The 288,358-nt window shown below is 44.6% G+C and overlaps 2 protein-coding genes across 2 annotated transcripts; both read right to left on the bottom strand.

The window, feature by feature from the left end:
• Nucleotides 1-91,398: 91,398 nt before the first annotated feature.
• CNKSR3 (CNKSR family member 3) lies at nt 91,399-267,468 on the bottom strand. The gene is made up of 13 exons (XM_077289082.1): nt 267,144-267,468; nt 204,873-205,036; nt 181,343-181,545; nt 163,919-164,006; nt 140,595-140,636; nt 134,472-134,591; nt 126,666-126,725; nt 119,973-120,041; nt 117,821-117,967; nt 115,999-116,123; nt 115,208-115,404; nt 96,390-96,479; nt 91,399-92,057 (listed from the first exon to the last, which is right to left on the bottom strand). Exons 1-13 carry the CDS (start codon nt 267,307-267,309, stop codon nt 91,762-91,764), a joined length of 1,767 nt encoding a protein of 588 aa, XP_077145197.1. The 5' UTR covers nt 267,310-267,468; the 3' UTR covers nt 91,399-91,761.
• A 3,562-nt stretch (nt 267,469-271,030) lies between these two features.
• LOC143803905 (uncharacterized) lies at nt 271,031-274,958 on the bottom strand. The gene is made up of 2 exons (XM_077281664.1): nt 274,872-274,958; nt 271,031-272,390 (listed from the first exon to the last, which is right to left on the bottom strand). Exon 2 carries the CDS (start codon nt 272,168-272,170, stop codon nt 271,031-271,033), a length of 1,140 nt encoding a protein of 379 aa, XP_077137779.1. The 5' UTR covers nt 272,171-272,390; nt 274,872-274,958.
• Nucleotides 274,959-288,358: the final 13,400 nt, after the last annotated feature.

Below are 288,358 nucleotides of genomic sequence, written 5' to 3'. Positions count from 1 at the left end.
ATCCGCTGACCCACCTGTAAACTGCAAAACTGGGTGCATTGGAGCAGCAATGAATGGCCTGGATGTCCAACTATGAATTCACGATCAAGTACCGTGCAGGGCACAAGAATGCAAATGCCAATGTGCTGTCCAGGATGCCTCATTTACCAGAAGTGGGAGAAGATCCGGAAGCACTTGAAGAGATTGAGTTACCAGCTTTCCATTGCCCCGGGGCGACTCTGTATTCTCATCATTGGAGGAACAAGCGCAATAACAAGCGAGAAGCCACGCTGAACCCATTGCCCCACCATGGATGGGCAGAGATACAGGATAGTGACTCAGCAGTCCATCTGGTAAAAGAGCTGCTAACACAAGCAGATTCATACCCTGGTCCAGAAGTCCCACAAGAGACTCAACAGCTGTGGAAGGAAAAGGGCAAATTGTTTATCTACGACGGTAAGCTGTGACGGAGGAATATCAACCCACGCACTCACGAGTTGGCCTGGCAGGTGGTAATCCCAAGACAAGATGCACTAATGGTCTCGGAAGCATACCATGATGGAACAGGACACTTTGGAAGAAGTTGGAGGTCCTACTTCGTGGAAGGCTGTACTGGATTGGTATGCGAAAAGTCATTCAAAAGTGGTGCCGAGAGTGTGGCCCATGCAACTTGCGTAGAAAGGACCGTGACAGCCAGAGGGCTCCCCTACAGCCCATAATCACCAAATAGCCACTTGAACTGGTGGCCTTAAACCACGTAAAGCTAACTCCAAGATGGTCAGGCTATGTTTATGCTCTGACCATTGTGGACCATTACTCCAGATTCCTGTTAGTTGTGTCTGTGAAGGACCAGACAGCGAAGACGGCAGCCAAGGCTTTTCAACAACACTTTTGTCGACCACATGTTTACCCTGAGAAGATACTTACCGACCAAGGCCCTGCTTTTGAAGTGGAAGTGTTCCAGGAGTTCTGCAACCTGTACGGATGCAAGAAGATAAGAACAGCGCCGTACCATCCACAGACCAATGGTATGTGTGAAAAGATGAATCAAGTTCTAATTGACTTACTGATAACCTTGCCTTTGGAAGAGAGAAACTTATGGCCAGAGAAGTTGCCAGACTTGGTAGATCTGTACAATCACATCCCAGTGAATTCCACCAACTGCACTCCAGCCTACTTGATGAGAGGAAGATCTAGCAAATTACCTGTTGATCTTGAAATGGGAGTCCTAACCAGATGCAGATTGGGATACTGAGCAACAGCAGAAATACTACCAAGTACAAGAGTGTGTGGAAAGAAGTTTGTTCCAGGCAAGACAAAAACAAGAGAGAAACTATAATCAATGTGCCCCTGCAATTCCCTTGTCACCAGACGAACAAGTTCTAAAGCGGAAAAGGAGAATGCACAAAATTGATGGAGAAACCTCGACTGCGGTATCAAGGGATTGTCTTAAAGTGTGCCCTGACAAACTGAGAGACAAGGAAAAAGACCCAGGTACTTCTCAACCCACGGAAGAAGAGGAAAAGAGAATCCATACCGTTCTTGGAGACTTTCCTCAGTCATGAACTCAAGTACATCAAGCCATAGTGGTGCCTGTTTTGACTTTTCCCCAGTTGGAAATATCAGAAGCAGATGTGACTCAAAACCGTCCTGACACAGAAGAGACTCTACACCAGCAGGCTCAAGCAACAGACGTCACACCAGCAGTGGAACCATAGAATCCACCCCCTGCTATCAGTGAATCTGTCATGCACACAGTGAGTAGAAGTAGTCCCAGAAGATCCAGAAGTGTAGCCATAAGAGAGTGCACTACACCAGTGGTAGCAAGAATAGTGAATCCTGTCAGTTCACTATCAATCTCTGTACTGCATAAGTCTACCCATAGTACCAGAGGTCAAATACCAGCCCGTTACAGGGGCTAAAATTGTAAGATGCCAATAATTGTTGTTACCTGGTTTAAAAATGTTTGCTTTTGATTATGACAATTTTATATGGACAACAGGATAATGGACGGTGAATTGCCAAAAAACTGTCACTGTAAATAGTTGGCAACTACAAGGTGCACCTTTGGTTTTACCCACATTGCCAGTGTGGGTAGGGCCTTGTTTGTTCACAGACCTGAAGCAAAACCGTTTGGCGTGGCTGAACACCGGGTCTGGATATATGCCTTGTAGCCTGCCTAAGTCCTACGTTGGGGGTTTATGATGGGTCCACCTCACCGGTAATGTTGTTTAGGAACAAGGACACCCTGGTATAAGACCAGTCATACTTATATAAAATCTGTTTTGCAACGTTTAAAGAAAGTGCCTCCCATAAGGGAAGAAAAAGTTTAAACCTGTTAAATGCCTTTTCAAAATGTTTTGCACTATCTAACCTGTTTATTTTTTCTTTCCCCAGTCAGAGAGTACTGGATTTAATGGGGGGGGAATGTGGCACCCCAGGAGTTCAGGTACCACTGTGGTGCCGCCTTCCTCTTGGAAGGGAGGGATCCCTTTGGCAGGTAATCTTACATGCAACACTTTCTGACTCCAGGCCGGAAGGAGAGCTCTAAACCCGGTTTAAGGGGAACTTCCCTATATACATCCTGGTCTGGAGGAGGAGTTAGACAGTTGGTAGCAGACAGTGGAGAAGCACAGAAGGACCTAAGAGCTAGAGGAGGGCTGCGATTGGGCCCCTCTAAGCTGAGTGCAGAAACCGGGCATCGGCAGCCCAAGGCTGTGTGGAACTGCAAGTCCCACAGCAGAACCAAAGGGCAGGAAGCTAAAAGTGACTTGCCCACATAATACCTGAGGTACAGCAACAATTAGAGCCCAGAGTCACCGTGTACAGAGACCCCAAGGGAATGGCTCAAGTTGCCTACCATGCAGTGACCCAGGACAGAGAGTAACCAAGGACCTTGTCAGGACGCTACAGGCAGCAAGGGACTAGCAATCAGCGCAAAGTGGAAGGTTCCCAAACTGACCTGGCAAAGGGATTTCCTCTTGACTTCAGGCTGCCTGGACCCCATGGATACCTGTTGCCAATACCCTGGACTGAGGCTGACTGCATCATCAGTAAACCAGGTAAAGATTGCAACACTGTGTCCTCAATTTATTTGCCGGCATTCACCATCCCTGCCAAACACACCGGGAGCCCTGGGGACCTTGCTTCACCTGTGGGAAGCGTCGCCATCTTTGCTGCAGTAAAATTGCCAAAGAGGACGCCTTTACGCAGCGTCGGTCCCCTCAACCGAGAACCACAGGTGGTGTCACGATCACAAACTTTATTGCAACTCCCTTAAAAGACCTGTCCCTTTTACTTGAGTGCCCAGGGCCATGGACCGGGTCGCTGCCACCGTGACCACCCCTTTAATTGCAACCAGACATGGTACCGAGTATCCCCACTGCCCTGGTGGGCGACTCAATGTCATGCCTGAAAGCAAGTAGGGGACCCCTTACCAGGTAATTCCAGCATCCAACACCTTTCATACTCCAGACCAGAAGGGGGAGCTCTAACACCCGGTTTCAGGGGAGCTTCCCTATAAGTTCTGGCCTGGAGGCGGAGTGAGTGAGAGTAGTCTGAGAGTGAGAGGAGAGGAGGCAAGTCGAGAAGAACCTGGGGAGTGGAGCTGTAACCAAGCTCACCCCAGAAGAGAGGGCTGACAAAGAGGATGCCAGAGTCCTTGGTTGTATGGGTGCTGTATGCCCCGACAGCCGAATCTGGATGGCTGGGAACTGCAAGCTCCCTGGCCACACTGAGTACTCGGAGGCACCACAGCAGACCAAGAGCTGGGGCTGCCAGTGAAAAGGCAGTGCCCGTGATAGGCTCGTGCTGTCTGCCATACAGGTTAAAAGCAACACTCAAGAGACGAACTTGAGCAGAGCTTAAAGCAGCAAGGATCTAAGAGAATAGCACAGAAGGAAGGCCTCCAAACCCACCTGGCTAGGTGGATTCTAAGTTGCGTCAGGCTGCCCAGACCCCATCCTCATCTGTTACCTGTGCCCCGGAGTGCACCTGCAACTAACAAGTAAAGATAAAGGAAACTGCAATCCTTGTGTCCTCCAGTCATTTCCCGCACTCTCAGTCCTGCACCCATTATCTATGATCCCTTACCAACTGTACCAGTATCCCTGGGGCCCTGCTCCACCTGTGGGGAGCAGAACCATCCCAGCTGCATCACCATTGGCCCCAGCGGCCTCCTTAAGCAGCGTCGGCCATCCATTGCCGAACACCACATGTGGCGTCGCAAACTAACTCCCTATAGACTACATTTCCCCTTTATCTCATTATTTCATTGGATGCCTAGGGCCACAGACTGGGTTACTGTTGCCGTGACAACCCCCTGAAGAACCGTCAGACCTAGCCCGAGTACCCCACGGCCCTAGTGGGCGCTCCATTTTGACATCACGAACAGGATTTCGTATCCCGGTGCCACGGGGTCCTGTGTGCCATAGACTTTATTGAACTGTATGGTAGCCACAATTATTACACCGTGTGGTGTGTGAGAAGCGGAAGGGGTGCATTTTCGTGGGCATAGCCCAAGAAAGGGCGCAAAGAGAAGCCCTGCCGCTTGCTTGGACGTGAGCCGACAGGGAGCAGGAGGCCACGACTTGGACACCCTCAGGAGCTCAACCGATCCTGCCTGTGGAACAGCCGCTTACTAGAGTAACGATATCCAGAACCTGGCTAAGGTTCACTAGGGGGGAGGAAAATGTTCAGTCTGGGTGGAGATCCCGTGGCGGCCACAGCCACAGCCCCCATAATGCCACTATCAATGCCGTACATATCGGGAGCGGCCTGCTTACCACAGTACTCAGGGGAGTCACATACCCTGAGCAATTTCATGGAGAGGCTATGTAGTTTGTTTGAAGTGTACCCCCTGTCTGAGAGGCAAAAAAGTCCTTACTAGCCAGTTAACTGGCACGGCCCAGAGGGAGGTAAAGTCCTGGCAGGACACTGATAAAAGAACTGTTAAGCAAATCTTGGCCAGGCTGAAGGACACCCTTGACACCCGCACAGCAGCAGAGATAAAGATGAGATTCTATGGGTATAAACAAAGGGTGCAGGACAGTATACGGGACTATGCCCTTAATCTTCAGGAGGTGCAGCGGGCCATAAAGCAGGTTTACACCGACAGTGTGCAAGATGAGGATAAATTGCTAAAAGAGCAGTTTATTGAGGGGCTCCTGTACAACACCCACAGGAAACAGCTGCGCATCATGGCCCTGCAAAACCCTGACCTGAACTTTGTGCACCTTAAAGATAGGGCCATCCAGGTGCTGCGTGAACCAAGTTCCAGCGGCACAGCGCCACCTAGTCATCCAGCAATTACATACCACCAGGAAGCGGCATCCTTTCCACAGACCCTCGTTGAGGCCGACGTGCAGACCCTAGACAATGACCCTTCTGCAGAACTACGTCTCCAAGTCCAGGAGCTGACCAAAAGTGTGGCTGCACTAACCAAAACCGTGCGGTCCATGCAAGTGTCCCCAAAAGAGAAGATCCAGCTGGCCTCCAGTCCAGATGACATCCCTCGGCGACAGCGGAAGAGAATCCCACCGACCAGAGGGAGAGACAGAGATCGCTACGATGAGGATAGACAGCCCATCTGTCACCGCTGCAACAAGGTGGGACACATCGTAAGATTCTGCAATTTAAACGAGCAATCCCTGGGGCAGAGGGCCAACCCCCAGGAGAAAGATGACCAGGCCCACAAAGCTGGCAAGAAAAGTACGTAAGAGGATGACCGGTCCTGCCCATCGTGATTGATGGCATCCTGATGAACACTTTATTGGACATCGGCTCCCAGGTGATGACTATGCCATATATTCTTTACAAACGGTACTGGGTTGACTCTGATATTACCCACAGCCCAGATAATGATTTAACAATAGTCTCCAGCAATGGTCAGCCTTTGCCACAAGTGGGGTATAAGGAGGTGACCATTAAGGTGGGGCGAGTAGAGTTGAAAGCCTAAGGTCTAATAATTGTAGATATTGATCGGCGAGAATGTAACCCAATGATGACCCTAGGTACCAATGTGATAGAAAATTGTCTTGGCGAGGTCAATGTTTTATTGCAGCAGGTAGCCGAAACTGCCAGTTCCAGTGAGCAGTGTATCCTGCAAAAAGAGATCAAGACCCTGATGTAGAGACAACAGGTAGAGCTGTCTGGTGGGGAAGTCAGCAGTGTCAGAGTGTATGTTCCATTCCCCATTGCAATACCCCCTAGGAGTGAAATGTTAATCTGGTGTCAAGCAGCAATAGGCCTCAGGGGTCAAGACGACCAGGCCCTGGTGGAGCCCATGTACTCTTATAGTAGGCCCACCATCCTGACAGCCAGAGGGGTAGTTTATGTCCGAAAGAGGAGGGTACCAATATGCATCCTGAATTGTGGGGGAAAAAAGGTCCATGTACTCCGATACACCACCCTTGCTAAGCTGTTCACTGTCAGTAACAACGCAATACAGGCAGTGGAACCCTTGGTCCGTCCGACCAGGCGGAGGACACTGGTTCTGCAGAACAGCTGGAGGATCGATGTCAGGAGCTGCACATAGGCATTGACTCCACCCCTTTGCACCAAAAGCATGGAGCTTACCGGGTGGTCCAAGAATATGAGCGGGTCTTTAGCAAATACCCTCTAGACTTTGGGCAGGTAAAAGGGGTCCAACACCATATCCCCACCGGAGATCATCCATCCATTAAAGAGACGTACCGGCCTGTACCTCCAGCTCACTATCAATGTGCCAAGGGTATGTTATGGGAGATGAAGAAGGCTGGGGTGATCAGAGACAGTTGTAGCCCCTGTGCAGCTCCATTAGTCCTCGTTAGAAAGAAGGATGGTACAATGAGGATGCGTGTTGACTACAGGCACATTAACCGCATTACATGTAAGGACGCCTACTCATTACCCAGAATTGAGGAATCATTAGCTGCATTAAAATCCGCTAACTATTTTTCCACCTTAGATCTCACCAGTGGGTATTGGCAGGTTTCCGTGGCAGAGGCGGATAGAGAGAAGACAGCGTTTGCAACACCAATTGGCCTCTGCGAGTTCAACTGCATGTCATTCAGGCTCTGCAATGCACTGGGAACATTCCAGCGATTAATGGAATGCTGCCTAGGACATAAAAACTTTGAAACCATTCTGTTGTACCTGGATGACGTCATCGTCTTCTCCAAAACCTATGAAGACCACCTGAAGCACCTGGCCGAGGTTTTCAAAGCCCTGCCCAACTTTGGCCTGAAAGTGAAGCTGTCCAAGTGCCACCTGTTGAAGCCCAAGGTGCAGTATCTAGGCTGCGTAGCAAGCACGGAAGGCGTGGCACCAGATCCTGACACAGTCACCGTTATCAGGAACTGGCCAAAACCCAACACCATTCATGAAGTACGGCAGTTCCTCAGGTTGGTAGGTTAGTACCAGAGATTCATCAAGGGCTTCACCAAGATAGCCGCACCCCTGCAAGACCTTCTAGTCATACAATCCAAGGAGGCCAAGAACAAGAATCCTCAGTCCGAGTGGAACAGCAGGCTAGAAGAATCCTTCACCCGGTTGAAGTTGGCTCTCACAGGAGATGAAGTCCTGGCCTACCCTGACTATGACCAACCATTCATACTTTACACTGACGCCAGCAATGTGGGATTGGAAGCAGCGCTGTCACAAGTGCAGAAATGCAGAGAGAGAGTGATTGCCTACGCCAGCAGGAAGCTTCGTCCCACGGAAAGGAACCCCGACAACATAGTTCCTTCAAGTTGGAGTTTCTCACCATAGTCTGGGCTGTGACCGAGCAACTCAAACACTACCTGGCTCCAGTGAAGTTTATCGTCTTCACCGACAATAATCTGCTGACCCACTTGGAAACTGCAAGGATAGGTGCATTGGAACAGAGATGGATCGCCCGGCTGTCCAACTACGAGTTTACAATCAAGTACCGAGCGGGGCATAAAAACGCTAATGTCGATGCGTTGTCCAGGATGCCCAATTTACCAGACGAGGGAGAAGACTCAGCAGAGCAAGAAGAAATCAACTTACCAGCCTTCCACCACCCTGAGGCGGCCCAGTGCTCCCATTGTGTGAGGAACAAGCGCTATGTCATGCAAGAGGCCACCTTTAACCCATTGCCCCACCAAGGATGGGCAGAGATGCAGGATAGCGACCCAGCAGTCAGTCTTTTAAAGGAGTTGCTGACGCAAGCTGGCCCAGATGCTTCACAGGAAATGCAACAGTTGTGGAAGCAGAAGGGCAAGCTGTTCATCTATGAGGGTAAGCTGTGTCGGAGGAACATCAACTCGCGCACACACAAAATGGTCTGGCAAGTGGTAGTCCCAAAGCGGGATGCGTCAATGGTCTTAGAGGCATACCACAATGGAGCAGGACACTTCGGATAGAAGAAGCTGGAGGTCCTACTTCGTGAGTGATTCTACTGGATTGGCATGAGGAAAGCCATTGAGAGGTGGTGCCGAAAATGTGGCCCATGCAACTTGCGCAGGAAAGACCATAACAGCCAGGGGGCCCCATTATAGCCGATCATCACAAAGCAGCCCCTTGAACTGGTAGCTTTGGAATACATGAAGTTGACTCCAAGTAGGACTGGCTACACCTATGCTTTGACTGTAGTGGACCATTACTCAAGGTTCCTGGTAGTCGTGCCTGTCAAAGACCAAACAGCAAAAACGGCAGCCAAAGTGTTTCAAGAACATTTTTGTCGACCGCACGGTTTCCCTGAACAAGTGCTCGATGACCAAGGCCCAGCCTTGGAGGCAGAAGTGTTCCAGGAGATCTGTAACCTGTACGGCTGCGAGAAAATCAGGATGACACCGTACCATCCGCAGACAAATGGCATGTGCGAGAAAATGAACTAGGTGGTAATTGACCTGTTGAAGACCTTGCCTCTGGATGACCGAAACCTGTGGCCAGAGAAGTTGTCGGACTTGGTAGATCCATACAACCATATCCCAGTGAACTCCACCAACTGTACACCCGACTACTTGATGAGAGCGAGACCTGGCAAGTTACCCAATGACTTCGACATGGGAGTTCTAATACCTGAAACGACATCACCAGATGCAGATTGGGATACAGAGTGGCAGCAGCAATACCGCAAAGTGCAAGAATGCGTAGAGAATAGTTTGTCCCAAGCAAGACAGAGGCAGGAAAGAAATTGTAATCAGCATGCCCCTGCACTTACCTTGTTACCAGGAGGACAGGTTCTCAAAAGGAAGAGACGAGTTCACAAACTAGATGATCAGTGGGAGGTTGAGCCATACACCAGTTTATCTTCAGACTTTGATAACACCAAGATGTGTCTCATCAGTAAAGATGGAGGAGAAACCTCAGCAGCAGTGTTGAGGCATCATCTAAAACCATGCCCTGACCAACTGAAAGAGAGGATTGAACACCAAGACATTCCTCAGCCAATGGAAGAAGTGGAGGAAAAGATCAGCACAGTACTCGGCGAGTTCCCTCCAAATTGGACAAGAGTGAACCAAGCCATAGTCGTGCCCATTTGACCTTTCCCCAGCTAGTAGTGCCGGAAAGAGATGTGACCCCAGACCAGCCCGAAGACCAGTGGGCTCAAGCAGCAGATGCCACACCAGCAGCGGAGCAAGAGAATCCACCATCTGCCAGCGGTGAATCTGTCATATCCACAGTGAGCAGGAGTAGTCCTAGAATATCATGTATACCTGTGCTATGTAGAGTCACCCATAGCGTAGCCAATAGAGAGTGCACTACACCAGCGGTAGAAAGCACAGTGAATCCGGTTAGGTCACTACCAATACCTGTACTGCGTGGATCCACCCGTAGTCAGGTCCCAGCCCGGTATAGGGACTAAAATATAAATGTGTTGATAATGTAAATAAGTTAATAGTGTGTAAAATTGCAACCATTGAGCATGAGAATACATAAAAAAAGGAACGTGGAAGCAGGTAACCATAAAATAACAAGATTTTATTGAAACATACGTAAAAACATTATAGTAAGAAATGTAAAAAGTGGGAATAGAATCTATGGAAAAAGAAAAACCACCACAGAGGTAATAGATCATAGTGCTGTCACATATATTTAAATTTTACAATGGATACATATAGTTAGTATATATCATGCGTTATGGAAAGAATACCATTAAGGCCAGTTTCACACGTCAGTGATTCCAGTACGTGAGGTGTCAGTTTCCTCACGTACCGGAGCCACTGACACACGTAGACACATTGAAATCAATGCATCTGTGCAGATGTCATTGATTTTTTGCGGACCGTGTCTCCGTGTGCCAAACACGGAGACATGTCAGTGTTCGTGGGAGCGCACAGATTACACGGACCCATTAAAGTCAATGGGTCCGTGTAAAACACGTACCGCACACGGACGTTGTTCGTGTGCAGTCCGTGTGCCGTGCAGGAGACAGCGCTACAGTAAGCGCTGTCCCCCCACATGGTGCTGAAGCCGCCATTCATATCTTCTCTGCAGCAGTGTTTGCTGTAGAGAAGATATGAATAATCCTTTTTTTTTTGTTTCTCGTGTTTAACATAAAGATCCCTGTTCCCACCCCCTGTGCGCCCGCCCGCTGTTATTAAAATACTCACCCGGCTCCCTCGCAGTGTCCTGTCCTGGCCGCAGCTTCTCCTGTATGCGGTCACGTGGGGCCGCCCATTACAGAAATGAATATGCGGCTCTACCCCTATGGGAGGTGGAGCCGCATATTAATGACTGTAATCGGCGGCCCCACGTGACCGCTCATACAGTAGAAGCTGCGGCCAGGACAGGACACTGCGAGGGAGCCAGGTGAGTATTTTAATAACAGCAGGCGGGCGCACAGGGGGTGGGAACAGGGATCTTTATGTTAAACACGAGAAACAAAAAAAAAAAAGGATTATTCATATCTTCTCTACAGCAAACGCTGCTGCAGAGAAGATATGAATGGCGGCTTCAGCACCATATGGGGGGGACAGCGCTTATCTCTAGCGCTGTCTCCTGCACGGTGCGTGTGGTACCCAGTCGGCACACGGGCAGCACACGTGTGCCGCACGTGTGTCACACTGATGTGCCACAGAAACGTACGGGCACACGGACACGGATAATTCCGGTACCGATTTTTCCGGTACCGGAATTATCTGGACGTGTGGGACAGGCCTAAAAGAGTCCAGAAGGACTTCTCACCATGTAATTTACGCAAAAAAAGCTGATGCAAGCGCACACTGCGCTGGTAAGTGCTGAGAGAATAAAGTGGAGGAATTGAAATACTCCAATTCCATTAATGCATGTGCAACGAGGCTGTTACCATACTAAGAATGTGTGTGCCTAAGAAAAAAAGAAAAGGTGATTGAAGCAAAAAGAATGGGAAAGAGGATGCATGAGTCAAGCATGACATATGAATGTGGTAGATATAAGGTGAATAGACGAATAAAAAAATATAAATAACTGACAGATCCGATTCCTTATACCTCTATTGCGTTTATGGAACTAATATGAATCCTAATCAAAAAATTAGGAACGGGGTGTGATTTTGTACAAAGAAGTTTGTGCTAATTAGTTTGCACATAAAGTGAGTAGTAATATGTGCAAAAGTAGATGCAAGAATAACCAGCGCAAAAAAGAGCACCTTATATAACGTGAAAAAGTGCATGCCCTCATGTTAGAAATTAAATAAATGAAGGTCAATACATAAGAAAAAAGATGGTGCCGGTTGCATGTTAAAAATAGTGCGTTTAAAAACCGGTATAGATAAAAGGAAATAGTAGATGTGCAATTACATGTGCATAAAAATATACCAGAAAATTATGCATGTTATATTCTTAAATAAATAAAACAGGTGAACCATGATAAATATAAATTCGTATATGCTATAAGGACCATTATTAAAAAGAATAAATGCATACACATTTTACCAAAAAAAAGGGATGGAAAAGACAAAAAAATATTACAAATAAAAGGCATATAATATAGATATTCATCATAATAAATTAGTCCACATTAAACGAATAAAGGTATAAGACTTAGTCCATCCTAACATGACAGTTCCCATGTTGTAGCTTCTTACGTAGATAGACGTGATTCAATATGAACGAAAAATGTGATAGTACCACCAGAGAAAGCAGAACGGAGTGGAATAATACTGCCGGATAGCCAATATTTCACAAAATCATCAGGGGGCATCTTATGTACAGATTGCTAAAGAAGATAAAAACAACGTATATTAAAAAACAGCTAAAAAAAATAAGATAAAAGCATACTAAAACTTAATTACTAAAGGATTACAGTGCCCATGATACGCTTGTGCTGTCTGCCATACAGGTTAGAAGCAACACTCAAGAGAGGAACTTGAGCAGAGCTTAAAACAGCAAGGACCTTAGAGAATAGTGCAGAAGGAAGACCTCCAAACCCACGTGGCTAGGTGGATCTTAAGTTGCTTCCAGGCTGCCTGAACCCCATGAATCACCGGTTACCTGTGCCCCGGACTGCACTTGCAACGAACAAGTAAAGGTAAAGGAAACTGCAATCCTTGTGTCCTCCAGTCATTTCCCGCACCCTAAGTCCTGCACCCCATCATCTATGATCCCTTACAAACTATATCAGTATCCCTGGGACCCTGCTCCACATGTGGGGAGCAGAATCATCCCAGCTGCATCACCATAGGCCCCAGTGGCCCCCTTAAGCAGCGTCGGCCATCCATTGCCAAACACCACAGGTGGCGTCACGAACTAACTCCCTATAGACTTTATTTCCCCTTTATTTCATCATTTTCATTGAACTCCCAGGGACACGGACCGGGTCACTGTTGCCATGACAACTCCCTGAAGAACCGTCAGACCTGGCCCGAGTACCCCACAGCCCTAGCGGGCGCTCCATTTCTTCTCCCCATGTTTGCTTTGGTTTCCTCCTGGTAATTCGGTTTCCACCCACTCTTGAAAGCCTAACTGATAGGGAAATTAGATTGTGATCCCAATGGAGACAGTACAGATAATGTCTGTAGAACACTGTGGAATTAATTATGCTATATAGCGGAATAAATAAAGATTGAAAGCTGCGTGCGCTTCTACAGGTCCAAGGTAAGTGGACCCACTTACCTGGGACACGCTGAAGAGCACGCAGTGTAAAATGGCTGTAGTCCAATAGTTGTCCCCGCACAATTCTCCCACCGCTATGTTTTAAACACTGTGAATAAAGGATTGCATCAGGAACGATGAGTGCAGCCCATTTTTTTTCCATGGACATTTTGCTGCACTGCATTCTTTGGCAGCACCCAAGTTCCCTTTTCCTCCAGATTTACATGGTGCTGATCAACAAAGTACACCAATACTAATACTAGCGTCCTGATGCCAGGCTTTCCTATGCCCATTGACAAACATCTAGCAATCATAGGTGGTGGTAGGACATGAGCTAGAAGACCTTCCGCCTCTGTCCTAGCTGACACTTCATTTACCCAGTAAAAGTTTTCTTGTCACAGATGTCAGAGAACTCTTTATATGCTGGAGGTAAAGAAAATACCTGTACATGTGGTTCCGTAACCGTGGACTCAGGGACAGCTTCTGTTAACGCTGAGTTGCTCCTTGTTGGAAAGATAATCTCCTTGGTCTCCCAGTTGATAATTGGGTTCTGAGAACGCAACCAAGGAATGCCTAAAATCACAGGAAAATGAGGAGAAGAAATTAGCAAGAAAGAAAGTTGCTCCTGATGATTAGGCTCCAACAAAATTTCAAGGGGTACGGTCTCCTGATCCACAGGCCCAGAGATTAAAGGTGACCCATCCACTGTTTCCATGGTAATTGGAGAGGCTCTTTGCTGAATTTTAATACCATGTTCCTTGGCAAATGCGATATCCATGAAATTGCCACGTGCACCAGAGTCAATCATAGCTGAACTGGAAATCCACTGTCCTGAACACAGGATCTTAATAGGGAGAGAACAGTGAGAGTTCTTTTCCTTCAGCTCCTTGGGTGGTGAAGTCATAGAAAGTGAATGGAATACAGCGTTTAAAGGCGGGCTACATTCAGAGATGTCAGATTCATCATCACAGTTGTCATACTCCCCTATTGCTGCTAGCACCTTGTTAGGCCGTCTAGGACACTTAGGACAATTGATGAAGAAGTGGTCAGACTGGCCGCAGAAGAAACATAGACTTTCACGAAGGCGATGCTCCCGGCGCTCATTGATCTCGCGCCTCTGAACGGAATCAATTTGCATGGGCACCGCCCGAGAGGTTTTACCTGCAGGCTCTTTGGAAGGAAGAGAAAAGTTAGAAACACGGTTATATGCAGCAAATTTCTCCTGCCTACGCTCAGTAAGGCGAATGTCTATGCGCACACAATGCTGTATAAATGTCTCTAGCTCTTGTGGTGACTCAGAGCGGACTAGTTCATCTTTTACAATACTAGACAGACCCCTTTTAAAAATAGGCAATTGTGCATAACTGTCCCAATTGGTATCTACCGCCAATCTCCTGAATTCAGTGACATACTCAATAACAGAACGTTTAGTCTGGTGTAACGACAACAAAGCAGATTCAGCGGTTGCACGGCGATTAGGGTAATCAAACATTAATGCCATAGCGGCCAAGAAATCATCCAAGTCATTTAACCGTGGGTCACGAGACTCAATCATCGGATTCGCCCAGCCGAGTTCTCATGAGGTCAGTAGCATTATTACACACAATACTTTGGATCTATCAGTAGGAAAACGGTCAGCATGCACATCAAGATAGAGCATACATTGATTCACAAAGCCACGAAATTTGTCGCGATCACCATTAAATCTGAATGGGGGCAACTTAGGTGGGCTAGCTGGTGGCGGTTGCCCAGAGGGTAAATTCACTTGTGCAGCTATTTGCGTGCTTATGTCCTGAAAAGCCCATCCATACTGGGACTCTATGCCAGCAAGTTTGTTTTCCTGGACTGCCATGCGGTTGCTCAAGTCCTGCAAAGTTTGTCCAAACACTTGTTGATTGTGTTCAAAGCTTCCAAACTTTTTTTGCAGACCTTCCACATCTTTCTGCAGAGATCTAATTATGGAAAACACCTGCTCTAATCTGCTTTCTGCAGTCATTGTTCCAGCAGTTTCCCTTTTTTTTAGGCTAGAGTATCCTGTAATAATTATAGGGGATAACTCAGGAGACTCTTTGCGTGGAACAAGACAACTACAGGACACAGTTTTATAAGTGGTAAAGTCTATATTATCACACGGTGATTCAAACAGGTGCAGAGAGAAATTCAAGTCCACAACACTTGGTGCAAATAATAAACGCAGCTTAGCAGTCTATAGGAAACTTCAGAGGAATCAAGCAGAAAGTCTATGAAGCACAGTTATTCTTGAGGATACTTGACACGAATAAATCCTTGTCTTAGTCTAGACACAGATAGATATGCTTATTAGGCAGTTCAAATCATATCTTAGCTCAACCAGGGAAGCCAGGTTAAAAGTCTCAGGTTTAAGCAGAGCAGCAACAGCTTACATGTCCAGCAAATTCAGATGGAAGTAAACACGAGCAGCAGATGAAGGAGGATTACTGGAAACTTGTGTATGCAGCAGGAACTCAGAGCAGGGTAGCAGGATCACCAAACAGGTTAACAGGAGCAGGTGTATAGCCAGGGAGTAATCAGAGGTCAGGAGCTGGATGCAAGGCAGAATACTCTAGCACAGACTGAAGGCTGGGGTGGAGTTTTATAGCAGGAAGACACAGTGCACATGAAACCAAAGACGCCATCTTGGAAAAGGGTAGTAATGCACAAAAGGTAAAAAATGTTCAGAGTCCTGACACAGGGTCTGATGGCACAGAGTGCAAACCACCTGTCACTTGTCGGCAGCACATACCCTGAAGAAATGCCACACCAGGGAGCTCTTTTGAACTGTCTTTGTTGTGCTGACTTCAGCAGCATGGTAAGCAGTAGCAGCCAATAGAGTTGAGCGACTTTTTTACTTTATTCGGAGTCGGGTCTGGTGAAATCGGCCAATTATTGCGAAAAGTCGAGGGCCGACTGAAACACGAAACCCAATGCAAGTCAATGGGGAATCAAAGTCGGCTGTGAATGGAGGACAGGAAAACACCTACAGTGCCCATTTTAATGCCAAAAACATCAATTCTTATTACTTAAGCTTGTCAATCTTAATTTACTTTATAATAATAGTTAGGCATTGAAAACTGGGGGTCATTTGGCTAAAGTTGTGGGGGGGTAGGGCTGGCTCAAGATTTTCGTGGGCCCAGGAAACGCGGAATACGTCACAGTGGTGGAGCAGGGAGAGGTAAGTATTTCAACTTTGCAAGTGCTGTGATCCTGAGCAAGCAGGGGGGCCCACTTGTTCGTAGGAAGGTGCAGATGAAAGTGCAGGTTCCTTCATCAGGTGGGGGGGCATACTCGTTGGTGACATCACTGGCACAGGGCCCCTCATAGTACAGCGTTGTGTTTGATGGCGGGTGGCGCCTCCCACTGGCAGAGACACTTTTGCGTACTATGAGGGGCCCTGTGCCAGTGACGTCGCCAATGAGTATGCCCCCCACCTGATGAAGGAACCTGCACTTTCATCTGCACCTTCCTCTTTGTCCCCGTGTAAGGAGGTATAGTATGCGGGAAGTGGAACCTGACTTTCAGCAGGGTCAGATTCTGGCTGTGTAGAGTGCAAGGGGAATGTAGTGGTCTGGGTCAATGTACCAGCAGACTCATCTAGCAGTGGCTGGGCAATGGGCAGGATGAGGAGGAAACACAGTTAGTAGGCCCAAATAATAAAGTAGGCTAAATGCAGTTCAAATGTGGTAACAGGACTAAACAGGCGGCATTGCTTTGTTCAGTGGAGGAAAACTGTAATGAGTGGCAGACACAGTTAGTAGGCCCAAATAATAAAGTGGGCTAAATGCAGTTCAAATATGGTAACAGGACTAAACAGGCGGCATTGCTTTGTTCAGTGGAGGAAAACTGAAATGAGTGGCAGACACAGTTAGTAGGCCCAAATACTAAAGTAGGCTAAATGCAGTTCAAATGTGGTAACAGGACTAAACAGTCGGCATTGCTTTGTTCAGTGGAGGAAAACTGTAATGAGTGGCAGACACAGTTAGTAGGCCCAAATAATAAAGTGGGCTAAATGCAGTTCAAATGTGGTAACAGGACTAAACAGGCGGCATTGCTTTGTTCAGTGGAGGAAAACTGTAATGAGTGGCAGACACAGTTAGTAGGCCCAAATAATAAAGTGGGCTAAATGCAGTTCAAATATGGTAACAGGACTAAACAGGCGGCATTGCTTTGTTCAGTGGAGGAAAACTGAAATGAGTGGCAGACACAGTTAGTAGGCCCAAATACTAAAGTAGGCTAAATGCAGTTCAAATGTGGTAACAGGACTAAACAGTCGGCATTGCTTTGTTCAGTGGAGGAAAACTGTAATGAGTGGCAGACACAGTTAGTAGGCCCAAATACTAAAGTAGGCTAAATGCAGTTCAAATGTGGTAACAGGACTAAACAGTCGGCATTGCTTTGTTCAGTGGAGGAAAACTGAAATGAGTGGCCGACACAGTTAGTAGGCCCAAATAATAAAGTGGGCTAAATGCAGTTCAAATGTGGTAGCCGGACTAAACAGGCAGCATTGCTTTGTTCAGTGGAGGAAAACTGAAATGAGTGGCAGACACAGTTAGTAGGCCCAAATACTAAAGTAGGTTAAATGCAGTTCAAATGTGGTAACAGGACTAAACAGTCGGCATTGCTTTGTTCAGTGGAGGAAAACTGTAATGAGTGGCAGACACAGTTAGAAGGCCCAAATACTAAAGTAGGCTAAATGCAGTTCAAATGTGGTAACAGGACTAAACAGTCGGCATTGCTTTGTTCAGTGGAGGAAAACTGTAATGAGTGGCAGATACAGTTAGTAGGCCCAAATAATAAAGTGGGCTAAATGTCTACCAAAAAATTGTTCATAAATAAATAGGTGGCATAGCTAGGTACAGGGGTGGGTTCCTCTGCTGAGTAGCAGACAGTGGTAGTAGGCGCAAAGTATTAACTGGTCTAAATGGAGGCCAGGGCCCCTGTATATTTTAACTATCATCTATCATTTCAACAAATTTGTATTGGCAGTGCCATTGAAGGATTTAACAGCACAGACTACACAGTGGTGGAGCAGGGAGAGGTAAGTATTGCAAGTGGTAGAGCACTGTTCGAACTGGGGTGAACACTCTCTCGTGGGCGGCGGTACTGGCACAGGGTCCCTCATATTACAATGGTGTGTCTGACATTGGTTGTGCACCACCACCGTCAGAGACACTTCATTGTACTATGAGGGACCCTGCGCCAGTGCCGTCGCCCAAGAGTGGGCCCACCCACCAGTCCAGGCAAACGGTACTTGCACGGGTGCTTGCGCCAGGTGGTGACCAAGGCCCTGTGGGGGGAGTCAGCCCATTTAGGGAGGTATAAAAATGGCCTATGGTGGACATTCAGCAGCTACAAATGATGGAATTGGAGATGTCAGTAAGAGGAGGCCAAAAGCAAGACATTTTTCAGGCAAGCTACGTGTCAGCAGGGGAAGGTGGGGCAAAATAATTTGAAATCAATGATTGGTTCATTTTAATGAAGGTTAGATCATCAACATTTTGGGCAGCCAGACGTGTCCTTTTTTCGGTCAGTATTGAACCAGCAGCACTGAAGACTCTTTCTGATAGCACACTAGCAGCAGGGCAAGTGAGCTCCTGTAATACATATTCTGCCAGTTCAGGCCAGGTGTCTATTTTAGATGCCCAGTAATCAAAGGGGAATGACCTGTGAGGAAGAACATCGATAAGGGAGGAAAAGTAGTTTGTAACCATACTGGACAAATGCTGTCTCCTGTCACTTTGAATCGATGCAGCAGAACTAGTGTTGAGCATTCCGATACCGCAAGTATCGGGTATCAACCGATATTTGCGGTATCGGAATTCCGATACCGAGATCCGATACTTTTGTTGTATCGGGAATCGGTATCGGGATCGATATAATGTGTAAAATAAAGAATTAAAATAAAAAATATTGATATACTCACCTCTCCGACGCAGCCTGCACCTTACCGAGGGAACCAGCAGCCTTCTTTGCTTAAAATGCGCGCGTTTACTGCCTTCCGTGATGTCACGGCTTCTGATTGGTCGCGTGCCGCCCATGTGACCGCGACGCGACCAATCACAAGCCGTGACGTAATTTTCAGGTCCTGAATGCCTAATTCTAGGCATTCAGGACCTGAAAATTAGGTCACGGCTTGCGATTGGTCGCGTGCCGCCCATGTGAACGCGACGCGACCAATCACAAGCCGTGACGTAATTTTCAGGTCCTGAATGCCTAATTCTAGGCATTCAGGACCTGAAAATTACGTCACAGCTTGTGATTGGTCGCGTCGCGGTCACATGGGCGGCACTCGACCAATCAGAAGCCGTGACGTCACGGAAGGCAGTAAACGCGCGCATTTTAAGCAAAGAAGGCTGCCGGTTCCCTCGGTAAGGTACAGGCTGCATCGGAGAGGTGAGTATATCAATATTTTTTATTTTAATTCTTTATTTTACACATTAATATGGATCCCAGGGCCTTCAGACCCTGGGAACCATCAGGGATACCGTCCGATACTTGAGTCCCATTGACTTGTATTGGTATCGGGTATCGGTATCGGATTAGATCCGATACTTTGCCGGTATCGGCCGATACTTTCCGATACCGATACTTTCAAGTATCGGACGGTATCGCTCAACACTAAGCAGAACCTGTCATGTCAGGTACTGGTACTGGTATATGGTACGGTAAAACAAGGTAGAAGGTGTATATAAACTTGTTGAGAATTTAAATCTCCCTTTTTTTGGGGAGACTGAACCAAAACTCAGGCCCAGTGTACAAAACAACACAATGTAAGTGGCAGAAAGTGGCTGGCTGATATACGACAAACTAACAGGACTGAAGTATATCCACTTTGAGAGAATTTGAATCTCACTTTTTTTTTTTTGGAGACTGAACCAAAACTCAGGCCCAGTGTATAAAACAACACAATGTAAGTGGCAGAAAGTGGCTGGCTGATATACGACAAACTAACAGGACTGAAGTATATCCACTTTGTGAGAATTTGAAGCTCACTTTTTTTTGGGAGACTGAACCAAAACTCAGGCCCAGTGTATAAAACAACACAATGTAAGTGGCAGAAAGTGGCTGGAAGATATATGAAAAAATACAAGGACTGTAGTACAATTTCAATCTCCCTACAATGATCTCAGGACAAGTATGGCAGCAATAAAAAGGACTGCTGCACACAAAAGTGTGGACAAATAAACAAGATAACTGTGCATAGAGGAGAAACAGGATTTTTGCTTTTAAAAAAGCAGTTGGTTTGCACAGCAGCGTGCAAACAGCAATGCAGCTATCAGGGAGCCTTATAAGGCAGCCTAATAAGCTACAGAGCTGATGCACAAAAATATAGCCTCCACTGTCCCTGCAAAAAAAAGGTGGTGTTGGACAGTGGAAATCACTACAGCACAAGCAGTTTGGGGGTAAATCTTCCCTCCCTAACTATATCCCTTCTTCTGATGAAGCTGCAGCAACCTCTCCCTATGCTAAGATCGGCAGAAGTAAGATGGCAGTCGGCGTGCACGCCCCTTTATAACCCCTGTGACGACCGCAGAAAGCAAGCCAATCACTGTCATGCCCTTCTCTAAGATGGTGGGGACCGAGACCTATGTCATCACACTGCCCACACTCTGCGTCCTCCTTCATTGGCTGAAAAATGGCACTGAAAGCGTCATATGAAATGCGACTTTGGCGCGCAGATCGCCGACCTCATGGCCGATCCCACACTAGGATCGGGTCGGGTTTCATGAAACCCGACTTTGCCGAAAGTCGGCGATTTTTGAATTTGTCCGATCCGTTTCGCTCAACCCTAGCAGCCAACGTACTGGCTAGGTGCCTTTTCACCTTTGTCCCTCTTTTGCTATGCCGATGTGGCAGCATAGCCACCTCCTCTTCATACAAATTGTGCATACTGCAATAAGACGCTGCAGTTGGCAACTAAGTTTCATCATCTGACATGTCCTGCATTTAAACGGCAATGAGACATTTGATGCCATTTATTTATTTCCTAGACTACTAAAAAACACACACTAGTCCAGAAAAATTATTTTGGGGGTCTAGAAATGGCAACGAGATGGTTGGCACCATTTATTTATTTCCCAGAATACTAAAAAACACACACTAGTCCACAAAAAACATTTATTGTGTCTACAAATGGCAACTGGACAGCTGATGCCAATTATTTATTTCTATTAGAAAAAGCAAAAATAGTGGGAGTATGTTGCCCACTTGCCAAGTATAAAAACCTCACTGGGTTAGATCAGATATAGCAAATGTGGGAGTTACATTAATAGTTAACTTAATAAAAGACTTACTTTAATAGTTAACTTTTAATCGTTTATATAATAAAATAAAAGTGCAGCCTGAAAAGAGAGCCGATACTCCACCGAGGTATAAATCATAGGTGCAGTGGGTGAAATAAGTATTTGATCCCTTGCTGATTTTATAAGTTTGCCCACTGACAAAGACATTAACAGTCTTCAATTTTAAGGGTAGGTTAATTTTAACATTGAGAGACAGAATATGAAAACTAAAATCCAGAAAATCACATTGTATAAATTATATAAATGTATTTGCATGTTGCAGTGACAAATAAGTATTTGATCCCTCTGGCAAACAAGACTTAATACTTGGTGGCAAAACCCTTGTTGACAAGTACAGCAGTCCGACATTTTTTGTAGTTGATGATAAGGTTTGTGCACATGTCAGGAGGAATTTTGCTCCACTCCTCTTTGCAGATCATCTCTAAATTATTAAGATTTTGAGGTTGTCGCTTGGCAACTCGGAGTTTCAACTCCCTCCATAAGTTTTCTATGGGATTAAGGTCTGGAGACTGGCTATGCCACTTTATGACCTTAGTACGTGGAATATTAACAACTAGCACTGTTGTGAATTCTGCTCTTGGGTTCCCTCCGGTGGTTGTTGGTAGTAATGCAGTTGTCCCTGGGTTGCAATCCTGGGCAGGTGTCCCTGCTGATTGCAGCTCTGACTGGGATATTTAGGTGTGCAGGATTCATTAGCCCTTGCCAGTTGTCCATTGTTCTTGGAGGTTTTGCATCTCTGTCTGGTTCCTCCAGCCCTGCTGCCAAATGAGCAAAGATAAGTGTCTGGTTTTGTTTCTACAGCACACATGCTGTGTGCTTTACAATTCAGTACTATTCAATGTCTTTTCTTGTCCAGCTTAGACTCTATTTGGATATTTCAGTCTAGTTGGATTCTCAGGAGATGCAGATATACATTCCATGTCTTTAGTTAGATGGTGGAATTTTTGTATTATCTGCTGTGGATATTTTTAGGGTTTTAATACTGACCGCTTAGTATTCTGTCCTAACCTTTCCTATTTAGCTAGCGTGGCCTCTTTTGCTAAATCCTGATTTCTGCCTGCGTGTGTCTTTCTTCTAATACTCACAGTCAATATTTGTGGGGGGCTGCCTATCCTTTGGGGTTCTGCTCTGAGGCAAGATAGAATTCCCATTTCCATCTATAGGGGTATTTAGTCCTCCGGCTGTGTCGAGGTGTCTAGGATGTGTTAGGTACACCCCACAGCTACTTCTAGTTGCGGTGACAGTTTAGAGTTTGCGGTCAGTACAGGTTCCACCTACTCCTGAGAAAGTCTCATGCGGCTCCAAGGTCACCGGATCATTACATAGCACACTCCAATAGATGTGATGCAAAGGGGGTTTGTTTAATATACATACAATAGTCACAAACATTTCGGTCTGCAATGGACCTTCATCAGTGTGCTACAGAAAAAAATAATATAAATGTGCATAAACAAATAAATATAAACAACAAAAAATAAATAACAAAAGTATATACATCAAGGAGCGAGGTCATAAATGAAACTGAGAGGACAACCGTACAGTACTTCCAACAAACATCTAAATGCTCAAAAAATAATAATGTACCAAAAGGTATATAGGCAGAAGTTGGGTGTGTGGGCCCAGCGGCAGGACCTTATAGGAACACAAACATTAGTGGGAGGCAGAGTGTACAGGGACGTACATGGAAGGTGTATGAATGGAGATGATACATACCTAGAACACAGGGCCGGCCTTAGAGATTACGGCGCCCTAGGCGAAACTATTTTGTTGTGCCCCTACTACTTTTAACATACCTCCCAACTTTTGAAGATGGGAGAGAGGGAGAAAGTTTGCGGAGCGCTAAGCGCCCCGCGGCAAATTTTAGGCCACGTCTCTGACCACACCCATTCATAACTAGCCACATCCATATCCACGTCCCAACCACACCCATTTAGCACTGCTGATCACACTGTTTCATAAAGAATAATTATAAACAAAAAAATATGGCCACACAGTGCTCCATACTGTATAATGGCCACACATGATGCTCCATACTGTATAATGGCCACACATGATGCTCCATACTGTATAATGGCCACACATGATGCTCCATACTGTATAATGGCCACACATGATGCTCCATACTGTATAATGGCCACACATGATGCTCCATACTGTATAATGGCCACACATGATGCTCCATACTGTATATTGGCCGCACATGATACTTCATACCGTATAATGGCCACACATAGCTACTCCTACACACGCGGCTGCGCTCCGTACACACGCGCTCCGCTCCATACACCTCGTACACACGCGGCTCCGCTCTGTACACCTCGTACACATTTAGCTCCGCTCCATACACCTCATACACACACGGCTCCGCTCCATGCACCTCATACACATTCAGCTCCGCTCCATACACCTTTTGCCTTTTGAAAAGATTTTTTATAATTTTTTCAATTTTTTCTCTGGCGCCCCCTTAGGGTCGGTGCCCTAGGCGGCCGCCTAGTTCGCCTATACGTTCGGGCCGGCCCTGCTAGAACAGTAGCGAAAAAAGGTATAAATGACGGAACCCCAGTGAAGATTAATTAATTAGTTTGCATCTAGAGTAGAGAAAAATAAATATATGGTGTGATATAGTGCATAGTAGCACTATATAGTGCATAATAGCAACGTATAAATATATGAAGGGAAAGGGGAGGGGGGTTTGCGGGGGCAGGGCGGGGGCAACAACTAGACAACCATTAAGGGGGAAACATCCACATTGTATTACAGTACACTACAGAGCATGAAACACATATATAACATTACAGGTACATAACATATGTACATAAGAAGTGCACAGGGAGTCACAAGAGAGGAGGAGAGGGCACTACTGAGGGGACCGGCCACCTCCTTACACTCCACCTCTCCTTAAACATGGCCATCACTGGCCATAGCAAACTAGGCAAAACACAAAACACACTCATTTCTTTATCGGCCGGTTATCCCTTTAACATGGGTGGCCACAGTCCTTGAAGTGGGCCTCACTCAGACCCGACAGTTCTTCTCCTGTATAGGGTTCCACGTGACCCTGGTCCTTCTGAGGACAGCCTCCACTTCCCTCCTTTCAGCAGATCACAGGCCCTTTTAGCAGTGGCGGGCTGCTTTTAGAAACATGGGGCTAGTCCGAGGTTTGAAGTGAGGGCAAAGTTCAGGAACAGGCAGTCCTGCAGCCACATCTGGACTCCACTGTTATTAACCCCCGTGGGGTCTTGGTCCTGTGATCCAGTAAGGAAGGTACAACGGGTACAAACAAAACTGGGAGGAGGGGAAATCAAAATAAATGTGGCCACTATCATGGGGCCACCACAAACGGCATCGTCCTTGGCCGCCACATGGGCGCGTGACAGGGCATCCGCATGACCCTGTGACATTCCCGGCCGACACTGTACTGAGACCATAGTAGGGACCGGAAGCATTGGTTGATGCAAGCATCCCTCCCCTTTGTGTTTCTCCTACATTCTTCAATATGGGACCACCCACCACCCCGTTGTCTGTTGCAGACGACACGCCCACTTTCCTGATTAACAGTAGATTTGGGCCGGTTTTGGATAGTCTCGCCCTTATTTATTTTGGGTTCGCTAACCCCACAGCTCATCCTGTCACCTAAGTACTTGCCTTCGGGCCCTTGGTACCATTTCCTCTGGACCCTTACCCGTGCCTGGGTGACTATGTCATGCTGAAACGCCACAGTATCCGGGCATACATCCATATTACATCACACCTGAACATGACGCTGCTGGCTAGTGAGAGATCTATCCATTTTACTCTGACCCCTGGCCACATCCTTGCCAAAGCCAGAGGGTTACTCGTGGGTACAACCCTAGTCGCCTCCGTGACCACATATTCCTGGTTCTCCCGGGCTCTGTTTTTATTTGCATGTTTCTTATACCTGCGTCTCGGCGTGGGAGTCTGAAACTGAGCTTTCCGAACTTACCAGGGGACATTTCCAGCTTGGGGTTCAGTAGGGTCTCTTCGACCTCTCCTGCCACAACCTCTAGGGGGAACCTATCAGGGTTACACTCTGTTCCAAGGTTGGCGACCCCTATGGCAGGTATCCCTGCCTTGGGATGTTCGGGTTCTGTGCATGGTACAACATCCTCAGCCTCTCCTGCCAATACCTCTAAGGGGAACCTAGCAGGGTTACACTCTGTCCCTAGGTTGGTGACCTCTATGTATCCCTGACTTGGGATCCTTGGGTTCTATGCCTGATACAACATTTACCTGGGGAGGGTTGACCCAGGTCTCCCACAGAGACCAGAACAGGGGCAAGTCTCTCCCCAACACAGTCCTGTATGGAAGGGTCTTAACCACTCCCATCACATGTTTAAAGTCCCCACATGGTGTGGAAAAATTAACCTCCGCAGTTGGGTACTCCCAAATTTCCCCATGGATACCCATCACCTCCACTTTCAATCCTTTGGGATTGTCCCCGGCAACAAGGGACCCATGGACCAAAGTCACTACGCTCCCCGAGTCAGGAAAGCCTCTGTTTGGCACCCGTTCATGAGTACCTGGCACAGATGGGCATCGCTGTCAGCAGTGCCCGTAGTGGTGGTACAGACTGGCTGGGCATACCTAGTCAACCGGCAAGCATACTTGCAATCCATGGTCTCAGATTTCAGGGGGAAGTTGACAGCCACATGTCTGGGCCCTTGACACCGCCAACACTTAACAACTGCCGCACGACTAGACCTTAGGGCCGCCTTGGGGGAAGCGGGAGTTTTGTCACCCTCACTTTGGGTTACCCCCTCATCAAGTGCTTGGTCTTGGTTTGCCGCACCAGTGGATTATGGACTTTTCCCATGCTTCGACACAAAGTCCTTATTTGCTGTATACTGCTCAATCCATCTTATCAGCTGGGCCAGAATGCCCAGGTCCCCTTGCCCCACCCAATGCTGCATGGCAGCAGGCAGAGCACTCAACAGCCGGTCGACCACCACCCTCTCTACCATCTGGACCGGTGTTAAAGTCTCAAGCTGTAGCCATTCCTCCACCAACTGCAATAAGTCATTCGCCTGAGACCTGGCGGAACAAGACTCTGCAAAGGACCATTGGTACACCCTCTGATCGTCTCTTACTTTAGGGGTCTCCTCTTTCCACCGCTGATGCTCCGGTTGCCACTGCTGCAGTGCCTCTTGCTGCTGCTGGTCCCATAGCTCCTGCTGCTGCTGGAACTGCAGCACCTCTTGCTGCTACCGCTGGAACTGCAGTGCCTCTTGCTGCTGCGGCTGGACGATGATCACCTGCTTCAAAATCTCCTTCATTTCTCCAGCAAACTTGAACTCTAGCAATGCCAGCTTGCTCACAGATATGGAGCACACTTTGGGGTATGCCTCAATTCACATTGCTCCACATTCTCCTGCTATATGTAGTGCACCCATAGCACACTTATGCAGTGAGGAGGCAGGGACCCAACTGAGTTCCAAATCAAAGTCTCTTTAATGTTCAACTCGGCAAAGCACAGCACATGATATCCTCCGGATTGCAGCTGGGCACATATCCTCTGGATTACAGTCACTAAACACACCAGTCCACCTCGGACTTACTACCGTGGGTGACTGCACCACCGTGTTAATGTCTCTTTACTCACAGCTTTATACAGTACATGATATCCTTCAGTTTACAGTCAATAAACACGCCAGTCCTCCTCTAACCAGTTACAGTGGGCGACTGCACTGCTGTGCACGATGTGGATGTCTGGCGTCTCAGCTCCCCTGGTTGCTTGGCTCCGCTTGCCTGTGTTGCCTCACACAGGAGCTCTGCAGAGCTGACTGCTCTGCCCTCTGGCATACACCAGGCTGATACTGACTCTGACCCTGACACACCCAAACCCTTTACTGCAAGGATTTTAACTGGGATCTATGGCCTTCAGCCACATGGGAAACACGGGCCTGGAATTAAATGGACTGCATGACTACCATACTGAAGTCTGTTTCAAACACAAAAACCCCAGAGCAGGTTTTACAAATTCTGCCCTGGACACTAGCATGCCCAAGACTAACACTTTTTATTCTGCTTTGCAATCACAGCTACACGTGTGACTGCAATGCAGTCTCATGGCCTCCATACACCTCTGTGCGCATTCTGGGGAAGAACACACAGCGACCCATATTTGTGACATCGGTCACTGAATCACAATTGCAATCATAGCTACACCTGTGACTGCAATGCACCCCCATGGCCTCAATACGCCTCTGTGCGCATCCTGGGGAGAACACACAGCAACCCCTACCTGTGACACCGGTCACTGCCTGACACCATATAGCAACTGGATTGCTCTCAGCATATATCATGCTGGAGAAAACACTTATGGTTTTCACATCACACAGAAAAGCAATCTTTGTGACACATATGTCCCCTCATGTACAACACCAGTGACCCTGTCACATATTCTCCCCTCTTTGGGGGTTTTGGCACCTTCGGACACCAAACAGGGAATTCGGGAGAAGGCATCTGCATTCACGTGTAGCTACCCGGGCTTGTGTTCCACAAGGAACCTGAAATCCTGGAGGCCTAAGAACCATCTCATCAACCGGGCATTCTTACCCTGTTTCTCCCTTAATCATCTCAGGAAGGCATGATCGGACATGAGTTTGAACCTCTGGCCTAGAAAATAATATCTCAATGTAGCCACTTCCCATTTTCTGGCCAGACACTCCTTCTCCACAATGACGTAATTATTCTCGCATGATGAGAGCTTCCAGCTCAGATACAAGATGGGCTGCTCTTCCCCATTTATCTCCTAAGACAGCATGGCTCCCAACCTGACTTCCGAGGCATCTGTCTGGATCACGAACTCCTTGCTGAAGTCTGGTGCACCCAGAAGCGGATGTTTACACAGTACCTGCTTTAGCTCCTGGAACGCCATCTCTGTGTCATTAGTCCATTTAACTATGGATGACTTGGTACCTTTAAGAATACCCATCAATGGTGCGCCGATTAAAGCAAAACTTGGGATGAACTGCCGGTAATAGACCACAATTCCAAGAAACGCCCTCATTTGCTTCTTGTTAAGCGGTTGCGGCTACTTCTGAATTGCCTCGATCTTATTAATCTGCGGTTTAATTTCACTCCTTCCGATGACATAACCCAGGTACTTGGCCTGTTCTTCCCTATGGCACACTTCTTCGGATTTATTGTGAACCCCGCACTTCTTAAAGCATCCAGAACCAACTGTGCCTTTGCTAGATGACTAGCTCAGTAAGGGCTAAAGACCACTATGTCATCAAGGTATGCTGCGGCATACTTCTTATGCGGAGCCAGGATCCAATCCATCACCCTCTGGAAGGTGGCTGGGGCGCCCTGCACACATCCTGGTGTATTGAAAACACCCATCAGGCGTTTAGAAGGCTGTCTTCTCCTTGGCACTCTGGGACATGGGAATCTACCAATAGCCCTTCATCAGGTCCAGGGTTGTAATGTATCTCATGGGTCCAAGTCTCTCAATGAGTTCGTCCACATGAGGCATCGAGTAAGCAACAAAACTAGAGACTTCATTCAGTCATTGCAAAACCGCCACTCGCTGTCAGGCTTTGGTACGAGGACAATGTGACTTGACCATCCACTCCTCTATCACCCCGAGGTCTAACATCCTCTTCAACTCATTGGATATCACCTCTCTTCATGCTTCTGGAATTCTATAGGGGTTGAGGTTTACCCTTACATGTGGTTCCGTCAACACGTCATGTTTGACCACCTGTGTTTTCCCCAGCAACTCTGGGCTGGCTTCAGGGTCTCTGCAATGGTGAAATCATCCACGGTGACTTTGGGACTGGCTCTCAGGCAAGGGGTGTCTAGCGGTTCTTGTTCTCGCCAGGGTTTGAGCAAGTTCATGTGATAGACGTGGTGCGGCTTCCTTCTCTCTGGCTGGTGTACTTTGTAATTAACTTTTCTCAGTTTTTCCATCACCTTATATGGGCTTTGGCACTTGGCTAAGAACTTGCTCTCCACTGTAGGGATCAGCACTAGCACGTGGTCCCCGGGCTGGAACTACCTCAGCCTCACTGATCAGTTATACACTCTCGCCTGTGCCTCCTGTGCCTGGAGAATATGCTCCTTCACGATAGGCATCACTTTTTTTTCAACAAGCTCCATGATGCTCCTGTGTGGTGTGGCCTCAGCTTCCCTTGTTTCCTTGGCGCTGTCCAGGAGCCCTCGCGAATGTTGACCATACAGGAGCTCGAACGTCGAGAAGCCAGTAGAGGCCTGGTGCACTTCCCTGATGAAAAAGAGCAAAAACGGAAGCCAGTAGTCCCAGTCTTGACCATCCTTTTCAATGACCTTTTTGAGCATGGCTTTCAAGATTTTATTGAAGCGTTCTACTAGGCTGTCGGTCTGTGGATGGTACAGTGAGGTTCGCAGCAGGGCAAACTGGAGGACCCCACATAGTTCTTTCATTACCTTGTTTATGAAGGGGGTTCCCTGGTCTGTCAAAATCTCCTTCGGCAGGCCTGTCTTAGCAAAAATATAGACAAACTCCCGGGCAATACTCTTAGCCGAAGAGTTCCTTAGGGGTACTGCTTCAGGGTACCGGGTCGCATAGTCTGTTACCACTAGAATATATTGGTGCCCTCATGCAGACTTAACTAAAGGCCCTATCAAGTCCATGGCAATTCACTCGAATGGGATCTCTATTACCGGTAATGGGACTGGAGGACTTCGGAAGTGAGAAGAGGGAGCGGTTATCTGGCAGGTGGGGCAGGACCTACAATAGTTCTGGATCTCCCCGCAACATCCTCGCCAATAAAACCTCTGCAATATTTTCTCCTGTGTATTCTCCACCCCCAGATGTTCCCCCAAAACATGTGAATGTGCCATGTCTAGAAAAGTCCATCGGTATGGCCCTGGAACCAACAGCTGCTCCACTATTTCTGATATTGACTGCAAAGTGTCGGTACATGGTGTCAGCCCCAGCTTTTGAGCAACCCCATCAATCGCAGACACAATTTCAAAGGCCTCTTTTAGGGTAAGATCCTGCATTTGAGCAGTCCCGAAATTTTCCCCTTACACCCCCAACTCAGGAACCTTGGCTTCGCTGGTCACTGGTTCGTCTTCATCACCAGCTACGACAGACAAGGGGAATTCCTCCACTTCCGACTGTGCTGGGGATTCATCACAGTTGCCTGCCTGAGACACTGGGCTCCCCTGCTTTTCCCCACAAGTCCCAGAACAGGCTGATGTCCCGCCTGATTATCATGGGGTGCAGTAAGTCTCTGACTAGCCCGCCCTCGTGGAACTCCATATAACGGCTCATTTTAATAAACACTCAAACAGAGTAGTCTTTGGCATCCCTGTGGATACAGCGGTCTCCCACATGTTTCCCTATGATCAACTGGTGGGGAAGTGTGGCCCTTATCAGGGTCACCAAGTTCCCAGAGTCCAAGAGTCCTGACACCAGGACTCCGTTTATGGTCACGGGACATGACTGCGGCTCTTCTCCAGGCTGATAGTCCACACTGCAGGCTGGGTAGGCATAATACCAGCAGCGTTTGCTAGGCTGCAGTCCATCTGCTCGGTAGGCATAGAACAACAGGCCGCTATGTGTCCTGGACCTTGACACCACCATCAGATCAGGTCTTCAGCAACAGCCTTTGGTAGCCCCTCAGCAGCTCCTTGGGACCTTGGACTCCCCCCAGTGGTGGCTCTGTTACCCCTCTTTTGGGACTCGGGCTCCCGCTGGGTATCCCAGTTAAGAGATGTACCACCCCCTGGCTTCCTCAGGGCGACCACCTGGTACATTTCTACGAGTTCCACCAGGTCATCTGCATTCCAGGGGTCTCCTTGGGCAACCCAAGTCTGCACTGGCCTGGGAAGCTAGTGAACAAATCTGTCCATGACGACCCACTCGACCATCTGGGCTGGAGTCGAGAACTTCGGCTGCAACCATTTCTAGACCAAACGCAACAAGTCAAACATTTGTGAGCAGGGAGGTTTGTCACCACGATACGCCCAGTGATGAACCCTTTGGGCTCTGACAGACATAGTGACCCCTGAGCGTGTCAATATCTCTGTTTTCAACTTGGCATATTCCTGGGCATCCTGCAAGGTCAAGTCAAAATAAGCTTTCTGGAGTTCACCTGTCAGATAGGGGGCCAACACCTCGGCCCACTGCTCCTGGGGCATCCTCTCTCACTCTGCAACCCATTCAAAAATGGTAAAAAACGCCTCTATATCATCTCCTGGGGTCATCTTTTGCATAGCTCATCTTACCGCTTTCCGGATGCACGAGTCATCACCTTGATGTGGGGGAGGAGCGGTTTCTCTGCTGCGGACATCTCCCTCCAGGAGTTCCATCTGTCTTTGCTGTTGTTGCAGCTGCTGTTTTAGGAGCTTGTTAGTCTGCTGTACCTGGTGCTGTTGCTGCTCAGGATCAGATGCTTGAGTAGCTCCTCCATTTTGTCCTAACGCTGTTCCATCCCTGTAGCCGCCTTCACCCAGGACATATGGTTTATCCACCAGTGCTACACAGGTTCCTGGAACATTGCCCACATTCTCCACCATGTGTGACGGTTGACAGACTAAGGCTAGGTTCACATTAGCGCTTCAGTCCGCAGCGTGGTGCTGTGGATGTCTTAAGCTCAGCCTACTTCCGCATGCATCCTGCATACCTATCTTTAACATTGTGGACACGGGGACATGCATTGTATGCGGATGCATCTGCGTGTGTTGTTTTGACGTGCCCGCCGAACGCAAGAAATTGCAACATGTTGCATTTGGGGGGCACTTCAAAAAATGACGCACGCGGATGCATCCGCTTATAACGCATGTCCCTGCATACACAATGTTAAAGATAGGTACGCAGGATGCATGCGGAAGTAGGCAGAGCGGAATAAAGTCCACAGCACCACGCTGCAGACTGAAACGTTAATGTGAATCCAGCCTTAGCTGCTCCTCAAAAAACAAAATGGTAACAGAAAAACAGCCTGTCAGGCTGAAATTAGAATATACAGTTCATACCCCGTCCTGCCCAGGTCCTCTGGGATAACACACATGGCAGCTCTCGCAGGAACTAGCAATCTAGAGGCTTGTTTTCCTCCACACACATAGACCTAGAAGAAAAACTGTCTGGACATTAAAGGGAATCTGTCACCCCATTTTTGGCCTACATGCTAAAGGTACCTTCACACGAAACGACATCGCTAGCGATCCGTGACGTTGCAGCGTCCTGGCTAGCGATATCGTTTCGTTTGACACACAGCAGCGATCAGGATCCTGCTGTGATGTCGCTGGTCGCTGAATAAAGTCCAGAACTTTATTTGGTCGTCAGATCGCTGTGTATCGTTGTGTTTGAAAGCAAAAGCAACGATACCAGCGATGTTTTACACTGGTAACCAGGGTAAACATCGGGTTACCAAGCGCAGGGCCGCGCTTAGTAACCCGATGTTTACCCTGGTTACCAGCGTAAAAGTAAAAAAACAAACAGTACATGCTTACCTGCGCGTCCTCCAGCGTCTGCTTCCTGACACTTACTGAGCGCCGGCCCGAAAGTGAAAGCACAGCGGTGACGTCACCGCTCTGCTGTTAGGGCCGGAGCTCAGTCAGTGTCAGGAAGCAGACGCTGGAGGACGAGCAGGTGAGCATGTACTGTTTGTTTTTTTTACTTTTACGCTGGTAACCAGGGTAAACATCGGGTTACTAAGCGCGGCCCTGCGCTTAGCAACCCGATGTTTACCCTGGTTACCCGGGGACCTCGGCATCGTTGGTCGCTGGAGAGCGGTCTGTGTGACAGCTCTCCAGCGATCAAACAGCGACGCTGCAGCGATCGGCATCGTTGTCGCTATCGCTGCAGCGTCGCTTCGTGTGAAGGTACCTTAAGGCTACCGTTATCAGGGGCTTATCTACAGCATTCTGTAATGCTGTAGATAAGCCCCCGATGTATCCTGAAAGATAAGAAAAACAAGTTATATTATACTCACCCAGGGGCAGTCCCGCTGCGGTCTGGTCCGATGGGCGTAGCAGTCCGGGTCCAGCGCCGCCCATCTTCATGCAATGACATCCTCTTCTTTTCTTCCTGCATGGCTCCTGGGCAGGCGTACTTTGTCTGGCTGTTGAGGGCCTCTCTGACCTTTCCCAGTGCCTGTGCACACATCCACATCAGTGCAAGGGCTGCAGGCACTGTATGTGAGTACATAGCTCTCACTGCATACCTGCAAAAGCTCCATTACTGTCTGCTGCTGCTTATTTAATATATACCTAGCTGCAGTTATCTGTGGCAATTTTTTTTTCACCTTATACCTGCTGCCTTTATTCTAAAGCAATCCATAGCCCCCTTATTTCTACATTTATTTGCTTGGTCACACTGCAGACTACAGCCAGGTCATTGTAATAGAAGAGCGTGCAAATCTAAAAAAAATGTTTGTGTGTGTCATAGCCATCTTGTTGACACAATTTAGTTGTGCCTCAAAAAATCAGGGCCACATTTAGATCAGTCTGTTAACTCAGGCTGACGGCTGGTGTATCTGTGGTGTAAAAATCGTAGCTTCGCAGGCATAAGTTGCATAGTTCCGTCTGCTAGCCTTGTTCCACTCTTATTTTTTTTTTCTTCAAAAATTCCCCAAAAACCAAATAAAAATTTATACAGTCTGTTATATCAGGCTGAGGCCTGCTATATCTGTGGTGGAAAAATCGTAGATTAGGCATACGTAGCATAGTTCTTTCTGCTAGCGTTATCCTACTCTTTTTTTTTTTTTCAAAAATTTACAAAAAACAAAAGAAAATATTTATACAGTCTGTTATGTCAGGCTGAGGCCTGGTGTATCTGTGGTGGAAAAATTGTAGCTTCACAGGCATAAGTTGCATTGTTTTGTCTGCTAGCCTTGTTCCACTCATTTTTTTTTTTAAATTCACAAAAAAACTAAAAAAAAAATTATACAGTCTGTTATGTCAGGCTGAGTCCTGGTATATCTGTATCTGTAGTGAAAAAATCATAGCTTTGCAGGCATATGTAGCATAGTTCTGTATGCTAGCCTTTGTCCTACTCTTTTTTTTTTTTTCAAAAATTCACAAAAAAAAAAATAAAATTATAAAATTATTTATACAGTTTGTTATGTCAGGCTGAGTCCTGGTGTATCTGTGATGGAAAAATCATAGCTTCGCAGGCATACGTAGCATAGCTCTGACTGCTAGCCTTTGTTCTACACATTTTTTTTTTTTTCAAAATTTCACAAACAGAAAAAAAAATTATGGTCTGGTTTCTGAGGCTGAGGTCTGGTGTATCTTTGGTGGAAAAATCGTAGCTTTGGAGGCATACTGATCACATATAATTTTTCTCCAAATAAATACATTTGTTTTGAGCTTTTGAAATAGTTCAGTAGTCCATTTAAAAAGGGTGAGGCAAAGTGCAAGGGATGGGGAAGTGGACGTGATGCTGATGGAACATGCAGAGGACGAGGCTGTGGCCAAGCTGAAAGTGGGCCACAACAAAGACCCACATCTTCTCGCTCGATCTTCCTGTCCCAGTTTCTAGGGGACCACAGCACACCACTATTGAAGCCAGAGCAGTGTGAAATGGCTGTTGGTTGGATAGCGGATAATGCTTCTAGTCACTTAGCCAGCATCACCACCACCATGTCTTCCACATGGTCAAGTCTGAGCAGCCGTGAGTGTGGACCGGATATTCCTCACCCTAATCCTCCTTCCTCCCACAATGCCAAGTGCCCTGAGACAACTGATGTCACACTTGGACACTCCGAAAAGCTGTTCAGTTTTTCCTTTAAATATTCTGGACTCTCGGCCAGCCAACTTGAAGTGGTGCCAGGTGAGATCACATATAGCGATGCCCAAAGCTTTGAACAGCCACGGTCACATGAAGGCGATGGTGGGAAATTGTCACAAGAGGTGGACGATGATGAGACACAATTGCCAGAACGTTAACAGGAAGAGCAGGGTGCGGATGTGGGAGACGAGGTGGTGGATGACATAGTGACTGACCCAACCTGGCAGGAGGACATGCAGACCGAGGACAACAGCACACATGAGGATGGAGGCATATCACCCCAACAGGCAGGAAGAAGCAGTGTGGTGGCCATAGACAGAAGTAGTGCATCCGTTTTCCATAAAACCAACATGGGGGAAGTTGCCATTCCAACTGTTAGATCTTCCCGAGTCTGATTATTTTTTGAAGACTCTGCCGATAACCCCAAGCAGGCCATTTGCAGCAACTGCCATGCCCGCATCAGCAGGGGTAGCAAAACTACCAGCCTGACCACCACCAGCATGATCAGGCACATGGCAGCAAAGCACCGCAGTTTGTGGGCCGAACCACAGGCTCCAGGAACACTGTCTGCAGGTGACACCACTGCTTCTTCCACTGTTAGGCTGGGGTCACACTTGGCGTAAGATAATACGCCACGTATTATACGTCCGTACTACGGCCGTAATACGGAGAAATGTTCCCAAAATATTGATCCGTAGTCAGGGTGTGTCAGCGTATTTTGCGCATGGCATCCTCCGTATGTAATCCGTATGGCATCCGTACTGCGAGATGTTCATTCAGCGCGATATCTGTGAACAGCCGGTAATTCAATTGCCGGCTTTTCATTTCTCCTGCACAAACCCAACAGGATATGAGACATGGTTTACATACAGTAAACCATCTCATATCCCCATTTTTTTTTGCATATTCCACACTACTAATGTTAGTAGTGTGTATGTGCAAAATTTCAGCGCTGTAGCTGCTAAAATAAAGGGTTAAATGGCGGAAAAAATTGGCGTGGGCTCCGGCGCAATTTTCTCCGCCAGAATGGTAAAGCCAGTGACTGAGGGCAGATATTAATAGCCAGGAGAGGGTCCATGGTTATTGGCCCCCCCCGTGGCTAAAAACATCTGCCCCCAGCCACCCCAGAAAAGGCACATCTGGAAGATGCGCCTATTCTGGCACTTGGCCACTCTCTTCCCACTCCCGTGTAGCGGTGGGATATGGGGTAATGAAGGGTTAATGCCACCTTGCTATTGTAAGGTGACATTAAGCCAGATTAATAATGGAGAGGCGTCAATTATGACACCTATCCATTATTAATCCAATTGTTTGAAAGGGTTAAAAAACACACACACACGATTTAAAAGTATTTTAATGAAATAAACACAGCGGTTGTTTTAATAATTTATTGCTCTCTCAATCCATTTGCAGACCCTCGCTTGGCAAAATAATAAACGCACAAGATACATACCCTCAGCTGAACCGTCACGTCCCACGAGGTAATCCATCTGAAGGGGTTAAAATATTTTACAGGCAGGAGCCCTGCAAATGCAGCTGTGCTCGTGCTTGTAATTCCCCGGCGAATGAAGGAAATACCCAGCCAACGCCCCACAGCCACAGTACTATTTTCTGCAGGGGGAGCGTAGCAGAGGAGCGTTGGAGCCACATTTCTCCGCAACTGTCACTTCACCTCATGAGCCATTTCAGAGCTATGGACATCTACTCACCAGTAAGGTAAATTACCAGATTCTTACTGAGTACTAAGGTATATTTCCTGGTATAATCTTGAAGATGCTCCAAGGGGCTATATATCTGAAACATAAGGATTTCTGGTACTGAAGGGATACTATTTGTGCCTATAACTGTATATTTATTTACTTAATCTTTTTTCTAACAACTTGAATGGTGTGTTGTTCTGCATTGCGCAGGCGCCGGGCTTCTCTGACCTTTCCGGCGCCTGCACACTGCAGTACTTTGCTCTGCCCTCAATAGGGCAGACAAAGTACGCCTGCGCCGGAGCCGCGGCGCGAAGACCCGAAGAGGACGTCATGGAACGAAGATGGGAGGCGCCGGAGCGGACCGGAGACACCCATCAGACGCGGACCAGAGCGGGACCGCCCCTGGGTGAGTATAATCTAACGTCTTTTTCTCCTCTTTCAGGTAACATCGGCGGCTTATCTACAGCATTACAGAATGCTGTAGATAAGCCCCTGATGCCGGTGAGCTTACCTCACCAGCCATTTTGGGGGTGACAGGTGCCCTTTAAAGAGGATGCATTGCAGGCAGAGCATGAGGACATGGAGCAAGGAACCATACAGAGGGATTGCACTCAGCCCAGCCTCATGTCTTCCCAACATGGATTGGTGACAATGAGGAGGAAGAACAGGAGCTACTTTCATGCGCTATAGACAGTACTACAAGCACAGCTGTCATACCGTCTGTTCAGCAAGGATGGCCTGAGGACAGGGAGGATGAGGAGGAGGAGGACAGCATGGTCAGTCATCCTGTTGGTGATGACATGGAAGTCTTGCCTATTAGCAGTCTAGCACGCATGGATGACTTTATATTGCGCTGTGTTTCACGTGACCCTCGCATTATAAAATTTTTTGTTGACACTTATTACTGTTTGGTGACACTTCTACACCCACGCTACAAGGAGAACTTTCAATCTCTTCTGCCAGAGGCAGAGAGCTGTACTAAAATGTGGCAGTACCAGAGAGCCCTTGTAGTGTAATTACTTAAAAAATTCCCATGTGAGAACGCTGGCAACAGACGTCAGATTTTGTTGTAGAACCATGTACTCCAAGCTAGAGCAGAAGTAGAATCCAGCTCAGGCAGGGGAACAATGGCAAAGTTCTGGGACAGTTTTCTCAGACCCTCCAATGATGCCAGCACAGAGGCAAGGGGTGCTGTCACAAGAAGTGTAATGTTTAGGAAGATGCTGTGGGATTACCTTGCAGATCATACAAACGTCCTCCGGGATTCCTCTGTGCCTTTTAATTATTGGGTATCCAAGCTGGACAAGAGGCTTGAACTGGCTCTCTATGACTTGGATGTCCTGGCTTGCCCTGCTGCTAGCGTTCTGCCAGAGCGGATTTTTAGTGCCGCTGGTGGTATTATAACAGAAAAGAGCATCCGCCTGTCAACTGAAAATGCTAACAGGCTGACTCTTATAAATATGAACAAGGGCTGGATTGGGCAAGACTTCTGTACACCACCAAGTGAAAACAGGGAAACATAACCTCAAATACATTCTCTTTTTTGGGGAGGTGTATTCCGATGCACCTCTTCACAACCACACATGGGTACATGCATCATGATTTGGTCTGTTTGGTGTTATCCTCCTCCTTATCCTCATCCTCATCATCCACAACCAGTAGAACACCAGGGTGAACAGATTCCATGATGCAAAAGTCACTCATTTTTTTGTGCAAGGGTGTTTTTATGATGCCTGTTTCTAATTGGAAACCAAATCAAATGTTACTCCCCCAGGGGGAAATGTCATAAAAAAAGAGATGTACGTCTATTCTTCCAATTTATTCTTATATTTTCCAGTTTTCCTATCTCTGGACAGTCCTCTAAAGAGGTAGTGTATACCTCTACAATAGAAAATTATTCAAATACTTTTATATTATATTTTTTATTTAGATCCCTGTCTCTGAGCTGTTGCTAGGGACAAACAAATCTCGTTGGACACATTCTGGCTTCATATTTATGAACCTGTGTTCGCCCCTCCCTTTTGTTATTTTGTATTTTGTTTCATAGGTAGATTCACATGTTTTATTTATTTCTTTGATTTCAGTATGATTTATCTTATGTCTCCTCATTTTCCACCACTGGATCACCAGGGTTAACATGTTCTGTGGTGCTTCAGGCAGTCCAATTTTTGGCAAGGGTGTCTATGATGCCCATACAATAGTTCTAAGAAAATGTACCCCCCCCCCCGGGGGAATATTGGTCAGCCCATGCACTTCGTGTTGGCCATTACAAGTCTGGGAGACCCGCTCCTTTACATTAGGCCTAATTTTTACTGAGGCCTTCATCAATGTCTCCTCATTCTCCACCACTAGATGACCAGGATTAGCGCGTTCTGTGCTGCTACATCCAGTGCAATTTTTGGCAAGGGTGTCTATGATGCCCATAAAATATTTTTTTACAAAATTGAACCCCAATGGGGAAATGTTTGGCAGCCCATGCACTTCGTGTATGGGCATTAAAAGTCAAGACCTGATCCTTTACATTGGATCTAGTTTTTAATGAGGCCTTTATCAATGTTCCCTCATTCTCCACCACTAGATCACCAGAGTTAACGGGTTCTGTGCTGCTACAGCCAGTGCAATTTTTGGCAAGGGTGGCTATGATGCCCAGAAAATATTTTTTTGCTGTGTTACCCTAGCTCAAAACAGTAAACACTATTTTGTCATGAATTTTTTAAATTTTTTTTTACCTCCCATGGGGAAATGTTGGTCAGCCCATACACTTAGTGTATTTGTGGCGCCCCAGGGTCCTGGTCGTCACAGTGGTATTGCTTTCCTCCCGGGGAGAGTGATGGTACATTTGGAGGCAAGAAAGGATAACTGCATCCAGGTATCACAAACATGCAACACATTCACACTCCAGGCCACAAGGGGGAGCTTTTGATCCTATTTACTAGGTGACTCCCCATAGATATATAACTGGTAGTCTGTAGGGAAAGTCAGTTCCTGGACACAGTCAGTCCTTCAGGGAAGCTGTTCCTGGCAGGAGCGAGTTCCTGTCAGGGGACAGAGGAGAGGGTCCACGGAGCTGTGCATGCCCTAAGAGCTGCAGCTCCCAGAAAGAGACATTTCAGAAAGGAGAATGGTATTGCAGCGAGCATGAAGGAAAGCAAAGCAAAGGAGAGGATACCAGAAGGGGACCAGCCCTGAACAGGCTGCCTCCGTTCTGAGGCGCAGAACACCGGTATCCGGAACACCGAGGTAGTAAGGACCTCTATGTGTCAGGACTCTGAACATTTTTTACCTTTTGTTCATTACTGCCCTTTTCCAAGATGGCGTGTTTGTTCTCATGTGCACTGTGTCTTCCTGCTATAAAACTCCACCCCAGCCTTCAGTCTGTGCTAGAGTATTCTGCCTTGCATCCAGCTCCTGACCTCTGATTACTCCCTGGCTATACACCTGCTCCTGTGAACCTGTGTGGTGATCCTGCTACTCTGTTCTGAGTTCCTGCTGCATACACAAGTTTCCAGTAATCCTCCTTCATCTGCTGCTCGTGCTTACTTCCATCTGCATTTGCTGGACATGTAAGCTGTTTCTGCTTTGCAATAATCTGAGACTATTAACCAGGCCTCCCTGGTTGAGCTAAGATATGATTTGAACTGCCTAATAAGCATATCTATCTGTGCCTGGACTAAGACAAGGATTTATTTGTGTCAAGTATCCTCAAGAATAACTGTGCTTCATAGACTTTCTGCGTGATTGCATTTTCCTCTGCAGTTTCCTATAGACTGCTAAGCTGCGTTTATTATTTGCACCAAGTGTTGTGGACTCGAGTTTCTCTCTGCACCTGTTTGAATCACCGTGTGATAATATAGACTTTACCACTTATAAAACTGTGTCCTGTAGTTGTCTTGTTCCACGCAAAGAGTCTCCTGAGTTATCCCCTGTAATTATTATAGGACACTCTAGCCTAAAAAAAAAGGAGACTGCTGGAACAATGACTGCAGAAAGCAAATTAGAGCAGGTGTTTTCCATAATTAGATCACTGCAGAAAGATGTGGAAGGTCTGCAAAAGAATTTTGGAAGCTTTGAACACAATCAACAAGTGTTTGGACAAGCTTTGCAGGACTTGAGCAACCGCATGGCAGTCCAGGAAAACAAACTTGCTGGCATAGAGTCCCAGTATAGACAGGCTTTTCAGGACATAAGCACGCAAATAGCTGCACAAGTGATTTTACCCTCTGGGCAACCGCCACCAGCTGGCCCACCTAAGTTGCCCCCATTCAGATTTAATGGTGATCGCGACAAATTTCGTGGCTTTGTGAATCAATGTATGCTCTATCTTGATGTGCATGCTGACCGTTTTCCTACTGATAGATCCAAAGTATTGTGTGTAATAATGCTACTGACCTCATGAGCACTCGCCTGGGCGAATCCAATGATTGAGTCTCGTGACCCACGGTTAAATAACTTGGATGATTTCTTGGCCGCTATGGCATTAATGTTTGATGACCCTAATCGCCGTGCAACCGCTGAATCTGCTTTGTTGTCTTTACGCCAGGCTAAACGTTCTGTTATTGAGTATTCCACTGAATTCAGGAGATTGGTGGTAGATACCAATTGGGACAGTTATGCACGATTGCCTATTTTTAAAAGGGGTCTGTCTAGTATTGTAAAAGATGAACTAGCCCGCTCTGAGTCACCACAAGAGCTAGAGACATTTATACAGCATTGTGTGCGCACAGACATTCGCCTTACTGAGCGTAGGCAGGAGAAATTTGCTGCATATAACCGTATTTCTAACTTTTCCCTTCCTTCCAAAGAGCCTGCAGGTAAAACATCTCGGGAAGTGGAGGAGGTGCCCATGCAAATTGATTCCATTCAGAGACGCGAGATCAATAAGCGCCGGGAGCATCGCCTTCGTGAAAGTCTATGTTTCTACTGCGGCCAGTCTGACCACTTCTTGATCAATTGTCCTAAGTGTCCTAGACGGCCTAACAAGGTGCTAGCAGCAATAGGGAAGTATGGCAACTGTGATGATGAATCTGACATCTCTGAATGTAGCCTGCCTTTAAATGCTGTATTCCATTCACTTTCTATGACTTCACCCCCAAGGAGCTGAAGGAAAAGAACTCTCACTGTTCTCTCCCTATTAAGATCCTGTGTTCAGGACAGTGGATTTCCAGTTCAGCTATGATTGACTCTGGTGCAGGTGGCAATTTCATGGATATCGCATTTGCCAAGGAACATGGTATTAAAATTCAGCAAAGAGCCTCTCCAATTACCATGGAAACAGTGGATGGGTCACCTTTAATCTCTGGGCCTGTGGACCGTACCCCTTGAAATTTTGTTGGAGCCTAATCATCAGGAGCAACTTTCTTTCTTGCTAATTTCTTCTCCTCATTTTCCTGTGATTTTAGGCATTCCTTGGTTGTGTTCTCAGAACCCAATTATCAACTGGGAGACCAAGGAGATTATCTTCCCAACAAGGAGCAAATCAGCGTTAACAGAAGCTGTCCCTGAGTCCACGGCTACGGAACCACATGTACAGGTATTTTCTTTACCTCCAGCTTATAAAGAGTTCTCTGACATCTGTGACAAGAAGAATGCAGATCAGCTTCCTCCACACAGGCATAATGACTGTCCCATTGAGCTGCTTCCCGGGGCAGCCATCCCTTTTGGTAACGTATACACTTTGGCGGCACCTGAGCTTCAAGCCTTAAAAGAGTAAATTGATGAAAATCTGGCCAAAGGCTTCATACGTCCTTCTTCCTCACCAGCAGGGGCACCTATCTTTTTTGTAAAGAAGAGGGATGAAACCCTGAGATCCTGTGTTGACTATCGAGAACTCAATAAGGTAACCGTAGAAAACCGTTACCCTTTGCCTCTGATTCCCGAATTACTGGAAAGAGTCCACCATGCTAAGGTGTTCTCTAAACTGGATCTTCGTGGGGCTTATAATATGGTGCGTATTCGTCCGGGGGATGAGTGGAAGACAGCATTCAGATGCTGGTATGGACACTTTGAATCTCTTGTGATGCCCTTCGGGCTTTGTAACGCCCCTGCAACATTTCAACACCTTGCTAATGACATTTTCAGAGATTTGTTGGACCAGTTTGTAGTGATCTATTTGGACGATATACTAATCATTTCTGACTCTCTACAGGAACATGAGGAACATGTCAAAACTGTTTTAAGACGTCTGAAAGAGAACCATCTGTATATTAAGCCGGAGAAATGCGAGTTCCATCGTTCTGAGATACAGTTCTTAGGATATATCATCTCTCCCCAGGGGCTGAACATGGAATCTGGTAAGATTCAGGCTATCCTTGACTGGCCGGTACCTAAGAACGTTAAGGAGGTCCAACGTTTTATTGGTTTAGCAAATTTCTACAGACGCTTCATTCGAAATTTTTCTGATATTGTCCATCCCATTACTTCCTTGACAAAGAAGGAAAAGCCCTTTAAGTGGTCATCACAGGCTCAAGAAGCTTTTGATCGGCTTAAGATCTGTTTCACATCAGCACCGCTGTAGATACATCCAGATCCAACACTTACTTTCATTGTGGAGGTGGACGCTTCTGATAATGCTTTGGGGGCTATTCTCTCCCAAAGAACTGGAGAGAAGAGTCTGTTACATCCTTGCGCTTTCTTTTCCCGTAGACTAACCTCAGCAGAGAAGAATTTCGATGTGGGAGACAAGGAATTGCTGGCTATTATTGCAGCTTTCAAAGAATGTAGGCATCATCTGCAAGGAGCTGCACAACAGATCATAGTGCTAACTGACCATCGCAATCTAGAGTTCCTTAGATCCGCTAGATGTCTTTCTCCTTGTCAGGCTCATTGGAACTTATTTTTAAATCAATTTAACTTTGTTATCTCGTACCGTCCATGTTCTCATAATGGGAAGGCTGATACTTTATCCCGAATCCATGCTGCGGATTCCGTACCTGGAGCCCCGTCCAAGACCATTCTATCTGATGCCAATTTCATCGGAGTTATCCACGATCAGGACTTGTGGAAGGAGTGCAGGGAGGCCTATGAAGGTGATGTATTTCTGGCCAACCCACCTGTGGATATTAATGTTGTCTTTAAGGGTGGCATGTGGTTCAGAGATCGATGTATCTACGTCCCGGAGGTCATCCGTCTGCAGATCATCAAGTTGGTACATGACTCCAAGTTGGCTGGTCACAGGGGGGTACAGAAGACACAAGAGTTCCTGAGCCAATTCTTCTGGTGGCCAACTTGCCTGAAGGATACCAAGGACTATGTCCTCTCTTGCGAGGTATGTGCCCGTTACAAGACTCCTCATGTGGCACCTACAGGTCTTCTACAACCATTACCTGTTCCGTTCCGCCCTTGGGGGTCTATATCAATAGACTTTATTGTGGAGCTGCCTACATCGGGGGGCATGAATACAATCATGGTGGTAGTTGATCGCCTGACTAAAGGTGCTCATTTTGTTCCGTGCACCGGCCTCCCCTCAGCTAAAAATACAGTGAACTTGGTTATACAGAATGTCTTTCGGTTGCACGGGGTTCCAGATGAGATCATCTCTGACTGTGGAGTACAGTTCACTTCAAGATTCTGGAAGGGGTTTTGCTCTGCACTCAATATTAATGTCTGTCTCTCTTCTGCTTACCATCCCCAGACAAATGGTCAGACTGAGCGTACCAACCAGACGCTGGAACAATATCTAAGATGCTATGTCAGCCATCTCCAGGATGATTGGTTGGAGTTGTTGCCGTTAGCCGAATTTTCATATAATAATTCTCAGAGCGCCTCCACTAAATTTACACCTTTCTTTGCCAATCTGGGTTATCATCCGTGTATTTTACCTAGGTCTCCAATTAATTCTCCGGTTCCGGCAGTGGAGGAAAGGCTGACTGCGATGAGACAAAATCTGGAGGTTCTGAAGGAATCCCTGACCACAGCTCAAGAACGTTATAAGAGATCGACTGATAGATTCAGTAAACCTGCACCCATGTTCAAGGTAGGAGATTCCGTGTGGTTAGCAACTAAGAATCTGAAGTTAAACGTTCCTTCACAAAAACTTGGACAGAAATTCATTGGCTCTTTCAAGATCAACGGCATTGTGAGCTCTGTGGCCTGCTGGCTGAAGCTGCCTAGGACAATGAAGGTACACCCAGTTTTTCATGTATCTTTACTAAAGCCTGCATCTCCTAATACCTTCCAGGGATGTGTTGTGCCACCTCCGCAGCCTGTGGTGATTGATGGGTAAGAACAATTCATGGTGGAGGAAATTATTGATTCCAGGATTCGCAGGAATTGGCTCCAATATCTGATAAGATGGCAGGGATATCCCCCTGAGGAAGACTCTTGGGAACCTGTGGAAAACATCAATGCCCAACAGAAGATTTCTCGTTTTCATCAGAGATTCCCTGAGAAACCAGGTCCAGGATCGTCCTGAGGCCGCTTCTAAGGAGGGAGTAATGTCAGGACTCTGAACATTTTTTACCTTTTGTGCATTACTGCCCTTTTCCAAGATGGCGTCTTTGTTGTCATGTGCACTGTGTCTTCCTGCTATAAAACTCCACCCCAGCCTTCAGTCTGTGGTAGAGTATTCTGCCTTGCATCCAGCTCCTGACCTCTGATTACTCCCTGACTATACACCTGCTCCTGTGAACCTGTGTGGTGATCCTGCTACTCTGCTCTGAGTTCCTGCTGCATACACAATTTTCCAGTAATCCTCCTTCATTTGCTGCTCGTGTTTACTTCCATCTGTATTTGCTGGACATGTAAGCTGTTTCTGCTTTGCAATAACCTGAGACTATTAACCAGGCCTCCCTGGTTGAGCTAAGATATGATTTGAATTGCCTAATAAGCATATCTATCTGTGCCTGGACTAAGACAAGGATTTATTTGTGTCAAGTATCCTCAAAAATAACTGTGCTTCATAGACTTTCTGCGTGATTGCATTTTCCTCTGAAGTTTCCTATAGACTGCTAAGCTGCGTTTATTATTTGCACCAAGTGTTGTGGACTTGAGTTTCTCTCTGCACCTGTTTGAATCACCGTGTGATAATATAGACTTTACCACTTATAAAACTGTGTCCTGTAGTTGTCTTGTTCCACGCAAAGAAACAGCTGTCTGTGGATGGATACCATGTTTTGGCATAGGTGGTTTTCCTCTATTAGGTGCTGACCTTCCCGTGGTTGTTCCTTCCCGTTGAAAGACCTGGCTATTCATTGCTTGCGTTGAGAAACACGTGATGGTGTCTCCGCGGCTTTTCTACATGCATTTACTTTAGAGACCGGCAGGGCAGCTAATTGCATGATACCTGTTCGCACCTACACCCAGGAGGCACGGTGGCACCCCTCAGAGGCCAGGGCGTGCTAGAGTCCCTGTAAACAGCCTCAAGCCACCAGTCATATGGGTTTTGTCCTATCCGATTATGGGGGACAGAGAGAGAGACACCACATCTGTGAGGCCCTTATTTGAAGGTTATGTAGTAAGGGACTACACCACTACAGCGCAAGGGAAGGCTATTGATTTCCACCTGGACAAGGGGACTCTGGACTTGCCTCCCGGACTCTGCCTGCCCTGTGGTCTGGTGCCCTGGACTGTGGATGCTGAAGTCTTCAGTAAAGGTAAAGAGACTGCAACCTTGTGTCCTCGTTCTTCTCTGCGCCTCTCACCATACCACCATCTTCATACTGGGAAGCCCTGGGGATATACTTCACCTGTGGGAAGGTATACCATCTAGCTGCCATAACATCACCCCAGCAGACCCCTTAAAGCAGCGTCGGTCACCTTGACCGAATACCACAGGTGGTGTCACGAACATAAACTTTATCCCTTTAAAGACCTTTCCCTTTTATACGAATGTCCCAGAGCCACGGACCGGGTCAGCCACCGTGACATTCCCCTTGTGAACCGCAAGACCTGGTACCGAGTACCCCCTTGCCCTGACGGGGCGCTCCATATGGGCAGTATGAGTCTAGTAGACATGCTCCTTGGTAATGGGACAGTTTTGTTTAGGAGGCCCTCCTCCATGTTTCTTCCAAGGGGGATTGGGGTGCGTGCAAATTTGGGTCAAGGCAGCCCTTGCATTGAATGCATAAGGAACCTGTATGGCAGGGCCAACTGAAGACTGTGAACTGGGTTTTCCTGTGGCCATCCAGTATCTGGGTTCAAAGGCTTATTTGGGTGCATATGACTTGATAGCAGGGCAGGCCTTGTATTCAATGAATCTTTTTTTCAGGAGACCTCCTGTACCTCTCATGAAACGGTTATAGGGGTGTGTTGTAATTCTTGGCAGCCCAGCCACTCACTGCATAGGAAATAACAGCATAGGAGACCCACTGTTTAATAATGGCCCTTAAAGAATAGTTATGCCGCCTGATGCCTCTCTAAAAATAGGCTCTGTGACTTTAAGAGTCCCTCCTTCATAAATGAAACAAGATGTGTTTCCTTATGTGTCACACACCACATGGCCAGCTAGGGTTGTTAAATGTTACAATGACATTTCCAAGTGAATGCATTTGTATTGGTTGAAAGCAATGTTAAAGTTGAAAAATGCATCAAAAACGCTGCATGTGAACATAACCCAAGTGATGGAGGAACATTTTGGTCTGGGGTTAATTATTTTGCCTTATATACAAGTCGTTACCCTGGAAAGGATGTCCCTTAACATATTTCCCAGCAAAATCCATTTTGGTTTCGTTTTTGTATGTTTTTTGGTGCACCTGTAAAAATGACAGGAAACTCTGACAGCATTGCTTATAGCTGGGACCTAGGAGTCAGAAATGCTTCCAGGGGTGATCCCCATGATGTTCCTGAATCACTTGAGCAGTGTTTCCATCATTTTCAGACGTTTGTAGACCTTAAAAGGACCCCCGGGGGGATTGCAGTAAATATACTTGGGTTTCCCATAGACGTACATTGGGCTCGTTGCTTGGGTCGAGTACCCGAATATTCCAAGTTGCTCGACCCGAGCAATGAGCATCCGTGCATTTTAGTGCTCGCTCATCACTATTCTCAACACATTCCACTATGTAATGAATAAAGATTTATCACTGAATGAAATAATCCAGTTGTATCTAGGATGTGGAATTTTAGTGTTCCCTTTATTTTTTGAGCAGTGCATATTATTTATATTGTTAAAAAGCCTTAAGAACTTGTAATTAACCCCTTCCCGACATGTGACGGTATAGTACGTCACATGTCGGGACCCCCGCTTTGATGTGCGCTCCGGCGGTGAGCGCACATCAAAGTCGCGACATGTCAGCTGTTTTTTACAGCTGACATGTGCGCGCAATAGCGGCGGGTGAAATCGCGATCACCCGCCGCTATTAACTAGTTAAATGCCGCTGTCAAACTCAGACAGCGGCATTTAACTACCGCATCCGGCCGTGCGGCCGGATATGAGCGCATCGCCGACCCCCGTCACATGATCGGGGGTCGGCGATGTGTCAGGAAGGTAACCATAGAGGTCCTTGAGACCTCTATGGTTACTGATTGCCGGTGGCTGTGAGCGCCACCCTGTGGTCGGCGCTCACAGCACACCTGCAAATCTGCTGTGTAGCAGCGATCTTATGATCACTGCTGCATAGCAGAGCCGATCGGGCTGTGCCTGCTTCTAGCCTCCCATGGAGGCTATAGAAGCATGGCAAAAGTAAAAAAAAAAAGTTTTTAAAAATGTGAAAAAAATAAAAAAAATATAAAAGTTTAAATCACCCCCCTTTCGCCCCAATCAAAATAAATCAATAAAAAAAAAAACCAACCTACACATATTTGGTATCGCCGCGTTCAGAATCGCCCGATCTATCAATAAAAAAAAAGCATTAACCTGATCGCTATATGGCGTAATGAGAAAAAAATTCGAAACGCCAGATTTACGTTTTTTTGGTCGCCACGACATTGCATTAAAATGCAATAACGGGCGATCAAAAGAACGTATCTACACCAAAATGCTATCATTAAAAACGCCAGCTCGGCTCGCAAAAAATAAGCCCTCACCTGACCACAGATCACGAAAAATGGAGACGCTACGAGTATCGGAAAATGGCGCAATTTTGTTTTGTTTTGTTTTTTGCAAAGTTTGGAATTTTTTTTCACCACTTAGGTGAAAAATAACCTAGTCATGTTAGGTGTCTATAAACTCGTAGTGACCTGGAGAATCATAATGGCAGGTCAGTTTTAGCATTTAGTGAACCTAGCAAAATAGGCAAGCAAAAAACAAGTGTGGGATTGCACTTTTTTTGCAATTTCACTGCACTTGGAATTTTTTTCCCGTTTTCTAGTACACGACATGCTAAAACCAATGATGTCGTTCAAAAGTACAACTCGTCCCGCAAAAAATAAGCCCTAACATGGCCAAATTGACGGAAAAATAAAAAAGTTATGGCTCTGGGAAGGAGGGTAGCGAAAAACGAAAATGGAAAAACGGAAAAAGCTCCGGGGGTGAAGGGGTTAATATAAAGGGCTCTTCTATAGCTCTCTGCTGACATCAAGTGACCTATTCGTTTAACTGCATCTTTATTTCCAAGTATAAGTGATTATATTTACACAAACTGTGACAACACTTTAATGGTCTTCACCTACAGTGGGGGAAAAAAAGGATTTAGTCAGCCACCAATTGTGCAAGTTCTCCCAATTAAAAAGATGAGAGAGGCCTGTAATTGACATCATAGGTAGGCCACAACTATGAGAGTCAAAATGAGAAAACAAATCCAGAAAATCACCTTGTCTGGTTTGGCAAGATTTATTTTGCAAAATATGGAGGAAAATAAGTATTTGGTCATTAACAAAAGTTCATGTCAATATTTTGTTATATATCCTTTGTTGGCAATGACAAAGGTCAAACGTTTTCTGTAAAAAGTCTTCCCAAGGTTGGCACACACTGTTGGTGGTCTGTTGACCCATTCCTCCATGCAGATCTCCTCTAGAGAAGTGATGTTTTGGGCCTGTTGCTGGGCAGCATGGACTTTCAACTCCCTCCAAAAGTTTTTTATTATCAGGCTGAAAGACCCATCCACGTTTCAGCTTCAATGCCCTTGCTGATGGAAGAAGGTTTGTGTGATGCCCCCGGGCCCTGGTTATCACAGTGGCATTGCTTTCCTCATGGTGAGAGTGATGTCACACTTGGAAGCGATGGAAGATTCCTCTTAACAGTGTAGCGTGGCTAAAGGTTGGATAGTCGACGGGAGGTATGTATCACAGAGAAGGCTTATCGCTGTGATGTGACCCGGAGTGTTTTCTGTAATGCTCATAAAGTAATAAGGAATTGTGTAGTATACTTGGGTCCGGGTTATGGGTAGCTATGAGAGATGGGAGGGTCTGGCTACCCATATACCTCACCCCTGGGTAAGGGGCATAACCATGCCTATCTATGTATGTGTGTCAGGACCTGTGGTGATGTCACAACCACATGTCTAATCATGTGATGGGTTCTGGGTGTGGTTTCAGGCTACTTAATGGAGGTGTGTTTGCACATGGGAGAGTGTATGGGAATCTGTCAGTGTGGACAGATTTCCATGTGTCTAGGCTGGACACTACAGACAGGAGTCTGTGTAAAGAGACGGAGAAGCCTTTCTGTGTCTGTGGCTTCAGACAGAGCCTGAGTGCCGTCAGGCCTGAGAAGAGCAGACATCTTCTATGGACTTTTATGTTATGTTGGCCTGATGTACGGACTGTTATCCTTTTTGTTGCTGCCTTGCTGGTTTATGGAGCAAATAAACCTGTGAACTTTTAAAGGAACGTGTCTCCTGTGTGTCAGCTGTTGCACCTGAGCGAGTGAACCCCTACAATTGGTGGAGAATGCGGGCAAAGATCCAAGGAGCACATGTTGCAGCGCTGGCTGGGCTGAGCCAAGAAGAGTGGACGGTCTTGACAACCGTGAGTAATACAGTACTGACCGGGGTCAGTGAGAAACTGCTGTTTTGGGATACATCTGAGGAGAAGAGGCATCCGGGAACCTGTGTGGCCGGCACCAACAGGTAACAGACAGGTGTCCGTGTGTACTGACCGGGGTCAGAGTGGAAGAAAACAGAGACTGTGCATCTGGGCACCTCTGAGGCCGAGGGGTGTCCAGGAACCCGTGAAGTTGCCAACGGGTGACGGTCTGAAAACCGTGTATTATGCTGATCGGGATCAGTGAGAAACTATATTTGGGCTGTGTTAAAGCCGGGTGTGTAACAGACTGAAATCTGTGTTGTTCTGACTGGTGTCAGTGAGAGACTAAGTTTTTTTTTCCTGAGAGTCAGCTTGCTGTGGCTCGGTGGGGTCACGAAGGTGACAAGCGGCTTGCTGTGGATCGGCGGGTCCACGAAGGTGACAAGTGGCTTGCTGTGGATCGGCGGGTCCACGAAGTCTGCGGTTGAGCTGTGCAGCGCGGTTGCAGCAAAGAGAGAAAAAAAAAAAGACATTGCTGGTTTAGAGTGTGCAGCCTCTTAAAAGACCAGAGTCACATTGGTGTGCTGGGCGAACTGGAGCCTGAGAGTACTGTGGGAAGTCCACAGGGTGTACCCCAGAGTGCGGTGGTGTCCCTAAAAGTGGGTGGAGTCCCAAAAACGGAGCGGTGCCCAAATAATTATGGTTGGCAAAAAAGGGGCTGCGTCTCAAAAGGGGGTAGTTGCCCAAAAGGGGGTGGAGTCCCTAAAAGGGGTGGTGGCCCTAAAGGAGAAAATGGTACACAAGGGGGCGGTAGTTCACAAGGGGGTGGTGACCCAAAAAGGGGTGGAGCTTTCAAAAGGGGAAAAACAATGTTTGTGTTTTGTGTATTCCGAGTGCGGCATAGACTTCCCATTTGATGACAGCCCACAGGTGTGTACTGTTATGTTACACCGTGAAGGAGAATCTGGACTGCAGGACTCAAAGAGTCAAGTGACTCTGACGGGAACTCCTCTCATTCTCTGTCTAACCAAGAAAAAGGTCAATATTCGGTGCATGCATGGAGTCACTGTTGACTATACTGTGGACAGAGTGATCATTGATATGTCCAAAAAATGTAAAGTGCCAAGTTGGCGGTATAACACCAGACTTGTTCTACCCATTTGAGAGGGACAGGGACTTTGTGATCTTTAAAGACATTTGGGAAGTTGACGCAGTGTGGGGTTGTTTAGAGGAGAGACGGAATGGTCATATTGAAGCCCCACTACAGCAGCAGGTTGTGGGGATTCCTATTAATGGGATGTGTAAAGAGAAAGTAGCGCCACCTAATGTTAATAGTCCAGAGTTACGGATGACTGGAAAAAAGTGTGGGTCTGACACCTGTTTAATTGGGGACTTGCTGTTCCAGGATGACAGGGTGAGAGGGGGTGACTCCTATCCAGACTGTGTCTCGAGCGCAAGGGGAAAGGAGTGCAGTAAGGAGGAGCCGAGTAAAAATTGCAGATCTTCATCTCGTCGCGGGGGCCGCAGAAAGGCGGGACAGGATACACCCTCTGAGAAGAGAGATGATGAGGAAGAGACAGGGTCAGGTGCAGATAACGTTATTGTCCTTGATAAGGAGGTCACTTTATCTCTGACAAATCCCAGCACAGAGGTAGGGCTGGAATTAAAACAGACCTGTGGTAGTCCCATATCTGCAATGCCCGGGAAGGCTGAAGTGGCTCAGTATGAAGGCTCCAGAGTACCTGATGCTGAAGAGATGGAGAACTCTGAAGTTACCAAGAGCCCAGGAGAGACCATAGAGGTGGATGCAGAAACAGGTGGAACTCTTAAGAGGCAGAGTGTGAGTGGGCAAGAGACCCCGTCTGAAAGTTTAATTAAAGAACTGGTGGTGCGACATGTGCTGGCCAAAAGAGAGCAGGACCATGAGATAGAGCTGCTTAAAGAGACAGTCGAGCAAGAAAGGGTCCTGAGACTGGCGGTTGAGCACAGAGTGGATAAGCTGGAGAAGGAAGTCTCTGAGCTCAGAGGTCACCCATCAGCATGTCAAACCATGAATAGGGCCATATTGAAAGATATGGACGTGCTCAGAGTGGCTCAAGAAAAGCATCAGCATGACCTTTTCCAGAGAGAGGAGGAGCGTCGCTCCCTGGCAGAGGAGTTGCCAATGCCCATCTTGGCGAAGGCTAAAGCAGAAGACAAGACTGAGGAAGAGTTTGTGCTAAAAGCGGAACAAGACAGTCACCCGGTCGTGACAGACATCTTGGTTGAAAGGTCAGAGGCAAAAAGGGAGCCGTCTGCCTATGAAGAGAGTGAGACCCCGCTCTTCAAGACCGTGATTGATGTACCCGAAGAGGTGCAAGAAGCCTGTATCGGTGAAGGTGTGCATGAGGCCTTCAGAAAAGCAGTGGAAGCATGTAGTGTGCACTGGGCACCAGAGACTAAACAGTTGGTGATACTGTCGAATAGGGAAGTCACAGTGAAGCGGGTAGCTGTCCTGAGGGATATGCACCTACACTGTCTCCGTACAAAGCAGAAGATCATTTTGAAGAATGATGAAGCCGTTCGACGTTTGGAGCGTGAAAGGAAAGCTTTTAGTCGGCTTGGCTTAGTAGAAGACACAGTCCAAGTAACCAAAGTTCTGGTGGCGAAAGTCACTGGGAAACTTGGGAGAGTGATGCAGGAGATGGTGGATAAATCTGGTCTAAAGAGACTGAGGATACTGGCTGATGAAGAGGTCCAGGCCATGGGTGAAGATGAGATGGTTCCGTTCCTGGTTGTCGGATCCAGAGAGAGTCTTAGGAATATCCGCATGCTCCTGGAATATCGCATGGCATACCTAAGGGAGGTAGAACAGCTGAGACTTGAGAGACTGCAAGTTAATAAACAGCTGCCAGAGAGGCGAAGAGGTGCTCTAAAGCCTGGAAGTCCTCAAGCTGAAGTTAACAGAGGATATAGACGTAAAGAGAAGAGCTGCTCTCCGAAGGAAGACAATAGGAGAGATCAACAACCGAGAGAGAACCGAAGGTGGCCAGTTGGAAGAGCTAGAAATAGTGACTCCTCAGTTAGCTCAGGGCTCAGTGACTTAAGCGGGAGATCCTGTAGCAGACGAGATGACAAGGGGTCAGCGTTATCAAAGGATGTGACGGAAAGGGATGACGAATACCGACGAAAGGGTTCAATGACAGGCCCTGACTTAGACAGACGGTTTGACTGTCAGGGATGACTGAGAGAGGTCTCTAGTCGGTTTAGGACAAGTGCCAAGCCCCACGGCTTTAGGCAGAGGGGGGAGGTATGTAGCGTGGCTAAAGGTTAGATAGTCGACGGGAGGTATGTATCACAGAGAAGGCTTGCCGCTGTACTGTGACCTGGAGTGTTTTCTGTAATGCTCATAAAGTAATAAGGAATTGTGTAGTATATTTGGGTCCAGGTTACGGGTAGCTATGAGAGATGGGAGGGTCTGGCTACCCATATACCTCACCCCTGGGTAAGGGGCATAACCATGCCTATCTATGTATGTGTGTCAGGACCTGTGGTGATGTCACAACCACATGTCTAATCATGTGATGGGTTCTGGGTGTGGTTTCAGGCTACTTAATGGAGGTGTGTTTGCACATGGGAGAGTGTATGGGAATCTGTCAGTGTGGACAGCTTTCCGTGTGTCTAGGCTGGACACTACAGACAGGAGTCTGTGTAAAGAGACGGAGAAGCCTTTCTGTGTCTGTGGCTTCAGACAGAGCCTGAGTGCCGTCAGGCCTGAGAAGAGCAGAGATCTTCTATGGACTTTTATATTATGTTGGCCTGATGTACGGACTGTTATCCTTTTTGTTGCTGCCTTGCTGGTTTATGGAGCAAATAAACCTGTGAACGTTTAAAGGAACGTGTCTCCTGTGTGTCAGCCATTGCACCTGAGCGACTGATCCCCTACAACAGGTAATTAGCACATACAACACCGTTCTGACTCCAGGCCAGAAGGGGGAGCTCTACACCCGACTTCAGGTGAGTTGCTCTCTCTGGTTGGGAGGAGTTAGTTGCTAGGCAGTTAGGAAAATTTAGAGAGTTGGTGCTGGATAGCAGTCTGAGGCAGAAGGGCGGGTGAGGGGCCGTACAGCCTGAGGTGCTATAGCTCCTAGATAGTGAGATACAGAAGGAAGAACAGCCTTTAGCTAGTGTGCCAGAGAGTGAAGCACAGGAGAGTGACAACAAGGGAGAATAGCTCCAACTGGGCTACCTCCCTGATAGAGCGCAGATATCGGTAACCAGAAGACCGAGGTTGTGTCGTACTCAAGGAGGCACAGCAGAAACCGGTAGGACAGCTAAATTACATGTAACCTGTCCGCCCTAATACCCTGGAGACACAGTGACACATAGAGCCCGGTTCATGATAGAGACCCTGTAAAAAGGCTCGAGTCACCTGTCATATGGGTTTGTGTCCCACTTCAATAAAGGACAGAGATAACTGAGAGAACCTTGCTAAGAAGCCATAGACGGTAAGGGTAAGTATAATACCACCGCGCTAAGAGGAAGGCTTTTAACTCCACCTGGTAAAGCTGGACTCTGAACTCTCTTCCAAGCCAGCCGGACCCTGCCTGTACCTGTGATGTGGTGCCCTAGACTGTGGCTGCCTGCTACCATCAGTTAACCAGGTAAAAAAACTGCACAACTGCATCCTTCGTTCTTTACTGCACCACTCACCATCTTCCATCTATTCACCGGGATCCCTGGGGACCTACTTCACCTGTGGGAAGTTATACCATCTGGCTGCCATAACATCACCCCAGAGGACCCCTTTAAGCATCCCTGACCGAATACCACAGGTGGCGTCACAAACATTTATTATTTTACAAATTCCTTTAAAGACTTTTCCCTTAACATGGGCACCCAGGGCCACGGACCGGGTCGCCACCGCCATGACACATCCCTTTAAGTACCAGACCTGGTACCAAGTACCCCGGCCCATGGCCCTGGCGGTTGTTTCATCTGCACTCAAAACCTCACGGAATTCAACCAATAGTCGGATAAACTCCCAATGACAGAAATCTGTCTATCTTTAACAGAAACTACTGGAAACCCTATAGTAACAAAATCTCTGGATTCAAATATGCCTACTAAACCACAAAGACCCCATCAAAGGTCATAAACAAAGACACTCTTATCTCTGCAAACTGACCTCACTCCCCAGGAGACCTAGGGGCTACCCCATCCCTCTTTGGCCTCATGGAGGAACCGCTTCTTCCATTACTAATTCTTCTTTAAAGGTACCGTCACACTAGGCGATATCGCCAGCAATCCGTGACGTTGCAGCGACCTGGATGGCGATATCGCTGTATTTGACACGCAGCAGCGATCTGGATCCCGCTGTGAAATTGCTGGTCGCTGCTAGAAGGTCTGCACATTATTTGGTCGCTAGGTCGCCGTGTATCGCCGTGTTTGACAGCAAAAGCGACGATACCAGCGATATTTTACACTGGTAACCAGGGTAAACATCGGGTTACTAAGCGCAGGGCCGCGCTTAGTAACCCGATGTTTACCCTGGTTACCAGCGTAAAAGTTAAAAAAACAAACAGTACATACTCACCTGCGCGTCCCCCAGCCTCTGCTTCCTGACACTAAAGCGCCGGCCCTAAACTGAAAGTGAAAGCAACAGCGGTGACGTCACCGCTGTGCTGTTAGGGCCGGAGCTCAGTCAGCGTCAGGATGCAGAGGCTGGGGGACGCGCAGGTGAGCATGTACTGTTTGTTTTTTTAACTTTTACGCTGGTAACCAGGGTAAACATCGGGTTACTAAGCGCGGCCCTGCGCTTAGCAACCCGATGTTTACCCTGGTTACCCGGGGACCTCGGCATCGCTGGTCGCTGGAGAGCGGTCTGTGTGACAGCTCTCCAGCGACCACACAGCGACGCTGCAGCGATCGGCATTGCTGTCGCTATCGCTGCAGCGTCGCTTAGTGTGACGGTACCTTAAGTCCCTCTATTCCTGAGGAAATACATGCCTACTTACAACAAATTCCCATTAAGGAGGACTTTGGGGCCCTCATCTCAGAAGTGAAATCTACATACAGATCCGATATCGCTGTGTTGCATCAGGATATTAAATTTATTGCAGAACGTGTAGAGTCATTAGAAGGAGCCCACGACGACACATGTAAATATTTGACTCAGCTCTAGGAATCCATGCCACCCAGGAAAATGCTCTTAGGGCTGCTAATCTGCATTTAGTGGACCTCGATAATAGAGGATGACATAATAATATCTGATTAAGGGGCCTTCCCGAACAAGGGGGAAATGAGGACCCCCAAAAAATTTTGGAATCCATCTTCAATAGAATCCTAAACCTTCAAAACACCAACAAAATTAAGCTAGATAGAGCTCACCATGCTCTAAGGTCAAAGGGATCTTCAGCCTTACCACGTGACATTATATGCTGTGTTCACGACTTTGCTATTAAAGAAATTATTGTCTCCAAGGCACGCTCAATGCAAAACCTGGACTATAAAGGATCCACTTTCCAGATATTCCCAGATCTATCCTGGATAGCATTGCAAAAACGGCAACATATTCAGTCCCTTCTCGCCACTCTACAGGAGCGTCACATTATCTATCGATGAGGATTCCCATTCAATTCAATTCAAAGAAGCTTTATTGGCAGGACCAAGTAAACATTAGTTTTGCCAAAGCACGTGTACAGTAGGAAGTAGGGACTGTGGGGATAATGGGTGGGGACTGTGGGAACGATGGATGGGGTACAGGGTGGGGGTTAAGGAAGTCCATGGCATATCATGGCTGTCTTTCTTGCAGTCTATGGCATGTGCTCACATACTGCGCAGCTATCCACTGCGCTCTCTACTTCCCCCAGCAGGATATGTTTTCTCTTCCTCCTTCATGAGCTGAAATCCAGGAAGAGATTGGAGTCTCCTGAAGTGAGTGTCCCTCACTGCTAAGTATTTCGGGCAGTGTAGCTGGAAGTGGGTCTCATCCTCCAGGGCCTCCTGGTCACAGTGTAGTCATAGTCTGTCTTCCCTGGGCTTGTAGCTCTGTCTGTGCCGGCCGACCTCGATGACCAGATTGTGGGCACTGAATCTATACTGGCTCAGGATCTGGCGGTCTCTGGGGTCCGAGAGTTTCTACAGATATGGAGCCAGTCTGTAGTCTCTCTGTAGACTCTGGTACACGGTCAGTTTCTGTGAGCTGCTGATCTCGTTCCTCCAGACACTGACATACCTCTCCTCCCCCTCCTCTACAATTTTCCTGATTGTGGCTTTTGTCAGATTGTTTTGTTTGATGGTTCGGTCAGGTTGGGTTTGGGTGAGTTGTTTTGGGGGTCCTGGTTTGTGGGGACCACCTGTATGTAGCATGGCTTTATGGTGATGGGAGCTTGGGTTGCTACTCTGTAGGTTAGCCTGGAAGGACAGTGCCCTCTTCAGGACTGCTAGGTGCAGTGGGAATCTGCCCAGCTCAGCCTGACAGGCACTGTTGGTGGTGCTCCGATGGACCTGGAGAAGGTGTTTACAGAATTCAAGGTGGAATATTTCTGTTGGACTAGAATCCCACTTTGACCAGTCTGGGTATGTGTGAGGGCCCCAGACTTCACTGCCATAAAGGAGGATTTGGGTGATTATGGCAACAAAGCTTTTTAGCTAGACCCTCACTGGTGGCTTCAGATGGTAGAGTTTCCTTCAGATGGCGTAAAAGGTTTTGCAGGCCTTCTCCTTCAGGGTCTCTATGGCTTGTTTGAAGCTCCCTGACTGGTGAATTTCCAGGCCCAAGTAGGTATATTTGTCCGTTTCTGTAAGAGTGCAGTTGTTTAGTACAAATTGAAGGTGCTGGTTCGGTTTTGGCTTTCTCTTCTGGTACACCATGATGTTGGTTTCCTTTGTATTGATCGGTAGTGCCCATGTGGAGCTGAATTTCTCCAAGATTTTCAGGTTTTCTTGGAGACCTTTCTTATTTCGGAGACAACAGCAGTAGGTCATCTGCATACAGCAGGAATTTCACCTGGGTGTCATGGAGTGTGAGACCTGGTGCCGTGGAAGACTCCAGAGCAGTGGCCAACTCATTGATGTAGATATTGAAGAGCGTTGGGCTTAAGGTGCAGCCTGTCTGACTCCGTGGCTCTGCTGGAAATCAGCTGTTCTTCTACTGTTCACACTCTTGCTGCAGTGGTTCTTGGTGTAGGAGCTTTTGATGACATCATACAGTAGGTCTTTCCTCCTATTCCACTCTCCAGCAGTTTCAGTAACTGGCCCGAGTGCCACACTTAGTCAAAAGCCTTTCTAAAATTAACAAAACAAGCGTACATCTTCCCGTGCTTTGTGTTGTGGAAGTGGCTCTGAATGAGGCTGTGCAGGTTGTAGATGTGGTCGGTAGTGCGGTGGTTTGGCATGAACCCTGCTTGACAGCTAGGGTGGAGGGGCGATCAGCATCCTTGAAAGCTCATAGTGACTTGACAAGGTATATTTCCCCTCCCTTCGTGTTTTTATCTTCCCTCTTCACATTTTCAGACCTTTTGATCCTAAAGGCGACCTAATGCATCTCAAGACATTACCTCCTCTCTCCAGCCTTGGTGAGTCTACATTGGCATACTTACTCCTTTTATATCCACCATGATTAAATGCGTCTCACTCAACAACAAATGGCTTATCTCAAATGTTAGCGACGTTTAACCTTAATGAAATTAGAGCCTTAAAAGCAGATGTAGTGTTTCTTCAGGAAACTCACTTTAATAAATTAGGTTCCTTTAACTATGCTCGCAGTCTTTTCCCCACTATTTTCTCTGCCACACAAGATAGGAAAAAGGCTGGTGTAGCCATTCTTTTTCCAAGAACATGCCCAATAATGGTGACCTCCTCTTATTTGGATACTGATGGAAGATACATAATATTAGAAGGCACCCTCAGGGAATCCTCTTAGGGTATGTGCACACGTCAGGATTTCTTGCAGAAATTTCCTGAAGAAAACCGGAAATTTTCTGCAAGAAATCCGCATTTTTTTTTTTGCGTTTTTTCCCCGTTTTTTTCGCGGTTTTTTTTGCATTTTGCAAGCGTAATTAGCTTGCAGAATGCTAAAGTTTTCCAAGCGATCTGTAGCATCGCTTGGAAAACTGATTGACAGGTTGGTCACACTTGTCAAACATAGTGTTTGACAAGTGTGACCAACTTTTTACTATAGATGCAGCCTATGCAGCATCAATAGTAAAAGATAGAATGTTTAAAAAAAATTTAAAAAATGGTTATACTCACCTGCAGACAGCCAATCTCCTCAGCGGCTTCCGTTCCTATAGATGTGTGTGTGCAGGACCTTCAATGACATCGCGGTCATGTGACCGCGATGTCATCGCAGGTCCTTCACACACACCAGTTATTGGAACGGAAGCGGCAACATGCACCGCTGAGAGGCGGGAAGACTCCGGGGACCATCGAAGGTGAGTATATGTCTATTTTTTATTTTAATTATTTTTTTTTACCAATTATATGGTGCCCAGTCCGTGGAGGAGAGTCTCCTCTCCTCCATCCTGGGTACCAACCGCACATAATCTGCTTACTTCCTGCATGGTGTGCACAGCCCCGTGCGGGAAGTAAGCAGATCAATGCACTCCTAGGTGTGCGGAATCCCCGCAATTCCGCAAATTTAATGACCATGTTGCTTTTTTTTCCGCGATACGATTTTTTCGCGGAAAAAAATGCATCATTTGCACAAGAAATGCGGAATACACTGAAAATAATGGGAGGCATATGTAAGCATTTTTTTCGCGTTTTTATCACGTTTTTATAGCGAAAAACGCGAAAAAAACGCGAAAAATACTGAATGTGTGCACATGGCCTTATACCGTGCAACATATATGCTCCTAATACAGCCCAAATCAAATTTCTTAATCGAGTTATGCTTAAGATTTCACGTCTCCCACCTGCAGCCATAATTTTAAGAGGATTTTCACATGATGTTCTCTGAAACTATGGATAGATCTACCTTGTCTGGTAAATCACCATCTCCATCCCAAATGTATATTTCTAAGGAATTTTGTACGCTCATTAAGAAATATTCTTTATATCAGTTATGCAGAATTAATCATCTAGGGGACAGGTCTTTTTCCTTTTTTTCACCACCCCCATAGTACCCATACACGTATAGATTACTTTTTCTGGAACACCCCTATGCTTCGTAAACTGGCAGGTGCGGGAATGGGTCCCATAACATGGACAGTCCATGCCTCAACAGAAATTTCACTGAAGAGTACCTCACTGTATACCCGATCATGCCACTGGAGACTTAATGAGACATTATTGAAAAAGCCTGATCTCAGAGAGGAGCTTCGCCCTCATTTAAAAAAATACTTTGAACTTAATGTAGGTTCAGTTTCATCAGAAGCAACATTATGGGAAGCTCACAATGCAGTCTTTAGAGGACAATGTATAGCCATGAGCTATAGACTTAAGAAAGACTATAAATTAAAACAAGAGGATTTGACCTCGGAATTATAGCTTCTTGAAGCAAATATGCTCTCTAACACTTCCACAACAACCCTTAAACGACTTAGGTCGGGTTCACATTTGCATTTCGGGGCTTTGCAGAGGGCTGCGTACGTCCTCCATTAAGCCCCACCTACTTCCGCATACTTCTGCATGCGTCCTGCATACCTATCTTTAACATTGGGTATGCAGGACATGCGGATGTATGCAGATGTATGCAGATGCGTCGTTTTGACATGCCCGCCGTCTGCACAAAACGCAACTTGTGTTCCCGTGCGGTCGGCGGGTACGTCAAAACAACGCATCCGCATACATCCGCATGTCCTGCGTACCCAATGTTAAAGATAGGTACGCAGGACGCCTGCAGAAATATGGCTGAAGTAGGTGGGGCTTAACATAACAGAGGACATACGCAGCCCTCCGCAAAGCCATGGAACGCAAATGTGAACTTAGCCTTATAGATGTTCAGACTTAGTTAAAAAACTTAGCTTTGAATCAAGTGTACAAGCTTCTTCTCTATACTCGACAAAGATATTATGAGAAAGCCAATAAACCCCACACTTTATTAGCTAAACAACTTAGGTTAGTTTCACACTAGCGTTTACCTGATCTGCGGCGGGCTGCGGCCTTCTTCCGTGAAGCCCCGCCCCCGCCGCACCTCCGCCGCTAGCTCCGCCTATTTCTGCATGCGGCCGGCATGCAGCCTGTGTACCTATATTTAACATTAGGTATGCAGGTCCTGCCGCAGTATGCGGATGGTGCCGCATGCGGCATTTTGACGCTGCAGATAAAAAAAAAAAAATGCTACAGGCTGCGTCCTACGCTGGTAGCTGCAGCGTCAAAACGCCGCATGCGGCAGCCTCCGCATACAGCCGCACGACCTGCGTACCTAATGTTAAATATAGGTACACAGGCCGCATGCCGGCCGCATGCAGAAGTAGGCGGAGCTAGTGGCGGAGGGCGGGGCTTCACGGAGGAAGTCCGCAGCCCTCCGCAGCTGCTCCATCCGCAAGTGTGAAACCGGCCTTAGAGATCATACAGAACAGACTACCCCTCATGCCTTACATAATGAAAATAATCAAATTACACATAACCCTAAAGAAATTGCGGTTATTTTTCATGACTATTTCTCACAACTTTATTCGCTCCCTTCTAATCTCCCATCTAACCCACTAACCAGAAGTAATCTTATTGATTCTTTCTTGGACTCTTGTCAATTACCTTCTCTTTCCTCATAAGCAATAGCATCATTAGATGATGTAATTGCTGAAGAGGAAATTAAAGATGAAATCCATAACCTACCAAATGGGAAGACCCCATGATTTGTTGGTCTGTCCTACTTATACTACAAGACCTTTCAGGATGAACTTCTCCCTATATTAATTCCCTTTTTCAATTCTTTTCTAAGGGAAGAACAGATCCCTGACTCCATGCTACATTCCTTTACAACATTGATTCCCAAACCAGGCAAAGATAGAATAGACTGTAAAAACTATAGACCGATTGCCCTTCTTCATTGAGATTTTAAGATATTCACAAAAATTTTAGCAATGCGTCTGAATAAGTAGTTGCCTTATATGATCCACACAGACCAAGTTGGATTTGTCCCTTTTAGGCAAGTTGGTGACAACACCAGAAGGGCAGTTGGTCTTATAGAAATAGTTAAAAAATCTGGGGAACCTACTCTTCTCCTGAGTTTAGACGCTGAGAAGGCATTTGATCGCCTCAGTTGGCCTTTTATGCTTAATGCCCTTGGAACATATGGCATAGAAGGCCCTTTTTTAAAAGCTGTAGAGGGATTATACTCTAGTCCTTCAGCTGCAATATACCTTCCTCATAGCTTCTCTAAGCCAATTAAGATAAAAAATGGCACATACAGGGTTGCCCGCTTTCGCCTCTACTTTTTATCCTTTGCATTGAGCCTTTGGCTACTGCCATTAGAGCATCACCAGATATTAAAGGAGTTCAGTTTAAAGGTGAAGAATTTAAATTATCCCATTTTGCTGACGATATCCTGCTAACACTCATGAATAGTGTTGAGCGATACCGTCCGATACTTGAAAGTATCGGTATCGGAAAGTATCGGCCGATACCGGCAAAGTATCGGATCTAATCCGATACCGATACCCGATACCAATACAAGTCAATGGGACTCAAGTATCGGACGGTATTCCTGATGGTTCCCAGGGTCTGAAGGAGAGGAAACTCTCCTTCAGGCCCTGGGATCCATATTAATGTGTAAAATAAAGAATTAAAATAAAAAATATTGCTATACTCACCTCTCCGACGCAGCCTGGACCTCACCGAGGGAACCGGCAGCGTTGTTTGCTTAAAATGCGCGCTTTTACTTCCTTCCGTGACGTCACGGCTTGTGATTGGTCGCGTGCCGCCCATGTGGCCGCGACGCGACCAATCACAGCAAGCCGTGACGTAATTTCAGGTCCTGAATGCAGAAATAGGCATCAGGACCTGAAATTACGTCACGGCTTGCTGTGATTGATCGCGTCGCGGTCACATGGGCGGCACGCAACCAATCACAAGCCGTGACGTAATTTTAAAAATGCGCGCGTCTCCTGCCTCCCGTGACGTCACGGCTTGTGATTGGTCGCGTCACCCATGTGACCGCGACGCGACCAATCACAAGCCGGAACGTAATTTTAAAATCATGAATGCCTAGAATTAGGCATTGAGGACCTGAAAATTAAGTCACGGCTTGCTGTGATTGGTCGCGTCGCGGCCACATGGGCGGCACGCGACCAATCACAAGCCGTGACGTCACGGAAGGAAGTAAAAGCGCGCATTTTAAGCAAACAACGCTGCCGGTTCCCTCGGTAAGGTCCAGGCTGCGTCGGAGAGGTGAGTATAGCAATATTTTTTATTTTAATTCTTTATTTTACACATTAATGTTGTTTCGATACCGATACCCGATACCACAAAAGTATCGGATCTCGGTATCGGAATTCCGATACCCGCAAGTATCGGCCGATACCCGATACTTGCGGTATCTGAATGCTCAACACTACTCATGAAGCCACATGCATCGCTTCTCAGCCTCCATTCATTGCTTTTAAAATGTGGCCAATTATCAGGGTATAAAACAAATACAAGAAAAACTGGAGGCCTTACGCTTAACATAAATGACTCCCATTTAGATGACCTCCAGAGTAAATTTAAATACTACTGGCGCACAGGGGCTGGCTGGCACTTTTCAGCCTTGGCGGCGCTCCAGTTGCGGTGTGTGACGCCCCCGGGCCCTGGTTGTCTCAGTGGCATTGCTTTCCTCATGAGGAGAGTGATGTCAGGATTCCTTTTAACAGGTAATTAGCACATACAACACCATTCTGACTTCAGGCCAGAAGGGAGAGCTCTACACCCAAAATCAGGGGAGCTGCTCTCTCTTTGGTCGGGAGGCGGAGTTAGTTGCTAGGTAGTTGCTAGGCAGTTGGGAAATTTAGTCAGTTGGTGCCAGACAGCAGACGGGAGCAGTCTGAGGCAGAAGGATGGGTGAGGGGCCGTACAGCCTGAGGTGCTGTAGCTCCTAGATAGCGAGATACAGAAGGAAGAACAGCCCTTAGCTAACGTGCCGGAGAGTGAAGCACAGTAGTGTGACAACAGGGGAGAATAGCTGGGACTGGGCTACATCCCTGATTGAGCGCAGACACCAGTAGCCAGAAGACCGAGGCTTTTGTGGGACTCTAAGACACATAGCAGAAACCGTCAGGACAGCTGGATTATACATCACCTGGTTGCCCTAACACCCAGGAGACACAGTGACACATAGAGCCCGGGTCATGATAGAGACCCTGTAAAAAGGCTCAAGTCACCTGTCACACGGGTTTGTGTCCCACTTACACAAAGGACAGAGATAACTGAGAGGACCTTGCTACAAAGCCATAGGCAGTAAGGAACTACACCACAGCGCTAGAAGGAAGGCTTTTAACTCCACCTGGTAAAGCTGGACTTTGAACTCACATCCAAGCTGACCGGATCCTGCCTGTACCTGTGATCTGGTGCCCTGGACTGTGGCTACCTGCTACCATCAGTAAACCAGGTAAATAGACTGCACAACTGTGTCCTTCGTTCTTTTCTGCACCACTCATCATCTTCCATCTATTCACCGGGAGCCCTGGGGACCTACTTCACCTGTGGGAAGTTATACCATCTGGCTGCCATAACATCACCCCAGTGGACCCCTTTAAGCAGGGTCCATCACCCCTGACTGAATACCACAGGTGGCGTCACAAACTTTCCTTATTTCTACAAATCCCTTTAAAGACCTCACCTTTAACATGGGTGCCCAGGGCCACGGACCATGTCGCCGCCGCTGTAACACGTCCCTTTAAGTACCAGACCCGGTACCGAGTACCCCACGGCCCTGGCAGGCGTTCTACCGTGCTTTTGCCCTGCTTATCTCTGGCCACTAGATATGGAACAGAATGGAGCTAGCTGCATATATATGGAAGTAGAACCAAGCTTGCTGCCTACATAGATACTGTAACAGAAGCAAGCTGACTACATAGACACAAGACCAGAACAAAGATTTATATGTAGACAAAGAAACTGGAGCTTACTACAGAGATATGGGAGCAGAACCGAGCTTACTACAGAAATATAGGAGCAGAACTGAGCTTACTACAGAGATATGGGAACAGAACGGAGCTTACTACAGAGATATGGGAACAGAACGGAGCTTACTACAGAGATATGGGAGGAGAACGGAGCTTACTCCAGAGATATGGGAGCAGAACCAAGCTTACCACAGAGATATAGGAGCACAACTGAGCTTACTACAGAGATATGGGACCAGAACGGAGCTTACTACAGAGATATGGGAGCAGAACTGAGCTTACTACACAGATATGTAGGAGCAGAACTGAGCTTACTACAGAAATAAGGGAGCAGAACAAAGCTTACTATAGCGCTATGGGAGCAGAACCGAGCTTACTGCAGAGATATGACAGCAGAACGGAGCTTACTCCAGATATATGGGAGCAGAACAGAGCTTACCACAGAGATATAGTTACATAGTTACATAGTTATTAAGGTTGAAGGAAGACTTTAAGTCCATCTAGTTCAACCCATAGCCTAACCTAACATGCCCTAACATGTTGATCCAGAGGAAGGCAAAAAAAAACCTATGTGGCAAAGAGTAAGCTCCACATTGGGGAAAAAAATTCCTTCCCGATTCCACATACGGCAATCAGACTAGTTCCCTGGATCAACACCCTATCAAAGAATCTAGTGTATATACCATGTAACATTATACTTTTCCAGAAAGGTATCCAGTCCCCTCTTAAATTTAAGTATTGAATCACTCATTACTAGGGTTGAGCGAAACGGGTCAGCCATTTTCAGAAGTCGCCGACTTTTGGCAAAGTCGGGTTTCATGAAACCCGACCCGACCCCTGTGTGGGGTCGGCCATGAGGTCGGCGATCTTCTGAATCTGGTATCGGAATTCCGATACCGAGTTCCGATATGTTTGCGATATCGGAACTCAGTATCGGAATCCACATTTAAGTGTAAAATAAAGAATTAAAATAAAAAATATTGATATACTCACCTCTCCGACGCAGCCTGGACATCGCCGCTGGTAACCGGCATCTTCCGTTCCTAAGAATGGCGCTTGAAAGACCTTTTGATGACGTCACGGCTTGTGATTGGTCGCGGCGGCCCACGTGACCGCTGAGCGACCAATCACAACAAGCCGTGACGTAATTCTCAGGTCCTGAATTCCTCATTCTAGGAATTTAGGCCATGAGAATTACGTCACGGCTTGTGATTGGTCGCTGAGCGGTCACGTGGGCCGCCGCGACCAATCACAAGCCGTGACGTCATCGAAAGGTCCTTCACGCGCTGATTCTTAAGAAGGAAGGCTGCCGGAAAGAAGCCGAGGGTGAGTATATTCCTATTAGGTATAGAATGAGGAATTTAGGACCTGAGAATTACGTCACGGCTTGTTGTGATTGGTCGCTCAGCGGTCACGTGGGCCGCCGCGACCAATCACAAGCCGTGACGTCATTGAAAGGTCTTTCAAGCGCCATTCTTAGGAACAGAAGATGCCAATTACTACCAGGGCACGTCAGAGGGTGAGTATATCAATATTTTTTATTTTAATTCTTTATTTTACACTTAAATATGGATCCCAGGGCCTGAAAGAGAGTTTCCTCTCCTTCAGACCCTGGGAACCATAGTATCCCATTGCACTGCATTGGGTTTCGCGTTTCGGCCGACCCCGACTTTTTTATAGGATCGGCCGATTTCACTCGACCCGACTTTTGAGAAAGTCGGGTTTCGTGAAACCCGACCCGATCCTATAAAAATAAAAGTCGCTCAACCCTACTCATTACAACATCATACGGCAGAGAGTTCCATAGTCTCACTGCTCTTACAGCAAAGAATCCGCGCCTGTTATTATGCTTAAACCTTCTTTCCTCCAGACGTAGAGGATGCCCCCTTGTCCCTGTCTCAGGTCTATGATTAAAAAGATCATCAGAAAGGTCTTTGTACTGTCCCCTCATATATTTATACATTAAAATAAGGTCACCCCTTAGCCTTCGTTTTTCCAAACTAAATAGCCCCAAGTGTAATAACCTTTCTTGGTATTGCAGACCCCCCAGTCCTCTAATAACCTTGGTCGCTCTTCTCTGCACCCGATCTAGTTCAGCTATGTCTTTCTTATACACCGGAGACCAGAACTGTGCACAGTATTCCATAGCTCCCAACCGTCCCTCATTGTGCGGGACTGTCCCACGTTTGATGCTTTTCCCTGCTGTCCTGCCTGGGACACTCTCCTCCCGCAAACAACACAGGAGAATTAGCCGTCACACTCCCTTGTGTTAGGCCACGCCCCTTCCCCATGTTCCTGAGTTACTCTTAGGGCTTCCTGTGGCATGAAGGAGGTGCTGCCAGCGCTGGGCACGGGGTCATGATCCGCAGGACACGGACGTGGCGAGGAGGAGGAGGACGAGGAGCTCAGCTGGATGTTGTGCAGGACAGGACGAGCAGGCACACCGACCCTCATGCCCCCGGTGTGTGCGGTGCCAGCAGGATACTGAGCTGGAGTGGGCGTGCTCGGTAGCCATGTGCTGCAGCAGGCTGCTTGTTGCTCTGCGTGCAGCTTGTAACAAAGGAAACTAGTCTCCAGATACTGATCTGCACCTAATGAGGCTTTGTGCTGTCGCTGCCCCTCCATCACTGCCACTGTGCCAGGGAAGCAACACATGCCTTGGTGAGGGCACCCGCAGGTGAGCGCCATGCAGCACTGGCACAGGGCTCACACACCCCCTTCTCTGGAGAGAAGCATGTGCCCTGGTGATGCACTGCTTGTTATGTGTGGGGTCAGGAGGTGTTTACAGTGTGAATGTAGCAGAGCCGTGTGTGTACGAGGTGTACGGAGCGGAGCCGTGTGTGTACGAGGTGCACGGAGCGGAGCCGTGTGTGTACGAGGTGCACGGAGCGGAGCCGTGTGTGTACGAGGTGCACGGAGCGGAGCCGTGTGTGTACGAGGTGCACGGAGCGGAGCCGTGTGTGTACGAGGTGCACGGAGCGGAGCCGTGTGTGTACGAGGTGCACGGAGCGGAGCCGTGTGTGTACGAGGTGCACGGAGCGGAGCCGTGTGTGTACGAGGTGCACGGAGCGGAGCCGTGTGTGTACGAGGTGCACGGAACGGAGCCGTGTGTGTACGAGGTGCACGGAGCGGAGCCGTGTGTGTACGAGGTGCACGGAGCGGAGCCGTGTGTGTACGAGGTGCACGGAACGGAGCCGTGTGTGTACGAGGTGCACGGAGCGGAGCCGTGTGTGTGCGAGGTGCACGGAGCGGAGCCGTGTGTGTGCGAGGTGCGCGGAGCCGTGTGTGTGCGAGGTGCACGGAGCGGAGCCGTGTGTGTGCGAGGTGCACGGAGCGGAGCCGTGTGTGTGCGAGGTGCACGGAGCGGAGCCGTGTGTGTGCGAGGTGCACGGAGCGGAGCCGATTGTGTGCGAGGTGCATGGAGCGGAGCCGAATGTGTGCGAGGTGCACGGAGCGGAGCCGAATGTGTGCGAGGTGTACGGAGCGGAGCCGAATGTGTGCGAGGTGTACGGAGCGGAGCTGAAGGTGTACGAGGTGTACAGAGCGGAGCCGTGTGTACGAGGTGTACGGAGCGGAGCCGTGTGTACGTGGTGTACGGAGCGGAGCCGAATGTGTACGAGATGTACAGAGCGGAGCCGAATGTGTACGAGGTGTACGGAGCAGAGCCGAATGTGTACAAGGTGTACGGAGCCATGTGTGCGAGGCGTACGGAGCGGAGCCGTGTGTGCGAGGTGTACGGAGCGGAGCCGAATGTGTGCGAGGTGTACGGAGCGGAGCCGAATGTGTACGAGGTGTACGGAGCGGAGCCGAATGTGTACGAGGTGTACAGAGTGGAGCCGAATGTGTACGAGGTGTACGGAGCGGAGCCGTGTGTACGAGGTGTACGGAGCGGAGCCGAATGTATACAAGGTGTACGGAGCGGAGCCGAATGTGTACGAGGTGTACGGAGCGGAGCCGAATGTGTACGAGGTGTACGGAGCTGTGTGTACGAGGTGTCCGGAGCGGAGTTGTGTGTGTACGAGGTGTATGGAGCGGAGTTGTGTGTATGAGGTGTATGGAGTGGAGCATGTGTGTACGGAGCGCAGCCGCGTGTGTAGGAGTAGCTATGTGTGGCCATTATACGGTACAAAGTATCATGTGTGGCCATTATACAGTATGGAGCACTGTGTGGCCATATTTTTTTGTTTATAATTATTCTTTATGAAAGTGTGATCAGCAGTGCTAAATGGGTGTGGTTGGGACGTGGATATGGGTGGGGCTAGTTATGAATGGGTGTGGTCAGAGGCATGGCCTAAAATTTGCCACGGCATGCGAAGCGCGCCTCAAACTTTGTCCCTCTTTCCCATCTTCAAAAGTTTGGAGGTATGGTATTCTAAGTGTGGTCGAACTAGGGACTTGTATAGAGGTAAAATTATGTTCTCCTCATGAGCATCTATGCCTCTTTTAATGCATCCCATTATTTTACTTGCCTTTGTAGCAGCTGCTTGACACTGGCCACTGAATATGAGTTTGACATCCACCCATACACCCAGGTCTTTTTCATTGATGGTTTTGCCCAGAGTTTTAGAATTAAGCACATAGTTATACATCTTATTACTTCTACCCAAGTGCATGACCTTGCATTTATCCCCATTAAAGCTCATTTGCCATTTATCAGCCCAAGCTTCTAGCTTACATAAATCATCCTGTAATATAAAATTGTCCTCCCCTGTATTGATTACCCTGCAGAGTTTAGTGTCATCTGCAAATATTGAAATTCTACTCTGAATGCCCCTTACAAGGTCATTAATAAATATGTTAAAAAGAAGAGGGCCCAATACTGACCCCTGTGGTACCCCACTGCTAACCGAGACCCAGTCCGAGTGTGCTCCATTAATAACCACCCTTTGTTTCCTATCCCTGAGCCAGCTCTCAACCCACTTACACATATTTTCCCCTATCCCCATTATTCTCATTTTATGTATCAACCTTTTGTGTGATGTCACCGGAGGTCCTGGAAGGGCTGATTCTTAGGAAGGAAGGCTGCCGGAACGACGCAGGGCGTGTCCGAGAGTGAGTATATACCTAATAGGTATATACTCACCCTCGGCTTCGTTCCGGCAGCCTTCCTTCCTAAGAATCAGCCCTTCCAGGACCTCCGGTGACGTCATGGTCACATGGGCGGCCGCGCACCAATCACAAGCCGCGACGTCACCGCGACGTCACCGCGACGTCACCGCGAGGTCCTGGAAGGCTGATTCTAAGGAAGGAAGGTTCCCGGTTAGTACCAGGGCCCGTCAGAGGGTAAGTATAGCGATATTTTTTATTTTAATTCTTTATTTTACACTTAAATATGGATCCCAGGGCCTGAAGGAGAGTTTCCGCTCCTTCAGACCCTGGGAACCATTGGAAACCCAATGCACTGCATTGGGTTTCGAGTTTCGGCCGACCCCGACCCCGACCCCGACTTTTTTATAGGATCGGCCGATTTCACTCGACCCGACTTTTGAAAAAGTCGGGTTTCGTGAAACCCGACCCGATCCTATAAAAGTAAAGGTCGCTCAACCCTACTGGTATATGCATCCTCATCCTGGTATATGCATCCTCATCCTGGTATATGCACCCCATCTTGGCATATGACCCCCCCATCCAGGTTTTGAACAAAAGTATTTCAACAATTTTCGAGGTAAATATATTTATAAAGGTGCTATTGACATGAAATTCTCACCAGATGTCATTAACAACCCATCCAATCCATACACTCAAAGAAATCAACTCATAGATGTACATAAATTACGTCATGTGTGATAATGAGAAAAGTATTGAACACATGAAGGGAGGTGCAAAAAGTCAAGGAAAGTCATGACACCAGCTGAAATATATCAGTAATTAAAGTAATTCTGCCACTTAGTGAAATAATATCAGTTGGTTCAACTGATGGCCTATAAAAAGGTGTCTCATTACCAAACATCTCATGATGGGTAAAACCAGCGAGTTGTCTAAAGACCTTTGCAACTTTATTGTTGCAAAACATACTGATGGCATTAGCTACAGAAGACTTTCTAAACTACTAAAGGTTCCAGTTTGCACAATTGGGTGCATAATCCAGAAGTGGAAATAACAATTTCACCATAAACCGTCTATGACCAGATTTCAGATAGAGGAGTGAAAAGAATTATCAGCAGAGTTGTCCAAGAGCCAAGGGTCACCTGTGTAGAGCTACAGAAAGACCTGGAATCAGCAGGAACAATTGTTTCAAAGAAAATTATAAGTAATGTACTCAACCTCCATGGCCTGTATGCAAGCTCCCCACCCAAGACTCCATTGCTGAACAAATAGTATGTTCAAGCGTGTTTAAAGTTTGCTCAACAACATTTAGACAAGCCTGGGAAATACTTGTAGAATATAGTCTGGTCAGATGACAACAAAATTTAACTCTTTGTACACCATAGTATACACCATGAACCAGCCAATCATCTGACCTGAATCCAATAGAAAATTTATGGAAAAAACTAAAGCTTAGAATTCATAGAAGAAGCCCAAGGAATCTTCAAGATTTGAAGTGTTTGTGGAAGAATGGGCCAAAATCACATTTGAGTAATGCATGTGACTAGTTTCTCCATACAGGAGGCATCTTGAAGCGGTCATCACCAACAAAGGCTTTTGTACGAAGTATTAAATACATTTCAGTAAGCGAGTTCAATACTTTTTCTTGTGTCATTTGTCATTATTACACATAACTTAATTTATAAACATCTGTGGTTTGGTTTGATTTCTTTGCCTGTGTAGATTGGATAGGTTGTTACCGACATCTGGTGATAATTTCATGTCAAAACCACCATTAGAAATATATTTACTTACAAAATTGGTGAAGTGTTCAATACTTATTTCACTAGCTGTATAAAATTTTTAACACCGTATCTTAACTTTACTACAACATACCTTGGGCAAGTTAGCAACACCATGTAGAGATGTAACTATTGCAAAGTTTTGAACTATGAAATTTACTGCCAAAATTGCAATTTAACCCTCGCTCAACACATGCATTATATTATTACCAGACAAAGGTTCCAGCCTGGAGCCGAAAACTGATTTGTGTCCATTGCATATACAATAAAAAAAAATTTGAAGAAATCATCCAGCTATTAGTTTGTTCTGTAAAATAGACAGTGAAGTCTCATCCCGACATACAAGCAATGCATTTACTAAACCCGATCAGTGGACTGAAAAGGAGTCCATCTACCAAGATGAGTATGCCTTCACACCGCCTAACCACCATTCCAATGCACCTTCATAAGAGCGCAACCACAACCCCACTTCATTTTAATAGTTTAATATCTCATTTGTTTTTCCTTTATTTTTCATGCCATCGTCTATAGTATATTAACTTCAATTCTATGAGTAAGATTACAGTGTTACCAAATCTATGATTTTTTTCATGTTTTAGGGGGATTGTTTTTTAAACAACAAAAACAAAAAAACATTTGGTGAACTTTACTTAACATTTTTCTTGAGATCCTTTGATATCGAACATACTGTTTTGGAAAACATAGCATTATGTAAAAGTCATAGGAATACTATTGGTCATGCCTTTGGCAGACCTTGAGGCCATACCCAGAAACTCGACTGCAATTCATACAGCCTCTCATCCCACAATTGTGTCTGGGGTGGTGACAGCTAAACAGAAAGTCCTGGGAACCTGTCGTTAGATTTATGGTGACCAAACCATGGACTGCATGAGTCAGAGCCTAGCTGCATGATTACGGTCAGTTTAAAAAGCTGGCGGGACATACAGCGCCTTGAAAAAGTATTAATACAACGTGAACTTTTCCAAAATTGTCAAGTTACAACCATAAACTTAAAGGGAACCTATCACCCCGTTTTTTTCGGTATGAGATAAAAATACTGTTAAATAGGGCCTGAGCTGTGCATTACAATAGTGTAGTTTGTGGACCCCGATTCCCCACCTATGCTGCCGAAATACGTTACCAAAGTAGTCATTTTCGCCTGTCAATCAGGCTGGTCAGGTCGGATGGGCGTGGCTTCCTCCCCCAGATATTGCGTAGTTTTCCGTTGGTGGCGTAGTGGTGTGCGCATGTCCAACGTCCCCAATCCTGCACGGGGGGGTGAAAATAGCAGCGATGTCCGTTATTCCATTGGTGGTCGGTGGGCGCGGCCATCTTCCTTTGGCCGCGCGTGCGCAGAAGCGGCGCTCTGCTGGCCGCGGCTTCAGGAAAATGGCCGCCGCGATCTCCATCTGCGCACGCGCGGCATCCCGCGGCCATTTTCCTGAAGCCGCGGCCAGCAGAGCGCCGCTTATGCGCACGCGCGGCCAAAGGAAGATGGCCGCGCCCACCGACCACCAATGGAATAACGGACATCGCTGCTATTTTCACCCCCCCGTGCAGGATTGGGGACCTTGGACATGCGCACACCACTACGCCACCAACGGAAAACTACGCAATATCTGGGGGAAGAAGCCACGCCCATCCGACCTGACCAGCCTGATTGACAGGCGAAAATGACTACTTTGGTAACGTATTTCGGCAGCATAGGTGGGGAATCGGGGTCCACAAACTACACTATTGTAATGCACAGCTCAGGCCATATTTAACAGTATTTTTATCTCATACCGAAAAAAACGGGGTGATAGGTTCCCTTTAAATGAGTATTTTATTGGGATATATTGTGCTATATTGTACAAACACTAAGTAGCAATTATTTGTGAAAGGTAAAAGAAATAATACCTGGTTTTCTGTTGTCTGATATCCCTAATTAAAATCCTGAGTGACCAATTGCCTTCAAAAGTCAAATAATTAGGAAATTGAGTCCACCTGTGTGTAATTTAATCTCAGTAAAACTACAGCTGCTTTCTGAAGGCCTCAAGTTTCAAGTGGGAGGATCTGTCCACAGGACAGCTATTACTATTAGGCCTCATACATACTTGCATGTAAACTCGGTGAGTGCAATGAGAGAAAAAAAAAGTTATAATTACTCACCGATAACGGTGTTTCTCAGAGCCCATGACAGAACCACGGAGAGAGGGGATCCGCCCTTCAGGGACAGGAAAGTTACAGATAAAAGGGCGGTATCTCTCCCTCGCATCAGTTGGTTTACAGAGCATCGGAGGACCTCCAAGTTAGTGACAACAGAAATATACATTATAATATTGCTTATCAGAGAAGGAACACCGTGTCTATATTGCTATGTTAGGTATATACAGGATAATAAGTGCTCACCGCACTCGTGATGGGAGGGAATAAGCGGGTGCTGTCAAGGGCTCTGAGAAACACCGTTATCGGTGAGTAACTATGACTTTCTCAGTCTCCCATGACAGCACCACGGAGAGAATTGCAGAGAGTACAAGCTTAGGGAGGCACCACAGCCTCGAGAACCCTTCTTCCAAAGGTCAGGTCAGACATAGAGGCTAGATTTAATCTATAGTGTTTAAAAAAGGTTGATGGTAACGACCAGGTGGCCACTTTGCAGATTTGCTCTATTGATACCTCTGACCTCTCAGCCCATGAGGTTGCTTCCACTCTTGTGGAATGCGCTTTTATACCATCCGGGACTGTATTCCCCATGGATGAATATGCCAAGGCTATTGCTTCCTTTATCCACCTTGCCAAGGTACCCTTAGATGCTTGGGATCCTTTCCTGGGTCCCTGGAAACAGACAAACAAAGAGCCTTCCTTCCTATACCCTCAGGTGGATTGTAAATACTTGACTAGACATCTTCTGACATCTAGATTATGGAATTTTTGCTCTTTCTCATTTTTTGGATTCGGGCAAAAGGACGGAAGGGAGACTTCCTGTGACCTATGAAATTTGGATGCCACTTTGGGTAAATATGCCGGGTCAGGTTTAAGACTCTTATCTAATATTTTTGTGAAGGTTGGGTTGGCAGACAGGGTTGGAATGTCGCTTACTCTGCGTGCAGATGTTATAGCTACCAGAAGAATGGTTTTTAATGAGAGTGTCTTTATAGGAATTGTGTCTATGGGCTCAAATGGAGGATCCATTAGAGCAGAGAGGACTAGGTTCAGGTCCCACGAGGGTAGTTTTTGAATAACTAGAGGTTTGGACCTTGCTGCAGCTTTAATAAATCTTATCACCCATGGGTTGGCCGCAATATCTTGATTATAGAGTGCACCTAAGGCTGCCACCTGTACTTTTAAAGTACTGACAGCCAACCCCTGTTCCAGACCGTTTTGTAGGAATTCAAGTATCTTATTAATTGAAACACAGTCCTGGACTTTTACCTTGAAGACAGATAGGAATTTTTTCCAGGTTTTCCCGTTGGCTTTAGTAGTAACCAGTTTCCTACTTTTTAATAATGTAGCCACTAAGTTGTCTGAAAACCCCCTTCCCTTTAATAGTCTCCGTTCAAAATCCAAGCTGTTAAATGTAAGTTCGTCGCACGGGGGTGAAAAATCGGTCCTTGCTGTAGGAGGTCCGGTAGATCTGGTAGGATCCATGGGTCTGAGACCACACAGTATCCTTAGCCAGGAAAACCAGGTTCTTTTTGGCCAGAATGGGGCTATAAGTATCATTTTTGCTTTGTCCTCTCTGATTTTCCGAATAACTGCGGAAATCAGAATAATTGGAGGAAAAGCGTCTGTCAGCTTGTGGGTCCACAGGATCAGGAAAGTATCCAGAGCCTGGGGATTCCCTTTGGGATTCAGTGAGCAAAACGTTTTTACTTTTTTATTTTCGAAATTGGCAAATAAGTCTATTGTTGTGGTCCCCCACATTTCTGTAATCTGGTTGAAAACAGATTGGTTTGGAGTCCACTCGCCCTGTTTTAACTGAGTGCGACTTAGGTAGTCTGCTCTTTGGTTCTTTGACCCCTGAATATGTAGTGCAGAAAGTGATAGTAAATTTTCTTCTGCAAGACTGATAATTGTGGTGGAGGAATCCATCAGCACTCAATACCTTGTTCCTCCGTGGTGATTTATATATGCTGTTACTTTGCTGTCCGAAAATATTCGGACATGATGTCCGCATATGTAGGGTAGAAAAAATAGAAGAGCTTGATCCACCATCCAAAGTTCTTTCTGGTTTGAGGACGCTGATAGTTCCTGACTTATCCACTTTCCCTGAGCCACTTTGTCTCCCATGTGAGCTCCCCACCCTATGGGACTCGCATTGGTTGTTATTATGCGGGATACCTTTGCTACCCAAAGGATTCCCCTTGATAGGTTTTGGTGTTTTCCCCATCAGAGAAGGGAATGAGTAGCGGAAGAACTTAAAGACAATCTAGAGGCCCGCATAACTCTTAAGTATTGACTGCAAAAGGTACTGCTGGTAGGCATGAAGAAAGAGAGCCCAGTAGCGACATTGTTCACTACGTAATTTTGGGGAGGTAAGGAGGAAAAATCTATTTTCAGTCCGGACCGTATTAGATTTAAAATCCAGGAGTTGTTGGATATTTTTTCCCAGGCCGGAAGGAAAGAAGTGAGTCTTCCCCCCACCATGGGGAGAATGTCATTTAGAGGGTTTTTTGTCACGGGAAGTGTTGCCAAAAAAGAAACCCCTATCCTTTCTTCCTTCATCCCATCTATTTTGTTCTCTGGGGGACCTTCTGCGGAAGAATTTCCGATTCTGAAAGGACTGTTTAAATGGAGTTGGTCTTAAGTTTGGGAATCCCTTCTTTTTATCTCCTGCTTTCTGGAGTATGTCATCCAGGGTCTCCCCAAACAAGAAATTTCCTTCGCATGGAATGGAACATAACTTGAGTTTTGTTTGAAGATCCCCTGGCCAGCTTTTAAGCCATAGTGTTCTTCTGGCTGCATTGGAGAGGGCTGTGGCTTTGGATGTTAAGCGTACAGAGTCCGCAATGGTGAATCTGCTAGGAACGCTGCTGCAGCCCTAATTACAGGGATCGAATCTAGCATTTTATTTCTGGGTGTACCATCTTTAATTTGTTTCTCCAGCTGATCAATCCACACCATTAAAGATCTGGAGGTGCATGTCGCTGCTACAGCAGGTCTTAAACTACCCCCTGCCGATTCCCAAGCCCCTTTAAGAAAGGTATCGGCTTTTTATCCAAGAGATCTTTAAGGGTACCCATATCCTCAAAGGGGAGGGCAAATTTTTTTGAATCTTTGGCTACAGCGACATCTAGTTTAGGGGCTTTGTCCCAAGAAGTAGATGCTTCATCTTCGAAAGGATACTTTCTTTTAAGAGAAGGTACCGAGGAATTTCTCCTATTCGGTTTTTCACATTCTTTTTTAATCAGGGTTTGAACGTTTGTATTTAAGGGAAATGTTCTCCATTTTTTTTCTTTGCCCCAAATCACCAAACATTATGTCTTGGCCAGTCCTATTAGGACGGGGGTCTTCTACCCCCATAGTAGCTCTCACAGCTTTTACTAGAGAGTCTACTTCGTCTAGTGGGAAGCAGTGACGGCCTGAATCTTCGTCTGAAGATGAAGAGAGATCAGATTTATTGGAATTAGCGTCCTCAGATGTAGATTGATCAGAGTGAAAGTAAACCACTTCTTTCTTATCTTTCCCCTTTTTAAAAGATGTAAAGGCATTCTGAACTTCTGATCTAATTATTTTTTTCAGTTCAGATGCAAAATCAGGGGTCTCTTCACACAATGTATACATGAATTACAAAGCTTTATGATCCAGGCTACCGGCAAAGCTTTGTTACAGGTGGGACAGGATTCATTTTTTGTTTTCTCCAACCTCTTCTTTCCCTATTAAGGGAGAAGAAGGAACCCCATTACAAAAAATGAACTTACTCGGAGGCCACTCACCCATTCAGATGTGGACGCAGGTACCGATTCTGGAGGGGGGGCAGAATCTGGTGGAGGACCTAGGGATGGAGATTTGCTCACTTCAGCCGACCTGCTGCGCTGTTGAGCTACTGCTGGACCCGCTTCTCCTGCTTTTCCCTTTAGGCTCCACTTGCTGCTTGTGGCGGTGCTGGTGCTGCTGCCTAGGCTGCTGCTCCAGTTCTTGCTGCACGTCGCTATCCTCCATGTTTCCAGGGAGTTTGTGCAACAAACATGTGTGCACTCCCTTTTGAAATTTACCGCCACCTCCAGCGTCTTTCCGGCCTCTACGTCGTGTCCGAGGGAGAATAACGCTACCGCACATGCGTGCGGTGATGACCCAGAAGTCCTACTCCATTTCCGGAGCTGCGGCCATCTTTACACACCTAGATTGTGCGCTTGTCCGCGCGCCTTCTCCGGACCTCTCAGCGCCCCTATCTCTGTCAGAGTGGCGGCGATTCTCCCCCCGCACACCCTGAAGAACCCCTCGGTTCCAGCGATGACAGCTTCGGGTACCGGACCAGCTGTGACAGGGGCCTCCTCGCTGCCAGAACTCGACTGGCCGGCCCCGGTCCATCTTCAGAAGGCATCTTCTTTGCAGATACCGCGCCGAAAAAGGTTCCCTGTCAGGGACAGAAAACTAACTGATGCGAGGGAGAGGTAAAGCCCTTTTATCTGTAGGTTTTCTGTCCCTGAAGGGTAGATCCCCTCTGTCCGTGGTGGTGTCATGGGAGTCTGAGAAAATCACATTACACTCGCACCAATGTTATTCAAATAAGTGGTGCAGATCTTCGTATTTTTTTCTCAGCCATATTCAGCAGGAGAAAAAAAATGGCAGCATGCTGCGATATCTCATCAAAATTGGATGGGTGTGAGAAAAAAAAACACATGCCATATGGACCATGAGTATGACATCCCACTCTACTGGATGATAATGGGACCAATTATTTATATGTAAGTGGGAACGAGGCCTTAATCATATCCCTCCACAAATCTGGCCTTTATGGAAGGGTGGCAAGAAGAAAGCCATTTTTTAAAGCAAACAATAACAAGTCCCATTTGCAATTTACAAAAAGCAATGCAGGGGACACAGCTAGCATGTGTACGAAGGTACTCTGGTCAGATGAGACCAAAGTAGAACTTTTTGGGCTAAATGCAAAATGCTATGTGTGGCAGAAAACTAACTGCACATCATCCTGAAAACACCATCCCCATGAAACATGGTGGTGGCAGCATCATGTTGGGACAGGGAAGCTGGCCAGAGTTGCTGGAATAGATGGATGGGACTCTTTAAGGATAACCTGTTACAGTTACTTAGAGGCTGCAAAAGTCTTAAGACTGGGGCATAGGTTCACCTTCCAGCAACACGACTCTAAACATACTGCCATAGCTACAATGCAATGGTTTAGATCAAAACATATTCAAATGTGTGAATGACCCAGTCACAGTTCAGACCTAAATCCCACTGAGAATCTGTGGCAAGATTTGAAAATACCTGCTCACAGATGCTCTGCATCCAATCTCACTGAGCTAGAAGATAGTTTGCAAGGATGAATGAACAAAAATTTCAGCCTCCAGATGTGCAAACCGGGTGGAGACAAAGCCCAAAAGACTTGCAGCAGTTATTGCAGCGAAAGGAGGCCCAACAAAGTATTGACTCGGGGGGGGGGGGGGAGTTCTGAATACAAATAAACCATTTTCAGATTTTTTTTTTAATATTTAGAAAACCATGTATCATTTCCATTACACTTCACAATTACTTGCTACTTTGTGTCGGTATATCGCATAAAATACGTTCAGGTTTGTGGGGTAACATGAAAATGTGGAAAAGTTCACGGTGTATCAATCATTTTTCAAGGCACTGTGCCTGGCTTCAATCTATCAGCCAGGTTGTGATTCATGCTGCCCGTGGGTTGGGCAGCATGAATCTAATAACAGGTTTCCTTTAATATGATGCAAGCTGATTTGATGCATGAACATAGCTGAATCACCATTATTGTGTCTGCACTTGTGGTAGAATCGCTAATATGGGAAATCAGCTGATGGCTTTATATATCCCACTAGAAAGTGACACCTTCATTAGGATGTGAACAGGCAACACTGTGACGGAGCATAATTGCCACACTTTTTATTAGCTAGTCTACTGCTAATTATTACATATCTGTAAACTGGAAGGCCATGTTCCCACATAGCGTAAATGCATTTTTTTCTGTACATGTTCACACCAAAATATGCACTAGCAACCTTCTCTGATTATTGTGTTTTTGTGCATTTTTGGTGCAGATTTGAAGCTGCGTTGTTTTAAAATTCATTTATAATGCAGAAAAGCTAAGATTCTACACTTAAAAATGCCATTGCATTAAGGATCGCCATAGAATCCTAACAAAGCAAAAATGCACAGTTCAATAGCGTCTCTAAACGCAGAGTGGGCATTGATAAATGCAGGAAGAAAAAAACATTTAGGATATGTGTGAATATGGCCTTGATATTTTGATTATAAACTAAAAAATAAATGTTCCTAAAATTAAAAATACATTTATGTTATTGACAATATACAAATTGGTAAGCGCACATTTCATTCTCAAGTACAATCAGGAAAAATAACAAGTGAGCAGATGGAACAAGGCACACAAGTCTTCTGTAAAATCCATTTAATCTTTATATTTTGCTTTTCTAAAACAATTATTTAAAACTTGAAATGTCAGGTTTTATTAAAGGCAGTTCTGGTAAGTAATACAGGCATGAAACATGTAATAAGAATTGAATATAATAGCATTGCAAAGTAACCATAAACATAAAACAGGAAATCTTATAAATATATGTCTAATCTGATTGAATTGAATAAAAATAGACATTATCTTATTTTGCCCTTCTGAAAAATACCTACCAATGAAAACACGTACAGCAAAAATGTAATGAAACACAAAGGGGGACATACACTGACATTCCCAAAACTAGATTTTGTGTTTCTATAATGAAATTGGAACATTTCCCATACAGTAATTTAGACTTTTCATGAGGAGCATTTATCATATCTGTAGTATGGCCACATTTTAGCTTCTATATTGCAGCAACCTGGACCCCATGTGGTACAGTAGAGGTTGGGTCTTATGGTTATCATGCTAAATTGTGGCCATCTGCTTAAACCACAGGAGATATGAGCAGTCTATCGCTAATAAAATAGATGGAGGAACCAAATGCAGTTGGAAGTTCCTATAATAGGCATAGAACACAACATAGGTGGCCACTTTTTAAGGCCACAAAACACATTAGACTAAATTAGGCCGAACCTTATGGGTGCTCAGCTAACAGTTTGATTTGTATAGGATGTTCTTGATACTACCCCAACAGAAGGTCTCAGAGGATATAATGATCTAGCATCTCCAATTTCAGACCTTTGGTGTTGGCAAGATAAGCCTCCACCAGAGGAGTCTGGAAGTGGCTCTCTGACGGAAACCAGAAGAGCGCTTGGCAGTGTTGGGAAAGACAGTTGCCGGCTAAACGATCGACTTAGCCATCATTCAGCCAACAGCTATCTATTGTGTATGGGGTCCCTTAGTTTTGTGCAGGTCTGTTATCAATTGGTCAAATAAGCTCGTGCCGAGAACACTCCTTTGACATAAAACCATAGCAAGGCATTGTAAAGGTACAGTAGATCAAACCAAGGTTATTTTAAATGCAAATAAATAGTATGAACACTCAAAAATGTATATGTGTTTATCATAGAAGAAAAGGCTAATGTGGGCTTGATAAGAGTAAATGTATTTGTTGACTGTACCTTCAAGAAATTGTTAATAAAATGACATAACTAAACACCTTAAATTGGTTTTTCGGGCTAGGGCTAATTTTCAGCAGGCACTGTACCAGGCAAGATCTGAACAGTGTATAAGGGTTCGCTCACATGAGCATATAACACAGCGGATGTTTTATCAGATAGCACTTGGCCCAATGTTATACTATGTGAAACGAGGGGAGGGGAAAGGAGAGTTGGCAGTATGGAACCACTGTGCGGAGACGCCCAGGTCAGGGCTGGAAACGATGTGCAGGAAAAAGCTGACTCTTCCAGCAATGGAAAGTAGGTATAAAACTTGATATTTATTCATAGCTTTTTAAAAATGGTGAAGACGGAAAACCACAGATCAGGATCATCCAGAAAAAAACGCGTTTGGCGTTAAGTCTTAATCATGTATGCGGGAAAAGTGCTTAGAAACCACTGAAGAGTTTATGGCTGGTGGATTATCCACATGAGAGATGTGTCTCCTTACGTGTTTTTCATGGGGCCAATATTGGACTTTGTAAGCAGTGCACTCTACGCACAAGGAGACATCTCAGATACGGCTAATCCAGCAGCCATAAACGTTTCAGAGGTTTCCAAGCACTTTTCCCACATTCTTAAAGGATAAGTTTCAACATTGCGGGCATTGAAAAAGTATATAGACTGGTTACAGGGGAGAGCTTAGAAGGAAGATTCTGCATAGAGAATCAAACTAGATTTTCAAATTGCAAACAAGAACCCTGTCAGGTCTCAACACAAGACAGGACCTCATTTTATAGGACATAGTCTGTTCATGATTTCATGTCTTATCAGTTTTTAACTTACACCTGATGTTAATAGTATATGTGGCAATCAACAAGCCAGTGGGATAGGCTACCAGTCTACATGTGACCTTGGCATATATGTATTTAGCAATGGTAAACCCATTGGTTTTTCCTGGATGATCTGTAGTTTGTACTCTTTATAATTTTTTAAAAATTAATTAATGTTAAGTTGTATACCTACTTTCCATCGCTGAAGGAATTTTTCCTGTACAATGTTATACTCTGGAGCAGTACAGATCTGCTATTTGTCCTCATTCCGATTCAGTATAAGAAAAAAATTCAAATTAGGATCCTGAATTTGAATCTGGCGCACCCATTCAAGTCTACGGGTGCATGTGAAACATCGGGCTGCATACAGATGTCATCCGAGTGCAGACCAACATCCGCAGACTCAAACAATGAAGAAGATGGAGAAATTATGTTCTCCGTCTTCTCCGCATCAAAGCGTTCCGATTTTCGAAGAGAATCAGATCACAGTAAGATGACACTGTGATCAAACTGTGACAGAGTGATTACCATACTGAAGCTGACTCTCTCGCAGATGAGAATCATCGCTCGTCTGACCTCGGCCTTAGCATTCAACTCTTCTTGCCGGTTCGTGAGGTCATCACACGAACACTCATATGTGATTGCAAGCTGACTACCTTCTCTCCCTGCTTCCCTCAGAGTTCACTGTCTTCTTGTAGTCATGTGCCAACTACTTTCAAGTCACAGGTGAGAAGTCGTGTGACGACTGATCAAATCAGCAAGCAGAGTGGAGTCCTAACAGTGTGAACATCATTCAGTCCAGTGTTAGGAGTTATCATGGCACAATACCTGACAAATATTAGTGCTGGCCATAAAAGTCTTTTAATGTTTGTAGAGGCACAGATCTCTGAGCAATAGTATCATTTTAAAAGTTTTGGCATAGTCCTGAGCATATTGTCTTAATATTTTCCAAACCTTATATACTCTCTTAGGCTAACTTCACATTAGCGTTCGGGGGATTTGGGAAGGGCTGCGTACTTCCTCCGTTAAGTTCCGTATACTTCTGCATGCGTCATGCGTACCTATCTTTAACATTGGGCACGCAGGACATGCGGATGTATGCGGATGCATTGTTTTGCCATACCCGCTGACCGCACGGGAACGCAACAAGTTGCGTTTTGTGCGGACGGCGGGCGCCTCAAAACAATGCATCCGCATACATCCGCATGTCCTGCGTGCCCAATGTTAAAGATAGGTACACAGGACGTATGCAGAAGTATGCGGAAGTAGGAGGAGCTTAATGGAGGAAGTACGCAGCCCTCCGCAAAGCCCCCGAATGCTAATGTGAACTTAGCCTAAACTGCCAGCAAGTAGGCAAATACAGAGTGTGTCTGAACAGAGTATCACATTACGTCATATTATAACCAAGTGACTTCACTCCTTGTATTTGATAACATGATGTGATTTTTGATAAGGAATGCCTGATATGGGTGGCTTTGTAAAATATGAGTCCATAAGCAGATGACTCTGTAAATGGGGCATATAGATCTGTCCACAAATAGCACTGATCTGTCATCAAGGTACGTAACTGGATAATATACATATATAGTTAACTTTGGAACTGGTACAGTGATCTTGCAGATACATAGGATGCTCAGATGACCGTTGCCTCAACACAAAGGAGGGAGCGTTTCCAAGGTTTTAGGACATAAATATATACACAATACTGTTAATATTTCCCAAATTTTTCACGTTGAATTGAGCAAACGATGTAATAGTGGCTGAGTAGATGTAGAGCGGAATTTAAAAAAAAAAATGTGTTTTTTTAATTTCGCCTCTCCATTGTAGAGATATTAGCAATCAAGAATTTGCAGTTAAAGTTAACTTTAGTTAAGACCAAATAGGTGTTATTAGACAATTTTCTCTGAGAGTGTGTACTTTTGCCTCCTGCATGACACTGACCAATGATAAGCTGGCAGTAACATCGAAGTGTTGAAGGACCAGTGATGATGTAATGGGGGTCATATGACCCGAGTCCTGCCAGCTGGAGTGTGCAGCCTAAATGACCACTGATGATATATTACACAGCAAAAAAGTGTATATCGCTCCACAATTCAGCATTGTGTAATGTATCTTCAGCTTTTATTTAGGCTGCACACTGTGCACACTGCGGAATGTACATCAAATGGAAAGAGGGGGCATGTCTAAAGAAGATTATAATGTTGTCTGCAGGGAATGCAGGGCAAGAGTTACAAGAGCTAAAGCCAGTAATGAAGTAAGGCTTGCAAGGGAGACCAACAGCAGCCAAAAAGGATTTTGAGGGTATGCCAAAAGCAAAAGAAAAGTAAAAGATGCTATAGGATTTTTACAGGATGAAAAGGGTGAAGTGGTCAAAAATGATGATGAGAAGGCAGAACTGTTAAATTCCTATTTTGCATCTGTGTTCTCTAAGAAACCAAATGCAACATCAACTGATTTTCACGGTACCATCAAAGGAATAAAATAATCCACTCTATCCATAAACAGAGAGATGGTGAGAGAACACTTAGCTAATTTGAATTAATTTAGATCTCGTGGTCCAGATTAATTACATCCTAGGGTACTGAAATAGCAGACGAAATTGCAGAGCCACTAGCCAGAATCTTTGAAAAAGTCCCAGAAGATTGGAGAAGGGCAAATATTGTCCCTATGATCAAAAAAGTAAAGAAGACAGAACCAGGAAAGTACAGCCCAGTGAGCCTTACTTCTATACCAGGAAAGATATTTGAACAAATTATTATACAGCATGTATGTAAGTACTTGAATAAGAATACAGTAATTAACCAGAGCCAACATAGGTTTGTAGCAAACAAGTCATGCCAGAATAATCTAATCTTCTATGATGGAATCACTGACTGGGTGGATCAAGAAAATGCGGTAGATATAGTATATCTCAGCTTCAGCAAAGCATTTGGTAAAGTATGTAATACTATCCTTATTGAAAAAATTTCGAAGTATGGGATTGAAAAGGCTACGGTTAGGTAGATTCATATCTGGTTTAGTTATCGTACTTAAGCAATGGTAATAAATGCTTGCACATCCAATTGTAAAATTATTTCAAGTGGGGTACCACAAGGCTCTGGCCTGGCTCCAGTGTTGTTCAACATTTTTAAAAATAATCTAGATAAGGGAACTGAAGGTAAACTAATTAAATTTGCAGACTATGCAAAGCTGGGAGGGATAGCTAACACTAGAGAAGACAGGATTCAGAAGGATCTAAACAAGCATGAACAATGGGCAGTGACTAATAGAATGGTATTTAACAGGGATAAATGCAAGATTCTTCTTCTGGGCAAGAAAAACGAAAATTACATCTATAGAATGGGAAGAATGGAACTAAGCAACAGCACATGTGAAAAAGATGTGTGAAATAATTATCCCCCTCTACTGCTCCTTGGTCAGGCCTCATTTGGAATTCTGTGTCCAGTTCTGGGCACCACATTTAAAAAACAACATTGAAAAAATGGAGCAAGTTCAGAGAAGCGCTACCAGGATGGTGAGCAGACTGCAAACTGTCCTACGTTAAAGAATCTGGGAATGTTTAGCGTGCAAAAAAGACTTAATAGCGGTCTACAAATATATGAAGGGATGTCACAGTGTAGAGGGATCATTATTCTAATTTGCACATGGAAACAAGAGAAGCAATGGAATGAAGATGCAGATTAGATATTAGAAAAAACTTTTTGACAGTGAGGGTGATCAATGAGTGTAACAGACTGCAATGATAGGTGGCGAGTTCTCCTTCAATGGAAGTCTTCAAACAGAGGCTGGACAGACATCTGTCTGAGATGGTTTAGTGAATCCTGCATTGAGCAGGGGGTTGGATGACCCTTGAGGGCCATTCCAATTCTAACATTCTATGATTTTATGTGATCCTGTTGACATCATTCCAGGTCCTTTTGCACTTTTATATTGCTACCTGCCTATTGATCAGCATCATACAGGAGGCAGAAGTGAAAACTATCTAATAACACCCACTTGGACTTGGCTAAAATTAACTCATTAGGTACCAAATATCTAATAAGCAATATCTTCGCAACAGTGGGATGAAATTTAAAAAAATAAAGAAAAAAAAACCAACATTTTTTTATTCCACTCTGCAGCTACTATTCCATTATGTGTTCATGTAATCAATTTGGTAAAAGGTCCTCTTTAACAGTGAATCTTGACGGAAGACTGACACAGGGAAGTATTTTCATAGTTAAAACGACTTTCCTGAATCCCATTATTGATGGCCTTTTCTTGGTTAAGCCATCAATATCAAATCAGAGATTGTCATACCCTTACACCTTCATCATAAAGCTGTTTGAAAAACCTACAGCATTTGTGCTAACACTGAGGCCTCGTCAATGATCACACTGCTCCATCTCATTGCACACCATCCACCCAGCAGCGGCTGCACTGGGTATAGAAGTGTTAGGACAGTAATGCAAATCAGAGCACAGCCACTGCTAAGCACAAGTCATGCAGCTAGACAGAGCAATGCACGGTATATTACATTGTATGTTACATTGCTCTGTGCAGCATTAAGAGGTTACAGCCCTTTCAAACAGCTGATCGGTGTGGCGCCAACAGTTGAAGCCCTACCAATATATTCCTATAGCTTACGGCAAAACAAACATAACAAGAAAAAGTTTTTTTCTCTTTACACATTACAAATATCCCTGCTAGTGCAACACATGGCTTTCAAAACCTGACTGACATGTCAGTGATTATAGAATAATAGTGCTCAGTGCTAAAGGCAAGCTCTTGTAGCCAAGATTAAGTGTATATAGCATAATGTGTACATATGAACAGCTATACTAAACTATAATACATGCAACATACAATTTCTAAAATATTCTGTACATTCTGTTATAGGAGAGGTTTGCTTTATCACTGCTAACAGCTCATTCAGACTCATATGTGTGCAGTTATCTATGCATGTCTCAGCACGCAGATGGCTAACATACCAAATTATGCTGGGTGAAGGCGCTCTAAAATGGGCTTCATTAATAGTCAGTATATGAGGGTGTGAAAACTTTACTATTCTTTTGCATGGTTTCTAGATGATGGCATCTTACATAGGTTGGAGCATTTCTTTGAACTAAACAGGCACGCAGAAGTAGATCATATGCTCTTGGTTTACTTTACATCTTTACCTCTTTTAACACCTGCCTGGTAGTGATGAGCGAGTGTACTCGTTGATCGGGTTTTCCCGAGCACGCTCGGGTGGTCTCCGAGTATTTATGACTGCTCGGAGATTTGCGACTGTTAGACAGCTTGATTACATGTGGGGATTCCCTAGCAACCAGGCAACCCCACATGTACTCAGGCTGGCTAGTAGCTGTAAATCATTCAGCTGAGGCGATGAAAACTAAATCTCCGAACACTAACAAATACTCGGAGATCACCCGAGCAACGAGTATACTTGCTCATCACTACTGCCTGGCAAGTAAGTGCCCTAACCTTTATGGAAAGAGCAGAATGTAAAAGGGGAAAGATCTTAGCACACACCCAGTGGCATAACTTGAAACTCATGGGCTCCGATGTGAAAGTTTCAACGGAGCCCCCAAATATTTTAAATCTTTAATAGCAATAGTCTTTTTCTATAGGCCAAAGGGACTTTTAGGGCCCCCCAGGCTCCAGGGCCCGGGTGCAATTGCAACCCCTGCACCTGTCACAGTTACACCCCTGCACACACCTACAGAAAAGTCTACGACACAGCAGCTGTGATTCAAGTGTGCAGATGATATGACCGGACATTTGAGTTTCTACTTTTCTTCCTTCTAGCTTATTTAAAAGGCACCTTTAGAATAAGAACTTACAATAGCCCAGAAATTATGAATGGGGTCTAACAATTTCAGTACATGTACACAGTTTGCTCATGTGATAGGCCTCATTCAAAACTCCTATACAATCCTTTCAAAGTTAAATGTTCTTACGATACTTGATAAGGCGGCTTTCCTTTGCTCAGAGCATATTTTTTTGTTTTCAGGTCTGTGGTCACCACTAGTGGCTCTATCCTGTTTTGACCAAAATAAAAGCTGCCTCCCATTTTTTATATAGATTGCTAAAAACTTTTTTTCTTTATTATTTATATTACTGTTTAGTCCCCTTAGGGGACTTGAACCTGCGATAACATTTATTGCCCTACCATGGTATTACAAGATATTGCGAAAATCTCAGTCTCCTATGGAGCCCACCTTAGGGTTGAGCTTCACAGGATGACTAAGATGATAGTGTAGGGGGTCTTCAGCAAACACCCGGCTGTCGTAGTAATCCATTACTCCTCCGTGAGGAGACCAATGGGAACTAGTGCAATGGTGCACCCACGCATTCCCTTTAAATGCTGTTGTCAGGACTGACAGTGACATTTAAATGGTTAACAGCCACGGTCAAAACTTGTCACCAAATGTGGCTGTTAAAGACATATGCTGGCTAAATAATATAGTCGGTATCTTCTGTAGTGAAGGGAGCACAGCTCAAGATCCCCCTGCACACCTGAGGACCCCTTTCCAGGACGTGAATACAAGGTTCTTTGTGGGAAAGGGTGGAAGATGACAGAAACCAAGGGGGCTCTGCAATTTTTTGTTGGATGTGATTTCATTGTAGAGGTCAATGTCACAGCAGTCAGATCCCAATAATTGGACATTGGCCTATTTTGAGAAATATTGATGTATTAAATATTAAAAAAAAAACACTTTAAAGAGGATCTGTATCCTCTCCAGACATGTCTGGCTTAGTAAATAGTCGTACTCCTTAATAAAAACCGTTCTTAAAATTGTAAGTAGTGCTATTATTTGAACGAGTTTTACAGAAGTTTTGAAAATGACTTCTCTAGGGGAAATGACTACCACAGAAAAACTTCTAAAATCAACATTTTTATTAGAAATTACTAAAAAAATTATTAAAAAGGTTGTCCATACAAACCTTCAGCATTGAATGATAGTGATCTGTAACAAAATACAAGAAGGTATACCTTATGGCTGGAACTATCTATTGTTTGATACTGCTTTATGCTACCTCACACCGGTACTAGGCTTTACAAAACATGCACAAGTCACTTTGGTGTGGGTTATACTTGTGGATACGTAGCTACATTCACGAGATGTGTATTTATCGAATTCTCGGATTTAGTAGACTGCCCATCATTTATTATTGGTTATATACCACATAGTAATACTTAGGCTGTGTCTGCCACCTGGGCAATTGGCCAGTCTTCATTATCAGATCTACCTATGAGACAGCAATATTTTGGCTCTTCCACTTTCACCCTTTTTTCCTTATAGATTAGGGTCTACTAGGGTACAAATAAGGGTGAGCTGACGTTAAGCAGGGGCACTAATCATTTTAAGAGGGTGCCAACCTACGTGGTCAGGCAGGCATTTTTCTTTAAGGGACTTTATAGAGGACATTGGGCCGGGCCATCAGTGGTCATCTAATCCGGCTGTATTTTGATGCTGTAAAAAAAAATATGAATATCTACTTGTATTTTGTTCAAGATTGCTATCATTCAATGCAGAATGTTTTCATGGACAACCTATTTAACAATTGCTAATTAAAAAAAATGTGATTTTAGAAGTAGTCTTTTTTTCTGTGATTTAGTCTCCTCCACGCACTGCATTATCTATTTCGCTCTGTTATATATAGGAACACCCTGTTGTAAAATTATTCATAAAATTCTAGGAGGAATAACAGAGGAATAGTGCACTGCAGAGTTCTAACAAAAGATGCTCTAGGTTTGTTATTTTATGGGGAACACATTTATTTACTAAAACAAACACGTCAGGAGAGCTTACCAATCGTCTTTAAAGGAATTCTCCAAGAATCTGATAAAATTACCCCGATCACATAATTCAAACTGCAGCCCATCCTAGTGCTCACCAGACTTGTCTCCCAACAGATAAAATAGATGTATTGTAAGCAGCCATACCTTTTTCTTGGCTGACTGAACACAGAGATGAAGCTGGAGAGAAAAAATATTTGTTCCCAGTCAGCAGAGAATTATTTCCTCCAATGTCACATCCCTTTCATTGGCTCTGTTGTTGAGACACAGGTCTCAGGAGCATGGTTTCTTCAGACTGCAGTCCATCTTAAAAAGTGACAAGGACAGGCTGCCATTTAAATTACGTGACGAGGATCATTTTATCACATTCTTGGGGAACCCCTTTATGTCATTAAAGTGACAGTAAATAAAACCCTGCACTTTCATGCTCTTGGTATGAATGAAGTGCATTGAAGAGATGGACAGAAATCCAACCTGTACTTTTACATATAAGACAAGAGTAAATGTGACATGTCTTTTTCTTTCAAATTGCTTAGATATTTTAGAAAAGCATACATTTCACACATTTCAAACAGAATGTAAAAATTATGTCCTAAAGTTTGTAGTAAATAAATGATCCTTTGGTAAACAGCAAAAGGAAAAATTAACTGCTATTTTAATAAATTACTTCATCCTTTTACAGTTCTTAAAAAGTTGCGCAAAAATGTGAGTAAAACTTACATGCACATATTGCATTTGTTTAACAGAGTCGTGTGATAAAAAGTACAAAAAAGAACATCCAAAAAGGCAAAAATAATTTTTCTAGGTAGAATAAACATGATATCAAAGTATTTATTTTTATTGCTTGATAAATTATTTGTGGAACTGGCATATCCTGATACCAGTCTGCAAAAGTCAGAAAGCTTTGGAAGGTGAATCCCACTCATTTCTGTGGAACTAGCTTCGCATAATACTGCCATTATAAGGGCAAAGGCACTGTAAGGTAAAGGTCTATTGAAACTCAGCGACTCAAGAGTTTTAGCTTGGTAAACCAACTGACCAATAGCGAGGGCTCCGTTGTGGTATTTTTTGAAGAGGAAGTGGTAGTTGGTTTCTTGGAGCTTTCCTCCTGGTATGGCATTGTTGCACTATTGTGTAAGTCCATATTTAGAAGACCACGACTGCCCCTTATATAGTCTGTTCCTCTGATTAAATGCCTATCAGTTGATCTTGTAAAAAAATTTCTAGATGGTACATTTTCTTCTGTGATTGGTGCTATCCTTTCATTACTGAAATATCTGGATAGTGCTTCATCACCTTAAAAAGAGAGACAATGCAAGCACATAGGTAAATAAATACATATGAAAAAACATCAAGCATATTAAGTCCTTAGTGACCAATCAAGAAAGGTCCTTAAAGAGAACCTGTCACCGCGATTTAACCTGGTAAAGTAAAGGTATGGCCATAATATCCCAGTTATACTGATTAAATAGATTAATAGAATTAATAGAATTAATAGAATAATTCGCCTCAGAAGTTTTGGTGCAATAGCCTCTTCGTGCACAGCGGAGGGACTGTGGGGCAGGACTGTAGGTAAGGTCTTCGGCTCTGTCTTTTTTAAATTTTGAGGGGACATTCATGTACCAGCGTTCTGCGGCAAAATGGTAGAGGCGGTGCCTGCCGAGATTAATCTCCTGTGGTCTCCAGCAAAATGGCTGTGCTCTCGTGGATTGGGATCTCAGCTCAATGACAAGCCGAGATGTCGATCTGCGCATGCACCATTTTACTGGAGACCGCAAGGTTAGTCTGAGCACTGGTGCCATTTTGCTGGAAAATACTGGGACATGAATGTGTGCAAACTACGTCCATGTCAAGGGCGGCGCTGGCGTGAAATTTAAAAGAGGAGGCTCGTACAAATGTGGAAGGGCCCACGACAGAGCCAAAGACCCTACCCATAGTACCGCCCCACAGTCCTGCCCCAACATACAAAGAGGATATCGCACAAAAACTTCTAAGGTGAATTAAACAACAACCAGGCTACGTATTTTTTCACTACAGGTAACTATTAAATCAATATAGCAGGGCCATTATGGCCATACCTTTACTTTACCAGGTTAAATCGTGATGACAGGTTCTTTCTAAAGGAAATGTGTGATTGTTTTTAACAACAATTGAACAAAATATAAAGCATTCATTTTAAATAATTTTTTTTACCCTTTTTGATACTATAAAATATGAAAAATTAATTTAAAAGCTTTGATATTTTAAACACGAACAGCTGGTGAAATTTGTCGAAAAAATATTGGGTACAACAAGCTCAAATTACGGCTGCAGTGAATGTGGGCAGGATCTGCTCACATATGTGTGATGTCCCTCCTCCCTTCACATTCTGGGAGTTTGGAAAAAGATAAGGAAGAAGGAAGTTTAGGATCATTTTGTTGGTGGCTGCAATGTGATACTGAGTTGTACACTGTGTTAGGCCCCCTTCACACACCCTGGTGATTTTGGTACTGGAAAAACCAGTTCTGCTGAGATCCGTGATCCATGTCTGTGTTCCATCCGTGTGTATGTATGTGACATCTGTGTGACATCCGTGTGTTGTCCGTGTCCGTACATCAGTGTGCTGTCAGTGTGACACGTATGGAATAAAATGCAGAAAAGAAATTAAATATGTTCAAAGATAGAGATAGTGATGATAGAAAGATAGATAGTAGATAGAAATAAGTCAGTGTGCTATATAATCAGTGGTATGTGTGTTTCTTTTCTTTTCTGTTATTTTATTTATTTAAAAAGAAAGAAAAAAAATTATGTGGGCTCCCGCATAATTTTGATAACCAGCAGAGGGAAAGCTATCCGCTGGAGGCAGATATTAGTAATCTAAGAAAGGGGCAATTATACATAAATACATTATACCCGTACGGCTTCGTCAGGGGAAGATCTTCCCCTGACGGGTTACGGCGATACGCGTTGGGTCGCACCCCGCTCTTACTTTCATCTGGGGCCCCCTTCTGGTTGGTATCTCCCTCTTATTTTGTCTGGGTCTTGATTTATATTATGGCTTGCAGCTTCAGATCTGTGCGACTCCATTTGCACATATGACAGGGCCTTTATTGCACTTACTTTTTTGTGCGGGCCTTACTATTTGTCTTTCATGGGCTATGGTGGGTTAACTATAGCATTTGTTATCGTGGCCATTACTTTGACTGGGCTATAGGTATATACTCGCCCAAACAGGATTTATGCTGGTCACTATATTAGCTGCGCTTTGCTTCCTTTTTTTTTTTTTTTTTTTTTTTTTTTTTTAATATATTCATGATTGCTATAGGAGGTCTTTTGCCATCTGTTATTCTTGGGGCATTACTATATATGTTTATGGTGACTATTGTATATTTATATTGATATTTTTGTTACTGTGTATTTATTGTCATCATTCTATTAACCATTGGGATTGTGTATGGTTACTATTGTATATTTATATTCATGTTGATATTTTTTGTAACTTTGTATTTATTGTCATCATTCTATTTACCATTTGGATTGTGGATGTAGTGCCCTCACAGCATAGGGGGTCCAGGAGTGGGGTGCTATTGCTCTGTTTTTACTTATGTTTTATGCATTTTTTCTGCTGTTTTGGTGTACTTAATAAAGCTTTATATTATTACTATTTGGTGTAGTGTGCGGGCTTTTATGGTAGTGCCTTTTTTCTCTTTCTTGCTCAGGACTAGATACACAGCTCAGCGGACAATTACTGTTATTTGATTGGAACAGTCATGCCATTGCAGCAGGTGTTCTCAAAACACAGTAAGGAGAGGTGAACACATGGCTTCTGGGCATCGGCACTGCTGTGGTGATTTCGTCCAGTGATGTTTCCTCACCGCTGGATGAAGTCGCCACTGCAGCGCTGGTACGGCCTTGCACACGCAGCAGTAAAGCCTCATTCAAGCATCTCTGCACCATGGACATGTGGATAATGCTTTACACTAACTGAGCAGTGTTCTGAACACTGTAGTGGTGACTGGGGAGATGAACATATGTCTGGTTGTTTCAGGCTGGTTACATTTCACACTAATGAACCTGTTTGAATAATTCCTCAGGCCATCACAATGATGTGGATACCTCCATGGCAATACTGAGCACAACAACAAGACACAAAGTAGTTACACTGCATCATCAAGGTGTCTCTCACAGGCAAATATTTTACAGCAGACTGGGGATTCAAGATGTGCTATTCAAGCTCTTTTAAAGACAGCAATAGATGTGGCAGTGCCAAGCGACAGCAACATTGGTAAGAAGGAATGTGAGAAGCTGGAGAAATACCAGGGCCTCAAAGGAGAACTGGAGAAGATATGGAAGGTGAAGGCAACAGTGATTCCAGTGGTGATAGGATCACAGGGAGCAGTGACCCCCTAAGTTGGGAAAATAGCTACAACAGATCCCAAAAGCAACATATGAGCTCCCTGTCCAGAAAAGCGCAATGGTGAGAACAAGTAGGATCCTGCTCAGAACCCTCAAACTCACAGGCCTCTGGTAGAGGACCCGAGAATGAGAAAGGACAACAAAGACCCCACCCCCATTGGGGGTGAGAAGGAAGCTTATATATATTTAAGCTTGATATCAGAGGTGATTGTTACCGGCTGGATATATACACACACACACATATATATATATATACACACACACATACATTATATATATGTAGTACTGTGCAAAGGTTTTAGGAAGGTGCGGGAAAAATGCTGTACAGTAAGGGTGCATCTGAAAAGTAGAAGAGTCAATACTTTATTATATATATAAAACAGGTGTATATTTTGCGATCAAAAGACCTGCGGAGGATATTCATTTTTTTTTATCATGCAGGGCTGGGGTATCTGTAGGGGCTGCAGTTACAGGAGAAAAGCAGCACCATGTCATGTTATTGCTATGAGAGACACTTCATGTGATTGCCAGGACTACTAAGTGCTATATCATTTCTGGTTGTCTTTTAGGGATCCAGCTATTGACCCGACCTGCTCTTGCTTGATTTGCAGGAGCTGCAGTGCAGTGCTACAGCAGCCTAGGAATCTGGGCAGTGGCTAAGGGTATGTGCACATAGGTGGCGTGTCTATGGATTTTTCTGCACCTGTTTTTGTAAATCCGCAGGTAAAACGCACTGCGGATTACCTGCGGATTCACGAATTACCGCGGGTTTAGGGCTGATTCCACCTGCGGTTTTACACCTGCGGATTCCTATTATGGAGCAGGTGTCAACCGCAGCGGAATCCGCACAAAGAATTGACATGCTGCGGAATGTAAACCGCTGCGATTCCGCGCGTTTTTTTCCGCAGCATGTGCACTGCGGTTTTTGTTTTCCATAGGCTTACATGGTACTGTAAACTCATGGAAAACAGCTGCGAATCTGCAGCGTCAAAACCGCTGCGGATCCGCAGCAAAATCTGCAACGTGTGCACATACCGTAAAGGGTAACCAGTCATACCAATATTCTGATACTATGGCTGGTTAAAATGCTCCTTACCAGTATGGATATTTAGAAGCTTTATGTACAGTATGCCAGGCATAATTAAAATAAATAAGGTTAAAAATAAAATATTAATGTATTAACTATTAACACAATCTTCTTTTCTGTTGTAAAGCAGATATTCATTATTTCACCTTTTTTTCCTGTCAGTCTATGTCTTGAGTATGATTCTGTAGACACAATCCAGCTAGCTTCTGCAGGCATAGAAAGAGGGCGAGGCTTACCTAATCACATGGATAGAAAAGAACTAAATAAAGAAACAGAATATATCAACACACTAAAATAGACAACTGCATTTCTATAGTCTAAGGACATGTTCACACTATCAGTATTTGGTCAGTATCTTACATCGGTATGTGTAAGCCAAAACCAGGAGTGGGTGATAATACAGAAGTGGTGACGTGTTCCTATTATACTTTTCCTCTCATTGATCCTCTCCTGATTTTGGCTTACAGATACTGATGTAACATACTGACCAAATATTGACCGTGTGAACGTGGCCTAAAACTTCTGAAACAGGTCTCACAAGTGAAACCACCTCTAAATGTAGGCGAGTTCTGGCTAGGGGCACAATTTTCATAGAAGAGGTCATATTCTGCACACCCCGTTATATGGCTGCAGCAATATTTAGTTTAAAAACATACTTAACTTATTTTGTAATGTTATCTTGGGTTCAGGACAAAAAAGAGCACTGATGTATATTTTTAATTTTAGCTTTCACTAGAGTATTGAGGCACAGATTAGCATTGGGATCTGTCTGGGGGGGCCTGGGCACTATCTTGGTCTGTCTGACGGGGGTCCCAGTAGAAAAAGACTGAAATTGCAAAAAATATGAATAAAACTTCTGTAGAGGATATGCATAACTATTTTGTAAAGTAGGTAAGATATATAAAGATATATATTTTGTCTGTATTTTGTAAAGTGTAATTTATCAAAGTGTCAACTGTGGGTAAAAAATGAGCACTAATAAACTTTCCAAATTTATTGTTTATTATTATTCTTCTTTGTTCCTCTGATGGTCTTCTGGTTCCAACATTATATCAGGACACCCTGCCCAAATGACAAACATTGGGCAGTGCAGTGACATGGTTGTTTCTGTCCATAAAACCATTTTTTTTTAGGGACCACCTCACATTTGAAGTCAGTCTGAGGGGTCTATATGGCTGAAAATACCCAAAGGTGACACCATTCTAAAAACTGCAACCCTCAAGGTGCTCAAAACCACATTCAAGAAGTTTATTAACCCTTCAGGTGTTTCACAGCGGCAGAAGCAACATGGAAGGAAAAAAATGAACATTTAACATTTTTAGTCACAAAAATGATCTTTTAGCAACAATATTTTTATTTTCCCAAGGGTAAAAGGAGAAAGTGGACCTCAAAAGTTGTTGTCCAATTTCTCCTGAGTACGCTGATACCCCATATGTGGGGGGGACCACTGTTTGGGCGCACAGCAGAGCTCGGAAGGGAAGGAGCACCGTTTGACTTTTTGAATGGAAAATTAGCTCCAATCGTTAGCGGACACCATATCACGTTTGCAGAGGCCCTGATGTGCCTAAACATTGGAGCTCCCCACAAGTGACCCCATTTTGGAAACTAGACCTCCCAAGGAACTAATCTAGATGCATAGTGAGCACTTTGAACCCCCAAGTGCTTCACAGAAGTTAATAAGGCAGAGCCATGAAAATAACAAAGTAATTAAAAAAAATTTGAGGAAAAAACCTCAAAAATGATTTTTTAGCCCACAATTTTTTTTATTTTCACAAGGGTAACAGGAGAAATTGGACCCCAAAAGTTGTTGTCCAGTTTGTACTGAGTACGCTGATACCTCATATGTGGGGGAACCACTGTTTGGGCACACGTCGAGGTTTGGAAGGGAAGTAGTGACGTTTTGGAATGCAGACTGATGGAATGGTCTGCGGCCGTCATGTCGCGGGGCAGGGGGGCGATCACCGGGCCATGGGGGGCCGTCAGGCGCGGGGGAAGGGGGGAGGCTGACGAGATGCAGGAGCTGGCAGCAGCAGCAGGGGCGATCACTGGGGCAGGTGGGCAGCAGAGGGGAGTACCGGATGGCGACAGGCGTTGGCGGTCAGGCGTCGGCAGCAGGCAGGAACCTCACTCTCCAGTTTCCATCGAAGGGATGAAGCTGGAGAGAGATGGCAGTCATGTTTCACTTCCCCCCTCCACATCTAATTAGAGGGATAGAGTCACATGGGCGCTAGTTCCAATCACAGCTGGGGGGGTGAAAGAGAGCTCACGGGAGCGATCGTGGCCACAGGGGGGGGGGCACCCACACTGGAGTCAACTAGAGGTCCTCACGTACCTGGGGGTTGGGTGACATTTCAGTAACCCCGGTCACCTGACCCGCAGGAACGTGATACAACCATGATGCACCACATGGTCGGATTGGCACTAGCTTTCATGACTCAGCGTATGCGTCATAGGTCGGTTAGGGGTTAAATCGGTCCGATGTTGTTCCTGGAAAGTCGGACGAGTGTCATGCGAGTACAATGTGATTTTTAGCAAGTAGCACCCGTCTGACATGATTATGTGAACCGTATGCAATGCGTTTTTAACATCAGCTTTTACATATAGAAAATTCTCACAATGCGAGCAGTGATGTCAGTAAAGTGACCGGGGGTTCACCGGCTATGAACTCCGGTGGCCTTCGGTTATAGGATTTTTCGCCCCCAGCAGTTCGCCCCAGGTGCATTTTGCCCTCGCACATTTTGTCCCCAGCATTTGTCCCCCAGGATGATACTTACCTGTCGCAGCTGCAGCTCCCTGGGTCACAGTCTGAGTGCAGTCTAGCGGTTCCCCGTGACGTCAGATGGAAACAGTTCATTTAACATGTCACAAAAGTGCAGCACTCTGTACAGTACTTTTGTGACATTTGGATTGATGACAGACGGGAATTCATGAACTACAAGGACAAACGGGGGGCGAACTGCTGAGGGCAAAATGTACCCGGGGGCAAACTGCTGGGGGTGAAACATCCAAGTCCCCAGGAGCATAATCACACTGCTGTCTCAGTGTGTTCCGGCTGGCTTGCTGATCACATCATGCCACAACAAACCATTTAAAAGTAGAGGAGCTGGAGTTCTTCGTGGAACAGTATCACATAGAGATTACCTGGTGACAGGTGAGGATTACTTTTGTGTTTTTATTTTTATATAAATAAATGGGTAAAAGAAGGTCGGGGAGTTTTAATTTCAAATACAGGACTTACCTTTGTGTTTGTCTTTATTACATTTGACTATGGGGATGGTAACAGGGGTGTCTTATAGACACCTCTCTGTTACTAACCCCTATGATTGATGTCAGCTGACATTACAAATCTGACATCAACCCCAATACTATTACACTTGCCACCGCTCCAGGGCAAGTGGGAAGAGCAGAGGCTAAGTGCCAGAATTGGCGCATCTAATGGATGCGCGATTTCTGGGGTGGCTAAGGGCATATGTCCTTAGACTGGGATAGGCCAATATACATGGCCCCTTGCCAGGGTATTAATATCAGTCTACAGCTGTCTTTGCTGGTTATTAACCCTTTTCTGCCATCGGAAAGAATAGTATGCCCAATGGCAGAACCCCCGCTTGAACAGCTGACATGTGCCCGCAATAGGCGCCGGCGGAATTGCGATCCGCCCGCGCCTATTAACTAGTTAAATGCTGCTGTCAAACTCTGACAGCGGCATTTAACAAGCACTTCCACCCATCACATGATCGGGGATCATCAGTGCGTCGGAATAACAACCAGAGGTCTCCTGCAGACCTATATGGTTGTTGATGCCGGATTGCTATGAGCGCCACTCTGTGGTCGGTGCTCATAGCAATGCTGTAATTCTACTACATAGAGGTGATCTGCGCATTGCTTCTGCTACATAGAGGCGATCGAGTTATGGGAGCTTCTAGCTTCCCATGAAGGATATCAAAGCATGACAAAATTGAAAAAAAAAGAAAAGTTTTTAACAATCTGAAAAAAAAAATATAAAAGTTTAAATCACCCCCCCTTCGCTCCATTCAAAAGAATAAAAAAAAAAATCAAACATATGCATATTAGGTATCGCCGCGTTCAGAATCGCCCGATCTATCAAAAAAAAAAAAAATTAACCTGATTGCTAAGCAGCGTAGCGAAAAAAAAGTCAAAAACGCCAGAATTACTTTTTTTGGTCGCCGTGACATTGCATTAACCCTTTTCTGACCTCGGACGGGATAGTACGTCCGAGGTCAGATCCCCTGCTTTGATGCAGGGCTCCGCGGTGAGCCCGCATCAAAGCCGGGACATGTCAGCTGTTTTGAACAGCTGACATGTGCCCGCAATAGCGGCGGGTGAAATCGCGATTCACCCGCCGCTATTAACTAGTTAAATGCCGCTGTCAAACGCAGACAGCAGCATTTAACCGGCGCTGCCGGCGGCCGGAAATGAGCGCATCGCCGACCCCCGTTACATGATCGGAGGTCGGCGATGCCTCTGAATAGTAACCATAGAGGTCCTTGAGACCTCTATGGTTACTGATCCCCGGCAGCTGTGAGCGCCACCCTGTGGTCGGCGCTCATAGCACACCTGCATTTCTGCTACATAGCAGCGAACATCAGATCGCTGCTATGTAGCAGAGCCGATTGTGTTGTGCCAGCTTCTAGCCTCCCATGGAGGCTATTGAAGCATGGTAAAAGTAAAAAAAAAAAAGTAAAAAAAAATGTGAAAAAAAAAAAAATACAAAAGTTTAAATCTCCCCCCTTTCGCCCCATTCAAACTAAATCAATAAAAAAATAACCAAACCTACACATATTTGGTATCGCCGTGTTCAGAATCGCCCGATCTATCAATAAAAAAAAAGCATTAACTTGATCGCTAAACGGCGTAACGAGAAAAAAATTTGAAACGCTAGAATTAAGTTTTTTTGGTCCCCGTGACATTGCATTAAAATGCAATAACGGGCGATCAAAAGAATGTATCTGCACCGAAATGGTATCATTAAAAACGCCAGCTCGGCACGCAAAAAATAAGCCCTCAACCGACCCCAGATCATGAAAAATGGAGACGCTACAGGTATCGGAAAATGACGCAATTTTTTTTTTTTTTTTTTTTTTTTTAGCAAAGTTTGGAATTTTTTTTCACCACTTAGAAAAAAGAGAACCTAGTCATGTTAGGTGTCTATGAACTCGTACTGACCTGGAGAATCATAATGGCAGGTCAGTTTTAGCATTTAGCGAACCTAGCAAAAAGCCAAACAAAAAACAAGTGTGGGATTGCACTTTCTTTGCAATTTCACTGCACTTGGAATTTTTTTTCCTGTTTTCAAGTACAGGACATGGTAAAACCAATTGCGTCGTTCAAAAGTACAATTTGTCCCACAAAAAATAAGCCCTTACATGGCCATATTGACGGAAAAATAAAAAAGTTATGGATCTGGGAAGGAGGGGAGCGAAAAACGAAAACGGGAAAAAAATTCCGGTCATTAAGGGGTTAATAATTGGTGGGGACCCCATGTCATTTTTTTGGGGGGTTACTCCTTGTTATTAACCAGCAAAGGCTAAGTAGACAGCTGTGAGCTGATATTAATAGCCTGAGAAGCTCCATGTTTATTACCCTCTTCCCAGACATCATTGCCCAGCTGTCGGCCTTCCCTTAAGTCCGGCGTCACACTAGCGAGTTTTACGGATGTATGAGAGGCGCAGAAAATATGCATTGCACACGGTACAATGATTCTCTATGTCCCAGCTCCTATCTGCCATATTTTACTGATCCGTATTTTACGGTCTTGTACGGGTGTAGAAAATCGCAGCATGCTGCGTTTGTAAGCGTATTGCGCAAAAAATCCACCAATGAAAGTCTATGGGGGTGAGAAAAATACGGATTACACATGGACCAACAGTGTGACTTGTGAGAAATACGCACCGGTGTTCTATCGAAAAGCCGGTAATTCAGTGCGGTGTACAGTAAAATCACACTGACAGACTAGAATAGAATAGATAAAATAAATGTCTACACATAGTATAGGGATATATATATATATATATATCAGTGAGACACATAATATATATATATACTGTATCTCTCTCTCTCTCTCTATATATATATATATATATATATATATATATATATATATATATATATATATATATATAGCATTGTGATTACTCGCTAATCCCACCCCCTGCACAGTAGCTCCGCCCCCCACATCACCACACATAATCCCGCCCCCCTACCCCATTACCACACAATCCCGCCCCCCCACCACATTAGCACACACAATCCCGCCCCCCCACCACATTACCACAGAATCCTGCCCCCATCACATTACCACACACAGTCCCGCCCCCCACCACATTACCACACATAATCCCGCCCCTCACCACATTACCACACATAATCCCGCCCCCCTACCCCATTACCACACAATCCCGCCCCCCCACCACATTAGCACACACAATCCCGCCCCCCCACCACATTACCACAGAATCCTGCCCCCACCAATTACCACACAATCCCGCCCCCCACCACATTACCACACATAATCCCGCCCCCCACATCACCACACACAATCCCGCCCCCCCACCACATAACCACACATCCCGCCCCCCCACATCACCACACACAATCCCGCCCCCCACCACATTACCACACATAATCCCGCCCCCCACCACATTACCACACATAATCCCGCCCCCCCCACCACATTACCACACATAATCCCGCCCCCACCACATCACCACACATAATCCCGCCCCCCCACCACATTACCACACATAATCCCGCCCCCTACCACATTCCCACACATAATCCCACCCCTCCCACATTACCACACATAATCCCACCCCCACATTACCACACATAATCCCGCCCCCCCACATTACCACACGAGGCTCCATCCCCACACATTACCACACGAGGCACCATCCCCATACATTACCACACGAGGCTCCGTCCCCACACATTACCATACGAGGCTCCGTCCTCACACATTACCACACGAGGCTCCGTCCCCACACATTACCATACGAGGCTCCGTCCTCACATTACCACATGAGGCTCTGTCCCCACACATTACCATACGAGGCTCCGTCCCCACACATTACCACACGAGGCTCTGTCCCCACACATTACCACACGAATCCAGTTTGCTTTTGATTTTACACTGTGAATAAAATGTATTAGTATTATTCTGATTTTTAATTATTGTTATTGTTATCAACTTCATTTTAAGTTAATTTACCACCTGCGTAAGCGCTATTGAATGTTGTCATTATTTACTTTAGTTTAATCACTAGCAGCGTTAATTGGATAGCAATGAGCATGAGGAGCATTAGCTGGCTGGAAACAGCTAATATATATATATATATATATATATATATATATATATATATATATATTTATTTATATTTCATACAGCGCTAGATATGAGAAAAGCCGGTAATTCAATTGCCGGCTTTTGCTATCTCCTTCCCAAACCCGACATGATATGAGACATGGTTTACATACAGTAAACCATTTCATATCCCTTTTTTTTTGCATATTCCTCACTACTAACGTTAGTAGTGTGTGTGTGCAAACTTTGGTGGCTCTAGCTGTTAAAATAAAGGGTTAAATCGCAGAAAAAACTGGCGTGGGCTCCTGCGCAATTTTCTCCGCCAGAGTGGGAAAGCCAGTGACTGAGGGCAGATATTAATAGCCTAGGGAGGTACCATGGTTATAGGACCCCCCAAGGCTAAAAACATCTGTCCCCAGCCACCCCAGAAAAAGCACATCTGTAAGATGTGCCTATTCTGGCACTTAGCCTCTCTCTTCCCACTCCCCTGTAGCAGTGGGATATGGGGTAATAAAGGGTTAATGCCACCTTGCTATTGTAAGGTGACATTATGCCGGGTTAATAATGGAGAGGTGTCAATAAGACACCTATCCATTATTAATCCAATAGTAGTAAATGGTTAATAAAACACACACACATTAGGAAAAAAGTATTTTATTGAAATAAAGACACATGGTGTTGTAATAGTTTATTATACTCTTAATCCAAATGACGACCCTCGTTCTGTAAAAAAGGAAAAATAAAAAAACAACCATATCCCATACCTTTCCGGCGCTCAGTCACGTCCCACGATGTAATCCATCTGAAGGGGTTAAATAATTTTACAGCCAGGAGCCTGCTAATGCAGCTGTGCTCCTGGCTGTAAAATCTGGGGAATGAATGGAAAGCAGGGGAACATAGCTACCTAGACTTGCGGTGCTGCGCCCCCTGCTGGCATAAACTCATATGAACTCGAGCATGAGAAAATATTCAGAAAAATTCCCACGCTCGAGTTCATATGAGTTTATGCCAGCAGGGGGCACAGCACTGCAAGTCTAGGTAGCTACATTCCCCTGCGTACCATTCATTCCCCAGATTTTACAGCCAGGAGCACAGCTGCATTAGCAGGCTCCTGGCTGTAAAATTATTTAAACCCTTCAGATGGATTTACATCGTGGGACGTGACTGAGCGCCGGAAAGGTATGGGATATGGTTGTTTTTTTATTTTTCCTTTTTTACAGAACGAGGGTTGTCATTTGGATTAAGAGTATAATAAACTATTACAACACCATGTGTCTTTATTTCAATAAAATACTTTTTTCCTAATGTGTGTGTGTTTTATTAACCATTTACTACTATTGGATTAATAATGGATAGGTGTCTTATTGACACCTCTCCATTATTAACCCGGCATAATGTCACCTTACAATAGCAATATTTAACCCTTTATTTTAACAGCTAGAGCCATCAAAGTTTGCACACACACAATACTAACATTAGTAGTGAGGAATATGCAAAAAAAAAAGGGATATGAAATGGTTTACTGTATGTAAACCATGTCTCATATCCTGTCGGTTTCGGGAAGGAGATAGCAAAAGCCGGCAATTGAATTACCGGCATTTAGGATATCTAGCGCTGTATGAAATATAAATATATATATATATATATATATATATATATATATATATATACTAGATTGTGGCCCGATTCTAACGCATCGGGTATTCTAGAATATGCATGTCCCCGTAGTATATGGACAATGATGATTCCAGAATTCGCGGCAGACTGTGCCCGTCGCTGATTGGTCGAGGCAACCTTTATGACATCATCGTCGCCATGGCAACCATTATGACATCTACGTCGATACTGTGCCCGTCGCTGATTGGTCGAGGCCTGGCGGCCTCGACCAATCAGAGACGTGGGATTTCCATTATGACATCATCGTCGCCATGCTGTGCCTGTCTCTGATTGGTCGAGGCCTGGCGGCCTCGACCAATCAGAGACGCGGGATTTCCAGGACAGACAGACAGAAAGACAGACAGACAGACAGAAAGACAGACAGACAGACAGACAGACGGAAAAACCCTTAGACAAATATATATATACTAGACTGTGGCCCGATTCTAATGCATCGGGTATTCTAGAATATGCATGTCCCCGTAGTATGTGATTCGCGGCAGACTGTGCCCGTCGCTGATTGGTCGAGGCAACCTTTATGACATCATCGTCGCCATGGCAACCATTATGACATCATCGTCGCCATGCTGTGCCCATCTCTGATTGGTCGAGGCCGCCCGACAAACCGTCGACCACTCCATATAAGGTATGGTCTACAAACCGCCGACCACTCCATATAAGGTATGGTCTACAAACCGCCGACCACTCCATATAAGGTATGGTCTACAAACCGCCGACCACTCCATATAAGGTATGGTCTACAAACCGCCGACCACTCCATATAAGGTATCCTGTTTGTAGACCATACCTTATATGGAGTGATTTCCAGGACAGACAGACAGACAGACAGACAGACAGACAGACAGACAGACAGACGGAAAAACCCTTAGACAATTATATATATAGATATATATATATATATATATTATATATATATACATACACAGTTAGGTCCATATATATTTGGACACAGACATTTTTCTAATTTTGGTTATAGACATTACCACAATGAATTTTAAACAAAACAATTCCGATGCAGTTGAAGTTCAGACTTTCAGCTTTCATTTGGGGGTATCCACATTAAAATTGGATGAAGGGTTTAGGAGTTTCAACTCCTTAACATGTGCCTCCCTGTTTTTAAAGGGACCAAAAGTAATTGGACAGATTCAATAATTTTAAATAAAATGTTCATTTCTAGTACTTGGTTGAAAACCCTTTGTTGGCAATGACTGCCTGAAGTCTTGAACTCATGGACATCACCAGACGCTGTGTTTCCTCCTTTTTGATGCTCTGCCAGGCCTTCACTGCGGTGGTTTTCAGTTGCTGTTTGTTTGTGGGCCTTTCTGTCTGAAGTTTAGTCTTTAACAAGTGAAATGCTGCTCAATTGGGTTGAGATCAGGTGACTGACTTGGCCATTCAAGAATATTCCACTTCTTTGCTTTAATAAACTCCTGGGTTGCTTTGGCTTTATGTTTTGGGTCATTGTCCATCTGTAGTATGAAGCGACGACCAATCAGTTTGGCTGCTTTTGGCTGGATCTGAGCACACAGTATGGCTCTGAATACCTCAGAATTCATTCGGCTGCTTCTGTCCTGTGTCACATCATCAATAAACACTAGTGACCCAGTGCCACTGGCAGCCATGCATGCCCAAGCCATCACACTGCCTCCACCGTGTTTTACAGATGATGTGGTATGCTTTGGATCATGAGCTGCACCACGCCTTCGCCATACTTTTCTCTTTCCATCATTCTGGTAGAGGTTGATCTTGGTTTCATCTGTCCAAAGAATGTTCTTCCAGAACTGTGCTGGCTTTTTTAGTTGTTTTTTTTTTAGCAAAGTCCAGTCTAGCCTTTTTATTCTTGATGCTTATGAGTGGCTTGCACCGTGCAGTGAACCCTCTGTATTTACTTACTTTACTGTATTCTCTTCATGGTAGATTTGGATATTGATACGTCTACCTCCTGGAGAGTGTTGGTCACTTGGTTGGCTGTTGTGAAGGGTTTCTCTTCACCATGGAGATTATTCTGCGATCATCCCCCACTGTTGTCTTACGTGGGCGCTCAGGTCTTTTTGCATTGATGAGTTCACCAGTGCTTTCTTTCTTTCTCAGGATGCACCAAACTGTTGATTTTGCCACTCCTAATATTGTAGCAATTTCTCGGATGTTTTTTTTTTCTGTTTTCGCAGCTTAAGGATGGCTTCGATCACCTGCATGGAGAGCTCCTTTGACCGCATGTTTACTTCACAGCAAAACCTTCCAAATGCAAGCACCACACCTCAAATCAACTCCAGGCCTTTTGTCTGCTTAACTGAGAATGATATGACGAAGGGATTGCCCACACCTGTCCATGAAATAGCCTTGGAGTCAATTGTCCAATTACTTTTGGTCCCTTTAAAAACAGGGTGGCACTTGTTAAAGAGCTGAAACTCCTAAACCCTTCATCCAATTTTAATGTGGATACCCTCAAATGAAAGCTGAAAGTCTGAACTTCAACTGCATCTGAATTGTTTTGCTTAAAATTCATTGTGGTAATGTCTATAACCAAAATTAGAAAAATGTAGTCTCTGTCCAAATATATATGGACCTAACTGTATATATATATACAGGTCCTTCTCAAAAAATTAGCATATAGTGTTAAATTTCATTATTTACCATAATGTAATGATTACAATTAAACTTTCATATATTATAGATTCATTATCCACCAACTGAAATTTGTCAGGTCTTTTATTGTTTTATCCCCTTAAGCCCCGAGGGTGGTTTGCACGTTAATGACCAGGCCAATTTTTACAATTCTGACCACTGTCCCTTTATGAGGTTATAACTCTGGAACGCTTCAACGGATCTTGGCGATTCTGACATTGTTTTCTCGTGACATATTGTACTTCATGTTAGTGGTAAAATTTCTTCGATATAACTTGCGTTTATTTGTGAAAAAAACGAATATTTGGCGAAAATTTGGAAAATTTCGCAATTTTCCAACTTTAAATTTTTATGCCCTTAAATCACAGACATATGTCACACAAAATACTTAATAAATAACATTTTCCACATGTCTACTTTACATCAGCACAATTTTGGAACCAAAATTTTTTTTTGTGACGGAGTTATAAGGGTTAAAAGTTGACCAGCAATTTCTCATTTTTACAACACCATTTTTTTTTAGGGACCACATCTCATTTGAAGTCATTTTGACGGGTCTATATGATAGAAAATACCCAAGTGTGACACCATTCTAAAAACTGCACCCCTCAAGGTACTCAAAACCACTTTCAAAAAGTTTATTAACCCTTCAGGTGTTTCACAGGAATTTTTGGAATGTTTAAATAAAAATGAACATTTAACTTTTTTTCACACAAAATTTATTTCAGCTCCAATTTGTTTTATTTTACCAAGGGTAACAGGAGAAAATAGACCCCAAAAGTTGTTGTACAATTTGTCCTGAGTACGCTGATACCCCATATGTGGGGGTAAACCACAGTTTGGGCGCATGGCAGAGCTTGGAAGCAAAGGAGCGCCATTTGACTTTTCAATGCAAAATTGACTGGAATTGAGATGGGACGCCATGTTGCATTTGGAGAGCCCCTGATGTGCCTAAACATTGAAACCCCTAACAAGTGACACCATTTTGGAAAGTAGACCCCCTAAGGAACTTATCTAGATGTGTGGTGAGCACTTTGACCCAACAAGTGCTTTACAGAAGTTTATAATGCAGAGCCGTAAAAATAAAAAATCATATTTTTTCACAAAAATGATCTTTTCACCCCCAATTTTTTATTTTCCCAAGGGTGAGAGAAGAAATTGGACCCCAAAAATTGTTGTGCAATTTGTCCTGAGTACACTGATACCCCATATGTGGGTGTAAACCATTGTTTGGGCGCAGGGCAGAGCTCAGAAGGGAAGGAGCGCCATTTGACTTTTCAATGCAAAATTGACTGGAATTGAGATGGGACGCCATGTTGCGTTTGGAGAGCCCCTAATGTGCCTAAACATTGAAACCCCCCACGAGTGACACCATTTTGGAAAGTAGACCCCCTAAGGAACTTATCTAGATGTGTGGTGAGCACTTTGACCCAACAAGTGCTTTACAGAAGTTTATAATGCAGAGCCGTAAAAATAAAAAATCATATTTTTTCACAAAAATGATCTTTTCACCCCCATTTTTTTATTTCCCCAAGGGTAAGAGAAGAAATTAGACCACAAAAGTTGTTGTGCAATTTGTCCTGAGTACGACGATACCCCATATGTGGGTGTAAACCATTGTTTGGGCGCATAGCAGAGCTCAGAAGGGAAGAAGCGCTATTTTACTTTTCAATGCAAAATTGACTGGAATTAAGATGGGATGCCATGTTGCGTTTGGAGAGCCCCTGATGTGCCTAAACATTAAACCCCCCCACAAGTGACACCATTTTGGAAAGTAGACCCCCTAAGGAACTTATCTAGATGTGTTTTGAGAGCTTTGAACCCCCAAGTGTTTCACTACAGTTTATAACGCAGAGCCGTGAAAATAAAAATTATTTTTTTTTTTCACAAAAATGATTTTTTAGCCCCCAGTTTTGTATTTTCACAAGGGTATCAGGATAAATTGGACCCCAAAAGTTGTTGTCCAATTTGTCTGGAGTACGCTGATACCCCATTTGTGGGGGGGACCACTGTTTGGGCGCATGACAGAGCTCGGAAGGGAAGGAGCGCCATTTGGAATGCAGACTTAAATGGATTGGTCTGCAGGCGTCACGTTGCATTTGCAGAGCCCCTGATGTACCCAAACAGTACAAACCCCCCACAAGTGACCCCATATTGGAAACTAGACCCCCCAAGGAACTTATCTAGATGTGTTGTGAGAACTTTGAACCCCCAAGTGTTTCACTACAGTTTATAACGCAGAGCCGTGAAAATATATATATTTTTTTTTCACAAAAATGAAATTTAGCCCCCAGTTTTGTATTTTCACAAGGGTATCAGGATAAATTGGACCCTAAAAGTTGTTGTCCAATTTGTCCTGAGTACGCTGATACCCCCTATGTGGGGGGGAACCACTGTTTGGGCGCATGACAGAGCTCGGAAGGGAAGGAGCGCCATTTGGAATGCAGACTTAAATGGATTGGTCTGCAGGCGTCACGTTGCATTTGCAGAGCCCCTGATGTACCCAAACAGTACAAACCCCCCACAAGTGACCCCATATTGGAAACTAGACCCCCCAAGGAACTTATCTAGATGTGTTGTGAGAACTTTGAACCCCCAAGTGTTTCACTACAGTTTATAACGCAGAGCCGTGAAAATAATTTTTTTTTTTTTTTCACAAAAATGAAATTTAGCCCCCAGTTTTGTATTTTCACAAGGGTATCAGGATAAATTGGACCCTAAAAGTTGTTGTCCAATTTGTCCTGAGTACGCTGAAACCCCCTATGTGGGGGGGAACCACTGTTTGGGCGCATGACAGAGCTCGGAAGGGAAGGAGCGCCATTTGGAATGCAGACTTAAATGGATTGGTCTGCAGGCGTCACGTTGCATTTGCAGAGCCCCTGATGTACCCAAACAGTACAAACCCCCCACAAGTGACCCCATATTGGAAACTAGACCCCCCAAGGAACTTATCTAGATGTGTTGTGAGAACTTTGAACCCCCAAGTGTTTCACTACAGTTTACAACGCAGAGCCGTGAAAATAAAACATTTTTTTTCCCACAAAAATGATTTTTAGCCCCCCAAATTTTTATTTTCCCAAGGATAACAAGAGAACTTGGACCCCAGAAGTTGTTGTTCAATTTGTCCCTAGTACGCTGATACCCCATATGTTGGGGTAAACCCCTGTTTGGGCGCACGGGAGAGCTCGGAAGGGAAAGAGCACTGTTTTACTTTTTCAACGCAGAATTGGCTGGAATTGAGATTGGACGCCATGTCGCGTTTGGAGAGCCCCTGATATGCCTGAACAGTGGAAACTCCCCAATTCTACCTGAAACCCTACCCCTAACCTCACCCCTAACCGTTTACTGAACATTTTCTGACAGTCATAAGTGCCACGTATATAAGTGCCACGTATTTAAGAGCCACGTATTTAAGTGCCACGTATTTAAGTGCCACGTATTTCAGTGCCACGATATTTCAGTGCCACGTATTTCAGTGCCACGTATTTCAGTGCCACGTATTTCAGGCACTGAAAAATACGTGGCACGTAAATACTTCAGTGCCACGATATTTCAGTGCCACGATATTTCAGTGCAACGATATTTCAGTGCCACGTATTTCAGTGCCACGTATTTCAGGCACTGAAAAATACGTGGCACGTAAATACGTGGCACGTAAATACGTGGCACGTAAATACGTGGCACGTAAATACGTGGCACTGAAATACGTGGCACTTAAATACGTGGCACTTAAATACGTGGCACTTAAATACGTGGCCACTGAAATATCGTGGCACTTATATACGTATATACGTATATAAACGTATATTTCAGTGCCACGTATTTCAGTGCCACGTATTTCAGGTTAGGGGTAGGGTTAGGGGTAGGGTTAGGGTTTTTTGTTTTTTTCTTGTTTTCTTGTGTTTTTCTATAAAAACGCATGCGTTTTACCGCGTTTACATGCATTTTTTCACACATGCGGTTTTTTTAAAAAACGCATGCAGATAAAAACGCAAGTGTGAAACCACACTAAAAGACGCTTTTTATAGCAAAAAAGTTTTTGCGTCTCCACATTTTGAGACCTATAATTTTTCCACATTTTGGTCCACAGAGTCATGTGAGGTCTTGTTTTTTGCGGGACGAGTTGACGTTTTTATTGGTAACATTTTCGGACACGTGACCATTTTTTATCACTTTTTATTCCGATTTTTGTGAGGCAGAATAACCAAAAACCAGCTATTCATGAATTTCTTTTGGGAGAGGCGTTTATACCGTTTTGCGCTTGGTAAAATTGATAAAGCAGTTTTATTCGTCGGGTCAGTACGATTACAGCGATATCTCATTTATATCATTTTTTTATGTTTTGACGCTTTTATACGAAAAAAACTATTTTATAGAAAAAATAATTATTTTGGCATCGCTTTATTCTGAGGACTATAACTTTTTTATTTTTTTGCTGATGATGCTGTATGGCGGCTCGTTTTTTGCGGGACAAGATGACGTTTTCAGCGGTAACATGGTTATTTATATCCGTCTTTTTGATCGCGTGTTATTCCACTTTTTGTTCGGCGGTATGGTAATAAAGCGTTGTTTTTTGCCTCGTTTTTTTTTTTTTTTTCTTACGGTGTTTACTGAAGGGGTTAACTAGTGGGCCAGTTTTATAGGTTGGGTCGTTACGGACGCGGCGATACTAAATATGTGTACTTTTATTGTTTTTGTTTGGTTTTTTTAGATAAAGAAATGTATTTATGGGAATAATATTTTTTTTTTTATTATTATTTATTTAGGAATTTTTTTTTTTTTTTTTTACACATGTGGAAATTTTTTTTTTTACTTTTTTACTTTGTCCCAGGGGGGGACATCACAGATCGCAGATCTGATAGTGTGCACAGCACTCTATCAGATCCGCGATCATACTTTCATCGGAGCAGGCTGCAGCTTTCATCTGCAGCCTGCTCCGACCCGGAAGTGCTCCCTGCAGGACCCGGATACAGCCCCTCGGCCATTTTGGATCCGGGGCCTGCAGGGAGAAGACGTTCGGTACGAGGTAAGTACATCACCTTGTACCGATCGTCTCAGGGAAGCACGCAGGGAGCCCCCTTCCCTGCGCGATGCTTCCCTGTACCGCCGGTACACCGCGATCATGTTTGATCGCGGTGTGCTGGGGGTTAATGTGCCGGGGGCGGTCCGTGACCGCTCCTGGCACATAGTGCCGGATGTCAGCTGCGATATGCAGCCGACACCCGGCCGCGATCGGCCGCGCTCCCCCCGTGAGCGCGGCCGATCGCGTATGACGTACTATCCCGTCACCGGGAATTAAGGCCCACCCCACCTCGACGGTATAGTACGTCATACGGGATTAAGGGGTTAATACTGATGATTTTGGCATACAACTCCTGATAACCCAAAAAACCTGTCTCAATAAATTAGCATATTTCACCCGTCCAATCAAATAAAAGTGTTTTTTAATAACAAACCAAAAAACCAACAAATAATAATGTTCAGTTATGCACTCAATACTTGGTCGGGAATCCTTTGGCAGAAATGACTGCTTCAATGCGGCGTGGCATGGAGGCAATCAGCCTGTGACACTGCTGAGATGTTATGGAGGCCCAGGATGCTTCAATAGCGGCCTTAAGCTCATCCAGAGTGTTGGGTCTTGCGTCTCTCAACTTTCTCTTCACAATATCCCACAGATTCTCTATGGGGTTCAGGTCAGGAGAGTTGGCAGGCCAATTGAGCACAGTAATACCATGGACAGTAAACCATTTACCAGTGGTTTTGGCACTGTGAGCAGGTGCCAGGTCGTGCTGAAAAATGAAATCTTCATCTCCATAAAGCATTTCAGCCGATGGAAGCATGAAGTGCTCCAAAATCTCCTGATAGCTAGCTGCATTGACCCTGCCCTTGATGAAACACAGTGGACCAACACCAGCAGCTGACATGGCACCCCACACCATCACTGACTGTGGGTACTTGACACTGGACTTCAGGCATTTTGGCATTTCCTTCTCCCCAGTCTTCCTCCAGACTCTGGCACCTTGATTTCCGAATGACATGCAAAATTTGCTTTCATCAGAAAAAAGTACTTGGGACCACTTAGCAACAGTCCAGTGCTGCTTCTCTGTAGCCCAGGTCAGGCGCTTCTGCCGCTGTTTATGGTTCAAAAGTGGCTTTACCTGGGGAATGCGGCACCTGTAGCCCATTTCCTGCACACGCCTGTGCACGGTGGCTCTGGATGTTTCCACACCAGACTCAGTCCACTGCTTCCTCAGCAATCTTCCTCAGGGTCCGGTCACCTCTTCTCGTTGTACAGCGTTTTCTGCCACATTTTTTCCTTCCAACAGACTTACCATTGAGGTGCCTTGATACAGCACTCTGGGAACAGCCTATTTGTTGAGAAATTTCTTTCTGGGTCTTACCCTCTTGCTTGAGGGTGTCAATGATGGCCTTCTTGACATCTGTCAGGTCGCTAGTCTTACCCATGATGGGGGTTTTGAGTAATGAACCAGGCAGGGAGTTTTTAAAAGCCTCAGGTATCTTTTGCATGTGTTTAGAGTTAATTAGTTGATTCAGAAGATTAGGGTAATAGGTCGTTTAGAGAACCTTTTCTTGATATGCTAATTTATTGAGACAGGTTTTTTGGGTTATCAGGAGTTGTATGCCAAAATCATCAGTATTAAAACAATAAAAGACCTGACAAATTTCAGTTGGTGGATAATGAATCTATAATATATGAAAGTTTAATTGTAATCATTACATTATGGTAAATAATGAAATTTAACACTATATGCTAATTTTTTGAGAAGGACCTGTATACTGTATATATGTTTTCAGGAATATTTGATCCCATGGATCCATTGTATGTCCGTTTTGCAAGCCGGCGAGAAAATCTCGCTGTATGTATGCCATACGGATTACATACGGAGGCTTACATGCGCAAAATACGCTGCCACACCCTGCCTACGGATGACATTCGGATCACTATTTTGGGAACATTTCTGCGTATTAAGCATGTAAAATACAGACCGTATTTCCCTACGCTGAGTGTAACCCCGGCCTAACTGGTAAAGAAAAATATGGGAGACCCATGCCATTTTTAAAATTCTATCTATATATCTATTCTATTCTGATGGTTCGGGTTGTGAATATACTGTACTCGGCTGATGAAATGTCAGGTTTCCTATGAGATGTTTGAGTAAAAATTGCATTTCACAAGCACCGTCTGTGTGCTGTGTGTTTTTTTTTTAATCGGATTGCCCTTGTCTGTTTTAAATTCAGATGAGTATTAGCCCTTAATAATATTCCCACGTAATAGGAAAGAGCAGTATAATTAATGAGCATAGTATAGTTCAAACTCACCATACATTGGAGTTTTGTCTCTTAGTTTAGTAGGTTGGACGTGCACTTCAATCGGATATGTGGGCAGCTGATCTGAGTCTGCAATAGTAAACCTCCTTCGGCTTTCCTGATCAAGGAAAGAGTTTGGAGATTCAGAACCTTTTGTTCGCGGATGTGAATCTCTGTAACCACTGTAACTAAAACTCATTTTGTCATCTCTAAAAATAGAAGAAAACATGATTTATTATATAAAATACAAATGATATTGCTTAAGCTATTTTTATTTAGAGTAAAACGTACTAAACTGTTTATTGTATAAAGCCAATTTCCCCTCCCTTTGTAAGCCTCGGATTAATTCTTCCAACCACAGATTTAGATTTGGAGCAGTCATTAAACAACTGGACACCTGATCACTTGTGCAGGGTTAAGACCCCTGAAATAAATTTTACTTCATGTTTTGTGAGACTTAAAGAGTATTTCTACAGTTTCATGTGAAAACCTTGGTCATAAAACAATGAAAAAACAAATCATGCTGTTTTCCATCAAACGCAACATAATTTAATATTTTTTTGTTGAAGGGAATTTAGGTCAACACTAACTACATCAGTAATAGAGCAAGTCTGCCATCCTTGGGAACTAAAAAAAATAGTAATGAATGCCGATTTGACAATAATCATGTTGACAGCAGAAATACAATGTAAAATCACCAGGTCCCATGTTTAAAAGGCAAAAAAACACAAATTGAAATACCATCCAATACTGTGTACATGTACAATTTATATTAACCTTATGAATTATTACTTTATACTTACCTTGGGGAGTAAGGAACTCTTGGTGGTGGCGGAATGTAAAGATCAAGAATTGCTGGCTTCTCTTTCTTCAATGAGTTATCCAATGTGCTTTCTGGAGACTGTGTTGTAGTGGGTGGTGGGCTTGTCTACAAGTACCAGAAAGAAATACATACCGTAATTCTAAATAAGTGTGTTAGAGATGACAGGTAGTGCATGAAAGAGAACTGCAATGAAGAGCTGAAGCTTTTGTTTGATGCTATGATTATGATGCAGATATTCCAGTGGCCAATACTTGTGACATCAAGCTCAATGCAACGGTTAACTCTAGTTTCCACTGGACTCCATTGTGCAACAATTTGTCAAAATGTATAGTGATTTCTTTATTATTACGATTGCCCTTTATTTTATTGTTATTAAAATTGTGCGGGTCTAGTGAAATAAAATCTTGTCAAATGTGCTAATATTATACAGTATCTAAATTATAAGAGATTAAACCTTAGTACTGTTTTTCACAGCTGTCATATCTTGTATTGCAGCTAGTCTTACACCTTAGACAGCTGTTCAGCCAGCAGCTATTCCTCCAGACCCCCTCCAAACACACGCATTCTGAATCTTGCTGAATGTGCATGTGGAAAGAAAGAAGTATGTTCAAATCAAACATGCACGCTCCTTCTTTCACCTGACATCTGTTGTTGGGACACCCCCATACGCGTTAGGTTCTGTACACACAATGTGAGAGCCCTCTGCAGACTTATGCATTCCCAACCTGTACTGCAAAGTGGTCTTTTGCATATGAAAAAGCAGCTGTGAAACTAAACTCATTTCACCCTGTCAGTGGACTCCTAAATGAAGTCCTCTGGATATATTTCACGACGACACTAGAAACTTTTCTCCGCACATAAGTTAATATGTGTGGTTCATATGCTGCATGAGCTGTGCCAAAGGTGGTCAGCCAATCCAGCCGTTATCGGCATCAGTGAGTGTTTATTGACCACTTTTAGTCCAGTTACTTGCTGTTTGTTAATCAATTTTCCTTTATTTCTAAAATGGATGCTTTTTTCTAACCTCATAAAACCTGATTTACTTAAAGCAAACCTGTCAGCGGGATTTTGCTAGGTAAATTACAGACAATGTCAGGTTGGCAATGTTAAACTGATTAATATGATACCTGGGTGAAGAAATCTGTCTTGTGGTTCTTGTGTAATCAGTTAATGAGATACTCATACTCTGGGGTGGAACTGTAGGCAGAGTCTTATCTTCCTGCTCTAAGCCAGAGAAACCAAGGAAAGACCTGCTCACAGGCCGCTCAGAAGCACAAACAGTCTCTATGATAAACATTCTCGTGCTTCGGAGAGGGCCTGTGGGCAAAGATTTCCTTGGTTTCTCTGGCTTAGCGCAGGAAGATAAGACTGTGCCTACAGTCCCACCCCAGAGCACGGGCATCTCATTATCTGAAAAGTACTAACACTGATTACAAGAGAACCACAAGATGGATTTCTTCACCCCAGCTAACATTTTAATCAGTTTAATACTGCCAACATGACAATGCATGTAGTTTATTTAGCAAAAACCTGCTTGCAGGTTTGCTTTAACTTATTTGGTGTTTCAAATAGTTATTTTATAAAAAAGATCAATTAGAGTCAGTGGAAATTGATTTGCAGGGACCAGTGTATTGACCATGTCCATAATGTAGGAGCCTTGAGAACCACCTTTTACATGACATCTGAGGTCCGTTTTTTGGTTCGCTTGTAAGTGGTACAGATTACAGATGTGATCAATAGACTGGGTCCCGTGAATCGATTCGCACAAACTCTATAAGTAGTAATTAGTTTATACTGCGCACCTGCACAAGAGGTGGTCTCCATCTCAGGTTTTTCAAAGGGGCAGGAGTGAAATTGAAAGTTCCTGTTGGTCTCTTTTTCAATAGCAGAGTAACTTCACCAGAATTCTCCCTCAGTCTTGCTACTAGATTCCTTAGTTGCCATCCAACCTTGAAAAGAAGAAAATGAAACATGTTTTACTACAAGCTTAATGTGATATAGAATACAGTTTTGAAGGTAACCGAACAAAGACAAGAAAATATGCAAATTTCCTAATGAGTATCACATTTTTTCCTTCGAAAGAGAATAAGAAATAAAGAAATACGTTGTTTAAATAAATGTGATATTAATAAACAAATTCTTCTGCTAATGAGTGTAAAATGCTGCCCTCTAACTACGACAATGCAACTTCCTAAGTCAAGTTAAATGGTGCTTTTCCATTAGCCATATGCTATAAAATTGACAATCTTCCTGGATCATCGGTTAGCCAGTTCCAACTCTCTAATTCTAGGTCATCAGTTCAGTAGGACCCGGACAGATTTATCTTGGCCACAGAACCAGATGTGATCTCCTTTTAGTGGCGAGAATAAGGCCCTTTGGTATCTGTTAAGGTACCAAGAAAAGAACCTTGGAGGGGTCACAGTAGGTTTAGGCAGATTTTCCAGTTAGTCGCTTATTGTGGGAAGCTGTTGGGCATGATCGGATGATATCTTATGGAGCTTCAGGCTGAAGGTTGGGTGCCTTACCAAAAAACTTGCACGGATAGTCCAGTGCCCAGCCTGGTGCCAGAATGACAGCCATATTGTGTCTGTCTACCTATTAGTTTAGGAAGAGCAGTGGCATTTGGATACAGATGCAATGTCATTGCCAGTCTGGGAAGCCCTTGGCACCACGATGATGGAGAAACACCATTCAAATTCCTCTACAGTGTTCTGTGCAACTATTTCCTTCCATTTATCCTACACTCCTCTGTTTTTAACACTAATTTCAACCTCCAGCTGTCATCTGCATTAAATCTACTCTTATGTATTCTATTTGTTTTTGTATGTTACTACTGGCCCAAAAGGGTGTATGGTTTCATACCACATGTCAACAGGATGGTGGTAATATTTCTAGGTGTGTAATAAGTGTAACCATCCATACTTTCTGCAAAAGATTAACCGCTTTAATTATTTTTCCATACATGAATAGTACAAGTGAAAAACGCCTTTCTCTATGTGATCAACCATTCACAGGTCAGTTGGTAAAATTTGTCTTCCGTGAATACAGATTTTCAGCTCACAGAGATGAGATGCCAATTGCTGCTCATAAAGTTCTATGTAGAGGGTTGGCTTAAGCTACTTTCACACATCAGGTTTTTTGCATCAGGCACAATCCGGCGAATGTTGGAAAAAATGGATCCGGCGCAGATGGTGAAAAACTGATGCGACGGATCCGACTAGCATATCCAGATAATAGGCTAAAAAAAAAAATTTGGAGCATGCTCAGTTTAAAAAAACGGAATCTGGTGCCGGAATAAGTCATTTTCCGTATCCGACACCTTCCAGCTCCCATTCTAGCAAACAGCCAGAAGTGCCGGATCCGGCGCTTCTGGCTTTTTCGCCGGAGACAAAAAACGTTGCTATGGAAGTTTTTTCCTGAAACCGGAAACGTCAGATTTGCCGGATCCGGCGAAAACCGGACGAAACGCAATGTCATCCGGCGCAATCCAGCACTAATACAATTCTATGGGAAAAAAACGGATCCGGCTGCAACATTCGCTGGATCCGTTTTTTTTTTTTTTTTAATTTAGCCGGATTGAGCCTGACAGCGAAAACCTGTTGTGTGAAAGTAGCCTTAGAGAGCAAACCAGAGGTACAGACAGACACCCTGAGGAAACAGCACATACACTTTAAAGGGTACCTGTCACCTCAAAAAACGCTATTTGCCTGCAGATATGGGGTTAGTGTATTAGGTAAATAGCATTACAATGCATTCTGGCCACCTTAATGAAAGTTTGGTCCTGGGAGAAAATGAAGTCATTTCCTCCCAGGAGCCGCCAGGAGTGCAGAGCAAATAAAGTTATCAGTCACATCTGATTGACCCTACATCTGCAGGTAAAAAGCGTTTTCTGAAATGATAGGTTCCATTTAACTCTTACTGCAAAAAATGCTACAATAATACAACACAGCTTACCACAGTCTGGTGGCTAACTTGTATCACTTCATCACCTGCATGAATCTTTCGGGAGATATCGGCTGGTGACTGGGGAGATGGAAAAAAGACAAATCAACCAAGATGCCCAGACCTGTTTTCAGTGGAGATTGTTTTGTTACATGTAATTAAAACAGTTTGAGAGAAGATCTGTGGAACTGTGTCTATGAAGCAAGCCTGGATGATGCCATGTCTTATCATACAATGTCATAACAAAAGTTTTGTATCTTTCCATTGTTTGCCATTTTTGAGTGTTCCATTTTTCCATTTTGTGGGTAAATCATACAACAATGTGTCTGACTTTTTCAGTTCAGGTAACACCAGAGAATAGCGTGAAGGATAAAGGGAACCATCACTCTCATTTGTTTAGAGCTCTAAAGGCCCCGTCTCACATAGCGAGATCGCTAGCGAGATCGCTGCTGAGTCACTAGTTTTGTGACGCAACAGCGACCTCAGTAGCGATCTCGCTATGTGTGACACGTACCAGCGATCAGGCCCCTGCTGTGAGATCGCTGGTCGTGTCGGAATGGCCTGGACCGTTTTTTGGTCGTTGAGGTCCCGCTGACATCGCTGAATCGGTGTGTGTGACACCGATCCAGCGATGTCTTCACTGGTAACCAGGGTAAACATCGGGTTACTAAGCGCAGGGCCGCGCTTAGTAACCCGATGTTTACACCCTGGTTACCAGCGTAAATGTAAAAAAAAAAAAACAGTACATACTCACCATCTGATGTCCATCAGGTCCCTTGCCGTCCGCTTCCTGCTCTGAGTGCCGCCGTACAGTGAGAGCGCAGCACAGCAGTGACGTCACCGCTGCGCTCTGCTCTCACTGTACGGCGGCTCAGTCAGAGCAGGAAGCAGACGGCAAGGGACCTGACGGACACCGAAAGGCGAGTATGTACTGTTTGTTTTTTTTGGTAACCAGGGTAAACATCGGATTACTAAGCGCGGCCCTGCGCTTAGTAACCCTATGTTTACCCTGGTTACCCGGGTGCTGCAGGGGGACTTCGGCATCGTTGAAGACAGTTTCAACGATGCCGAAGTCGTTCCCCTGATCGTTGGTCGCTGGAGAGAGCGGTCTGTGTGACAGCTCCCCAGCGACCACACAACGACTTACCAACGATCACGGCCAGGTCGTATCGCTGGTCGTGATCGTTGGTAAATCGCTGTGAGACGGGGCCTTAAGACTCTACAGCAAATGTTTACTTCTAATTTGTCTCTGAATAGCCTTAGTAGTGAATGTTCTGCTGGTCATTGAAACTGAAGAAGTAAAACATTCTTCAAAATGGTACACGAAATTCCATAGCAACAAGTGCATAACAAAATGGTACCAGTCTCCTCATTAAGCCACGCAGTAAGATGCTAGAAAAAAAGAATCTAATAATCGGATAAAAACGCATGTGCTCTGTTGGAAGTAAATTAATTAAGCCTTTTATTCAGCTGCCTAATTAAAAATGGGATTTACCAAAAACACCTTCAGTAGACTTTGTATCTGCAAGAAAAGAGGAATACAAGCTCTCTTTCTTCACACACAACTGTGCTTTTCATAGCTGCTGGTCGTCTTGGTAAGCTGCAGACATGGGCAATGGCGACTAAGGTGGAAAACTTGTCAGCAGAGGAATGTTCCATAGGAAATAATGAATCATAAACTTGACTTGGCCCAGCAGATAAATGAAAAACTGTACATGAATGGATACATTTGACAAATTCTTGTTTTGCATACTTTACATTTCCTACAGTGTTTGAGGTTATTTTTATATAACTACTAAACTCTATAGTTGTTGTTATATGAAACATATACAATTGTATGAATATTTATTTACAGTGTCATATGATAGTTTCCCATTACAATGATGTTTGGATGGGTTCATTGACAGGTTGGTAGTAAATTGGTAATATTTCATAGAATAGGATCATAGCATCATAGAATGTTCAGTTAGAAGGTAACTCCAGGGTCATCGTGTCCAACCCCCTGATCAATATAATAATAATGCAGGATAATAACTATATAATAATTATAAAATAATAATAATTAAATAATATATTATATAATAATAATTAAATAATAATTATTAAATAATTATATAATAATGCAGGGTTCAGTAAACCATCTCAGACATGTGTCTGTCCAGCCTCTGTTTGAAGACAACCCAAAGGATTTGAAGATACATGGTACTGACCGAGTTAGATGTGGCATTAGGGGTGGCGATTGGAATCGTACGCTGGCACAGATAGAATGTCGGTGGATAACCACTCTAGATACCATGACCCCTATGGGTCTGAATGAGAAGCTAAGCTTCTCCTCGTTTTTATAAGCTCTTGGTGATATCCCTATTTGGATTTTAATTTGTGTGTGTTTCTATATTTTTTCAGTATATGTCTTATCAATTTGTGCCATCAAGTTTCTCACTCTCTGGTCCTTGAAAAGTCAAATTCGTGGTTCTGCCATTAAGAAGCGCGTTTTCCAATCAGATGCCAGAACTAATCACCCCTTGAATGCGACCTGGGAGCCTGTCAATTTACATCCCCAGTAGCTACACAGATGTATATTTCTGTATATATTTTTGTGTTTATTAAACTTATTTTTTACTTTTATTGTGTTTTTTTTTTTTTTTAATAAAAAAGATGGACTGGTTAAACTGGATATCTGTAAAGTACAATTACCTGGCGCTGTATTTATAAATGTATTTCTCTGGCACTTGCAATACTGGAACACACTCTCCTTCTTCTATGTTCTATACCGGTTTCCCTTTCTACCTTCCCTTTTCCATTATGGCATCTTCGGGCGTGTGCGCATGCCCGCTGTGTCTGGGTCCAGGACGCATCTCTCCGGCTTCCGTTCGTGACGCGGTAGGTCTTTGACGTCATGAGGGATTTCCCTCTGATCTGCCATGTCACATGAGAGGCTGGAGGAGTGGCATCCACACTTGGCCCGAGATCCAGTGCATGCGCCACTAATGGCGCCGCTTATGCCGGACACCTGGGGAGCACATTTATAAGGATCCAGAGATTTGAGACACACACAGGCACAATCCCCCGAGGAAGCCCACGCGAAACGCGCGTCGGGACTGCTAGGACACACTCTGACAGGCGACATGGGTCAGCAGGATGGTATTTGTTATCTATTAGTTCCTGGGCGGTGTAATTGACAAGTGGGCTTTTTTGGAATAGCACATACCTTTCCCGATTTTGCCTTCTGCCCTGGTATATATTTCTTGGTGTGTCAGACTCTCCATCTAACCTAACATTTGCACCTTGCCTTATGCACTATGCACTTTGTGACATTAGACAAAGCCCTTCCTGCCTGCTAGTCTGCCTATATAGATTCTCAGTGACCAGTTTTCCTTGTTTTGTATTACACAAAGGCCCTCCTTTGTGCCTTGTCTATGATAAGCTGTTTTTAAAGAAATTAATGTGACTTTTGTTTGATTTGTTTTCATTATTGATGGTCTTGATATTATTCATTAATAAAATTTATTCTTATTATTCAAAAATTTGGACATTACTCCGTGAGTCTGTGTAGGAGCTATGTATTTTGGAGTGTCTGTGATCAATTTGATCATGTCCTTGTTATAAAGGCATTGAACCTTTATTGGTATTGAACATGTATCAGTGGGTATTGTTCATAGTGTGTTTGAAGACTTCCATTGAAGGAGAACTCATTACCTCTCGTGGCTGCCTGTTCCACTCATTGATCACCCTCACTGTCAAAAAGTTTTTTCTAATATTTAATCTGTATCTTCTCCCTTTCAGTTTTATTCCATTTCTCGTGTTTCCATGTGCAAATGAGAATGATGATCCCTCTACACTGTGACATCCCTTTAGATATTTGTACATAGCTATTAAGTCTCCTCTTAGCCATTTTTTTTTTGCAAACTAAACATTCCCAGATCCTTTAACCGTTCCCCGTAGGACATTCTTTGCAGCCCGCTTACCATGCTGGTAGCTCTTCTCTGAACTTACTCCAATTTTCCAATGTTTTATTTTTTTTAAATATGGTGCCCAGAACTGGACACATTATACCAGTTGATCAGCCTTACCAAGGAGGAGTACAGGGGCGATAATTACTTCACATTTTCTAGACTCTGCTTCTCTTAATACACCCCTGGAACTGTGATTGCCTTTTTTTAATGCTGCATCACACTGTTGACTCATATGCAGACTTTAATCTATTACTATACCCAACTTTTTCTCATGTGAAGTTGCTTAGTTCTATTCCTCCAATTGTATAGATGTAATTTTCGTTTTTCTTACCCAGATGTAGAATTTTGCATTTCTCCCTGTTAAATACCATTCTATTAGTCACTGCCCATTGTTCAAGCTTACCTAGATCCTTCGGAATCCTTTCTCTGTCTTCTCTAATGTTACCTATCCCTCCTAGCTTTGTATCGTCTGCAAATCTCATTAGTTTACCTTCAGTTCCCTTATCTAGATCATTTCTAAAAATGTTAAACACTGGGACCAGGACAGAGCCTTGTGGTACCACACTTGAAGTACTCATCCAATTGGACGTGCAACCATTTAGTACCACTCTTTGAGTATGATCCCTGAGCCAGTTATAAATCCACCTAACTGTAGCCTTGTCAATCCCATACTTGGTCATTTTTTCACAGATAATCCACAAGATGATTCTATAATCAACATTCATGCTATATATGTAATTATAACTGTAGATTTTATATAATGGACCTAGAAACTTAACTTGCTTTAACGCAATATTTCTTTGACTACCGAGTTCATTCAGATACATTTATAGCTTTGACAAAGATCTTCAGTGATCGAAACGCGTCGCCCTTTTTCTCCGTTGTGCATTTGGAGAGCTATGCATCTACTGCTTTTAATGGATCAATAAAGTACCAAGTTTGAATTTTATGAATATGGAGCTGGAACAAGTTTTTTTCTTTCTTCACGTGTGACTAAGTTAATCAACGCGGCGTTCCGTGCACCCTGAGGTAGCTGTTCAGTGAGCTGGCTTCATTTGTTTGTCTAACAGCAGCAGCCCATAAAAAAACAGACAACACTCGGATGGCATCTGTGTGCTGTCTGGTTTTTTTTTCACTGACTTGACTGCCAAAACAAGCAGACATGTGAACATCCCTATATACTATACTAGGCTTGAGTTCTATCCATAAAAAACACGGATAGTACTCATATGTGGAAAATGGATGTCTGAATCCGCCCAAACAGCAAACACATTCTTGTGAAGAAGTTAAAACTAGATACAGGAAAAACTTCACAGATTATTGACATAAGACATATAGACAACAAAAACTTAAATTAGTACCTCACTGGGTAGATTCTTAACTCTTTATTTATAAAAGTACTGGGATGCACGTCTCAGTCACTGAAATCAGGTTTTTCATTCAAGTGTCATAAGCACAATGTGCAACATCCAGCCTCTTGTCAAGGAAAGGCGAGGGCCTGGACGTGAAAGGAAGAGCTCCCTGATCCCAGAGTGGTACTGTAATAAGATACCACCATAGTAACAAGTCAGATTGTCAAATTTCTCCTTGTTAAATGCTCCACCATCAACTAGGAGTTGTGCAGTGGAAACATTTAGGAACCACAGCAAATCAGTCATGACGTAGTAGACCACGTAAAGTTAGAATGGGGCCACTGATTGCTAGGGTGCATTGTACATATAGTTCACCAATAACTACAGAGCTTCAACCCTCGTCTGTTATCTAGTCTTAAACTACAAGTCTGCTGTCACTCTGTGTGATTGCAGACTCATGCATCCTCACATTGCACGCACTGCACTGCACGTTGTGAGGATTCACTGATCCGGCGATGGTGGTAATGCGACCGTAAATATGCAACATGCATATACCAGGCCACAGTCCGACTAGATGGGAGCAGTCTCGCTCAATGCAAGCGTATTGAATGAGGTCGGAAACAGTCTAGTCTCAATGTGGCGGGGAGTATGCAAATCGCAAACTTACTATCACGACTGTGGGGAGAATACCCACTGTGTGCTGTACGTGCGATATATGAGCATGCACAATTCTGCAATCAAATTTGGAAAATTACTGCAAAAAAAGCAGCACAATAACAGTATGTGAACACTGCCCAACATTTTAGAATTACACTGCAGTTAATCAGCATGTAGATTTCTAGCAGGGTAATATATGCAAAAAAAAAACCTGTTGTGCTCAGCAAGTTAATCATACATTTTATACTTTAGGCCCATACGCAGTTTTCCATTTTCATCCCTTGTCGCTGCACTGCACGTACATTTTCAGTCTACATTGTTATATGATGCTGTCTGCTTTTTTTGGTCTTATACAACGCCAAGAAATGTTGAGTGAGGATCCAAGATCAATTACAAATGTTTGAAGCAGCTTGAAAAATGCTCATAACCCCACATATGTTACGGATTTACAATGCATCATACATATTGTGTAATGTTTTTTATTCGGCTGCTATTATTCAACATTTGCCAAAGTTATCTATACTTAAAGGGAACTTGTCACGTGAAAAACGCTATTAACCGCCCCTATGACTGAACGCCGAATGCTGCCAGAGGGAATAAAGTTAACTTCCTCCTGGCAGTGGGGCTCTAAGTTCCGGCGGCGGGCAGGTTGAGGACGCTGTTAACCTGCAGAGGTTCCCTTTAATATAATGTTAACTAACTGCAAATCATTTGTAATAAATTGGGAGACAGATTTCACTTACGTTTTCTGTAGTTCCTGTAATGACATGGAGCCCGTCATATGTAGACTTGATATACATTCCCTATGGAGAGGAAAAAGGCAAATGGTGACATGTATTCTTGTGAACAAATGAAAACATTAAATTGGATTCTTCGGAGAACAGGGACTCATGACTATGGTCATGGAAACATTTGAGTAAAGGATTCTGGGCTGCAAAGATTCAGCATCTGGGCTTCATTTTAAAAGAATGTAAGTAATACTTTGTATATATAATATTTTATTTAAAAACAACCTTGGCTAACTGTGCTTTTTAAAGGCTTTATTTTCTATTTTTTAACACTATGAAAATATTAACTTTAGCAACCATTATAATCAATAAGTATCATCAATGTCCACTGAAGCCAGTTCAGTATCTGACTCTAGATCAATATAATGTAGTTGCATAAAAAACATTAACAACTAAAGAATCATATCCATACATTTACTACATACAACCTCATACACAACACCCAATCATTCCACTCCCCAAACCCATCATCCCTCCTCAAAGTATCATTAACCATCAGCTTATGCAGACATATGATAGAACTAAATATATAGCAAGTGCCGCTGGGTATACTATTAGGCAGTGTCTGCTATGCTAACCACGTATCTATCGTATAAGCACATCTCCTATGCATGTAGAAGATTTCATATAGTGGAATATTTATTGATTAATTGCAACTAATGGAGCATACAGGGAATTTCCGAAAATTTCCATGCCATTATAATTATTTATCTAGCACAGAAAAACAGGAATAGGAAAAAAAAAGAGTCTGTTGTAGGACCGATCAATAAGCTCATGTATAACACCTAGCCGACACAATGTAGAGGACAACACCCTAGGGCAGTGGTGGCGATCCTATGGCACATGTGCCAGAGGGGGCACACAGAGCCCTCCCGGTGGGCACGCACACCATCTCGTCAGCTCTAGCGCTGTCATCACTCCTCCGTCCGTTCGCCATCTCCCTCATCACTAGCACCTGGGCCACTCTTCTCAGTACGTGTGCTGTGCCATCAGGCTGTGCGCTCTCCCCTCCGGCCGTGCACCCTCCCATCAGTCTGTGCACGTGCTGAGGAGGGTGGTGGCGCTAGTGATGAAGGGGATGGCGCGCAGGCTGAGTAGAATGGCGGTGGCGCTACTGCTGAGTAGATGGTGCGCGTGCCCACAGGTAGGACTGTGATATATGAAGAGACCAGATCAGTGCTGAAACGGGCGTAGGTGGGGTTTTTTTTTATGAGTGGCCATAATACAGTATGGAGAACTATGTGAGGCCATTATACAGTATGGAGCACTATATAGGGCCATTATTCAGTATGAAGCGCCATGCGGGACCCTTATACAGTACAGTATGGAGCATCATGTGGGGCCATTATACTGTATGCAGCACTATGTGGGGCCCATTATACTGTATGGAGCACTATGTAGGGCCATTATACTGTATGGAAGGCAATGCAGGGCCCCGTTAGTGCTCTATACAGAATATGTTACCCATTACACTTTATGTAGGACTATGTGGGGCCCATTATACTGTATGGAGCACTATGTGGGGCCCATTACACTGTATGGAATACTATGTGGAGCCATTGCACTGCATGGAGGACTTTTTGTGCCCATTATACTGTTTGAAGAGTTGTGTGGGAATTACAGTTGGAGAATCATACTGTGATCGGGTCACCATTCAGGTGAATTGAGGGAGGGGGTACAGTAGGGTCATCATACTGTGCATGTGGAAAAATTCACTGTGAGGGTATCATCCTGTGTTTGGGAGCACTTTTGTTTGCATCATACTTTATCTGTTTTATTCAAGGTTTTTTTATCCTTTGTTATTACATATTTAAACTGGGCCATTGGGACATATGCTTTTTATTGTTCTTGCATAACATATTATATTATTCCACTATAATTCCAAACGTTTAATCGTCTTATTTGAAAAGGAAAAACTTTTTTTAAAATATCAAAGTTGGCCAGTGACTTTGTCCAAGCTTTTAACTTTCTGGAAGAATGTTCAGACAAGATCAAATTAAGTGCAGAAAAGAGTCCATCACCACTTCACAATGAAAACACAAATAATCCAAAGCCATCCCAAACCTCCTCAACTTTTCTAAAGTATAATAAACTCTATTTAAAAATTCTGTCTGCATTCTCTCCCTAGCACTCACTACTGAGGAATAAAATGTATCTTCCATCTCTCCCCATTCATCCACCATCAATTCTGGTATATCCCACCACCAATTTTACATACGCCTTATCATATGGCTTGACAATAAATGACTGGACAAGAGTGTGAACTTGTGTGAGAAGTGTAGGTAAAACACAGTTCCCAAAGAGCCCCTCCAATTTTGAAAAGCCCAGGGACACAGGTGCTACTTCAAACTGTGAGCACACTGTCATGGAGTTGTATGTATAGGAACTTGGCAACATGAGAAGCCCCATATCTGACTTGGAAATCCTGAGAGGTAAGCAATTCTGACCTGAGTAAATATGAAAGGCGAATTTGACACAGTACCTTGTCCAGAGGATATAAATATGGAAGGTGAGGATTAAATCAGAGAAGCACCCTAGGTGAGACTAGTGGTTTAGCTAGTCCCCTCAATATATACTGTACTGTTGCCAACACTCTAGCTACTGTCTGAAGTACTGGAGCTGATGAGGCCCGCATTACATCTATAGAGTAGACTTATTAACCACTTATAAAAACCCATCAACTGAACTCATGCTAGTGCAGTAGCGGCATTGCTCATGTCAGTAATTATCCACCAACGTATACTAACTGAGTGGCCAGATTCGAGGTCAAGGGACAATGGGATGATCTATGACACGGGGAATGACATGTCCAACAGACAATGTGACAAGGTGTACCTCTCGAATCTGGCTCGGACCACTCCTAGATCTTTGTGCACCCCCCAAACATGCCCCTGGACACCTTTTGAGTATCCATGACAGGGGAACTCAGGCTCCCTTCACTGCTCAGGGTGTTCTCTGCAGCAAAGTATCTTTCCACCAGGTTCACTAGGTCATCTGCATTCTGGGGATCCACTTGGGCAACCCAGCTTTGCACAAATTTGGGTACTGAATGGATAAATCGGTCCACTACCACCCTTTACACCATCTGTGCTGGAGAGCAGGTCTCAGGCTGCAGCTATTTTTGCACTAGGTGTAATAGGTCGAACAACTTAGACCGGGGAGGTTTGTCCTTTTGGAAGCACCAGGGGTGCACCAGTTGCGCCCAGACTGCCAAGGTTATGCACAAAGTGCCAAAATCTCCGCTTTTAGCTTGTTGTACTCCTTGGCATCCTGCAGGTAAAGGTCATAATATGACTTCTGTAGTTCCCCTATAAGCTATGATGCCAGGACCTCTGACCACTGCTCTGAGAGCAGTTTTTCTGTCTGTCACCCTCTCAATTACAGGCATGAAAGCCTTGACATCATCCTCCAGAGTCATTTTCTACAAGGCCTCCTGTACTGCTCTCCTCACATGGATACCGTCCCTTTGACTGGCAGATTGTACAGTCTCCCTGCCCCGGACAGTTTCCGCCAAGAGAGCCATTTGCTGCTCATGCTGCATTTGCTATTGCTGCTGCACCTGGAGTAACTGCTTCACAAGGTCCTCCATACTTTCTAACAGGGTTTGCAATGCTGACGCTGCCTTCATCCAGGACATACTTATTTTATCCCGCAATCACTTGTGCCTCTTGGGATTCAGTGCCCGCGTCCAAAACACAAATTGTAGGGATTTACTCGCTTTAAGACAGCTGGCATCATTCACACTGGCACCGTTTCTGGGTCAAACAGGGAGGTTATTTAAGTGCATAAACTTCCAGCAGAACTTAAAGCAAACAGCCTTCCCCAATACACTGCACCACAGTGAACGAAACTATTAGGAATCAAACCATGAAGACCCTATCCTGCCTGGTTTTCCTATACTACACTGTAATTAAGTAATGAAATACAATGATAAGAATCTAAAGACATGGGGTCCTTCCCAGGCATCAGTAATAACACTACCAGCACCTCCCTCATAGAGTCAGGTAGCTCCCCTTGCTTAAAAATTGTCTTAGACCTCAAACTATGTTTAACCAAATCACAATTAGTCTTGTACCAATCCCCAGGCAAAGCATCTGCTCTACTCAGGGGCGTACATAGAAATCATGGGGCCCCATAGCAGAAGTCATAATTGGGTCCCCTCCTTCCGCCACAAAAAAAAATATATACGGCGGATTCACAGAAGAGGATATCTGACAACTTTGCCCTAATTGAAGCCCCATAGTGTTCCCACACACTAAAATACCCCTTTCATGGCCCCCATGAAGTAAGATGCCAATAAATACCCCCAAAGTGAAATCTTCCACAGTACCCTACACACGCATGGTATGATGACCCTAAAGTACCCCAAAGTATAACACCACAGTGAACCCAAGACAGCATGATGTACCCCATAGTTATTCGCACACAGAATGATGGCCTTGACAAAGCCCTCTACACAATATGGTGGCCCCTACACAGCCCTCCATACAGTATGATGGCGTGCATACATTATAATGGTCCCCATATAGCCCCCCAGGCAGTATAATGGCCCCCACACAGCCCTCCACACAGTATAATGGCGTAGGCACAACCCTCCACACAGTATAATGGATGCCACACAACTCTGCACACAGTATAATGGACCTTGCACAACCCACCCAGCACAGGCCATAATGGACCCCACACAGCCCTCCAGAGAGTATAATTGCCCACAGCCCAACAAACAGTATAATGGCCCCCATATAGCCCTGCACATAGTATTATGGTCCCCCCAAGTAGCATGATGGCCCCCACATAGCACTCCAAATAGAATTATGGTCCCACAAAGAGCCCCGAAATACTATGAGGCCCCATCAAATAGTATGACGAACCCCCAAGTAGCTCTCCAAATAGTATGATGGCCCCACAAATAGCCCCACAAATGTGACCAACATGACTGTATAACACCACAAACGCGTTAATCGTCCGGCCGGTCATTTTACTACTGAACTATGGACTAGGTACCTGGCTTTTAGCTATGGCATGCTATGTTTTTACCCTCACTACTGGATTCATATTCTTTCACTAGTACAGAAAAGGTTTTACCCCGTGGAGCTGGATCTTCTTCCACTACCACAACTGAATGCAATCTAATATATAATTGCCTAGAATACTACTTCCTGCAATTTGTGCCAACTTCCGTGGCTTTGTCCGGAGCTAATGTCCGGAGATAATGTCCGGAGATAAGTGACGTCACCAGTGTCCTACACCCAGGCAGAGCACAGGGGCCCCAGGCAGCCTATGGGGCCCCAGGCAGAGCACAGGGGCCCCAGGCAGAGCACAGGGGCCCCAGGCAGCATATGGGGCCCCAGGCAGAGCACAGTGGTCCCAGGCAGAGCACAGGGGCCCCAGGCAGCCTATGGGGCCCCAGGCAGAGCACAGGGGCCCCAGGCAGCATATGGGCCCCAGGCAGAGCACAGTGGTCCCAGGCAGAGCACAGGGGCCCCAGGCAGCCTATGGGGCCCCAGGCAGAGCACAGGGGCCCCAGGCAGCATATGGGCCCCAGGCAGAGCACAGTGGCCCCAGGCAGCATATGGGGCCCCAGGCAGAGCACAGTGGCCCCAGGCAGAGCACAGGGGCCCCAGGCAGCATATGGGGCCCCAGGCAGAGCACATGGTCCCAGGCAGAGCACAGGGGCCCCAGGCAGCTTATGGGGCCCCAGGCAGAGCACAGTGGCCCCAGGCAGAACATGGGCCCCAGGCAGAGCACAGTGGCCCCAGGCAGAGCACAGGGGCCCCAGGCAGAACATGGGGCCCCAGGCAGAGCACAGGGGCCCCAGGCAGAGCACAGGGGCCCCAGGCAGCATATGGGGCCCCAGGCAGAGCACAGGGGCCCCAGGCAGCATATGGGGCCCCAGGCAGAGCACAGTGGCCCCAGGCAGAGCACACACCAAATCGGAGGCCGAGGGGCCCCGCCAACCAAATCGGAGGCCGAGGGGCCCCGCCAACCAAATCGGAGGCCGAGGAGCCCCGCCCACCAAATCGAAGGCCGAGCGGCCCCGCCCACCAAAGCGGAGGCCGAGGGGCCCGGCCCCGCCCACCAAAGCGGAGGCCGAGGGGCCCCGACCACCACATCGGAGGCCGAGGGGCCCCGCCCACCAAATCGGAGGCCGAGGGGCCCCGCCCACCAAATCGGAGGCCGAGGGTCCCCGCCCACCAAATCGGAGGCCGAGGGTCCCCGCCCACCAAATCGGAGGCCGAGGGGCCCCGCCCACCAAATCGGAGGCCGAGGGTCCCCGCCCACCAAATCGGAGGCCGAGGGTCTCCGCCCACCAAATCGGAGGCCGAGGGTCCCCGCCCACCAAATCGGAGGCCGAGGGTCCACACCAACCAAATCGGAGGCCGAGGGGCCCCGCCCACCAAATCGAAGGCCGAGGGGCCCCACCCACCAAAGCGGAGGCCGAGGGTCCCCGCACACCAAATCGGAGGCAGAGGGACCCCGCCCACCAAATCGGAGGCCGAGGGGCCCCGCCCACCAAAGCGGAGGCCGAGGGTCCCCGACCACCAAATCGGAGGCCGAGGGTCCCTGCCCACCAAATCGGAGGCCGAGGGTCCCCGCCCACCAAATCGGAGGCCGAGGGTCCCCGCCCACCAAATCGGAGGCCGAGAGTCCCCGCCCACCAAAGCGGAGGCCGAGGGGCCCGGACCCGCCCACCAAAGCGGAGGCCGAGGGGCCCCGCCCACCACATCGGAGGCCGAGGGGCCCAGCCCACCAAATCGGAGGCCGAGGGTCCCCACCCACCAAATCGGAGGCCGAGGGTCCCCGCCCACCAAATCGGAGGCCGAGGGTCCCTGCCCACCAAATTGGAGGCCGAGGGGCCCCGCCAACCAAATCGGAGGCCGAGGGGCCCCGCCCACCAAATCGGAGGCCGAGGGTCCCCGCCCACCAAATCGGAGGATAAGGGGCCCCGCCCACCAAATCGGAGGCCGAGGGGCCCCACCAACCAAATCGGAGGCCGAGGAGCCCCGCCCACCAAATCGAAGGCTGAGCGGCCCCGCCCACCAAAGCGGAGGCCGTGGGGCCCCGCCAACCAAATCGGAGGCCGAGGGTCCCCGCCCACCAAATTATTCTTACATTTGAATAAATAAAGTATATATGGATTCTAGACTCCCGATTCTTTAGAATCGGGCTGCCATCTAGTACAATAATAAGGATTAGTGACACAACTAAATGCAATACAATAATAAGGATTAGTGATGAGCGAATATACTCGTTACTCGAGATTTCCCGAGCACGCTCGGGTGTCCTCCGAGTATTTTTTAGTGCTCGGAGATTTAGTCTTCCTCACCTCAGCTGAATGATTTACATCTATTAGCCAGCATAAGTACATGTGGGGGTTGATGGTTGCTAGGGAAATAATCACTAAATAAATCCTTTTTGCATGCATGCTTTATCATACATACAGTATCATACACGTAATTGTAGTGTGCAATACTGGAAGTCCTGAGGCAATACCATTGAGGGACTCTGACCACATTTCCCATTTTGTTTTCTGTCAGATGTTGCAACGACCACCCTAGACCACCCTACGGTTTATCGTTTCAGCAATGCTAAGGAACAAGCAGAATTGTTGATTCCAAGGGTGGGCTCCAATAGCTATTTCACATGGTAAAACAAAATGCTTATAAGAAAAACTGTACCATTACCATTTCTGAGCATAACATTTAGAACAATTCTAAAATATTGTGATCAGATTGCATTAAAGCAATTCTATCTACTTACCAACCCTTCCCCGGGTCTTATATTAGTTAGGACGACTTCCTCCAGGCAGGCACTTTGACTTGTTAAGGGGTCTGTGGTAAATTTGTATGTTTTGTCACATATTCCATTCAGAACTTTAGACTACAAGAAAAAAGGTAAATTATTTCAGATTTCTAGTATGTCATTATCTGCTTCTCAGTGTCACTGCTTATCCAGAACATTGGGTTGGGATCAATGGCCCATGTAAAAAAAAAAGCAGTAAAGGGTTAATATTAACTTGTGTCTTTAGCAGTTCACTGCTGAACAGTTTTTCACTTCCTTGCTGCTGGGGGGGGGGGGGGGAACTCCTCCTTGAGTGACAGTTTTGGCTGAGCAGCATTGTTTTTGTGCTGAGATGCACATTCTACTATATCAGTGCTTGTTCTGAAGTCTATACTGCTAGCACTATCACCCGTGGATATTAACCCGTTAAATGCCACTATCAAACACTGACAGTGGCATTTAACATGCAATTGTGCCGGAAATCCGCCCATCAGTGACCCCGTCACATGATCGCGGGTCACCGATGGGTTGACATAACAAGCAGAGGTCTCCTGGAGACCTCTATGGTTGTCATTGCCGGCTTGCTATGAGCACCACCTGGTGGTCGGCGCTCATTGCAAGTGAATAATTATACTACATACAGGAGATCTGATCCTCGCCTGTATGTAGCAGAGCAGATCGGGTTAGGCTACTTTCACACATCAGGTTTTCAGCGTCAGCCTTAATCGGGCTAATTTTGAAAAAACAGAACAGGCGAATGTTGCCGCCGTATCCGTTTTTTCCCCATAGACTTGTATTAGTGCCGGATTGCGCCTGATTACCTTGCGTTTCGTCCGGTTTTCGCCGGATCCGGCAAATCTGCCGTTTCCGGTTTCTTTGAAAAAAGTCCATAGCAATGTTTTTGGTCTTCAGCGAAAAAGCCGGAAGCGCCGGATCGCTTCCGGTTGTTTGCTAGAATGGGAGCCGGAAGGTGCCGGATCCGGAAAATGAGGGATTCCGGCACCGAATTCCGTTTTTTTTTTTAAACTGAGCATGCTCCAATTTTTTTTTTCTTTTATCCAATAATCCAGATATGCTAGCCGGATCGGTCGAAAAAACGAATCCGTCGCGTCAGTTTTTCACAATCTGCGCCGGATCCAGTTTTTCCAACATTCGCCGGATTGTGCCTGATGCAAATAACCTGATGTGTGAAAGTAGCCTTATGGCAACTTCCAGTCTCCCATCGAGACTATTGAAGCAAGCCAAAAGTTAAAAAACAATGTTTTTAAAAATATAAAAAAAATAAAGTTCAAATCACCTCCCTTTCGCCCCATTCAAAATTAAACAATTCAAAAATAAATCAAACATACACATATTTGGTATTGTTGCGTTCAGAATCGCCCATTCTATCAATAAAAAAAGGATTAACCTGATCGTTAAACGGCGTAGTGATAAAAAAAAGTCAAAACACCAGAATTTTTTGGTCGCCGCGACATTGCATTAAAATGCAATAACAGGTCGTTAAAAGATCGTATCTGCACCAACATGGTATCATTATAAACGACAGCTCGGTGCGCAAAAAATAATCCCTCACCTGACCCGAGAACATGAAAAATGGAGACGCTACGAGTATTGGAAAATGGCACAATTTTTTGTTTTTTTTAACAAAGTTTGGAATTTTTTTTGATAAAAAAGAACCTTCACATATTTGATGTCTATGAACTCGTAATGATCTGGAGAATCATAATGGCAGGTCAGTTTTAGCATTTAGTGAACCTAGCAAAAAAGCCAAACAAAAAACAAGTGTGGGATTGCACTTTTTTTTTTTTTGCAATTTCACCGCACTTGGAAATTTTTTCCCTTTCTCCAGTACACGACATGGTAAAACCAATGGTGTTGTTCAAAAGTACAACTCGTTCCGCAAAAAACAAGCCCTCGGGCCATTTTCAACGGCAAACTCACTTATTTCTATGATGTGTAACTAATTATACCAATTTAATAACGAGATTACCCCTTAGAGCTATGAGGTGCAGAAGTCTGGTATAAATAACGGCTATTTTTATATTAGCATTGTCATTGTTGCTGAATGTCCTGACTGCGGTCTAGGTCAAGTTTGTAGGATTTAAGCTGAAGTACTGGAATCAGGACACTAAGGATAACTAAATCCAGTGTACGAGTGTGGCTCAGTGAAGAAGTACAGTATATACGGCATAGCACGGCAGCCTGTACAAATTACAATTTACCATGTAAAAAAAAAATCTTGCAGCATATTGTTTTATCAAAATTTTAACCCAGCAAAATTGTGCCTATTCATTTTTGTTCACAGAGCACAGACTGCATTTTAGGGCCATCTACTTTCTGGAAATAGACTGAATGTTACGGGATGGTATAACTTTGCAGTCAGGGAGAACAGTACAGAAATTATTAAAGTTTTCTGTGTCACATCCTTCCTCGAGCACTATTTTACAGTTGATCACATTTTTTACATGCCAAATCGGCATGCGAGAACAATTGCAGCATGCTGAGATTGGTGCCGAGACTTGGCCGAGTCTTGGCTCACTCATACCCATACAAGTCTATAGGTGCCAGTGACAGCGCACATCACTCGGATACCATCCGAGAGCGGTTAGATATACGCTGACCCCAGCAATGGAGGAGATGGAGAAATGACTTTCTCCGCCTCCTCCACAGCCGTGCTCCCATCCGCTCTGTGCAAGAGGCTCGGGGCACAGACTCATGACACTCGGCTCCGGCTCGCAGCAGAGCAGGAGCCGGGGGTCATTAGCTCTCGCATCGGATGCCATACGCTAGTGTGACCCCGGCCTAAGCCAGAAAATGGCACAAATTTGTGGTAGAAATCTGCACCTGCTAATAGCAGTCAAAGATTTGATTGTTTGACTGGAAGACATACCAAAATGTGGGAAATTTATTAACCCCTTCACGAAGCGGCCAATTTCCGTTTTTGCATTTTCGCTTTTCACTCACCTTCTTCCCAAAGCCATAACTTTTTATTTTTCTTTCCACATAGATGTATGAGGGCTTATTTTTTTTGTAGAACGAGTTGTACTCTTGAATGACACCATGCATTTTACCAAACAGTGTACTGGAAAACTGGAAAAAAAAATCCAAATGAGGAGAAATTGTAAAAAATACCCCCGCAATTCTGACATTGCTTTTTAGGAACTGTTTTTATGTGGTACACTGTGTGGTAAGAATGACATCGCAATATGATTCCGCTCATCAGTCTGATTACAGTGATACATAACAAGAAAAATCAGGAGTTAGAAAAAGGAGGGATGCAGATGGCTGCCTACTTCCTCCCTTCTTCCTCCATGAACCCATGCCTACACTCCGCCTACACTCCTTGCGTCCTGCGTTGCCCTGCGTACCTACCTTTAACATTAGGTATGCAGGCCATGTGAATGTATGCGGATGCCTCAGCATGCGCAGTTTTGACGCTGTGCCGACTGCAACAAAATGCAACATGCAGCGTCAAAATGGTGCATGCGGAGGAATCCGCATACATTTGCATGGCCTGCGTACTGTAGGGATTCACTGGCTCAGGTGCATAGGAGGAAACAGGAGGCACATTCTCTTCAGCGTTCATGTAGGTTTATTCACTCCATAAACCAGCAAGGCAGCAACAAAAAGGAAAACAGTCTGTATATCAGGCCGACATAGCATAAAAGTCCATAGAAGAGCTCTGCTCTTCTCAGGTCTGTAGGCACGCAGGCCCAGTCCTGGAGCCTTAACACACTGTGGAGGCTTTCTCCTCCACACACACAGACTCCTGTCTATAGTGTCCCGCCTGGACACAGGGATCTCTGTCCACACTCACAGATTCCCAAACACTCACAGCCATGTGCCAAACACACCTCCATTATGTAGCCTGAAACCACACCCAGGAACCTGTCACATGATTAGACATGTGGTTCTGACATCACCACAGGTCCTGAAACAAACAGATAGGCATGGTTATGCCCCTTACCCAGGGGTGAGGTATATGGGTAGCCAGACCCTCCCATCTTTCATAGCTACCCGTAACCCGGACCCAAATATACTTAAATACTTCCTTATTGCTTTATGTGCATTACAGAAAACATTCCGGGTTACATCACAGCGACAAGCCTTCTCTGTGATACACACCTCCCGTCGACTATACAACCTTTAGCCACACTACAGTACCCAATGATAAAGAGCGATACGCAGGGCAATGCAAGACGCAAGGAGAAGTAGGCGGAGCAAAGGCGGAATTTCATGGAGGAAGAAGGGAGGAAATACGCTGCCATTCGCAGCACTCCCGTACGCAAGTATGAAGCCAGCCTAACGTTTTCATTTTTCGGTTGATGGAGCTGTGTGACAGCTTATTTTTTGCAGGGTGGGACAACGTTTTTATTCATACCATTTTGGGGTGGAGATGAAGATGCAATTGCTTGTTTTTATGGTATTGCTGTGATCAAACAAACTTAATTTTTGGCGGATTTGAATTTTTCATTATTTTTATATTTTGATAGCTGGGACTCCTCTGAATGCAATGATACCACATGCTTGTATTTTTTTATTCTCTTTGTAATGGGGGAAAAGGAGGGGTGATGTGAACTTTTTTGTTTTTTTTTAATTTTTTCAATATTTTCTAAACCCTTTTTTTTTTTTTACTTGTCACTAATCTTATTAGCCCCCATAGGGGACTTGAAGCTGTGACCGTCTGATCGCTTTTGCTATATACAACAATACCACAGCATTACTGCATATAGTAGAAATCACTTTTTCCTTTAAAGCCCGGCAACGGGGAGGGTTTCAATGGAGCTCCATAATGAAAAGCACGGAGGTCCTCAACTGACCCCCGGCTGTCACTGCAACTCATCAGTGACCCACGATCAGGTGACGGGCGCACCGATGGGTGCTTCAAATGACGCGCCCCCCATGCCTGTGCGCTGTTAATGCCGCTGTCAGAGTTTCACACCAACATTTAATAGGTTATCAATCCCTGCCAGCGCTTCATGCCACTTGCAATTGTTGGAGGAAGGTCCTGGCAGTAACACACAGCCATTTCCTGCCGATTCACCCCATGAGCCCGCTCCACACACCTGCTTCTGACTTGCATGTACATGTACGGAGGATGTTGTGAAGGGGTTAAGAGACACACACATTTCAATAACACTGGTACAATTTACCCTAACAAGCTCTCATTTTTTGGCGTAGTGTGAGAAACACCAAATCTGAATTTGCCAATATGTTTTTATGATGGTTCTTTACACAGCAGATATGAAAGAAAAAAATTATATGAAACTAATATCACAATCAATTAAAAAATCCAGAGAACCTTCAAAGACAAAACTTTTTCTCTGGATACTGGCTTTTCAGTCATGAATCATTTTGCTAATTGGACTTCACTGGTGAACTTCCCATCCATCACAAGGCTATCTACAGCCAAGCGAGATGGAAATGATGACTACATGTCAGCAAAGATGAGAAGATCACCTTGTCCTGTTTCCGCAGTCAAATTAAGTCTATAAATAGAGTACATAGGAATCACGTCCACTGATCGAACCTTTGCAGAATGAATAAATCTCACTGAATGTCTTTTGTTTAATGGGGCAAAGCAAATTTGGGCATTTTTATGAATTCATTTTCTAAACAATGGTTACGCTGGAAGACAATCTGTCAGAAAAGTGCAGAGCGATGCTTTATTGTACACATGAGATGCAGCAGAGAGATGTTCCCAAATAGCTTGATCCAGGGGAAACATGAATGACATTTCTGATCACTGACAAGAGTATCAGCGTACAGGCATGAGAACCGGACAGGAATCTAGAATATATCCTATCAGTAAATAAGCAAGCCACTACTTTGCTATTGATAACCTGTTCCTTCAAGTGGAGCTACAGTTCTCAGCTTTGGCCACTAAGCAGTGTATGGAGCTGCTCGGTGCAGTGGAGCTGCGGGAGCTGTAAACAGCTGATCGGTGGGAGAGCTGGCCCCCAATAATCTTATACTGAGGATATGCCATTAATATCAATTCATTCTTCTGTACATACTGGTAACATCTAACTATCCACCCATCTAGCAATCTTCCTACCTATCCATCCTCTATTTTTTATAAGATATATAATATAAGCTTACAACGTTTAGAACTGAATCTTCCATTTCAGCAACTGTGGATTCCTGCAACGACAAGAAAACAAAGCCCATTAGAAATAAAAGAGCAGAAACGAATAGGCTTATTCTAATTTACATTATTTTCCCTATTGTTAGGTTAATGTGTCACATCATTTCTGATAAATATTTTGATGAGTATCAATTATATGTAAAATAAAACCACTCATCAGAAGTGGAACTGGAAGAATATTTAAGGTTGTTTGACACTGGACTGTTCTTTTATTTTCGGGCATCATGAAACCGGCGCTAGCTCCTTTTACAGTTTCTTCTGTATGAAACATACATTGTATCTTTGTCTGTACAGCCAAGAAGGTAAAAATATCAACATATACACTTAGGTCCAAAAATATTTAGACAGTGACACTAGTTTTGGCAATTTAGATGTTTACCAAAACATATTCAAGACACAGTTATATATGGACTTAAAGTGCAGACTCTCTGCTTTAATTTGAGGGGTTTAGGAATTACGGCTATTTAATATGCAGCTGACTTTTTTTTTTTTTAAGAGACTAAACATAATTGGACAATTATTTCAAAATCTCTTTAATGGGCTGCATGGGCTTTTCCCCTGTTAAGCCATCATCAATTAAGCAGGTAAAAGATCTGGAGATGATTCCAGGTGTGGCAATTGCATTTGGAAGCTGTTGCTGTGAACCCACAATATTCAGTCAAAGGAGCTCTCAATTGAAGAGAAACAGACCATCATTAGGCTGAAAAAAGAAGAAATCCATCAGAGATAGCAGAAGTGTTAGGAATGGCCAAATCAAACTTTATTCTACAAATATATGAGCACATCGGTGAGCTTGGGAACTCAAAATGGCCTGGATGTCCACAGAAGACAACAGGGGTAGATTATCACAAAATCCTTTTCACGGTGAAGAAAAACACCTTGACAACATCCATCCAAGTGAAGTACACTGTCCAGGAAGTAGGTGTCTCAGTATCTAAGTCTACCATAAACAGATGACTTCATGAGAGCAAATACAGAGGGGTCACCACAAGATGTAAATTATTAATAAGCCTTAAAAATAGAAAGGCCAGATTAGACTTTGCCAAAAAAAACATTTAAAACAGCCAGCCCAGTCCTGGAAAAGCATTCTTTGGACAGATGAAACAAAGATCAACCTGTACAAGAATGATGAAATGAAAAAAGTATAGAGAAGACTTGGAACAGCTCATGATCTAAAGAACACCACATCATGTGCAAAACATGGTGGAGGCAGTGTGAAGGAATGGGCATGCAATGATACTGGATCACTAGTGTTTATTGATGATGTGACTGAAGACAGGACCAGCCAAATGAATTCTAAAGTGTGCAGGGCTATACTTTCTTCTCAGATTAACCAAATGCAGCTAGGTTGATTAGACAGATTCACAGTACAGATGGACAATAATCTAAAAGCATACTGCAAAACCAACACAGGATTTTATTTAAGGCAAAGAAGTAAAAAATCTGCAATGGCCAAGTCAAACACCAATCTCAACCCCATTGAGCATGCATTTCACATGCTTAAGACAAAATTGAAGGCAGAAAAATCCACAAACAATCAATAACTAAAGTGAGCTGCAATAAAGGCCTGGTAGAGCATCACAATGGAAGAAACACAGCGTTTGGTGACGGCCTTGGCTTCCAAAATTCAGCCACTGCTTGCAAAGGATTCTCTACAAAGTATTAAAAATTAACATTTTATTTATGGTAAAGTTAATTGGTCCAATTACTTTTTAGCCCCTGAAATGAGGAGGATTTGTAGAAAAATGGTTGCAATTAATAAACGTGTTACAGAATTTTTTGGTTCAACTCATTTAATTAAACCTGAAAGACTACACTTCAATTGCATCTCAGCTGTTTCATTCTAAATCAAAAATAGTGACATGAAGAGCTTAAATCACGAAGAATTGGTTGATGTCCAAATATTTCTAGACCTAAATTGGCATGTAAAAGTCTGAGCACCCTTGATTAAAAATACTGTTATTGTGAACAGTTGTTAAGCAAGTTGAAGATGAAATGATCTCTAAAAGGCCTAAAGTTAAAGATGACACATTTCCTTGTATTTTAGGCACAAAAAAAATAATAAAAAAAAAATAATAATAAATATATATATATATATATATATATATATATATATATATATATATATATATAAATATACCGTATATACTTGAGTATAAGCCGACCCCCCTAATTTTGCCACAAAAAACTGGGAAAACTTATTGACTCGAGTATAAGCCTAGGGGGGAAAATGCAGTAGCTACCGGTAAATGTCAAAAGTAAAAATAGATACGAATAAAAGTAAAATTAATTGAGACATCAGTAGGTTAGGTGTCTTTGAATATCCATATTGAATCAGGAGCCCCATATAATGCTCCATACTGTTCATTATGGCCCCATAAGATGTTCCATATTAAAATATGCCCCATATAATCCTGCATAAAGGTTAATAAAGGCCCCATAAGATGCTCCATAGACACATTTGCCCAATATAATGCTGCACAAATGCTGATTATGGCCCCATAAGATGCTCTATAAAGATATTTGCCCCTTATAGTGCTGCACAAACGTTATGGCCCTATAAGGTGCTCCATACAGACACTTGCCCCATATGCCGTAGTGCCCTACAAACGTTAATTATGGCCCCATACAGACACTTGCCCCATATAGTGCTGCACAAACATTATGCCCCTATATAGTGCTGCAGAAACATTATGGCCCCATATAGTGCTGCAGAAACGTTATGGCCCCATATAGTGCTGCAGGAATGTTATGGCCCCATATAGTGCTGCAGGAATGTTATGGCCCCCATATAGTGCTGCAGGAATGTTATGGCCCCATATAGTGCTGCAGGAATGTTATGGCCCCATATAGTGCTGCAGGAATGTTATGGCCCCATATAGTGTTGCAGGAATGTTATGGCCCCATATAGTGCTGCAGGAATGTTATGGCCCCATATAGTGCTGCAGGAATGTTATGGCCCCATATAGTGCTGCAGGAACGTTATGGCCCCATATAGTGCTGCAGGAACGTTATGGCCCCCATATAGTGCTGCAGGAACGTTATGGCCCCATATAGTGCTGCAGGAATGTTATGGCCCCATATAGTGCTGCAGGAATGTTATGGCCCCATATAGTGCTGCAGGAATGTTATGGCCCCATATAGTGCTGCAGGAACGTTATGGCCCCCATATAGTGCTGCAGGAATGTTATGGCCCCATATAGTGCTGCAGGAATGTTATGGCCCCATATAGTGCTGCAGGAATGTTATGGCCCCATATAGTGCTGCAGGAATGTTATGGCCCCATATAGTGCCGCAGGAATGTTATGGCCCCATATAGTGCTCCAGGAACGTTATGGCCCCATATAGTGCTGCAGGAACGTTATGGCCCCATATAGTGCTGCAGGAACGTTATGGCCCCATTGATGCTCCATACAGACACTTGCCCCATTTTCTGCGATAAAAAAAATAAATCACATACTCACCTCTCCGTCGCTCAGGCCCCTGGCACTTTCAATAGTCACCTGCTCCTCATTACGGGCGCCGATCTATCTCCAGCACTGACGTTCAGCAGAGGGCGCGCACTGACCACGTCACCGCGCCCTCTGACCTCAGCGTCAGTGCTGGAGACAGATGGGCGCCCGGAACGAGGAGCAGGTGACTATCGCGCAGCGCTGCGCTCCCCTCCCCGTATACTCACCTGGTCCTGCCGCTGTGTAGATCCTGCTTCCCCGACGCCGCAGCGCTTCATCCTGTACTCAGCGGTCACATGGTACCGCTGATTACAGTAATGAATATGTGGCTCCACCCCTATGGGAGGTGGAGCCAAATATTCATTTACTGTAATGAGCGGGACCATGTGACCGCTGAGTACAGGAAGAAGCTGAAGCTGCTGCTGCCGGCGCCGGGGAAGCAGGGACCGCGCCTGGACTAGGTGAGTATTTTTGGACAGCCTCCGCTCCCCCTCCCCTGCCGACCCCCGGTATGACTCGAGTATAAGCCGAGAGGGGCAATTTCAGCCCCAAAAAGCGGGCTGAAAATCTCGGCTTATACTCGAGTATATACGGTATATATATTTATATATACTCATGTATAAGCCGAGATTTTCAGCACTTTTTTGTGTGCTGAAAACGCCCCCCTTGCTTATACGCGAGTCATTGTCCAGAAAGCCGTCGGGGGAGGGAGAGCGGCGGAGCAGCGGCAGGAGCTGGTAACAGAAGACATCATACTCACTCTCCTGGTGCGGTCGCTGCATCTCCGTCCCTGCATCTCCATCCCGACGCCTCGTCCTGTGCTGAGCGGTCACGTGGTACTGCTCACTAAGGTAATGAATATGCACGCGTCTCCACTCCCATAGGCATGGAGCACATATTCATTACCTTAATGAGCAGTACCACGTGACCGCTCAGCACAGGACAGCTGCCGCGCTGGGACAACGGAGATGCAGCGACTGTGCGAGGAGGGTGAGTAGGACAGGGGGGAAGTGAGCCATGCATACAACAATGGGACGGGGCGTAAGCCACACGGGACCAGGGGAGCCATGCATACAATAGGGGGAGCCACACATACCAGGACAGGATGGGGGAGCCACATACCAGGACAGCGAAGGGGGGGGGGAGCAACACATAGCAGGACAGCGACGGGACGAGCCACGCACAGCAGGACAGGGATGAGGGGACAATGCATACATGGCTTATACTCGAGCCAATAAGCTTACCCCGTTTTCCGTGGCAAAATTAGGTGCCTTGGCTTATACGCGAGTGTATATATATATATATATATATATATATATATATATATATATATATATATATATATACACAGGTCCTTCTCAAAAAATTAGCATATAGTGTTAAATTTCATTATTTACCATAATGTAATGATTACAATTAAACTTTCATATACTATAGATTCATTATCCACCAACTGAAATTTGTCAGGTCTTTTATTGTTTTAATACTGATGATTTTGGCATACAACTCCTGATAACCCAAAAAACCTGTCTCAATAAATTAGCATATCAAGAAAAGGTTCTCTAAATGACCTATTACCCTAATCTTCTGAATCAACTAATTAACTCTAAACACATACAAAAGATACCTGAGGCTTTTAAAAACTCCCTGCCTGGTTCATTACTCAAAACCCCCATCATGGGTAAGACTAGCGTAGCGACCTGACAGATGTCAAGAAGGCCATCATTGACACCCTCAAGCAAGAGGGTAAGACCCAGAAAGAAATTTCTCAACAAATAGGCTGTTCCCAGAGTGCTGTATCAAGGCACCTCAATGGTAAGTCTGTTGGAAGGAAACAATGTGGCAGAAAACGCTGTACAACGAGAAGAGGTGACCGGAACCTGAGGAAGCAGTGGACTGAGTCTGGTGTGGAAACATCCAGAGCCACCGTGCACAGGCGTGTGCAGGAAATGGGCTACAGGTGCCGCATTCCCCAGGTAAAGCCACTTTTGAACCATAAACAGCGGCAGAAGCGCCTGACCTGGGCTACAGAGAAGCAGCACTGGACTGTTGCTAAGTGGTCCCAAGTACTTTTTTCTGATGAAAGCAAATTTTGCATGTCATTCGGAAATCAAGGTGCCAGAGTCTGGAGGAAGAGTGGGGAGAAGGAAATGCCAAAATGCCTGAAGTCCAGTGTCAAGTACCCACAGTCAGTGATGGTGTGGGGTGCCATGTCAGCTGCTGGTGTTGGTCCACTGTGTTTCATCAAGGGCAGGGTCAATGCAGCTAGCTATCAGGAGATTTTGGAGCACTTCATGCTTCCATCGGCTGAAATGCTTTATGGAGATGAAGATTTCATTTTTCAGCACGACCTGGCACCTGATCACAGTGCCAAAACCACTGGTAAATGGTTTACTGACCATGGTATTACTGTGCTCAATTGGCCTGCCAACTCTCCTGACCTGAACCCCATAGAGAATCTGTGGGATATTGTGAAGAGAAAGTTGAGAGACGCAAGACCCAACACTCTGGATGAGCTTAAGGCCGCTATTGAAGCATCCTGGGCCTCCATAACATCTCAGCAGTGTCACAGGCTGATTGCCTCCATGCCACGCCGCATTGAAGCAGTCATTTCTGCCAAAGGATTCCCGACCAAGTATTGAGTGCATAACTGAACATTATTATTTGATGGTTTTTTTGTTTGGTATTAAAAAACACTTTTATTTGATTGGTCGGGTGAAATATGCTAATTTATTGAGACAGGTTTTTTGGGTTATCAGGAGTTGTATGCCAAAATCATCAGTATTAAAACAATAAAAGACCTGACAAATTTCAGTTGGTGGATAATGAATCTATAGTATACGAAAGTTTAATTGTAATCATTACATTATGGTAAATAATGAATTTTAACACTATATGCTAATTTTTTGAGAAGGACCTGTATATATATATATATATATATATATATATATATACATACACACACACACACATACATACATGCACACATATACATACACACACTGCTGAAAAAAAATAAAGGGAACACTTAAACAGAATATAACTCCAGGTAAATCAAACTTCTGTGAAATCAAACTGTCTACTTAGGAAGCAAAACTGTTTGACAATTTCACATGCTGTTGTGCAAATGGAATACACAACAGATGGAAATTGTTGGCAATTATCAAGACACACTCAATAAAAGAGTGGTTCTGCAGGTGGGGACCACAAATCACATCTCAGTACCAATGCTTTCTGGCTGATGTTTTGGTCACTTTTGAATGTTGGTTGTGCTTTCGCACTCGTGGTAGCATGAGACGGACTCTACAACCAACAAATGTGGCTCAGGTAGCGCAGTTCATCCAGGATGGCACATCAATGCGAGCAGTGGAAAGGTTTGCTGTGTCTGTCAGCGTAGCGTCCAGAGGCTGGAGGCGCTAACAGGAGACATTCCAGGACACCAGGAGACATGGAGGGGGCTGTAGGAGGGAAACAACCCAGCGGCAGGACCGCTACCTCAGCCTTTTTGCAAGGAGAAACTGGAGGAGCTCTGCCAGAGCCCTGCAAAATTACCTCCAGCTGGCCACAAATGTGCATGTGTCTGCACAAACTGTTAGAAACGGACTCCATGAGGATGGTCTGAGTGCCCGATGTCCACAAACGGTGGATGTGCGCACAGCCTAACACCATGCAGGACGCTTGGCATTGGCCACAGAACACCAGGATTGGCAAATTTGCCACTGGCACCCTGTGCTCTTCATAGATGAAAGAAGTTCACACTGAGCACATGTGACAGACGTGACAGTCTGGAAACGCCGTGGAGAGCGATCTGCAGCATGCAACATCCTTCAGCATGACCGGTTTGGCAGCGGGTCAGTAATGGTGTGGGGTTGCATTTCTTTGAAGGGTCGCACAACCCTCCATGTGCTCGCCAGAGGTAGCCTGACTGCCATTAGGAACTGAGATGAGATCCTCAGACCCCTTGTGAGACCATATGCTGGTGCAGTTGGCCCTGGGTTCCTCCTAATGCAGGACAATGCCAGACGTCATGTGGCTGGAGTGTGTCAGCAGTTCTTGCAAGATGAAGGCATTGAAGCAATGGACTGGCCCGCCCGTTCCCCAGACCCGAATCCGATTGAACACATCTGGGGACATCATGTCTCGCACCACCCACCAACGTCATGGCAGATGCTTTAGTCCAGGTCTGTAAGCAGATCCCTCAGGACATCATCCCCCGCATCATCAGGAGCATGCCCAGGCGTTGTAGGGAGGTCATACAGGCAAGTGGAGGCCACGCACACTACTGAGCATCATTTCCTTGTCTTGAGGCATTTCCACTGAAGTTGGATCAGCCTGTAACTTCATTTTCCACTTTGATTTTGAGCATCATTCCAACTCCAGACCTCCATGGAATATTAGTTGTGATTTACGTTGATCATTTTTAGGCTTTATTGTTCTCAACACATTCCACTATATAATGAATAAAGATTTACAACTGGAATATTTCATTCAGTGATATCTAGGATCTCACACAGATGACTGTCTTGCCTCTCTTTGAAGACTTCCATTGAATGAGAACTCACCTCTCATGGTAGTCTGTTCCACTCATTGATCTCCCTCACTGTCAAAAAGTTTTTTTCTAATATCTAATCTGTATCTACTCCCTTTCAGTTTCATTACATTGCTTCTAGCGTTTCCATTTGCAAATATAATAAGGATGATCCCTCTACACTGTGACTACCCTTCAGATACAGTTATATGAAAAAGTTTGGGCACCCCTATTAATCTTAGCTTAATGTTTTATAAAAATTGTGTTTTTTGCAACAGCTATTTCAGTTTCATATATCTAATAACTGTTGGACACAGTAATGTTTCTGCCTTGAAATGAGGTTTATTGTACTAACAGAAAATGTGCAATCTGCATTCAAACAAAATTTGACAGGTGCATAAGTATGGGCACCTCACCAGAAAAGTGACATTAATATTTAGTAGATCCTCCTTTTGCAAAAATAACAGCCTCTAGTCGCTTCCTGTAACTTTTAATGAGTTCCTGGATCCTGGATGAAGGTATTTTTGACCATTCCTCTTTACAAAACAATTCCAGTTCAGTTAAGTTTGATGGTCGCCGAGCATGGACAGCCCTCTTCAAATAATCCCACAGATGTTCAATGACATTCAGGTCTGGGGACTGGGATGGCCATTCCAGAACAGTGTAATTGTTCCTCTGCATGAATGCCTGAGTAGATTTGGAGCGGTGTTTTGGATCATTGTCTTGCTGAAAGATCCATCCTGTTGTGAATTGACCTTTTGGCTCCCTCTTGTGGTCACTAGTGATATGACACTTTGATATTCCTTCCCTTGCTTGGTATCCACCTGGCCTCGTTAGTCCAGGGGTGTCGCTATTTGAACTTCCTGGATTTTCAGTCTGGTGCCTGGCATCGTTGTAATCAGATCCTTCTGTTTGCTCCTATCTGCTGGTCCTGGTTCTATGCAAAATTAAGCTAAGTCCTGCTTTCTTGTTTTTGGTTATTTTCTGTGCTCTTATTTTTGTCCAGCTTGTACTAAATGTGATTCCTTATATTGCTGGAAGCTCTAGGGTGTGGATGTTCTCCCCCCGTGCCGTTAGACGGTTCGGGGGTTCTTGAATATTCCGCGTGGAGTTTTTGTGAGGGTTTTCGCTGACCATATAAGTCATCTTCCTGTATTCTGCTATTAGTTAGCGGGCCTCTCTTTGCTAAATCCTAGTTCATTTCTTGCGTTTGTCTTTTCTTCTTACCTCACCGTTATTATTTGTTGGGGGCTTGTATCCAACTTTTTGGGGTATTTCCTCTGGAGGCAAGAAAGGTCTTTCTTTTCCCTGCTAGGGTTAGTTAGTTCTCCGGCTGGCGCGAGACGTCTAGAATCAACGTAGGTACGTTCCCCGGCTGCTGTTATTTGTGTGCTAGGTTCAGGTATATGGTCAGCCCAGTTACCACTGCCCTATGAGCTGGGTTTTATGTTTGCAGACTTCGCTATTGTCTCTGAGACCCCCTGCCATTGGGGTCATAACAGTATGCCAGGCCATAAGTGAATATTTAATGCATTGCAGAAGTGGGATTATAAGAAAGGAAATTCTGAGTTTTTTTTTTTTTTTTTTTTTTCTTTCTTTCCTCCCCTTTATCTCAGAGTGGCTGGAGCCTTGCTGCAGACATGAATGTCCAGACCTTGATTACTAGTGTGGATCAGCTTGCTGCTCGTGTGCAGAGTATTCAAGATTTTGTTACTAGCAGTCCAATGTCAGAACCTAAAATACCTATTCCGAAATTGTTCTCTGGAGACAGATTTAAATTTAGAAATTTCAGGAATAATTGTAAATTGTTTCTATCTCTGAGACCTCGTTCGTCTGGAGACTCAGCTCAGCAAGTAAAAATTGTTATCTCTTTCTTACGGGGCGACCCTCAGGATTGGGCCTTCTCGTTGGCGTCAGGCGATCCGGCTTTGGCAGATGTTGATGCGTTTTTTCTGGCGCTTGGGTTGCTATACGAGGAGCCCAATCTTGAAATTCAGGCAGAAAAAGCTTTGCTGGCTATCTCTCAGGGCCAGGATGAAGCTGAAGTTTATTGCCAAAAATTTCGGAAATGGTCCGTGCTTACTCAGTGGAATGAGTGTGCTCTGGCCGCAAATTTCAGAAATGGCCTTTCTGAAGCCATTAAGAATGTGATGGTGGGTTTCTCCGTTCCTACAAGTCTGAATGACTCCATGGCGTTGGCTATTCAGATTGACCGGCGTTTACGGGAGCGCAAAGTCGCTAATTCCCTGGTGGTGTTGTCTGAACAGACACCTGAGTTATTGCAATGTGATAGAGATCAGACTAGAATTGAACGGAAAAATCATAGACGTCAGAATGGGCTGTGTTTCTACTGTGGTGATTCTACACATGTTATATCAGCATGCTCTAAACGCTTAACAAAGGTGGTTAGTCCGGTCGCCATTGGTAATTTGCAACCTAAATTTATTTTGTCTGTGACTTTAATTTGCTCATTGTCTTCCTATCCTGTTATGGCGTTTGTGGATTCAGGTGCTGCCCTGAGTCTTATGGATCTGTCGTTTGCCAAGCGCTGTGGTTTTGTTCTGGAGCCTTTGGTTAATCCTATTCCTCTGAGAGGTATTGATGCTATGCCATTGGCGGAAAATAAGCCGCAGTTTTGGACACAGGTGACCATGTGCATGTCTCCTGAACATCGAGAGGTGATTCGTTTTCTTGTTTTGCATAAAATGCATGATTTGGTCGTTTTGGGTCTGCCATGGTTACAAACTCACAATCCAGTTTTGGATTGGAAGGCTGTCTGTGTCAAGTTGGTGCTGTCAGGGAATTCATTGCGATTCCCCGCCGGTGTCTATTGCTTCCTCTACTCCTTCGGATGTTCCTGAGTATTTGTCTGATTATCAGGATGTATTCAGCGAGTCCAGGTCCAGTGCTCTTCCTCCTCATAGGGACTGTGACTGCGCTATAGATTTGATTCCAGGTAGTAAGTTTCCTAAGGGAAGATTATTTAATCTGTCTGTACCTGAGCATACCGCAATGCGTTCGTATATTAAGGAGTCTCTGGAGAAGGGACATATTCGTCCATCCTCTTCCCCTCTTGGTGCGGGATTTTTCTTTGTGGCCAAGAAGGACGGATCTTTGAGACCTTGTATAGACTATCGACTTCTGAATAAAATCACTGTTAAATTTCAGTATCCTTTGCCTCTGTTGTCAGACTTGTTTGCCCGGATTAAGGGTGCCAAGTGGTTCACCAATATAGACCTTCGTGGTGCGTACAACCTTGTGCGCATTAAGCAGGGAGATGAATGGAAAACTGCATTTAATACGCCCGAAGGTCATTTTGAGTACTTGGTGATGCCTTTTGGGCTCTCTAATGCTCCTTCAGTGTTTCAGTCCTTTATGCATGACATCTTCCGGAAGTATCTGGATAAATTTATGATTGTTTATCTGGATGATATTCTGGTTTTTTCTGATGATTGGGACTCCCATGTAAGGCAGGTCAGGATGGTGTTTCAGGTTTTGCGTGAGAATGCTTTGTTTATTAAGGGCTCAAAGTGTCTCTTTGGTGTGCAGAAGGTTCCCTTTTTGGGTTTTATCTTCTCCCCTTCTGCTGTGGAGATGGACCCAGTCAAGGTCCGAGCTATTCATGATTGGACTCAGCCCACGTCGGTTAAGAGTCTTCAGAAGTTCTTGGGTTTTGCTAACTTCTACCGTAGTTTTATCGCTAATTTTTCTAGCGTTGTTAAACCTTTGACGGATATGACCAAGAACGGTTCTGATGTTGCTAACTGGGCTCCTGCAGCCGTGGAGGCTTTTCAGGAGCTGAAGCGCCGGTTTACTTCGGCGCCTGTTTTGTGTCAGCCTGATGTCTCGCTTCCCTTTCAGGTTGAAGTGGATGCTTCTGAGATCGGTGCAGGGGCCGTTTTGTCGCAGAGAAGCCCTGGTTGCTCAGTAATGAGACCATGTGCTTTTTTTTCTAGGAAATTTTCGCCTGCTGAGCGGAATTATGATGTTGGCAATCGGGAGTTGTTGGCCATGAAGTGGGCATTTGAGGAGTGGCGTCATTGGCTCGAGGGTGCTAAGCATCGTGTGGTGGTTTTGACTGATCACAAAAATCTGATGTATCTCGAGTCTGCTAAACGCCTGAATCCTAGACAGGCCCGTTGGTCATTATTTTTCTCCCGTTTTGACTTCGTGGTCTCGTACCTGCCTGGTTCAAAGAATGTTAAGGCTGATGCTCTTTCTAGGAGCTTTGTGCCTGACTCTCCTGGAGCCTCAGAGCCAGTTGGTATTCTTAAAGAGGGAGTAATCTTGTCGGCCATTTCTCCGGATTTGCGACGTGTGTTGCAGAGATTTCAGGCTGATAGACCTGACTCTTGTCCACCTGACAGACTGTTTGTTCCTGATAAATGGACCAGTAGAGTCATTTCCGAGGTTCACTCCTCGGTGTTGTCAGGGCATCCGGGTATTTTTGGCACCAGAGATTTGGTGGCTAGGTCCTTTTGGTGGCCTTCCTTGTCACGGGATGTGCGGTCATTTGTGCAGTCCTGTGGGACTTGTGCTCGGGCTAAGCCTTGCTGTTCTCGTGCCAGCGGGTTGCTTTTGCCCTTGCCTGTCCCGAAGAGGCCTTGGACACACATTTCCATGGATTTCATTTCGGATCTTCCAGTGTCTCGGGGCATGTCTGTCATCTGGGTGGTATGTGATCGCTTTTCCAAGATGGTCCATTTGGTGCCCTTGCCTAAGCTGCCTTCCTCTTCTGATCTGGTTCCGTTATTCTTTCAGAATGTGGTTCGTTTGCACGGCATTCCTGAGAATATCGTGTCTGACAGAGGATCCCAGTTTGTTTCCAGGTTCTGGCGATCCTTTTGTGCTAGGATGTGCATTGATTTGTCGTTTTCATCTGCCTTTCATCCTCAGACTAATGGCCAAACTGAGCGAACAAATCAGACTCTAGAGGCTTATTTGAGATGTTTTATTTCTGCAGATCAGGATGATTGGGTGACCTTCTTGCCGTTGGCTGAGTTTGCCCTTAATAATCGGGCTAGTTCCGCTACCTTGGTTTCGCCATTTTTCTGCAACTCTGGTTTCCATCCTCGTTTTTCCTCGGGACATGTGGAGCCGTCTGACTGTCCTGGGGTGGATTCTGTGGTGGATAGGTTGCAGCGGATTTGGGATCATGTGGTGGACAACTTGAAGTTGTCACAGGAGAAGGCTCAGCGTTTTGCCAACCGCCGCCGCGGTGTGGGTCCCCGACTTCGCGTTGGGGATTTGGTGTGGCTGTCTTCTCGCTTTGTTCCTATGAAGGTCTCCTCTCCTAAATTTAAGCCTCGCTTCATCGGTCCTTATAAGATTTTGGAAATTCTTAATCCAGTGTCCTTTCGCTTGGAACTTCCTGTGTCGTTTGCCATTCACAACGTGTTCCATAGGTCCTTGTTGCGGCGGTACGTTGTGCCTGTGGTTCCTTCTGTTGAGCCTCCTGCTCCGGTGTTGGTTGGGGGCGAGTTGGAGTACGTGGTGGAAAAGATCCTGGATTCTCGTCTCTCCAGGCGGAGGCTTCAGTATCTGGTCAAGTGGAAGGGCTATGGTCAGGAGGATAATTCCTGGGTGGTCGCCTCTGATGTGCATGCGGCCGATTTGGTTCGTGCCTTTCACGCTGCTCATCCTGATCGCCCTGGTGGTCCTGGTGAGGGTTCGGTGACCCCTCCTTAAGGGGGGGGTACTGTTGTGAATTGACCTTTTGGCTCCCTCTTGTGGTCACTAGTGATATGACACTTTGATATTCCTTCCCTTGCTTGGTATCCACCTGGCCTCGTTAGTCCAGGGGTGTCGCTATTTGAACTTCCTGGATTTTCAGTCTGGTGCCTGGCATCGTTGTAATCAGATCCTTCTGTTTGCTCCTATCTGCTGGTCCTGGTTCTATGCAAAATTAAGCTAAGTCCTGCTTTCTTGTTTTTGGTTATTTTCTGTGCTCTTATTTTTGTCCAGCTAGTACTAAATGTGATTCCTTATATTGCTGGAAGCTCTAGGGTGTGGATGTTCTCCCCCCGTGCCGTTAGACGGTTCGGGGGTTCTTGAATATTCCGCGTGGAGTTTTTGTGAGGGTTTTCGCTGACCATATAAGTCATCTTCCTGTATTCTGCTATTAGTTAGCGGGCCTCTCTTTGCTAAAACCTAGTTCATTTCTTGCGTTTGTCTTTTCTTCTTACCTCACCGTTATTATTTGTTGGGGGCTTGTATCCAACTTTTTGGGGTATTTCCTCTGGAGGCAAGAAAGGTCTTTCTTTTCCCTGCTAGGGTTAGTTAGTTCTCCGGCTGGCGCGAGACGTCTAGAATCAACGTAGGTACGTTCCCCGGCTGCTGTTATTTGTGTGCTAGGTTCAGGTATATGGTCAGCCCAGTTACCACTGCCCTATGAGCTGGGTTTTATGTTTGCAGACTTCGCTATTGTCTATGAGACCCCCTGCCATTGGGGTCATAACACCATCCCCTGCGTAACTTCAACTTTGTCACTGATTCATGAACATTATTGTCAAGAATCTGCTGATACTGAGAGGAATCCATGCGTCCCTCAACTTTAACAAGATTCCCGGTGCCAGCATTGGCCACACAGACCCAAAGCATGATGGAACCTCCACCAAATTTTACTGTGGGTAGCAAGTGTTTTTCTTGGAATGCTGTGTTTTTTGGCCGCCATGCATAACGCCTTTTTGTATGACCAAACAACTCAATCTTGGTTTCATCAGTCCACAGGACCTTCTTCCAAAAAGAAATTGGCTTTTCCAAATGTGCTTTTGCATACCTCAGCCAACTCTGTTTGTGGCGTGCTTGCAGAAACGGCTTCTTTTGCATCACTCTCCCATACAGCTTCTCCTTGTGCAAAGTGCGTTGTATAGTTGACCGATGCACAGTGACACCATCTGCAGCAAGTTGATGCTGAAGCTCTCTGGAGGTGGTCTGAGGATTGTCCTTGACTGATCTCACCACTCTTCTTCTCTGCCTTTCTGATGTTTTTCTTGGCCTGCCACTTCTGGCCTTAACAAGAACTGTACCTGTATTCTTCCATTTCCTTACTATGTTCCTCACAGTGGAAATTGACAGGTTAAATCTCTGAGACAGCTTTTTGTATCCTTCCCCTGAACAACTATGTTGAATAATCTTTGTTTTCAGATCATTTGACAGTTGTTTTGAGGAGCCCATGATGCCACTCTTCAGAGGAGATTCAAACAGGAGAACAACTTGCAAGTGGCCACTTTAAATAGCTTTTCTCATGATTGCATACACCTGGCTATGAAGTTCAAAGCTCAATGAGGTTACAAAACCAAAAAAAGTGCTTTAGTAAGTCAGTAAAAAGTAGGTAGGAGTATTTAAAACAAGAAAATGATAAGGGTGCCCATACTTATGCACCTGTCAAATTTTGTTTGAATGCAGATTGCACATTTTCTGTTAGTACAATAAACCTCATTTCAAGGCAGAAACATTACTGTGTCCAACAGTTATTAGATATATGAAACTGAAATAGCTGTTGCAAAAAAAACAATTTTTATAAAATATTAAGCTTAAGATTAATAGGGGTGCCCAAACGTTTTCATATAACTGTACATGTAGACAGCTATTAAGTCTCTTCTTAGCATTCTTTTTTGCAAGCTAAAGATTCCCAGATCCTTTAACCATTCCTAGTAGGACATACTTGTCCGCTCACCATCCTGGTAGCTTTTCTCTGTTCTTGCTCCAGTTTTTCAATGTCTTTTTTAAAAATGTCTTGCCCAGAACTGTACACTGTATTTCAGACAAGGTCTAACCAATGAGGAGTAGAGGGGGATAATTATTTCATGTGATCTAGACTATATGCTTCTCTTAATACATCCTAGAAATGAGTTTGTCATTTTTGCTGCTGCATCATACTGTTGACTCATGTGCAGCATGTCATCTATTAGTATACATTAGTATATATTATATCTTTTTCACACACGCTGTTGCTTAGTTTTATTCCTCCCATTCTGTAGAAGTAATTTTCATTTTTCGTGCTAAGATGTAGAATCTTGTATTTCTCCACGTTAAATACCATTCTATTAGTTGATGCCCATTGTTCAAGCTTATCTAGATTCTTCTGCATCCTTCCTAGCTTTGCATCATCTGCAAATTTGATTAGTTTACCTTCATTTCCCTTATGTAGATCAGTTATGAAAATGTTGAACAACACTGGAGAAAAGACAGAGCGTTGTGGTACCTCATTTGAAATACTCTTCCAATTAGATGTGTAATCATTTATTACAACTCTTTGAGTACGATCACTGAGCCAGTTACGAATTCACCTAAACATAGCCTTGTCAATCCCATACTTACAGTCATTTTTTCAATAAGGCTAGTATGAGATACTTTATCAAATGCTTTGCCGAAGTCGAGATATACTACATCTACCGAATTTCCCTGATCCACTCAGTCAGCGACTCCATCACAGAGGGAAATTAGATTAGTCTGGCATGACTTATTTGCTACAAAGCCATGCTGGATCTGGTTAATTACTGTATTCTTATCCAAGTACTTACAAACATGTGGTTTAATAATTTGTTCAAAGATCTTTCCTGGAGTAGAAGTGAGGCTCACAGGCCTGCAATTTCCTGCCTCCATTTTCATACCATTTTTGAAGATAGGGACAACATTTGACCTTCTCCAATCTTCTGGGATGTCTCCTGTTCTAGAGGATTTTTGAAAGATTCTGGCTAGTGATTCCTTTTTTCAGAACCCTAGGATGTAATTCATCTCGACCAGGGGATTTAAATTCATTTTAAATTAGCCAAGTTTTCCCTCACCATCAATCTGTTTATAGATAGCGTGCATTCTTTTATTCCTTTAATGGCACAGTGAAGATCAATTGATGTTACAATTGCTTTCTTAGAGAACAAAGATGCAAAATAGGAATTTAAAAGTTTGGCCTTCTCAACATCATGTTGGAACACTTTACCCTTTACATCTTGCAAAAATCCAATAGCATCTTTGACTTTTCTTTTGACATATCCCCCAAATCCTTTTTTACTGCTTTTGGCCTCCCTTGCAAGCCTCACTTCATTACTGGTTTTATCTCTTCTAATGCTTGCCCTGCATACCCTGCAAACAGCATTATATTCTTCTTTAGATATGCCCTCCTTTTTCCATGTAATAGCATTTATTTTTTCCTTTTTAAGAAGTGATTAAGTTCTGTGTTCATCCATCCTGGTCTCTTTAACCCCTTCCCGACCTGTGACGCCACCTAGGCGTCATGAAAGTCGGTGCCAATCCGACCTGTGACACCTATGTGGCGTCATGGAGGGATCGCGTCCCTGCAGATCGGGTGAAAGGGTTAATTCCAATTTCACCCGATCTGCAGGGACAGGGGGAGTGGTACTTCAGCCCAGGGGGAGTGGCTTCACCCCCCCATGGCTACGATCGCTCTGATTGGCTGTTGAAAGTGAAACAGCCAATCAGAGCGATTTGTAATATTCCACCAATATTACAATCCAGCCATGGCCGATGCTTCAATATCATCGGCCATGGCTGGAAATCCTGATCTGCCCCCCGCCACCTCCCCAGTCCTCCGTTCTGCCCCGTACTGTGGTCCGCTCCCCTCCGTCCTCCTGTCCGCTCCCCCGTCCTCCTGTCCGCTCCCCCCGTGCTCCGATCCCCCCCCCGTGCTCCGATCTACCCCCCCCTCATACTTACCACAGTGATCAAAATAAAAAAAAATAGTAAATGAACCCCCCCCCCCCCCTTATCACCCCTATAGGTAGGGACAATAATAAAATAAAGAAAATAATTTTTTTTTTATTCCCCCACTAGGGTTAGGGTTAGGGCTAGGGTTAGAATTAGGGTTAGAACTAGAGTTAGGGTTAGAATTAGGCTATGTGCACACAGTACGGATTTGGCTGCGGATCCGCAGTAGATTGGTCATAGCAGTTTTCCATCAGGTTTCAGTACCATGTAAACCTATGGAAAACCAAATCCGCTGTGCCCATGGTGCGGAAAATACCACGCGGAAACGCTGTGTTGTATTTTCCACAGCATGTCAATTCTTTGTGCAGATTCCGTTTTACACCTGTTCCTCAATAGGAATGTGAATAGCAGGTGAAATCCGCACAAAAAACACTGGAAATCCGCTGTAAATCCGCAGGTAAAACGCAGTGCCTTTTACCTGCGGATTTTTCAAAAATGGTACGGAAAAATCTCACACGAATCCGCAATGTGGGCACATAGCCTTAGGGTTAGGGTTGGAATTAGAGTTAGGGTTGGAATTAGGGCTAGGGTTGGAAATAGGGTTAAGATTAGGCTTGTGGTTAGGGTTAGGGGTGTGTTGGGGTTAGGGTTGTGATTAGGGTTATATCTAGAGTTGGGATTAGGGTTAGGGGTGTGTTGGGGTTAGTGTTGGAGTTAGAATTGAGGGGTTTCCACTGTTTGGGCACATCAGGGGTCTCCAAACGCAACATGGCGCCACCATTGATTCCAGCCAATCTTGCGTTCAACAAGTCAAATGGTGCTCCCTCCCTTCCGAGCCCCGACGTGCGCCCAAACAGTGGTTTACCCCCACATATGGGGTACCAGCATACTCAGGACACACTGGACAACAACTATTGGGGTCCAATTTCTCCTGTTACCCTTGCGAAAATAAAAAATTGCTTGCTAAAACATAATTTTTGAGGAAAGAAAAAATATTTTTTATTTTCACGGCTCTGCGTTATAAACTTCTGTGAAGCACTTGGGGGTTCAAAGTGCTCACCACATGTCTAGATAAGTTCCTTGGGGGGTCTAGTTTCCAAAATGGGGTCACTTGTGGGGGGTTTCTACTGTTTAGGCACATCAGGGGCTCTGCAAACGCAACGTGACGCCCGCAGACCACTCCATCAGTCTGCATTTCAAAACGTCACTACTTCCCTTCCGAGCCCCGACGTGTGCCCAAGCAGTGGTCTACCCCCACATATGGGGTATCCGTGTACTCAGGACAAACTGGGCAACAACTATTGGGGTCCAATTTCTCCTGTTACCCTTGTGAAAATAAAAAATTGCTTGCTAAAACATCATTTTTTATTTTCACGGCTCTGCATTGTAAACATTGTAAACTTCTGTGAAGCACTTAAAGGTTTAAAGTGGTCACCGCACATCTAGATTAGTTCCATGGGAGGTCTAGTTTCCAAAATGGGGTCACATGTGGGGGAGCTCCAATGTTTAGGCACACAGGGGCTCTCCAAACGCGACATGGTGTCCGCTAAAGATTGGAAACAATTTTTCATTGAAATAGTCAAATGGCGCTCCTTCCCTTCCGAGCCCTGTTGTGCGCCCAAACAGTGGTTCCCCCCCACATATGTGGTGTCGGCGTACTCAGGACAAATTGTAAAATAACTTTTGGGGACCAGTTTCTCTTTTTACCCTTGGGAAAATAAAAAAAATTGTTGCAAAAAGATCATTTTTGTGACTAAAAAGTTAAATGTTAATTTTTTCCTTCCATGTTGCTTCTGCTGCTGTGAAGCACCTGAAGGGTTAATAAACTTCTTGAATGTGGTTTTGAGTACCTTGAGGGGTGCAGTTTTTAGAATGGTGTCACTTTTGGGTATTTTCAGCCATATAGACCCCTCAAACTGACTTCAAATGTGAGGTGGTCCCTACAAAAAATGGTTTTGTAAATTTCGTTGTAAAAATGAGAAATCGCTGGTCAAATTTTAACCCTTATAACTTCCTAGCAAAAAAAAAATTTGTTTCCAAAATTATGCTGATGTAAAGTAGACATGTGGGTAATGTTATTTATTAACTATTTTGTGTCACATAACTCTCTCGTTTACCAGAATAAAAATTCAAAATTTGAAAATTGCGAAATTTTCAACATTTTAGCCAAATTTCCATTTTTTTCACAAATAAACGCAAAAATTATCGACCTAAATTTACCACTAACATGAAGCCCAATATGTCACGAAAAAACAATCTCAGAACCGCAAGGATCCGTTGACGCGTTCCTGAGTTATTACCTCATAAAGGGACACTGGTCAGAATTGCAAAAAACGGCCAGGTCATTAAGGTCAAAATAGGCTGGGTCATGAAGGGGTTAAATGCTTCCAATTCTTCCTTTTTTTTGAGATTGTTACCGATTGTGAAATGAGAATTTCATTTAGCAAAATCTCCCATCCTTCTTGGACATTTCTGTCCTTTAGAACATCTAACCATTGGACTTTTCCTGCCCTCTTTCTGAGTCCATTAAAACTTGCCTTTTTGAACCAACCTTAAAGGGAATCGGTCACCCCTAAAATCGAAGATGAGCTAAGCCCACCAGCATCAGGGGCTTATCTACAGCATTCTGTAATGCTGTAGATAAGCCCCCGATGTATCCTGAAAGATGAGAAAAAGAGGTTAGATTATACTCACCTGGGGCGGGCGGTCCGGTCCGATGGGCGTCGCAGTCCAGGCCTCCTATCTTCATAGGATGACGTCCTCTTCTTGTCTGAGTATAATATAACCTCTTTTTCTCATCTTTCAGGATACATCAGGAGCTTATCTACAGCATTACAGAATGCTTCGATTTTGGGGGTGACAGGTTCCCTTTAAAGTCTGAGTCCTTGCTGGTCTTTCTCTTCTTGTAATCCAAAATGTGTTGATCACATGATCGCCGCCTCCTAAATTCCCAGCCACTTTTACTTCCTCAACCATTTCCTCCCTATTGGTAAGAATTAGGTCCAAGATTGCAGATCCTTTTGCTCTCTCTTCTACCTTTTTAAACATATAGTTGTCAGAAAGAGAAGACAAGAATTTTCAGGACCCATTACTTTTTCCTGAGAGAGATTCCCAACAAACATCTGGATAGTTGAAAGCTCCCATGATCAATAGGCAGGCCGTTTTTGAGAACAGAGACATCTTTTCTAAAGATTTCATCCATACCTTCAGTCTGTTCAGGTGACCTATAGTAAACACCTATAATGGTGTCCTTTCTGGTCTTCTCTCCATGTATTCTAACCCAGTTTCTACAGAGCTACCAGTCTCTGAAGAATGGATCTCTGTGGAGATATAGGTTTTCCTAATATACAATGCAATACCTCCTCCCCTCTACTTAATCCTGTTTCTAATAAATAAGTTGTAGCCTCTAGGTTTGTATTACAATCATGTGTATTATCCCATCAAGTTTCAGTGATGCCTTTTACATCATATCTCTCTTCCTGTGTCAGCAGCTCCAAGATCTTTCCTATGTTTGTTTCCCATGCTCTGTGCATTTGTATAGACACGTTTTAGTTTGTAGACAGTTTCTCGCGTTCTTCTATTTTCATTCTGCCATATATTTTCGTGTAAGTTTGTCTTTTCCTCTGGCAAGTCTGTAAACATGAATACCAACATAAAATACGGTGCGCTATGAAGTCTCATAAAATACAATATTTATTTGAAATATTAAAATACAGCTTTCCCTCTACCTGTGAAATGTTCCCCGTGCCCTTGGCTGCATAACAACCCCAAAGCATGATTGACTGACCCCCATGCTTAATGATTGGCGAGATGTTCTTTTCCTGAAATTCTGAGCCCTTTTTTCTCCACACATACCTTTGATCATTGTGGCCAAATAGTTCAATCTAATCTCACTGGTCCACAGGACTTGTTTCCAAAATGCATCAGGGTTGTTTATATGTTCTTTAGCATACTTCTGAGGCTGAAGTTTACGGTGAGGATGTGGGAGAAGTTTTCTTCTGATGACTCTTCCATGAAGGCCATATTTGTGCAGGTGTACCACAACTCGGAGTCTGCTAAATCTTTCTGAAGGTCTTTTACAGTCAAGAGGAGGTTCCGATTTGCCTTTCTAGCAATCCTATGAGCAGCTCTCACTGAAATTTAGCTTGGTTGTCAAGGCTTACCTTAGCCTCCACTGTTCCTGTTAACTGCCATTTCTTAATTACATTTCGAACTGAGGAAAGGGCAACTTGAAAACACTTTGCTATCTTCTTATAGCCTTCTCCAGCTTTGTGGGAATTCACCTTTTCAGAGTGCTAAACAGCTGCTTAGAAGAACCCATGCTCTTTTTTGGCAAAAGGCTAAAGGAGGCTGGATTTTATAAAGCTGGGAAATTTGAATTACCTGGCCTTTCCGAACGATGAAAGTGACCAAGCCATGGCCCTAACAGGCTACTTAAGGTTTGAAACCTTGGTTCAAGTTATCTGAGCACACATCTCTCAGGGTGCCCAAACTTATGCAACAGCCCATTTTCTTTTTTTGTAACTTTTAAAATGTAAAAGATGATAATGTATATATTTTTTTGGGCCTAAAATACAAATGAAATGTGTCATCTTTAACTTTAGGTCTTTTAAAGATCATTTTATCTTCAACTTGCTTAACTCTTCACAATAACAGTAATTTTGACCAGGGGTGCCCAAACTTTTACATGCCACTGTAACTGTATGACGTCTCTGTCATGTTTCTGGGAACTTGAACTTTAGAAATCTCCAGCTCCAGCTGGATGGTCACATGATCAGATCTGTCCGTCAGCTGCCTCTAATATAAAACATCATCACATGGGAAAGCTGCTTTTCTAATGGAGAAAGCTGATGTGCTGGTCAGATTGTGAGAAAGCTGCACCAACAAAAGAGGTGATCGATCTCCATCTTAGAGTTATTTTGCCATCAGTTGTACTATATACTGAACACACAAAATACAGAGAGTAAACGGGTGGTAATTATTTCTGAAATGAAAAATTTGTCTGTATTTGTTTCATTGATCCAGTACCCAGTAAACAAATCTGGATTAATGTACCAAAATCCACACAAACTGACTCCATATGGGTTTCCTACATGATTCCTTAATCATGGGTATGTGCAGACGATGCGGAACTGGCAGCGCTTTGGAAGCAGCGCATGTTTGCCTGCGTCCAAAGCGCTGCAGTCTATTGAACGCAGATTAATCCGCATGTGTTCACTGAACCGTGCAGATTCACTGAGACCAATGCGTTCTATGGATAAAATTTCTCTTGCGGAGACTCGAGTCTCTGAAAGAGAAATTGACATGCTGTGGTCTGGTGAGACGCAGCGCATGTCCGTCTCTACAGGTGAGCCGTGGGCGTCTCTGGACGCATAGTGGAGATGAGATTTCTTGAACTCCCATACACTATGCTTTAACAGACGGACACTGCAGGTTGGACGCTGCAAAGGTACTCAGCGTCCAACCCGCATCGTTTACTGATCTTCTGCACATACCCCTATAGGTGCTGCACATTAAGTGCTACTGATGTCATGCTTCACGATATCCATAGCTTAACTTTGATACTGAGGGTGTAAGTGTGATTACATAGATGTCATGAGATGATTCCAAACTGTTTCTACATCATAATGACCTGTTGAACGGTGGTTGTCAGGTCCAGACAAAGCTGAATGATTTTGTTCTTTGTTGAAGAGAAGTCAGTGATCCCAGTAAATGGTGTCCTGTAACCAAACAGAAAGAAATCCAGTCTGAACAAAGACTGCTAAACACTCTTTGAAGAGAACATTACTGGCAAGCTAGACATACATTGTAAATATGGGTCAGCGGGCCAGGGAACATCTTTCACTGTTAAGCAGCAAAACCGTTTCCTCTCTCACATAAGCTCCAGGAGCACAGAAATAAATGCTCTGAGGACAGCCAATTCCTACATTCCTTCACTTGATAGCAGTCTGTCTTTTATCAAAATACCACAGGAAGTATAAATTAGGTTTCTACTCAATGACATGGGAAGAGTACGTGTGGAGTTCTTCTACTTTTGTCATTTCTTATGGGAAAGAACATAACAATCATAGCTGTTTACAAACTGAGAATTCATTGAGTTTAGAATAGGAAATTCTTGCAAGGAGTATACAACTATACAGACCAGACAGATGCTGAACTGTGAAAAATCAGAAACACAGGAAATACAGAACAAAAAGGTATTTCAAGACAAGGAACGCTATTTAATGATGACCTATTTAAGGCTGTGCCCACGTTGGGTTTCTGCGGCGTTTTTTGCCGCAGCGGAAAAGCATAAAAACACGCATTCCCATGTAATCCTATGGGATTGCGCAGTTGCTGTGCCCATGATGCGGATTTTACCGCTGCGGAATTGCATAGCGGTAAAATGCGCAGCATGTTCATTATTTCTGCGGAATCGCGGCAATTCCACAGCCATAGGATTGCATTGAGACGCTCACTTTACGCATGTGGCTATGCCCACCATGCGTAAAGTGAGCGCTTCATGTGCGGATGGTACCCAGGTCTGGAGGAGAGGAGACTCTCCTCCAGGCCCTTGGGAACCATATTTCTGCAAAAAAAAAAAGAATTAAAATAAAAAATAGGGATATATTTACCATCTGATCGCCCCCGGAGTCCTCCCGCCTCTCAGCGGTGCACGCAGCGGCTTCCGTTCCCAGGGATGTATTGCGCAAATCACCTGGGATGACGTCACGGTAACGTGACCGTGATGTCACAAAGGTCCTTCGTACAAAGCATCCCTGGGAACGGAACGTACCGGAAGCGCCGATGAGGAGATCGGGGGCCATCGGAAGGTGAGAATAACCAAATTTTTTTTTTAATTATTATTTTTAACATTCTATCTTTTACTATTGATGCTGCATAGGCAGCATCAATAGTAAAAGGTTGGTCACACTTGTCAAGCACTATGCTTGACAAGTGTAACCAACCTGTCAATCACTTTTCCAAGCAATGCTTCAAATCGCTTGTAAAGCACAAGCAGTCTGCAAGCTAAAAATGCTTGTGTTTTGCGGGAAACGCATGCGAATTCCGCATGTGTTTTACCCGCAGCAGGGAGTTGCGAAAATGCTGCGGACATTTCCGCAGCATTTCTGCAACGTGGGCACATAACCTAAAGAGTAATTAAAATTATATCAGGTTTTATATTTCAGTGCCCTTTTAATTGCAAGAGGATCAGTGGGAGACAGGGCATGATAGCATAATATCACACGGATCATAAAGTCCCACAAGGTGAGCAGGCCAGGTGACAGCTCATGCCTAAGCACGGACACAGAGTGGGGTATAGATTCAATAAAAATAAAATATACTTTCTCTAGAAACCGTACTCAGCTCTGCGTGCATGCTCAGGCATGAGTGGTACACTACTGTTGACGGCAGTACATACCTCTCGAGGCTCGGGGGTAAGTTCTGAGCAATCAGTGGGGGGCTCAGGACCTATACACCCACAGATCTGCTTGCATTTAAAAGTGAATGAGAGAATGATAAAGTATTAGTCGCTCTTTAAACAGTACTACCAAGGAGTACAATCGTGGCTTACTATGACATTTCTCAGGATCTGAAGGTAACTTCTATCAGGACAATCTTCAGTAAGCAAAAAATACCTATTCTCATCTCTTCAATCCTCCAACGATTTCTGCCTACTTTAGCAGCAATTAGGTGCTGTACATTATTCATGCAATCACTGCAACCAGTCACTGGCCTTTGTGGTCACATGCCAACATCTGCCACAACATCTGCCACAACATCTCCTGATCATTGCAGGAAGTAGCCTGAGACTGGCAAAGGCCACTGGAGATGGAAACATACTGTTTTTTCATTTCCAGTCCCTGCTCTTAGCTATATTTTCATGAGTTTTGCAAAAACCCTTATGACTCAGAGAGCTAATAATGATGCAGGCTAAGGGTATAAGATTTTTGTTGATCATTTCAGAAATATTGTTAGACGTTTCACTTCTTTCAACGTTTTTTCACCCACAGAAAGTAATGAGTAAATGCAAAAAAAGCAGCAAAAAAAATGCTCAGTTTTTGCAGTGTTTTTGGTGAAAACAACTCAGTGCAGCAGGATGTGAAATGCATTTAATTTTCTGATTTTCCCAAGTTTCAACCATAATTTCTTGGTAGCCTCAAATGAGCAGGGATGTTAGTATTAGTAAAGTTTAATTATGGTGCTTGAACCCTCCTAGGTTCAAGCAACATATTGTAATCCGATTTCTTATATTTTATTATTCTTCTCCGCGTTTTCCGCAATTAATGCGGCCCGAACCGCTCGGCGCAGAGACCCCGTTCAGGCGGCGTTTCGAAGGCCTCGGTGGGGACAGGTGTGCTATGACTTTTATAGTCGATCCGATATGTAGATTTTATTTAAATCGCATTTAAAAAAAAAAATTTCCCATAGGAAATAATGGCGAACTTTCCATTACCCCGAACTTGACCTTCCAAAGATGGCAGCTATGCAAATGTACGGTGTCCATTTTAGGACATGATCATTTATCAAAGTCAAACATCAGAATAAAGTGACTATGACACCCTCTCGTCCCGTGTGTGAAAAGTAAGTGCCCCCCCGGCCCCGTGTGTGAAAAGTAAGTGCCCCCCCGGCCCCGTGTGTGAAAAGTAAGTGCCCCCCCCGGCCCCGTGTATCAAAAGTAAGTGCCCCCCCGGCCCCGTGTGTCAAAAGTAAGTGCCCCCCCGGCCCCGTGTTTGAAAAGTAAGTGCCCCCCCGGCCCCGTGTGTGAAAAGTAAGTGCCCCCCTGGCCCCGTGTGCAAAAGTAAGTGCGCCCCCGGCCCCGTGTGCAAAAGTAAGTGCGCCCCCGTGTGCAAAAGTAAGTGCGCCCCCGGCCCCGTGCGCAAAAGTAAGTGCGCCCCCGGCCCCGTGTGCAAAAGTAAGTGCGCCCCCGGCCCCGTGTGCAAAAGTAAGTGCGCCCCCGGCCCGTGTGCAAAAGTAAGTGCGCCCCCGGCCCCGTGTGTGAAAAGTAAGTGCCCCCCGGCCCCGTGTGTGAAAAGTTAGTGCCCCCCCGGCCCCGTGTGTGAAAAGTAAGTTCCGCCCCGTGTGTGAAAAGTAAGTGCCCCCCGGCCCCGTGTGTGAAAAGTAAGTGCCCCCCGGCCCCGTGTGCAAAAGTAAGTGCGCCCCCGGCCCCGTGTGCAAAAGTAAGTGCGCCCCCGGCCCCGTGTGCAAAAGTAAGTGCGCCCCCGGCCCCGTGTGCAAAAGTAAGTGCGCCCCCGGCCCCGTGTGCAAAAGTAAGTGCGCCCCCGGCCCCGTGTGCAAAAGTAAGTGCGCCCCCGGCCCCGTGTGCAAAAGTAAGTGCGCCCCCGGCCCCGTGTGCAAAAGTAAGTGCGCCCCCGGCCCCGTGTGCAAAAGTAAGTGCGCCCCCGGCCCCGTGTGCAAAAGTAAGTGCGCCCCCGGCCCCGTGTGTGAAAAGTAAGTGCCCCCCCGGCCCCGTGTGTGAAAAGTAAGTGCCCCCCCGGCTCCGTGTGTGAAAAGTAAGTTCCGCCCGTGTGTGAAAAGTAAGTGCCCCCCGGCCCCGTGTGTGAAAAGTAAGTGCCCCCCCGGCTCCGTGTGTGAAAAGTAAGTTCCGCCCGTGTGTGAAAAGTAAGTGCCCCCCGGCCCCGTGTGTGAAAAGTAAGTGCCCCCCGGCCCCGTGTGTGAAAAGTAAGTGCCCCCCGGCCCCGTGTGTGAAAAGTAAGTGCCCCCTGGCCCCGTGTATCAAAAGTAAGTGCCCCCCCGGCCCCGTGTGTCAAAAGTAAGTGCCCCCCCGGCCCCGTGTGTGAAAAGTAAGTGCCCCCCCGGCCCCGTGTGTGAAAAGTAAGTGCCCCCCCCGGCCCCGTGTGCAAAAGTAAGTGCGCCCCCGGCCCCGTGTGCAAAAGTAAGTGCGCCCCCGGCCCCGTGTGCAAAAGTAAGTGCGCCCCCGGCCCCGTGCGCAAAAGTAAGTGCGCCCCCGGCCCCGTGTGCAAAAGTAAGTGCGCCCCCGGCCCCGTGTGCAAAAGTAAGTGCGCCCCCGGCCCGTGTGCAAAAGTAAGTGCGCCCCCGGCCCCGTGTGCAAAAGTAAGTGCGCCCCCGGCCCCGTGTGCAAAAGTAAGTGCGCCCCCGGCCCCGTGTGCAAAAGTAAGTGCGCCCCCGGCCCCGTGTGCAAAAGTAAGTGCGCCCCCAGCCTCGTGTGCAAAAGTAAGTGCGCCCCCGGCCCCGTGTGCAAAAGTAAGTGCGCCCCCGGCCCCGTGTGTGAAAAGTAAGTGCCCCCCCGGCCCCGTGTGTGAAAAGTAAGTTCCGCCCCGTGTGTGAAAAGTAAGTGCCCCCCGGCCCCGTGTGTGAAAAGTAAGTGCCCCCCGGCCCCGTGTGCAAAAGTAAGTGCGCCCCCGGCCCCGTGTGCAAAAGTAAGTGCGCCCCCGGCCCCGTGTGCAAAAGTAAGTGCGCCCCCGGCCCCGTGTGCAAAAGTAAGTGCGCCCCCGGCCCCGTGTGCAAAAGTAAGTGCGCCCCCGGCCCCGTGTGCAAAAGTAAGTGCGCCCCCGGCCCCGTGTGCAAAAGTAAGTGCGCCCCCGGCCCCGTGTGCAAAAGTAAGTGCGCCCCCGGCCCCGTGTGCAAAAGTAAGTGCGCCCCCGGCCCCGTGTGCAAAAGTAAGTGCGCCCCCGGCCCCGTGTGCAAAAGTAAGTGCGCCCCCGGCCCCGTGTGCAAAAGTAAGTGCGCCCTCGGCCCCGTGTGCAAAAGTAAGTGCGCCCCCGGCCCCGTGTGTGAAAAGTAAGTGCCCCCCCGGCCCCGTGTGTGAAAAGTAAGTTCCGCCCCGTGTGTGAAAAGTAAGTGCCCCCCGGCCCCGTGTGTGAAAAGTAAGTGCCCCCCGGCCCCGTGTGTGAAAAGTAAGTGCCCCCCGGCCCCGTGTGTGAAAAGTAAGTGACCCACAACTCTGACCTGTATATAGGAGTCTGTATATAGGGGAATGTCTGTATATAGGAGTGGTGTCTGTATATAGGGGATTGTCTGTATATAGGAGTGGTGTCTGTATATAGAGGGATGTCTGTATATAGGAGTGGTGTCTGTATATAGAGGGATGTCTGTATATAGGAGTGATGTCTGTATATAGGGGGATGTCTGTTTATAGGAGTGGTGTCTGTATACAGAGGGATGTCTGTATATAGGAGTGGTGTCTGTATATAGGGGGATGTCTGTATATAGGAGTGGTGTCTGTATATAGAGGGATGTCTGTATGTAGGAGTGGTGTCTGTATACAGAGGGATGTCTGTATATAGGAGTGGTGTCTGTATATAGGGGGATGTCTGTATATAGGAGTGGTGTCTGTATATAGGGGGATGTCTGTATATAGGAGTGGTGTCTGTATATAGGGGGATGTCTGTATATAGGAGTGGTGTCTGTATATAGAGGGATGTCTCTATATAGGAGAGATGTCTGTATATACAGGGATGTCTGTATATAGGAGTGGTGTCTGTATATAGAGGGATGTCTGTATATAGGAGTGGTGTCTGTATATAGAGGGATGTCTGTATATAGGAGAGATGTCTGTATATAGAGGGATGTCTGTTTATAGGAGTGGTGTCTGTACATAGAGGGATGTCGGTATATAGGAGTGGTGTCTGTATATAGAGGGATGTCTGTATATAGTAGTGGTGTCTGTATACAGAGGGATGTCTGTATATAGGAGTGGTGTCTGTATATAGAGGGATGTCTGTATATAAGAGTGGTGTCTGTATATAGGGGGATGTCTGTATATAGGAGTGGTGTCTGTATATAGAGGGATGTCTGTACATAGGAGTGGTGTCTGTATATAGAGGGATGTCTGTATATAGGAGTGGTGTCTGTATACAGATGGATGTCTGTATACAGGAGTGGTGTCTGTATATAGGGGGATGTCTGTATATAGGAGTGGTGTCTGTATATAGGGGGATGTCTGTATATAGGAGTGGTGTCTGTATATAGGGGGATATCTGTATATAGGAGTGGTGTCTGTATATAGAGGGATGTCTCTATATAGGAGAGATGTCTGTATATACAGGGATGTCTGTATATAGGAGTGGTGTCTGTATATAGAGGGATGTCTGTATATAGGACTGGTGTCTGTATATAGAGGGATGTCTGTATATAGGAGTGGTGTCTGTATACAGAGGGATGTCTGTATATAGGAGTGGTGTCTGTATATAGAGGGATGTCTGTATATAGGAGTGGTGTCTGTATATAGGGGGATGTCTGTATATAGGAGTGGTGTCTGTATATAGGGGGATATCTGTATATAGGAGTGGTGTCTGTATATAGAGGGGTGTCTGTATATAGGAGTGATGTCTGTATATAGAGGGATGTCTGTATATAGGAGTGGTGTCTGTATATAGGGGGATATCTGTATATAGGAGTGGTGTCTGTATATAGAGGGATGTCTGTATATAGGAGTGGTGTCTGTATATAGGAGTGATGTCTGTATATAGAGGGATGTCTGTATATAGGAGTGGTGTCTGTATACAGAGGGATGTCTGTATATAGGAGTGGTGTCTGTATATAGAGGGGTGTCTGTATATAGGAGTGATGTCTGTATATAGAGGGATGTCTGTATATAGGAGTGGTGTCTGTATATAGGGGGATATCTGTATATAGGAGTGGTGTCTGTATATAGAGGGATGTCTGTATATAGGAGTGGTGTCTGTATATAGGGGGATATCTGTATATAGGAGTGGTGTCTGTATATAGAGGGATGTCTGTATATAGGAGTGGTGTCTGTATATAGGAGTGATGTCTGTATATAGAGGGATGTCTGTATATAGGAGTGGTGTCTGTATATAGAGGGATGTCTGTATATTGGAGTGGTGTCTGTATATAGAGGGATGTCTGTATGTAGGAGTGGTGTCTGTATACAGAGGGATGTCTGTATATAGGAGTGGTGTCTGTATATAGGGGGATGTCTGTATATAGGAGTGGTGTCTGTATATAGGGGGATATCTGTATATAGGAGTGGTGTCTGTATATAGAGGGATGTCTGTATATAGGAGTGGTGTCTGTATATAGAGGGATGTCTGTATATAGGAGTGATGTCTGTATATAGAGGGATGTCTGTATATAGGAGTGGTGTCTGTATATAGAGGGATGTCTGTATATAGGAGTGGTGTCTGTGTATAGAGGGATGTCTGTATATAGGAGTGGTGTCTGTATATAGGGGGATGTCTGTATATAGGAGTGTTGTCTGTATATAGAGGGATGTCTGTATATAGGAGAGATGTCTGTATATAGAGGGATGTCTCTATATAGGAGTGGTGTCTGTATATAGAGGGATGTCTGTATATAGGAGAGATGTCTGTATATACAGGGATGTCTGTATATAGGAGTGGTGTCTGTATATAGAGGGATGTCTGTATATAGGAGTGGTGTCTGTATATAGAGGGATGTCTGTATATAGGAGTCGTGTCTGTATACAGAGGGATGTCTGTATATAGGAGTGGTGTCTCTATATAGGGGGATGTCTGAATATAGGAGATATGTCTGTATATAGAGGGATGTCTGTATATAGGAGTGGTGTCTGTATACAGAGGGATGTCTGTATATAGGAGTGGTGTCTGTATACAGAGGGATGTCTGTATATAGGAGTGGTGTCTGTATATAGGGGGATGTCTGTATATAGGAGTGGTGTCTGTATATAGAGGGATGTCTGTATATAAGAGTGTTGTCTGTATATAGAGGGATGTCTGTATATAGGAGTGGTGTCTGTATATAGAGGGATGTCTGTATATAGGAGTGGTGTCTGTATATAGAGGGATGTCTGTATATAAGAGTGTTGTCTGTATATAGAGGGATGTCTGTATATAGGACTGGTGTCTGTATATAGAGGGATGTCTGTATATAGGAGTGGTGTCTGTATACAGAGGGATGTCTGTATATAGGAGTGGTGTCTGTATATAGAGGGATGTCTGTATATAGGAGTGGTGTCTGTATATAGGGGGATGTCTGTATATAGGAGTGGTGTCTGTATATAGGGGGATATCTGTATATAGGAGTGGTGTCTGTATATAGAGGGGTGTCTGTATATAGGAGTGATGTCTGTATATAGAGGGATGTCTGTATATAGGAGTGGTGTCTGTATATAGGGGGATATCTGTATATAGGAGTGGTGTCTGTATATAGAGGGATGTCTGTATATAGGAGTGGTGTCTGTATATAGGAGTGATGTCTGTATATAGAGGGATGTCTGTATATAGGAGTGGTGTCTGTATACAGAGGGATGTCTGTATATAGGAGTGGTGTCTGTATATAGAGGGGTGTCTGTATATAGGAGTGATGTCTGTATATAGAGGGATGTCTGTATATAGGAGTGGTGTCTGTATATAGGGGGATATCTGTATATAGGAGTGGTGTCTGTATATAGAGGGATGTCTGTATATAGGAGTGGTGTCTGTATATAGGGGGATATCTGTATATAGGAGTGGTGTCTGTATATAGAGGGATGTCTGTATATAGGAGTGGTGTCTGTATATAGGAGTGATGTCTGTATATAGAGGGATGTCTGTATATAGGAGTGGTGTCTGTATATAGAGGGATGTCTGTATATTGGAGTGGTGTCTGTATATAGAGGGATGTCTGTATGTAGGAGTGGTGTCTGTATACAGAGGGATGTCTGTATATAGGAGTGGTGTCTGTATATAGGGGGATGTCTGTATATAGGAGTGGTGTCTGTATATAGGGGGATATCTGTATATAGGAGTGGTGTCTGTATATAGAGGGATGTCTGTATATAGGAGTGGTGTCTGTATATAGAGGGATGTCTGTATATAGGAGTGATGTCTGTATATAGAGGGATGTCTGTATATAGGAGTGGTGTCTGTATATAGAGGGATGTCTGTATATAGGAGTGGTGTCTGTGTATAGAGGGATGTCTGTATATAGGAGTGGTGTCTGTATATAGGGGGATGTCTGTATATAGGAGTGTTGTCTGTATATAGAAGGATGTCTGTATATAGGAGAGATGTCTGTATATAGAGGGATGTCTCTATATAGGAGTGGTGTCTGTATATAGAGGGATGTCTGTATATAGGAGAGATGTCTGTATATACAGGGATGTCTGTATATAGGAGTGGTGTCTGTATATAGAGGGATGTCTGTATATAGGAGTGGTGTCTGTATATAGAGGGATGTCTGTATATAGGAGTCGTGTCTGTATACAGAGGGATGTCTGTATATAGGAGTGGTGTCTCTATATAGGGGGATGTCTGAATATAGGAGATATGTCTGTATATAGAGGGATGTCTGTATATAGGAGTGGTGTCTGTATACAGAGGGATGTCTGTATATAGGAGTGGTGTCTGTATACAGAGGGATGTCTGTATATAGGAGTGGTGTCTGTATATAGGGGGATGTCTGTATATAGGAGTGGTGTCTGTATATAGAGGGATGTCTGTATATAAGAGTGTTGTCTGTATATAGAGGGATGTCTGTATATAGGAGTGGTGTCTGTATATAGAGGGATGTCTGTATATAGGAGTGGTGTCTGTATATAGAGGGATGTCTGTATATAGGAGTTGTGTCTGTATACAGAGGGATGTCTGTATATAGGAGTGGTGTCTCTATATAGGGGGATGTCTGAATATAGGAGATATGTCTGTATATAGAGGGATGTCTGTATATAGGAGTGGTGTCTGTATATAGAGGGATGTCTGTATATAGGAGTGGTGTCTGTATATAGAGGGATGTCTGTATATAGGAGTGGTGTCTGTATATAGAGGGATGTCTGTATGTAGGAGTTGTGTCTGTATATAGGAGTGGTGTCTGTATATAGGAGTAATGTCTGTATATAAGAGGATGTGGCCAAAGTGGCTACCAAGGATTCCTGCATGCCAAAATGGCTACCAAGGGGCCAAAGTTGCTAACAAGGGCCCCCGCACATCAAAGTGGCTACCAAGGGGCCAAATTGGATACCCAGGGGCAGGGCCCTGCATGCCAGACTTGCTCCTGAGGTTCATTGGCAGCTGGCAGCGCTGTTCAAGCACCATGTATTTCCTTCAGGAAATGCCCATCTAGTTAAATTAGTGATATGTGTGAAAGTAAACTAAGCCTGACCAGCTCAATGCCCTACCAGAGAGAGTAAACAAAGCCCTATCCAGTGAATCCCTATCAATGTGTAAAGGCCCCGTCTCACATAGCGAGATCGCTAGCGAGATCGCTGCTGAGTCACTAGTTTTGTGACGCAGCAGCGACCTCAGTAGCGATCTCGCTATGTGTGACACGTACCAGCGACCCGGCCCCTGCTGCGAGATCGCTGGTCGTGTCGGAATGGCCTGGACCTTTTTTTGGTCGTTGAGGCCCCGCTGACATCGCTGAATCGGTATGTGTGACACCGATCCAGCGATGTCTTCACTGGTAACCAGGGTAAACATCGGGTTACTAAGCGCAGGGCCGCGCTTAGTAACCCGATGTTTACCCTGGTTACCAGCGTAAATGTAAAAAAAAAAAAAACAGTACATACTCACCATCTGATGTCCATCAGGTCCCTTGCCGTCTGCTTCCTGCTCTGAGTGCCGCCGTACAGTGAGAGCGCAGCACAGCAGTGACGTCACCGCTGCGCTCTGCTCTCACTGTACGGCGGCTCAGTCAGAGCAGGAAGCAGACGGCAAGGGACCTGACGGACACCGAAAGGCGAGTATGTACTGTTTGTTTTTTTTGGTAACCAGGGTAAACATCGGGTTACTAAGCGCGGCCCTGCGCTTAGTAACCCGATGTTTACCCTGGTTACCCGGGTGCTGCAGGGGGACTTCGGCATCGTTGAAGACAGTTTCAACGATGCCGAAGTTGTTCCCCTGATCGTTGGTCGCTGGAGAGAGCTGTCTGTGTGACAGCTCCCCAGCGACCACACAACGACTTACCAACGATCACGGCCAGGTCGTATCGCTGGTCGTGATCGTTGGTAAATCGCTATGTGAGACGGGGCCTTAAATGTAGTGTCCTACCAACTGAGTTCCCTATCAATGAGTGAAAGTGAACAATGCCCTACCAACTCAATGCCCTACCAATTTGTGAAAGTAAACAAAGTTCTACTGACTAAATGCCCTACCAATGAGTTAAGTAAATGATGACCTACCATTTCAAGCTTCCGATCTGTTTTAACATTTGCAATTATGTGCTTTTTCATGAACTCATACAACCTTGGCTTAAAGCTGAACTTCATACATACATACAAATTTTTTGTTCAGAGTAGCAACTATTTCTTCAGAAAAAAACCTTTTCCCCTAAATAATTTAATCAAATTATCTTTTTTTCAAAAAATGTTTTATGGTTTGACATATGTCCTGCATTGGTGGCCTGTATTGTTCATGCATGCAAGGTGGAAGAAAAGCTGAACTTTGGTATACCTATAAATGCAGCAAAAAAGCAGCAAGAAAAGCAGCCAAAAAGCCAGCAAAACCTGTGCTTTGTTTGCAGCTTTTAATGCCAACAGATCAGGTTTTCGTAGCAGAAAAAAAGGCAAAAAAGCAACATGTGAACACAGCCTTAGAATTACTAATAAATAAATCATAGCTAAACTACTATTTATAAGGGTTAAAATGGGACACAACCTATTGATTAATGTATGCATAGAGACGGCATTAGGTATGAATGCTGCCATACAACTCTTGGTAGTTTTCTACTGAGGTTCACTCTTTGGCTCTGATTATTATGCTTTGTAGAGACAAGTAGCAGAGTAAGGGTATGTGCACACGTCAGGATTTCTTGCAGAAATTTCCTGAAGAAAACCGGAAATTTTCTGCAAGAAATCCGCATTTTTTTTTTGGCGTTTTTTTCCCGTTTTTTCTAGCATTTTGCAAGTGAAATTAGCTTGCAGAATGCTAAAGTTTTCCAAGTGATCTGTAGCATCGCTTGGAAAACTGACTGACAGGTTGGTCACACTTGTCAAACATAGTGTTTAACAAGTGTGACCAACTTTTTACCTTAGATGCTGCCTATGCAGCATCAATAGTAAAAGATAGAATGTTTAAAAAAAATAAAAAAAATAAAAAAAATTGTTATACTCACCTGCAGACAGCCGATCTCCTCAGCGGCGTCCGTTCCTATAGATGGTGTGTGCAGGACCTTCGGTGACGTCGCGGTCACGTGAGCGGTCACATGACCGGTCTCGCGACCAATCACAAGACCGCGACATCATCGCAGGTCCTTCACCACACATCAGCTATAGGAACCGAAGCGGCAGCATGCACCTGAGAGGCGGGATGACTCCGGGGCCATCAGAGGGTGAGTATATCACTATTTTTTATTTTAATTCTTTTTTTTTACCAATTATATGGTGCCCAGTCCATGGAGGAGAGTCTCCTCTCCTCCACCCTGGGTACCAACCGCACATGATCTGCTTACTTCCCGCATGGTGGGCATAGCCCCGTGCGGGAAGTAAGCAGATCAATGCACTCCTAGGTGTGCGGAATCCCTGCAATTCCGCAAATTTAATGAACATGTTGCTTTTTTTTCCGCGATGAGATTTTTTCGCGGAAAAAATGCAACATTTGCACAAGAAATGCGGAATACACTGTAAATAATAGGAGGCATATGTAAGCGTTTTTTTCACATTTTTATAGCGAAAAAACGCGAAAAATACTGAACATGTGCACATGGCCTAAGAGTATGTTTCCACGTTCAGGATTGCATCAGGATTTGATCAGGATTTGACGCAGGTAAAATCTGCACCAAATCTGCACCTGAGGTCACCTGCATTTTTCATGCGCTTTTTGAGGCGTTTTTCATGCGTTTTTTGATGCGTTTTTTTTATGCGGATTTGTGTGTGTTTTTCTAAGCTCAATAAAGATATACAAAAAAAAAAGAATTGTGAAGTCATTTCTTGTCCAACCTCTTCATTTACACATTCTATTGAAGAATATACACACATAGATAGATAGATAGATAGATAGATAGATAGATAGATAGATAAGTTAGATTGATACAATAGATAGATACGATACATATCTATCGTATCTGTCTATCGTATCTATCTATATCTATCGTATCTGTCTATCGTATCTATCTATCTATCATATCTATCTATGGATCTATCTATCGTATTTATCTATCGATATATCTATCTATTATCTACCGATATATCGATCTATAAAAATATCTATAGATAGATATATTGATAGATAGATATATTGATATAGATAATAGATAGATAATAGATAAATAGATAATAGATACGATAGATAGATGGATACGATAGATACGATAGATATCTATCATATCTATCTATTGTATCCACCTATCGTATCCATCTATCAATATATCTATCTACATATCTATCTATATATAGATAGATAATAGATAAATAGATAATAGATAGATAGATAGATAGATAGATAGATAGATAATAGATAAACATGATTGGTAGATACGATAGATAGATATGATAGGTGGATCACAAAAGCGAGAAACTCAGACGAGTCTCACATCTTAATACCTGGCACTGCCGCCGGCACTTGGGAGCGGAGCGTGCGGCTGCATGTATTTCTATGCAGCTGCACGCTCCACTCCCGAGTGCCGGCGCCAGTGTCGGGTATTAAGATGCGAGACTCGTCCGAGTTTCTCGCATGTGTGATCCCAAATAAAGACACACACACGAAATCTGCGTTAGGCCGGGGTCACACTTGTGAGAAACTCACACAAGTCTCTCGCTTCAATACCAGGCACTGCCATCGGCACTCGGGAGCGGAGCGTGCGACTGCATGTATTTCTATGCAGCTGAACGCTCCGGTCCCGAGTGTCCGCGGCAGTGACGGGTATTGACGCCTGCCTTAAACGCAATATGTTTAATTTAAAAAAAAAAATTTAAAAAAAAAAAAAGTGGTGTGGGCTCCCACGCAAATTTTCTGCACCAGAGAGGGAAAGTCAGCGCCTGGGGGACTGATGTTTGTAGCCTGGGAAGGAGTTAATACCCATGGAGCTTCCCAGGCTATGAATATCAGCCCGCAGCTGTCGGCGCAGCCTTTACTGGCTATAAAAATAACGTGGGGTCCCCCTATATTTTATAGCCAGAAAGGATACGCAGACAGCTGCGGGCTGATATTCATGGCCTAGAGAGGGGCCATAGATATTAATATATAATAGTTAATAATAGTTAATGTCAAAAATAAAAATAGATACTAATAAAAGTAAAATGAATTGAGACATCAGTAGGTTAAGTGTTTTTGAATATCCATATTGAATCAGGAGCCCCATATAATGCTCCATACAGTTCATGATGGGCCCCATAAGATGCTCCATATTAAAATATACCCCATATAATGCTGCACAAAGGTTAATAATGGGCAGCACGGTGGCTTAGTGGTTAGCACTGCAGCCTTGCAGCGCTGGAGTCCTTGGTTCAATTCCCACCAAGGACAACATCTGCAAAGAGTTTGCATGTTCTCTCCGTGTTTGCGTGGGTTTCCTCCGGGCACTCCGGTTTCCTCCCACATTCCAAAGACATACTGATAGGGAATTTAGATTGTAAGCCCCATTGGGGACAGCGATGATAATGTCTGTAAAGCGCTGCGGAATATGTTAGCGCTATATAAAATAAAGATTATGTATTATTATTATTATTATTATTAATAATGGCCCCATAAGATGCTCCATAGAAACATTTGCCCCATACAATGCTGCATAAAGGTTGATGGCCACATAAGATTATCCACACATTATGGCCCCATGAGATGCTCCACACATTAGGGGCCCCATGAGATGCTCCACACATTATGCCGCATAAGATGCTCCTCATATATGCCCCATAAGATGCTCCTCATATATGCCCCATAAGATGCTCCATACATTATGGCCCCATAAGATGCTCCACACATTATGGCCCCATGAGATGCTCCATACATTATGGCCCCATGAGATGCTCCATACATTATGGCCCCATGAGATGCTCCACACATTATGGCCCCATACGATGCTCCATACATTGTGGACCCATGAGATGCCCCACACATTATGGCCCCATACGATGTTCCATACATTGTGGCCCCATGAGATGCTCCACACATTAGGGGCCCCATGAGATGCGCCACACATTATGCCCCATACGATGCTCCACACATTAGGGGCCCCATGAGATGCTCCACACATTAGGGGCCCCATGAGATGCTCCACACATTATGCCCCATAAGATGCTCCTCATATATGCCCCATAAGATGCTCCTCATATATGCCCCATAAGATGCTCCTCATATATGCCCCATAAGATGCTCCTCATATATGCCCCATAAGATGGAAGAGCTGCCCGGAGACCATCGGACATGCAGGGACCGCGCCGGGAACAGGTGAGTATGTCACAGCCGCCGCTCCCCCTCACCCGCCAACCCCACACCGACACTGACTCGAGTATAAGCCGAGAGGGTCACTCTCAGCCCAAAAAAGTGGGCTGAAAATCTCGGCTTATACTCGAGTATATACGGTACTTAGTTTCCGCCGTAGACCAATTAATAACGAATGTCCCACGACGATCTCCCCTATAGAACAGTGACATCGGGTGATGTTACCGCTCTATAGGCCCTCCAGTGACACACTGACAGGAGACAATGGATCCTGCAGTGTATCACTGAGGTTACCTTAGTTCACAGTCTCACTTTATGGCAAAGCTGTGTGGGAATTTTCCCACACAGCAGTGCCACAAGTGAGACTAGGGACTATTTTCTCACAGGGGCGGAAGAATACATTGTGGAGAATACATTGTGGAAGGATAGCTTCCATCAATGTATTCCTGGAGCCCCTGGAGAGCGGTCACATCAGCTTATGTGGCTTCTCTCCACGGCAGATCATCGTGGGACACTTGTTTTAATTGGATATCTGCGGATGAGGGACTATATTGTTTGTTTATTATTTTATTATTTGTTACAGGTGAAAATGGCTTTGGGGATCAAGGTGACAAGGTGATGGTGAGTATGTACTCTATGTTTAATTTACTGTATGTCTATATGTATGTATTGTATGTACTGTATGTATGTACTGTATGTACTGTATGTATGTTATGAATGTTGCATGTTCTGTACAGTATGTTGCATGTTGTATGTAGCATGTAGTATGTTGCATGCAGCAAGTTGCATGTTGCATGCAGCATGTCGCATGTTGTATGTCATATGTTGCATGTCGTATGTTGCATGTCACATGTTGTATGTTGCATGTCACATGTTGCATGTCGTATGTCACATGTTGCATGTCGTATGTTGCATGTCACATGTTGCATGTCGTATGTTGCATGTCACATGTTGTATGTTGCATGTCTCATGTTGCATGTCGTATGTCGCATGTCACATGTCGTATGTTGCATGTCTCATGTTGCATGTCGTATGTTGCATGTTGCAAGGTGTATGTTGCATGGTGTATGTTGTGTGTTGTATGTGCACACAGTCTAGATGAGTCCGGCTCTGCTACATCTGGATGCCTGACATCAAGATGTAGCAGAGCCTGTAGATGATCGCCGGAGATAACTCTCCAGCGATCACCTACACTACAGCGTTCTCACAATCAGCTGATCAGCTGTTTGTGAGAACCAGACTAGTGACCGGAGATAACTCCCGGTCACGTGCACGGCAGTTCTCGCGATAAGATAAGTTATCGCGAGAACTGCAGTGGACGAGGGACTTCCGGGGCCGGATAGGTTAGCCGACAGACATGTGTAGTAAGCTGCGTTTACGCAGTTTCTATGCATGTGACTAATCATTAGATGCGGTTTTACCGCATCTAATGATAGTCTATGGTAAATTTGCGTCGCCGCAATGTAAACAGACATGCTGCGTTCTGAAATGACGCGTCGCATGTCCGTTTACGTGGATCTGCCGCCTGCGTGTTTTACCGCATAGTGGAGACGGGATTTCATGAAATCCCCTCCACTATGCTGTAACATCTGGATGCTGCGTGTTTGACGCTGTGGCTCTACGCAGCGATCCTGAACGTGGAAACATACCCTAACGGTAACATTTTCAATCATGGCAGAACAATTCATATCATAAATCAGTCTTAAAGATTTTTATTCTGCTAGAAAGATTAGAATGGAATCAGACAACAGGCACAAAAGTGAAAGTAATGACTCGCATTTATCGATAAGGCTTACCTGTCCAGCCAGGCTAACAGGGCTTTGGCTGAGCCTATCAGGTCAACCACTGATGTAAGGAACTCATTGGGAGGTTTATAAGAAGTAGACCCATCATAAGATGCACTTTTCCTCCGGTTGCCAATATAATTTTGAAGGTTGTTGGAAGCTGATCTGAGTTTTAGCACCAAGTTTTTCATGTTGTCAGTTTCCAAACCATAATTCTGAAAACACAAAAAAATTTGATTAAATGAATATTTTACGTTATTCCAGGAATTGTCAGAATAACTGTTTTATTATTAATAGATATGAAATAAATAAATAAATAAATAAATAATAATACTAAGAAGAAGAAACAAAAACATGAGTTTTACAGGAGAAAATATCTTTATATACAGCCATGAAAAATGTGTGTACACTATTTGTGAGGGGTTTAGCGGCAAATCATTAAACATCTTAAAATAAATCTATTGTAATCAAATGTACTGTTTGAAGATGCTTTATAATACTGTAGTAACGACAGCTATATGAAGGCACTTCTACAACTCACATCGAAAGGATGGAGCCTCACTCAATTGTAACTGGGCACACCAAGTAAATCTTTCCCATTAGGCTATTTTCACATGTGTTTTTGCTGCGGGCAAAACTTGCTCTCTTGGCAGTAAAATGAGAAAAATCAGCAGTTTTCCAATTCAGCCAGTAAAAAAACCCCAATGTGTTTCATGAGATTTCTGAAATCTCAGCTTTCACTGGTACTGTAAAACACAGTTTTTAATTTGCATTTAAAAAAAAACAGCAAAAATGCAACGTGTGAACATAGTCTTAGTCACAGCTGCCAACATGAAATCAGAAGCAGGAGGGGACTATGGACGTGCGGAGCAGTGAATATTCATTTCCTATAGTAGCAGGCACATGTTGATCGCCCAGCTTCCATTTTTCTGATGGAAGTGCGCAGGGAGCCCATTCTCCCTGCGCGATGCTCCTCTAAGTCGCTGTCACTATTGACAGCGGGCATCAGCAGGGTTAAATGCCCACGATCGCTGTAGCACCAATCGTGAGCGTTGTAGTAGGGTGTCAGCTCTCACATAGAGCTGACACCGGCACCCGATCGATGTGGCGCTCAGTGTGAGGCCGCACCGTACATATACTGCAGTTAATGGGAGCGCAACTTCCGCACTGCAGTATATGTACGGCGCATGTCAGTAAGAGGTTAAATAACTAAATTAACATCCCCAGCATACTTATCACCAATGAAGCTTGTGATATATGAGCCTTATTATCATATATGAACAATAATGATGTGTACTCCACTATAATTTATGAGGATTCTCAGTATTCTTATTTTTTTAAATTCTGTGTTGTCCATTCCTCTGTTAATATCCCAGAATATATATATTAATAAACAGAGAACAGGGTGTGACAACTCCTACTTTTAGCAGAGAGTGTCTTTACAAGGTTTGACAATGATTGACAATGTCAAAGTGTGCACGGACTCACCACCCAACTAGTAACACTAATAACACTGCTAATTTATACATATAGCGGGGACAATAAGTATTTGATACACTGCCGATTTTGAAAGTTTTCCCACCTATGAAGAATGGAGAGGTCTGTAATTTTTATTGTGTTACACAACTGTGAGACAGAATCTTACAAAAAAAAATCCAGAAAATCACATCACAAAAAACAATCCAGAAAATCACATTGCATGACTTTTACAAAACTAATATTTGGTAGAGAAACATTTGTTTGCAACTACATTGGTCAGATGTTTCCTATATATCTTGACCAAGTTTGCACTCACTGTAGCAGGGATTTTGGCCCACTCCTCCATACAGATCTTCTTCAGATCTTTCAGGTTTCAGGGCTGTTGCCAGGCAACATTGAGTTTCAGCTCCCTCCAAAGATTTTCTATTGGTTTCAGGTCTGGAGACTGGCTAGGCCACTCTAGGACTTTTAAATGCTTCTTATGAAGCCACTCCTCCTTATGCCCTGGCTGTGTTTTTCGGGTCACTGTCCTGCAGGAAGACCCAGCCACAACCCATCTTCAATGCTCTTTCTGAAGGAAGGAGGTTGCTGGCAAAAATCTTGCAATATATGACCCCATCCATTCTCCCTTCAATACGGTGCAGTCGTCCTGTCTCCTTTGCAGAAAAGCACCCCCAAACTATGATATTTCCCACATCATGCTTCATGGTTGCGATGGTGTTCTTTGGGTTGTACTCATCCTTCTTACTCCAAACATGGCGAGTGGAGTTGATACCAAAAAGTTATATTTTGGTCTTATCCGACCACATGACCTTCTCCCATGACTCTTCTGGATCACCCAAATGGTCATTGCCGAACTGCAAACTGGCCTAGACATGTGCTGGCGTGAGCAGGGGTACCTTGCATGCCCTGCAGGATTTTACTTCATGACGGTGTAGTGTGTTACTAACGATAATGTTTGAGGCTGTGGTTACAGCTCTCTTCAGGTCATTGACCAGGTCCTTCCTTGTAGTTCTGGGTTAATTCCTGACCTTTCTCTGAATCATCCTTGCCACATTAGGCGAGCTCCAGATATAGGAAGATTGACAGTTATCTTGTGTTTCTTCCATTTTGTAATAATTGTGCCAACAGTTGTTGTTGCCTTCTCATAAAGCTGCTTGCCAATTGTCCTGTAGCCCATCCCAGCCTTTTGCAGGTCTTTAATTTTGTCCCTAGTGTCTTTAGACAGCTCTTTGCACTTGGCCATGGTGGAAAGGTAGATTGCGTGTCTGGACAGGTGTCTTTATACGGATAACGAGTTCAAACAGGGGAAAATAATACAGATAAAGTGTGCAGAGTAGGAGGGCTTCTTAAAGAAAAACTAACTGGTCTGTGAGAGCCAGAATTCTTGCTGGTTGGTGATCAAATACTTATTTCACGCAATAAAATGCAAATTAATTATTTAAAAATCATACAATGTGATGTTGTGGTTTTTATTTTTAGATTCTCTTGCAGTTAAAGTGTACCTACACAAAAATTACAGACCTCTCCATTCTTTGTAGGTGCGAAAAGTTGCAAAATTCGCAGTGTATCAAACACTTATTTTCCCCACTGTAGATGTCTAAAAGGAACAAAAGTGCTCCTGCCTTCTCTATGAGGTAGCAATTGTCAGTGGCTTATCTAATGGTGACAATACGATAGTCAGTGCGAAATTGAAGAGCGCCCGCCAAATGACATTGTTTAGCTGAACCATCTAAAGTGTATGGTCGGCTATAGGTGTCCTGACATAGCATTTTAGTAAAGTCTTGATCCTGCGTTGTGCCACTCCTCTTAATTCAGGCTTATCTCAGGGAGACAATATGATTGTCAGTCTGAAATCGGACATGCCAGATCAATATTTCCATTGATATTGGCGGATTCAGCGTGTGTGTAGGGCTTGAGAGGTACAGAGCCATTTAATTTGACTCAATATTTTGCCTTCTATAGCATCTGTGTTACCTGGTTGCAGAATGGGTTACATGAGAGTCGTCAGTGAGTCTGTTCTGATGGAGCAATAGCAGTTTTTAATTCCTATCTGTCTTTTTTGGAGTTTCTTTTAGCTGACTTAGGACCACAGACCACATGAAAACTTGAATGTACAGGACAGCAAAGAGCCTGTGAAACTCAAAGTGCTACATTTGCCATGACACTGAACTGCAAAAATGCATGCGTCGTTTCGCGGTGTGCGGCGGTGTCCGGCGAACGCAACAGGTTGCATTTTTTGAGGTGTCAAACATTGCGCAATCGTCCGCAGGTGGATGATTGTGTCCAAAAAAAAAATACTGTCTATGGGAACGCATTGGTACGCAAGGACATGCGTACGCATGTGTTCGATACGCATGGGTACTTCACACTAATCATGGCCAGGAAATGATGTTACCACCTGCAAAATCCCTGATGTATAAATGGGGGTCTGGAGACAGGTAGTCCATTACTCTCAAGACTACAAGACTCTGGAAGTATAAAATCTTTTACTCTGTACTGATTTTTTTCTGTTCCTTGTGGACTGTTTGCTGCTCCGGTCCTGGTGCTGCCATCTTTCTGGTGCTGCTGCCTTCCTGCTGCTGCCGGGTTTCTGGTGCTGCTGGATGTAAGTATAGAATCTTTGAAAATGTCTGTTAGTCTTTGCAATCTGTACTCTGTACTCATTTTTTTCTATTCCTTGTAGACTGTTTGCTGCCCCGGTCCTGGTGCTGCTGCCGCCTTCCTGGTCCTGCCGTCTTCCTGGTGCTGCCCAACTGCTGTGCTGTTGGACTACTGCCTGTAATATAATATAAGTATTGGTGTCTATTTTTTTTTGTTTTGAGCTACATGGTGTTTGGCTCTTAACTTAATTTTTTCTTATCTGTTCTTTTCTCTAGTGTTTCAATTGACAGCTGCCTGCTCTTCCAACATGTCCTCCACTGAAGCTTCCGAAAGTGGACATGACACTGATTATGTAATCACATTTGATTTACTGATTGGTATGTATTGACTGTCAATATTATACATGTGGTAAATCATGTATTTTCTTTACAGGTACCTTCCAGTGTGGAACAGCAGGAGCAGTCGAGTGGAAATGATTCTTCCCAGGGTCGTCAGCCTCAAGTTGCTGAGGAGGAAAGACGGGGTGTAAGTAGCCTTTATCAGAGTTGTAATTGAATTTGTTTTCAGTTTTACTTACAATTCTTTTTTTGTATTTCATATATAGGTTCCACAATGTGAGGAAGGAAACGTGATATCGATGACATCCTTATTCAAGCTGTGCAAGAGCGAGCAGCGTTGTGTGACCCTTGTGATCGGAATCATTCCGACTCTGCCTTGATCCGACGACTCTGGGAAGAAGTGGCCAGATCGCTGTTGGATGATTGAGACCATGCAAGGCCACAAGTCAGAAAGGATTTTCGTAAGTATTGCAATGTGGTCTTACACGTCAATTTTGCAGTAAATGTTGTTATTAATTAATTTTTGTTCGTCCCCCTACACAGTGAAGAGAGTAAAAGTTTGTTGGCATTCGATGAAGGATCGCTTCAATAAGGACATGAGAAAGGAGATTCGGGTTCGAAGTGGTGCTGCTACAAAAGTCAGAAAATATAAGTACCATAATCAGCTTTCTTTTCTGAAGCCTGCACTTGCTCAGCGAACGTATCTTTTGTGTTGTGTTACTATTATTTAAACTTTTAATTGTTTTACTAATGTTTTTCATTTATTTTCCACAGAACCTGATGCAGCACCACACAACCTGGATCATCCTCTGTTGGAGCACCCCCTCATCGACCAGCCAACGAACAGGCCCAGTCCCAATCATCCACCAGCGATGGAGCAACCAGGCAGGCTTCACAGGCTGGGGAACAGGAAGCCGGGTCTATTTGGTTTTCCCCTTTCCCAGCCCTCTGCCACTACTTTACTTGGGTCTGCTCAGCAGCGGCAAAGGGCCTGGGAGAGGTAAGTCACGCCCGAGTTTATTCACTTAAGCTTGGTCTTCCAGGCTGGGATGAAGGCGGTTGTAGAAGGACTGGATAGTGGGTTGACCGCTTAGAAGCCGACCTTAATAGACCAGCGCAACATTATTTTTCCGCTATAGAACGGGGCGTGACGGAAAACCTGATCTCCTGCTCTATGGGATGAAGGCCTGTCAGGCTGCTTATACCAAGGCCATGCAGTGGTCCCAATATCAGCAGCAGGCACAAACTTTATTCCCTACAGGCAGTAGCGTAGCTACCAGGGGGCCATCGCCCTGGGCCCGACGCTCTGATAGGGCCCACCCAGAGCTACACTACTGTAACTGTATCGGCGTGTGCACAGCGCGCTGATACAGTTACATTCTGCAGCAGAGCAGGGAGAATCGATTTCCCTGCTCTGGCACCTGGCCACTATGGGGCCCCTGAGAAGGCGGGGGGCCCGGTGCCAGCAGTGCCCCCCCCCCGTCTGTCATCGCAGGATCAGCTGTAATGGCTAGATGCCGATACAGCTGACCGCATTGATGAGAGGAGCGTTACGCTCCCTCTCCCATCATCCCCCTGTCAACGTCTGAAGTCACCGACACGGGACAGTGTGAGCGATGACGTCACGCTATCCGGAGGTGTGGACGCTCAGAGCAGCAGAGGAGCCAGGAACAAGAGAAGTGAGTATTTTTTATGGCGGCTGCCTTATACTACAGAGTCTGCCTATGGGGGCTAGCCTTATACTACAGAGTATGTCTATCGGGGTCTGCCTTATTACAGAGTCTGCCTATGGGGGCTGCCAAATAATACAGAGCCTGCCTATGGGGGCTACCGTATACTACAGAGTCTGCCTAAGGGGGCTTCCTAATACTACAGAGTCTGCCTATGTGTGCTGCCTTGTGCTATGGAGTCTGCCTATGGGGGCTTCTTTATACTACAATCTTATCGGGGCTTCCTTATACTACAGTCTGCCTATGGGTGCTGCCTTATACTACAGAGTCTGCCTATGGAGGCTGCCTTATACTACAGAGTCTGCCTATGGGGTCGGCCTTATACTACAGATTCTGCCTATGAGGGCTGCTTATACTACAGAGTCTGCCTATGGGGGGTTGCCTTATACTACAGAGTCTGTCTATGGGGGGCTGCCTTAATACAGAGTCTGCCTATGGGGGGCTGCCTTAATACAAAGTCTGCCTATGGGGGGCTGCCTTAATACAGAGTCTGCCTATGAGGTCTGCCTTATACTACAGAGTGTCTATGGGGGGCTGCCTTATACTAGAGTCTTCCTATGGGGGGCTGCTTTATACTACAGTCCGCCTATAGGGGGCTGCCTTATACTAGAGTCTGCCTATGGGGGCTTCCTTATACTAGAGTCTGCCAATGGGGCTGCCTTATACTAGAGCCTGCATATGGGGGGCTTCCTTATACAACAGAGTCTGCCTATGGGGGGCTTCCTTATACTAGTGCCTGCCTATGGAGGCTTCCTTATACAACAGAGTCTGCCTATGGGGGCTGCCTTATACTAGAGCCTGCATATGGGGGGCTTCCTTATACTACAGTCTGCCTATGGGGGGCTGCCTTATACTATAGAGTCTGCTTATGGGAGCTGCCTTATGCTACAGTCTTATCAGGGCTTCCTTATACTAGTCTGCCTATGGGGGCTGCCAAATACTACAGAGTCTGCCTATGGGGGCTACCTTATACTACAGAGTCTGCCTAAGGGGGCTTCCTAATACTACAGAGTCTGCCTATGGGTGCTGCCTTGTGCTATAGAGTCTACCTATGGGGGCTGCTTTATACTAAAATCTTATCGGGGCTTCCTTATACTACAGAGTCTGCCTATAGGGGGCTTCCTTATACTACAGAGTCTGCCTATGGGGGGTCTGCCTTATACTACAGAGTCTGCCTATGAGGGCTGCCTATACTAAAGTCTGCCTATGGGGAGGTTGCCTTATACTAGAGTCTGTCTATGGGGACTGCCTTAATACAGAGTCTGCCTATGGGGGGCTGCCTTATTACAGAGTCTGCCTATGGGGAGGTCTGCCTTATACTACAGTGTCTATGGAGGGCTGCCTTATACTACAGAGTCTGCCTATGGGGGGCTTCCTTATACTAGAGCCTGCATATGGGGGACTTCCTTATACTAGAGTCTGCCTATGGGAGGCTTCCTTATACTAGAGCCTACATATGGGGGGCTGCCTTGTACTATAGAGTCTGCCTATGGGGGCTACCTTATACTACAGAGTATGCCTAAGGGTGCTGCCTTGTGCTATAGTCTGCCTATGGGGGCTGCCTTATACTACAGAGTCTGCCTATGGGGGGCTGCCTTATACTACAGAGTCTGCCTTTGGGGGGCTTCCTTATGCTACAGAGTCTGCCTATGGGGGCTGCCTTGTGCTAAAGAGACTCGGGACATTATTAAATGTAAAGTGGGCACTTATTGTTATAGGGGAACGCAGGTTACTGTGACTATCAAAGGGGCACACAGAGGGCATTATTACATTCTAGGGGACAAAATATGGGCACTGTTTTCCAGGGCACTTGCACCAGGCATTACTATATTCTAGAGGGTTGCCTATGGAGGCTGCCTTGTGCTATAGAGTCTGCCTATGGGGGCTGGCTTGTGCTATAGAGTCTGCCTATAGGGCTGCCTTGTGTTATAGAATCTGCGTATGGAGTCTGCCTATGGGGGTGCATTATACAATATAGAGTAGGCATATGGGGAGTGCATTATACTATATGAAGTCCTATGGGGAGTGCATTATACTATATTGAGGACTATCTGCTGCATTATACTATGTGGAGGCCTATGGGGAGTGTATTTTACTATATGGAGGACTATCTGGTGCATTATACTATATTGAGGCTATCTAGTTGGCCATCATACAGTGTGGAGATTACAGTGAGGGTGTCATCTTACATTGTTGGAGCCATCAAACAGTTTTGGGGCTACTAAGGGGTCAGTATACTGTGTGGGTGGTACTATACAGTGAGGGGGCATTATACTGTGTATAAGAGAGTATCTTACTGTGTATAGGGGAACTGTACAGGGGAGACTAGGGACATTATTAAATGTAAAGTGGGCACTTATTGTTATAGGGGAACGCAGGTTACTGTGACTATCAAAGGGGCACACAGAGGGCATTATTACTTTCTAGGGGGCAAAATATGGGCAGTTTTCTTGCACCCGGCATTACTATATTCTAGAGCAGTGTTTCTCAACCCAGTCCTCAAGACCCACCAACAGGTCATGTTTTCAGGATTTCCTTAGTATTGCACAGGTGATAATTTCATCACCTGCTCAAGCATTAATTCCATCACCTATGCAGTAGTAAGGAAATCCTGAAAACATGACCTTTTGGTGGGTCTTTAGAACAGTGTTTCTCAACTCCAGTCCTCGAGGGTTGCTTTAGAATTTAGAAGGCACAGAGAACCACACAGTAGGTGCAGTAATAGGGACATATAAGGCAGCAGCGGCTCAGTACTGGGATATCAGCAGGAGGAGGAGTTTGTGCAGGTTGGGAATAGATAGTGATCTGGGGCTGGAATATGAGAAGTGAAATGTATCTTTGTAATCTCTGTAGCTGAGTCGTGGCTGGAAGAAGTCGTCATGTCGGTCTGGGCCAGATGGAAGAGATGGGAAAAATGAACGATTCCATCAGAAAGAACGTCAGCAGTAAGTCATTATCTGTAACTGTGCTGTAATGTCTTATGATCTGTAGGACTGGTATCTACCACTGACCATATGGCAGTAATATCTGTGTTGGTCTTTGTATAGAGATTATTTTCAGCAACATTGCTGTCATCCGCTGAGGTTCTCCTCCAATATTAGGATGCGTCACCGAGTTGTAATCAAGGTTACCTGGTTAGGGACCCACTCAGAAGCTTCGCCCCCCCCCCCCCCCCGAACCAAAACCCTAGCTACGCCTCTGCCTACAGGGCAACAAGCTGCAGGACAGCATCAGTGGTACTATCCACTACCACCACAACCACCGCTGGACATTAGGACTGTTCCAACAGTACCCAGCTACACCATGCAGCCGAGCACAGCAACCCAGCCTTCCACTTCAACCATGCAGCAAAAGGAACCAAAAGGCAGAGGAGGCAGCAAAACAAAGTTCAGGAAATGAAAAGCTGCTCAGACATTAACCAACCCCCTCCACCCTCACCTCCGAATGTGTCTTTTTTTCAGGTCTGTCCACACATTCCCTTGCTTCTTTCCCATCCAATGTGTCAATCCCTTCCAACTTGTTTTCCAGTCCCAATGTGTCCTCTGCCAATGTTTCTGACCCAATCCTCCAATTGACTGCCACTTTCACTACTTCCCCAACCTCCCCCAGCCTACCATCTCAGCCCGACACACCTCAGGTCCACCATGTAACTCCCTCCTGCAGACCCCAAAAGTAAATCAAATTTTCATTTATTTCTTTTTAATTTAAAATTGTTTTTATTTTTGTTAGTAAAAATTATTTTGATTCACAATAACTGTCTCACTGTGTTTTCTTTAGCTCTTTATTTAAATATATGTGTATTGTTGAGTGAAGTATTTCTCTCTTTATTTAAACGTGTGTATTGAGTGTGTTGAGTGTATTGTTGAGTGAAGTATTAACGGGTGTTACAGTTAAGGTGTTTATTATTAAAGTTACAGTCAAGGTGTTAATATTACAATCAGGAAAAAGTACAGGTACATAAAATTACAGGTACATTTGACTTATACAGCTTAAACCATTTCATCTTGCCATGCCATACGTCCAATATCAGAGACAAAGTAGGCAACCAATTTATCCTCATTTGGGCAACTTCCACTGTAGTCCTCAGAGGGTGAGCATGGTAATCTGACAATGTGGTATTAACAGGTTCCTGAAGTTTGAAGTGGGGTTGCTCTTTTGACAGGATGTAATTATGCAGTACAACACACGCTTTCACAACCTCATCAATTGTCTCTATTTTAAGATTGATTGGTGTTCCCAAAATGCGCCATTTAGCTGCCAGCAAACCAAAGCCACACTCCACAGTTCTTCATGCGCCCTTGTCAGTCTGTAGTTGAAAAACCTTTTTGTGTGGATCAAGTCCTGACTCGAGTACAGTTTTATTAAATTGGCACACATTTGAAACTCCTCATCCCCAACAACAAAAAATTGCATTGGCAGTCCTTCTGTGGTCGGAAGATGTTGTGGTGGTGGAAAATTAAAATTATTACCATACAAATGTTGTCCCATGTCAGAGTTTTTGAAAGTCTGAGTCATTTCCTCGTCCAAATGAGCCAACGTCAAAGGCGACAAATCAACATTCAGCATCCACAATTGCAATCAGAAGAATGGAAAAGTATTTTTTTTATAATTAAAGTACTCGGATCCACTTCCAGCAGGTTTCAGAATCCGAATTGTTTTGCCGTCCACAGCCCCAACACAGTTTGGAAAATTACAAATTTCATAGAATTTTTCTGCATTTTTCAGCCAGAGTTCAGTTGTGGGTGGGGGGAGGAATTCTGCAAGCAGGATGTCACACAATGCACGGCAGGTGTCTCCAACAATCCCAGAAAGGTGGACAGTACAATCCGAAATTGAAAATGTAGAGATCTTAAGGTCTCTCCGGTAGCCAGAAATCTGTGGATAAGAAAATGGGAAAACAAAATCAGTACATGGCTTTTTTAACAAGAATATTCATGACAGGTGTTTCTTTTTCAAAATTACGTACCTTAGGGTCACCAACAGAAGTTACTCAGCAGGAATTGCTCTACGTAGCTGTGTCTCCTGCCTGGCGATGGATCCTCTGACACGTAGCAGCAATTCTTGGAAGCTCTGTTCAGACATTCTTGTGTGCTCGAAAAACTTTTGCGGGTTTTCACGAAGCTCGGTGAACAATGAGTGGTAGGCTCCACGGCTCGCTCAGACTTCAAGAATGGGGTGTTGCCAATAGCGACGACGACGTCTTCTCCGTCTTTCTCTTCTCCTTTCTTCCTCAGAAGCCACAGCAGAAGCAAAAGCCAATTTCAATGATAAATCCAGATTCAGATTGAAGCTCTCCACGTTAAGATCCATCTTGAAGCAGGATACAGCATGAAAAGAAGAGGATTTCATCTGTTCAGTGTCTCTATATATAGAAATTCCCATTGGGAAATACAGTACGCAAGCGCATAAACAATGCAAACCCATGCAAAAACGCATATACACGCAGCGTTTTTTTTTTGCCGTCATGCGTAAGATCATGCGGATAAAAAAACGCTGTGTAAACATGCATTTGCATGTGTTTTGGCATGCGTTTGTGCATGCAGATGATACGCTGTGTGCACAGAAACGCTAATGTGAACTTAGCCTAAGTGACTCATCATCTCAGTGGAAAAGCTGCAACCTAGAATAATGGACACACATTACACAAAGGTGTATGTCAGGCAGCTAAATAAGGATTTCTTCTAGAAAGCATACCCACGTGACACGTAGTTAGCATGCAGTGAACGGCCCTGTTTCCATTATCCACTTCACAATGCTGCTCTGACAGTGTGAGGACTATGGGAACATCCGAAACGACTCCACACAATGCCGACACGAGAACTCAAAATACATTCCAGAATTAGGCTGGCACAACGCCTGACCAATCCCATCTCGGGTTGATATTCTGTTTCATGTAATGTGTCATGTCACCATAGACTTTGAGGCTGTAAATCTGTGAACACCACAAGCAGAGGATTTCCCGAGAAGTGGAAAATATGGGAAGCTTTCTGTTTAGTTTAACAAAGGGTTTGTATATAGTAATGACTGAATGTTCCCTGTACAAAGCTGATCACATGCTTCCGGTATGTATCTGAGAAAATCACCAGGGTCGGTGTGGGAAAATTGTCTCCATTAACTCTCAATCAAAGTCTATACTTGTTTTATATATCCTCTATTTCATTTCATAACAGTCTATAAAAATGGCATATTACATAACCTGCATCTTTAAAATCACTAGAACAACACTCCATTCTAGTAATACATTACCCCCCTATCCTTCCCAAAGCAAGGGTTAGACGGTTTACCTATATATAAAAACTCTGGAAGAATAAAATCCAGCTTCACAACTGTACAGGCTTCTGGGATTTTTATTTACCACGTTAACTGCATGGTAAAACAGACCTGGCAGTATGATACCCCAGGTCGGCACGCGTACACAGGGACCAAACATGTCCAGGTCATTTTATATTTAAATGGTGACAAAAATCTAAAATTTGTATGAAAAAAAAGTTTGTGTAAGGGTACTTTCACATTTGCGTTTCTCTGATCTGCGGACGGCTGCGGACTTCCTCCGTGAAGCCCCGCCCTCGGCCGCACCTCCGCCGCTAGTGCCGCCTACTTCTGCATGCCGCCCGCATGCGGCCTGCGTACCTATCTTTAACATTAGGTACGCAGGTCGTGCGCCTGTATGCAGAGGCTGCCGCATGCGTCGTTTTGACGCTGCGGATAAAAAAAAAAAAAATGCTACAGGCTGCGTCCTACGCTGGTCGCCGCAGCGTCAAAACGACGCATGCGGCAGCCTCCGCATACAGCCGCACAACCTGCGTACCTAATGTTAAAGATAGGTACGGAGGTCGCATGCGGGCGGCATGCAGAAGTAGGCGGAGCTAGCGGCGGAGGTGCGGCCGAGGGCGGGGCTTCACGGAGGAAGTCCGCAGCCGTCCGCTGATCAGGGAAACGCAAATGTGAAAGTACCCTTAGTCATCATTTTCCAGGACCCTTAGTATTTTCAATTTTTGGGATCTGGGGCTGGGTGAGAACTTATTTTTTGCACCCTCAGCTTGCACCATTTTGGAGTACATACTGTACGATGGTTTGATCGCCTCTTACTAAATTTAATCGCAATTCTGTGGCAGCCAAAAAAAAAAAAAAGAATTCTGGCATTTCAATTTTTTTTTTCGTTGCGCTGTTTACAGATTGGATACATTTATTTTATATTCGGATAGAGCAGCAATACCAAATATGTGTATTCTTTATTTTTTTGTTTTATTTTCAATGTGATATTTCAGTTTTCCTTTTTTAACCCCTTAAGCCCCGAGGGTGGTTTGCATGTTAATGACCGGGCCAATTTTTACAATTCTGACCACTGTCCTTTTATGAGGTTATAACTCTGGAACGCTTTAACGGATCTTGGCGATTCTGACACGTGAGATATTGTACTTCATGTTAGTGGTAAAATTTATTCGATATAACTTGCGTTTATTTGTGAAAAAAACGGAAATTTGGTGAAAATTTTGAAAATTTCGCAATTTTCCAACTTTGAATTTTTATGCCCTTAAATCACAGAGATATGTCACACAAAATACTTAATAAGTAACATTTCCCACATGTCTACTTTACATCAGCACAATTTTGGAACCAAAATGTTTTTTTGTTAGGGAGTTATAAGGATTAAAAGTTAACCAGAAATTTCTCATTTTTACAATACCATTTTTTTTTTTAGGGACCACATCTCATTTGAAGTCATTTTGAGGGGTCTGTATGATAGAAAATACCCAAGTGTGACACCATTCTAAAAACTGCACCCCTCAAGGTGCTCAAAACCACATTCAAGAAGTTTATTAACCCTTCTGGTGCTTCACAGGAATTTTTGGAATGTTTAAATAAAAATGAACATTTAACTTTTTTTCACACAAAATTTATTTCAGCTCAAATTTGTTTTATTTTACCAAGGGTAACAGGAGAAAATGGACCCCAAAAGTTGTTGTACAATTTGTCCTGAGTACGCTGATACCCCATATATGGGTGTAAACCATTGTTTGGGCATATGGCAGAGCTCGGAAGGAAAGGAGCGCCATTTAACTTTTTCAATGCAAAATTGACTGGAATTGAGATGGGATGCCATGTTGCGTTTGGAGAGCCCCTGATGTGCCTAAACATTGAAACCCCCTACAAGTGACACCATTTTGGAAAGTAGACCCCTTAAGGAACTTATCTAGATATGTGTGGTGAGCACTTTGACCCAACAAGTGCTTCTCAGAAGTTTATAATGCAGAGCCGTAAAAATAAAAAATCATATTTTTTCACAAAAGTGATCTTTTCGCCCCCAATTTTTTATTTTCCCAAGGGTAAGAGAAGAAATTAGACCACAAAAGTTGTTATGCAATTTGTCCTGAGTACGACGATACCCCATATGTGGGGGTAAACCACTGTTTGGGCGCATAGCAGAGCTCGGAAGGGAAGGAGCGCCATTTTACTTTTCAATGCAAAATTGACTGGAATTAAGATGGGACGCCATGTTGCATTTGGAGAGCCCCTGATGTGCCTAAACATTGAAACCCCCCACAAGTGACACCATTTTGGAAAGCAGACCCCTAAGGAACTTATCTAGATGTGTTTTGAGAGCTTTGAACCCCCCCCCAAGTGTTTCACTACAGTTTATAACGCAGAGCCGTGAAAATAAAAAAAAGTTTTTTTCACAAAAATTATTTTTTAGCCCCCAGTTTTGTATTTTCACAAGGGTAACATGATAAATTGGACCCCAAAAGTTGTTGTCCAATTTGTCCTGAGTACGCTGATGCCCATGTGGGGGAGAACCACTGTTTGGGCGCATGGCAGAGCTCGGAAGGGAAGGAGCGCCATTTGGAATGCAGACTTAGATGGATTGGTCTGCAGGTGTCACGTTGCATTTGCAGAGCCCCTGATGTACCCAAACAGTACAAACCCCCCACAAGTGACCCCATATTGGAAACTAGACCTCCCAAGGAACTTATCTAGATATGTTGTGAGAACTTTGAACCCCCAAGTGTTTCACTACAGTTTATAACGCAGAGCCGTGAAAATAAAAATCCTTTTTTTCCCACAAAAATGATTTTTAGACCCCCCAATTTTTATTTTCCCAAGGATTACAAGAGAACTTGGACCCCAAAAGTTGTTGTCCAATTTGTCCCGAGTACGCTGACACCCCATATGTTGGGGTAAACCCCTGTTTGGGCGCACGGGAGAGCTCAGAAGTGAAGGAGCACTGTTTTACTTTTTCAATGCAGAATTGGCTGGAATTGAGATCGGACGCCATGTCGCGTTTGGAGAGCCCCTGATGTGCCTGAACAGTGGAAACTCCCCAATTCTACCTGAAACCCTAATCCAAACACACCCCTAACCCTAATCCCAACTGTAACCCTAATCACACCCCGAACCCTGACACACCGCTAATTCTAATCCCAACCCTAATCCCAACCGTAAATGTAATCCAAACCCTAACTTTAGCCCCAACCCTAACTTTAGCCCCAACCCTAACTTTAGCCGCAACCCTAACCCTAACTTTAGCCCCAACCCTAACCATAACTTTAGCCCCAACCCTAGCCCCAACCGTAACCCTAACCCTAGCCCTAACCCTAGCCCTAACCCTAACCCTAGCCCTAGCCCTAATGGGAAAATGGAAATAAATACATTTTTTTAATTTTACTATTTTTCCCTAACTAAGGGGGTGATGAAGGGGGGTTCGATTTACTTTTATAGCGTTTTTTATATCGAATTTTTATGATTGGCAGCTGTCACACACTAAAAGACGCTTTTTACAGCAAAAAAGTTTTTTGCGTCTCCACATTTTGAGACCTATAATTTTTCAAAATTTTGGTCCACAGAGTCATGTGAGGTCTTGTTTTTTGCGGGACGAGTTGACGTTTTTATTGGTAACATTTTCGGACACGTGACAGTTTTTGATCACTTTTTATTCCGATTTTTGTGAGGCAGAATGACCAAAAACCAGCTATTCTGAATTTCTTTTGGGGGAGGCGTTTATACCGTTCCACGTTTGGTAAAATTGATAAAGCAGTTTTATTCGTCGGGTCAGTACGATTACAGCGATATCTCATTTATATCATTTTTTTATGTTTTGTCGCTTTTATACGATAAAAGCTATTTTATAGAAAAAATAATTATTTTGGCATCGCTTTATTCTGAGGACTATAACTTTTTTATTTTTTTGGTTATGATGCTATATCGCGGCTCGTTTTTTGCAGGACAAGATGTCGTTTTCAGCGGTACCATGGTTATTTATATCCATTTTTTTTATCTCGTGTTATTCCACTTTTTGTTCAACGGTATGATAATAAAGCGTTTTTTGGCTCTTTTTTCTTACGGTGTTCACTGAAGGGGTTAACTAGTGGGACAGTTTTATAGGTTGGGTCGTTACGGACGCGGCGATACTAAATATGTGTACTTTTATTGTTTTTTGTTTTGTTTTTTTTTTTAGATAAAGAAATGTATTTATGGGAATAATATTTTTTTTTTCTTCTTTATTTAGGAATTATTATTATTTTTTTTTTTTACACATGTGGACATTTTTTTTTTTACTTTTTTACTTTGTCCCAGGGGGGGACATCACGGATCGCCGATCTGACAGTTTGCACAGCACTCTGTCAGATCGGCGATCTAACATACAGCCGTGCAGGCTTACCAGCGCCTGCACGGCACCCGGCAGTACTCCCTGCAGGACCCGGATGCAGCCCTGCGGCCATTTTGGATCCGGGGACTGCAGGGAGGAGACACTCGGTACAAGGTGAGTACATCGCCTTGTACCGATCGTCTCAGGGAAGCACGCAGGGAGCCCCCTCCCTGCGCGATGCTTCCCTGTACCGCCGGTACACTGCGATCATGTTTGATCGCGGTGTGCCGGGGGTTAATGTGTCGGGGGCGGTCCGTGACCGCTCCTGGCACATAGTGCCAGATGTCAGCTGCGATAGGCAGCTGACACCCGGCCGCGATCGGCCGCGCTCCCCCCGTGAACGCGGCCGATCGCTATGACGTACTATCCCGTCGGTGGGAATTAAGGCCCACCCCACCTCGACGGGATAGTACGTCATATGGGATTAAGGGGTTAATAAATTAGCAAAAATTTCTACATTTCTGGGTTTTTTTCAGTCAAGATGGGGTGCAGAGTGTACATTAATAAGAAAAAATTAACTTTTTTGAATTTACCAAATGGCTGCAATGAAACAAAGTGAAAAATTTAAAGGGGACTAAATACTTTTCGCACCCACTGTATATTTATTTATTGTATTTTTTATATTTTTTTTTGTTGCATTTATAAGTTTTCGATTCGGCTATCTATATTCTGATGCAGTTACACACGGTGGATCATTCAGTCTATTTGGATTTGGGAGTGCAGAATTTGCTAAAAATTATTTTAGCACATGAGGAGCCATTTCACTTTTCCAGAGCCTTTGCACTACTCCTATATTTCCATTGACAGATGACGGACCTGAGTGGAGACTTGCTATTTTTATGGATTGAGTTGAATCTTTTATTGGGAATATTTTACATAATGTTTGGGATCACATTTATCCGGCGCACTACGCTGTGCACTTACTTTGGGGTTTCCATCTAAATCTCCGAATGACATGATCGAGATGAAACCATCTATATATATATAATTGTCTAAGGGTTTTTCTGTCTGTCTGTCTGTCCTGGAAATCCCGCGTCTCTGATTGGTCGAGGCCGCCAGGCCTCGACCAATCAGCGACGGGCACAGCATGGCGACAATGATGTCATAAAGGTTGCCTCGACCAATCAGCGACGGGCACAGTCTGCCGCAAATTCTGGAATCATCATTGTCCATATACTACGGGGACATGCATATTCTAGAATACCCAATGTGTTAGAATCGGGCCACAATCTAGTAGTAAAATAATTTCCTTGTATGAGGAGGCAGAAAAAACCTATACAACCTGAGCCTGTGGATAGAGCTTCCACGGAAGGATGCCTGTATGGAACATTGGTGCAACATGAGATAAGGAAAATGGGGGAGGCAAGGGCACTAGAATGCCCAACGTGTGTCACCAGAAACCCTGGATTCTTCAGGCCACCCCTGAGAGGACTGAGGGGAAAATGAGAGGAGTGAGCTGAAAATGAGAGGTGTGAGGTGGAAAATGAAAGGACTGAGGGGAAAATAGTGGAGTGAGGGGGGAAAATGAGAGATGTGAGGGAGAAAATGAGAGGAGTGAGCGGAAAATGAGAGGTGTGAGGTGGAAAATGAGAGGAGTGAGTGGAAAATGAATTTTCTTTGGGGATAATAGAGGAGTGATGGGGAAAATGAGAGATGTGAGGGAGAAAATGAGAGGTGTGTGGGGAAAATGAGAGGAGTAAGGGGAACATGAGAAGAGTGAGGGTGAAAATGAGAAATGTGAGGGGAAAATGAAAATGAGAGGCGTGACGGGAAAATGAGGGAAGTGAGGTGCTGCTGCAGTACGAGGCTGTCCATAGAGAACAGTGAGGCGCTGCAGGTGGAGGCTGTGTATAAGGCCACATTCACACGTTCAGTATTTGGTCAGAATTTTACCTCAGTATTTATAAGCCAAAACCACGAGTGGGAGAAAAATACAGAAGTGGTGACATGTTTTCCTCTGATAGTATTTGTAAGCTAAAACTTGGACTAAAACAGAGGTAAAAATACTGACCAAATAACGTGTGAATGAGGTCTAAAGGAGAAAAGTGTGGTGCTGCAGAAGAAGTAGGCTTTGTATACGATACGCTTTATTGCAATTAGTGCAATTTCTCTCGGCATCAAGTGTTTCCAATTGTACATGGAAGAGAAGTGTGAGGTGCTGCCGGAGGAGGCGACTATGAAGGAGAAAAGCTGTGCTGCAGAAAAACATTGTATCCATCCGACAATGTGTTCAATAAAAACATTAGCTCAGCGTGCAAAAAATAAGCCTTCATACACGGTCCCAGATCCTGAAAAATGAAGACGCTATGGGTCTCGGAAATTGTAAAAAAAAATAAATATAAACTTTGGATTTGGATTTTTTTACCACTTAAAAAGAACCTATACATTGTTTGGTGTCTGTGAACTCATAATGACCTGAAGAATCATAATGGCAGGTCAGTTTTAGCATTTAGTGAACATGGCAAAAAAACAAGAACAAAACACAATTGTGGAATTTTTTTTCTGTTTTCCAGTATGCTATATGGTATAATCAATGGTGTCATTCAAAAGTACAATTGGTCCCACAAAACACAAGCCCTCACATGGCCATGTTGACAGAAAAATAAAGTCATAGGTCTGGGAAGAAGGGGAGCAAAAAAACGAAAACACAAAAACTCAAGGTGGTAAAGGGGTTATTGTGGAGAGTAGAGTTGGTAGAGTACTGCACCTAGGACAGAGTAATACTATTGCTGCATTCAATGGAAAAATATTTGGGTCTACAGAACAGGAGAAGGACTTGGGTATTCGGGTTACAAGTAACCTGAGCAGCAGTACTCAATGCAAAGCAGCAGCCGTAAAAGCAAACAAGATTTTAGAGAGTAAAAAATAAATAACATCCTGTGATCCAAATATATTATTACCCCTCAAAATCACTTATAAGGCCACATCTAGTGTAAGGGATCCAGTTTTGGGCTCCATATTTTTAAAAAGATATTCAGACGTTAGAGTCAGTCCAAAGGCAGGAACAACGTCTTTGCAGTGTAGGAGGAATCCTACGCATACATGGGTAGAGCATATAAACTCCTTGCAGATGTTATCCTTGGTGGGATTTGAACCCAGTACCCCAGGTTTGCAAGGCTGCAGTGCTAACCACTGCGCCACCGTGCTGTGAGATGTTAGAAAAGTTGGGCTTGTTAGAAAAAAGATGCCTCAGAGGGGCTCTCATTCATACGTTTAAATACATGTGTGGTCAATATAAAAGGACTGGCGCAGGACTTACTCCTTCCAAAGGAACAGGGGGCACTCATTACGTGCGGAGACCAGGCGATTCTGGCAATAAAATAGGAAAGGGTTCTTTACAGTTAGAGCAGTCAGACTGTGGAAAGGACAGGACAATTTCCTCACAACAAATGGCAATGTGGGTTATATATAATCTAAAGCATAGCTGGTCAGGAAAGGTTGAACCTGATGGGCAACATTGTGGCCTTGGTTGCCTTGAAGCATTTTTGTCCTCAAAACTGACCAAGGGCTACGCCTGCATGAACTTTGTGTATTCTCCCCGTCACTGCTTGGATTTTCCCTGGTTTTCTCACACACTTTAGACAAAACATACTAGTAAGTTATTTGGCTTCCTGATACAGGTATTTTATCCTACATTGTGAGCCCTAATGAGGATAGTGACTAACGTATGATGTACAGCACTGCAAAATAGACCGAAACCATTAAAGCAACATAAATAAAATAAATATCTTGTTATATGAGCGATATGGCGCAGCATTACGGAGGAGCAACATAGAATAAACTGTTATTTTTTCTCCAAAGTGTTCTGCAACATGTACAATGGTAGTCAGCACGGTTGGGATGAAAGCAGCTGCTTGATAAGGGAAATGAGTAAGAGACGGTATAAGCCATACTACAGCCTAAGGATGCGCCACTGAACCGGTTCGGTTTCATTTTCTGGTAAAAGGCAGAGGACAATGGACCAGAGAAGAATTGAAAGCTTTAGGATGTGCCTTTACTCTAGTGTAGGTTACAATATCACATTGTGCAAATCTGCTCATCTCACAGGGGTAAGATTACATGTCTATTAATGGGGAACATGTTCAACAGCTTTCCCAGATATTGTCACATATGGATCACGTTGGAGAAAACAAAATGTGAACACTGCCTAACTTGTAACTGGGGGGAGCTGAATGGTTTCACAAGCAGAACATTACTTTTGACTAAATAAAAATGCGGTTTCATATACTACAAGATAAAAGTTGTTTCCATTTTAAGGAAAAACTGAGCAGACAGTAAAAAGGGAGTGCGACAAGAAGACGGGAATGTGTTTTTGCAATGAGAATGGAATTGATGGACATTCTTTCCTATCACATGCTGAGAGGTCATTGTAAATGTCTGGCACTGTGATTCATTTCATGATTACATCAGAACACAAGTCCATGGATTAAGTCAGTGTCCTAATGGCACTTAGGCTTAGACTTGTAAAGTAATCATAAGAAAATGTATGGAATCTCTTTTAGGTCTACAGCAGGGGTGAGGGACCAGCAGCCCACAATGTTCCACAATGTCCTTTTCTATAGCCCCTGGGCAGATTCCCTGTTATCACAGTGCTTGGGCCAGTGATCGCAGAGCCGAGACCGCCGGCCAGCTAAACGCAGGCTCCTTAATTACTCCTAATATTGCCAGCACGCAAATGCAGCGCTCACTAATGAACGCTGTGGGGCGTGCAATGATGGATTACGAACTGACGGACATTGACCAGTGCCAGCATCAGGACGTACTTTGTGGATTTAGTCAGCATGCTCTGCACTCCAGTCCCACCAACAACCACAGCAGCAGCTGCCCCAGCCACTCCTGTGATATATGTGCACGTGTGTCTCTTGTGATATATATGCCCCAGCGCCTCCTGTTATGTACAGTGGGGAAAAAAGGTATTTAGTCAGCCACCAATTGTGCAAGTTCTCCCACTTAAAAAGATGAGAGAGGCCTGTAATTGACATCATAGGTAGACCACAACTATGAGAGTCAAAATTGAGAAAACAAATCCAGAAAATCACCTTGTCTGATTTGGCAACATTTATTTAGCAAATTATGGTGGAAGATAAGTATTTGGTCACCTAAAAACATGCAAGGTTTCTGGCTCTCACAGACCTGTAACTTCTTCTTTAAGAGGCTCCTCTGTCCTCCACTTATTACCTGTAGTAAGGGCACCGGTTTGAACTTGTTATCAGTATAAAAGACACCTGTCCACAACCTCAAACAGTTACACTTCAAACTCCACTGTAATTTAAAGAAAAAACAGCGTGAGGACCCCTCTATTCTTGATAACCAGCCTTGCTGCAGCTGACAGTTGCAGCCCCCAGCTGTGAGTTTTGCCTGACTGGTTAACAAAAATACAGGGGAACCCACACAAGGTTTTATTATTTATTTACAGCGCAGGAGCGGATGGTGTTTGGGCAGCTGAACCTGGTCCTGGTGAAGTCCGTGTTCGGTGTCCGTGCCTGAACAGTAGGTGTTCGATACGGACGCCGAACTTTACTGTTCGGGTTCACCCATCTCTATTCTTCATGTGCAGTTCAGCTGTCAGTGACAGCTGTCAGCACAGACTTGTCATTGTGAGTACACTCAGTGAAAGTTCAAAATCATGACAGAGCATAGCACATCATGGTACGGGAACTGACATCTACTCATGACGTGCTATGTCCGTCATTGGTCGTAAACAGGTTAATTCCTGAATCTGCACCATAAACTCACAGCAATTTTACAGTTTATGATTTTAACTTGAAATCGTAGATTACAGTGTAAAGAGAAAACATGTTGATTATAGAGGATATAGAACTAGACTTAGCCAGAAAATTAGGAATGAAAAAATGTGAAAATTACGGTAGTACCTTTGGGCATGGTGAGGTAGTGCACATGCATGACCACTACTTTATTTCTCTGTCTATTACAGCAGTGATCATGTCAGCAACTACAGAACTGATTCTCAGGATCAGTGTGGGCCCCAACTAATCATCAATTTATCCCAATGTTGTTTGTAGATGTTGGAAAACCCCTTTCACAGTAGGAAAACTTCATAAAAGAGATTTTAGAAATAATGTTACTTTTAGATTATTTGTAACAGTTAAAAGGATAATTCAAAAGACAAGTAAAGACAAGTTATCATGTATCCACGGGAATACCTATCTTGACCTAACGGACAGACAGAAAGGGGCACTAACATTCCAGTTAGAATGGAGTGCACATGCCTGACCATCACTCCATTCACTCCCTATGGGGCTGCTATCTGAATTTTTTCCAGCAGCCCAATAGAGAGGGAATGAAGCTTTAGTTGGGCATGTACACTACCACTGACGTAAAAACCTTTGATAAGTCACAATTTTGTTGCAAACATGAGGTTGCCCTAAGATTGTGTGTCTTTTGGCGTTTTCATGCTATTTTCGCACAGCTCTGACAAAGTGGGTGGAGTTGGGGGAGAAAGTGGGCACCGAGACCTCCGCTTGTCAAATTCATGATGAGCAACACAAATCTTATTCCAGTGGTGACAAGAGTAAGCACTGAGGCGCATACCACCACACAGAAGTGACTGATTCATTAAGAGGCATGTGCCTCTTAATGAAGTGGGGACCATGCACTCCACCATGCTCCCTCGTCTAAGACCCATGTGAAAACAATAAATCAATTAAAAACGTGAAAACAATTAAATCCAATGCTATAAATCAAATGTGGTCATGTAGAGGTCATTTGAGCATTTAATTACTCACCAAGGCACAGAGAAGATCAACAGCCTCAAGAACAAGTTCCTGATGACCAATTCGTGTCACTCCAAGTTCTTCCAGATCCTGATGAGATATCTTTAGAAGCTGCTCACCATCAATCTTCTCCTTCTCTACAGTGGACACATACAGCTGCAAAGAGTCATCTAGTCCTAAAAACAAAAATTGTATCATTTAACACAAAGAATAACAAAATAAAATGTAAAAATTTATAACCAAAGCAGTTTAATCATAAAACTGGCTTTTACGTTTAGTAAAACACATCCTATTAACAGGAGGAATGGTGAAGCCAAATTTTCAATTATTCATACAGTCCCGGGAAGATTAACAGCAAATGCTTCCTAAGGAATGCAAGCATTACTTAAAACACAAGTCAGCAGATCTAGAAGGGTTCTTTCTATGGGAAAATAGAACTTCTCTTTAGGAACATAGCGCGCACAGTGACAAGTGGAGAAAAATATATATCTGAGAAACGTTTTGAGTCAGTCATTATGTGGACATCTCTTATTGCATGTAATGTTTTTCTATTCCAAGTATCTAATCCCATTGTAACTAACAGAGAGACAAATTAACAATTTGGGTTTTTTTTTCTTTCCAATTTATTCAGGCTTTTCTTGAAAGCACAAGGAGCTTAATTCTTGACTGAAGAATGTGAATACAGCTTAAAGGGTATCTGACAGTAGGGTCAACCCTCCTAAGCTGTCTATATGGGCATGTGGGTCATAGGAAGTTGAATAAAATGATACCTTGATATCTGCAATCCAAAGTCTTATTCCAAAGAAATCTACATTTTTCTGAAATGAAGTGTTCAGGGCTATGGACTGGACAGATCTCCCCGAGAATCTGTCTTCAGAGCTTACTTTAAATGAAAGGGGGCGCTATCAGTGTGAGACATGTAAAGACTGATCTCAACGTAGAGCCATGTATAATTAGAACTAATACAGTACAGCAGAGCTGAGCCTTGTCTCATTACAAATACATTTGAAGTTGCATCGCTCGTCATTTGCTGTCATCTCAGCTCCAGAGCTGTGTGCCTGCTTTAACCCATTCCCGACCTGTGACGCCACGTAGACGTCATGAAAGTCAGTGCCAATCCGACCTGTGACGCCTATGTGGCGTCATGGAGGGATCGTATTCCTGCAGATTGGGTGAAAGGGTTAACTCAAATTTCACCTGACCTGTAGGGACAGGGGGAGTGGTACTTCAGCCCAGGGGGGTGGCTGTTCCCCCCTCGTGGCTACGATAGCTCTGATTGGCTGTTGAAAGTGAAACAGCCAATCAGAGCAATTTGTAATATTTCACCAATGAAACTTGGTGAAATATTACAATCCAGCCATGGTTAATGCTGCAATATCATCGGCCATGGCTGGACACCCCGATCTGACCCCCCCACCGACTGACAGCGGCGATCTGCCACCACCATCAGTCTTTCCTCCCCTCCGTTATGTCCCCCGCCATAATCATCTCCCCTGCTCTCCCCTCCGTCCTGTCCGGCGCCCCCCCACTGTCCGATCCCACATCACCCCCGTACCTCCGGAGTCCCAGGGTCCCTCCCGGTGTCCGTCCGGCTTCTAGGATTGGTGCAGCCATCTTCCAAAATGGCGGGCGCATGCGCAGTGCCGGACGGCAGATTCGTTCATTCATTTTGCTCACTGTGATAGATCCTGTCACAGTGATCAAAATAAATAAAACAGTAAATAACCCCCCCCCTTATCACCCCCATAGGTAGGGAACATAATAAAATAAAGAAAATATATTTATTTTTATTTTTCCACTAGGGTTAGGGTTAGAATTAGGGTTATGGTTGCAATTAGGGCTAGGGTTAGAAATAGGGTTAGGGTTGCAATTACGGTTAGGGTTAGAATTAGGGTTGGAATAAGGGTTAGAATTAGGCTATGTGCACATGGTGCAGATTCATAGCAGTTTTCCATCACGTTTACAGTACCACGTAAACCTATCAAAAACCAAATCTGCTGTGCCCATGGTGCAGCATGACAATTCTTTGTGCAGATTCCGCAACGTTTTAACATGTTCCTGTATAGGAATTCACAGGTGAAATCCAGACAAAAAACACTGGAAATCCGCAGTAAATACACAGGTAAAACGCAGTGCGCTTTACCTGCGGATTTTTAAAAAATGGTGCACACAAATCCGCAACATGGGCACATAGCCTAAGGGTTAGGGTTGGAATCAGGGTTAGAATTAGGGTTAAGATTAGGGTTAGGGGTGTGTTGGGGTTAGGGTTAGGCTTGTGGTTAGGGGTGTGTTGGGGTTAGGGTTGTGGTTAGGGCTGGGATTAGGGGTGTGTTGGGGTTAGGGTCATGGTTAGAGTTGGGATTAGGGGTGTGTTGGGGTTAGGGTTGTGATTAGGGTCATGGTTAGAGTTGGGATTAGGGTTAGGGATGTGTTGAGGTTAGTGTTGGAGTTAGAATTGAGGGGTTTCCACTGTTTAGGTACATCAGGGGGTCCCCAAACGTGACATAGTGCCACCATTGATTCGAGCCAATCTTGCGTTGAAAAAGTCAAATGGTGCTCCTTCACTTCCGAGCCCCGACGTGTGCCCAAACAGTGGTTTACCCCCACATATGGGGTACCAGCATTCTCAGGAAAAACTGGACAACAACGTTTGGGGTCCAATTTCTCCTGTTACCCTTGTGAAAATAAAAAATTATGTGCAAAAAATTATTTTTGAGGAAAGAAAAATGATTTTTTATTTTCACGGCTCTGCGTTATAAACTTCTGTGAAGCACTTGAGGGTTCAAAGTGCTCACCACACATCTAGATTAGCTACTTGGGAGGTCTAGTTTCCCAAATGGATTCACTTGTGGGGGAGCTCCAATGTTTAAGCACATCAGGGGCTCTCCAAACGCGACATAGTGTCCGCTAACGATTGGAGCAAATTTTTCATTCAAAAAGTCAAATGGCGCTCCTACCATTCCGAGCCTTGCCGTGTGTCCAAACAGTGGTTTACCCCCACATGTGAGGTATCGGTAGACTCAGGAGAAATTGCCCAACAAATTTTAGGATCCATTTTATCCTGTTGCCCATGCAAAAATGAAAAAATTAAGGCTAAACTAACTTTTTTGTGAAAAAAAAGTACTTTTTCATTTTTAAGGATCAATTTGTGAAGCACCTGGGGGTTTATAGTGCTCACTATGCATCTAGATAAGTTCCTTGGGGGGTCTAGTTTCCAAAATGGGGTCACTTGTGGGGAAGCTCCAATGTTTAGGCACACAGGAGCTCTCCAAATTCAACATGGTGTCCGCTAAAGATTGGAGCCAATTTTTCATTCAAAAAGTCAAATGGCGCTCCTTCCCTTCCAAGCCCTGCCGTGTGCCCAAACAGTGGTCCCCCCCACATATGGGGTATCGGCGTACTCAGGACAAATTGGACAACAACTTTCGGGGTCCACTTTCTCCTTTTACCCTTGGTAAAATAAAAAAATTGTTGCTAAAAGATCATTTTTGTGACTAAAAAGTTAAATGTTAATTTTTTCCTTCCATGTTGCTTCTGCTGCTGTGAAACACCTGAAGAGTTAATAAACTTCTTGAATGTGGTTTTGAGTACCTTGAGGGGTGCAGTTTTTAGAATGGTGTCACTTTTGGGTATTTTCAGCCATACAGACCCCTCAAACTGACTTCGAATGTGAGGTGGTCCCTAAAAAAAATTGCTTTGTAAATTTTGTTGTAAAAATGAGAAAACGCTGGTCAAATTTTAACCCATATAACTTCCTAGCAAAAAAAAAAAAAAATTGTTTCCAAAATTGTGCTGATGTAATGTAGACATGTGGGAAATGTTATTTATTAACTATATTGTGTCACATAACTCTCTGATTTAACAGAATAAAAATTCAAAATTTTAAAATTGCGAAATTTTCAAAATTTTCGCCAAATTTCAGATTTTTTCACAAATAAAAGCAAAAATTATCGACCTAAATTTACTACTAACATGAAGCCCAATATGTCACGAAAAAACAGTCTCAGAATCGCTAGGATTCGTTGAAGCGTTCCCGAGTTATTACCTCATAAAGGGACACTGGTCAGAATTGCAAAAAATGGGCAGGTCATTAAGGTCAAAATAGGCTGGGTCATGAAGGGGTTAACTAAGTCTTCTTAAGTTTTCATCTCACACAGCCAGTGTGATGAAGCGTGGAAGACAGTAATTCAAATCTAACAGCCTTATAAGAGGATCACTGCAGATGTTTTTGTATTGTTCTGCTGTACCCCCATTCCCCCCATACACTGGCTGCCTGGTAGAAATGGAGGCTGTAGAAATGTAAGAAGAAATCAGGCATAACACTGAAGCAGAGATGTCAACACTACGAAATGACAACTACAGCTGCAGAGGTGTGTGTAATAAGACAAAGATAAGTTCTGTAGAGTACGATTATAGCGGTTAGTCATTATTTGTCTCACATTGGTAATGCGCTTTTTCATTTAAAATAAACTCTGGAGGCAGATTCTCAAGTAGATCTGTTTCCGCCCGTAGATCTTAACAGCTCATTTACATATATTAAAACACAGGGTTTCTCTGGAAATAAGATACGGGATCACAGATATCAAAATATCATTTTTTTCAGCTTCCAATGACCTACGTGCCCATAAGACAACTTAGGAGGGGTGATCCTACGGACAGATTCCCTTTATACAACTTTACCCTATTCTTACTTAATCTGCCACCAGGCCAATAAGTCAATGTGGCCATCTAAAAAGGCATGGAAAGGGTTTATGCATTCATAGCGTGTTCTTGAACTAAATACAATCCATTAAAATAAAGAAACAATACATAAGGACCGACAATACCATTATTAACACACTGAGCATTTAGCTAAGTGACTTAAATGTTAACACTATTAGGGTACCGTCACACAGTGAAATTTCCATCGCTGCGACGGCACGATTCGTGACGTCGCAGCGTCGTATAATATCGCTCCAGCGTCGTAGACTGCGGTCACACTTTGCAATCACGGCGCTGGAGCGATGCCGAAGTCCCCGGGTAACCAGGGTAAACATCGGGTTACTAAGCGCAGGGCCGCGCTTAGTAACCCGATGTTTACCCTGGTTACCAGCGTTAACATAAAAAAAAAAAACAGTACATACTTACATTCCGGTGTCTGTCCCCGGCGTTCTGCTTCTCTCCACTGTGTAAGCGCCATAGCCGGAAAGCACAGCGGTGACGTCAGACGTCACCGCTGTGCTTGCTTTCCGGCCGGCAGGCGCTCACAGTGCAGAGAAGCTGAGACGCCGGAGGACAGACACCGGAATGTAAGTATGTACTGTTTGTTTTTTTTACGTTTACGCTGGTAACCACGGTAAACATCGGGTTACTAAGCGCGGCCCTGCGCTTAGTTACCCGATGTTTACCCTGGTTAGAAGCGAACACATCGCTGGATCGCTGTCACACACAACGATCCAGCGATGTCAGCGGGTGATCAAGCGACGAAAGAAAGTTCCAAACGATCTGCTACGACGTACGATTCTCAGCGTGATGTCTGATCGCAGTAGCGTGTCAGACACAGCGATATCGTAACGATATCGCTAGAACGTCACGAATCGTGCCGTCGTAGCGATGGAAATTTCACTGTGTGACGGTACCCTTAATGTCAGTAAGCAAAAGAGCTAATCTAGTTTCAGTAGCTAAAGTTCAGATGGCTTATGATGCCACTAGTTTAGTAAGATATTGTGCAACAAGGATAATATTCAATTACCCTATTTTTCGGATTAAAAGACGCACTTTTTTTCTCCAAAATTTTGGAGAAACATGGAGATGTCTTTTATAATCCGAAGATCGCATACCGGGGGGGAAGGGTGGCTGTTGTGATGCAGGATTGCTCCTGCAGAAGCAGTGAGCGAAGTCCCCTTCCCATTGATTTCCCTGTGGTTGGCTTTAGGAAAATGATCACTGGAGGCTGCGCATGTGCAGATTGAGATCTCGAGTGTCGCACTCCTGCCACCATGAGCCTCCTTCAGTAGTGGCCCTGCCTTCTGTGACACCACTCCACCACCAATGCCCCTCCCAGGTAAGCTACTGTAAAATCAGAGTATAAGACGTACCACAGTTTTATTTTTTTTTTAAATTCTATTTTCCTACCCAAAATTTGGGGTGCATCTTATGGTCTGGTGCATCTTGATAGTATAGAAAGTTACTGTTCAATTTGACTGATCTGTTAATCAGCATCACAACTGGTCGGTATGTATATATACATATATAGATAAAGATAGGAAAACACAATTCACAGTTTTGAAATATGGCAAAACTGGTGGCAAATGGCATGTTGGCAGCTTCACGCTTGATTTTCCTCAATTCATGGGCAGTTATTTTGCGCCTTTTTGCCCAACAAGCTTCTTGCGACCCTGTTGGCTATTTGTCATGAAATGATTGATTGTTCGGTGATCACGCTTCAAAAGTTTTTCAATTTCAAGACTGCTGCATCCCTCTGCAAAACATCTCACAATTTTGGACTTTTCAGAGCCCGTCAAATCTCTCTTCTGACCCATTTTGCCAAAGGAAAGGAAGTTGCCTAATAATTAAGCACACCTTATATAGGGTTTTGATGTCATTAGACAACACCCCTCCTCATTACAGAGATGCACATCACATGATTTACTTAATTGGTAGTTGGCTCTCAAGCCTGAACAGCTTGGAGTAGGACAACATGTATAAAAAGTATCATGTGATCAAAATACAACTTGCCTAATAATTCTGCACACAGTGTATATACACACAGTGAAAAAGTTTTAAGTGGGTGTGGAAAACATGCTGCAAAGCAAGAATGCTTTAAAAAATAATAGTGTTATTTATTTTCATTAATTACCAAACTGCAAAATGAATAAACAAAAGAGAAATCTAAATAAAATCAATATTTGGTGTGATCAACTTTGCCTTTAAAAAAAAATATCAGTTCTTCTAGGTACAGTTGTATTCAGCTTTTGAAAAAAATAGGTTGTTCCAAAACATCTTGGAGAACTAACCACAGATCTTCTGTGGATGTAGGATTGCACAAATCCTTCTGTCTCTTTATGTAATCCCACACAAACCCAATGATATGGAGCTCAGGACTCTGTTGGGGCAATATTATTATTATTTATTATTATAGCACCATGTATTACATGGCGCTTTACATGTGAAATATCATCACTTTTAGGACTTCTTGTTCTTCTTTACAAGGAATATCATTTTTAATCACATTGGCTGTATGTTTGAGGTCGCTGTACTACAGCAGAATAAATTGTTGAGGGCAGAGCAAAGTACTGAAGGGTGCAGGTGCCGGGAAAGGTCAGAGAGGCCCGGCGCCTGCACACTGTAGTACTTTGCTCTGCCCTCAACAGGACAGAGAAGTACGCCTGCGCGGGAGCATGGTGCCGGGGAGCCTGTGTGGATAATGCACAGATACGTCATCCACATGAAGCAAGCAGGAGGATGGCATCGCAAGAAGATGGGAGGCGCCGGACCAAGAAGAGTGACACCCCCGGACCGCCCTGCAGGTGAGCATAATATGTTATTTTTCTTCTCTTACAGGTTAGCTTGGGGGCAGATATACGTATTATAGAATCAGTCCTGAAAGGTGGTGGCCTGGTGACAGGTTCCCTTTAAAATGAATCTGTCAGCAGGCTTTTGCTCTGTAATCTGAAGACATCAAGCGATAGAGGCTGAAACACAGAATTCAAGAATGTGTCACTTGTCAAAGTCCATGCTGTTTACAAACTCTGAAGGATTGATCTCTAAGGCCTCTTTCACACTTTCGTCGGCAGTGTCCCGTCCTAATGCGTCGGGGAGACGTGCCGACGGATGTCGAGAAAATAGTGTTAAAACGGAGGCAACGCATCCAGTGTTATGACGGATGCGTCGCCTGAGCGTTTCAGGGGCAGATATGGGAATTGCTATTCCAGGGACGAGAGAGAATTTTCCACAGGCATGAAAAATTCTTCCAGGCATGCTCAGAGGAGAAAAACGCCATACGTCGCTGGATTCCTGCTTTTCACAGGCAACGACGCATCCTGTGTCCATTGGATACCATTATAGCTGACAACGTATGCCGCAGGATGCGTTGTTGCACGTTTTTCCGACGCAGGCAAAAAATGTTTCATTGAATGTTTTTTCCAGACGACGGACCGCTATTTCCCGACGGATCCAGGATCCTACAAATTTTTTTGCAAGATCCTGTTTTCTCAAAAAAACGTCGTATCTCGACAGGAGCACAAAGACGGAAGTGTGAAAGAGGCCTAAGACATTAGCATTGCTGGACTAATCACCGTGTATGGACTTTGTACACAGAGAGCCTGCTGTGGGCGGGGTTAGCTTTCTCAGCTCTGCTTCATTCTTTATCTAAAAGCCTACATTGTGTCAGAATGGCTTTACACAGGAAACTAAGTGATACATTGTTGGACTCCCCTTCCCTTTTCCTACATTATGCTGATCTCAGATGAGGTAGCAAAAACCTGCTGACAGATTTCCTTTCAGAACCATCTTCAGCATAAAGAATAACAAGGAGTCGTGGAACTGTTGATATGGCCCTCACAGAGCCTTTATCTAAACATCATGGAGTCTGTTTGGGATTATTGATATGATTTTGATTTCTCTTTCATTCATTCACTTTGCATTTTCTTAATTGATTAACTATTAACATTTCTATTTGTTAAAGCATTCTTTCATTGCAGCATTTTTTCAACACCTGCCTAAGACTTTTGAACAGTACTGTGCAAAAGATTTAGTATCTGCCCATGGATTATTTCTTGCTGTTCTGATAGCATCAGCATACTCTGCAGTGGTGTAAACGCGTGATACAGACGCACATCAGTCCCCTGTGCTCATGCTGACTTCACTGTACAAATTCAGAAAGGGAAGATGGGGGGACACCAGAGGACCTGGAGGAAACCCAGGAAAACACACATTTGCTCACAGTACTGAATAATCTCATTAAAGTTGAGGAATGTCGGCCACCTTTGGATTCACAACGCAGAGCGATTATAGTTCCAGGCTTTAGGGATGGATGCTTGTTCAGCTGTGTCTCTAGGTTGCTCTTAGCACACAGGAAAATGATCCTGGAGAGTTGAGTTTCAAGACCAGCTGGATACACAGTCTCTAATTCATTAACCATGCTTAACAAAACACATTTTTCCCTAAACTCCCACCAGAACTACACTTTATTGTAGGCTTCCCTTACTAACACAACTAATTAGAAGTAGTTGTGCTGTCTATTGACACAGGGAGAAGTAACTTCTATGGTCTAGGGAGCGTTCCCTGCTGTACACCTCCAAGGACGCCTGTGATAGATGCCCCTGTATAGCACGCTACATGCTAGATTTGGGGGAGGGGAAGGTTCCTCTGTATAGCAAAGTGTAGGATACTATGCTTTTTTTTACACAGTAAAGTAAAATATTATTCCAACACATATTGGCTCAGGATGCGCCAAAAGGACACCCATTTCTAATACACTGGGTGATTGGGGGTCTATTGAAACAGTTGGCATTTTAATGAAATGTGAAGATGTATTCACATCTAAAGAACATGGAAAAGCACAACTTAGATGAGACACTCCACTTACTGTAACATATTAGTCAACGCTCCAGTTGTGTTATTCTGACTTTCATTTACATTACTCCATTACGTAGTGAGATTAATTTCCACTGAGCCTTAGACGTTATCGCCATTTTCCTCAATGGGCCTTGCAATCTACATTCCCTAACAGTGTGTCCTTCGGGTGTGGGGGGAAATCGGAGAACCCGGAGTAAACTCAAGAGTGTTGACCACTGAGCCACTAAGCAATATAAATGGAAGGTATAAACAGAAAATTACCTATCGATTTAATCAGGTTTACTGTGTTACACGTATTTTTTTTTTTTTAAATAGTAATCTTGCAATTTTTACAGTGGCCACAAGGGCTAGGGAATCTGAAAGCAGCAGTAGGAAGAGAACCCGATTCTAACGATGTGTCACTTAGTTTACTGAGTGCAGCAATTGGGACACACGGGATTTTAGATACAGCATGTAGCAGAGCTGAGGAAGCTGCCCCAGCCCACACCACAGACTTCTATGTACATTGTATAGAGACAGTGAGCTGTTTATCAGAGAAGGGAGCGGAGTCAGACATCTGCTCATGCAGCACAAATCCTGCCAGTGATTATGTCCTGGTGATAAAACCTTCATTGCAAATAACAGCACACAGCCAAAAAAAGTGACACATCGTTGCAATCTGGATTTCAACCCCTATCTCCCGCTGTCTTCAGACTACATAGAAAAAAAACTGCTGACAGATTCCCTTTAACTAGAATCATACCTCCTGTCCTTTCATGAAGTTTTCAATAAGGCTTCTTATCAGCAGAATAAGGATTACAATGACAGATACCATCTCTATACACAATTACACAGGAAACACCAATGACAAAAAGCAATGTCACACCTGACCCTGCATCTTGTGAAAACTGCAAGATTAGTAAATTTGATTTGTTTTTTTTAAATAAAGATTGTGATTAAAAAAAATTGCAAAAAATGTTTAAAAAATGCATGTCACAAAAAGTGAAAAAATAGACCATTTTTTTTATTTGAGACTGAACAATTGACATCAATTGAATCTTTTAGGATTACCTAAAAATTATTGTTTGTCATTTCTCATGCAAACAGTTATATTATCTGTAGGTCATTATCAAAAAATATAAAAAACTAGCTGTACTACCCGGCTTCAACTAGGTTAATAACTGCTGTTCGCAAAATAGAATGTGTTAACAAAAATTTATTCTGCACACAAAAACCACAAAACGAATAGATAGAAATGTAATTATTAAAAGGCAAAAACTAAGTTCATTGGCTCTTGAGGAAGCAGCTCTTGTTTTCATGTCTGCAAGCCTCGCTTCCCTCTGCTCAGAAAGTTCATTCGCTCTTGAGGAAGCAGCTCGTTTTCATGTCTGCAAGCCTCGCTTCCCTCGCCTCAGAAAGTTCATTGGCCCTTGAGGAAGCAGCTCTTGTTTTCATGTCTGCAAGCCTCGCTTCCCTTAGCTCAGAAAGTTAATTGGCTCTTGAGGAAACAGCTGCTGTTCTCATGTGTGTCAGCCTTGTTTCTCAGTCTTCACATTTTTCATTGGCCCGTAATGCAGCTTTTCTTTTCGCATCAGCTGACATTCGTGCCATGGAATTCCTTTTCTTATGAGGCACCAACACACCCTAACTGACATACTATTACCTCACACAAGCTTTGTTATACTGAGAATTCCTTTGCTGCCTATATTAACCAATCAGAGCTCAGATTAATTAACTGTAGCAAAAGAGAAGTGGAGCTGTGATTGGTTGCTATTGGCAGCCTGATAAATCCCCAGCCAACAGGAAGCCCTCCCCCTGGCAGTATATATTAGCTCACACATACACATAATAGACAGGTCATGTGACTGACAGCTGCCGTATTTCCTATATGGTACATTTGTTGCTCTTGTAGTTTGTCTGCTTATTAATCAGATTTTTATTTATTTTTGAAGGATAATACCAGACTTGTGTGTTTTAGGGCGAGTTTCATGTGTCAAGTTGTGTGTGTTGAGTTGCGTGTGGTGACATGCATGTAGCGACTTTTGTGAGATGAGTTTTGTGTGGCGACATGCGTGTAGCAACTTTTTGTGTGTTGAGTTGCATGTGACAGGTTAGTGTAGCAAATTTTGCACATGGCGAGTTTTGCGCGTGGCGAGTTTTATGTGTGGTGCGTTTTGAGTATGTGCAAGTTTTGTGTGAAGCAACTTTTGCATGTGTTGCAACTTTTGTGCATATGGCAATTTTTCCGCTTGTGCAAGTTTTGAGTGTCGACTTATGTGGCGAGGTTGGTGTATGTGTGGTGAAATGTGTGCTGAGGGTGGTATATGTGTTCAAGCACGTGGTAGTGTGTGGCGCATTTTGTGTGTGTGTTCATATCCCCGTGTCTGGTGAGTATCCCATGTAGGGGCCCCACCTTAGCAACTGTACGGTGTATACTCTTTGGCGCCATCGCTCTCATTCTTTAAGTCCCCCTTGTTCACATCTGGCAGCTGTCAATTTGCCTCCAACACTTTTCCTTTCACTGTTTCCCCATTATGTACATAGGGGCAAAATTGTTTGGTGAATTGGAATGCACGGGGTTAAAATTTCGCCTCACAACATAGCCTATGACACTCTCAGGGTCCAGACGTGTGACTGTGCAAAATTTTGTGGCTGTAGCTGCGACGGTGCAGATGCCAATCCCGGACATACACATACACACACATTCAGCTTTATATATTAGATTAGGGATCTCAAACCCAGTAGAAATGATAAAATAATGTAGAATTATTAACATATGAGCTCAAATCTTTAAGAGCTCAAATCTTTAAGACCAGGATTTTTTGTGTTTTCACATTTTTCCTCACTTTATTCCAAGAACTATACTGTTATTATTCATTTGCAGTATGAGGATTTTTTTTTGCAGAAGTTGTCATTTTGAATGACACGATACACTTTACTATATAATATACTGAAAACAAAAATTTCAGGTGAGGTGAAATGTGGGAAAAATGCAATTCTGCTATTTTCGGGATTTCTACAAGTTCCACGATGCAGTAAGAAAAACCTGGCAACATGATTCTTCAGGTCAGTATAATTGCGACAATAGCAAACATAAGGCCATGATTCAGTAAGATGTTTTATTTTTCCCTTTTTATATTTTAATCCTTTTACCCCAGAGCCAGTTTCCGTTTTTGCTCCCCTTCTTGCCAGAACCATAACTATTTTTTTTTCTCAAAATGGCCATGTGAGGGCTCCACTTTTCGTGATCTCTGGTTGGGTGAGGGCTTATTTTTTGTGTACCAAGCTAACATTTTTAATGATACCATTTTGGTGCAGATACAGTCTTTTGCTCGCCCTTTATTGCATTCAATTTTGAAATTTTGTGGTGACAAAAAAAGCGTAATTCTGGCGTTTTGACTTGTTTTTTTCTCATTACGCCATTTAACGGTAGAGTTCTTTTTTTTTTTTTAGTAATAGATTGGGCGATTTTGAACGCAGCGATACCAAATATGTGTATATTTGATTTTTTAACATTTTGTTTATATATATATTTTGTAAAACTTTTTTTTTTTACTTTTTGCATGGGAGACTAGAAGCCGCAGTTGTCTGATCGGCTCTGCTACATACAGGCGATGATCAGTTTGCCTGTATGTAGCAGAAATGCTCAATTGCTATGAGCGCCAACCACCGTGACAGGTTAGAATAGAATGTATGCAACTCTATCCTGTCGGCTCCTGCAGTGATTTTACAGAACACGGCAGATTAATTGCCGGTTTTTCTTCTTTCTATCTATGTAAAATATATATATATATATATATATATATATATATATATATATATATATATATATATATATATATATATTAACCTTTTTTTATATAGCGCTAACATTTACAGGTTGCACACATTATCATCGCTGTCCCCGTTAGGGCTCACAATCTAAATTCCCTATCAGTATGTCTTTGGAATGTGGGAGGAAACCGGAGTACCCGGAGGAAACCCACGCAAACATGGAGAGAACATACAAACACTTTGTTGATGTTGTCCTTAGTGGGGTTTGAACCCAGGACTCCAGCGCTGCAAGGCTGCTGTGCTATCCACTGCGCCACCGTGCTGTATATTTATATATACACACACACACATACACTACTCAAAAAAATAAAGGGAACACTTACGCAACAGAATCTAACTTCAAGTAAATCAGACTTCTGTGAAATCTAACTGTCCACTTAGGAAGTAACACTGTTTGACAATCAATTTCACATGCTTTTGTGCAAATGGAATAGACAACAGATGGAAATTATTGGCAATTATCAAGACACACTCAATAAAGGAATGGTTCTGCAGGTGAGACCACAGACCACATCTCAGTACCAATGCTTTCTCGCTGATGTTTTGGTCACTTTTGAATGTTGGTTGTGCTTTCACACTCGTGTGGATTGTAGAGTCCGACTCATGCTACCACAAGTGGCTCAGGTAGTGCAGCTCATCCAGGATAGCACATCAAAGCAAGCTGTGGAAAGGATTGCTGTGTCTGTCAGTGTAGTGCCCAGAAGCTAGGAGAGCTACCAGGAGAGAGGCCAGTACACCAGGAGATGTGGAGGGGGCCGTAGGAGGGCAACAACCCAGCAGCAGGACCGCTACCTCAGTCTGTCAAAGATGCGCCTAAATCTTTGACAGAAACATGCCTCTTAATGAATTTTAATATAGGTCCATCTAACAACTGCCGTGCACCTCCACCAGAAATGTTACTGACTGGAGTACAACTCTGGTGTAAATTATACCACAAAAGTGGCGTAAATTTTAAAGAATTTTCTAGACTGGCCTCACCATGCGACATCCAAGCCCCACCACCCTGGCAGAGTGGGATCATTTATGTTGGAGCTGGTTACATTGTAACCAATTTACTTGTACAACATGAGATATTATATATTCATTTAACATTTTGACACATTTTACTTATACAAACAGAAACTTGTGGTTACAAGATATTACATATACTATAAATGCTGATTATTTGCATTTTAAAAGAACATTCTTCACCAGCATAAAACATGACATATTACCCTTATGTTTTTCTGAGTAACCCTTTTCTTAGAACTTCCCAGGAACGTGTTGAAACGTGTCCAACACAACTCTAAGTTTCCTTCACAAATTTTGCAGTCAGTGGAAGTCCAGCACAAAGAGAAAGAAGCATGAAGATGTCCGTCAGGCTCTGAAGCCATATGGCCACACAAGCGACAAGAAGACAAGACAACTGATTTTTATTTCTGAATAAGTGATTGACTGTCAGTGCAATCACCCTGTTCTTCCGTGGACTAGTACAACGAAGTGTTATCAAAAAGTAGGAAAACCCAAATTCACAATACAATCTTCATTGTCTGTATACCTTTGCCATCCTCTACTTAACCCCCTAACAACCAAGGTCTTGTAGTCCTAAATGTCTAGACACTTTTAGAATACATAGTGGCTTAAAGAGGACATTCAGCAAATTATAACTTTGTAAATTATATATTCCTGCACATAATTGCAGGAATCTAGATACAAAAAGTTTTTTGTTTTTCTCCCACTCAGTTGTGAAGATACAGGACACAGAATTAACATATTCGGCAGCAGTAATTTCAATCATTCACTTGGACAGTTCATGTCCTTTAGCTCTGTGGTTTGTACTTTCATCCCACTATGACTTATACAATAAAAAAAGGCAGCATCATAAGTAGGAAAAACTAGATGCCCACTGTTTCTGACCAAAACGAAACACCCATAGGGAAGTTGAGCAGTGTACCAGCATGATCACACACGACTTTAACCGTCCTACGTGACCCGCTGACAAAAGTCTCCCTCCGGGCACCTTTTGTTAGTAACGCACTGCAGGTAGAGTGAGGAGCAGGAGACTGAAGGTGGCAGTACTACCACGGGTAAGTATGCTGTGCCTCCCTCATTTCCCAGCACTAACAGATAGTGACAGGAGGGAGGAGGCGTCAGCGTGGTCACGTTACAATATAATTATGGAAAATATTTATTTATTATCTACACAGTGTTCTGACTCCCAGGTGGGGGCACATTATATGGTCTTGTCATAACAAATACGTGCACTCCATCAAACGGCTCAGCTGATCAAGTAATAGGAAAAGGCACATTGCTTGATGAGTGAACCTGTCTCACTTGGACATAACAGGCTTTCATGCATGGACCTTATCAAGGATTTTTAGCCAGTGTTCTCGTGTTAATAAGTTACAAATGATGTTGCATATTGTTTATGCAAGGGGTAGCTGAAACCCTGGAGAACACGATCAGAACACGATTTTCCAGTCCCCGATCATGTGATCATAGCTATTCAATGAATAACGGCGATAACGTAAAAAAGTGTGCCAACTATTAAAATCATTTCTCTCTTCTCTGACATGATATAACATGCCAGAGGAGAGAGAAAATATGTCACCAAGCCCACCCTCCGCCATCACCCCTCCGGTCCTCTTCCTGAAAAAAAATGGTGTGCTCGCTGAGATCCGCATGTGAGCCAGCAGCAACAACAGGGAATTCTGTGCAGTGCCTGTGGGTTCAAAATGCTCACTATGCCCCTGAATTAAATTCTTGAGGGTTGTAGTCCAAAATGGGGTCAGTTGTGGGGGTTTCTGCTGTTTAGGCACCTTAGGGGCCCTGCAAATGTGACATTTCGTACGCAAGCTATTTCAGCCAATTTGTGTTCCAAAAATTAAAATATTGCTCCTCCCGTTCCGAACCCTGCAGTTTTTCCAAACAGAACTTTTTTACTACATGTGGGGTATCGCCGTGCTTGAAAGAAAGTGGGTGACAAACTGTGTGGTATACTTTTTGGTGTTACCTGTTGCAAAAGTGAAAAACTGGGGCTAAAGCAGCATTTTAGAGGTAAAATGGTTTTTTTTTTTCATTCCACTTTGTATTAATTCTTGTGCAGCACGTGAAGGGTTAAAAAAATTCCTGACAACAACTTTGAAGTATTTGAGGGGTGCAGTTTTTAAAATGGTATCACTTTTGATGAATTTCTAATATATAGGCCCCTTAAGGTAAAATGAAATCTGAACAGGTCGCTAAATAAACAGGTTTTGTACATTTGTTGACAAAATGAGAAATAGCTGCTAAACTTTTAATCACTCTTAACAAAATAAAATAACGTATGGAAAATGATGCAGATGTAAAGTAGGCATATGGGAAATGTAATTTATTAGTTATTTTGAACAGCATGACTAACTGGTTTAAGGATATAAAGATTGAAAGTTTGAAAATTTCAGTATTTTTTCAAAATTTTCACCAAAATAGAGCTATTTTCACAAATAAATGCAAGTCATATGGAACAAATATTACCACTATCATGAAGTACAATATGTCATAAAAAACAATCTCAGAATCAGTGGGATCCGTTGAAGCGTTCCAGAGCTATTACCACATAAAGTGACACTGATCAGATTTCTAAAATTTGGCTTTTTCATTAAGGTCAATAAAATTACGGTAGCTTAGCTTCGTCACTAAGGGATTAAGAATAAAACTGTAAGCAAGAAATGAAAAGAAACTTTTTCTGCGCTGTAAATAATGTTGGTAGGTGGAGTAGCAAACAGCCTATGTAATGTCATACAGAAGCGGTGATCAGCTGACACCTGGCTCTTCTTGTTCTAACACAACCCTGGTAAAAACAGCCCTATTTTACAAATCCATGTGATAACCACTGTGCAGAAAGGAACACCTGCACTGCTGGACAAGTCTAGGCAGCTGCTTTCAGAATCGCACCAAACATTGTTTTCAAGCAATGTTTTCTCACAATGCCCTGCTTGTTCGAAAACGTGACACCCCTCACCCACTTGGTGTAACTGTTAAGGCATGAATCACACTGGATAAAATGGTTGGGACGGCCATGGAATTTCTGCAGTTACTTATTGGCATGCCAAGCTATTTTTACACAGTGAATAAAATGTACTTTTTTAACCTGCGTGAGCTGTTGCCTTAAAGCATTACAAATAGACATAGCCACAACAGTGGTCCCTTTATAGTTCTGCCTAACTGCATCACATTTTTAGCAACATTTCAAATTGACTTTTTACCACACATAATAATACATTCCAAAAGCACATGGCAATTTTAAGAATTATTCTAATCTGTAATTCAGGCAAATAGATATGTACTTTTAGTAAACTTTATACTGTAAATATATTTAATAAAACCATAATAAAATGATAAATACACATATTTTATAATTCAACAAAAAAAAATTGTATTTACTCATGTTTAAGCCAAGTTTTCGAGCACATTTTTTATGCTGAAAAAGCCTTACTCGGCTTATACTCGAGTAAGGGTCCCACATAAAGTATTTTTTGGAGTACAAGACGGGGAGCAGCAGCGGCGGAGCAGCGGGTCACAGGAGGCAGGAGCCAACTGCTGCGGCTAACACCTGTGCCCGCTGCTAAAGAGAAATGAATATTCTCTGCTCTTCAGAATGGAGAGCAGTGAATATTCCTCTCTTTAATTGCAGGCACAGCAACCTCAGCCAATGGCTCGCTGCAGCAGCCGAACGATCACGTGTGCCTGCTACTAAAGGGAATGAATATGGGACTGGAGAGCAGTGAATATTAATTTCTCTTTAAAGGAAACCTGTTCCCTCCAGGCCGCCCCGAAGCAAGAGCATATCATTAACTCAAAACTGAAAATAAAGATTAAACAGTCACAAGATGGATTTCATCAGCCAGGGTATCATTTTAATCAGTATAATGGCGCCAACCTGACACTGTGTGTAGGTTACTGTGCACAATCTTGCAGACAGGTTCCCTTTAATAGCGGACATGCTGTTAGCCGCAGCAGCCGGCTTACTGCAGCTGCTGGGCTCTGAAGTGTGCCTGCTACTTAAGGGAATGAATATTCACTGCACTCCACTCCCATGTGCTTGGACAGCAGTGAATATTCACTCCCTTTAGTAGTGGGCATACATGATCGACCGGCCGCTGCAGGAAGCCAGCGGCTGAGGTTACTGTGCCTGCTATTAAAGACCAATAAATATTCACTGCTCTCCACGCACATAGTCCCGGCGTGGAGAGAAGTGAGCATTCCGGCAGCTGTCCTCTGCTTGTAAGCAGCGCATGACATTGTCATGCGCTGATTAGGCTAGTTTCACACTAGCGTTTTGCTGAGCTGCCGGGGGCTGCGGATTTCCTCCGTGAAGCCCCGCCCACGGCCGCACCTCCGCCACTCAGCCCCACCTACGTCGTCCGCAGGCGGCCTGTGTACCTATCTTTAACATTAGGTACGCAGGTCGTGCAGATGTATGCGGATTCCTCCGCATGCGTCGTTTTGACGATGCGGCGACCCGCGTCGAAAGCAGCTGGTTGTAATTTCTTTTTTTCTCTGCATCGTCAGAATGCGGAGGAATTCGCATACATCCGCACGACCTGCGTACCTAATGTTAAAGATAGGAATCCAAAAAACGGAGGCAGCACACCATTAGTAGTGGAAAAAGCAAGAGCTACTTTTATTGGGCTAATAAAAGTAGCTCTTGCTTTTTCCACTACTAATGGTGTGCTGCCTCCATTTTTTGGATTCCTACATTTGAGGTTTGGTCTATGCCTAGGGGGCTCTGCACCCGACTCTATTTTTCTATTTTCACTTTTGTGTTTTTTGTGCTGCTCTAATACTTTTTCTATATAATGTTAAAGATAGGTACGCAGGCCGCATGCGGACATAGGCGGAGCTCAGCAGCGGAGGTGCGGCCGTGGATGGGGCTTCACAGAGGAAGTCCGCAGCCCTTCGCAGCTCAGCAAAACGCTAGTGTGAAACTAGCCTTACAAGCATAAATCAGCTGCTGGCACCAGGACACCATGCTGCAAGGGAGAACAGGGAAGGTAAGTGGAATGGTTTATGTATACCAGGATAGAGTTGAGGCCATACATACCAGGATGGGGATGAGGAGGCCATCCATACGAGGATAAGCATGAGGGCGCCATGTATGCCAGGATAGGGATGAAGAGACCATGCATACCAGTATAGGGATGAGGGGGCCATGTATATCAGGATAGGGATGAGGGGGCCATGCATACCAGGATGGGGATGAGGAGACCATGCATACCAGGAAAGAGATGAGGGAGGGAGGCATGCATACCAGGCTTATACTCGAGTCAATAAGTTTTCCCAGTTTTTTGTGGCAAAATTAGGCGTCTCGGCTTATATTCAGGTCGGCTTATACTCAAACTATATACGGTAATCAAATATATGCACAGGTGTAAAACAACAAAAAACACACCCCTGACTACCAACTTCTGAGATTCTGTTCTGAGAATTTACTAAAAACCAACCCATTGGTAAATATTGTACTAAGGGCAGATGGTAACAGTAAAGTCATAAAATGTTTGTACAACACAAGGTTTGGCAAAACTTTTGTGACTTTTCAAGTTTTCGCACCAGTTTTTGTCCACTCTGCCAAAGTGGGATGTGCTAGAGCAGGACAGAGGATAGTGATGCCCATTCATCACTGAAGAGTTGTGTTGTACCTTACGCCACAAATCTTACTCCAGTCTCAGATTGGAGTAAGATTCATGGTGAGACGCACAAAGGCACCCAATTCATTAAAGAACGTCTCTGACGCCACCATACCCCCCTCATTAAGACTGGCGTCAATGCTGGTCTTGATGAATCAGGGCCAAACACTTCAATGAAGCCCTAGAAAAACTCTTTATGACCCGATTTCAAATGAAGATATAGCATCAGATTCATCAAGCTTGAGCTATGCCAGTCTTGATAGAGTGCACAATTCATTGAAAGGCACACTCTAGTAAGTGGCGTGCGTCTCCATGCCCAGCGCCAGAAATGCGGCCCCAGTCAGAGACTAGACTAGCATTTCTGGTGTAGAAAGTTGATTAATTCGATGGGAGGCGTAGCCATGACTCCTCCCCAGTTCTGCCCATTTCAGTCCACAGTGGTGTCAAAACGACAAAAGTAGCAACATTTCTGCAACTTTTCAAAGCTTTTACCCCAATTTTGACCCCAAAATTAATATGAACTTGACATAAAGAAAAATTGTGCTTTGTTTAATAAGATGTATTTATAAGGAGTATTTATCTGAAAATACAGCATCCTCGATTTTCACACTCAATCACAATCTCATGACTAATGCCTACTGTTCTCTCTACCATTTTTCTCTCTCAAATGCCACTTATACCAGTCAGAATGTAATTTTTTCTCACTACTGTACAAATATAAATGCAAGGATAAAATACTTTACCGAATAAGCACAGAAAATACAATAGTAATATCAGATCCACACTTTGCTAGAAGCAATCTTTCACCTCTGTTTTTCCATTTTTATCATTTAATTAATACAAGAATTAAGTGGAAGTTACCACATTGGTGAATGACTAGACACTGATTTCTTAGAACAGATCTAACATCATTTGTAAGAGATAAAATCGTTTCCCTAAAGCCATCAAAACGAACTCTGACATTTCTCAGCAACATCTTGGCCCTCATCCTTGTCAGAGATCCTTTTAGAGGAGATTTATCATTGAACTACATTTCATTGTCAATCTTTAGTATCCAAATTACTATGTAACGTGGCACCTGCCATCACTCCGACAACTAAATGATTTTGTAATACCTAACACAAAGTACTGATTCCTCTAACAGACATGTATATATATATCCACATAATTTTAGCACCGATTCGATCAGTGAAAACAGTGTACCAGCTAGAGTACATAATAAAGAACATTACACCATAGAAGCTAGCATCATGAGTATAATTACATTACGACTAAGTACACAATGGGCGTTTTTTATTGCAAATTTTCAGCTGCATTATAAAATAATCAGCAAACAATTAGATTTCAGAAATCTCATGTACACACCTTGATTATTTTTGTCATCAGGATTGTGTGCTTTGCGTGGTTTTTTGCACAATGGATCATGTCACTTCTTTCAGCATCTTTTTCAGCGTTTTTCACCCATTGAAATGAATGGGTGGTGAAAAAACGCTGGAAAAAAAAAAAAACAACCTCAAACGCTTGTATTAGGTTTTTCTGCAGTTTTTTTTTTTGTTGCTAAAACCTGTTTCTATAGAATAGGACTTTTTTTTTACAACACTAAACTTTATCAGCATACACAGAGAAATCTAGTATGACAAAGCCGCAGCAAAAAAAAACGCAAGAAAAAACAAGGATTAACTGCTTCTTTCCTGCAGCTTCTTTCCTGCCAAGAGATCAGATTTTGCTGCAGAGAAAAAACGCTAAGTGTGAACTTATTCTTACACTCCATTTTGAGGCAAAAAACAAAACAGTTGTTCTCCTCGGAACCTTTCACCATCTCTGTACTCCGCTACAGTCGTAGTACTCCACTACAAAGTCTTCAGGGTTTCCACACAAACTCACACCCATAGCCAGTTTTCCTATAATTTTATAGCAAACATCGTTTTACACTCCCACATTACACTCCTATAATAATATTGGTATGCAGGTGTACTTGAAAGTTTGCGAAACGCTCGTAATTTACCATATTCTACATAAATTTGACCTAAAACTACATTAGATTTCTACCCATTTTATAAAAATAGATATTAACTTTCTCAAAAATATTAGATTTTTTCATGTTCTTTTTGAGGAAAATGATCTAATGTCACATGACAGAGTGACAAAAGTATGTGACCCTTTGCTTTCAGTATCTAGTCTTACCCTTTTGTGCAGCAATAACTGCATCTAAACATTTTTAAGGCTAGCTTCACACTAGCGTTCAGCAGGGCTGCTGGCTTCCTCTGTTAAAGGGACACTGTCACCTGAATTTGGAGGGAGCAATTTTCAGCCATAGGGGCGGGGTTTTCGGGTGTTTGATTCACCCTTTCCTTACCCGCTGGCTGCATGCTGGCTGCAATATTGGATTGAAGTTCATTCTCTGTCCTCCGGAGTACACGCCTGCACAAGGCAATCTTGCCTTACGCCCGGCGCCAAGCAGATGTGAGTGACAGCTGTGTGCTGTCTGAAGCAGGGGGGAAACGCCGGCCTCCTTGACTGAGGAGCAGGTATTTCTGACAAAGCATAAAACGGATTATTTCTCTAGTTACAGCACCCAGAACTAAAAGAGCCACCTTGTCAGAATGCAGCATTACTGCTGCACAACGTGGCTCTTTTAGTTTATAAAGGCTGGAGGGGGGTGACAGGTTCCCTTTAAGCCCCGCCCACTGCCGCGCTTCTTCCTTCAGCTCCGCCTACGTTGGCATGCGTCCTGCATACCCAGTTTTTAACAATGGGTACGCAGGCCATGGGGATTGTATGCAAATGCCTCCGCATGTGTCGTTTTGACCCTGCGCTCACCACAACAAAATGCAACATGTTGCGTTTGACGCAGGTCAGCTCAGCGTCAAGGCGACGCATGCGGAGGCATTTGCATACATCCGCATGGCCTGCGTACCCAATGTTAAAGATAGGGTACGCAGGACGCATGCCGACGTAGGCGGAGCTGATGAGGCGAGAAAGTGGGAGGGGCTTAACGGAGGAAGTCCGCAGCCTTGAAGAACGCTAGTGTGAGGCTATGTGCACACGTCAGGATTTCTAGCAGAAATTTTCCTGACAAAAACCGGACATTTCTGCCAGAAATCTGCATGCATTTTTTCGCGCGTTTTTTATGCGTTTTTGACACTTTTTTGTGCGTTTTTTTCCAAATGCATAGAGTTGTGGGAAAAACACGGAAAATCTGCAAAATTAATGAACATGCTGCTTTTTTTTACCGCGATGCGTTTTTTCACGGGAAAAAACGCACCATGTGCACAAAACATGCAGAATGCATTCTAAATGATAGGATGCATATGTATGCATTTTTAATGAGTTTTTATAGCGTTTTTAAAAACCTGAACGTGTGCACATACCCTGAAGCTAGCCTAAATGCTAATCCTGCACAACAACTTTGAGAAATTTTAGCCCATTTCTCCCCAAAAAAGAGCTTCAACTTGGTTATCTTGGTGGGTTTTCTCCCATGAACAGTTTCAGGCAATGCCACATTTCTATGGGCTTAAGGTCAAGACTTTGACTTGGTCAATCCAAAACTTTAATTTGACTCTTTATCCATTCCTTTGTAGAACAACTTTGGGTCATTGTCTTGCTACATGACCTATATTCTTTTGAGATTCATCTAACGGGTAGTTGTTCTGACTTATTCCTTTTTAATGTGATGATAAAAGTCAGAATTCATTGTTCTATCCATGATGAAAGGCCAACCTGGCCCATATGCAACTAAACAAGCCCAAACCATAATACTAACCATAGTACTAGCACTACTGTGTTTCTCAGTAGGTATGAGGTTTTTATGTTGTAATACGGTGGTTTCCTTTCTACAAAATAACACTTTATTTAAAAATAAAAGCTTTATTTTGGTCTCAGCTGTCACAAAACATTGCCTTGTTCAAGTTATCTTTAGCAAAAAGCACACGAGTAGCAATGTTCTTTGAAATCCTTCCATGCACAACATTGGTGTTCAGTATCCTCCTGGTGGGGGAATAATGAACATCATCTAGCTAATGTGAGGCCTTTAGTTGCTTACAGGCTACTTTGAGCTCCTTTATGGCTTTATGTCTTAGGGTACGTGGCCACCTTCAGGATGGCCGGCGGTTTGGACGGAGCGGCAAACCCGCTCCGCCCCCTTCTGTGACGCGATGATGCCGGATGTGTTCATTGCACACATCCGGCATCATCGCACCCCACACATAGGGCCCTGTGTTATTCCTTGCGGTGGCGCAGCGTCGCCGCAAGGTATACGGACATGCTGCGATCTTAAAAGACGCGTAGCATGTCCGGAATTGCAGGGCCGCCGGGTGCGTGTTACCACGCATAGTGGAGACGGGATTTGATAAAATCCCCTCCACTATACTGTAACGTCTGGACGCTGCGTGTTTGACGCTGCGGCTCTGTGCAGCGTCAGACACGCAGAGTTTCCTGAACGTGGAAACATACCCTAACTCTCAGAATGATCTTTGTGGGTCCTAGCAAGACGAATAATGGTATTGAATTTCTTCCATCTGTATGCAATCTGTCTGATTGTGAATTGTTGGAGATGGTTTTGTAACTTTTTCAGCCTAATGAGCATTAACAACTTTTTGAGGTTCTCAGAAATCTCATTCATTCCAGTCATGATTCATTTAAAGAACAGGGATTAAAGTGTAACAGGTCGCCTACTTACACCTGATTTATGTTTTCAATGAATGTGATGACAGACTTTAGTTTCATCTTCAAATATTCTGCTAAACCTATAGGTTCACATACTTTTGATCCTCAGACACTGATCTAGATAATTTTTCTCAAGAAAAAAATGACAACGACCATTATTATTAACTATTTGTTTCATTTGGTTTATTTACTTTTTAGGAGTTTTTAGTGTGAAAATCTGATGTGGTTTCAGGCCACCGTAAATGCAAAAAGGCAGAAGTTTAATACAAGGTCCAGGCTGTATGTTGCTATAAACTAATCACACATGATAACTTGGATTGGGCATGTGTTGAAGTATGAGCTTATTTCCACCAATCAGAGATGTTAATGAAACCATATAAACCAGCCTACAATTATAAAAGTACCACTAATCAGTCATTGTGACTTTTATTGGGCTTTTCTGATAAGTGTAGAGAAAAAAGCAAACAGGGAAGGAAGCAATATTTGACCACCCCACATAAAGCTTTATTCGCTCAACACTATTATTTAAAGAAGCAAAAAAGATGTCTAAAATTTAACTTTTACATCAAAAGTATTTAAAAATAAATATACCAAAATGTTAAAAGTAGATCACCCATATTAATTCAGATGACTTGTTCACATGCACAAAAACAAATATACTGTAATCCAACTCCCTGTATGGGAAGAAAAAAGCTTACAGCGGAGCGGTTGGTCTAGGATAGAGTGGTCTCTATGGATTGAGACCATCACTATATCTATGACTTTACTCCAAAAAAATAAACCGGTTACTGAAAAGTATTATATTTAGTGGTCTAAATAGCCAGATCCACTCACTGAATATATTTAGTCATAAACAGAGCTAATGATCATAAATGGAAATTAAACGAACAGCCTCACTCATTTTATAAAGCAGTTGGAGAAGTCATATCTGTACACAAACATGGCTCTTGTTGCTGGCCTCGAAGGGTCCTGGTTACAACCCTAATCGTCCCTAATATAAGTTTACCATGGTTAACCCAAAAGACTCTCACACTGACAAGGGCAGTCCACAGTGGAGGACAAGGGCAGTTCCTAAACTGTCCCTACGGGCCTCCCAATGCATTTCCTCATTTGGACTAAATAAGTAGAATACCTGGATTTCTGACAAAAGCCTGATTGGTGCCATTGAGCAAACATAGGGAAGATTCACTAATCAAATTAAGCCAGAATTCAGGCACATAAATATGCTTTGACAGTGCATCAGGTCCACTTTATTATCGAACACAAAGCCTACTTGAGAACGCTTTGCTATCTTCTTATAGCCTTCTCCTGCTTTGTGGGCCTCCACCATTTTCAGAGTGCTAGGCAGCTGATTAGAAGAATCCATCACTGCTGTTTTTTGGCACCAGGTTAGGCCGGTTTCACACGTCCGTGATTCCGGTACGTGTGGTGTCAGTTTTCTCACGTACCGGAGACACTGACACACGTAGACACATTAAAATCAATGTGTCTCTGCAGATGTCATTGATTTTTTTGCGGACCGTGTGTCCGTGTGCAAAACACGGAGACATGTCAGTGTTCGTGGGAGCGCACGGATCACACGGACCCATTAAAGTCAATGGGTCCGTGTAAAACACGTACCGCACACGGATGCTGTCCGTGTGCAGTCCCTGTGCCGTGCAGGAGACAGCGCTACAGTAAGCGCTGTCCCCCCAGCGTGGTGCTGAAGCCGCCATTCATTTTTTCTCTCCAGCAGCGTTCGCTGGAGAGAAGGAATGAAAAATCATTGTTGTTTTATTTTTTTGTGTTTAAAATAAAGATCCTTGTCACCACCCCCCTCCCACCCCCTGTGCACCCGCCCGCTGGAAATAAAATACTCACCCGGCTCCCTCGATGCTTCCTCTCAGCGCCGCAGCTTCCTCCTGTATGAGCGGTCACGTGGTGCCACTTATTAGTGATGAATATGCGGCTCCACCTCCCATAGGGGTGGAGCCGCATATTCATCACTGTAATGAGCAGTACCACGTGACCGCTCATACAGGAAGAAGCTGCGGCGCTGAGAGGAAGCATCGAGGGAGCCAGGTATTTTATTTCCAGCGGGCGGGTGCACAGGGGGTGGTGACAAGGATCTTTATTTTAACCCCTTCCCGACCTTTGACGCATACGCTGCGTCATGAAAGTCTGTGCCAATCCGACCTATGACGCAGCGTATGCGTCATGGAATGATCGCGTCCCTGCAGATCGGGTGAAGGGGTTAACTCCCATTTTACCCGATCTGCAGAGACAGGGGGAGTGGTGCTTCAGCCCAGGGGGGGTGGCTTCACCCCCCCGTGGCTACGATCGCTCTGATTGGCTGTTGAAAGTGAAACTGCCAATCAGAGCGATTTGTAATATTTCACCTAAAAAAATGGTGAAATATTACAATCCAGCCATGGCCGATGCTGCAATATCATCGGCCATGGCTGGAAATACTTAAGTGACCCCCCCCACACCCACCGATCGCCCCCCCCAGTCCTCCGTTATGGGGTCCGATCCCCTCCGTCCGCCTGCCGGCTCCCCCGTCCTCCTGTCCGCTCCCTCCTTGTTTGAATTCACCCCCCCTGTGGTCCGATCACCCCCCCTGTGCTCCAATCCACCCCCCCACCACCCCTTCATACTTACCGATCCTCCCGGTGTCCGTACGTCTCCTCGCTGGGCGCCGCCATCTTCCAATATGGCGGGCGCATGCTCAGTGCGCCCGCCGAATCTGCCAGCCGGCAGATTCCTTACAAGTACATTTTGATCGCTGTGGTAGGTTCTATCACAGCGATCAAAATAAAAAAAATAATAAATACCCCCCCCCCCTTTATCACCCCCATAGGTAGGGAGAATAATAAAATAAAGAAAATATATATATATTTTTTTTTTTTCGTTTTCCACTAGGGTTAGGGTTAGAACTAGGGTTAGGGTTAGAACTAGGGGTAGGGTTAGGGGTAGGGTTAGGGTTACGGGTAGGGTTAGGGGTAGGGGTAGGGTTATGGCATGTGCGGATTTGGCTGCGGATCCGCAGCGGATTGGCCGCGGATCCGCAGCGGATTTGGCTGTGGATCCGCAGCGGATTGGCCGCTGCGAATTCGTTGCAGTTTTCCATCAGGTTTACAGTACCATGTACACCTATGGAAAACCAAATCCACTGTGCCCATGGTGCGGAAAATTCCGTGCAGAAACGCTGCGTTGTATTTTCTGCAGCATGTCAATTCTTTGTGCGGATTCCGCAACGTTTTACACCTGTTCCTCAATAGGAATCCGCAGGTGAAATCCGCACAAAAAAACACTGGAAATCTGCTGTAAATCTGCAGGTAAAACGCAGTGCCTTTTACCTGCTGATTTTTCAAAAATCGTGCGGAAAAATCTCACACGAATCCGCAACGTGGGCACATAGCCTTAGGGTTAGGGTTGGAATTAGAGTTAGGGTACCGTCTCACAGTGGCACTTTGATCGCTACGACGGTACGATCCGTGACGTTCCAGCGATATCCATACGATATCGCTGTGTCTGACACGCAGCAGCGATCAGGGACCCTGCTGAGAATCGTACGTCGTAGCAGATCGTTTGGAACTTTCTTTCGTCACTGGATCTCCCGCTGTCATCGCTGGATCGTTGTGACAGCGATCCAGCGATGCGTTCGCTTGTAACCAGGGTAAACATCGGGTTACTAAGCGCAGGGCCGCGCTTAGTAACCCGATGTTTACCGTGGTTACCAGCGTAAAAGTAAAAAAAATAAAACCGTACATACTCACATTTCGGTGTCCTTCAGGTCCCTTGCCGTCTGCTTCCCGCTCTGACTGTCTGCCGGCCGGAAAGTGAGAGCACAGCACAGCAGTGACGTCACCGCTGCGCTCTGCTCTCACTGTACGGCGGCACTCAGTCAGAGCGGGAAGCAGACGGCAAGGGACCTGAAGGACACCGAAATGTGAGTATGTATGGGTTTTTTTTTTTACTTTTACGCTGGTAACCACGGTAAACATCGGGTTACTAAGCGCGGCCCTGCGCTTAGTAACCCGATGTTTACCCTGGTTACCCGGGACCTTGGCATCGTTGGTCGCTGGAGAGCGGTCTGTGTGACAGCTCCCCAGCGACCACACAACGACTTTCCAACGATCACGGCCAGGTCGTATCGCTGGTCGTGAACGTTGGTAAATCGTTATGTGAGACGGTACCCTTAGGGTTGGAATTAGGATTAGGGTTGGAAATAGGGTTAAGATTAGGCTTGTGGTTAGGGTTAAGGATAGGGTTAGGGTTGTGTTGGGGTTACAGTTGTGGGTAGGGTTGGGATTAGGGTTAGGATTAGGGTTGGATTTAGGGTTACGGGTGTGTTGGGGTTAGGGTTGTGGTTAGGGGTGTGCTGGGGTTAGGGTTGTGATTAGGGTTATGGCTACAGTTGGGATTAGGATTAGGGGTGTGTTGGGGTTAGTGTTGAAGTTAGAATTGAGGGGTTTCCACTGTTTAGGCACATCAGGGGTCTCCAAACGCAACATGGCGCCACCATTGATTCCAGCCAATCTTGCGTTCAAAAAGTCAAATGGTGCGCCCTCCCTTCCAAGCCCCGACGTGCGCCCAAACAGTGGTTTACCCCCACATATGGGATACCAGCGTACTCAGGACAAACTGGGCAACAACTATTGGGGTCCAATTTCTCCTGTTACCCTTGCAAAAATAAAAAATTACTTGCTAAAACATAATTTTTGAGGAAAGAACAATTATTTTTTATTTTCATGGCTCTACGTTATAAACTTATGTGAAGCACTTGGGGGTTGAAAGTGCTCACCACACATCTAGATAAGATCCTTTTGGGGTCTAGTTTCCAAAATGGGGTCACTTGTGGGGTGTTTCTACTGTTTAGGCACATCAGGGGCTCTGCAAATGCAACGTGACGCCCGCAGACCATTCCATCAAAGTCTGCATTTCAAATGTCACTACTTCCCTTCCGAGCCCTGACGTGCGCCCAAACAGTGGTTTACCCCCACATATGAGGTATCAGCGTACTCACAGCAAACTGGGCAACAAATATTGGGGTCCAATTTCTCCTGTTACCCTTGTGAAAATAAACAATTGCTTGCTAAAACATCTTTTTTGAGGAAAGAAAAATGATTTTTTATTTTCACGGCTCTGCGTTGTAAACTTCTGTGAAGCACTTGGGGGTTGAACGTGCTCACCACACATCTAGATAAGTTCCTTGAGGGGTCTAGTTTCCAAAATGGGGTCACTTGTGGGGGGTTTCTACTGTTTAGGCACATCAGGGGCTCTGCAAACGTAACATGATTCCCGCACACCATTCCATCAAAGTCTGCATTCCAAATCGTCACTACTTCCCTTCCGAGCCCCGGCATGTGCCCAAACAGTGGTTTACCCCCACATATGGGGTATCAGCGTACTCAGGAGAAACTGGACAACAACTTTTGGGGTCCAATTTCTCCTGTTACCCTTGGGAAAATAAAAAATTGTGGGTTAAAAAATCATTTTTGAGGAAAGAAAAATAATTTTTTATTTTCATGGCTCTGCGTTATAAACTTCTGTGAAGCACTTGGGGGTTCAAAGTGCTCACCACACATCTAGATTAGTTCCTTGGGAGGTCTAGTTTCCAAAATGGGGTCACTTGTGCAGGAGCTCCAATGTTTAGGCACACAGGGGCTCTCCAAACGCGACATGGTGTCCGCTAATGATTGAAGCTAATTTTCCATTCAAAAAGCCAAATGGCGTGCCTTCCCTTCCGAGCCCTGCCGTGCGCCCAAACAGTGGTTTACCCCCACATATGGGGTATCATCGTACTCAGGACAAACTGGACAACAACATTTGGGGTCCAATTTCTCCTATTATCCTTGGGAAAATAAACTCCGGGCTAAAAATCATTTTTGAGGAAAGAAAAATAATTTTTTTATTTTCATGGCTCTGCGTTATAAACTTCTGTGAAGCACCTGGGGGTTTTAAGTGCTCACTATGCATCTAGATTAGTTTCTTGGGGGGTCTAGTTTCCAAAATGGGGTCACTTGTAGGGGAGCTCCAATGTTTAGGCACACAGGGGCTCTCCAAACGCGACATGGTGTCCACTAACGATTGGAGCTAATTTTCCATTCAAAAAGTCAAATGGCGCGCCTTCCCGTGCACCCAAACAGTGGTTTACCCCCACATATGAGGTATCGGCGTACTCAGGAGAAATTGCCCAACAAATTTTAGGATCCATTTTATCCTGTTGCCCATGTGAAAATGAAAAAATTGAGGCTAAAAGAAATTTTGTGTGAAAAAAAAGTACTTTTTCATTTTTACGGATCAATTTGTGAAGCACCTGAGGGTTTAAAGTGCTCACTATGCTTCTAGATAAGTTCCTTGGGGGGTCTAGTTTCCAAAATGGGGTCACTTGTGGGGGAGCTCCAATGTTTAGGCACACGGGGGCTCTCCAAACGCGACATGGTGTCCGCTAAAGATTGGAGCCAATTTTTCATTCAAAAAGTCAAATGGCGCTCCTTCCCTTCCGAGCCCTGCCGTGCGCCCAAACAGTGGTTTACCCCCACATATGAGGTATCAGCGTACTGAGGACAAATTGGACAACAACATTCGTGGTCCAGTTTCTCCTTTTACCCTTGGGAAAATAAAAAAATTGTTGCGAAAAGATCATTTTTGTGACTAAAAAGTTAAATGTTAATTTTTCCCCTCCATGTTGCTTCTGCTGCTGTGAAACACCTGAAGGGTTAATAAACTTCTTGAATGTGGTTTTGAGCACCTTGAGGGGTGCAGTTTTTAGAATGGTGTCACTTTTGGGTATTTTCAGCCATATAGAACCCTCAAACTGACTTCAAATGTGAGGTGGTCCCTAAAAAAAATGGTTTTGTAAATTTTGTTGTAAAAATGAGAAATCACTGGTCAAATTTTAACCCTTATAACTTCCTAGCAAAATAAAAATTTGTTTCCAAAATTGTGCTGATGTAAAGTAGACATGTGGGAAATGTTATTTATTAACTATTTTGTGTCACATAACTCTCTGGTTTAACAGAATAAAAATTCAAAATGTGAAAATTGCAAAATTTTCAAATTTTTTGCCAAATTTCCGTTTTTTTCACAAATAAACTCAGAAATTATCGACCTAAATTTACCACTAACATGAAGCCCAATATGTCACGAAAAAACAATCTCAGAACCGCAAGGATCCGTTGAAGCGTTCCTGAGTTATTACCTCATAAAGGGACACTGGTCAGAATTGCAAAAAATGGCAAGGTCATTAAGGCCAAAATAGGCTGGGTCATGAAGGGGTTAAACACAAAAAAAATAAAAAAACAATGATTTTTCATTCCTTCTCTCCAGCGAACGCTGCTGGGAAGAAGGAATGAATTCCGGCTTCAGCACCAGATGCAGGGGACAGCGCTCATCTCTGGCGCTGTCTCCTGCACGGTCCGTGTGGTACCCAGTCGGCACACGGCTGCCGCACGTGTGCCACACTGATGTGCCACGTGAGCTCACAGACACACATAACTCCGGTACCGATTTTTCCAGTACCGGAATTATCTGGACGTGTGAGACTGGCCTTAGAGGAGGCTGGGTTTGTATAAAGCTGGGAAAATTGCATCACCTGGTCTTTCCTAATTATGATAGTGAATAAGTCATAACCCTATCAGGCTTAATAATGTGTGAAACCTTGGTCAAAGTTATCAGAGTATACAAATCTGCAAGGGTACGCAAATATATATATATATATATATATATATATATATATATATATATATATATATATATATATATATATATATATTAGTTTTCTTTGCCTAAAATACAGAGAAAATGTGTCATCTTTAACTTTATGCCTGTTAGAGCTCATTTCATCTTCAACTTGCTTAACTGTTCACAATAACAGTAATTTTGATCAGGGGTGCCCAAACTTTTACATGCCACTATGTAAATGGGATACTTAGTTAACATTATTGTTTTGATCAACAAGGCGTAAAAGCCATCAGACTGCGACAAGGTGTACCCAATCGGGACAGTCCTATCTCTAATATTAAAACCCCACTGTGTGTCAGCCAACCTCAATTTAGATGGGTGAAGAGCAGGTCCCAGGCCCAACTGTTCGGACACCTGCCAATGGGAAGATAAGTAGATGAAATGCCTAGATCAAAAAGCTTTTACACCTTTTTGATGAAAATAGTGTTAACTAAGCACCCTATGTTATTTACATGTACTATTACTATTTACTTACTACAGGGTATATACGATTTAGTTTTGTTGGGTTTTTTTTGTGATGTTAAGTGCTAACCCCTCTCCTAGAATGTAACTACCGAGCACTCTGGCCAGGCCTTGGAGGACCAGCTCTATAAAAACCAGCTGTACACTTTAAAAAAAAAAAAAAAAAAAAAAAAAAAAAAAAAGCTCTCAATGCATGAGAATAACAGCAGCACAAAGAAAAAATGTTGAACGTAAACTTGCTTATTGTCATGCTATATAGTTAAACACCCCAGGAATGTTTGGTGGGTTAGTAAGTGGTTGTTTTAAGGGTATGTGCACACGTTGTAGATTTCCTGCAGATCTGCAGCGTTTTTTTCCGCGCAGAAACACTGCAGATCTGCTAGTGATTTACAGTACAATGTAAATCAATGGCAAAAAAAATGCTGTGCAAATAGTGCAGAAAAATCTGCACAGAAAACACAGCAGATTCAAATAAGGACCATGTCAATTCTTTTTGCAGATCTGCTGTGTTTCTGCACCCATTCCATAATAGAAATCCACAGGGTTAAAAAAAGAGGAAGAAATCCACACAAAAATCTGCAACGTGTGCACATACCAAAAAAAGGCGCAGATTCTGACCTGCGTTTTCTGCCAAGAAAATGCAGAATCTGCATAGAAAATTCCACAGTCAAATCTGCAACGTGTGCATATAGCCTAAGTATTATGCACCTGTGCTGACCCTGCCTTTATCATGGGGGACCTGCTGCATCCTGTAGTTCATTTGTGTCAGAACATGGTATTGCAAGTATGGCTGCTTTTTCGCTCTTACAGTGATATTTTTATTGATTTTTTAGATGTTTTTTTTTTCAGTAAGGCTCCGGCTGACACTGTACTCGCTACTAAAGAGCAATGAATACTCACTGCTCTGCATGCACACAATCCCCCCCGCTGTGCAGAGTATTGAGCAGCTACCCTTCAGCTTGCAAGCAGCACACGACGTCCCTGTCATGCTCGGCTTACAAGCCTAAAGCAGCAGCTGGCTACAGAGCAGGATGTTGCAAGGGAGCGCCAGGAAGGTAAGTGTATTTTTTTTTATTTGAATGTTTTCTGATGGGGCCATGCATACCAGGATAGGGGTGGGGGCCAATCATACCAGGATAAGGATGGGGCCATGCATACTAGGTAGGACGAGATGGGGCCTTGCATACCAGGATAGGGATGAGGGTGATCATTCCTGCCAGCATAGAGATGAGAGGGCCATGCCTACCAGGGCAGGAATGAGGGGGGGCCATGTGTATCAGGATGGGGATGAGGGGACCATATATACCAGGATAGGGGATATTACGTACAGAACTGACCACATTTTTGGCTTCAATTTTTTTTCCCTAATTTCCTCCTCTAGAACTTAGGTGCGTCTTATGGTCTGGTGCATCTTATAGTCCGAAAATTACGTCATTAACAGAGCTAATGATCATAAATGGAAATTAAACGAACAGCCTCACTCATTTTATAAAGCAGTTGGAGAAGTCATATCTGTACACAAACATGGCTCTTGTTGCTGGCCTCGAAGGGTCCTGGTTACAACCCTAATAGTCCCTAATATAAGTTTACCATGGTTAACCCAAAAGACTCTCACACTGACAAGGGCAGTCCACAGTGGAGGACAAGGGCAGTCCCTAAACTGTCCCTACGGGCCTCCCAATGCATTTCCTCATTTGGACTAAATAAGTAGAATACCTGGATTTCTGACAAAAGCCTGATTGGTGCCATTGAGCAAACATAGGGAAGATTCACTAATCAAATTAAGCCAGAATTCAGGCACATAAATATGCTTTGACAGTGCATCAGGTCCACTTTATTATCGAACACAAAGCCTACTTGAGAACGCTTTGCTATCTTCTTATAGCCTTCTCCTGCTTTGTGGGCCTCCACCATTTTCAGAGTGCTAGGCAGCTGATTAGAAGAATCCATCACTGCTGTTTTTTGGCACCAGGTTAGGCCGGTTTCACACGTCAGTGATTCCGGTACGAAAATTACGGTACTAGGAAGGTTGTGAGCTAGCTGCACAGGCTGCCTCAGAGGGAAACCAGATTGTTTACTTAACTGTAAAGCTACAATTGGCAAAAAAGATGTATGTAAATAATTCAACATTGTAATGATGATAATGATAATAAAGTCTCGGCATCACAAAACAGAGCACTCTTCCCAGGACACAGGAACTTTTGGAGTTGGCCCATGGAACAATGGAATTTGTACAGCATCCAAAAGTCTAGTTACTTTGAGCAATGTTGGATGACAACGTCCCTTAACATGGCACTATGCAAATGCCTTCTATCCAAAAGATGTAAAAAAAAAAAAAAAAAAAGAAAAAAAAGAGTGTGACCTGAAATCTGCTGTAAATCTTTTGGCATGTTAAGGGATACATTCTCACAAGTGATGGTTTTCCAGCAGAATTGTTCCAGGATTAAGAGCTAGCCGAGTTCACACATCCTAGTTTTAACAACTGGGTAAGACTGTAAATCAGCTGTTACTAATTTGCCATCTGTTGCACTGACTAATCTGCAGGGTCTATACTCACCCTCTCAAAGGACTGGGGGATTCTGCAAAAGTAGGAAATATATACATTGGGGAAAATACGTATTAGATACACTGCCGATTTTGATAGTGTTCCACCTACAAATAATGGAGGTCTGCAATTTCTATCGCAGGTAAAATTCAACTGTGAGAGACAGAATCTAAAAATAAAACCAGAAAAGCACATTGTATGAGTTTTAAATTAACTGCCTTTTCTTTGCATGAAATAAGTATTTCATATAGAAAAACAGATCTTAATATTTGGTACAAGAACCTTTGCAATTATAGAGGTCAAATGTTTCCTGTATTTCTTGACCAAGCAGGGATTTTGGCCCACTCCCCCATACAGATCTTCTCCAGATCTTTCAGGTTTCGGGGCTGTCTCTGGGCAACACTGAGTTTCAAGTCCCTCCAAATAGTTTGTATTGGGTTCATATCTGGAGACTGTCTAGGCCACTCCAGGACTTTGAAATGATTCTTACAGAGCCACTCCTTAGTTGCCCTGGCTGTGTGTTTCGGGTCATTGATATGTTGGAAGACCCAGCCATGACCCATCTTCAATGCTCTTACTGAGGGAAGGAGGTTATTGGACAAAATCTTGCAATATATGATCCCATGCATCCTCCCTTCAATATGGTGCAGTCGTCCTACACCCTTTACAAAAAAAAAACACTCCCAAAGTTGGAATGATGTTCTTGGGGTTGTACTCCTTCTTCCTCCAAACACAGCAAGAGGAGTTGATACTAAAAGGTTACATTTTGGTCTCATCTGACCACATGACCTACTCCCATGCGTCCTTTGGATTATCCATATATTCACTGGCGAACTTCAAACGGGCTTGCACTTGTGCTGGTGTGAGCACGGGGATCTTGCGTGCCCTGCAGCATTTTAATCTATGATGGCGTAGTGTGTTAATAACAGTAATGTTTGAGATTGTGGTCCCAGCTCTCTTCAGGTCATTGATCAGGTTCTCTCGTGGAGTTCTGGGCGGATTCCTGACCTTTGTCTGAATCTTGCATGGAGCCCCAGATCGAAGACTGACAGTCATTTTGTGTTTCTTCCAATTTCTAATAATTGTGCCAACAGTCGTTGCCTTCTCACCAAGCTGCTTGCCTATTGTCCTGTAGCCCATCCCTGCCTTGTGCAGGTCTACAATTTTTCCTCTGGTGTCCTTAGAGAGCTGTTTGGTCTTTGCCACAGTGAAGAAGTTGGAGTGTGATTGAATGTGTGGACAGGTATTTTTTCTATACAGGTAACAAGTTCAAACAGGTACAATTAATACAGGTAATGAGTGCAGAGTAGGAGGGTTTCTTGATGAAAAACAGGTCAGTGAGAGCCAGAATTCTTGCTGGTTGGTAGGTGATCAAATACTTATTTCATGCAATAAAATGCAAATTATGTAAAAATCATACGAGGTGATTTTCTGCTTTTTATTTTTAGATTCTGTCTCTGACAGTTGAAGTGTACCTACGATAAAAATTACAGACTTCTCCATTCTTTGTAGATGGGAAAACTTACAAAATCAGTTTATCAAATACTTATCTTCCCCACTGTATGCTTTGACAATTGGCATTTTAACTATTATAATAGTCAAATTTTACATTGGGATATATATTAGCAAATTCATAATTGATTGTTTCTCCATATCTAATACATCATCTTTCGTTTCATAGTTGCGTGTGGCTCCTGAACGTGAATATGGCTCCGAAAGATGAAATGTTTGGGGACCTTTTTTGCGATTTGCTTGGGCGTCTAAGCAGGCTTTTATCTGTAGTACTAGCACCATCAGGCAAACTGTACAAAGAGGAAGTTTGTCACATGGGAGATTTCCAGGACTGAGAACAGACTATAGATGATAACTTTAACAGATGTTCTTAACTTTGCATTTATTTAAATTCATTAAGGCTGTGTGCACACACGTTCCGGATTTTTTGCGTTTTTTCGCTTTAAAAACGTGATAAAAACGCATTCATATGCATCCCATCATTTAGAATGCATTCCGTAATTTTTGTGCATATGTTCGCGGTAAAAAACGCAGCATGTTCATTAATTTTGCAGATTTTCCACTATATTATTGCATTGGGAACCTCCGGAAAGATCCGCAAAAAAAACGCGAGAAAAACGAGCAAAAAACGCATGCGGTTGTCTTGCAGAAAATGTCCGCTTTTGTTCAGGAAATTTCTGCAAGAAATCCTGACGTGTGCACATAGCCTAAAAGTAATTTGTTTTTATGTGACAGACAACCAGCAGCGACTCTGCAGCTCTCTAACTAGTTCACACTAGTCTGTATAATTCACTTCAGATAATTAGCTAACAATAGTACTGTTCATGTATTCCTCTATTACTAGATTTTACACATCAATAAATGAAAGGTGAATCATGGGGATTTATAAGGTGGAACATATGCAGTCATTTCTGCTGATTTATGGAGGCTTATACATCTATTGCAGTTACAATATGAAAAGTCTTCTCACAGTTTCATTGATTTTGTATAGGTAGAACAGATATTTATGAAAAATGATTAATACAGTTAAAGTGGTTTACCGGGACACGGTTAAATTTGAGCAGGCAATGTAAGACAACAATGAGCATTTGAAGAGTTCTTGATGTTGCCGATTTTCTGCAACATTTCCGCACCTATTACCGTATTTTTCCGACCATAAGACACACTTTTTTTCCTCCAAATTTGGGAGGAAAGTGTGGGTGCGTCTTATGGTACGGATGTAACATATGGGGAGGGGGGGCAGCAGTGAGTGGGATCGCACTGTTATCCCACTTCAGGATGTCCCCGCTGCCCGGAATGAGCACTGGGAAAACCACGTGGTCCCGATGATTAAGTGCAGTGAATATTCATTAGCGGCTCCCCGCCCACCGATCAGCTGAGCAGTGAGCTGGGAGCAGCAAATGAATACTGCACTTAAGCAGGGACACGCATGGCTTCCTCAGCGCTGATTGCTGCAGCAGCTGGGGAGATTTGTGTGTCCTGGGGAGGAGGAAGCAGCAGCAGCAGGGGCCAGAGCGGAGAGGAGATCGCTGTATACCTGCCTGCCATGCCTGGATGCCGAGTGCTGTGCACAAACAGGACCTGTGTGATGTCAGGAGTGGGCGGGCTGGAGCATCACATGGCAGCTCAGAGCCCTCCCTCTTCTTGACATCATCACAGGTCCTTCAGGCTCCCCACTAGAATCTGCAGGCTTCCTCAAAACCTGTGCTGTGGAGAGGCAACAAGAGGGAGGGCTCTGTGTGCAGTCATGGGATGCTTTTACCTCACCACAGTGGCTGGCAGGCTGCCACAATTAAGAGGTTAGTCTTTACAATACACAATAAAGCACTCTGCCACTCCTGTGGTGAACTATAACTCCCAGCATGTCATAGGATCTGCAGGACATGCTGGAAGTTATAGTTCTCCCATAGGATTTTAAAGCAGCACTCCAGTGTTATTTTGCAGTGCTGGAGTGGTGCTTTCAATATCAGCCCTGTGCCCCCATTCTTATACTCACCCTCCAGCATCTTCATATAGTACTGTACAGACACCACACTGGTCCTGCAGCTTCCAACATAACAACATACTATTATATGTAATAACACCACATATAATAGTATGTTATTTATGTTATTAAATATTTTACCACATTTTTTTGCTTCAAATATTTTTTTTTCCCTATTTTCCACCTCTAAAACCTGGGTGCGCCTTATAGTCAGGTGCGTCTTATAGTCCGAAAAATACGGTAGGTACCTAGGTTCTCATCAATATAGAAATGCTTTCTGGTAAATGTATTTATTGAAACTATATATAACTCCAAATTACCCTAAAAGATAGGGAGAAAAAAGGGGAACAGGCGTTGCGCACGATCTAAGTGTAGTAAAAGCTGATTCTAGATTGCACTTTATAATAGTTGCACTCACCAGTTGCACTCACCAGAAACAGGTGAAATGAGGCATAAACAGGATCCCACAGGAATCCCGAGGAGGTGGACTGCAGCCCGACCAGCTGGGCTCACGGGAGGCTTCAGACAACCGTGGTGAAGGCAATCAAGACAGAAAAACACCCAGATAGTTGTCAGCGCTTCCATCACAACATTCTCGTGGATGTCAAATATAATCACTTATTTAGGAGTTAGAGGATAAAACAACGCATTTCGACTCCAGCATCCCGGGGTGTTCTTCAGGTTTTAAAAAATATGTATCATATATAAAAGTATACATTTGCTTTATATATAGCTTGCTTCACAAGAAACCAAAGGAGCAGAATGTTGGGGGAGACTAATCCTCAGTAAAAGGAAAAAAATAAATTATATTTAAAAATATAAAAAATAAAATAAAATTTAACAACATTGCATGATTCTGTCTGCATTATTAATCAAACGTTTTCAACCACATCATTCAAACCATTGGGAAATAAAGTTTAGAGTTTGTAAATCCAAAAAGATTCTTTCCTATTCAGCACTTGATTGCGATTCAATACATTTTCAGGGATGGATTCTACAGGAATGACTGATATTAAATTTTTTTTATGTTTAATTAATGTCTAGATAAGCTGTGTTGGACAAAGCCAATTTTAGTATTATGGCGATGACCATTCATTCAAGCCCTTAGCGTTTGGGTCGTACGGCCGACATAAAACATTTAACCTACGAAAGCACTTTTGTAATTTATGTAGTCATCTGCTCATGTGGCCTGCAATATGTCGGCCGTACGACCCAAACGCTAAGGGATCGAATAAATGGTCATGGCCATAATACTAAAATTGACTTTCTAGACATTTATTAATTAAACATAAAAAAAATGTAATATCACAGTCATTCCCGTGGAATCCATCCCTGAAAATGTATTGAATCACAATCTAGTGCTGAATAGGAAAGAATCTTTTTGGATTTACCAACTCCAAACTTTATTTCTCAATGGTCTGAATGATGTGGCTGAAAACATTTGATTAATAATGCCGACTGAATCATGCAATGTTGTTGAATTTTATTAAAATTTGGGGTTTTTTTGCTTTTTTTTTTAATTTAAATATTATTTTAATGTAATTTTTTTCCCTTTTACGAAGCATTAGGATCCCTTTCATCTGGCTGGGTGTGACTATAGAGCTCCCCCAACATTCTGCTCCTTTGGTTTCTTGTGAAGCAAGCTGTATACACTGCTCAAAAAAATAAAGGGAACACTAAAATTCCACATCCTAGATATCACTGAATTAAATATTCCAGTTGAAAATCTTTATTCATTACATAGTGGAATGTGTTGAGAACAATAAAACCTAAAAATGATCAACGTAAATCACAACTAATATTCCACGGAGGTCTGGAGTTGGAATGAGGCTCAAAATCAAAGTGGAAAATGAAGTTACAGGCTGATCCAACTTCAGTGGAAATGCCTTAAGACAAGGAAATGATGCTCAGTAGTGTGTGTGGCCTCCATGTGCCTGTATAATCTCCCTACAACGCCTGGGCATGCTCCTGATGAGGCAGTGGATGGTCTCCTGAGGGATCTCCTCCCAGACCTGGACTAAAGCATCTGCCAACTCCTGGACAGTCTGTGGTACAACGTGACGTTGGTGGACGGTGCGAGACATGATGTCCCAGATGTGTTCAATCGGATTCAGTTCTGGGGAACGGGCAGGCCAGTCCATAGCTTCAATGCCTTCATCCTGCAGGAAATGCTGACACTCCAGCCACATGAGGTCTGGCATTGCCCTACATTAGGAGGAACCCAGGGCTAACCGCACCAGCATATGGTCTCACAAGGGGTCTGAGGATCTCATCTCGATACCTAATGGCAGTCAGGCTACCTCTGGCGAGCACATGGAGGGCTGTGCGGCCCTCGAAAGAAATGCCACCCCACACCATTACTGACCCATTGCCAAACCGGTAATGCTGAAGGATGTTGCAGGCAGATCGCTCTCCATGGCATCTCCAGACTCTGTCACATCTGTCACATGTGCTCAGTGTGAACCTGCTTTCATCTGTGAAGAGCACAATGTGCCAGTGGCGAATCTGCCAATCCTGGTGTTCTGTGGCAAATGTCAAGCATCCTGCACAGTGTTGGACTGTGAGCACAACCCCTATCTGTGGACGTCGGACACTCAGACCATCCTCATGGACTCAGCCTCTAACCGTTTGTGCAGACACATGCACATTTGTGGCCTGCTGGAGGTCATTTTGTGGGGCTTTGGCAGTGCTCCTCCAGTTCCTCCTTGCACAAAGGCTGAGGTAGCGGTCCTGCTGCTGAGTTATTGCCCTCATACTGCCCCCTCCACGTTTCCTGGTGTGCTGGCCTGTCTCCTGGTAGCGCCTCCAGCCTCTGGACACTACACTGACAGACACAGCAAACCTTCTTGCCACAGCTCGCATTGATGTGCCATCCTGGATGAGCTGCACTACCTGAGCCGCTTGTGTGGGTTGTAGAGTCCGTCTCATGCTACCACGAGTGTGAAAGCACAACCAACATTCAAAACAAAAGTGACCAAAACATCAGCCAGAAAGCATTGGTACTGATATGTGGTCTGTGGTCCCCACCTGCACAACAACTCCTTTATTGAGGGTGTCTTGATAATTGCCAATAATTTCCATTTGTTGTCTATTCTATTTGCATAACAGCATGTGAAATTGATTGTCATACAGTGTTGCTTCCTAAGTGGACAGTTTGATTTTACAGAAGATTGATTTACTTAGAGTTATATTCTGTTGTTTAAGTGTTCCCTTTATTTTTTGAGCAGTGAATAAAGCAAATGTGGTATACTTTTATGCATGATATATATTTTTTAATAACCTGAAGACAACTCCGGGATGTTGGAGTCGAAACGCGTTGTTTTATCCTGTAACTCCTAAATAAATGATTATATTTGACATCCACGAGAATCTTACACTGGCTACCCATTCGCTACAGGGTCCAGTATAAACTCATCTCTCTCACCCACAAAGCCCTCCACAGTTCTGCACCGCCTTATATCTCCTTTCTCATCTCTGTCTATCGCCCTACACGTGCCCTTCGTTCTACAAATGACCTAAGGCTAACATCCCCCGTAATCCGAACCTCGCACCTCCGTCTCCAAGACTTCTCTCGTGATGCGCCAGCTCTCTGGAATGCACTTCCCCAGACGATCAGACTGATACCTAGCCCGACCTATTCAAGCGCGCTTTAAAAACCCATCTCTTCAAATAAGCCTACCACATCAACTACTCAGTAAACTAACTTTGCCCTGTTCCCTCCTTCCAAATATTATTCTAAATCTGCACCCTACTATTCATCTGTCTCCACACCCTACATGCTCATGATAACTGCACTTGATACTTGACTATTGCACTTAAACACACGGGCTGATGACCGGATCATGCAGCTTTATATGAAAATCCCTATTTATTATAATTGCCAGACCTGAAATAACAAGCACTTTCCACCTATTGTGTCCCCCCATTTCCTTGTAGATTGTAAGCTTGCGAGCAGGGACCTCACTCCTAATGTCACTGTTTAAATTGTCTTAACTTGTATTGAATTTGTCTGTACATGTCCCCACTTAATTGTAAAGTGCTGTGGAATATGTTGGCGCTATATAAATAAAAATGATTATTATTATTATCTTGTGACGGAAGCGCCGACAACTATCTGGGTGTTTTTCTGTCTATTGAAATATTGAAGCTACAAACTTTTTCCGTCCATATGGACTGACTAATCGTTTGAGTTACAGCAAAATAAGAACTAAAGTTATTAGGTGGATGCAAGGATTTGGTTTAGAATTGTGGGCACTATCTCCACACAAACTCAACAAAACAATCAGTGCTTAGCACAGAACCACTGCTGCATTAAATAGCTATTGAGCTTTATTCATTGATGGATTTGTAATCATGATGTGTGTTGACGGGGGTGGTACTGAGGACTAATGATGAGCAAGTATACTCGTTGCTCGGGTTTTCCCGAGAACGCTTGGGTGGTCTCCGAGTATTTGTGAGTGCTGGGAGATTTAGTTTTCCTCACTGCAGTTGCATGATTTGCGGCTGCTAGACAGCTTGAATACATGTGGGGATTCCCTAGCAACCAGGCAACCTCCACATGTACTCAGGCTGGCTAGCAGCTGTAAATCATGCAGCTGTGTCAACAAAAACTAAATCTCCGAGCACTCAAATATTCGGAGACCACCCGAGCAACGAGTATACTCGTTCATCACTACTGAGGCCTCTCTGACCTTTCCCAGTGCCTGCAGTAGTTAGCTCTGCCCTCAACAGGGCAGATAAAGTATGCCTGTGCAGGAGCCGCTGCAGGAAGCAAAGAGGACGTCATCGTATGAAGAAGGGAGGCGCCAGACCCGGACAGTGACGCCCATTGGACCGGACCGGGACCGCCCCTGGGTTCAAATATTTCCAAATATAAGAAAAATTGCATACAATGAATTTAGGCTTTTCAAAATGCAGCACTCTCTTTGCTTATCATATACGCTTCTCTACAGGAAAAAAAAACATGAAAACTAGCACTGAATAAAAAATTCCACTACAAACACCAGGAGAAAAATGGCAGAGAATGTCAGAAAGCAAGTTGTACGGAACCATCAATGTTGCCACTGTAAACTCTAGAAGTTAAAGTTTCACTTAGTGGCTGCAAGCAGCTGTAATGCAGCCATGTCATGAAATTCAGCGCCTTTTCACAGGAGTATTAAAAATTCAATGTACTTTGTCTGATTACTGTTAATTACCACACTTATGCTGTAATAGAAAACATCTGATTTTTTTTCACAGCATGTGAAATCATACTTACAGCACACTTTTACAACCAGTGACTGGCCTGCCTAGCATAAAGCAGAAGATTTATTGTAAATGCGGCAGCACTTATGAGTCTCAGAGTATGGCATGTGATGGAGAAAAAAAAACAAGGGGTCATGGCCTGCACATTTATTGTCCCTGTGAGAAACTTGTCTGAAGACAACTGCACAACATGTGTAAAAGCAGAACATACAGTTTTCAATTAGGCCCAAAGCTTTGTAATGGCCATCTGAATAGCGGTAAGTCCCATGGCATACAAACACAACCAATACATTGTGGCAGCATCACTGGAAAAGGTGTATCGAAAGCATTTTTTCAGGGTTTATCGCTTGATTTTTGTTGACATTTTGTATCATTTTTTAAAATATTACTTTAAAGTTCTTAGCATATTATTGAATAGTTCACATGTAGAGTATTTGTATGTCTTGTGTTTTGGAAGTTTGCGGCTTTGGTAAAAATACAGCATGCTCTGACTAATGTGGTGCCGCACCCGACTAGAGATGCTCACAAACAGCATCCAACAGACTGCTATTTTCTTTTGTTTTCTGTCAGGATGTCTAAAGCAATAATAATAGTACGCAATAATAATAAATCAGTGCAGATTGTTAACAAGCTCCTAAAACAGCACCAGTGTGAAGAAATCAAATTGTACTATATCTCATTCCTATTGAATCCTATTGTCTAAAACAAAATGTATCAAAAGTTGCCAAGAAAAAAGTTTTTTCCAATCCTAGAAGATGCAGATGGAGCCTTCACTACAGTAAGCAGATAGCATGAGACAAGGCCGAAAGTGTTCGGTGTAATCTGAACCTATTGGTATGAGAAGAGAGAATTTAACCTATGCTAATTACTCTGTTTGCAAGACTGGATGGTCAACTCAGATCTGAACTTGTTGTCAGCATGATTAACATAACTATGCTAGCTAATGAATACATATCATTTACATGTGTATTCTGTAAGCAGAGAGCAGAAAGGTTAAAGAAAAGGTTACTGACACTATTCACAATGTAGTAAATATATAGAGTAGACTGCCCGCAAAGATAAGCTTCACAAATTCCAAGAGCCTTAGCTAAAATGTTATTTTTGGAACCTTGAAGTCAGGCCAAGCAACATATAAATGTCTCCAAAGATCTGGATGGTACCAAATCTTTACATGTGTTGGAAAAATAACAGAAAGTTCACTTTGACTCTAAAAAGGTCAATTAGTTACGGTACATATGGCAGTGGTAAAACATTTTGATGCAAATATGAGACATGTTTGTTGCAGCTTTGGCCACAGTTATATTCCTCTTTTAGCCCATTTTGCTTTGGGAAAACAATCTGCCTAATAATTCTGCACACCGTGATAAAGGTTGTTGATATCCTAAGGCCACATCCTCCCTCATTATACATCACCTGATCTGCCTCATCCAATAAGCATTCAGGTTTATACAGAGCAGAGTTGGAAAACCTGCATAAAATGATGATATGGGCAAAATACTCACGGCTTAATAATTGTGCATTGGCTGAGATAGATTGCCATGTCGCATTAGGCGGACCCCTGAGGTGTCAGAACAGCAAAAAACATAAGTGACCTAATTTTGGAAACTATACCAACCAAGGAGTTCATTTAGAATCATAGTGAGTTCAATTTGAACCCAAAAGAGCTTCACAGAATATTATAACATTGGGCCGTGAAAAGGAAAAATTAAATTTGCTGCAAATGTTTCACTTGCATGAGGGTTAAGGGTAAAAATAAAACACTTCATTTTTATGCACGTTCTCCTGAATGCAGTGATAACCCATACGTGGTTGGAAACTGCGGATTAGCCACACTGCAGGGCTTGGCAGGGAATGAGCACTATCTGGCTTTTGGAGCACAGATTTTGGTGGAATAGATCGCGGGTGCCATTCGTAGAGCTCTCTACTTGCCAAAATAGCAGTACACCTGAACCACCTTTGGGGGCCATGAAGACATCTGTGGAACTCAGTGCAAGCAGGAACTGAAACCCATGATCTGTGAAAAATGACAAGGCACTTTGGGAGAGAGTGGTGCACAAGTAGGACACCCAATCCGTCAGTTACACTGCAACAAACACTTGGCACTCGTTTTGTGGTATTCTGCAGGAAAATTTATTAATCACGGCAAGTGCAAAGGAAGAGACATTTCGGTCAATACAAGACCTTCATCAGTCATCTGGATAGTAGGAAGCTGTTCTGTAGCGCCAGGAGAGATTTTGGGGTATACCTGCTCAGAGTGGAAGCGAATACCTTAAGGTACCTTCACATGAAACGACATCGCTAGCGATCCGTGACGTTGCAGCGTCCTGGCTAGCGATATCGTTTCGTTTGACACGCAGCAGCGATCAGGATCCTGCTGTGATGTCGCTGGTCGCTGAATAAAGTCCAGAACTTTATTTGGTCGTCCGATCGCTGTGTATCGTTGTGTTTGAAAGCAAAAGCAACGATACCCAGCGATGTTTTACACTGGTAACCAGGGTAAATATCGGGTTACTAAGCGCAGGGCCGCGCTTAGTAACCCGATGTTTACCCTGGTTACCAGCGTAAAAGTAAAAAAAACAAACAGCACATACTTACATGCGTCCCCCAGCGTCTGCTTCCTGACACTTACTGAGCGCCGGCACCTAAAGTGAAAGTGAAAGCACAGCGGTGACGTCACCGCTCTGCTGTTAGGGCCGGAGCTCAGTCAGTGTCAGGAAGCAGACGCTGGGGGACGCATGTAAGTATGTGCTGTTTGTTTTTTTTACTTTTACGCTGGTAACCAGGGTAAACATCGGGTTACTAAGCGCGGCCCTGCGCTTAGCAACCCGATGTTTACCCTGGTTACCCGGGGACCTCGGCATCGTTGGTCGCTGGAGAGCGGTCTGTGTGACAGCTCTCCAGCGACCACACAACGACTTTCCAACGATCACGGCCAGGTCGTATCGCTGGTCGTGATCGTTGGAAAGTTGCAGAGTGTGACAGTACCCTTAGGCTTCTTTCACACTTCAGTTGTTTGGCGTCAGTCACTTCCGACATAGTGGCGGATCGACGGATCCGTCACAATTGTTGAGAAAACGGTTCCAACGGATCCGTTTTTTGACGGATCCGTTACTTGGGGGTTGTCTGGGGAAAGTATCTACTTTTTGGAGCATGCGCAATTGAAAAAGCGGATTGGGGCGACGGATCCGCCGAAATGACGGTCGCGACGGATCCGTCGCCCATAGGCGGCCATTCTATGGAATGACAGACGTGACGGATCCGCCGCGAACCGCCATTTCGGCGTTGACAAAAAACGTTTCAATGTCCGTCTATGTCTAGACAACGTCCGCCAAATTTCGACGGATCTGTCGCATGACGGATGGAACGGACGACCATTCGTCACAATCCCTCGCCAATGCAAGTCTATGGGAAAATAACGGATCCACCAAAAAAAAAATGACGGATCCGTTATTTGAGGAAACTGGCGGTTTTAGACTGACGCCAAACAACTGAAGTTAGTCACACGTCCATAATTTCCTCCCAACCACATAAACTATACTGCTTTTTATCAGTGTCTTCCTTGGTTTGTCATCTGATTTTGGTCTCTTGTCACTATCTAAGTGTAATCCATTAATATCACAAACAAAAGAATGGATAGAGATTTCCAACCACTCAGTGAAATATACTGTAGATACCACACAGATGCCATCAATGCTCTTTCTTTTTTTTCTTCACAGACCCATTCACTTGAATAGGTGAGCTGGTCAGCAAAAAGAGGCGGCCATGTCTCCATTTTGTGTAGGTGGACCATTGGGGAGTTAAAAAGAAAATGACATGTGAATACCCCAATAGAATATAATGTGTCCATGTGCAGTCAGTGAAAAAACAGACACATATGACAATCACTGATGACAAGGACTAAGAATGTAGTTTAGACTTGGTAGCACAACAGATCCTACAAAACTGTATAAGGCTACGTTCACATTTGCGTTGTGCGCCGCAGCGTCGGCGCCGCAGCGCACAACGCAAACAAAAACGCGGCAAAACGCACGCTAAAACGCTGCGTTTTGCGCCGCATGCGTCGTTTTTGCCCGCAAGTTGGACGCAAAAAAAATGCAACTTGAAGCGTTTCTTGCGTCCAATGCTTGCGGCCATGCGGCGCAAAACGCAGCACAACGCATGTCCATGCGCCCCCATGTTAAGTATAGGGGCGCATGACGCATGCGGCGCCGCTGCGGCGCCCGACGCTGCGGCGCTGACCGCAAATGTGAACGTAGCCTTAGACTAGATATTAGACTAAAGTAGGCCAAACACAACAATCTCAAAATTGGGGTCTCCACACCACCGACGAACCCCCCAATAGAAGAGGTCACGAGAGAAGGTTCTGGACTGTCCAGTTTCCAACAGCCGGCCCCTTCGCTCTCCCTTGAAATAAGACTCGGCTGGTAGTGATTCTCTTATAGAGAAAACATGAATACTTGGCAAGAAGAGAGTTCCTGTGTATGAGGGAGTCGTGAACAGTGCAATTCCCAGGGCATCAGTCCCTAAAAGGAACCCCAGAGAAACCCTAAACAGATGCAGATTGGGGGGGTCTGTCAGTCTGTGGGTGCCTGCCTTTACAAACCAGAAAGTGCACGAATAATGCCAGGTCCGCATTACCAGTGCAGTTTCCAAACTTAGAAGAGTAAAAGGACTTTTGGTGACAGCTTAGTGATGTGTCCAAAGGTCATTCACCCTGTCGGTGTTTGGAGTAACTGAAGTGGACGAGTGAGCCTGTTATATCCTTTCAACCAAGTGTGCACAACCTTTCTTAGTCATAGGCAGGGCCGTATTTAGAGTTTCTGCTGCCCTAGGCACTTTTAGTGCTGCCTCCCCCTTTGGTGAGTATGACACTATCGGCAGTGACTTTGGCAAGAATCGCTGATGTGAAAGTCGCCTACTGCAGCAGATCCGGCAGTTTTTCTGCATGTGCTGCGTAACGGATCACTTACGGCAACAGTGCGTTTGGCCTCATTCATTTACCTATGGGATTTGCGGCACTTGCCTTGATCTGGCAAATGCGGTACCATACCTCCCAACTCTTGAAGGGAAGGAGGTATAAAGTTTGCGGCGCACGTAGTGCGCCGCGGCAAATTTTAGGCCACGCATCTGACCTCACCCATTTCACAACTAGTCACACCCATATCCACATCCCAACCACAGCCATTTAGCACTGCTGATCACACTGTTTTATATACAATAATTAACAAAAAAAATATGGCCACAGTGCTCCATACTGTATAATGGCCACACATGATGCTCAATACTGTATAATGGCCACACATGATGCTCAATACTGTATAATGGCCACACATGATGCTCAATACTGTATAATGGCCACACATGATGCTCCATACTGTATAATGGCCACACATGATGCTCCATAGTGTATAATGGCCACACATGATGCTCCATAGTGTATAATGGCCACACATGATGCTCCATAATGTATAATGGCCACACACGATGCTCCATAATGTATAATGGCCACTGTTATGGTTCTCAATGGCAAGAGAACATAGCCCAGCATACATATGAACTAGCTCTTGGAAGGATGGAAACTTAAACTGACCATGAACTAAACCTGCCGCACAACTAACAGTAGCCGGGTAGCGTAGCCTGCGTTTTATCCCTAGACGCTCAGCGCCAGCCGGAGGACTAACTAATCCTGGCAGAGGAAAATACAGTCCTGGCTCACCTCTAGAGAAATTTCCCCGAAAGGCAGACAGAGGCTCCCACATATATTGGCGGTGATTTTAGATGAAAATGACAAACGTAGTATGAAAATAGGTTTAGCAAAATCGAGGTCCGCTTACTAGATAGCAGGAAGACAGAAAGGGCACTTTCATGGTCAGCTGAAAACCCTATCAAAATACCATCCTGAAATTACTTTAAGACTCTAGTATTAACTCATAACATCAGAGTGGCAATTTCAGATCACAAGAGCTTTCCAGACACAGAAACGAAACTGCAGCTGTGAACTGGAACAAAATGCAAAAAACAAACAAGGACAAAAGTCCGACTTAGCTGGGAGTTGTCTAGAAGCAGGAACATGCACAGAAAGGCTTCTGATTACAATGTTGACCGGCATGGAAGTGACAGAGGAGCAAGGTTAAATAGCGACTCCCACATCCTGATGGGAACAGGTGAACAGAGGGGATGATGCACACAAGTTCAATTCCACCAGTGGCCACCGGGGGAGCCCAAAATCCAATTTCACAACAGGCCACACAGTGCTCCATACTGTATAATGGCCACACAGTGCTCCATACTGTATAATGGCCACACAGTGCTCCATACTGTGTCATGGCCACACAGTGCTCCATACTGTATAACCATACTGTATAATGGCCATTGGCCACACATGATGCTCCATACTGTATAACGGCCACACATGATGCTCCATACTGTATAACGGCCACACACAGTTCTCCATACTGTATAATGAACCCACATGATGCTCAATACTGTATAATGACCCCCCTCCTGTATGCATGGCTCATATTCCCCCCCTGTATGCATGGCTCATATTCCCCCCCCCTGTATGCATGGCTCATATTCCCCCTCCTGTATGCATGGCTCATATTTCACCCCCCCTGTATGCGTGGCTCATATATCCCCCCCCGTATGCATGGCTCATATTCACCCCCTGTATGCATGGCTCATATATCCCCCCCGTATGCATGGCTCATATTCACCCCCCCTCCTGTATGCATGGCTCATATTCCCCCCCCCTGTATGCATGGCTCACATTCCCCCCCCTGTATGCATGGCTCATATTCCCCCTCCTGTATGCATGGCTCATATTCCCCCCCCCTGTATGCATGGCTCATATTCACCCCCCTCCTGTATGCATGGCTCATATTCACCCCCCTCCTGTATGCATGGCTCATATTCACCCCCCTCCTGTATGCATGGCTCATATTCACCCCCGTCCTGTATGCATGGCTCATATTTCCCCCCCTGTATGCATGGCTCATATTCACACCCCCCCCTGTATGCATGGCTCATATCCCCCCCTGTATGCATAGCTCATATTCCCCCCCCCTCCTGTATGCATGGCTCATATTCCCCCCCTGTATGCATGGCTCATATTCCCCCCCCCCGTATGCATGGCTCATATTCCCCCCCGTTTGCATGGCTCATCTCTCCTCCACCCCACCCCCCCCGCTCCCATCTTGAATGGCGCGGCTTACCGTCCTCACGCACCATACAAACCTTTCCCGCACCACGTCGACATCCCTCTGGCTCTGTCCCGACTCCCGGCGCAGCACCTTCTTCCTGTGTGAGCAGTCACGTGGTACCGCTCATTAAGGTCATGGATATGCACATATTCATAACCTTAATGAGCGGTACCACGTGACCGCTCATTCAGGAGCGCTGCAGAAGCCGAGACCAGGCATCGCTGGAGCAGGGCGAGTATCGTTTTCTAGGAGGGTGGGTGGGAGGCAGGCGGGCGGCAGATCGGTCGGGAGGTGACCCAGGACTTATAAAAAAACAAACAAAAAAAAACCTTGCTCAGGTGCTGCCCCCTGTATCATAGGGCCTGGTCATAGGGCTATTGTTTCTACTTTAAAGGGGTTGTCCAGGTTTTTCACGAAAGTCACTCTATGTGACTGCAGACATGTGAATCCTCATATATCACGATGACCTATGTGGGCAGCAAGACCAGGCTGTCATGTAACCACAAGTATGCAATATGCATACATCCGGCCACATTCCAACTAGAAATGAAGAATAGAAACCCTGCTAATCTTATTAACAATCAGTGCATGCCTTTTCCTATCGCTTTCCACTGTGCTCTCTGGAATGCACGGTCTGTGTGTAACAAACTAACTTACATTCACGATCTTTTCCTCTCTAATTCCCTTAACTTTCTGGCTATTACAGAAACCTGGATCCAGCACTCAGACACCATCGCCGCTGCCGCTCTCTCGTTTGGTGGGCTGAAATTTTCACATACCACCAGACCTGAAAACAGACAGGGTGGGGGTGTTGGTTTGCTCCTTTCATCACAATGTGCTTTCCAGGTCATCCCCCTGGTTCCCTCACTTACATTTCCTTCCTTTGAAGTCCACGCCGTCAGACTCTTTAAGCCCTTCTCCTTGCTGGTGGCGGTTGTTTATCGCCCTCCAGGCTCCTCCCGCCTGTTTCTAGACCACTTTGCCACCTGGCTTACTCACTTTCTATCCTGTGACATCCCCACCCTCATCATGGGAGACTTTAACATCCCCATCAATGATCCCCTCTCCCAATCTGCCTCATCTTCTTTCTCTAACTTCTTCATTCGGCCTCTCAGTTTACTAATTCTCCTACGCATGAGGACGGGAATACTCTGGACCTGGTTTTCTCCCGTCCCGGATCGCTGCACGACTTTACTAACTCCCCTCTCCCGCTTTCGGACAACAACCTTCTTTCCTTCTCTGTCAAGAATTGTCTCCTCACTCGGGACACCCCCACTTACCACACTTATCGGAATACAAGTTCCATTAATACCCAGCAGCTTATGGACAATCTCCACACATCTTTAGCCCCCCATCTCCTCCCTCTCCTGTCCAGACTTAGCATTGTCACACTTCAATAATACACTGAAGAATGCCCTAGATGAAGCAGCACCTTCTACACGCAGAAAGACCCAACACAGACAACGGCAGCCCTGGCACACTATGCAAACACGCTTTCTTCAGCGTTGCTCAAGGTGTGCAGAGCGGCAGTGGAGAAAATCTCTCTTAGAAGAAGACTTCATCCACTATAAGTTCATGCTCAAGACCTATAACTCTGCCCTTTATCTGGCCAAACAATCCTACTTCACCACCCTCATCACCTCACTATCCAACAACCCAAAACGACTTTTTGAAACCTTAAACTCCCTCCTGAAACCTAAAGTACAGGCCCCCATCACCAACCTCAGTGGTGAGGATCTGGCCACTTTCTTCCTAGAAAAAAATCAACCATATCCATCAGGATCTCTCAGCCCAATCTCCTCAGTGCCTGGATCCCCTTCCCTGCTGCACCTCAAGCTCACTAGACATCTTTGAGCCTGTTTCAGAAGAAGAAGTTTCCAAGCTCCTCGCTTCTGCTCGGCCTACCAGCAACAGTGACCCCATTCCTTCACATCTCCTGCAGTCTCTCTCACCAGTGGTCACCACTCACCTGACTAAAATATTTAATCTCTCTTTCTTCAGGTATCTTTCTCTCCTCATTTAAACATGCCATCATAACCCCTTTACTTAAAAAGCCATTCCTGGACCAGAACTGCACTGCTAACTACAGACCTGTCTCTTAACCTTTCCTTCATCTCTAAACTCCTGGAACGCTTGGTCCACTCCCGTCTAATCCGCTATCTCTCAGATAACTCTCTTCTCGACCCCTTACAATCTGGTTTCCGCTCTTTACACCCACTGAAACTGCCCTCACTAAAGTCTCTAATGATCTAATAACAGCTAAATCCAAATGTCATTGCTCTCTGCTGATTCTCCTGGATCTCTCTGCCGCATTTGACACTGTGGATCGCCAGCTCCTTCTCACTATTCTCCGCTCCATAGGCCTCAAGGACACAGCCCTCTCCTGTTTCTTCTCCTACCTCTCTGACTGCTCCTTTGCCGGCTCCTCTTCCTCTCCTCGTCCCCTTACTATCGGGGTTCCGCAGGGCTTAGTCCTAGGCCCCCTCCTCTTCTCTCTATACACGGCCCCTATTGGACAAACAATCAGAAGATTTGGGTTCCAGTATCATCTCTATGCTGATGACACCCAATTATACACTTCTTCCCCTGACATCACCCCTACCCTAATTAAAAATACCAACGATTGTCTGTCTGCAGTCTCTAACATCATGTCCTCCCTCTATCTGAAACTAAATCTCTTCAAAACGGAACTTCTTGTGTTTCTCCCTTCTACTAACCTCACTCTTCCCAACATCGAAATTACCCTGGAGGGTTCAACCATAACTCCCAAGCAGCATGCCCGCTGTCTTGGGGTCATATTCGACCCCGAACTTTCCTTTACTCCCTATATCCGATCACTCACTCGCTCTTGTCACCTGCATCTTAAAAACATCTCCAGAATCCGACCTTTTCTCACCTTTGAAACTGCTAAGACTCTTACTGTCGCTCTTATTCATTCTCGTCTGGACTACTGCAACTCTCTTCTGATCGGTCTCCCTCTTACCAAACTTTCTCCTCTCCAATCCATCTTGAATGCGGCAGCGAGGGTCATATTTCTGTCCAACAGCTTCACCGATGCCTCCATCTTGTGCCAGTCATTACACTGGCTACCCATTTGCTACAGGGTCCAGTATAAACTCATCTCTCTCACCCACAAAGCCCTCCACAGTTCTGCACCGCCTTATATATCTCCTCTCTCATCTCTGTCTTTCGCCCTACACGTGCCCTCCGTTCTACAAATGACCTAAGGCTAACATCCCCCGTAATCCGAACCTCGCACCTCCGTCTCCAAGACTTCTCTCGTGCTGCGCCAGCTCTCTGGAATGCACTTCCCCAATCAGACTGATACCTAGCCCTGACCTATTCAAGCGCGCTTTAAAAACCCATCTCTTCAAACAAGCCTACCACATCAACTACTCAGTAAACTAACTTTGCCCTGTTCCCTCCTTCCAAATATTATACTGAATCTGCACCCTACTATTCATCTGTCTCCACACCCTCCATGCACATGATAACTGCACTTGATACTTGACTATTGCACTTAAACACACGGGCTGATGACCGGATCATGCAGCTTTCTATGAAAATCCCTATTTATTATAATTGCCAGACCTGAAATAACAAGCACTTTCCACCTATTGTGTCCCCCCATTTCCTTGTAGATTGTAAGCTTGCGAGCAGGGACCTCACTCCTAATGTCACTGTTTAAATTGTCTTAACTTGTATTGAATTTGTCTGTACATGTCCCCACTTAATTGTAAAGTGCTGCGGAATATGTTGGCGCTATATAAATAAAGATTAATATTATTATTCCAACTAGAAGTGTGCAGTCTCGCTTAAAGGCCCCGTCACACATAGCGATTTACCAACGATCACGACCAGCGATACGACCTGGCCGTGATCGTTGGTAAGTCGCTGTGTGGTCGCTGGGGAGCTGTCACACAGACAGCTCTCTCCAGCGACCAACGATCAGGGGAACGACTTCGGCATCGTTGAAACTGTCTTCAACGATGCCGAAGTCCCCTGCAGCACCCGGGTAACCAGGGTAAACATCGGGTTACTAAGCGCAGGGCCGCGCTTAGTAACCCGATGTTTACCCTGGTTACCAAAAAAAAAAAAAAACAGTACATACTCGCCATCTGATGTCCGTCAGGTCCCTTGCCGTCCGCTTCCTGCTCGGACTGAGCCGCCGTACAGTGAGAGCAGAGCGCAGCGGTGACGTCACTGCTGTGCTGTGCTCTCACTGTACGGCCGGATCTCAGTCAGAGCAGGAAGCAGACGGCAAGGGACCTGACGGACATCAGATGGTGAGTATGTAGTGTTTGTTTTTTTTGGTAACCAGGGTAAATATCGGGTTACTAAGCGCGGCCCTGCGCTTAGTAACCCGATGTTTACCCTGGTTACCAGTGAAGACATCGCTGGATCGGTGTCACACACACCGATTCAGCGATGTCAGCGGGACCTCAACGACCAAAAAATGGCCCAGGCCGTTCCGACACGACCAGCGATCTCACAGCAGGGGCCTGATCGCTGGTACGTGTCACACATAGCGAGATCGCTACTGAGGTCGCTGTTGCGTCACAAAACTTGTGACTCAGCAGCGATCTCGCTAGCGATCTCGCTATGTGTGACGGGGCCTTAATGCAACTGAAATTGAGCAAGGCCGTGCAAGTCTAGACAGTATGTGGCGGGGAGTATACATATTACCTACTTGTGGTCATATGACCACCTGGTCCGACTGCCGGAGAATCCTCACAACACACGCAGGGATGTGACTGTGATAGAAGCCTTTCAGTAACCAATCAGCTCTTTGTGTTACTACCAGGGAGAGTGCTCATTGGTTAATGCAGACTCCTGTCACACAATGTAAGCCACACACAGGAGCTTGTAATAACCAATGAGCACTCCGCAGTGAAGGAAAATGCTCATTGGCTTCTGAGCAACTTAGGAGTGGCGTTCTTCAGGCACTGACATACAAATAGCTGATTGCACAGGATTGTGATCAGCTTTTTCTGGTCAGTACCACACAGGCAACAAATAAGAGCAGGACAGGCCACACGTGGCCAAGTGTTGTGAAGTCCTTACTGTAAACTTTGTTTGCGTGTGTAACATACAGTGTGCGGTTATAATACAGTGTGTGTGTGTATGTGTATGTGTATATGTGTATATATATATATATATATATATATATATATATATATATATATATATATATATATATATATATAACATACAGACTAGCATCTACATTTAAAATTACTGCCAGCACAGACAAAGCATTCAGAGATGTAGATATGACGGCAATCACCAAATAGGTAAGCAAAACACTAATTCGTGGGTTGATGTGATCTATATTAGTTGGAACAAAAAATCTTTTTCATCAGCACATCGCCCAACGTAAAAATGACATGGGCTGCCAACAACATGTGTGTCCATGTAAAGAGGCCAGTACACAAATGCCAATCGACTAGTATATAGTCGATCGACACTTCTTTAAAGGTCTACAATTCATGAAGAAATGCATCCATGTTTCTGTGTGATGATGCAATATGTCTGCATTTGAGGCACCACCACTTTAACCACTTCACTCTGCGACTAATTTGTTTCTGAATTTCCCTTTTTTGCTCCCCTTCTTCCCAGAGCCATAACTCTTACTTTTCCATCAATATGGCCATGTGAGGGATTAGTTTTTGCGGGATGAGTTGTACTTTTGAATGACACCATTGATTATACCATATAGTGCACTTGAAAATGGGAAAAAAAAATTCCAAGTTCGATGAAATTGAGGAAAGAAAACACAATTCTATTTTTTTGGGGGGGATTGTTTTTACAGAATACATTTTGTGGTAAAAATTACCTTGCAATATGATTCTCCTCATCAATACAATTACGGCGATAACACCATAAAAACAATTCCCCAAAAAATAATATCAGAATTATTATGGGGGGGTTACAGTTTTTCTCCACTTTGAATTTTTTTCTTGTTTTTCAGTAAATTATATAGTAAAAATTGTGGTGTCACTCAAAAGTGTAACTCGTCCCGTAAAAAACAAGCCCTCATATGTCTATGTGGGCAAAAAAAAAAAATTAACAAAAAAACGCTGGAGTAGTGCTGTAACTTGATTCGTTCATGTTTCATTTTTTTGTGTAGTCACACTGTCCAAAAAAGGTCCTTTTGGGGGCTATTTACTTATTTTTAGTTTCTAACACATGTAAGCGACCTGAAAAACACAGCCAAAAAAGCAGTGAGAACGCAGAAAAAAAACACTTTTTTTGCCAAAATTAGAAACTCTTCAATCAACAGAATGTATAAACAAATATATAAGAAAAGTGATTAAGAATAAAAATTGTTACGCGATGTGCCGAGATTTCAGAAAAATGTTATCTATGTCTCAGGCCTCAGACACACAGCAATTACCCATGTACACACCCGTATAGCAGTCAGAGTGCACTATCGGTCTGTAATACGCCCCAGAGGCTTTCCATGCTCCCTGTATTCTTGCTTTGAAAATTTAGGCTATGTTCACACGATGCGGTTTTTACTGCGGATCCGCAGCGGATTTGCAGCTGCGGATCCGCATCCTTTTTCCATGCAGGGTACAGTACAATGTTACCCAATGGAGAAAAAAAAAACCGCTGTTCCCACGATCCTTTTTTCCGCCGGAAAATCCGCGCTGATTTTCTGCGGAAAAAAAGAAGTACCATGTCAATTCTTTCTGCGGATTCCGCTGCTGTTTTCCACCTGCACCAATAGGAAAAAGCAGCTGGAAACCCGCAGTGGAATCCGCAGAAGAAAAAGGACTGAAAATCGCAGTGAAAACCACCGCAGGTTTTGCACTGCGGTTTTCACAAATCAGGACCTGAAAAATCCGCAGGGAAAAAAGGATCGTGTGAACAAGGCCTTGTAGTCTGCATACAAGTAGAATGGCTAGCAACAAAGTGTATGCAATTCTCTGTATCCCAAGAACAATCCTGTGCCTTCCTTCTTGTAAAATCAGATGTTGAAGAAGCCTTTGTGCTTTGGGCCTTGTTTTTAGCAGACTATCTATAGTCATGTGCATGCATTAGTTAGAACCCTAAGCTTCTGTGCTCTTACTAGTTCTTGTGCTTCGCCTTTGTGTACGTCTTCGATCACATTCTTCTATAACAGAGCACTGGGGTATAAACACTCCATGCACCATAATTACGACTGTGTAAGTACAGCTGCCCACATAAATGCCACTGTGCACTGACAGCTGTCATGTCAGGCCAATAAGTGGGAGAATAACTTGAGAACTTCCCACATGGTTTAAACAGTCTGCAGAGGATTAGTCTGTAATCTAGTCATCTGAGGACTAACTAGTGTGAACATAGCTGCCTGAACTCTTTCCAACTCTGTTTTATGCTGCCAGTCCAGACTTGAGAAGTCCTACGTACTCCGGCTACCTTCACCATGACACATCTCAGCCAAGGGGGATGTACCTGTCACTATAATTGCACAATGTAACATGCCACACCAGAATCAAATTATGCTTCACATAGATCATTCAAAGATGTCTTAATTATCCAACCAGATTAATATTACACAGGTCCCCTGAAATGATGAAAATCCACCTACTCTATTTCACATACAAAATAGTTATCAAAAATATTTTGGCAAATATTTTACAATATCATGTTGCAATACAGTATAATGTGTTATTTCTAGCGATGAGCGAATATAATCGTTACTCGAGATTTCCCGAGCATGCTCGGGTGTCCTCCGAGTATTTTTTAGTGCTCGGAGATTTAGTTTTTATTGCCGCAGCTGAATGATTTACATCTGTTAGCCAGCATAAGTACATGTGGGGGTTCCCTAGCAACCAGGCAACCCCCACATGTACTTATGCTGGCTAATAGGTGTAAATCATTCAGCTGCGGCGAGAAAAACTAAATTTCCGAGCGGGAAATCACGAGAAGCGAGTATATTCGCTCATCACTAGTTACCGTATTTCCCAAGTGTTCACTTCCTTGTCCCTGTGAAGAGATCATGATACCCATGAGAATGGCACAAAGCTACAATAACAGATGTCTTACAACAGGAACATGGAGAAGACGATGCCACAGATCAAGCTATTAACGATTGTTTTAGATGCACAAAAACAGAAAATCTGTAATAATACAAATCCCACTATATTTAGTTTAGAAAAGTGGAAACTGCTCATGTTTTCACTTTTGCATGGTGCCGTAGGACAGGTATATGACAGAATACAATCTGAAATGATGATGATATGTCGGGTATTTTAAAGCTTTTATTAGACTTGAATGCAATTGACTAAAATGGCAATGCAGTTATTGATTGAGAAGATGAAATTTGACGGTCTATTACTAAATACATGCTTGGCCGGCTATGGACAGCGCCATGCTTGTCCACGGTAACAGTCCGTCAGACATCTGCTTATTTTTTTCTTCACTGGACAGAATGGCACATAGGAAATGGAAACGGGAGGGACGCATGACCCCAGCGGTAAGGGCCTTATCACACTCCGCACATGGCATTGTTGTGTATCTGTATACATACCGCCATACCAACATCACGTGTCACATGTTTATATTCTGCTCTTCACACAAACACTAGTGTCTTCCGTTCCACAGCCACGAAGCATCTAATAACCTAGTCAGTTGCATTATAACGTGGGAACATGGTAGTGAACCTTTCACAGCAGCCGACCTCACCATACAGGTAACCAACTCAAAATCTACGTCTACTGGCCGTGCCTCGTAAATCATCACTCACAGCCTCATAGATTGCTAAAAGAGTATCACTGTTACACGATCAACCATCATGCAAGATTTTACAAGGCCAATAACTATCCAAAGTTTCACACAATAGCAGCAGACTCTGTTTTGATCATGGAACCCTGGCTGCCATTATTCCCATTGAATTCATCGGACCCACCCAATGCACGAAACAAGCAAAGAAACAACACTATCACTGAGAAACAAACTGCAAGCTGGTACATGTCACACAGGGACATCTTAGCAGCTGGCATAAGAGGAGTTGGCATGCTGCAATATCTCCCAGGCAAGATATTAGACGATAAGTCCAGATTTGTCAGCATATTTCTAATATTCCAGTCCGGGAAGTGAGCAGCTATCGTCACATCTGTTCCAGATTTTACTCCAGTTGGGCCATAACCTGTTGCATGCCAGGCCCGGACCTGCTTACAACTGGTCACTGGGCTGGGGAATATCTAATCCTCTGTCAATAGGTCACCCAGCCTGAGCTCTTTCTCATGTTCCAGTCTCATTTTTGGGAAGGAGGATTGAGATGACTTTAATAGGGGGTAAGTGAGGTCTCTGGAGGAGGGAGTAACAGTGGGAAGGAGGTTAAAAGAGTTCACTGAGACATGAAGAAGATTAGTGGGGGGGGGAGATGAGATCCCACAATACAAGGAGCTGGAACAAGTGACTGCTCCAGACAAATAGCAGGAAGCTCAGCCATTCCAGGAGGCCGCAACTACTGCCCCTATTATCATTGCCCCTTCTCACTGTCCCCCACATTACTGCACATCAGCATCACAGCCCTCTCCACCACTGCCAGTCATTACTACCAACCCTCACTATCACTGCGCCAATTACTGCCCTCACCATTAGGGCATGTGCACATGTTGCAGATTCTATTGCGGATTTTTCCGCGCGGATTCTGAAAAATCCACAGGTAAAACGCCCTGCGTTTTACCTGCGGATTTCACCTGCAGATTCCAATTAAGGAACAGGTGTAAAACGCTGCGGAATCCGCACAAAGAATTGACATGCTGCGGAAAATAAACCGCGGAATTTTCCACAGCATGTGTACTGCGGATTTGGTTTTCCATAGGTTTACAAGGTACTGTACAATGCATGGAAAACTGCTGCGGATCCGCAGGGCCAAATCCGCAACGTCTGCACATAGCCTAACACCTCCTCACTACCACTGCCCTCAGCATTACACCTCCTCACTACCACTGCCCTCAGCATTACACCTCCTCACTACCACTGCCCTCACCATTACACCTCCTCACTACTGCTACCCTCAGCATTACACCTCCTCACTACTGCTGCCCTCAGCATTACACCTCCTCACTACCACTGCCCTCACCATTACACCTCCTCACTACCACTGCCCTCACCATTACACCTCCTCACTACCACTGCCCTCACCATTACACCTCCTCACTACTACTGCCCTCACCATTACACCTCCTCACTACTGCTGCCCTCAGCATTACACCTCCTCACTACTACTGCCCTCACCATTACACCTCCTCACTACCACTGCCCTCAGCATTACACCTCCTCACTACCACTGCCCTCAGCATTACACCTCCTCACTACCACTGCCCTCACCATTACACCTCCTCACTACTGCTACCCTCAGCATTACACCTCCTCACTACTGCTGCCCTCAGCATTACACCTCCTCACTACCACTGCCCTCACCATTACACCTCCTCACTACCACTGCCCTCACCATTACACCTCCTCACTACCACTGCCCTCACCATTACACCTCCTCACTACTACTGCCCTCACCATTACACCTCCTCACTACTGCTGCCCTCAGCATTACACCTCCTCACTACTACTGCCCTCACCATTACACCTCCTCACTACCACTGCCCTCACCATTACACCTCCTCACTACTACTGCCCTCACCATTACACCTCCTCACTACTGCTGCCCTCAGCATTACACCTCCTCACTACTACTGCCCTCACCATTACACCTCCTCACTACTGCTGCCCTCAGCATTACACCTCCTCACTACTACTGCCCTCACCATTACACCTCCTCACTACCACTGCCCTCAGCATTACACCTCCTCACTACTACTGCCCTCAGCATTACACCTCCTCACTACCACTGCCCTCACCATTACACCTCCTCACTAGTACTGCCCTCACCATTACATCTGCTCACTACTACTACCCTCACACGATACCGACCTCTCATCCAGTCCACCACTTGCCCCGGCGTCCACTTGGTGACAGGTTCCATGATGTGGCCGTGAGCCTCCAGCGCCAGTAATGGTGTCTCCCCCAGATGACCGGTGACGGCAGTGCTCCTCCGGTGCAGCACATCCACGTCGCGCCTCACGTTCCCATCGCTCATTCCCCCGGGCCTCAGCTCATAGCCGGACGTTGGCGGTGACAGACATGGCTACAGCTGGTCACACGGCCCCTGTACTACTGCGCAGAGGAGGCAGCGCTCACTGCCAGGCTCCCCGCTCACTGCCAGGCTCCCCGCTCACTGCCAGGCTCCCCGCTCACTCCCCTCCCAGCCCCAGCCCGCGTCCTCCTCCATCCTGCCGTGCCTCCTCCCCCCATATTAGGCGAACCTTCCCAAACTTCCCGTGCCCGGGCCTCTCGTCGCCCCTTTGTCACCGGCCCCTCCCTCCGGAGGCTCATTGTCCTTTCTTTCACACGCCGGCCCTCCCACACTGCAAACACTGAACTGAGCTCCTATCTCGTACCTCGGCCCCTTGTGCGATGCCATGTCTGCCATTGTTCGGTCACCGTGCACAATGGCCTGGCAGACGAGGAGGATACAGTACTCTGCACATCGCTGAAGGTGCACACGAACCAAGAAAACAGTTCTGCGGTGTCACCAGGCTGCAGGCACACGCCATCCTTTGCCAGGTGTCTCTTCAAAAACCATCACTAGTCAAGCTAGAAAATATGGCCAGCCAGAACCTCTCTGACATCCTGTGCCAGCTGGCAATGCCCAAACACATGAATATTGGACCTGAACTATAGCAGGCAGGATTCCGAATTGTGACCCTCCTGGCACTGCGCCATAGCACTTGTGCTCCCCGGACTATGCCCTGTTTCTTACAACTACCCTAAATATTTTTGGGTCGCTGCTTTGCAAAAAAGAAAACAGTGGAGGCCATTTTCATTGTAGAGCCCGGCAATAAAAGTCCCTTTATACCAGAAACTGTAAGATCATATATCAACGCCAACGTATGGCATCTTAGGCTGGTTTCACATTTGCGGTTGTGTCCACAGCGTTTCGTCCGCAACCTCAAACGCACAGAAAAACACATGCAAACGCAGCGTTTTTTATCCGCATCAGCTTATGTATGCTGTAAAAAAAACGCAACATTTGCATACGTTTTGCATACGTATGCGCCTTTTATGTGCATGAGTTGTAAAGGTGAAAAATGTACCAGGAGAAAAATCTAGATAAACAAAGACACCACCAATGGGCGTGTCTCATGGAAATTCTGTATATAGACATTTTGTACAGCTGAAATATTCAGATTTTGCTTCTGTCTCCTGCTTCATGATGTATCTTCGCATGGAGAGCTTTTATTTCAACCTGGATTTGGATATCAGGCTGTTTCTTGCCTTTGCGTTTGCTTGTGAGCAAGAAACAGAGAAAGACAGAGAAGAACACGGCGTCAGCGTTTTTGGAGACACTCCATTATTGAACTCCGCGAGAGCCGTGGAGCCTACCACACCCTATACAGCGAGCTCCATGCCAACCCGGAGAAATTTGAGGAACATACCAGGATGTCAAAAGAGACCTTCCGGGATTTGCTTGATCGTGTCCAAAGAGCCATCAGGAGACAGGACACCCAGCTCCGTAGAGCGATTCCTGCTGAGGAACGTCTCCTGGTCACATTAAAGGGAATCTGTCATTCCAAAAACGGCCTATAAACTAAGGCCACCGACATCAGGGGCTTATCTACAGCATTCTTTAGGCGGTCCCGGTTCTGTTCGGGTCCGATGGGAGGTCCGGGTCCGGCGCCTCCCATCTTCATACGCTGACGTCCTCTTCTTGCTGCAGCTCCTGCGCAGGCGTACTTTGTCTGCCGTGTTGAGGGCAGCGTAAAGTACTGCAGTGCGCAGGCGCTGGGCCTCTCTGACCTTTCCCAGTGCCTGCGCACTGCAGTACTTTGCTCTGCCCTCAACAGGGCAAAGTACTCCTGCGCAGGAGCCACGGCAAGAAGAAAAGAAGAGGATGTCAGCGTATGAAGATAGGAGGCACCGGATCCGGACCGCGACTCCCATCGGACCCGAACAGACTCGGGACCGCCCTGGGTGAGTATAATCTAACCTGTTTTTCTTATCTTTCAGGATACATCGGGGGCTTATCTACAGCATTACAGTATGCTGTAGATAAGCCCCTGATGCCGGTGGCCTTAGTTTATAGGCTGTTTTTTGGGGTGACAGATTCCCTTTAAGGTACGTAATATTTCAAAACAAACGCCTGTCATAATTATTATTGTTCTGCCATGTAATGTCTGTTTTTTCCTTTATGTGTTTAGCAAAACGCTATCATAAATATTATTGTTCGTAATTTTTTAATTTATTTTTTTGGCAGATTCCTGGCTACTGGAGAGAGCTTATGATCGCTCCATTTTCTGTACCAGCTAGGAATTTCCACCTTGTCTGGAATAGTTGCGGACACCTGCCGTGCTTTGTGGAACGTTCTCCGGGAAGAATTTATCCCCCTACCCAGCGCAGAAATGTGGCAGGAAATTTCTGAAAAATTCTGGCAAGTCTGTAGTTTCCCCAACTGTTTGGGAGCAGTGGATGGAAAACAGATTCAGATTACCAAACCCGCCAGAACTGGATCTGAGTACTTCAACTAGAAAAAATGTTTTTCTGTAGTGCTCATGGCGATTGCAGATGCTGACTGTCGCTTTGTCGCTGTGGACATTGGAGCTTTTGGCCGTGGCAATGACTCCCAGACTTTTAAAAACTTGGACATGGGCCAACGCTTGTATGGAAAACATTTTAATTTCCCCCTGCCACGACCTCTTCCCAACACTGAAGGCCCGCCAATGCCAATTGTTATGGTTGGGGATGAGGCCTTTCAGATGTGAAAACCTACTGAAACCATACTCCAGTCGGGACTTGAACCACACCCAAAAAAATTTTAACTACAGACTGAGCTGGGCACGAAGAACTGTTAAGTGTACCTTTGGGATTCTTGCCTCAAAATGGCGCATTCTTGGAACAGCCATTAATCTAAAAATGGAGACAGACGATGAGGTTGTCAAAGCCTTTGTGGTTCTGCATAACTACATAATGGCTAAAGAGCGACCCAACATTGAACTTGATGAACCAGTTTCAAACCCCTTGCCAGATTACCATCATCACCCTCTGAGGTCAACAGTAGAAGTTGCCCAAATGAGGTACCAATTTGCTGCCTACTTGGTTTCTGATATTGGACGTGTGGCATGGCAAGATGGAATGGTTTAATAAAATGTTCTGTTGTGTTTGTGTATGTACCTGTAATGTTAAAATGTTCCTGTAATATTTTGTGTAACTAAAAAACCTGTTTTGAAACTTGTACCAAGTGCCCTCTGTCTTTAATCAACTGAAATCCACTTATGATGTCAGTGCTATGGTAGGCAACTTCTGATTCGATCCAGCGTCTCTTAAGTCAGCAGTATCGGATGCAGAATGAAGAGACGATGGAGGTAATACAAGGCATATCTATACTCACCAGGCCAGCTGTCAGAAATAGTTAATTCAGGATGCTGGGTTTTGTGCATCCTGAATTCACTGTTTCTGACACCTGGCCAGGTGAGTATAGATATGCCTTGTATTACCTCCATCGTCTCTTCATTGTGCGCCCAATAGATTACACAGACTGAAGAGATGCTGGAGAAAATGAAAGTCATATTTGTTTTTGATAGCTCCATGACAGACACAAGAAACAAAGCTGCAGTGTAGTGTTCAAGTTGTGTCAGTCCTGGAGTTATGAGGTGGCAAAAACACAAAGTGTACGGCGCAGTGTGTTTAGTCGGCGCATGGTGTGTGTTGCCGGCGGCAGAATACAAAGAACCAAACAGTAGAAGGGGCCAAAAAATACACATTTATAAAAAATAAAAAAAGATTACATTAACTACGGCGACTTGGGGAAACAAGACGGAACTGGGGTGTGTTGAGCTGAGATGTTTGGGTAAAGAGGACAAAGGGGTTGCAGGGGAAGGGGCGACGAAAGTAGTGAGGTCAGGGATGGTATTGGAGGCATGGGATGGGACAGACACACTGGAAGGGAGAGGCAAACCGGACATCACAGACACATTTTGAGGTGAGAGGGGAGGGAGTGAGAGACTGCTGTTTTTTTTTCTTCCTCCCCAGTGTTTTGCGCTGCTGTCTTCTGGGGAGTGTTGGTGTTGTGTCTTCAGGCGGGATTGTGCGGGTGGACAGCCTGGCATGATTTGGTTGCTGCTGCTGTGGCATGGTGCCGGTGGACAGCCTGGCAGTATCCGGTTGCTGCTGCTGCGGTATGGTGTGGGTGGACGGCCTGGCAGGATACGGGTGCTGGTGCTGCTGCTGTGGCATGGTGCTGGTGGACGGCCTAGCAAGGTCCGCTTGGACCTTGTAGCACCACTCGGCATGGTGGTGGCGGTGGACTGTGCAGCAGTACTCGGCATAGTGGGGGCGCTGTAGTGGTGTCCAGCAGGGCTTGGAATAGTGGTGGCCGTGCAGTGGTATGCAGCATTGCAGGCCTGCATGACATTGAGCTGGAGATCAGGAGTAAGGTGTTCCGACATGCCCTGTTCAATTTGATTAAAGAAATGATGTGCTGGTCTCTGGAGGTCGGCTTTCAGATGGTTAAGGCACTTGTTATCATCCTGTAAAAGTGTATTAATATGAGTCAGATCACTTTCCAGTCTATCTCCCAGTGCCTTTAAGCCATTCTGGAAGACCAAGCTCAAGTGAAGAAACTCGGGCATGAGTGACCTGTCCGAGGCCTTCTGCCGCTGGCGGAAAGAGCCCCAAAAAATAGGCACAGGACTGGGACAGGGGAACACCTGATGGACCAGCTTCCTGGTCTCCAGCCCGTGTTGCAGGCCCACTTGCTGCTTCGCTGATGGATGGATGGCTGGGACGGGTCTGTGGCTGTTCGATGAAGGACCACTCCAGATCCAGGTTCGAGGGTGCTGCTCCAGGTTCTGTGAAAATAAAAGAAAAACAGTACCAAAAATGTACAATAGTAAAAGCATCATCTCCTGTGGACTAGAAACAAAACAGATTAGGGAATACAACACAATACAATACAACACAAAATACTTACGTTCTCTGGGCAAGGACCGGTCTCAAAAATGCCAGCATGATATTTCTACTTTCTGATCCTTCCTGCAGCACCACTGTGAACCTGGCGCTCCTTACGAAGGTCCTTGTTGAAGCGATCCTTCATCGAACGCCAACGGGTTCTGACTTTGTTCACTGTGAAAAAAATAAAAAAATTTTAGTCAATGCACTTTTGGTCGGTGTTACGGAGACACGGGGTCAGTGGGTGCTCTCGTCCGCTGGCCCGGCTGTCTTTAGCAAGACTGCATGGACCACGGCTCATACCACTGAACGCCCGCTCTATCTCCCAGTGGGCAATACACTACACAGACAACACAGGGTTAAGGTAAAACAGGGTGGCAATACTTTATTGAACCACAGCACACAAAGCAAACAGAACATTCCCAACATGCCTGGAATTGTATGGGTACATGGGTGCATATAAAATATCACTGCGTCTCCACGTATTTCCAGTATGACACGATGTCAGAGCTCCCAGGGTCGCTACTCCATCTGTGGATGAACGCACAGAGAAGGGGTAACGACAAGCATAGGGAGATGACCAAGAACTGTCCATAGAGTCCATACAAGGTCCAAAGCCAGTTAACACGATGTCAGAGCTCCCAGGGTCGCTACTCCATCTGTGGATGAATGCACAGAGAAGGGGTAATGACAAGCATAGGGTGATGACCAAGAACTGTCCATAGAGTCCATACAAGGTCCAAAGCCAGTTGACATGATGTCAGAGCTGCCAGGGTCGCTACTCCATCTGTGGATGAACGCACAGAGAAGGGGTAATGACAAGCATAGGGAGATGACCAAGAACTGTCCATAGAGTCCATACAAGGTCCAAAGCCAGTTGACACGATGTCAGAGCTCCCCGGGTTGCTACTCCATCTGTGGATGAACGCACAGAGAAGGGGTAATGACAAGCATAGGGAGATGACCAAGTACTGTCCATAGAGTCCATACAAGGTCCAAAGCCAGTTGACACGAGAGTCACCACCTGGCTTATGTGACCATCCCCATGGAACCAGGCGACCAGCGGGTCCCAACCCTGGCTTTCTCCAAACATATCCATGGTGCAGAGATGGTCACTGAATCAGATCTGTGTCCTTCCACCCGGAGCCGAAAACCCCTAGGTTGTATCCTATAGAATCCTAGATCAGGGTCCCTCGTGATGGTGCCATGATGAATTGGCTGCAGTCCTTTCTCTTGTCTGTTGGGTGGTTTGCAGAATGTCTGGCTGGTAACTCTGTATAATTTCAGACTCCCAAGATGTGAACTCTGAGTAATTTTATACTCAAGGCATGTAAGCTATTTTTAGAATTACCCAGTGTCCTTTAGTTCAAAATCAAGATATGGCAAACAATGGTGATGATATTACCTAGTACTACTTGACCATTCAATCTATTTGCACAGTCTTTCCTTCTCTGCTTTAAGGTACCGTTACACTAAACGACTTACCAAGGATCACGACCAGCGATACGACCTGGCCGTGATCGTTGGTAAGTCGTTGTGTGGTCGCTGGGGAGCTGTCACACTGACAGCTCTCTCCAGCAACCAACGATCAGGGGAACGACTTCGGCATCGTTGAAACTGTCTTCAACGATGCCGAAGTCCCTGGGTAACCAGGGTAAACATCGGGTTACTAAGCGCAGGGCGCGCTTAGTAACCCGATATTTACCCTGGTTACCATTGTAAAAGTAAAAAAAACAAAAAAACAGTACATACTCACATTCCGATGTCTGTCACATCCCCCGGCGTCAGCTTCCTGCACTGACTGTGTCAGCGCCGGCCGTAAAGCAGAGCACAGCGGTGACGTCACCGCTGTGCTTTGCTTTACGGCCGGCGCTGACAGTCAGTGCGGGAAGCTGACTGCGGGGGACGTGACAGACATCGGAATGTGAGTATGTACTGTTTGTTTTTTTTTAGTTTTACAATGGTAACCAGGGTAAATATCGGGTTACTAAGCGTGGCCCTGCGCTTAGTAACCCGATATTTACCCTGGTTACAAGTGAACACATCGCTGGATCGGCGTCACACACGCCGATCCAGCAATGACAGCGGGTGATCAGCGACCAAAAAAAGGTCCTGATCATTCCCTACGACCAACGATCTCCCAGCAGGGGCCTGATCGTTGGTCGCTGTCACACATAACGAGATCGTTAAGCGGGATCGTTGCTACGTCACCAAAAGCGTGACGTTGCAACGATATCGTTAACGAAATCGTTATGTGTGAAGGTACCTTTAGAAGTCACCAAGCTAGTTCTGGAATTCAATGCACAATTAGCATATCAGCACACATCAATAAACAAAGGATAAACACACAGTATGTACAAGTCACTATTACAGACTTACATTGCATGTTAAATGGTATCAGTTTGCAAGTCTGTCTTCTTGAACCACCAGACATATACACTTAAATGCACAAGCCAACATACAGATGAAAAGTCAGTTCTTTTTCTTTGCAAAAACATGGCTATCTGGGAAATTAAGATACAATCTGGTTTCTTCACAGTCGGGATCACACAACTGTGTGTGATGCGAGAAACTCAGAGGAGTTTATCGCATCACACACAATTGTGTGATCCCGGCCAAGGTGAACGGCGCATCAAGCATCATTTAATTACTTACAAAATTCCTTGTGAACCTGTGGCGTGGCGTCCCAGCCATCCATCATCGCTCGAGCCACCTCATTCCACAGCCGCCGGATGACCACGCTGTCCGAGTGCTGCTGAACCTGGGTGTCCCACAACATTTGAAGAATTTAATAACAGGCAAGAATAGTATAGTCATGAAAAAAAAAAAATCAGTCAAGTATACCTACACGCCGTCTTGCCATCCGAACATGTGCTGGCTGCTCATGGTCTGCCTCCGCTGCAGTGGAAGAACTGGTCTGATAATAAAAAATAAAAAAACACCACATGTGTATATGTGACAGAGAATACTTACCAATCAGTAGGGAATGTTCTCAATTCACTTTCCCGTCCAGCACGTTCAGGGCCAGGGCACTTCTCAGAAGATCAGGAAGAAGACATGAATGCTGCAAGAAAAAATAGACAGAAATTAGTACATACTAAAAGATAGAAAAAAGGACAGACAGACATTCGCTTTTATACTAGCATTAGCCAAAGCTGTGATTCTTCTGGAGAGGTTCCAATCTGCTTACAAGTGCCTGCTTCAAAGTCTGTCTGCTTCCAGGGGTCTGTAGAATAGTGTTGTCATGCTGCAGCAATGCAGGTATGTGCAGACTCCACGAAGGAAAGGAAAGTGGGTGACAGAAAAAGAGGTCACACTTGCCACACCGCAGCCCAGTGAAAGCTGCACTGCACCACCAGGTGGCGACAGAGAGTGGTCAAAACAAGCCAAGTCCGTAACAGTCGGTAAGCGTATAGTTTAAAGGGGAAAACAAAACTCGTGGTCAAAATACAAGCCGAGGGTCCGAACCAGCCAGGAGCAAAGGTACCAGAGACGTGAGACAGAGAACAGAGTCAGAGTAAGCCAAAAGGTCAAAAAGCCAGACAGACGTGTGGTAACGGTCAAACTAGGTCGGGTACAGGAAACAGGTCAGGTACAGGTAAGGGAGGTCAGAGGCAAAAGGAACACAGGGGTTTCACAGGTAGCAGTCCCAGCAAGCCCAAAACTATCACTGACACAAGCTGCCAGCAAGAGCACCAAGAAATAGCCACTCCCAAGACAAAGAGAGGCAGGAATTGTTAACCCCACCATGACCAGGCCGGAGCAGGAGAAACATGGCAAACTCCGACCCGGATCATGACAAATGTACTGCCAGTGCCCACATATTCTTTTTTATCTATCTTTTTGTGGGGGGTGGCTAATCAGTGTCTAGACAGTACGTTCCCACAGACTGTAATGCATTGTTTCGACGCATTCCTTCCGCAAGCGTCTGCATGCGTTTGGCGGAGGCAAATTGCCGCCACCAAAACTGCAACATGTTGCGTTAGCCGCGTCCAGCCGCACTAGCCAAAAGCATACAAATTCATGTACCTGTGTCCACAACATTAAGGATAGGAAAACACGACGCATGCGGATGTATGCAGCGGAAATGCTGCAGACACAACCGCAAATGTGAAACCAGCCTTAGAGACCTTGGCTCTCCACAGGCAAGAACCTCTGAGTGGTTGTAATGTTTTGGGCAGTGTTCACACTGTGCAGTAATGAGGCAGTGACCTAGGAAAAGTTCAAAGCAAACATATTTAATGTCCAAACCTCACAAAATAAATAGCACACAGTATCCTCCTGATCGCAGCCGGGCGTCATAACAGTCCATATCCGAGACCGAGGGTGACTGCATCACCGTGTCACTCTGAGGGTTGCCAGTCATTCACTGCTCTTGGCTCTGTGTTGCCTCACACAAGCCCGCTGTTGCAGGGACACCTGCTCTGCAGCTTGCCAACAAACACTGACACACCCAGACCCTTTACTGCAGGGTTTTTAACTGGAATCTGGGGCCATGGGTCACTTGTAAGACCCGGCCTGGAGGGAGCGAACTACAGCACTACCTTCCTGTAGTTCGCTCCAAAAATAAAAACGGAATTAGTAATGAAACAGGATTGAACCCATATCTTGATGGGGATATAACAGTGTGAATCCTTCCTCAACCCGCCCGAGGCCGAAGTAGTAGAACTTACTGAAAACATAACTGCATTCACAGGTGACGATGCTTCTGAAGAACAGTCGGCATGGTTGACTCTGGAGCCAGCGGCAATTTCATGGATATTACATTTGCTAAAAAACACAGTATACATTCGCAGAAGAGAATTTCACTGGTGTTAATGGAGACCGTGGATGGGTCCTCGTTGGTATCAGGGCTGGTAGAGCTAGAAACAACACCGTTGAAAGTCCGTATGGGGGTGGATCATTCAGAAAGACTGTCATTTTTGTTGATTTCTTCCCCTCACTTCCCCATAATCCTAGGATTACCATGGCTACAACTGCAAAATCCTACTATCAACTGGAAGACGAGGGAATTACAGTTTCCAAGTAAACAGATACCATCAGGAGAACTAGCTTCAGTCTGGTCAGCAGGCACAGTTGATTTAAAACTACCAGTAGAATATCAAGATTTTGTAGATGTATGTGACAAGACAAATTGCCACCACATCGGCTGTACAACTGTCCCGTGGAACTACTACCTGGTGTAGTGATTCTGTTTGCGAATATTTATCCTTTTTCGGCCAAAATTGAAAGCACTCAAGGAGTATTTCGACGAGAGCCTAGCTAAGGGATTTATATGACCATCTTCTTCCCCAGCAGGTGCTCCAATCTTTTTTGTCAAAAAGAAAGCTGGCTCACTCCGACCGTGTATCGATTACCGAGAGCGCAACAAAATTACGGTTAGAAACTCCTATCTGCTCCCACTAATTCCCGAACTACTTCAGAGGGTACGACACGCTAAGATCTTCACAAAGTTAGATCTCTGTGAAGCATATAATTTAGTACGGATCTGCCCCAGTGACGAGTGGAAAACAGCCTTCCGGTCACGTTATGGAGATTTTGAGTACCTCGTTATGTCTTTTGGTCTTCGTAACGCATCGGCTACATTTCAACACTTGGCAAACGAGATTTTCAGAGATGTACTCAATATTTTTATTGTGATTTATTTGGATGACATCTTAATTTTTTCCAGCAACATCGAGGACCATCAGCGGCACGTGGGAACGGTTTTGGATCGTCTACGGCACAATCACTTATACATCAAGCTGGAGAAATAGGAGTTCCATATATCTTACTTTTATACTTGCCGCCAGTGTGCTCCAACCCAGGCGTCTCCTCTCCACTTCCTGTGGCGTCCCTGTGAGCCCACAGCGCATGTCTATACAAACGTGCGCAGAGAGAGCTGAAAATTATGGCCACTGCGCACACCATTCCCCAAGCGCTAGATACCACCGCGCATGCCCGAGATCGGGCCTCTCTGAATCACCCCTGCACCAGCACCGAACGTCTAACCTATCTCAGGCACTCAGTGCTACTGCGCATGCCCATCTAAGCCTTCACGGCGCATGCACAGCATGGGACCTACAAAAGAAAATCCCTGCTGACGTAAATACAGGGGAATAGTACGGCCTGTCCCCACTCCATCGCGGATCTTCAAAAGGAGGCGCGCTCCACATGCTCCGCCCCCCCCCCTCCCCCCCATGACCGCCAATCACAGCCTTAGGAGGCCGGGCTGGAGTTGCTAGGGAAGATTATCACGCGCGTCACACCGCTCCTGTCAGCACCACAGGATCGCGAGGCACTAGATCCTGCCCCTGACGGACCAAAGTGATTATGTCCCCTATACCCTATATTGATGGTAATACTATAGTGTAGACAGTCAAATTTCCGCATATTTAAGTGACATAGGCCATGCAGCTCCCAATAATGTATCCTTTGGTGTTGGCCTTATATCCACTCTCTCTACTTAAATAGAATGCTGAAGACAAAGCTAATCAGCTATATCCAATATAATCCCCACTTGAATAGTTACGCTGTGGCTAAATTAATCATACATAGATGTGATATCTGTATATGTTTGATATAATGCCTACTCATATCCGTTGCATCCAACTACACAGGATTATCCCAGCAAAATATGTGTCCTCACTTTCAGGACGTTCCAAATACAGTGTAAAATCACATGTGGGGAATATGCCAAAGACTGTAACCATAGAGGGACATCTATATCCATTTATTGGGACATTTTCAGGACCTTTGGAGAACCTGAAGGGCAAACAAAGCAGCAAGCATCATCAGATAGAAAAATAAAATATGCACACTGTAAGAATCATGTCGGTCTGGTAGTCGGGGGCAGGTATATCTCGCCCAGGTATTTGTCCTATGTGAATTAGGCCGCTCAGTATTTTCAGGATAATGATGGGTTAATGAGTGCGGGAATAAAGGATGACCAGCTGAGGGTTTCCAGCGTCAGCCTGGGGCACACAGATTGCCTGTCTGTGTGAGACAAACGTGAGTGAGAGCTGTGATCAAGGACTGTGTGTTGTTAGCTGGGAGGGAGAAGCCCCTCAGTTGTTGAGATAGCAACGTATCTGTTAGTTAGTGCCGGACAGGCTAGGATTTATTTTTATGCTTTGTTTTTTCTATGTTACTTTCTCGTTAATAAACCTGACCTAAAGTCAGCTTGCTAAAGAATCCTGCTGTACGCCTCAGAATTCAATGCACAAACCACGTGACCTTTGACCCCAGCAAAGGCGATCGCGGAGTGTTTTGTCACATTGTGGTGGAGAACGCGGGCACTTACGTAGCACAGGCGACAGTATGGAAGACGTGGTGAAAGCCCTAGTACAGTCCACTGCCGTACAGCAGCAGGCCACTGCCGCACAGCATGAAGCTAATCGCTTGATGGCCGCACAGCTGAAGGAGTTAATGGACATGACGGTTGCAGACCGCCAGCTTCTCCAACAGGTGGCGCAGCGCCTGGTGAGCATGCCTGAGGCAGACCCGGAAGCAGAGTCCAGAAGGATCCATGTGAGTCGATACTGGCAAAAGTTGACTGCAGAAGATGACGTCGAGGCATACCTGACAACGTTTGAGCAGACAGCATTGAGGGAGAAGTGGCCGAAGGCACGATGGGCCGATTTGATTGCTCCGTTTCTCTCCGGCGAGGCCCAAAAAGCTTACCATGACTTGGACCCGGAAGTCGCTCAGGACTTTGAGAAGCTGAAAGTTGAGATCCTGGCCCGGCTGGGTGTAACGACGGCTGTCCGTGCACAGAGGGTACACCAGTGGACATACCAGCAAGATAAACCGCCGCGGTCTCAGATGTTCGACCTGATCTGCTTGACAAAGAAATGGCTGCAACCCGAGGTACTGACAACACCCGAAATAATCCAGCGGATTGTCTTGGACAAGTACCTGAGAGTACTACCACCAGCGCTGAAAAGGTGGGTAAGCCAAGGAAATCCCACGACAGCGGATCAACTTGTGGAGTTGGTCGAGCGTTATTCCGTGGCAGAAGGACTTCCCGACAAAACCACTGGCACCCGGTCCGTGCCTCCTCCTCGTGGAACGGGTAAGACTGTTCCAGCGACTACGGGTGAAGAAAAATTGCCAAAAACTATGGGGGAGGAACACTGGACTGCTCCACTCCGAGACCGAGAGTGTTGGACGGTGGTCTCAGTAGGGGGCCTGTTAGGTGTTTCCGCTGCCGTGAGAAGGGCCATATTTCTGCGAACTGTCCTGTTACCACTGAACCCATGCAGTGCGATGTTACAGACTCTAAGAAATGCATGTCTTTGGTTACTCGGCTAGTGAATGTGAGTCAAAATGATATAGCGAAACACCTGTGTGAATTATCTGTGGATGGGAAAAATGTTGTGGCATTACTAGACTCTGGAAGTGTGGTGACTCTGGTAAAAGCTAGTCTGGTGGCACTTCCATCTGGTTCGTCTGACAAATTTTCTGTAACGTTTGTGCATGGTGACACCTGCTCGTACCTAACAGCGGTCATATCGATTTCCACTCCCTATGGGTCTGTGCAACACAAAGTGAGACTCGTTCCCGCATTGTTACAGGATGTAATCCTGGGCAGGGATTTTTCCCATTTCTGGCAGTTGTGGGAGAATCAGTTGCTCCTTCACCGTAGCTGTAAGTCTTTTCCCATGCCATCTGGAGGTCCCGAACTCCTAGAGGAGGTCCCACAAGAAGACGTTGCTGGGGAGGTTATTGAAACTAACCTTCAGTTCCCCTTCTCAGTTCTGGCGGGGGAAACAGAGAAAACTCAGCGAGAGGTGGAGGCAGACAGCCATCCAGCACCTTGCCTGCCAGATTTGGGAGTCCAGTTGGATGACTTCCACAGCGAGCAAATGAAAGATCCTACCCTGATTCCGGCTAGGAAAAATGTAAAAATGATAGATGGGGTACCCGTAGAACCTGACACTAGGCTAGCGTACCCGTACATGGTTCTTGAAAATGATTTACTCTACCAGGTAGAGAAAAAAGGAGAAGACACTGTGCAACAGTTAGTGGTACCCAAACCTTATCGGCGGAAGGTACTGGACCTGGCCCACATACATATAATGGGGGGACATCTGGGGGTACAGAAAACCACAGAAAGGATATCGCATTGTTTTGTGTGGCCCGGAATACATAGTGATGTACGTAACTATTGTGAGTCCTGTCCAGAGTTCCAAATCTCTGCGCCTAAAACTCGGTTCTGTAGCCCTTTGGTACCCCTCCCTATCATTGGAGTCCCTTTTGAGAGAATTGGGATGGATCTGGTTGGGCCCCTTCCCCGGTCCGCACGTGGGCACCAACATATCCTCGTCATCATGGACTATGCCACTCGTTACCCAGAAGCCATCCCTTTGCGTAACACTGCTACCAAAACGATCGCCAAAGAGTTGGTACAAGTGTTTAGTCGGGTGGGAATTCCAAAACAGATACTCACCGACCAGGGGACTCCCTTTATGTCGAGGGTGATGAAGGAGCTCTGCAGACTCTTACAAATAGACCAGTTGCGTACGTCTGTCTATCACCCTCAAACAGATGGCCTGGTTGAGCGGTTCAACAAAACCTTAAAACAGATGCTCCGGATGGCGATAGACAAAGATGGGAAGAACTGGGATTACTTGCTACCCTATTTGCTGTTTGCCATTAGGGAAGTTCCCCAGTCTTCCACAGGGTCTTCGCCTTTCGAACTGTTGTACGCCCGCCGTCCCCGGGGACTGTTGGATGTCGCAAAAGAAACCTGGGAAGGTCAAGTCACTCGCTTTAAAACGGTGATCGACCATGTAACACAAATGCAGGACCGTATTGCCGCTGTCATGCCCATTGTTAGGGACCATATGTTACAGGCCCAGGGAGCCCAGAGGCAAAATTATGATAGAGGTGCTAAGGTCCGTACGTTTGCATCCGGGGATAGGGTGTTGGTCCTAATCCCTACAGTGGATAGTAAATTTCTGGTGAAATGGCAGGGCCCTTTTGAGGTCATGGAAAGAGTTGTGAAGTGAACTATAAAGTGTACCAGCCCGGTAAGAGAAAACCAGAACAGATTTATCATGTGAATCTGATAAAACCCTGGAAAGACCGCTCTTCCCTAACGGCGGAGCTGCCCCGTCCGGTTTGCGCACCTACCGTACCGGAGGTGCAGATTGCCGAGACTCTCTCGGAACAACAAAAGTCTGAGGTTAAGCAGTTTTTGTTACAGAACCGACAGTTTTTCTCGGAAAAACCTGGCCGGACTAAGCTGGTGAAACATGAGATTGTTACAGAGCCTGGTGTCACAGTTCATGTGAAGCCATACCGGATTCCGGAAGCACGCCGTGAAGCCGTCTCCCGGGAGGTGGTGGCAATGTTGGACTTAGGAGTCATTGAGGAGTCACACAGCGCCTGGTCCAGTCCAATCGTGTTGATACCTAAGCCGGATGGCTCCATACAGTTTTGTAATGACTTTAGGAAACTGAATGCGGCTTCTAAATTTGATGCGTACCCTATGCCTCGGGTCGATGAGTTAATCGACCGGCTGGGTAAAGCCCGATACATTACGACCCTGGATCTAACAAAGGGGTACTGGCAGATCCCTCTGGCCGAGGCGGCCAGGGAGAAGACGGCATTTGCTACACCGGAAGGTCTGTTCCAGTATGTCTACATGCCGTTTGGACTTCACGGAGCTCCAGCAACGTTCCAGAGATTGATGGATCGAGTCTTGAGGCCCCACAGGCAGTACGCTTCGGCCTACCTGGATGACATTGTAATTTACAGCTTGGACTGGGAAACTCACCTCCGGAAGGTACAGGCGGTGATTGATGACCTGCGAGACGCAGGCTTAACGGCAAACCCCAAGAAATGTCATATCGGGCTTGAAGAAGCCCGATACTTGGGTTACGTGATTGGCAGAGGAGTGGTTAAACTACAGATCGACAAAATACAGGCAATTCAGGGCTGGCCGCAACCAGTGAACAAGAAACAAGTACAAGCTTTCCTGGGGATCGCCGGCTATTATCGCCGGTTCATACCTAATTTTGCAGCCATGGCTACCCCCTTGACGGATCTTACCAAAGGGAAGGGTTCTGTCATGGTAAAATGGACCTCAGCGGCTGGAGAGGCCTTCCACAGTCTGAAACGAGCTTTGTGCTCTCAGCCCGTACTAGTGACTCCTGATTTCAGCAGCGAGTTTGTGGTCCAAACTGATGCTTCGGATACTTTCCCAGGTGAGGGACGGAGTCGAACACCCGGTCCTCTACCTCAGCCGGAAACTGAATGTACATGAGCAGAGGTATGCCGTGGTTGAAAAAGAGTGCCTAGCCATTAAATGGGCTCTCAACTCCCTCAAGTATTACCTGGCAGGTAGGAAGTTTAAGCTGGTCACGGACCATGCCCCTCTCAAGTGGATGCACCTCCACAAAGACCGTAATAGTCGGGTAACCCGGTGGTTCCTTGCCCTGCAGGCTTACTCTTTCACGGTGGAGCACCGCCCCGGGGTGCAGATGGGGAACGCTGATGCCCTGTCCCGAGTGCACTGTTTTGAGAGTGTTCTTGCTCGACCTGAGTGGTCTGAGCAGGGGGGGAGGATATGTAAGAATCATGTCGGTCTGGTCGGGGGCAGGTATATCTCGCCCAGGTATTTGTCCTATGTGAATTAGGCCGCTCAGTATTTTCAGGATAATGATGGGTTAATGAGTGCGGGAATAAAGGATGACCAGCTGAGGGTTTCCAGCGTCAGCCTGGGGCACACAGATTGCCTGTCTGTGTGAGACAAACGTGAGTGAGAGCTGTGCTCAAGGACTGTGTGTTGTTAGCTGGGAGGGAGAAGCCCCTCAGTTGTTGAGATAGCAACGTATCTGTTAGTTAGTGCCGGACAGGCTAGGATTTATTTTTATGCTTTGTTTTTTCTATGTTACTTTCTCGTTAATAAACCTGACCTAAAGTCAGCTAAAGAAACCTGCTGTACGCCTCAGAATTCAATGCACAAACCACGTGACCTTTGACCCCAGCAAAGGCGATCCCGGAGTGTTTTGTCACAACACGCAATGATGAACAAATTCGATTTCCATGTCAATCCATATGGGGCCTAAAAAAGAGGACCCAATCGAACCCTTGGTATCGTCATGTAACTCTGCGGACCCATATTCCAGTTCAACTATAAATACCAAATGGCTAAACGCAATATGCCAGGCTTTTAAAGGGGATCCACGGGGAAACAGGCACCTAATGTCATACTCATTAATTTCCTTCTATTCAAGGATCTATAGGAAGCAGGCATATGATATTTGCTCATTGATTCCCTTTGGTTCAAGAGACTCCATCCTGAATATCCATTCACATTCACATCTCAGGATCATTTTATCCAAATTTCCACCTCTCGGGTTTAACCTGACCACCTCTATAATCATGAACCTTAATTCCTGTTGGATCATCCCTGTGGTAAGTATGCATATGCTTCGCCAGTGGGGTATCCCTATTGTTACGAATGTCTCCCATATGCTCCCCCACTCTTCTCCTGAACTCCCTCTTAGTTTTTCCTATATAATCCTTCGGGCAGGAGCAGGAGGCTGCATATACCACACCTGTTGTCTTACAATTGGAAAAATCACGTTGAAAAAAGGTTTTACCCGTGGTGGAACTCTGAAATCATTTACATGGTCTCATCCACTTACAGAGGCTACAGTCGCCACACTTGAAAAAGCCACACGGCCTCCTATCCAACCACGTCCCGCTAGGTGTCGGGCGCTGATATTGGCTGTGCACAAGAAGATCTCTGATGGACCTGCCCTTTCTGAAGGTGATATTTGGGCGTTCCCCTACTACATCCATCAGATCGGGATCAAATTTAAGGACATCCCAATGTTTTGCAAACACCCTCCTGATATCCTGGTGCTGCGCATCGAATGTCCCAATAATTCTCACTGTGTCACAGACCTCCATTTTGGTTTGTTTCTGTAATAAGCCCTGTCTATCTGCCCTTCTGGCGAACTCCAAGGCCCCGTTAAGAACCGGTTTCGGATACCCTTTCTCCCTGAACCTGTCCAACATATCCCCCGCCTGACTATTGAAGATGTCATTGCTGGAACAGTTTCTCCTGAGTCGGAGAAACTGTCCCTTAGGGATCCCCCTTTTTAAGGACGTCGGGTGGTGGCTATTCCAATGTAGCAGACTGTTGGTACTGGTAGGCTTCCTGTAGATGTTTGTCGTCACTCCCCCAAGTGTCTCCTTTCTGATTTTCAAGTCCAGGAACGCCAGCTCTACTTCACTGATCTCTGACGTAAACTTAAGGCCCACATTATTCACGATAAGATGTCCCATAAATGCTCTAAACTCCTCTCTGGTACCCGTCCATATCATAAAGACATCATCTATATACCTATACCATATAGGTATATAGTTATGCCACCATTTGACCTCATCCCCAAACACACAGGTTTCCTCCCACCAGCCCAGGAACAAATTGGCATACGATGGGGCACAGGGACACCCCATCGCTGGAAATGGAAATCCAATTATTGAGGTATGTTATTTCTCCCCAGGGTCTCAGCATGGATGCAAGCAAGACGCAAGCCATTCAGGAGTGGCCAATTCCCAAGAGAGTGAAGGAGGTGCAACGATTTATTGGATTCGCCAATTTTTACAGACAGTTCATGAAAAATTTTTCGTCGATCGTCGCACCCATTACTCAACTGACTCGGAAGAAGATGCCGTTTGTTTGGTCACCACAAGCACAGACAGCATTTTCCAGATTGAAGTCTAAATTTACTTTGGCTCCCATCCTTGTACACCCAGACCCGGACCGGGCCTTCATAGTGGAAGTGGACGCCTCTGACTGTGCTATAGGGGCCATACTTTCGCAAACAACAGGTGAGAAACTTTCTACATCCTTGTGCTTTTCTTTCCCAAAGGTTGTTACCCGCAGGAAGGAATTACGACGTTGGGAATAAGGAGCTGCTGGCCATTATAACCACATTTAAAGAATGAAGGCATCTGCTACAGGGGACGTCACAAGAGATTGTCATACTCACAGACCACCGAAACCTTGAATTCATGATGTCGGCAAGATCTCTAAAACCCAGACCGGCTCGGTGGAATCTATTTCTTAACCAGTATGATTTCATTATTTCCTATAGGCTAGGAAGTCTGATGCACTGTCTAGGATTCATTCACCTCCGAGGACCATATTCTCAGAAAATAACTTCATAGGTGTCTTACACAATCAAGATCTATTAATGGATATTAATGAGGCTTACGTTGCGGATCCACTTCTCATCCGACCACCCAGTCAGGTAAACTTAACCTTGAAAAACAGACTTTGGTTCCAGGGACAACATCTGTATATTCCGGAAACAGTGAGATTAAGCATACTAAAATTAATACATGACTCTAAGATCGCCGGCCATAGAGGAGTCAGTCCAGAAAACTCAGGAATTCGAATCTCGCTTCTTTTGGTGGCCGACCTACCGGAAAGATGTTCAACATTACTTTTCATCATGTAAGGTATGTGCCAGATCAAAAATTCCCCGCTCCTCACCTACCTGACTGTTGCAACCTCTCCCTATCCCATCTCGTCCCTGAGGGTCTGTCTCAATGGACTTTATCATAGAGTTGCCTACTTCGAAAGGAAAGAGCACGATTTTAGTAGTGGTCGACCGGTTAACCAAGGCTGCTCATTTCATCCCCTGTACCGGTTTACCAACAGCCAGACAGCGGATCTTATTGTAAAGAATGTTTTTCGGCTACACGGAGTTCCGGATGAAGTAATATCGGATCGAGGGGTCCAATTTACCTCAAGATTTTGGTGAAGCTTCTGTGCTGCTCTGGACATCAAGGTAAATTTGTCATCTGCTTTCCATTTGCAGTCTAACGGCCAAACTGAATGGATCAACCAGACCTTGCAGCAGTACTTGCGTTGCTACGTGTGCCACTTACAAGATGATTGGATGAATTTACTTCCGCTGGCTGAATTCAAGTATAATACAGTGCCTTGCGAAAGTATTCGGCCCCCTGCAACTTTTCAACCTTTTCCCACATATCATGCTTCAAACATGAAGATACCAAATGTAAATTTTTGGTGAAGAATCAGCAGCAAGTGGAGCACAATTGTGAAGTTGAACGAAATTTATTGGTTATTTTAAATTTTTGTGGAAATTCCAAAACTGAAAAGTGGGGCGTGCAATATTATTCGGCCCCTTTAACTTAATACTTTGTTGCACCACCTTTTGCTGCGACTACAGCTGCAAGTCACTTGGGGTATGTCTCTATCAGTTTTGTACATTGAGAGACTGAAATTCTTGCCCATTTTTCCTTGGCAAACAGCTCGAGTTCAGTGAGGTTTGATGGAGATCGTTTGTGAACAGCAGTTTTCAGCTCTTTCCACAGATTCTCGATTGGATTGAGGTCTGGACTTTGACTTGGCCATTCTAACACCTGGATATGTTTATTTGTGAACCATTCCATTGTAGATTTTGCTTTATGTTTGGGATCATTGTGTTGTTGGAAGACAAATCTCCGTCCCAGTCTCAGGTCTTTTGCAGACTCCAACAGGTTTTCTTCAAGAATGGTCCTGTATTTGGCTCCATCCTTCTTCCCATCAATTTTAACCATCTTCCCTGTCCCTGCTGAAGAAAAGCAGGCCCAAACCATGATGCTGCCACCACCATGTTTGACAGTGGGGATGGTGTGTTCAGGGTGATGAGCTGTGTTGCCTTTACAACAAACATATCGCTTGGCATTGTTGCCAAAAAGTTTGATTTTGGTTTCATCTGACCAGAGCACCTTCTTCTACATGTTTGGTGTGTCTCCCAGGTGGCTTGTTGCAAACTTTAAATGACGCTTTTTATGGATATCTTTGAGAAATGGCTTTCTTCTTGCCACTCTTCCATAAAGGCCAGATTTGTGCAGTGTACGACTGATTGTTGTCCTATGGACAGACTGTCCCACCTCAGCTGTAGATCTCTGCAGTTCATCCAGAGTGATCATGGGCCTCTTGGCTGCATCTCTGATCAGTCTTCTCCTTGTTTGAGATGAAAGTTTAGAGGGACGGCTGGATCTTGGTAGATTTGCAGTGGTATGATACTCCTTTCAGTTCAATATGATCGCTTGCACAGTGCTCCTTGGGATGTTTAAAGTTTTGGAAATCATTTTGTATCCAAATCCATCTTTAAACTTCTCCA

This window comes from Ranitomeya variabilis, chromosome 2 (genome assembly GCF_051348905.1).
Source record: "Ranitomeya variabilis isolate aRanVar5 chromosome 2, aRanVar5.hap1, whole genome shotgun sequence".
Taxonomy (NCBI): Eukaryota; Metazoa; Chordata; class Amphibia; order Anura; family Dendrobatidae; genus Ranitomeya; species Ranitomeya variabilis.
This window is presented reverse-complemented; position numbering and strand designations above follow the sequence as displayed.

Coding starts and splice junctions, on each gene's coding strand:
- CNKSR3 (XM_077289082.1), bottom strand. CDS start 267,309: ATGAGCGATGGGAACGTGAGGCGCGACGTGGATGTGCTGCACCGGAGG. Junction 205,037..267,143: donor AGTGGTGGACTGGATGAGAG/GTCGGTATCGTG, acceptor TTTTGTTTTTAG/GACTAGATGACTCTTTGCAG. Junction 126,726..134,471: donor TAAGACCCGGGGAAGGGTTG/GTAAGTAGATAG, acceptor TCCTCTCCATAG/GGAATGTATATCAAGTCTAC.
- LOC143803905 (XM_077281664.1), bottom strand. CDS start 272,170: ATGATGCTTTTACTATTGTACATTTTTGGTACTGTTTTTCTTTTATTT.